The 239,528-nt window shown below is 35.3% G+C and overlaps 6 protein-coding genes across 7 annotated transcripts; 5 read left to right on the forward strand and 1 right to left on the reverse strand.

The window, feature by feature from the left end:
- The first annotated feature begins 991 nt into the window (after nt 1-991).
- On the forward strand, nt 992-7,353 carry LOC123682090 (H/ACA ribonucleoprotein complex non-core subunit NAF1-like). The gene is made up of 4 exons (XM_045620487.1): nt 992-1,797; nt 1,854-2,041; nt 2,128-2,371; nt 5,674-7,353. Exons 1-4 carry the CDS (start codon nt 1,244-1,246, stop codon nt 6,326-6,328), a joined length of 1,641 nt encoding a protein of 546 aa, XP_045476443.1. The 5' UTR covers nt 992-1,243; the 3' UTR covers nt 6,329-7,353.
- Nucleotides 7,354-17,107: 9,754 nt separating this feature from the next.
- LOC123682328 (toll-like receptor 4) lies at nt 17,108-22,910 on the forward strand. 2 transcript variants are annotated; one of them, XM_045620894.1, is made up of 2 exons: nt 17,108-17,260; nt 20,189-22,910. In XM_045620894.1, the coding sequence occupies exon 2, from the start codon at nt 20,210-20,212 to the stop codon at nt 22,772-22,774; it is 2,565 nt and encodes an 854-aa protein (XP_045476850.1). In that variant the 5' UTR covers nt 17,108-17,260; nt 20,189-20,209; the 3' UTR covers nt 22,775-22,910. The 2 variants fall into 2 exon arrangements, with proteins under 2 accessions (XP_045476850.1, XP_045476849.1); XM_045620893.1 differs by having other exon boundaries at nt 17,131-17,345.
- Nucleotides 22,911-25,807: 2,897 nt separating this feature from the next.
- On the forward strand, nt 25,808-33,597 carry LOC123683283 (toll-like receptor 4). Its single transcript, XM_045622218.1, has 4 exons — nt 25,808-26,494; nt 28,855-28,967; nt 29,078-29,229; nt 30,858-33,597. The coding sequence occupies exon 4, from the start codon at nt 30,879-30,881 to the stop codon at nt 33,438-33,440; it is 2,562 nt and encodes an 853-aa protein (XP_045478174.1). The 5' UTR covers nt 25,808-26,494; nt 28,855-28,967; nt 29,078-29,229; nt 30,858-30,878; the 3' UTR covers nt 33,441-33,597.
- A 2,969-nt stretch (nt 33,598-36,566) lies between these two features.
- On the forward strand, nt 36,567-45,091 carry LOC123683285 (leucine-rich repeat-containing protein 15-like). The gene is made up of 3 exons (XM_045622221.1): nt 36,567-36,742; nt 37,821-37,985; nt 42,954-45,091. Coding segments are annotated over exons 2-3 (2,061 nt in total). The 5' UTR covers nt 36,567-36,742; nt 37,821-37,983; the 3' UTR covers nt 45,013-45,091.
- Nucleotides 45,092-46,065: 974 nt separating this feature from the next.
- LOC123683284 (calpain-9-like) lies at nt 46,066-237,944 on the reverse strand. Its single transcript, XM_045622219.1, has 16 exons — nt 237,791-237,944; nt 228,920-229,292; nt 148,804-148,879; nt 123,698-123,863; nt 100,468-100,664; nt 75,522-75,662; nt 75,242-75,416; nt 70,169-70,413; nt 66,708-66,880; nt 57,549-57,754; nt 49,697-49,854; nt 49,554-49,626; nt 48,658-48,882; nt 47,957-48,152; nt 46,378-46,433; nt 46,066-46,322 (listed from the first exon to the last, which is right to left on the reverse strand). The coding sequence occupies exons 2-16, from the start codon at nt 229,191-229,193 to the stop codon at nt 46,296-46,298; spliced, it is 2,388 nt and encodes a 795-aa protein (XP_045478175.1). The 5' UTR covers nt 229,194-229,292; nt 237,791-237,944; the 3' UTR covers nt 46,066-46,295.
- LOC123683286 lies at nt 124,998-126,064 on the forward strand. The gene is made up of 2 exons (XM_045622222.1): nt 124,998-125,364; nt 125,686-126,064. Exons 1-2 carry the CDS (start codon nt 125,071-125,073, stop codon nt 125,938-125,940), a joined length of 549 nt encoding a protein of 182 aa, XP_045478178.1. The 5' UTR covers nt 124,998-125,070; the 3' UTR covers nt 125,941-126,064.
- Nucleotides 237,945-239,528: the final 1,584 nt, after the last annotated feature.

Genomic DNA, 239,528 nt, shown 5'->3' on the forward strand with positions numbered 1-239,528 from the left:
CAGATTTTGAAATTGTTATTCTCAATGAACAAGCATTATTTCATACATATCGGATATGTCCGCCACATACAATCATTTTTGAATTTTTCGTTCAATAAGTGACAAAAATTTCTTTTTTTTTTTTTTTCGTATGAGGCGCCGTTTTTATGCAAAAAAATAAAACAGTATCGTACTAGCGTACAACTTTGCTTCCGTCGTTTTTTTCCGGAATTCGTGGCTTTAATGTAAAAAACTGGTTATACATTTATGATTCAAAGTATTTTCTGCCGCTGACCACTACTTTCTCCCATCTTTCAGGCAGCGTACAATTCCCGCGTTGAAAAAACTAGTCATCTTTTGAAGCGATCCACGAATCGATCCAATTTTTTACTACTTCATAAGACTGGAAGTGTTGGTCAACCAGACCGTGTGCCATTGATTGAAACAAGTGTTAGTCCGAGGGACCAACGTCTGGAGAATACAACGTTTCCAAGTATGTCTTGACCACTTTTGCAACATCGGTAGACTTGGAAGCTTTATTCTACCAATATACTGGCAAACTGCACAATCATATTTCATATTTATATTGGAAAAACACTATGTTTGTAATGTTAATCTATTTTTAGATATTACTGCCAATTCAAAACTGAAAACCTCCCAAATCAATGACAAATGTTTTCAGATTTTTAATCATGAAAACTAAATACTAAACATTTCTGTAAAATTCCAATTATTTTTTTATGGATTTACCTTTAGATTGTTACCTTTAAACATTATTCGCATACCTTTCTTTTGTTCTCATTCAAAGAGAAAAAATTTAGTTCCAATAACACCTGTCATTTGTAAATAGTTCGAATGCAACCATAGCAGCATTTCGACTACGATTCAAAGTGAACTAAGTGTGAAACCATTGTCAAATAATACAATAATTATAATATTCAAGTACTGATCTGATAATAATGTTCATGAAACCCAAAGAATGACAATTGTAGACATCGATTAAAATTGACCGTTGTCCCAATGGTTTCCAGAATTGTTCTCTGAAAAAAATAGCTATGAGTAGATCAACAGTATGTTTTGTTCATGTCACGTGCCAAAAAGGTATTTATTTGAGTGGTGGTTTGGTTAACTGATGGTTGAATAGACACATAGCCTCATGTCCTTTCCATAGATATATTATTGCAAATATATCAATAATTGATCCAAAAACCATAAAACTTATATATTTATTAATAGGTTATATCATTTTGGCATTCATTCTATAATGTCACGTGAAATAACAGAAGAAAATGCTCAGGGCGTTTTTGTTCCACTGTCAAATCAAACTGAAAATTTGAATCAAGTGAGGAGCTCATTCGAAGATATGAAGATTTCTAGCCATGATAATCCAACAGATGAAAAAATGCTCCACCCTAGGGCAATTATAAAATCTGATAATTCAAGCAAGGATGGCTTAGACCATTTAAATTCTAAGGTTGACATTCCTATAAAAAATGAAAATTCAACTCAAGGAAACAATGATGGATGTTTGGCTGAATCTTTAATTGAAAAGGTGAGATACTTGGATATTTCACAAGACAAGGCTGTGAATGTAAAATCTACTATTGATCAAGGCACTTCGACACAGGGACAAATGTCAGAATCATTAAGAAATTTTAAGAAATATTCTGAGTTATCAGATAGCTCTGACAATGAAGATTATGGAAGTATTGAACTGAAAGGCTTATCACTCGGAGACAAAGAATTTGATGATGACGAATATGTAGAATCTGAAGAAAGTAACAGTGAGTCTGATTATGATTCTGAAGAAGGGCAAGAGTGAGTACAGAGTTTCTTATACAAATATAAATTGTGTAAATTTCTCAAATTTATAGACTTCAAACAAAGGAAGATTTAGAAAATATCAATATTAAGAGGAGGAAAGTTCAGGAAGAAGGAACATGGTTGTCAACATTGGGGGATAATAAACTATCTGAATTACCACGTCTTTCTGATCTGGAGTTGAACAATAAAGAAGAATTTACACATATGGGAAATCTTGAATGTGTAATTGACAAAATAGGTAAAACTGGATTTTTCTTTTTACATAGTTAATACAAATTTTTTTATTTTATATTTTTCCCTGCTGAATATTTTATTTATTTTCAGTTACAATTGCCGGTCTCTCAGGAATGCCAGCTTATGATCTCGATACATTGTTATTTTTAGAAGAAGGTCAAAAAGTGTTGGGTTTTGTAATGGATGTTATGGGCCCTGTCAATGCTCCTGTATATATTATACCTGTGAATTCGGCAGAAACATTAAAAGATCTTCAACTTCAGAAGGGAACAAAAGTTTACTGTGCTCCTAACAGTAAATACACTAAATATGTCTTCCTCCAAGAATTAATGAAGTAAGTAATTCCTCAGATCAATCTTGAAAATATTTTTGAAATGATTTGAATGTTCTTTAGGTAATATGTCCATTCGAATTAGGTAGAAGTTTAGAAGTTGACGTTTAATTTCTTTCAGACTGAGGTACGGTAAATAATTCATTAATTGAATGTATTCTACACTGCTCCAAGAAATTAACGCACTATAGTCAACAATAATAAGTATATTCAACCTCTACAAATTTGTTGAAATGAATATAATTTCAGAAGCTCTCCAACTGAATAATAGATTTCAGATAGTATAAACTCCTCGGCTTCAATTCAAATGCTGTTGTATTAAAGTTCTTAATTTCTTCTAGGGAGTAATTGTACAGGTTTAGGATCAAAAGCCTGCACTCGGTAGGGTCGTTCTTATGATACGGTAAAGCCAGTTTATACCTAGTATTGAAATAGTCATATGTGTTGTAAGTGAGAATAAAGAAATTTTTGTGGACGTAATTCATACATTCCAAAATTAATAATGGAGAAATAGTATTGTGGTATTCGTAGCGTGTGATTGCAACTCTATGGCTGTCGGTCGTTTTTGGGTAACAGAGTACTCTGACTGCGTTATTTTAATGTTTGTACTGTTTGTAGCATGTGGTAATGTTCTCCTACAAAATGGAAATTTGAATAATAACCAACGAGAGTTGCATTTAATGTGTTATATTCTAACCATCACCTGTATTTAATATATGGTGTTGAATTCCTTCAAGATGAATTTTTCAGGTCTGCTTATAATCCTAGCAACTTTAAGCTATTATCCTCAAAACTATCACTGTGTTCTTTTCTGGTGGATTTTTGAGTAGTTATTAATATGTTGTATAAGTGGTTAATATAATTGAACTTTATCAATATGATATTCCTGAAGAAATGCCAATTGTTCCATATATTAGTCCAAAGCAAGATAATTACTGTTCTCATACTGCAAGGATATAATAACTCTTTTAAAAGTTGGGTTTGTTACTATCACTTAGCCAGCTTTAGCACAAATCTTGATGCCATAGGACCTGCTCAGAAGAGGGTTTGTGGCAATGATCTAATAATGAGTATATAATGCAAAGAGAGAGAGACATCGACTCAACTAACAAATTTAAATCGATTATTTCGACACTGTTTGGTAGTACGAAGTTATGTATAAATAATTGATACATATTTTTGTCTGCATGATGGCTTCTTCAGTTTGAAAATCGTTTTTTTGGAAATTCATTTCGAAATGTGTCCTTTTTCCATAAATTGTAATTGTTTTTGTGATGATTTTGATGAACTCAAAATATGTCACTAGCGCATTTTAGCACTCACCAATTTCGATTATTTTTGGGAATGTGACGTTTTTCTACATAAATGGGATTCGTCCACACTCAGCGGATAACTCAAAACTGAGTCGTTGTTCCACTTCTGCGCGTAGCGATCTTGTTATACGAGAAAAGTGACATATGCACCATCTATTGGTTAATTTTTGAAGTTGCCAGCGATAAATGAAACTATTTTGGAATCACTTCATGGCAGAATCCAGAAATTCAAGATTTTTTAATATTGAATCAATCTAAACTTTACATTACGATCATGTGATTTGGCTTTACATATCATTGGTTGAAATTCATTTTAAACATTTTCATCCTTAATCATTTTCTCTCTAATATAGGAGTCAATGCTACGCACTGCACGACTGCTCAAAAGGGCACCTATGTATCATAAGATCATTGGTTTGTGATGTGTATTATAAGGTATTCCAATGACCTGTCAAAACAAATTCAATATGGCGGCTGGGGGTAAACAATGTTTTCTTGTCATATTGTTCTGTTATAAGTTGATCTAAAAGTTGTGAGATTTTTGTTTTCGTGACTGCATCAAATGATTTCTATATTGTTAAGTGCTTATTAGTGGTATTCTCACGAAAAAATGCCTGTTACTGTGTAAAGATAATTACAATTTACATGACAATTATCTACTCCGATTTTTTATTGTAAATTATTAATTATTTTACATCATCCCTGTTGGAACGACTTCCACAATCAACTACAAGGCATGTAACAGTAACATTACAAGGCATGTAATAGTGACTGTTACATGCCTTGTAGTTGATTGTGGAAGTCGTTCCAACAGGGATGATGTAAAATAATTGATAATTTACAATAAAAAATCGGTGTAAATAGTTGTCATGTAAATTGTAATCATCTTTACACATACCAGACTAACAGTCAAAATCAAAGTAACAATGCTTGTAGTATATAATTAAATTTTTTACAATATATGTTTGAAATAAACATGAAACTTTTGGTTTCTTACATTTTGAAATTTGAAATAACATAAAAATGAGAGGTTAACAGATTGAAATGGTATTTTCATAAGGGTATTTATTAGGGTATCAGAAAATAATTTTCTGTACAGGGTGTTTCAAATAGATCTGACCAACTCTCTGGGGCTTATAGAAAAATAATGTTTTTTTGGCTTAGTAGAGAGATTCTAATAATTGTTTATGGAGTTCAAATAAACAAGTAAGATTTGAATATTTCATTATACTAGATTCAAATTTCATGTTATTATTTATAATTTGCCTCATATATGATATTAGGTGAGACGTGGTTATTTGAATATTTTTGTATTTTCATGAATACAGGGTGAAAGATAATGAAGAGACAACAACAAAATTAGCAATTAATTAACATTTAACGTTTAAATGATTCATTCACAACGAACCAAATACTTTCTTATGACACTTCAAAAAGCTATTTGCCCACATACGCCATATTGGGTCATGTGATTTGGAATGCCTTATTGAAATTGAGGTTAACTATTAATGTGTTGAACAAGTTTGGATCCATAGGTCATAGGAGGCAGGGGTGGAAATATGCCTTATTGACTTACTAAAAACGTTGAATTTTTTTTTTGTGAAATGGTGAATTGTTGTTTTTAAGTTCCTTTCATCTTTTAAATAAAAATGTTTGTGCTGTAATGAAAGGAAATAGTTTTTTCAATCATTAATTTTTTCTTCATTAATGATCTATTAAGAAATTAATAGTATTTCACAAAAATTAAATATTTCAAATTATTCAAGTGGTGCGTTAATTTCTTGAAGCGGAGTATATTACAATTATCTCTAAATTGTAAGTTGTCCTGTCGTCGTTTCTTGGTTTGTTGAATACTTTTTGATTTCTTTATGATTCTCTGGATGAGATTTATTTCTGTGGTGTGAACATGAATTATAAAAGGATTATTCTATTATTTTGTTATAAATTACTAATAATAATGAGTGAAATTCTTTGAATAAGTAGTCTTTATAGGATACGAGGATCTGGGGCATCTTGGACTGGTGAAACCGACATGGCTTCAGAATCTCAGGTGTTGTCTGATGATGAACAGGAACATGCCAGTAAAGATACTACAAAAGAAGCTAAACGTAAATGTAGTCAAGAGCGTCATAAGAAATTTGTGAGAGATATGAACCGCGCAAATGAAAGAGATACCCGTTTACATAGGATGGCAGATGTACATCGTTTACATTTGGAGAGAGTGGCCGGAGCTCAGACTGTCAACCGACAACAAACACGTGATTCAAGGACGCGAAACCAATGCACAGGCAGTAATTTCCAAAACTCAGAGGGTAGGCGGAGTCGACCTATCTTCAGAAACCACTTGCAAGGTTCAATGCTTGCGGAACTGCAGAGATGGAGTATGTTGGATACTCCAGCTCCTTCCACGCGAAGCCTCAATACTGTACCTGTGATGCACCCTTTTGACCCATCAATACCACCGCCAAACTACACGAGTCCCAGATTTTACCTTCCATCAGAAGAAAATATGTTCTCATCATTTGTTGGTTTTGTCCATCCTCAAAATTTCAATTCTAGAAATGTTGATTTTGAAAGAAGTATCAATAGGCCTAATGTTAGGCAGAACAATATGCCTGGACCTTCCAATGAAGAATGCTTAAATTAATTCACCTGTAGATCCAAGTTGATTCAGTCTGTTTCAATATTTTACTCAGAAAAATATATTTTTCTTTGGTGTTCTTAAATATTTTGTTTGTGTTACTCATTGATCGAGTATTGATTTATTTCAGGGGTTTTTTTAGGTTCTATAATTTCAGACAGTATTTAGTCAAAAAAATTTTTACATTGGGAATGTATGATGATAAATAAATCGGAGTTTGATGTTGAAATTCTTGCATTTTTATATTAATGAGATGCCTCATTTCATGTATTTTCTTGTTAAACAAAGAAAGAAAATCGGTAAGTCCATGTACATTTTCTGAAAGTGTATATATTAACTGTATATAGTATCAATTTAATTCGTTTTAATGAAATGAGGTATATCATAATCTAGTCTTATACTATTTAGTCTCACGACAACATTATTTTATTATGAGATATAGTATTCTACGTTTTAACGGTGTGTACTTCCACACATGAATGGTTTATGTGGTGGCCCAATTCAGAAAACTTGATATGAATATTTTAGATATAATGCTGTAAATAAAATGGAGGCTTGAACAGGTTGTCTTGTATACAGATTAATATAAAATGTATACTCAATTGAGATTCAATGTATTTATCTTTGAAGAGTTCCTAGTAATTTTTTGAAATTGTTATCTATTTTCAATTTCAATAAACTGTGAGAAAAAAGAAATTATTGGACACATTAATGTATTTCATTTTCAAATAAACCAATTTTAATTTTCCAGTTCACAATAATGAAGGAAAACCTTTTATACTCTATTTGATTCAAGAGGAAATTTCATGACATGATAGACATTCATTTCAATAGTTTATGTGATAAAAAATTAATTTATAACGTTTTTTCCAAATGAGTAGTTTCTCCATCATTAGTTAGAGATCTGCTATAAGAAAACGCCGAGAGATGTCAATATTACTTCACTAAACACCTTGTTCAACTTTGGCCCATTCTCTTGGATCTTAAATATTGGCTGCACAATTGCATTTGGATCACTCATTTTATCAAGATGTAGTTATTATGAAATATTCACTATCTTTTAATATTCGCAGTCTTATAACTATTTTGTTTCAAAACTTAGACGTTTGATGGATATATTTTTAGGGAGAGTAAAATGTATTTGAAGACTTCTGTATGGATATTTTTGAAATTTCCAGAATGAAATGTGAACAGAAAGCACTTATTTTCAGTAATCTAGAAATAGAATATTAAGATGTATAAATATTCAATTGATATAAATTAACATTGTGATATAGAAGTGAAATTTTATCTATGATAGAATTGTTGATTTTTTAGAGGTCAATGAATAAATCTTTACAAGAGAAAAAGTCCTCTGTTTGTTTCCATTGATGATTACATCAAAATTTTATAATATGCTATTTTCAAACTTTCTACATTGTAGTTGTTCATCGGAATAAAAAGCAGTTAAACACAGAATTCTTATTACTCAAACTCCCTACCATATAGTCTAGATTCGAGATCAAACAATATACTTTTGACAGACAAGTGTTAGTACTAGTAGTAGTATTCTTCATGGATTTTTTATTTACCTACATATTTAACAAGACAGGTTGGTATAATTGAACTATTACAAGTTACTTTCTGGCGCAAAAAAATGTGGTCTCCGATTTATATATTTTTTCCGGCTTCAATAATACGAGTGCTGTGTTTCGTTGTTTAGACATATCTGTGTCCAGCTTGCAAAAGTGAACTAACTGAAACCACTTATGACCAAACTTTTAATACCTTATTCCATCAACATCAGACAGGCATTAGGTAGAATTCTACCTACTTGTTTGATGTTGATGGAATTCGGTAGGGGTATTGAAATTTTGGTCATGAGTGGTTTTGATTATTTTGGTGAAATAACTATTGAATAGAATAATGGAAAACTTCCTATAAAATTATAGTGGTCATTCATTTTCTTGGGAGTATTTGTAGGTGGTCAACAACCAATAAACCTTTCAAATATTTTCCGCTTCATGTTATTTCAAGCCTTAAGAGGGATTACCACCACGTGACTTTTTCCATATCTGTCAAAGTTTAGGACATGTTCAGCTCCGCCAGCCTCTCCCAGCTGTCGTGCGGTCACCGTGACCGAAGGCGATTGTCGTATGTTCCCAGTATCCATCCCTTCTAAAGGTATCCCTGCACCTCCTCAACATGATTGGTATCACAGTATATAGACTTGCCAGAATCAGTAGTTTAATCCTTTGTTTCAAAGGACCAAATTTCCAACCAATTAGAAGCAACACATTACACATTTATTTTGCTCAAGCGCAGAAAATGTAAACAACAGTCTTGCGTCCAGGTGTGGATTAAGGATTACCACCATTTTAATTTTTGTTGTGTTAATGGAGTGTGGAGTTGCTGATTCAGTTTGAGAATTTTGTTTTATAGTTATAGGTATAAAGGCACTATAAAAACCTTATTATTATGTTTATTATTCAAGCTGTCTAGAAAACACTGTCAACATGTTAATACTTTCACCGCAAAATTTCGGTTAGGACGGCGTTTGTAATAGTTTTCGGTTTCGTATAAACATTTGATTTTCGACGATGTCTGATCATTTTGAAAACGATGAAAACAATTGAAAAAGTCAGTGCAGTGGATCCTGAATGTGAAAGAAAGTGTCTACAGTGGTTTGAAGAAGACAAATCTGATTTTTCTGAACAAAGTGATTTTAGTGAACATGACTTCGAAGTCAGTGATCATGATATTGGGAAATGAAGAACTTGAGAATCAAGGCACTAACCAAGGGGTTAACGGTGTAGTGATTCTACATGCCCGAAGAAATGGCGTTACAGGCTTCGCGTAGCACTTTAGCGAGGTTTATAAGACTCAACGCAGAGTCACCCCTCCACGATGGAGAGGGAAGGTTCATTAGGCAGAGATCACTGGGTTGCCTTACTGAAGATTCTACCAGTGATCTCATGATGAAACAGCGCAATCCCCCCAGAAACTCTAGAACGGAAATTCAGTTATGAGTGATGAGTATGAGTCATAAGAAGAAATTAATTTAATTGCTGCAAAAATTACCTTGGTAGGAATCAATTCAAAATAGTTTTCGCAACTTTTCCTTTCTCTCCCAAGAACCCCGAAGGAAAACATAATATGTAACAGCTTGGTTTACGTCCGTCTGCAAGTTCAGAAAATTCAGCAAATCCTCTTGAGGTTTAGAGCTTGTTATTTACTGATGACATTTCGGGTATTATATTTTGAATATAATAATAATAATAATTTGATTTAACGGCAAAGACATTAGCAGGGAAAGGAAATGTATTAAGGGTGGCAACGTGGAATATTCAATCTTGGAACAGAAAAGATCAGGAAGTGTTGATAGAACTTGACGAGCATAAGATAGATATATGCGCGATTAGTGAGACAAAGAAAAAGGGCGCTGGAACCATCAAGGTGGGAAACTACGTGCTGGTTTATAGGGGAGTGGATAAATCAAGGAGAGCGCATGCAGGAGTGGGTATACTGATCAATAGGAGGCTCAGCGATCATAGATATATCTGATGTGGAATACATTAACGAGAGGATAATTATGGTTACTCTGACAACGGTGACCTCAAAAATCAGGATAATTTCCGTATACGCGCCCGACACTAATAAAGCGAAGGAGGTAAGAGAGAAGTTCTACGAGGAATTACAGAAAGTGTTAGATGGGGTATCCCCAGAAGAAAAGATACTACTGATGGGCGATTGGAATGCTCGGGTTGGCGATAATCCTATTGCGGTGGTAAAGCAGCGGTTTAATGAGACAACACTCAACGAGAGTGGAGAAGATTTAATAGAGTTGTGTTGTTTGAACCAGCTCAGGTTAAATAACACCTTTTTCGATCATCGGCTGCAGCATAAGATCACGTGGAGTAACACCAGAGGGCAAACATCCATGATTGACTTTATTCTAACCAATAGAGAGATTCACCCAAAACAAATTTTGGACGTTAGAACCCTTTCATCTGCCAATATTGGTTCCGATCATGGGCTGGTACTGTGCAGGTTGAATCTGGATCTTGCACGCAAAAGGACGTTTCATAAAAAATCTGAGAAATTGTGTATTGAAAATATTGACGATCCAACAACCAAACATCTATATGCGTCAAGACTATCGCAGAGACTTCAGGCGGGCAAATATGACAGCCAGGAAGTAGATGACGAATGGAGAGAGCTCAAGAACGCCATGCTCATAACAGCAGAGGAGGTGCTAGGAAGGAGAACTGCCAGCACTATCGGCAAAAGAAACAGAACTCCCTGGTTTGATGAGAGAGTAAGAAAATTGGCACAGGAAAAGAAACAGGCATTTTTACAATATAAGAGGAACCCAACATCACAAGAATATGCAGCCTACAAAACAGTCCGTAACAGTAACAATCAGTCAATAAGAAAGATCAGAGAAGATTACTGGGAAAAGTATGTTAAAGACATGGAACACGACCTATATGGAGTCCAAAGAAATATCTGGAGAACGTTGCGAAATCAAAAAAAGGAAATAACAGAATACGTTCAGATACCATCAATAAAAAGTAGAAAATGGCATGAATACTTTAGTGAACTATACAGCCTGCAGGAGGAAAACTTGGGAAAGGCAGAACGAAAATGGCTCAATAGAAACACTGCAAAGCTGTCTTTAGATGCAGTGGGAGATTCCATAAGAAAACTGAAGACACGAAAATCTCCCGGGCCCGATGGAGTATATAATGAGTTTTTCAAACACGGTGGCGAATCCATGGTAGTGCGCATACACGAGTTGTTTTCCCATGTGCTGGACACGAAGAAAATTCCAAAAGAGTGGAAAAACAGCTACACCATTCCAGTACACAAAAAGGGAGATAAGAAAACGCCAGACAACTATCGAGGAATTTCTCTGCTCAATACTGTTCTTAAGCTTTTCACATCTGCAATAAGGAGTATAATGGAGGAGCTAATACCAATCTCGGAGGAACAGCAGGGGTTCAGAAAAAATCGGAGCACAACTGATGCTATCTTTATTGTCCGACAACTGGTGGAGAAATCCATTGAATTCGACTGTCCCCTATATATGTGCTTCGTCGATTTCACTAAGGCTTTTGACCGGGTACAAAGAAACGATGTGCTAAAAGTATTGGACGAACACCATGTCCCACACAATCTGATCGAGCTGATCTACGATATGTATTCGGATACATCAATTGAAATAAAAACAGCAGATGGTTTCACAGAGCCTATCACCGCGAATATGGGTATTCGACAGGGAGATTCGCTGAGCCCCTTCCTGTTTGGTCTGATAATGGACCGCATGATATACGCTCTGAGAGGGAAGAAGGGATTCAGCATAGGGAGCCACAATATAAACATCGTCTGCTATGCTGATGATACGCTTCTTTTGGCGGGTTGTGAGGATGACCTCCAGAGGCTGCTACATCTGTTCAATATTGCCAGCAAACAACACAACATGAAGATATCCAGTGACAAAACTAAATGCATGGTGATAAGTAAGGAACCTGTTCGATGTAAATTAGAACTAGAGGGTGTCGTCATTCAGCAGACAATGAGCTTCAAATATCTCGGAGTTGAAATCACCAGTCACAGAGATCTCTATTCGGAAGTCCAACAGCAGGCCACTAAGGCGGCACAGATAACTGGATATCTGAACACAATGGTGTGGCAGAACAAGTACATGCTCCAGGAAACAAAGGTGAGGCTTTACAAAGCAATGGTGCGCCCAATTATGACCTACGCCGTAGAAACCCGTGCGGAAACAGAGAGAACCAAACAAAAGCTCAGAACGATGGAAATGAGGATCCTGAGTTGAATTTCAGGGGTGACATTGAGGGATAGACAGACCAACAAGTCAATAAGACAGAGAACTGGTGTACAGGATGTTGTCAAGTGGAGTAGACAGAGAAGAAGGGATTGGAGAGACCACGTTGATAGGATGGAGTCAGATAGAATAGCATACATCTGCAAGAATGAACAACCCAGAGGAAGGAGAAAGCCGGGTAGACCACCGAAAAGATGGGCTCGAAGCTGGTTTTCCTCATCTGCAGAATAGACCAAGTTTGAATAAATGAATAAATAGAATAGACCAAGGCCAAGCAAACAGGGAACTCCCTAGCTAAAGGAAGAAGAAGAAGAAGAAGATATTTTGAAGTGAACAAATTTGAGAATTGAGAGTGAAAGAGTAGAATTTTCACGGTATTCTTGGTCTTATTGGAAATCTATCGATTCCCTCTGAAATATTCGAGTTAAGTTAAATTTCGAACCAACATGCTAAAAACAGAAGAACTCGGTGTAAAAACTTGGAATGAAGACACACCCCTCAGGGATCTGTAGAAAGGCTTTGCTAACGGAAGAATGGAAAACGGCCTGAATGCCCATAAATATCGGCATTTCAGAGCGAATAATTCAATTGAGTTCAGTCTAGTCTACAACTACAATATATGTGCAACACTTGCACCGACAACGAAAAGAGTAAAGATTTTCACATATGTTCCCGAGACCGGCGAAAAAGTACATGCGATCGAGCCGCAACGACTCAAGTGTCTAGCGACCCTTAAAAACGATTAGATCTTAATATAATCTTTTTCACACATTTTTAGTGGGTTGGAAATAAGTTGAATAAGTGTTTTTATCCCGTTATTTTATTTCCCTAATTTGTCCTTGGCCGTTAACTACTTCAGTCTCACTATAAGGACCACAACCCACAGTCTGAATTGAAATATTTAGATTTGATTGAATTACAGGCATTCAAAGATCTACTATTTTACGCAGCTGCTTTTATTCTAATCCTGAAAAACTTGAGCCAATTTTCGGTACTAATGACTAAACTCGTAGAGAAATATTTCGTTGTGTCATAAATAAAAATAGATTGACTTTCTTACTAATATGCTTGCGATTTGACAATCCAAAAGACAGAAAAGAGAGACGAAAGGATGATTTTGTTTGTGCCGTTTCAGAAATTTTCAATCAATTTATAGTCAATTCTCAGACAGTATACCTATATACCATGAGAGCCAACTGTTGTATAGATCAAATACTTGTGTATTTCAGGGGCAGTTACACGACTTTGAAACCATGTCAATATGTCTTATAGAATATGTTCATAACAGGCACAAGAAATAATTTTTTCTTCAATGGTTACCTATACAAATGGAATTGGTCTCATCTCATCAGTTAAAAAACTTATAGTAAGCCTAAACAAGCGTTTTTGAAGATTAACACAGCCAGCAGAAACACAACCGCTGACAACTTGTTTTCTTCAATTGAAATGATAAAAGAACTTCGAAATGAAGGCCATAGATGTAGGCATAATGGGGAAAAATAAAAAAGAAATAGGTATCCCCAGAATTTTTAACCAAACAGAGAAGTTGGCTCAGCGCGATATGGTTTTACCAACTATATGACCTTGCTATCTTATATGCCGAAAAAAACAAAACAGTTGTTTTGTCATTAATTTGCAGACACTAATAAACCTGAAATTATAGGATTATACAAGTCTTCGAAGGTAGGCGTCTATACACTCTACGAGAAATATGCTAAACACTCTACAAGTCGACGTACACAAAGCTGACTAATGGTCATTTTCATCAGACTCGTCGATATTAGTTATGCGAATGCGTATTTACTTCAAGAGTCCTATACGGACAACCCAGTACTGGAAAAAGCTTCTTTGAATTGATCACTGATCAGTTAGTAGGACCAGAACTCGAGAGAAGATTGCAAAGTTTTCATATACCTCATCCAGCAGAAGGACAATATTTGAAGCGTACTTGGCATTTCTGAAAATCCATTCCTACACCGAGAGGAGAAACTAGAGAAATGTTAAATATATGCTTCAAGAATCCTAAGAAATACTCTATATACTCTGTCATGAAGCTATACAGGGTGATTCACCGGGATGGCCTATCAGATGTTTATGGAAAATTAATCATAATTTTGAGCTGAAAATTTGCATATCAGGATTTGAGACATTGATCTTTCCCTTCAAATATTTTCAGACCTCTACAACTCCCGGTTATACAGACTACTACTTCCTTAATTAAAATGACACACCCAGTATATTATTGCATCATTAGATAGCTTTTTTGACGACAATTTCGGCAATATGCCATACCTTGGGTAAAAACTCAACGGTTCATGAGTTAATGGGATTCTTATGAAAAAATTGGTGGTGATAAGGACTCACATATTTTTGAATATTTCGGCAGAAAAAGCTTTTTGCGCCAAATTTTTCTTTTCGATTCTGCAAATACGTAGTATTATAAGGCTGTTTGCGGTTTGAACCAAAAATGTACCGGGTGATTATAGGAAGATCATGAACTTGGACAACTCAAATTCATCAAAACGCAAGATTTTCAAATTAGAACCTATATTTTTTATTATTTCTGTCGATTCTACGTACAAAAATAGTGTGGGGTACTTAAGCAAACTCTATATACCTATAATGAATCAGGCTAGAAATAAGAAACCGAAAAACCAATAATAAGCTCGTTCTCAGGATTATTAAAGAAGGCGAAATGAATCGTTCAAATCTGATGAAAGAAAACATGCCTTTACGTTACGTCCACGGGATTGTCCAGAAAAAAACTTTCTCTCTGACATAGGTACAGACAAGGTCTTCGTCTAAATCTTGCGAAATATCTGGATTTGTGCGATCCTGGAACATTTGAAGGTCATTGTCTGCGTCAAACATAAGTAACTCTTCTGGCAGAAGCAAGTTTATAACTCACTGAAATGTCATGGTGTCCATGGTGGTTGAAAGTTGAAAGCCTGTTGATATACTATGTATAGAGGACAGGTTGCCATTGGTTATTTAAAAAAAAATAAGGTTGCAAGGATGCTTTAGTTTAGAGGCATACCTTATTCTGGGTATGCTTTTTCTTCACAGAAAATTGAAAACCAACATAGACTTCTTTATGAGTTATAGAAATAAAAAAAATTTTTGGAGGATTGCCAAATAAAAGAACTGAATACCTCAGATCACCCGATTCATTTTCCTACAAGGGCTTTGGGCGCTCATCAACATCTTTGCTGGCTGATACAGGTGCTGTTATAAAACACCATGCTGACTTGAAATCTAGCAGTGTTGCAGAGAGTTATGTAGAAAATTCGACAAAAGTAAGGGGATGATTGCTGAAAAGATTATTATGAGGAAACATTTGGAAAAGAAAAAGCAACCTTCTACTTCCAGCCAGTTGAAAGCAGGGAATTTTGGCAAACAATGCAATTAATTCACTAACATCTTTATTTACTAATAGAAGTACTTAGTAACATTATGTAAATGTTGATATTAAATATGATAAATTAATCTTGAATTTAGTTGGCTATGCTTTTCTTCCAAAGGAACTGAAAGACTTCTTATTGAGACAGTAATATAGCTTATTATATACGGGTTGTAAAAAATTTCCATTCCTCTCCTTAGAGACCGCTAAATAATGACATGGTCATATTTCTACAGGTATTTCTATGCTTACGATATACGAAAATATGCGGAAATAAAGTGGAAATAATGAAGTACCGGGAATATCATCAAAATCCAAGGATTGTACCTTTCAGAAGTCGCCAGTATCATATTAAATTTTATTTTTAATTTTTGAATTTTATTACTGCTCCTTATCTTACGCCATCCACTATAAAGGTTGTTCTGAGAGGTGAGTCTTTTTTTTTAACCATCTGGTAGATATGCTCTAATAGATCTCCAGTTCGTGTGGTATTTCCACCAGAACAGAAATCATGTGTTTCTTTCGCGATAAATAAGATGTTGACCTCTGAATAAGGTGCTGGAAATACGTTTGAGAAAATTGAAAATAAACAATAAACTAATCAATAAAATTGATCACAAGTTGATCACAATCACGATTGATTACAAGTTGATTATAATTAGAAGCAAAATATTGAAATCGGTTTATTAACGAATAATTTCACGGCATTGTCAATGGGAGTTTGGATACTTCAATAGTATTTTCGCGAGGTGTTTTGAAGCCAATTATGTAGGTTTACCCTCTCTATGGGGAATACGGTGTTTTATCCCGAGATCTCTGCCTAATTCACCTTCCCTCTCCATCGTGGAGAGGTAACTCTGCCGTAATGCGACGAGTTTTATGGCTGCGGCCGCATTAGAGTTTGACTCGAAGCCCATAACGCCATCTCTCGGGCAGTATTAACCTGTCCTTCACTCGAAACAAAAATCAAACGAAATCGCAAGAATTCATACCAGAAATTGATGAATTGGTGATGGGCGCTTTTTTGAAAGAATCGCTATAAACGAGTATCAAATCAAATTTAAGATTTCCGAGGAAAAACACAAAAGGCGACTTGTCTGCATCGTTCGAAATGAATCTTCAGAATGTACTGAACTTCTGATTCTACTCAGAAGTATACCGGAATTTTCGTGGGTTTCAAAAGGGATACGGGCGTAGCCAGGAGTGGTTTAGGAGGTCCAAAACCCCCATGAAATGTGAAGATGTGAAGATTCATTTCAATGAAAAGAGGCGAAGTGTGTGTGAAGCTGAAGTCGATAATCTGAATGTTGAAACTCCATCTTGCATAGTTTATGTAGACTATTCTATGTGAAATGATTATATAGGATGAGTTCAACATTCTTTTGAAATACACATACCGTACACCCTGTACATAAACTTTCATTATAGCCGTTTGATAGGAATCAACTCAAGATATATACGATTTGTTTTCAATAACAGAAGGTTTTCTCAGAAATTTTTAAAATGCATATCTCGTGCAGCTTCATGAATTAATTAAAGGTTATTTATCACATGCAATTACTGAATTACAATCGGGATTTCTTTTCTCTCAGTTATGTTGATGGTGGTATTCGCGGTATTATGAACTAACCTGTTTTTTTGTTAGAACGGAGTTTAACGAAGACTTCGTCGTCTTTATATGTCCATTCATTGTTGTTTGATTAAAGAGGTAGGTGTATATAGTAGAAAGTTTGTGCGAATATTCACGGTTGTGCGGATTTGAAGAGACAAAAATTGATTTCCGGAGACATGTGGTGAGTGAGATTCGTACAGATTATTGTAAAATAATGAGAATCGGGAAAAACGCATGATCAGAAGCTTTGATTATCTATCAGGTTCGATGAAATTAATCGCACGCATTACCACAAGACCGGCAACAGAATAGATTGTGTGATAATATACTAATATACTTATATGGGTGTGTGTTAGATAAACATTCCAATGATAAAAAACTTCAGTAAATATGTTCTTCCTGGATGAAACTTCAAAATTGCAAAATATGGTTCGTAGATTGATATAAGAAAACATTTTAAACAAGGTACATAGGCGTAACAGGCCAATTGAAATGTTCCCGGTCTACCATAGTAAAACACATTTTTTTGGCAAAATTCGATTTTATTATTCAATATAGTTGCCTTCGAGGGCGATACAGCGATTATAGCGATCTTCCAACTTTTCTATACTGTAGTACGATTTGTCTTCTGCTTCAAAATAGTCCTCAGTTTCTGCGATTACTTTTTCATTGGCGCTAAATTTTTTTCCAGCGAGCATTCTTTTGAGGTCTGAGAACCGGACAAAGTCGCTGGGGGCCAGATCTGGCAAATACGGTGGATGTAAGATAAATTCGAAGCTCAATTCATGCAATTTTGCCTTTGTTTTCTGACACGGCGCATTGTCTTGAAGAAACATCACCTTTTTTTTCAAATGGGGCCGTTTTTTAAAGATTTCATCCCTTAAACGACCCAATAACATTATATAATGATCGGTGTTGATGGTCTGGTCCTTTTGAAGGTAATAAATGAATGTTCTACCTTGAGCATCCCAGAACACTAATGCCATAACCTTGCCAGTTGACTGTTGTGTTTTTCCTCGCTTTGTATCCGGTTCATCGTGTGCACTCCACTCAGCTGTGAGCTGACTGTCGATTGGATTCCGGAGTGAAATGATGGAGCCATGTTTCATCCATTGTCACATATCGACTCAAAAATTCAGGTCTATTGCACTTAAACAGCTTCAAACACTGCTCAGAATCATCAACACGTTGTTGCTTTTGATCGATTGTGAACTCGCGCGGCACCCATTTTGCACACAGCTTTCTCATGTACAAATATTCGTTCGTATAATGATAATCGTATGATGTACACGTTCAGATGATATCATCCAAAATTATTTTGTGAACTTGGCATACCGATCAATGATGGTTGATTTTTCTGGTGCAGACCCCGGAAACTCTTCATCAAACTAAGATGTTGCTTCAACTGTATTTTTTTCCTTCAAAAAGCAATATTTTATCAGCACACTAAATTCTTTTTTTCCATCTTTTTTCAAATAACAAAAGTAGCTGCACTCGCAACGCAATATCTCACAAACTAATGACTGCTGTCAAATTTGGACACGTATCGTTTGAAGGTTGGTACTAACTAAAAATCATATCGATTCAACACTAGCACCGCCATCTGTGCATCAGACCGGGGTTTTTTCAATTGGCTCAATACAACTTTGCTTCTCCTGTTTTTTATTACCGAAATTCAAGATTTTATTGTAAAAAACTGGTTTTACATTTATGATTGGAAGTATTGTCCATCGCTGGCCACTACTCTCTCCCATCTTTCGGGCAGCATACAAATCCCGCGTTGAAAAAACTGGTAATCTTTTGAAGCGATCCACGAATCGATCCAATTTTTTACTTCTTCATATGACCGGAAGTGCTGGTCAGCCAGGATTTCCCTTTTGAACGTTTCCAAGTATGTCTTGACCACTTTCGCAACATAGGGCCGAGCATTGCCGTTTGCCTCTCAATGCTCGGCTCAAACGCATTAATTGCGTTCGATAACTATCATGGGTATTTGAGAGCATTCTATGAGCCTCAGCCGCAGAATTCTTCATATTGAGGCAGAAAATTAAAACTTCCCGCAAATGACGAGAATTTGGCTAGTGAGCTGACATGTTTATTCCAGAATAATTTTATGATGAAGACACAAATCGACTAATATTTCGAGGGCGTTATTTTTACAAATACATAAGCTTATTGTATAACATCTATGATCTATTTTTTTTGACTACCACTTACCTCTACAACCATATATTGCAAAACGGCGGAAGCAAAGTTGTACACCTAATATATCGTGGTTCAAATCCGAATATACATTGTTCAGTGGGTGGATGAAGTAGAATACCTACCATATCTAACGATCGAATCCTAATAGTAGCCTCTTAACCATAATCTGTTCCAAAATCTGAGTTGATTATTCAATACGAATTAATTGACAGATAGATATTCTATTCAAATAATTACAATAATTAGTCTTTATGTCGTATGGAATTACCTATATACGTTCATTACATACTCGTATATGTCGATATTTCAGTAGTGATAATATAGGTAATTGATTTCCCGTTTGCCAATTTATTTTATGAATAAATTAGTTACTTGGAAATACCACCCGCTTGCGGAGTTGTCGTGTTTTCTTCAAGTTCAGCTAGGAAATAAAAGACTATATGTGATGAATTCCAACACGAGTGCAATTTTTTTAGACAATTTCGTAAATGAAGTGACAGAAAAAAATTCAGCAGTTTTATTCACATTTATCATTGAACTATCACATATATCTGAAACACCAGACTTGACAGGCTAGTTAGGGTGAATTTCAGATTTCTTGATAATTCGAACTTTACTGAAGCTCCTGTTTGTCCCATTTAACAAGAGCCTGCAATAGTCAGTAGTGATCGATAGGTTAATATATTAGCTCGTGAAAAAAACTATTATTTAATTCGTGAAGAGTATCCATGTTTGTGGTGATGATGATATTATTTAATCACATAATTCAATGAATGAAAACCTTCAGCTTGTATAAAATACGATATTTCTGATTTCCAGATATGACAGTGGAAAGGGATCATGAAGACCCTACTCTTTTTATTGATAAGTTTACATGAAGCATTATCATTGGAAATATGTACATCCCATTTTTGTCCACCTATCCGTGAGAAACAGAAAATAACGGTTGAGAGAGAGGTGCCAGTCAAAGTTGTTGGAATCGACACCGTAAATGGCTGTATATGTGCAGAAATACCGAATGCTTACACCATTTGTTACAATAAAAATGATAAGACTGTACCATGTGTGAAGTTCCCCAAGGATATTTATCTACATAATGATGCATTGCTCTTGAAATCTACATATATTACAGAATTATCTTACGGTGATCTTTATAACATGACTCATTTGAAGGACTTGAAGATAGATAGCAACCAGAAGCTGGGTCACATTGATCCCTTCATCTTTAAGAATATGACCAATTTAACCACTTTGAGTTTCGTTTTCAATCCACTACTCACAAACCTTCATCCTGACACTTTTCAAGGATTGATCAACTTGAAGGAACTTCATTTGGTCAAAAATGGTTTCCAGAGTATCAAAATACTGTCGATTGCATTGAAACCAACTATTTTGCCCAACCTCAAGACTTTAGGTTTGAACGAAAATGTATTCAGGAATGTGAGTGAAGATGATTTTGAACCAATGCAAGGAAGTAGTGTAGAAGAGCTCAACTTGATTCTATGTGCAATTAAACATATCCACCCAAGATCTTTAGGCCCTCTAAAGAAGCTACAAGCTCTTCGTTTGGGTGATAATAGATTCGATGTAAGCGAACTTACAAATTTACTTGTTACCACTTTGAATATGGGAGCTGATTTGAAGCTCTTAGATCTGTTCTCTTCTGGGTTTAGAGGTTCTATGCCAACTTCTGTATTGGAGGTTATTGGGGGATCTAACATAAGTTATCTCGTCCTTTCTAGAAACCAGTTTGATGTTATTGACAACGAGTTATTTCCAATACCTATGCCCCAATTGAAAGTGATTGATTTAAATGATGTGTCTGCACAAAAGATTCATGATCAGGCATTTCTGAACCTACCAAACCTGAGGACTTTGGTCTTGGGCAAGAATAGACTGTCTTTTTTTGCAGCATCCAAACATCTTCCAAATTTGACTTATCTAGATTTGAGTAGTAATACTGATGCAGATGGTTGGGAATTTTTCTTAACCAAGAGCGATTTTCGAAGGATGAGCTTGCAATATCTAGACTTGCAATATACAAGACTCCTACTCCTTACTAGGACTGATTTTGGATACATGCCGAATTTGAGAACGTTGAACCTCAAAAACTGCAGCATCATCAAAATAGAAGATAACACTTTCAAGGGGTTGACAAGTCTGATGGACTTGAACATGGAGAACAATCGATTTGTCAAGATGTGGAGTAACCCAAGGTATGAGTTCGATATTTTTGGAGGTCTTCAACATCTCGAAGTTCTTCTATTGGGAGGAAATAATATAGCAACTATTAGATCTCCAAGAAAGCACCTGTTGAAATATCTGGAAAATATAAAACATTTAGGATTGAACAGAAACAGTTTACAAACGATATCGAGTGAAGATTTCTCCCATTTGAAAAAATTGGAGATTCTGGATATTTCTGAGAATCACATTTTATCATGGGACTCTAGAATTTTTCCTAATGTTAGACTGAAAAGGTTTTATGCTTCCTTGAATAAAATATCTTATATGACTGACGCCATGTTGGCAGATTTCGATTCTTTGGAATCTATAAAGTTAGACTACAATTCCTTCATGTGCGATTGTGTTTTGAGGGACAAAATGAGTACTAATAAAACTGCACTCAAAAAATTCACGAAATTGATAGAAGACGAACAGATATACTGTGTCGGACCAAACGTGAACCAAACTGTGAAAGATTTCTTGCAAAGTATAGCAAATTCCTCTTTGATTTGCGATCCTGGAGTAGATATTCTGCTTGTAACCATACCAACAGGAGTCATTTTGACTCTGATAGTGATATTAGGAGTTCTGGGCTATATTTATAGGTGGCATATTCGTTATTGGGCCTTCCTAGTCAGACTATACCTAACACGAAAAGGTAAAATACGAAACACCATAAAAAAGGGCCACAATAACTACCAATTCGATGCCTTTGTTTCTTACTGCAACAAAGATCAAAATTTCGTCATAAGGATGGTGAAGATGTTAGAAACCCAAGAACCGTTTTTGAGGTTATGCGTTTACGAGAGAGATTTTCAAGTGGGCAGTGTTATATCCGAATCTGTTCTAGAACATATCACGAGAAGTCGAAAAACTGTGCTCATAGTTAGTAATGCCTATGCAAAATCTTATTGGTGCAACTGGGAAACTCAAATAGCTGAACATCACCGGTTGTTTTTTGAGAATCCTAACGGTGATTGTGTCGATGAAAGTATAGTGCTAATCAAACTTGGTAAGATTGTCGATGCGCATTTGAACCCGACATTGAAATATCTTTTGAAGACCAGGATTTATTTGGAATGGGACAATGATACTGAAAGACAAACAATTTTTTGGCAAAGGCTGAAACAGTTTTTGACTCCTCCGAAAAATAATATAGATGATACTACCAACGTGTGAAGGAGCTAGCTCGATGACATAACCTGCAAATAAAATAAATAATTATGTAGATATCTAAAGTATTGATCATATCATGTAGCTCTAAGAATCTCAATCATCTAGATGTTTGTTTAATTTAATAAATGACATCTTGAAAGCCTTCAATTTCTTACCTGAACTGCATGATATTTTGTATTTAGAAAAAGTGCTTTAATGCTCTTAAAGGTAAAAAACTTACCTAGGAACCTATTTATATTTCTTATCCATTTATTTATTTAGTTATAAAATGTTTTTTATCCTGAATCACACATTTTATGACGGGATAAACGATATCAATTTATCTTTATTAGTAGTCACTGAACCGAGTCACTAGTCGGGTTATGATCATCAACTTAACTGCAGCATTCGAGATCTAAACCTACCCCGAAAATTTAATTTTTCTTGCTCTTTTCGTTATGGACGAACGGTTCCGTGAATATGGGCCTTCGGAATTTGGTTTTGTTTCCAAAAGTGCAGAGATGAAGAATATCCATTTAAATGTAAAATAACAATTTCAAGCTTCGTGAAAAATTTCATGTTGTTCGAATTACCAGAATTCATAATGAATATCGACAAAAATTAGGAAAGTACAACTTGAAGTCACGAGTTTTTGAGCGCTCATTTATTCACGTGCCTATTGGTTCTTTGGATACGTAACTGTATGAAGGGTATATAACAGGCATATTGAAAAGTCCCCGGTCTACCATAGTAAAACACATTTTTTTGATAAAATTAGATTTTATTATTCAACAGTTGCCTTCGAGGGGCGATACAGCGATTATAGCGATCTTCCAACTTTTCGATACTATGTTTGAAGTACGATTTGTCTTTCGCTTCAAAATAGACCTCAGTTTCGGGATTACTTCTTCATTGGCGCCTAATTTTTTTCCAGCGTGCATTCTTTTGGGGTCTGGAAACAGGAAAAAGTCGCTGGAGGTCAGATCTGGCGAATACGGTCGATGCAAAAGCAATTCGAAGCCCAATTCATGCAATTCTGCCATTGTTTTCATTGATTTTCTATTTATTTATCTACATAACTGGAACTCCAACAGGATAAACCCAATAAGAGGGATTCACTACAAATTAAAGTACATAAAATCAACCATATCGTGAAACATGGTAATATAAATATGAAATGAAGATCTATACTAGCACTTTATAAAAAAAAATTAACTACCTTTTTTTAATATCTTGACAAATACAGCATCAGTCTCCGCTTGAATTCGGACAAGGATAAATTGAACAAATCAATTTCGCTTACATGCCAATTGTTGAAAACGAGTTATTCTCAAATAGAGTTATAATAAAGAGACACTCAAGCTTGTGGTACAAAAAATAAGTGTCTTCAACGACCACTGAAAGAGCGTGCATTAAAATGAATATTCTCTATCAACGGAAAATCAAAACAATCATTCACAATACGATACAACAATATCTGATCGAAAATTACTCTTCTATTTTCCAGACTCATCATTATACAATTGAAGTCTATATTCATAAGCGCAGTCACATCTACTACCATAACGGTAAAGCAAACTTTTGGTAAATTTTCTTTATACTCTTTCTAATTTATCGATATATTTATGATAAAAGGGACTCCATATCAGTGTTATACATTCCAAATTGCTACTGCTAGGTTTACAGCTGAAATATAGAGTCTTGACTGTTTCCACATTTTTGAATGCCTTAGAAATCCTCAAAACGAAACCTAGCATCTTAAGACTTTCAGAAAATACACTGACAGCTTCGAATCAAGAAGATTTGTGAAACGGCGCATTGTCTTGATGAAACAGCACCTTTTTTTCTTCGAATGGGGCCGTTTTGTAAGGATTTCATCCTTTAGGTAAACGATCCAATTACCCTATATAATAATCGCTGTTGATGGTCTGGTCCTTTTGGAGGTAATCAATGAATATTTTACCTTGCGCATTCCAGAATCCTGATGCCATAACCTTGCAAGCTGACTGTTGCGTTTTTCCTCGCATTGGATTCGGTTCATCGTGTGCAATCCACTCAGCTGACTATCGATTGGACACCGGAATGAAATGATGGAGCAATGTTTCATCCATTGTCACATATCGACGCAAAAATTCAAGTTTATTGCACTTAAACAGCTTCAAACACTGCTCAGAATGATTAACACGTTGTTGTTTTAGATCTATTGGGTGCTCGCGCGGCACCCACTTTGCACAGAGCTTTTTCATGTATTCGTGAATGATATGATGTACACGTTCAGATGATATATTCACAATGTCTGATATCTCCTTCAACTTAACTTCACGGTCATTCAAAATTATTTTGTGAACGTTTTTGATGTTTTCGTCGGTGACAGCCTCTTTTGAGCGTCTTCGGTACTCATTTCACCTCGTTTAAACTTGGCATACCAATCAATGATGGTTGATTACCCTGGTGCAGACACCGGAAATTCTTCATCAAGCCAAGATTTTGCTTCAACTGTATTTTTTCCTTTCAAAAATCCATATTTCATCAGCACCCGAAATTCTTATTTTTCCATCTTTTTTCAAATAACAAAAGTAGCTACAATCACAACGCAATATCTCACAAAATAAAGTCAAATTTTGACATGTTTCATTTGAAGGTTAGTACTAACTAAAAATCATATGGATTTAATACTAGCACCGCCATCTGTGCATCAGACCGGGGACTTTTCAATTGGCCTAATATGTGATCTTGAGAGGTGCAATTGGCCATTGAATGATTGAGCGCTCAAAAGATCCTGACTTCACGTCAGTGCTTTCCTCAGTTTTTGATTCACAACCAACTATTTCTTCTAAAAAATTAGTATAACAAAAGCACTGTAAATTTCCAAATTGGTTTATTATTTCCTTATTATGGAAAACTTATGCAATCCAAAGATAATTTAATAAAAAGCAAATTGTGAAGTGTAAACTTAGCTAGAACCTTACGTTAAACTCATTTCATTCGGTTCAAGGGTAACTTTAAAGTTTGATATTTTCTGGTGCGGTGTAGTCAATTTTTGTGAATATGAATTTTTCAAAATTTGAGTCTTTGATTTCTTTGTCTTGAAAATTCATGGATCGTGATAACGAGCTCGGAGTGTGTGTGGTATCACAACAGATTTTTCTCTCAAATTTCGTATGAATAGCTATCATAGTTTCCAAAAAAGCTCTCGGATTTAATATTTTCTAAAACATGAACTGTGAAGAATTCAGGAGGTATTTAATTCATTTTTCCTCGCACGATTTCAAATGTTGAGTTATTTCCGAAGAAACTGAATGAAAAAAGAATTATTAATTTCGTAATACAATAAACAACCTGTGACGTAGCTAAATTAATCGATTCAAACAAGCTTTAGTAAATCAATCAACGCAGTACTGTGAATTGAGTTTTCTCTTCCAATCCACACCTGTTTATCATCATTGCCAATATCTCCCTTGTCAGTTTAGCAAACTGAGCAGTTCTTCCTCCATCATTATGTACAGGTTACACCGGAACTTAAACCGAAGGAGAAGGAGATGTTCAATCCTACCGTGGACTGTATGCTGTTCACGTTACAGCCTTGTATTTCAACTAGCATGGCGTTGAAAATACCTGTTATTTGCTTATTTCTCATTTGAACCAAGTGAATCCTGTTAGAATTGTATATTCTACTTCTGCTGAAAGAGAGCTGGCTGTGTGAGTGTGGAATTTTGCTACCCGAAGGCATTCCCAATTGAATTGGTAAGTATTATTTATAGATAATATCTGTAGAGTCCAAATTATCATATAATCCCAGTTAATGGTGGGTACGTGTTTCATACAGTTTACGTAAATTCATCAACAATTATGATGAAGAATGGGAAAGCCCCCCATAAATTGAATTTAATCGAAATAGTGGCTGAGCTCAATATCGATCGGGTTGTGCGTGGATAAAAATATTTGTGGGAGTGCTGATCCTAAAAATATTACTGTATCTTACAAGTACGTAAGGAGTCTAAGCTGAATTAACATGTTTTAAATTTCTATTGCTCTGATTCTACATTACCTAATTATTTTTTGGACTTTTCATTTAAAAAAAATAGAAGTCATGTGTATAAGTTCATCATTCATAAATCCACCAATATTTTTTCTGATTCTTTTTAATAATTACAGTTAATAAAACCTTTCAATTGAATAACTGAAAGTTTTGAGAATTCATGAATATTTCATTTATCATTATTCAAATTAACTATTGATTGAAGGATTTCGAAATGACTTTGTTTTGTCAATCACGTAGGTTATGTGATTAATTTTGATAAAAAAAAAACATGCCAATGAATAAATTCAGAATCAAATGAATTGAAATAATTATTTTGGTAATAAAGACGGTGCTATCTGATTCAATATCAATATTTAAGATACATTTATGCATCATTTCTATTTGAGAAGCTGATATGACTTTGAGTCAATAATATTCATTCACTTTGTGTCTCCTTCTGGCAAGAATTCCGATTTTACAATATTTTTATATTTTTTCTGTTTTAAATAGCCAAAGTGCGAAAAATCTTCCACCCCATTTTGATCGATTTTGAATGTACTGTACGTATGTTTTTTAGATAAGGTCGATTTACTTTAAGTCTTACATAAGATATACTGTTCTTCTGTGCACGAAATTCCATAGCAAAACTCAAGATATTCCCTGATGAATATTTTCACAAATTGTAAAAATGCCAGAACCCACATAGCGACAAAAATGATTTCGACATATTTTTCGAGCGAGCTTTTTGAATTTTCTTGAAACTGTAACACGTCACTCAATAACTCCAGAGCCTGGCACGCAGACGTCAGCTCCATACCACTACAGTGACTTAACATACCACAGTGGCGACACGAGGGATCTCGTTTTTGATTGGCTGCCGATTTCTGAGCCTAAATATGGCTGCTTTAGTTTACATTCTCCGTTCACCTAATTTTTGGAATTAGTTCGAACTGTAAGTCCTATTTTCAAGTCACTCTACTAGGTATTCTCAGGTTGAACAAATTTGCTCTATATAGAAATCTATCAGGCTCAATAATTTTAATTTTGAGTACTAACATTATCAGGTCGGATAAGGCAATCGTATTCTTAAGTTCTATGGTTAAGCCCCGCTCCATTCGCCATTTTTAGGCTCAATTTGATCGTATTGTCACCACTGTGTTTTATTAGGTCACTGTACATACCATTTTTTTCTTGTTAGTACCAAGATTCACAAAAGGCGTGCCAAAATTTGGGCAAATTTAGGGTTGGGCTCCGTTTGAGATATTGTAGGTTGAGTGACGCAACATTTGTTGTTGATCAAAAAATGGATGACATCAGTTTATCATGTATGGATAACACACAGTTTTTAGATGCTCCATCGGAAAAAGTGCTACAGGGAAAGAAATTTGGCTGTTATGAGGAACTGATTACAGAGGTTGTAATAACAAATGAAGCCGAATTTTTAAGGAAAACTTGTTTTTAGTGGTTTAACCCTGGACTGAAGTTTTGTTATAAACGTATGTGATTCATCTGAAACTAAGAACCTCCTATCAATGCTTTTCCTAATTTTAGAACGATATTGATTTTGGTACCTTCGTAAAGATATTAAGACATAATTGAAGTGAAATTATTGAACCTACGGGAATTATCAGGTTTTTCTAATTTCTCAATTTTAATATATTTTCATCTTGGAACATATTATTTTTTGCTGATTTCAAAAATGAGGATCATGGGGCTGAAATTTGCAGCTTTATGACTTCTTTCGAGTTGTTCTTGTTTTTATGATCTCTTCCGTAGATATTCGTTTTTATACGTTTCGAAATATACATAGATAAGGGTGGATTATATTCCAGGTTTTTCTAACTTAAGTGGTTTTAGAGATTCCATTGTTTGGCATGAAATTCGGACCACCTGTATAATGCGACTATTAATATGGATAATTCAATTGATGCCATTTCAAACAAATATAACACTTTTTATTGTTATATCTATATCAGTAGTTTTAATAGAGAAAATAATGTTTGCCCCTCTACTTTGATATTTACGATATTCATACTTCCGTCTCATTCTGAATGATTTGAAGTAATAAGTATTTTTATTGCAGGTAACTATTGTGGATTTGATGGATAAATTAGGATTAAAAATGTTCTAGACTTTATAATATGTTCATTTATATTGACTGAATTAGAAAAACATCGCTGGATCATCGTTGTAAACGTAAGCCACTTGATAATAGAAGAGTAAACAATGAGCTCCAGAATTTCAAGGATATTTATTATTAAATATTGGAGGAGTGGCCTTTTCTGACTTTATGCTTTTTTTTGTAGCTTTTGTTTGCTAAGTTGTATTATCAATGCTATGCAGATGAGGATACAAACACAGTGAATAATAATAGTCTTTCAGCTACAATATATTCACATGAATTCAAGAATTGGTTACCTACTCACTTGATTTATTCACCTGAACTTATGGTTGCAAGGTGAGTTTCATTCGAACAAAAGTACCTATAGGAATAAATAAAATTATATGCTGTAATCAAGTTTTTAGTACTTGATAATTATATTTATTTCGAATTCATTTCCATCAAGGACTGAATAAACTTAACATTTTATGAGAAATATACACTTCATGGAAATGTTCGAATGGCAGTGGCGTAGAAGTAACTATTTTTAATGGATATTTATATCTATGATTCCAAATTTTTCTGAACATTCTCTATAGAAACATTTGAACATTTGTTATATGAACTCAAATTCTGATTTCCTTGGCAAAAATTTCTTCAGTTCTGAAAAAGAAAAGATAGGTCTTTTTGACCTTGAAAAAATTAAATTAAATGGTTGATGTTATAAGAGCTATGCGCGTAGCTCCCACACCAGCGCTGGGGGTCATACTTGACTTGCCTTCGTTACATTTGCATGTGAGGAAATATAGCCTGCTGAAAGCAATAAAAATTTCCCTCAATGGAAAGTTCCTACCTGGAAACTGGGTTGGACATAAGAGGATATTGAATCAACTAGATTCAAACCTCTTGGCGAAACCATCGGATGTTATGCCAACCATCTTCGATCTTGAAACACCCTTTGAAACGGTCATAAATGACCGTCATCCATATGGTTCACCGATGGATCAAAATTAGAGAGAGGTACTGGCATTGGGATATTTGGACCTAAACTGAGGATCTCTAAAGCCCTGGGAAGTGAGCCCTCTATTTTACAGACCGAGATACTGGCTGTTTACGTATGCGCTCAGGAGTCTACATCACGACGGACAGCCAGACCACGCTGAAATCCCTGGAACCGTACTGCCAGGGAGTTGACCTGGGAGTGCCTCAATACCATAAGGTAACTACCAACTGGCCAGAGACAATAAAGTGACTCTACGTGGGTATCAGGGCACTGTGGTGTTGAAGGAGACGAGAAAACCGATGAACTTAAAAAAATAGCATAAAGTTTAACACCTGCTGGACCTGAGCCTTTCTGTGGGCTAGGAAAAGACCAATATAACGCTGTGGTCCAGCAATTGGAGTTGAATAACACGATAACCCACTGGAATAACACTCCTGGACTTACTCAGGTGAAGAAATTTGTGGCGATTTCACCTACCTATGCCAAGAAGCGCTTGAATCTGTCACGAGCCGAGCTTCGGGTGATGGTGGAACTGCTGATGGAGCACTGTCGGTCAAACATCATTTGTACCTTATGGGAAAGTCAGCAGATGGGATTTGCAGGCTCTGTGGATCAGAAGCAGAAACAGCCGAATATATGATATGCAAGTGTCCAGAGCTGGCTTGCCTAAGAACCATTCATATGGGGAAGCCGGTCCTGGATACCCGAGAGGTAACGGCCAAGTCCCCTAAGGAAGTTGTCAGTTTTATTAACGTCATTGACGACCTCCTTGGGTTTCCATGAAATAGTAGGGTAGAGAACAAAAGATCTACATGGTCGCAGTTCCCGGAAGGCTTACCAAACCACAACGACCCCGGTTCAAATAATAATAGTAATAATAACATGGTAACAAAGTGTGGACACAATGAGGAAACCTGCTTCTCCTCATCTTAATATATTCTTCTTCTGGATTTCTGATACTAACAAATTCTTTTTCTTTCAGATATGTTCTCAGATGTGAAGAATGCGATTATATGTATTTCTTATAATCTTCTTCCGTATGGTTGTGTCAATGAAAACATGCACATCACTCTTCTGTCCTCCAGTATCGGAAAAAAGAAAAATCACTATAGAACGGGAACTGCCCTTGAAATTCATCGGTAGGGATGAACAAACTGGATGCAACTGTGCTGAAGCACCAAACGTTTATAGCTTATGTTTCAACATAAACAGTAAGACCACACCATGTTCAAGATTTCCAAGAAAAATAAGCATAACTACCAAAACTCTCATCCTAAAAACCACATACATTACAGAACTGACGTATGGAGATTTCAGCAACATAACACATCTAGAAATGTTGACCATCGACAACAACCAGCATCTCTTTCATGTTCAACCCTTCATTTTTGAAAACATGACGAAGCTTATTTCTTTGAGTTTCATCTCCAACCCCTTGCTTACCAATTTTCATCCGGATACCTTCAAAGGACTACTCAACTTAAAAGAACTCAACCTTGTCAAGAATGGATTCCAAAATATCGATATACTTGCTCTTACTATGAAGTCCAGTATTGTACCAAATCTTCTCAAGGTGAATTTGAACGAGAACGTTTTCCAGAATATAACAGAAATTAGTTTTGAACCTATGGAAGGAAGTAGACTTGAAGAACTCAACTTGATCTCATGTGCGATTGAAAATATTCATCCTGATTCCTTGAAACCTTTGAAGTATTTGTCGATTCTTCGTTTGGGCAGCAATAGGTTTGATTTAAAGACTTTGGTGGATCTTCTGAAATCAACTATCGAGATGGGAATAGATCTGAAGGTGTTAGATTTGTATTTATCTGGATTACGAGGTTTTATGCCTAAAGATGTTTTGGAAGTGATCGCAAAGTCAAATATTTCATCGTTAATTTTGAAAAGGAATCAGTTCGATATCCTAGAAACTAAATTATTTCCTGTTTACATGCCAAAGCTGACTATGTTGGATCTAACAGATGTCTCAGCCCAAACGATTTCCAATCAAACCTTTTCCAAACTGCCAAACCTCAAAACACTAGTATTAGCTCAAAATAAGCTCTCATATTTTGCTGCGTCTGAATATTTGCCAAATTTAACCTATTTAGATCTCAGGAAAAACACAGACTCGTATGGATGGGAATTTTCGTTGACCAAAAGCAAATTGCACAAGATGAAATTACAATATCTGGATCTTCAATTCACAAGACTTCTAGTTCTGACAAAAACCGATTTTGGAGCTATGCCTTATTTGAGAATTTTGAATATGAAGAATTGTAGCATATTCAGGATAGAGAACGACACTTTAAGTGGAATGTCTAATCTCGAGTTCTTAAATTTAGAAAATAATTTATTCTTCAAGATGTGGATTAATCCAAATGTGAAGTTCGATATTTTCGGTGGACTAGAGAAACTTGAAATATTGCTAATGGGAGGAAACTCAATATCTTCACTTAGGGCTCCCAATAAACATCTTTTAAAACATCTGAAGAACTTGAAACATTTAGGGTTGAATAGAAATAACTTACAGACACTAGCAAATGAAGATTTTGCCTTTTTAACGAAATTAGAAGTGCTTGATATATCAGAAAATCGTATTGTGAGTTGGGATGAAAGAATTTTTCCGAATATACACCTGAAGAAGTTCCATAGCTCATTCAATAAAATCACAAGAATGAGTGACGCCATGTTAGCAGATTTACAATACTTGCAAGAGGTTCAAATGGATTTCAATTCATTCATTTGTGATTGTTTCATGAAAAGAAAAACAAGTGACAACCGAAGTGCTCTGACTGAATTCTCCAAACTCATCAAAGACCAAGAGTTGTACTGTTTAAGGCCATACACAAATGTAACTCTCCTTAGTTTTCTCCAAAATATCATAAATGGTTCTCTAGACTGTGATACTAAAATAGATTTATTAGTTTATGCCCTACCTCTTATCATTATTTTTGTGATATTTTCCATTTTGTCGATATTGGGATTCATTTATAGATGGCATATTCGTTATTGGATATTTTTGATGAGAATTTATTTGATAAGAAGAGGGAAGCTGCAGAGAGACAAAGTTGAAGGGTACACAAACTTTCAATTCGATGCCTTTGTATCTTATTGCAACCAGGATCAAAATTTTGTGATAAAACTTGTTAAAATGTTAGAGAATAGTGAACCATATATAAGGCTGTGTATTTACGAAAGGGATTTTCAGGTAGGCAGTTATATTTCTGAGTCTGTGCTGGAACATATGTCCAAGAGTAGGAAAACAATCCTGGTTGTAAGCGATTCGTACGTTAAGTCATATTGGTGTAATTGGGAAACCCAAATTGCAGAGCACCATAGACTGTATTCAAAAGATCTCAATGAGAGTATGGATGAGAGTATAGTTTTGATAAAGCTTGGTAAGATTGACGAAATGCATTTGAACCCTACCCTGAAGTATATTTTGAAAACTAGAATCTATTTGGAATGGGATCTAGATGAAGAGAGACAGGTGATATTTTGGAGAAAACTCAGGAAATTTCTCATGCCACCTAAAAGTGAGTTTACCGAAAGTACACATTTGTGATTTTTTTTTAGTTATACTTGTTCCTTACCTACCTCTTTGGTTTTCATAATTGTTTCCGAAAATTCCATTATGTAAGATTTGTACGAATCTATGTATATTATTTATTTGTATGTGTTTCTCAGTAAATATATATTTATTTATTCAACTTCATGAATTATATTGGGTATAACATTTTTTCTTCCTTTCCTTTTAGACTAAAATTCAGGAATGAATTGTTCTGTGTTTATTTTTTCTTCATTGAAGGATTTTATATAAAAAGGCAATATTATTAAAAAGGTCGATTGAATTGATTTTTCTCATATTATAAAATCATAAGGGCCATATGATGGTGTGTATAATTTCCTATGTTAATATCATCATAGAATTTTTTTTCTTGAGTTGATTTATCCAGATTTGTACATGACTTGACAAACAAATATCTAAGAAAAGGAAAATTTTTTGTTATACGATGGCATCTTCAGGTGAGTTTTTAATTGAATGCGATCTAGATATGTAGATATTTTTCAAAGATGATGTAGGTATTCGTAGCCAATGTTTTTGGTGCACCCCCTGTTGGGAGATTGAGGTGTTTCATCCCGGGACCCCTGTCTTATACACCGCTAACCCTCCGTAGCGGAACTGCACATATGGCTCAGTGAGTGGTGCCATCCTGAGAAATGGCAAAGAGTCCCCACAAATACAATTTTTTTTATGGAATCATAATTATTATTTCCATTTATTGATTGATCTCTTTTTGAATCATTTAAATCCTTGTGTGGCTCTTCTTTTAACGCTGCGCTGGAGTTTCTATGCAGCTCCTTAATTTCACTTTCATCCTATTTTTATATAAGAAAATACGAGAAACGTACTGACTGACATTAAAAGCGTAGAAAACAACATAACTAGATTGGGCTCTGATGATAGAATCTTCTTGAAATATATTCGACATGAGCATTTGAATTATTTTATCTACATGTACAAACTAAATTTCAACCTATTTGGACATATTCTGCTTGAATTTTAAATGGTTCGTAAACACGAAAATTTGAAAATTCTCTGATTTTTAATCCGAGATTCCTAAAACTGTGGATATCAAGATGTTGAATATTTTCTTTTTTGTAACGGGTTTTTTTTTTCAAGGTATATAACTTGAAATGTTCAAGATGGCGACCGATTTAACAGCTGTCAAGTGATTTATTCTCAGTTTGGTTTGGCAATTCATCATGAATAGACTCACGCCTGAACAACGCTTGCAAATAGTGCAATTTTATTTCGAAAATAATGGTTCTGTGCGGAATACGTATCGCGCACTACGTCCATTTTATTTTGTTTAGCGATGAAGCGCACTTCTGGTTGAATGGCTACATAAAAAAAAAACTGCCGCATTTGGAGTGAAGCTAATCCTCAAGTGTATATGTCGAAACACCGTTACATCCAGAAAAACTGACTGTTTGGTGAGCTTTATGGGCTGGTGGAATCATTGGTCCGTACTTCTTCAAAAACGATGATAGCCAGAACGTTATAGTCAATGGTTATCGGTATAGAGCCATGATTACTAACTTTTTCATTTCTGAATTGAACAACCATGATGTCCAGGAGCTGTGGTTTCAACCAGACGGCGTAACATGTCACACAGCTCGTGCCACAATCGATTTATTGAAATACACCTTTGGTGACCGCCTAATTTCACGTTTTGGACCATTGAATTGGCCTCCAAGATCTTGTGATTTAACACCGCTAGACTACTTTCTGTGGGGCTATGTAAAGTCATTGGTCTATGCGGATAAGCCACAAACCCTTGACCATTTGGAAGACAATATTAGCCGTGTTATTGCCGATATACGGCCACAAATGTTGGAAAAAGTCATCGAAAATTAGACGTCTAAATTGGACTACATCCGCGCCAGCCGTGGCAATCATATGTCAGAAATCATATTTAAAATGTAATGCCATAAGATTATCTTGCGGATAAATAAAATTCATGTCAATCGAATAAACCATCGTTGTTTTATTGCAATTTAAAGTTCTATAGCTCTAAAAAAAACACCGTTAATATCAAGAATAATCTATTATATGGAGTATGGGATGGCCATAAAAACAAATATTGCCTATACAACAGGAGGTTTTCTTGCCCAATTACAACAAAAATTCTCTCAATATTTGTTTTAGAATCTTCTATTTTCACAAGCAGCATATTTCGGTGTCACTCGTTATTTCTTAGCTATGGTAACGTTATGATCTTGATAGATATGATTTTGATGAATGCAGATCAAAATCATACCTATCAAGATTTACAGATAGACAATAATAACAACGATGTGTCTAGAATTAGCCAAAAAATGCTACTTTCTAGAAAAAAAGGGTCTGGTAAGTGGGTACTTTAGTGTTTAGCGATTTTTTAAATTTTTTAGGTATGAATGAAAATAATTTTTATGATATCACTTATGTGAAGTTGGGTGCATTTACAATCTAAAATTTAAAATTTTTCAGTTAGTTCAAGAGAAAGTTGAGACATTTTACAAAATTCTGTTGCGAAATTCGAAAAATGCTACCAAAAATTCATGACTCAAAAATGTTTAGTATAGGACTTTGCGGATGAATATTATGTGCAGTTTCATCGAAATACTATAATATATCATCATCAGATTTCTTTAAAACCAATTTTTTAATCTGATTTTAATTTTTTTGTTAGAAGGATCTGAAGAAACTAATATTCAGACTAAATTTCAAGTAAACTGCTCTTTTAATTCCCAAAAAAATTCTGGATAGATTGAAAGTAGCATAAAAAACCGGTCACCCATCCAGATGATGACCCTACCTGAACCCGTCCTCTTGAGTCACTTCTTGAAGGTATCAAAACATTACATTATCCATTTTTTTATCGCTGCCTTTTTATTGCGAGTTTCTAATAATTACTCAGTCTAAATTTTTCGCCAATAAATTAATATGAAAAAATGCCCTTTGCGAACGTCTCTACCTGCCCAATATGGTGTTCCGGAGGGTAATCTTCAGCAACCAGAACAATACTGAACTAACATCGACATGAGACCTGGTTCTCATCCCGAAAGAATATTGCGGTACCCCGTGACAGGTGCTCTCGAGAATGTGGTAGGGTTTTCACTTCAATACACGGTGACCAACAGTGTTGAAGAAGGCGATGGAAGATAAAACAACCTGTTTTGACCCTCACTTGTTGAACTCGACTGGGCTCAGTAGAATTCATCCATCGATGAGAGAGTACCAATAGTAACGGAATGGTAAAATAGACAGTAGTGTATTTGATATAAACTTCAATTGGAAGCAGTTTTATTCTTTACCCTTTTGTGAGTACCGTTCTACTTATTGCCTTCAATGCCAACTTCATAAATATCATTTAATTGGTTCGAAATCAACATGGGTAATTCCGAAAATAGAATCTCATGCAGGCGACAGTAAATAAACAGCATTCGAGATGTGCATTCGGTGAAGAAACAATCGATAAAAGTTCATGTTTTCAATCGAAATGCTTTTTGACGATTCTGTGTTGTTTTTTCCTATTATTTCCGTATGATGTTATAATTACCTTCATCTCATTGTGGAATGTGATGTAAAGTTCTTCGTGAAATCGATTTCACTGGAAATATCAACTGGAATTCCCAACATCAATTGGCGTAGGAATAAACTATGTGATATTATTGTATGTAGTTTAATTGAACCACAAAGAAGGTGAGTCAATGAAATTATAGCTGTTCGGTTATTTCAACTTGTATGTCCTGATTCATTTGTTGGGAACTTCATCATTCACATACAATGATTTTTATATTAGGGTGGTTGTATTCGAAATATAATTTACATTGAAATGAAATCTCAAAATCCAACCAAAATCAATCAATTTTTTCCTTTGATATATTGATATTTACCTGAAGGATTATTCAGTTTGTTGGAATACTGAGTTACTATTTAATTAACAAGAACGGCCTTCATTATATCCCTAATAATAGTTGTTATTTTTATATATTTATGTTTGAGTGAATATTAAGCCTATGTTGATTAATATCATTCAATCACTGATAATGCAAGTAACAGCATACCCACATATTTTTATTTTCTAAGTCCTAGAATAATTTTCCATTCCTCGATTTAGCCAAACCATAATAGCCTAATAGTACCTAATAGGGTATGCTTGAATCATTGAAATTGTTACTTTAATTCATTTTCGAATGACTAACATTGCAAGAAATGTGATAGATAATAATAACAATGGTATATTCTCCTTCAAATGGAAATCAAGAATTTGTTATGGAATATTTCAACATACTTTTCAAGCAATATCAAACTTTTATTCATTATGGTCTTCCAGTTGTCAGAATGAATTTTTATAATTATGTTCTTCATTGATATTAATTAATCAATTTGTTTCAGGTGAATAATCGAGTGAACTTAACTCGAATATTAACAGTTCACAAAAGTTACAATTTACATCTTTAAAGGACAACAATTTTATCGTAGAAGCCAAGAAGAAGGATCCTATTGGACGAAAGGAATGAATGAAAATTAGGAACATCAAAAAATATATAGCCACAAAATGTAAGTTTGAGTAACAAAAGGACTAAATAATTTCAGGGTACCTAATTCTAATACATTTTCAAACTTCCGGTCTTAAATTGACGAAATATGTCTTATGTCATTCATTGGCAGTATTTAATTATCACATTTAATCCCTCCGGGATTAAATATCAAGAATAATCCTGGAGGGAATAAATAACAAACGAATTTATTTAACAACTTCTATAAGGAGACCTAATTAGATTAATTATTAACGTTGAAGTTTATATTGATATTTGTAAATCAAAAGTCTTTCTTGTAGAGCAAATACTGAAGATTGATTATTGCTGAATCGACATTTGTTCTGATGGTTTCGTTGATAATGCTAACCCAAATAAAGGAGACGGAGTAAATGATTTTCCAATAGGAGGTTTCATTTTGATACCTTTTAACAAAAATAATATATTTTGAAATAAATGAAGAATGTTTATTTCATTGTAAAGAAGGAGTTATGCCATTAACTATGGTAAATGAAAACAGCCAAATGGCATACACTGCTACGGTTGCAGCATCATATCCTTTTCATGAAATTTTACATGACCAATTCGCACATTTGGGTTGTATGTCTTTGATAATTGCACATATATCATCTTTAAGGACCTGAATGGAGCATTGGTATAGAGCTTTATTAAATCACAAGAACTAGGTGACCAATTGTCTCTTCGACGGTCAGGAATCAACGAAATATGATGTAATGTCGTTTGGACTACAGCAGCAATATTCTCAGTTGTTCTTGAGGGATAAGGGATTCTAGGCTTGACAAGATATTTAAGCTACTTGACTTGATATTCAAACTACTTGACTACTTGAAATCAACTCAAGTTCTAGTCAAGTGGTAGTTTTTCAATGTTAAGTCAAGTATTTATTTATTAAGTACTTGCATTTACATTGAAAAACTACTACTTGACTTGCATATGAGTTGATTTCAAGTCAAGCTCAAGTCAAATAGCTTGAATATCAAGTCAAGCAGTGAATCCTTATGAGCGATACAAACTGCTTCCATTCTTCACATTACTAACTTGTCCTAACAGTCCAATTTTTTCCAACAGTTTCACTATTGTTGGCCGAGAAGGTGCGAAAAGTGAAAGTTTTCGCAACATGTGTGTGTGTGTGTGTGTTAAATTTTCACCATTTTTGTAATGGATTTCAACAATTTTGATGCGTTGTTGAAGCTTGTATTGTTCCAGTTTTTAATTGTCAAATGATGAAATATGGCAACCTCAGAAATGAGCCCAAATAGCTGTCTATTCAAAATGAAACCTCTTATTATAAAACAAGTTTAGGTGAAGACCAAATATTTTGTCCAATATGTTTTGTTTACATTTTATTGAGGATTATTGAAGTAATTCCAAATCTTTCATATCGTTGATATCTATTTCAACAGTATATTCTCACGACAAGCTCGAGCTATACCTAAATTCAGAGCAACCTGTAAGAAATTCCCAAATTGCATAGATATAAATATCATTTCCAGAATTTTCCTATTCTTCTAATATTCATCATCTAGAGCCTCTTGATCAATCTGTTCGGATGTTAGTATTTTCAATTTTGAATCTCTACTTTTTTCTTTTCAGAAAACCTTATAATTTCATGAACTTATTTATATATATATATATTTATAACAAATTTGAGCATCGAATATGGTGCCTAAAAAAGTAGGAAGTTCATTTGACTTTTCTTGCAAGTAACCTAAAAAATGTATCTCCAATTTTACGACATTTTTCAGGCAGCACCACCTCTTAAAAATGCCATACTCCAGCCCTTACATCTTTTTTTTCGATTTGTATTGCATAACATTTGAACGCATCATTTGAAAGGATTATATGGGTTATTATAAGTAATTGAGTATTTTTAATTATCTTCAGGCTCTACTACTTAAAAAAAAAACAGTATTGAAATCTTCTTTTGAATTGGTAGGGCCTGAAGGTGATCTCTAGAGAGATCGAAACATATGTTGGGTTGGGGTCGACATATAGACTTTCTTCTTGATCCTCTATGCTTATCATAACTCCAATAAGAGAATATATGGTTACGTTTCTATTTTTCATTAATTTAATTCGAACGAAACACGCAATAGATTAATGTTTCAATCAAACGAAATGGATTTTGTTTGGAATTCTTTCAATAATGTATTGAGAATATAAGTCAGGTGAAACATTCAGTTGAAACAATTCTTGAAATTTATTTTGTCATTTTTTCAATAAGTTTGCACAACTGATCTCTGATCAAATGTGAACAGTGTGCGTCATATTTTGAGCTAATTCATTCAAATATTGTTTTTCCATTTTTAAAATGAATGGAAATATTTAATGCGGAATTTATCTTTCTCAGTAGCATAAAGTAAATTGAATATTGACTCATTTGAATTTGATGAATGTTTTGATTATTTATCATGTTACCAAAATAGTTGTTTTTTGGTTTGAGGGATCACTTATTAGTGTGAATGTTTCAATTCGTTAGAGCCGATATAACGAATTTGGATGAATAATACGTATTTTGGGATTGATAGAATAATTTTCGATACATTTTATGGTGACTTTGTGTTACAAGATGGTCCAACGAAAACCCAACACCGACTTCAAAATGAAAATGTGGAAAATTGCTGGGACCCGTCAATTTCTGATTCGAGAGGGAACAACTTTTCCGCTTTTGTCATCTACCTAACTTCAACCCCCTAAAAAGGGGGGATAAAACACTCTGATTTTAAATAGAGGTGAGGGTGGTTTCAACTAATTTTGAAGATCGCATCAAGTTATATCTGACCCTAAAATTTCGTTTCAAAAAGTCCATCGATAATGAAATAACTGCGAAATCAATGAAATAGATAATGTGGAATTTATCTCGAGGATATTATTCGTATTCGACAAATTTCAAAGATATTTAGGTGTTTAATTGATTCAGTCCTTACTTGGTGGAAAATCATATTGATTTGGTAAAAAATAATTGTAAACACTTACTACTTTCCACAGTTTTTAATAATTTACGACAATTGTGTCGCCGTCTAAGCGGCTTCATCAGGGTTACATTGCAAAGTGTTTGTAATGTAACCCTGATGAATCCGCTTAGACGGCGAAACAATTGTCGTAAATTATTAAAAACTGTGGAAAGTAGTAAGTGTTTACAATTATTTTTTACCAAATATTTAGGTGTTATGTTGTTGATTTTTTGTCCAAAAAAGTATTAATTTCATGTCCAAAAATTAGATGGACTATGTTTTTGATTTACCAAAGGCTATGGTGAATTTTTGAGAACGTTACAAGTGTGTCAAAGAGATTGTAAATTTGTAGTAGAATTAAAATGGGATATTCCGTTGAAGAAAGGGTGAAATGATAACATTATTTTTTAGAAATAACGAGCCTGTGCAAATAACAGCGGCTTTATTAAACGAACTACATTCTATAAAATAATATCCACTGCTTACGTTGTGCAACTTGTTGCCAAATTTGACGCTACTGGTTCAGTCGGAAACAAAAAGAGGGTGCATGAAAGAGACAAAGCGAGGAACGTGGCTGTTTTAGTATGTAGTAATGGATTCTACCTTCAGTATTAGGAAATTGTTCGATGTATCTGCTGTTTCACGCACAACAATCCTGAGAATCCTGAAACAACATAAATTCCATCCTTTTAAGATAGATACCTACGATTAGTTCAGGAACTGAATGAGGATGATCCCGATCGCCGATTCCAGTTCTATGAGGTGGTCAGTGAAATGATTAACTGTAATTGAAACTACATGTTCGATATCTGTTTTTCCTGTGTAAATTTCGCGTTAACGGCATTGTAAACCGGTATAACCGGTGAAATGTTCGGGAAGGTATTTATGGAAAACACATAATCGGCCGTTTTATTATACCCGGTAATCCCACTGGCTAAATTTATTCAGATCTATTGGAAAACACTATTTATCCAGCACTCGTGCAAGTATTGGAGAATGTAGAAGACCATCAAACGATCATTTTCTACAAGATGGCGCACCACCTCATTTAATTCAATCGGTACGTCAGTCCTTACATGAAAATTTTTACTCACGCCTGGTTTGGGAGAAGAGGATATATTGAGTGGCCAACTAGATCACCTGATTTGGCTCCAGTGGACTTTTTTCTTTGGAGTCACGAAAATTCAAAATTAACGCTACCCAGCCTGAGTCACTGGATGATTTGTGAGCTCGGATCAATAATGAATGTCAAATGTCAAATTACACCAGAAATCTTGAATAACGTACCTGAACGTTTTCAGCTGAACTTACATTACTGCATGGAAATGTGTATGGTTGCCATTTCCATCATTTAATGATAAAATCACAAAAGTAAGTGCTCTTCCCAGGCGCGGATCCAGGCCCCACTTTGGGGGGGGGGGGGGAACTTTTAGATTTTCAAAATACTGAAAATGTGGAAGCCAGACACTTCCGCCATTTTCGGATGTCATTTTTTTGCCGTTCATTAATATGGGTTTTCACAAAATGTATTGAAGGTAAAATTTTTGCTGATCTTGTAATTATTTGAGCCTTAGTATGTCAAATTCTAGGAGGGCCGGCAAAATTCAAGAGGTGCCCGGGCCATTTGGGGGGGGGGCGCTCCTCCAGTCCCCCCCCCCCCCTGGATCCGCGCCTGGCTCTACCACTATTTTACCTGTCATATCACTACCGATAGAAAGTTGTTCCCCCTCGAATCAAAAATTGACAGGTCCAAGCGATTTTCCACATTTTCATTTTGAAGCCGGAAAATCGAGGTTTTGAGTTTTCGTTGGACCACACTGGTTATTATATCTCGTAATAAGAAGTCACCTTCAGACGAAGTTGTTTACCATTATTATTATCGATGAATAGATAGATATATCGATTGAAGTAGGTATATTTTATGCGGAAAAGCATCTATAGTATCTTTAATTGAAGACGATATGCACTATACTGGATAATTTACCAATTATCTAACCATTATTTATTTTTTTCAGGTCAGCTATAATCAGTTTGACTTGGTTTTTTATCCTCATCACCATTCTGCCTACAATACAACCACAAGAAACAGGAATTCAAGACAAAGAATCTTGCTGTTCTAAACGAGTTGGAACATATAACACAGCCTTGAGTTCATTGCAGTTCGCATCATTGAACGGCTGCTTTTGCAGAGAAATACAGGATGGTTATACTCTTTGTTACAATGCCAACAATCTACCAAACTGTAAAAATTATCCCAAACAAATCAAGATTAATACAACAGAATTAATTTTAAGATCCACATCTATAAAGGAGATACTTGTTGATGATTTTTCGAATCTACGAGATTTAGTAAAACTAACGATAGAGAATAATCCCAAACTTGACCGAATACAAGAACTCGCTTTTAAATATTTGACTAAACTAACTACGTTGAATATTATTTCTAATCCTTCGTTGAATCATTTACATCCTGATGCATTTCAAGGCTTAGTTAGTTTGAAAGAACTCAAAATAGTCTATTGTGGATTTTCAATGATTGGAGAGTTGACGAAAGCTTTACAGATCAAGGTTGTTCCAAATCTCCAAAATCTGAATGTTACTGGCAATAACTTTGTGAGTATATCAGCTGATGACTTCGTTCCTATGGGAGATACTAAGGATGAGAAGTCGCAGCTCCAAGAACTAGATATGAGCTCATGTGGAATCCATAATATGGAAATAGGAGCTTTGAACCATCTGAAGAAATTAACGAAACTACATATAGGAGGAAATTCTTTGGCAACAAACACCCTTGTTGATCTTCTGGAAAGTTCTATCTCTACTGGAATCAATTTAACGTCGCTTGATGTGCAATATTTTGGAATTAACGGTTCAGTACCTGAATCACTTACAAAACTCATTGCTACATCAAATATAAATTCCTTGACACTATCAGGCAATAACTTTGGAGTACTAGATGGGAAAACTTTACCAAACTCTTTGCCTAATTTGAAAACTTTGGATATGAGCAACGTTTTCACGAACTTCATAGAAGATTCATTCTACGAAAAGATTCCAAATGTGGAAAAACTAATCTTGAATAAACATAACCTCTCTTACTTCACAATACCTAAGCGTCTTCCTAATCTGAAATATCTAGACCTCTCTGAATTCACGAAAAAAGGAGCTTGGGAGTTTTTCCACCTAGAAACTCAACTTCCTGCCTCCAGTTTAGAGTATCTTGACCTTCACTCTACCCGAATGGCTTTCCTTTTGAGAGACTCATTCAAATTCTTGCCATCCCTGAAAGAATTGAACCTGAAAAATTGCATCCTAGCTAAATTCAGTACAGGCTCATTTAATGGTCTCAGTAACTTGAAGTATTTGAATTTGGAGGATAATAAATTTTTCATTATGTATATGAAGTATCCATCAGAACCGTTCTTAGGACTTGAAAATTTGGAAACTCTTCTTCTTGGAGGCAATGCTATCAGCTATATTTCTTCCAATGGAAATAACTTATTCAAACATCTTAAAAGTGTTAAATGTTTGGGACTTCAGAAGAACAGCCTTGAAGTGATTACTGCTTTCGATTTTGAACCTCTGGAAAGTCTAGAAATACTGGATATTTCTTGGAATCCTCTGTATGCTTGGGATGATAGAGTTTTCTTCAAGAGTAAACTGGAGAAGTTTTATGCCTCATCAAATTACTTCACTTATTTGAGCCGAGCAATGTTAGCAGATTTTGGCAAATTTTCTACTTTAGATATTGGCTACAGTCCGTTCTCTTGCGATTGTAGAATGATGAGAAGAATGTATCCAGATAAGATCTTACTGAAGGAGATAAAAAATTCGGAAAGATACAAAAATTTACTATGTGCAGGTTCACATGAAGTGACCATGATTGATTTCCTTGAAACTTCGGCTTATTCAGATTGTGAACCCAAAAAATCGTTTATGATGTACTTCTTGGGAACATTCTTTGTTATCGTATTTCTTCTCGCGGTGTTTATTTTGATGTATATGGTAAAGGATCAAATTCCTTATGCTAGTGCCTTTATTAGGTCGACGCAAGGTAGGCAGAACATTCTGTGATGATAGTTTTATAAACGTGCTAATATTCCTATTTGGTTTTATTTTACAAATGTAATTATTAAATAATATTTATACAAAATGGTTCCATGTTTATACCTTTTCATCCAAGAATTTTTCAAATTATAGTTCAAAAGCAACTTTGATTAGAAAGAAATATATCATTAATTACTTCAGGAGCTATTTCTCCGAGGAGTGAATAGTACAGAATATTATCAAGATTCACTACAATTAAAATCGAATATAATGAGACTCTTAGAGCTTTCGCTAGAAGCTAGGTGATTGCCTAAGGCGCCAAAATTTAGGGGCGGCATTTCGAACTTGATCAACCAAAATCCCTGTTGTAAAAATTCAAAATACCAAATAATGAGAATATAATTCAGTCAGAAACAACAAGAAGGAATACAGATAAATTTAGCAAAAAAACATCAAAGGTGCCGAATTAAGCTTTATATTCATAAAAATATGTCATATGACGCAAAGTAATTTTTCAACAGTTATTGACGCTAAGATTCGTGCACTCATCAGGCTTGTCGGTGTCCTCTTTGATGAACTTTGCCGTCTTTTTTTGAGGACTTCAAAATGAGTTAATTGATGTAAGCTCTATATTTTGTTATTTTTGAAAGCCTTTTTTCGACACTGGGTACAACCTACGATGTAAGTCACGTAGAAGGAATAGTATTTATGAACAGATTTGTAGGTATAAAATTGTTAGAATGGTTGATTGCTAAGGAAATGTATATGTTCATGATAATTATAGTTTGACAACTTACGAAATATCTGACAGTTTTCTGAGAAAATATCGGATATATTTATATTATGGGTAGTGATTGCGACTTATAACTTACTCCTCCAGAAAGAAGGAAGATGGCAAAAAATATTGATTGTCACAAGAATGTCGAATGTTTCATTCCCATTGGAAATAATCATTTGTCTACCTAGGCAAAAAATGCAGGAAAAGTGATACTTTGCTGATAGATATGTGTCTGCAAAATCAATATTTGCTGTCAATCGGAGAAAAAATATTTTATGTTGAACTTTTTATTTTGTGTCATAAATGTCTTATCTAAAAACAAATTTATATATTGCACATAATTCTGAATTAAATAATCAATAAATAAAATTTATCAGCTATATACAGATTCCGCGAAAATAATAGAAGTGTATAATTTAATAGTGAATAATCAATAAACTAAATCTTTGGTAGCTTAAAATTACATAACCATTTGGGTTAGTATCAGGCCATCAGTTTTCCACGATCTTGTGTTCTAAGCCATGCGGTCACATTATGAGTATATCGTCATCAATATGAGCTGAAAAAATCCAAATTAATCGAGTTCAATGTGTTGGAATGCTTGACACACTCACCTCTTCTAGAGTGAGGGGATTTCCTTTCATTTTAGTGTCTATGTTATGATATCTTTCTGAAAAAAAAAATGAAATCATGTTAATATTGATATTATTTATTACCTACCCAATGAAAAATATTAATTGGAAAAACGTACGTGTGGGATTATTAATTGGACATTATAAATTGTCTCACAGAAAAGTATTGTTACTTTTTTTTTATGATTAATAATAGGTATGTATAGTTAACCAGATATTGATTGAGATGCCTCATATTCAAGCAGAAATAATTTTTTACATAACAATAGTGACGAGAATAGTAATTGAAATAGTGAGTCGATAGTGCTGAATCGGTCGATAATTCTTGTTAATTTTGGGATAGGTATATAGGTGGAGTATTTCGAAATCAGAATTCCAGGGAGATTATGAGCAGGGCCAGCGCGAGCAATTTTGGCCCCTGAAGCAAAGAATTTTTTGGCGACCCTGCTGAAAAAGTATCAATAAACATCCCCCCACCCCTAACAAAAAACATCACCTGCCTCGATGATAATTCGCTATTTTTTATTTCTCTATCGATTTTGCTAATCGTATCTTTCTGAGTAGTTTCTTCTTTTTTTTTGGAAATTTTTACCTACAATAAATTCCTGAATTTCTTCGACTCCGATAAACAATTCGTAAGTAATATATCTGATTCTCACACTCACAATCGATCACATACCTACGATCGATGAAAGATGACCTATCACACCACAAGACACAAAGGGCGGTAAGGCATGCAGAGTTTCGAAAACTAAATGGGGTTGAAAACATATGTTCCGCTGAAAACATTTAGCATTTATCAGTAACTAGTTTCGAATACAGAATCGTAGGAATTTTCCATATGTTGAATGTGTAAACATTCAACTTACACGAAATTCGAAGTGTTGTTTTTTGTCTTTGTGAAATACATTCCATCCCTCGTTCAATTAGGGTAATAGGCAATGCTGTTTATATTGGTTGGGTTGCCATGTGTTATTTATTGAACAGGCGGCTTAGTAACGACGGTTTGGAGATTTTTATTACAGGGAATGTTGATAAACGCAGCAAAGCGGACCAACGTCATGTTGTTTTTAAGAATCAAGACTAAATTTTTTCAGAAATATGAAAAGGCGGCCACAAACTGGTCTAAATTGCCGCCTTTCGAAAAGAGGCGCCTGAAACAGTCGCTTCACTGTTTCACCCCTAACGCCGGCCCTGATTATGAGTATGACATAAAAATTGGACATTCTCATTTGAAAGAAACAGAGTTATTGACCGATCGAGCACTATATACTCACCCTTAATAATCAAGAAAATATTCAGTTTTTTTCTCCAATTCTTAAATTTTCTAAGGATATCAGGATGTCAGCTTGAAATTTTGTATAGAGCTTGGAATTTTTATTTCATATGAACACTTAAAATTTCAGATTTTTTTTCTGTTTTTGTTTAGGCTGCAGGAAACTTGAAATGGATACTATTTACCTAAATTAAAATGATATCTCAAAACGACCAAATGTGCAAAGTTCATTGCTAATTATCACACCAAGAACATATGCTATTTCGTGAACAGAGATCAACTCACCATGTGCAAGATGTAATCGTACTAAAGCCATTATGTAATTTTCTGTCGTAAGAATTCTGTTTTTCGCAAAACGTAGTACTAAACATTCTAACACCTTATTGCTAACTGTACATCCGGCTTCCCACAACAAGGCTCTCAGGTTGTAGCTAGAAGTCTTTCCACTGTTATGATTTCTCTCAAATTTTTGGAAAGCCAGCTGCAAAATTGATAGATATTCAAAATTGAATTGTGAAGACTATTTTAATGATTTTTTTCTACATTTATGCAAAAAGCAAAACTTTATTGAACTATATTTAGTGGAAAAAGAAGTTCTTTATTGCACTAGTGCAATAAAGTTTTTATTGCACTCATCTGTCATTCTACTTCAACGTTCTGTCATCATGACATAAACGTTCAAACCCACTACATATTTATCAGATATGCTGTGAGATTGGCAATACGTTTTAAACACTTACTTATTTTGTATTAATGTTAGCAGCCAGAGATAAAAAAAACAATGCCTTCCCGAGAATAACTCCTTAATCAAAACTGATCCGATTTGTAACCATCAGAAGTTGCGCTTTTCATTTTCCTACACCTAGTGTCGCACCTCAATAAATCATTTTTTGCTTTTTGCATGAACGTAGAAAAAATGTTGTATGCAACTCGTGCAAAAATTGTTTATTGCACTTGTTGCATAAATAACTATTAAAGGAACTTACCCTCCAAAATTGCAGCATATGCAGTAATACAGGTACATCTAGCATATTCAGTCTTCCACTTATATTGAAGTCCCTCAGCATTATCAAACCTTTGCAAAGCTCCAAGCTTGGCTTTTCGGATAGATAATTCTTCCAATGTGTCCTCAAGATCTTTTGCAATTGACTAGCATCGATTTCTGGTGGATATTTCATTAAAAATTTGGACAGCACAGACTTTCCTTCGGGCTAAAGAAATAAGAGTTGAATTAAACTTAATGCGAACAAATTGATGAAAAAAATCAATAAATAAATTTTATTGAAGAATTATCGGCTTCCAGTTCTCTTTTTTCGAATATTTTTTTCTCCAATCAGAATTCAATTGGTATCAGCTTACAAATTAAACTACAGGCAATTCAGACTTGCCGAGTAATAGTTATTCATAATACAAGTGCAGGAGGCATTGATATTCTTCCACGAGTTCAAAATTCAAAAACGAGCCACGAAGTGGCGAGTTTTTGAATGAACGAGTGGTAGAATGAGCCTTCTGTACGAGTATTATACATTATTTTCTCTAATTCATTGCATTTTCATTGAAATTAATGAAATATTTCCACAAATATCATTTAGTGATTTTTGCATTGAAAAATGTTGGTTGGCAGAACTGATTTCTTTAAGGCAAATTGATGAATTGACAGATAAAGCCGTGGCGGAAAGTTCGGAGTACCAACATAGAATAACAAAATATAACCATGAAAACTGTGCGTTTCTGATATATTCTCGCACGATTTTGTTCTACAAGATGTGGAAGAATGAACGGAATAACCACAGAATTAGAGAAAATAAATTCAACCCTCCCCCCAAATTTTCACATTTTCAGTTTGTTTATGTGAGTACAGACTTTGATTGGATTTTCTTACCGTAATAGAAGTATTCTCTTCCAAAAATTCAGTAGAAATATTTCGAATTAACATGTTATCCTCGTTTACTTCCCTAAAAAGTGAAAAATATATGAAAATTCATAATAATGGTTCCACAATGTTTCAATCTGCTCGATTCTTACCAAATATTACTCTGTTCATCTGTGAATATTCTGAGAAGAAATTTTCCATCCTGATTGGGTACATTAGTCTGAGGTACAATTATGTAATCTCCAGGTGGTAAGGTGAAGAAGGTGACCACTTCTCTAGCTATCGAGTGGTTTGTTACATCTAAAGGTTTCTGGAATGAATAAGTAAAGATTGTGGTAGTCTATCTATTCAAATTTATATTGAAATAGTGAGCAAAAATTCAAACATGACATAAATTAAGAGTACTTATATGACAAAATTCGATCTAATGGCGTGCCTGCGTATATATATAACTTCTTAACTATTGGTGCTATGAGCATGAAACGAAAAATCCTATTGCCACTTTTTTCAGTAGAATCTATATATCTATAATTTATGTTTTATTGCCATTACTTTTGAAGTTATAATACAAACTTGTGTTTTTTAAATGTAAACTATAATAATTTCTATAACAAATAGAATCTCATAATTCTTCTCCTTTCAAAAATATATAACATGATATATAAATTTCTTAACAAACTGAAAAAAAATCATTGAAAATGTCAGTTTCACACGGCTAATCAATGAAGTGCCTATCTTTAATAATCTGTGAATTTCAAATAGGTAATCTATAATCGGTGGCCATCAAGGTCTCCGGATTTAACACCGTAGATTTTTTCAACATTTTCAACTTGATGAATGTAGTTCTTTAAATGTGATTGAAGGATAAATCTAACGATGTTTAATCCTGGTGGCCACCGAATATTTTAATTATCTATTATTGAGATTACTATAGATATGCACTTGGTTGATTTGCCTCCTGAAACTGGAATTTTTGAAGATTTCTATAGTTTGATGAAAAATGTATAGGTATATCATATTATATACATATTTTTGATTTGTTATAGAAATGATTATGGTTCACATTTGAAAATAACGAGTTTGTATTATAACTTCGAAACTCATGGCAATTGAAAATTAGTTATTATATCAATGGATTCTACAGAAAATGTTCTTGTAGAATGTGAATAGTAAAGAAGTTATGAGAACTTTTCATTTCACACCATTCACCAAATTTCTCTCATAGCTTGAAAACAGTTGAATTATTAATATTGTGTTACTAGTGTGCATTTGACACTCGCTCAAACTGAACTTCGTCAAATAATCACAAAACTACCACAAAAAATTTTTAGTACAAAATCCCATTTTTCTAACGCCATCTAGTGGAACCCGATCGGACTCATACAATGCGAGATACAGATAACTAAATCCATCAATTGAAGAAATAATGGATTCCATTTCACTACACCTAATATGATGTTCCTTGATTCGGTTTTTATTTCAAAATCGAAATTCATGATTTCAAGATGAGAAATATGTTCCAAAAATTACAGCACCACCACTGATTTTACTGTCGAATAAAAGGATTAATTATTTCCTTAACTTTTCGAAACTCGTGGAAAGCATTCATCAAATTTCTGATTAAATGTTGTCTTAGCTTCTGAAAGCAATTATTGTTCAATTAAATGCGAAGACATAAAAGTTCCTGGCTATTATAACGCTATATGTATAAACATTTCAAGTGATAGGGATTCTTCTTCGGATTTATGAGATATCCGTTTTTTGTTCCTCTGTGTCGAACATAGACCATAATCAGCTTAGGGGTAATTAAGATAGAATCTCTGTTAAAATAATGGCGAACTATTTCGCAAAGGCTTTGTGCGTTTGGAATTAATTAAGGAAGAACCGTTGTAGATGAGCATGTACTTTGTGGAAGCAACCATACCTCTCATAGAAAAAAACAAAGAATGTTATACACGTATCGATCATTGAGGAGATACCTTCATTGATTTCAGTAGAGTGCATACCTACATTATGCTCTCTATATATACTTTATTCTTCGACATTTTTCGTTCATTATTGAATATATCTGTAATGACATATACATCATAGACAGCAGGTGAAAAACTTCTTTGCCAATGGCACTTAAAAAATCAGCACACTAAGTTATTTCAGGTCTTGTTATATCGAAAAGAACGAGAAATACTGAGATTCTGAGTGAGTATTTCAAGTTTTCGCATGTGCAATGTGTGTCGTACATCAATTTTCATTGAATTTTGGATAACAGAACGCGAGGTATGGAAATTCCGGGAATTTGATGCGCTTGTGCGAAGCTAATAGTTAATCAGTAAGAGATATGGAAGTACCGGGAATTTAACTTTTGCACATAGGAAAAGCTAAATTTAAATGGAAACATGTACGCATAAGAATTGCAGAAGTTAAGGCTGTTATAAGGTTGTGCGGACACACAGACAGACAAAGACGACATAAAATCAGTTCATGACTGAGATTCATTTCGCGAGTGGAAAATTAGAATTCGGAGATCAGAATTCCTTTCCAAAGTTTACACTCGGTAAACTCAGAAGCACTGGATAGAAATCTCTTTTATTTTAATTATGATAATAATAATAATAGTTTATTTTACCCAACAGGAAATTTCCCAATAACAGGGTAACATATTGACAATAAATAATATGAACAATTATTCAAACAAAATTACATATTCAATGATATAACAATAAACAATAACCACCCCGAACTAAAAAAACAAATTAAACTTAAGTTCATCAGCAGCCCTGCACAATCGATAGACCGGAGCTTGCTCAAGTATGTTAGTCCGAGGTTTAGGGAGTCGAAAAGTTGATGTGGTCCTTGTTTCAATTCTTGGTACACGAATGTCAACCTTGGACAGTAGATGAGGTGAATCAATTCTTTCAGTGACAAGCTTTTGCGCAAATTTAGCGCACTGTCGCTTCTGTCTCTCCTGCAACGTTGACATTCGCATTTCCCGCATGATCTCCGACAAATTCGCACCACGTTCAGGACACCTGCCGGTCTTTCTATATTCAGCACACTTCAAGAATTTTCTATGAATGCGTTCAAGCGATGTAAGGTGGGAACTGTATATCAGAAACCAAACCAAGTTGGCGTACTCCAACCTGCTGACGACAAGAGAAAAATAGAGAATTCTGAGGACTGAAACATCAGGGAACTCCCTGGGACACCGGAACACAAAGCCTTAAGATCGACTAGCCGAAGAACAAAGCTCCTCGATGTGAGGAACAAAGCTGAACGTCGAATCAAATAACACCCCCAAATCGCGAAACCGATCTCCACTAGCGATAAGACAATTATGATAAGTTGGTAGTATTTTAGATAGTTACTTGGGTTGTATCTTCATTATCATCTATATTTTTATTGCTAGGGCGCTGTCTGAGTGTCTTTCAGGCAGAAATACTTCCAATAGAAAGATCTGGAGAAATTAACCTATCAAAGACTATCAGAAATGTGATATAGCGGTACATTTTGATAGTCAGGCTGCAAAGCACTGAGCTTACATATCATCGATTCTAAGATGGTTTTGGAGTACCGAAAAAACAAGTTCTCTTCAATCTGGGTTTCCGGCCACTCGGGAATCAGAGGGAATGAAGAGGCCAACACGCTTGCCAGAAAAGGAGCACAAAGTCTTTTTATCGACCCGGAACCTTTCTGTGGCGTAGACAAATGTACCTACAAGAAAGAGTTTCGGGAGAAGGAAGTAACCGAAAGAGAAATACTCTGGCGGGATCTTCCTGGTTTGGACCACTTCAACAAGTTTTTTCTAAACTTTGACTCTACGAGATCCAAGAAGTATCTGGATCTTAGTAAAAATATGCTACACCTTCTCACTGGATTCCTTACAGGGCATTGCTGCCTTAGGAAACACGTCATGATAATGGGTCTAACAGAAAATGACGGGTGCAGATTCTGTGGGGAGGAGGAAGAAACTCTGAATCACCTGGTGACGGAATGCCTCGCCATCGCTAGCCAACGCAAAACCTGCTATGAACACGAATCTTGAAGAAGTGAAAACTTAGCCTCTTTGTAGCCATCCCAGATATTTGAGTTCATTAGAACTCTGGAACTGGAAGGCGAGCTGTAAATCACGTTAAGGACAGAGTAGCTCTGATGGGGGGCACAATCCATTAGGTCGTATTGAAGCGAAACCGTCTGAATTAAATCTAATCTAATCATCTACATTTAACAAAACTGATTCATTTTGAATGAAGAGAACTATCTCAGGGTAAAATTTATAATCACTCCTTTATTTTTATTTGAATGATGTCAAAAATGTGTATCTGATGAAGTTTTTATTTGTACCATCAGCTTTGTTCAGTTATTGGTTCTATTAATTGACCAGATTGATCTATCCACTCTGATGATCTACCAGCTTCACCAGAATCTACCGATTCTGTGGAACTACTAACTTCGTGAAATTTCTAGCTTTTGATCTAACGTTATGTAGATCTACCAGTCAGATAGATCTACGGCGCTTATAAGTATAAGTCTTCTCACTTTTGTTCAAAATGTTTTCGATCTTGAAATCATCCTTTCTTATTATTGAAGTGAAGAATCCCTCGAAGATATTCTGATAGTTGTAGTTATTATTATTATTAATACTTTATTTGCTTCAATACATACACCTATTTTGAGCATCGTCAATGTACAAAAGAAATATATAAAGCAATGATGAAATGAAACAAAGAAATTAGTTTTAATTCTACATTCACTCCAATTATCAATCACTGATCTGATACTTATTCGAGAATATATGAAAGCAGGAAATTCATGAAACCAAAAATTCCTGCTGAATTTTTCATTATCAACCGATGCACAGCGAAAACGTGACAGTTCAATAGAAGTATGACGAAGTCGTATGATATAGAAATGTTTTTTTTTTGTATTATGACAAGTTGGTAGTTTGTTATATATTTCTTTGGCCTGTATCTTCATTACCATCCACATTTAACAAAACGGATTCATCTTGAATGAAGAGAACTATCTCAAGCAAAAATTCACTATCGCTACGCTACTTTATTTTCATTTGAATGATTTCAAAAATGTGAATCTGATGATGTTATTATTTGTAAAATCAACTTTGTTTTTTTATTGGTTCTATTAATTGCCCAGATTAATCTACTAACTCTGATGATCTACCGGCTTCACCGGTCTTGTGGAACTACTTACTTTGTGAACCTTATAGCTTTTGATCTAACGTTATGTAGATCTACCAGTCAGGTAGATCTACGGCGCTTATAAGTATAAATCATTTTACTTTTATTAAAATGTATTCGATCTTGAAATCATTGTTTCTCATTATCGAAATGAAAAATCCAGATAAATAAAGATAGTGGAATTATGAATCACCGATCTGATATTCGCGAATATATGAATTCTTACTAAATTCGAAGTGGAAGCAGGAAATTCATGAAACCAAAAATTCCCGTTGAATTTTTCATTATCAACCAATGCAGAACGAAAACGTGACAGTTCAATAGAAGAATGACAAAGTCGTATGAGATTCGACGCTAGCACAATAGATCTCCAGACTATGCAAAGAGGAAGTGACGGCTGTTTTTGTTGATGAACAGCCCCTTCATTTATGCATGCTTTTTCGAGAGCTTCGGATACGTAGAATTGAGAATTTTGAATAAGTGTATGGCTTTCGTAATTGTGTCGAGTCATCGGTAAAAAAGTTCTTGAATGGGATTTGATAGTCATACAGATTGCAAACATAACTGGACCAAGAAAGAAATTTTCACGAACCTCGGTTTCATCCTAAGGAGTCTATATATGACTACAAGGGATAATGACAGTGTATGCTTTCAGTTGTGAATAATGTTTTCAATGAGAAGTTTTCCTGAAGAAGTATTTAAGGGGAAAGTAGACTGACAAGGGAATATAAAATATTTAATACTGCTGAAGTGCTATGCAATGTATCTCTGAAGAAGGAATTCTAGCTTCAAATGACACAAAGTTCTTATACTATTCTGACAAAACATTTCAAAGATTTGTTGTTATCAAAAGTGAATATACCTTTCCAATGAACCGTTCATATGTATAACATTCATTCTCTATTTCAACAGAAAAACATAAAAAGGAAAAAGCCCAATATCCGAAATGGCAAATGGATTTACTTCGATGTCAAACTTTCTGTACTTACTTCTTCACAATAGGAAATTATACCACATCATTCAATGAGTCTCAGTCCTATCGCACATATGGCAGAGCCAGTCCCATGGTTTAGAAGAACATCAAAAAAGTCCACGAAATAGTTTTCAGCGATCGTAAATTGAGGTTACGTGAGATAGCGATGGAGTTATATCAGAGGTAGGTACTCACTATTTTGCATGGATTTGTTCATGAAAAAGTTTTACTCTTCGTTAATCAAAATCAATAATGTATCGTCGATTGCCATCGTTGTATGGAGCTTTTTGAGCTGAATAAACTGGTTTATTTGCCTGGATGTGTAACATTGGATGAAACATGGATTTCTCACTACACTCTTGAGTTTAGGTGAGTGTCAGCTGAGAGAAGAACAGTCGGTGAAAGCCGTCCAAAGCAACCAAAATCTCATACATCATCTGGCAAGGCTATATTATTATTATGGTATCCGCATTTTCAGCATGGTATTCTGTTCAATGACTATCTTGATAATTGCGAAACCATCAACAGTTCTTCTTCTTTTCTATCAAACCTTGAGTCTGTCTTTCTAATGGTCGTCGGCTTGCTGGTTTCCCGTCCTAAGCGATGTTTGCTAATCTTTTGTGGTACATTTTTTTTACGTGGTCTCGTCAATATTATGCATAAAATTGGATCGATTGAGTGCAGACATTTTCAAAAAACGTCCTCAAATACAAAATGCTTGTTCATGCAACTTTTTATACACCAGTGGTCATCAGTGACTGATGGCTTTTTGCATACCTCAAAAGAATGCTCCAGGGAAAAAAATTTGACTCTAAAGAAGGGTGCCGAGGTTGAAGCCTATTTCGAAAGCAAACCTTTACAAAAAAAGGTTTTGAGAAGTAAGAGTATACATACTATCACATCAGGAGTATACTATCATTCTTGACGAATAAAGTTGAATTTTCAAAGTTTTATATTTTTTACTTGTTTGGCTTAGCCCGAGGCTTATTGAGTGAAATGTTATGATGGGAGTATTTCATTAAGCAGTTTGAGAAACATTTATTAAATATCAAATAAGGTGGAAAATTACGCAATCAAGAATAACCGTAATCATCGTGACAATAAGCAAAAAGATACATTGAGTATGTTTCGATTTAAAAATAAATTATAGAAAGACACAACTTATAGAAGCAAGTGCAGGAGGCGGAAGAGACTAAATGAAATGAAATTTCAAAGGCACCTTATTATAAATGAGGTTGGATTTTGAAGAAGAGAATGGGAAAATATCTACAAAGTATATAAAACCTAGATTTTATGGGAAATACATAAATGGGACTATGTCAAGAAGGCGTAATAATGAGATGGTACATAATATGGGCGCCTCATTCAATAGAAATCTTGAGTAGATAAAATTATACATAACTCTACCCAGTCTAGATGGCGACACTAATGTATATACCAATAACATTGTTAGTACCACTGAACCTTTCTCCGCACTTCGCAACACTATGTATTGTTGTCATTTATACTGGTTGAAACTTTCATATGCAATTATTCTTCAATTATTCATAGAAATTTGAGACTAGAATAGTGGGTGGATCAATAAACAGTTGAAAAGATCAAGAAAAAAAATCATCCTTATAGAAGACTATGAACAGAAACAAGAAATCACCTAGCCACTATATGTAAAATGTAGTAGTAATAGTAGTCATGATTTAGTGAATCTTCAATCGCGAACAGATTTTTTCATAAAGATTAATATATAGAATAATAAACGCTAATATAATGTACTGTGAAATAAGTGAATATCCTCAAAAATTTAATTAGGTATAATGAAAAAAGGGTTAAATTATTGCTTACTTGTTCTCCAACGAAATGGGGGGTCAGTCTCTGCATGGAATGTGGAACTTCATAGACAGCAAATCCTATAGCGAAGAGAGGTTTCTTTTTCTTCACATCGACCACATTGGTCTCATAGAACTGCGTGATGGATACCACCACATGACATTTATTAGAAGACGTCCTAGGTATTTGCACATGGAATTGGGGATTCATTGCTGTAGTCTCTGTAAAAGGAAAGAAAATTTGAGTTATCTGTTATCTAGTGAGAGTGGAGGTATGAACCATATTAGGCCAATTGAAGAGTTCCCTATCTGATGCATAGATGGCGGTGCTAGTATTAAATCCATATGTTTTTTAGTTAGTGAAAACCTTCAAACGATACGTGTCAAAATTTGACAGCAGTCCGACCATAAATTTGTGAGATATTGCGTTGTGAGTGAAGCTAGTTTTGTTATTTGAAAAACGATGGAAAAAAAAGAATTTCGTGTGTTGCTAAAATATTGCTTTTTGAAGGGAAAAAATAGAGTTGAAGCAAAAGCTTGAGTAGTTTCTGTACCAGAAAAATCAACCATCATTGATTGGTATGCTAAGTTTAAACGTGGTGAAATGAGCACGGAAGACGGCGAATGCAGTGAACGCCCAAAAGAGGCTGTCACCGATAAAAAAATCAAAAAAGAACAAAAAATAATTTTGAATGACCGTAGAGTGAAGTTGATCGAGATAGCAGACATTATAAAAATATCATCTGAACGTGTACATCATATCATTCACGAATATTTGTATGTGAAAGCTGTGTGCAAAATGGGTGCCACGCGAGCTCAGAATCGATCAAAAGCAGCAACGTGTCTGAGCAGTGTTTGGAGCTGTGCAATAAACCTAAATTTTTACGTCGAAATATGACAATGGATGTAACATGGCTCCATCATTTCACTCCGGAGTTCAATTGACAGTCAGCTGATTGGACTGAACACGAGGAACCGAATCCAAAGGAGAAACACAAAAGTCAGCTGGCGTTATTGGATCATTTAAAGGATTAAATCGTTAAAAAAAGAAAGGAAAAAGGCGCTGTTTCATCAAGACAATGCGCCGTGTCACAAATCAATGAAAACAATGACAAAATTGGGCTTCGAATTGCTTCTGCATCCACCGTATTCACCAGATCTGGCCCCCAGCGATCTGTTCCTGTAATCAGACGTCAAAAGAAGGCTTGCTGGAAAGGAATTTAGCGTCAATGAAGAAGTCATCGCTGAAACTGAGACCTATTTTTTTAGCGAAAGACAGTTTTTCTTCAAAATAAAACCTCGAATTTCTGAAGAAAACGGCGGAAGCAGAGCTGAACGCCTATGTATTTCAGTTTTGAATTCTACACGTTACAATCTTAAAATGTAATGATATCAAGGAGGGTTTCAACAATCGCTTCAGAGGTTCATTATCGGAAATAACACGAGCGGAACCGAACAAAATTGTCTGTTATGAACGTGAAACTTCCTGAAATGGCCCACACTCCACCCTAACGACCGTGAACAGCGTGGTGGATCACCAGAGGAAGAACCGACGATTTATAAACCGTAGAGTGACTCCGGGGGTGCTTGGCAGAAGCGGAGGCACCTTTTTTCTTCAGCTATTGACCGCGAGATATTGCCTTCCCGTTATTCATCGAACAGCAGCGATCCGACTCGAAAAGGGAAACTAATAAGGTGGATCTCAAAAAGAACGGGATGAGTATTCAGCCGGGATTCCAACAACGAGATATCGGTTAGATGAATGATGATCTTTTTTTATTCGAGAGAGACCGTTTTTTCGTCGATAGGTTTCCAATATTTATGGATTATCGGCGTGAGGACTAGTTCCCGGATTTTCCTCGAATCTGCATTTATTCCACAATGTTTTTCCGCGTAATCGAAGATTTTGATGTAATGGGTGTTATTTTAAGAACTTGAGAAATTCGAATAATAAGACAAGGCAGAAATATTGTTGGAATGAATGACTTAAAGTTATATACCTCGAAAAAAAAACACCCGTTATTATGAAATACAAAAATTTCGAAACGTACGTCTGTCTATGTTATTTTAGTCATTCAATTTGATAATTTGATGATCGTTTACTCAATTTGTATGTACAGGGTGGGCATATAAGCGAGGTAATTGCTATATCTCAGGATCCGCTCCTCATAGAGACTTGCGGTAAAAAATTTTACCACTAAAAAGTACAAGAAAATACTCCAGAACGCCTGAAGCTATCGCTTTGCGACCGTTTGGTTTTTTCATACAAATTTGATGGGATTTCTGTTTCTGTTAGAACTTAAAGACACAATTTGGTTTTTTGCAGTGCATCAGTTGAAGAATATCTTCTTTCGGCCATAACTTCAGAACGCATGAAATTATCGCTTTGCGACTTTCAGGTGTTTTCATGCAAATTTGATGGAATTTCTGTTTCTATTAGGAAAATCCTATCATTACATTTGAAATTTCGGAGTAAAATGAACAAAACAATGAACTTCTGACTTAGCGCCCCCTATCGAAAGCAGCAAAAACAAATTTATCATGACTATATTTTGTCCCCAATCAACAAGATATTATTCTTCAGACGAGATCTAATTTGCTCAAAAATGTTGAGCCAAACTGAAGTTACAGGCGTTTCAATCAGTCAGATTTCTCCCTTTCACCTACCCTTATTTGATGTCGTAAAATCGAAAGTGACAATTCGAAAAGATAGAGAATTTTCCAAGGATTACAGTGATGATATTTTTTCTTCAACTTCATATGAAACATTTTCGAGTAAAATTCATTTTTCTACTCGACGGTAGCTATTACGCCCCCTAGCGGTAGAGGTATGAACTTCAAAACAATTTCCAGTGTGTTCTCTTGTACACTTTAGTCGTAAAAATTTTTACCGCAAGTCTCTATGATGAGCGGATCCTGAGATATAGCCGCTTACCTCGCTTGTATGCCCAGCCTGTACATACGAATTGAGTAAACGATCATCAAAAAAACGAGTGTTTTTTTTTCGAGGTATATAACTTTAAGTTGGCATTACTGTTCAAGATGGCGACCGATTCAACAGCTGTCAAGTGATTTATTCTCAGTTTGGTTTGGCAATTCATCATGAATAGACTCACGTCTGAACAACGCTTGCAAATAGTGCAATTTTATTTCGAAAATAATGGTTCTGTGCGGAATACGTATCGCGCACTACGTCCATTTTATTTTGTTTAGCGATGAAGCGCACTTCTGGTTGAATGGCTACGTCAACAACAAAACTGCCGCATTTGGAGTGAAGCTAATCCTAAGTGTATGTCGAAACACCGTTACATCCAGAAAAACTGACTGTTTGGTGCGCTTTATGGGCTGGTGGAATCATTGGTCCGTACTTCTTCAAAAACGATGATGGCCAGAACGTTACAGTCAATGGTGATCGGTATAGAGCAATGATTACTAACTTTTTCATTCCTGAATTGAACAACCATGATGTCCAGGAGCTGTGGTTCCAACAAGACGACGCAACATGTCACACAGCTCGTGCCACAACCGATTTATTGAAAGACACGTTTTTGACCGCCTAATTTCACGTTTTGGACCTGTGAATTGGCCTCCAAGGTCTTGTAATTTAACACCGCTAGACTACTTTCTGTGGGGCTATGTAAAGTCATTGGTCTATGCGGATAAGCCAAAAACCTTTGACCATTTGGAAGACAACATTCGCCGTGTTATTGCCGATATACGGCCAAAAATGTTGGAAAAAGTCATCGAAAATTGGACATCCAGATTGGACTACATCTGAGCCAGCCGTGGCGGTCATATGCCAGAAATCATACCTAAAATGTAATGCCACAAGGTTATCTTGCGGATAACTGAAATTCATGTCAATCGAATAATCCATCGTTGTTTTATTGCAATTTAAAGTTCTATAGCTCTAAAAAAACACCCTTTACAATTTCTCCTCATCAGTGTCTTATAGTTCAACAAAATTACTGAATTCACCAATTCAACACTTGTATATCTACTCCACAAAAATTGCATAAGAGTCATTACCAACCAAAGGATACATTTAAAATTTCTAAAATTGTTTTTGGATTGTAAATGTCGATTTGTATATCTATGTTAACCGTTTACTCAATTTGTACAGGGTGGGCAAATAAGCGAGGTAAGCGGCTATATCTCAGGAACCACTCATCGTAGAGACTTGCGGTAAAAAATTTTACCACTAAAGTAAACAAAAGAAAACACTGGAAATTGTTTTGAAGTTCATACCTCCACCGCTAGGGGGCGTAATAGCTATCGTCGAGTAGAAAAATGCATTTTACTCGAAAAATTTTCATATTAAGTTGAAAAAAAAATATCATCACTGTAAACCTTGGAAAATTCTCTATCTGTTTGAATTGTCACTTTCGATTTTGCGACATCAAATAAGGGTGGGGGAAAGATAGAAATCTGACTGATTGAAATGTCTGTAACTTCAGTTTGGCTCAACATTTTTGAGCAAATTAGATCTTATTTGAGAGACAACATCTTGTTGATTAAGGAAAAAATATACTCATTATGAATTTGATTCAGCTGCTTCCGATAAGGAGCGCTGAGTCAGAAGTTCATTGTTTTGTTCATTTTTCTCTGAAATTTCAAATGTAATGATAGGATTTTCTTAACAGAAACAAAAATTTCATTGAATTTGCATGAAAAAACCTGAAGGTCGCAAAGCGATAATTTCAGGCGTTCTGAAGTTATGGCCGAAAGAAGATATTCTCCAACTGATGCACTGCGAAAAACCAAATTGAGTCTACAAGTTCTAACAGAAACAGAAATCCCATCAAATTTGTATGAAAAAACCAAAAGGTCGCAAAGCGATAGCTTCAGGGGTTCTCTAAACTAAATTGTGTCTTCTTTCGGCCATAACTCCAGAACGCCTGAAGCTATCGCTTTGCGACCTTTTGGTTTTTTCATAAAAATTTGATGGGATTTCTGTTTCTGTTAGAACTTGTAGACTCAATTTGGTTTTTCGCAGTGCATCAGTTGGAGAATATCTTCTTTCGGCCATAACTTCAGAACGCCTGAAATTATCGCTTTGCGACCTTCAGGTTTTTTCATGCAAATTCAATGAAATTTTTGTTTCTGTTAAGAAAATCCTATCATTACATTCGAAATTTCAGAGAAAAATGAACAAAACAATGAACTTCTGACTCAGCGCTCCCTATCGGAAGCAGCTGAATCAAATTCATAATGAGTATATTTTTTCCTTAATCAACAAGATGTTGTCTCTCAAATAAGATCTAATTTGCTCAAAAATGTTGTGCCAAACTGAAGTTACAGACATTTCAATCAGTCAGATTTCTATCTTTCCCCCACCCTTATTTGATGTCGCAAAATCGAAAGTGACAATTCAAACAGATAGAGAATTTTCCAATTTTCGAGTAAAATGCATTTTTCTACTCGACGATAGCTATTACGCCCCCTAGCGGTGGAGGTATGAACTTCAAAACAATTTCCAGTGTTTTCTTTTGTTTACTTTAGTGGTAAAATTTTTTACCGCAAGTCTCTACGATGAGTGGTTCCTGAGATATAGCCGCTTACCTCGCTTATTTGCCCACCCTGTACAGTTTAAGTTATTTCGAATTTTCTTTTGGTTGGTTATTAATTTTGTCATTTTTAGAATTGGAATTATATTCCAAGACGAATATAAACGATATGTTATTGTATTGAATAGAATGTTAATTTTTTGATATTTATAGATATTGAACATCAAGTAGACTCATGAAACCTTTATAATTTGAGGTAATCATTTATTGATGAAGAGTCATAACCGATCAAAGGATAAATTTGAAATTTCTAAAATTGTGTTTTCAATGGTAAATGGAGGTTTGTATATGTATTTCATTTCAAAGTTACGTTTAGTTAGTTTGAAGTTCCTTTATTGCAATTTTTGTGAAGTAGACATACAAGTGGTGAGTTGGTAAATTCAGTAATTTTGTTGAACTTTAAGGCACTGATGAGGAAAAATTGTATTATTGCATGCAAAAATTCCGAAACGTACGTCTGTCTGTATGTTAATTTAGTTATTTAATTTGATAACCGTTCACTCAATTTGTACAGTTTTAGTTATTTTGAATTTTCTTTGGTTGGTTATTACTTTTGTCATTTTTAGAATTGGAATTTTATTTCAAGACAAAAATGAACCAAATATATCATAGAGATATATTATACAGGGTGGCCATTTGAAAACGAAACAGACGAGATTACAGACGAAATAAAGTTTTTCGATAGAAATGCTCGGACAGGTCGATTTCTGTTTCGTGGGGGACAACTTAAGATGTAGGTTACGGACGCATAGCGCTTCAACCCTTGCTGCTACAACCCCCACCTCCAATTTTTGAATAGGGAAGATGGGGTGAGTGATACCTCAATTTAAAGGTATTTTTATACTGATTTCAGCACAGTAATTGCTTTTTCATTTTATGCATTAGTTCTCGAAATATTCATGCGTTAGTTAGTTAGGAAGGAAGCCACAGTCATGGTTGTTTTGAAGCTCAAAATGTCGATTTTTCACAAAACACTACAAGTGCCTTGAAAACACCACTTCATTTTCAAATACTTAGTTGAGAATATTTCGAGAACTAATTCATAAAATGAAAAAACAATTACTGTGCTGAAATCAGTATAAAAATACCTTTCAAATGAGGTATCACTCACCCCATCTTCCCTATTCAAAATTTGGGGGTGAGGGTTGTAGTAGCAAGGGTTGAAGCGCTATGCGTCCGTAACCTACATCTTAAGTTGTCCCCCTCGAAACAGAAATCGACCTGTCCGAGCATTTCTATCGAAAAACTTTATTTCGACTGTAATCTCGTCTGTTTCGTTTTCAAATGGCCACCCTGTATACACACAGTTGTCAATTTTTTGATATTAATACTTAATGTTTTATCAATATTTTTCGTATCTGATCATCTAGTATTCCTGTTGATTTAAAGAATTGAATCATTATTCATTGAATAATAACAGTTTCCTACATAACTGATAAACTCAACCATCGTACATTACACATTTCCAGGTTCATATGAATACATATCTTATACGATAAGAATTCCAACTGAGCTACCATTCAAATTCGAAATAGTGCAGATAGATTTATCCCACCGGCTTAACAGTTCATCGAGAAAAAAGGCCAAGGAATGCTGGAAGGTGGTTAGAATTCTGCTGGCCGGTCGGTAAGGAAACCTCACTGAACCCGCAATATATATTTCACAATTCGTCACAGCAAATAAACACTGAAAATTATTAACCTAGAAAATGGGCAACGCGTGCTCTATGAATCCACAGTTATCTCAAATTATCGCATGTGAGAGAAATATAGGCTTTGATCGGCCCCAGGGGACTCTACGTTTCCTGCTACGATACTACATCGTTCCGTATAAAATCCCTGAAAGACGGAAATATTCCAGGTATATGATTTGTGGCCTTGATAATGGAAATTGATTTGCAGGGTGGGGGTGAAATTTGTGAATTATCTACCAGGTGAATTTTTCAAGTTGAATCAGTCAAAAATATTGAAAGAAGAATAATGTTTCGAATGAAATGTTGATCAAGGGCGTAGAAATGGGAGATCTGGGGGTAGTTACCCCCCAAGATTTCCAAAATATAAAATTTCCGACGCTTTGTCAGCGTCGCCCCTTATTTGCCATCTGTGGTTTTTGATTTCGTCATCGGTATACACTTACCCGTTGTTTTCGGTTTTTTTTGCATCATTTCCGTCACACCATTTCAGCACTGTAGTTATAAAAGAACTGAACTGATTAATTTGCATTGAAACATTGTCTAGGCTGTGTAGTATAATTTATTGTGTTCCATTCAAATTGCAATTTGTTTGTAAAGTCATCAGTTTTGAATTGACTATATCTGCAGGGTGTTCCTAAATTGGAGGTGCAAATGAAAATGGCAGATTTCTTGGATCATTTTAAGAAGAAAAGTCCTTCAACATGAATCCGCAAACGCTTTGTTTTTGAAATATAGGTATAAAAGTTAAACTTTTTTTCTCATAGCACCTTCCCTTCACAAGATATTCAACTTGAATTGGCATATATTCCAATTTAAAGTTTTCGTCATGTAATATGCTAATTTTGAATGAAAATCTATAGGGTAATATTTTTTTCTGAAAGGGTTTACGCTTTTTTCCTCCAGAACTATTTTTTGGTGAACCACTGGTAGTTTAGAAAAATCTAAAAATAAACTATGGTTCAGTTCTACCCTTTTCAATTTGTTGAAGTTTTGTCGTGACTTCTATCGATTTCGAAAAAAAAATTTCGAGCAGCTCTCTAGTTTTCCTCAGGAAACTCCAAATCATAATAAACATCCAGTCAGTAAGTAAGTTAGTAAGTAAGTAAATAAATTGATTATGAGTTTTGAATACTAAGATGATAGTTCAATGTGGGTTTTCAGTGCAGAGTTACATATACATCTGTATTATTTCATTGAATTTTCTAGTGTAGTTTTGTCGTCGGTTTGTGGAAAACTGGTAGAAGTCCAATTCAGAGCTCGTTATCGCAATATTCTCATATTTCGCAATCATTTTGTCACTCAAATCTCAATCTGAGCTATGCTAACAAAGCGTTGCTGACGACAAATGAAATAAGATGAGTGCAATATTCAACGAATTAGGGTAAATTCAGATGTAGCAATAATACGTTGAAACAATCTAGCATCTGGATATAATTCTTGATTACCATTGGTCGTTCCAAAGTCAAACACTACTGGGAGAAAGAGCTTTTTCGGATGGCTAACGTTAGTTCATACAAGAGATGTATCAGACAAAGATAGTGTAGTGACTGTGTCTGCTCGAGATTCTGCGGCGGATTTATGAGGGTCGCAGCGTTGCAGCAGATTCACCTCTCCACGATGGTGTCTCAGACAGAGATCGTTGGATTGTTTAACTGAAGGATCGAACATCAACCTCAGTTCAAAAAACGCATAATATTAGGAAAGGGTGCACCTACGTAAATTTGGTTCGAGAACTGCTCGCCAATATCGAATATCAATTAATTTGACTAATAATACGTCACAAAATTGATAAAGTCACTTCTGAATATTATGTTTTGCGCAGTGTAGTAAATATCTTTCGTTACCAAGTAACAGTATTTCTTCCTTTTTCCATGGAGTTTATTCATAAGAATCAAAACATAGATGATTATCTTACCAATATAATTGGGTCCTCCACCTGCATTATAACCCGTCCTCCATCTTCTCCTAGCTAAAACTGCTCTCCACGGTTGTTTCGAATGTAGTGCAGATTCCATGATCCAATCATCTGGTCCAATATGTACCAGATCCAGTTGAGTGAAATGCCTGGAGAAGTCTTCAAAAGACATCCTGGAAAATTGCCTGTTTATTGAATCTATAAAAAACTTGCAATCCATATAAGATATGAAGTTGATGGAAGTAGAAAAACTTGGACGTTTTCGCATAATTTTTATTTATATACCAAAGGCACTAGGTAGATGGTTATTGTCCTAGGACGATGAATTATTCTAAAGGTGTTAAATCACGAGATCTCGGTGGCCAATTGTGATCACCATTTCGAGAAATAACACGACCAAGAAACTTTTATTGCGAATTAGTGATTTTTAGCTACTTGTGAGCATGATAACTGTCATGTTACCTCGAATAAAGACTAAAGGTGGCCTATTCATACGTGCAAAATCATAACGCCTACTGTCCTGTGTACATGACGCTTAACATCAAACTCAGGTTTACGTCTTTCTCCCCAACGTCGTCTAACCCTTCTTCGGTCATCATGTGCACCCAAGGAGAATCGAGATTTATCAGAAAAGACGACCTGATGCCATTCCACTTTCCAGTGTAGACATTCTCTGCACCACTGTAATCGTTGCTGGCGATGCTCAACCGTCAGAGGTAACACACGATAGTGCTGCAGTTCAAAAGACCGGCGGTAAACCGTTCGGACAGTTACAGGATGGCCTTGTTCTCCTAACCACTCATCAGCCAAAGATCGAGTTGAAGCAAAGCGGTATCTAATGGCCATAACTCTTAGACTTCGATCTTGAACTTCATTTGTGCCCCTTCGACGTCCGGTGCCTACTCGTCTTCGATTTTGGGCATTATCAAACCACGCTTGACAACATTTCATAACAGTAGTTGGATTTCTGTTCGTAGGGTTTCGATTTCTCGAAATGACAATCCCGCCTCCCATCGACAAATAATTTGACCTCTTTCAAATTCACTTAACTGGCGATAAATTCCACGTACACGTTCTCAAGGCGTTTCAACAACAACTAAACATCGACTTTGGATCTCCTCGAAAAGCTGGTTTGTTGTAAAATTCAAAAAACTTGCAAAAAACGACTACAATATCTAAGTAACAAAAATTGTTTACATGAAAAACCTTCGTGGTTTTTTCTTCAAATTCCATCATTTACTCCTTTCTACTTTTACCAAAAAAAATTAAAATTTAAACAGCTACTTCTAGGTGTAGCAGTATTCTTTTCAGTTGTTATATATGTGTTAAATTATGTACCGAGAATTTCAAGATCCAATTAAGCATTGGGATGAAGACCTGAGAGAACTATCAAGCTAGGAACGAGTTATGGAACGATGACATTTAGCAAAGCCATTCAATTATTGTTGGAGGTGATAACATTGATCCGTGACTTGATGTCTTGTTTAGTCAATGTGCGTCGGCATATTACCAATCCAATCTTACTGGTTGATGGCATCTTCACGGTTTACGAATATCCGATTCGATTTAGAGCCAGGGGTGAAAATTGGTGGAAAATTAAAAATTATCCACAAGTCAAATTGGCCAATGTTGCCGCAGAGGGTTCGACCCTACCCAATTTCCATCAATAGGAAATTATTTTGCTGATGACGTTTTCTGATTTCAATTCGAAAATGCTTCAGTTGGTAGTGAAGGTTAACCATGCATCCACATAATTAATGGGATTATTATTGGTATCGATCATGGGATGTTATCTTGAATACAAATTAGGTTGGATCTGATGATATATAATGAATCGAATACATGGTTTCATTGAATAAATAGAAATTACTTCACAACCAATTTCAATACGATGAAGTCAATATTTTTCATACAATATAGGGGTGAGTATATATGGGTTTTTCTCTAATTCTGTGGTTATTCCGTTCATTCTTCCACATCTTGTAGAACAAAATCGTGCGAGAATATATCAGAAACGCACAGTTTTCATGGTTATATTTTATTATTCTGTGTTGGCACTCCGAACTTTCCGCTACGGCTTTATCTGTCAATTCATCAATTTGCCTTAAAGAAATCAGTTCTGCCAACCAACATTTTTCAATGCAAAAATCACTAAATTATATTTATGGAAATATTTCATTAATGTCAATGAAAATGCAATGAATTAGAGAAAATAATGTATAATACTCGTACAGAAGGCTCATTCTACCACTCGTTCATTCCAAAACTCGCCACTTCGTGGCTCGTTTTTGAATTTTGAACTCGTGGAAGAATATGAATGACTTCTGCACTTGTATTATAAATAACTATTCTGCATTCATGCAAAAAGCAAAACTTTATTGAACTATATTTAGTGGAAAAAGAAGTTCTTTATTGCACTAGTGCAATAAAGTTTTTATTGCACTCATCTGTCTTTCTACTTCAACGTTCTGTCATCATGACAAACAAATATTCCAGCCTGAAGGAAATAACGATGTACAGTTACCAAGTTCTAGTACGTTTACAGCAGTAACAAATCAAGAAGTGGATTTAAAAAGTACTTCACTATGAAATATTCATATTGAAAATTGCACCAATTGTTCATTCACTTTCAACATTGAGGGTAAAAATAAAGTTTGAGTTAAATTATTCGTAACTTATTAGTTCCCGTTTCAATGCAAATCGATATTAATAATAAAGTATTAAAGTTGCGCTTTTCATTTTCCTACACCTAGTGCCGCACCTCAATAAATCATTTTTTTGCTTTTTGCATGAACGTAGAAAAAATGTTGTATGCAACTCGTGCAAAAATTGATTATTGCACTCGACGTGAAAGGAGGCCGTTAGGCCGAGTTGGACAACACGTCGGAGATAACTCCGGAAAAAAATGAGTTAAACAGAAAAAAAGAAAATCTCGATTTTAGTTCTTTCGAGATATCTCGGGAACCATTGAAGATATTTTAGATCTGTTCACACCAACACATTCATCCCTAACTAATGCAAATATTTTACAATTCAAGCCACCCTGTATTTCTAGCGATTTTCGATATCCCTGTAGTGTCCCTCTAAATAGTTCTTACCCTGTATATTCAGGTTTCTGTCTTTGAAATCATTATCGGTGGCCGAATCTTGAGAAGTTTCATTACTTCCAATTTTTTTGTGCTAAATACAAGGTACTTGTCAATCGTTTCTCACTGAATTACATGTAATTATAAACTTTGAAAGGCAAACGAGATATGGACCTATTGTGTTAACAAAAAATCCAAGAACAGAAATAATAAATTTTCATTCTATTGTTGTTTTATTGACTTGTCCAATACGTATTTGTAATATGTCGCTATGGATGAATAAATTATTAATATTATTTTTTTTATAACAAATAAACAAGGAATCCAATTGCTATTATCAGTACTCCCAAAACATGAAAAATATATTCAACTCACCAGAATTCCCCATCGTTGGTTACCCTGACACTTAAGAGCTCCTTATCCCTATTCGAGAGACCATCCCATTCCCAAGATCTCTCACTCCAGGCTCCAGTCCACTCTCCTCTTGCCCAAGGGTTTCTCAGTCTCACCAGAGGGGTTTCACCTGCTGCACCCCTTACCCTTGCCAATCCGGTTACATTGTAAGCATGCTGAGTAATCAAGCCATTTCTCAGACGTAGCTGACGTTTATTATCTTTTTCCTAGAAGAATAACAATTTAATAGTTATTTATGCAACAAGTGCAAAAAGTGAATGTTTATTGCACTCGACGTGAAAGTATTGTTGGACAACACGTCGAGTGCAATAAACAATTTTTGCACGAGTTGCATACAACATTTTTTCTACGGTCATGCAAAAAGCAAAAAATGATTTATTGAGGTGCGGCACTAGGTGTAGGAAAATGAAAAGCGCAACTTGAATACTTTATTATTAATATCGATTTGCATTGAAACAGGAACTGATACGTTACGAACAATTTAACTCGAACTTTATTTTTACCCTCAATGTTGAAGTGAATGAACAATTGGTGCAATTTTCAATATGAATATTTCGTAGTAGTGGGGTTTGAATGTTTATGTTTGTCATGATGACAGCACGTTGAAGTAGAATGACAGATGAGTGCAATGAAAACTTTATTGCACTAGTGCAATAAAGAACTTCTTTTTCCACTAAATATAGTTCAATAAAGTTTTGCTTTTTGCATGAATGTAGAAAAAAATATTAATCTCATCAGGAATGACGTTGTGTTTGATCGAATAGAAAACGAGTGGCATTTTTCTCAGAAAGCTCTGGCTAATCAATGAAGCACTCTTTGAAAATTCCAATATCGTTAACATTTAGGCTCCACCAGACTATAAGGCCAATTGAAAAGTCCATGGTCAGATGCACAGATGGCGGTGCTATTATTAAATCCATCTGATTTTTTGTAAGTACCAACCTTCAAACGATAAGTGCCAAAATTTGATAGCAGTCCGACCATTCGTTTGTGAGATATTGCGTTGTGAGTGTAGCTACTTTTTCATTTGAAAAAGGATGAAAAAAAAAGAATTTCGTGTGCTGATAAAATATTGCTTTTTGAAGAGAAAGATACAGTTGAAGCAAAATTTTGGCTTGATGAAGAGTTTCCGGGGTCTGCACCAGGAAAATCAACCATCATTGGTTGGTATGCTGAGTTTGAACATGGTGAAATGAGCAACGAAGACGGCGAACGCAGTGGACGCACAAAAGAAGCTGTCGCTGATGAAAAAATGAAAAAAAATTCACAAAATTATTTTGAATGACTGTAAAGTGAAGTTGATCGAGATAGCCGACATCTCCTGAACGTGTACATCATATCTTCATGAATATTTGTACATAAGAAAGCTGTGTGCGTAAAAGGTGCCGCGCTAGCTCACAATCGATCAGAAGCAATAACCTATTAATGATTCTGAGCAGTGTTTGAAGCTGTTTAAGTGCAATAAACCTGGATTTTTGCGTCGATATGTGACAATGGATGAAACATGGCTCCATCATTTCACTCCGGACCCAATTGACAGTCAGCAGAGTAGACTGTACACGATGAACCGAATCCAAAGCCAGGAAAAACACAACAGTCAGCTGGCAAGGTTATGGAATCAGTATTCTGGGACGCGCAAGGTGTAATATTCATTGATTACCTCCAAAAGGGCCAAACCATCAAAAGCGATTATCATAAAGCCTTATTGCATTATTGGATAATATGTCAAAGTAAATTCCTGATATCAATTAAAAACGCACGCACCAGATCACAAAATCTGTTTCTCTTACAAATGAGATACATACCCAAAATTTTGGAATAGAATCCAACGAACAGTCAAGAAATATTTTAAGCTGTCCATGAGATGTTCTTTGTGAGTAAAACTACTTTCGATATTATGTTTTCCCTGATACAATAAAATTTGAATATACAGGGGGAAAACTTCAGGAGGTGATATTATTCATCAAAATAAGAGAAAAGTTTTCATTAATATTCGTACGAAAATACATCATTTTACAGCCATCCGAAGACTTCATTTCAATCATACATTTTCTGCGAAAAAGTTTGAACTCTCCTAGTTTTTTGTTAATAACAAAATGAAACCTCTTATTGGAAAACTCTTTATTAGTATGATTATGAGAGTGGTAATTGTTTTTCAGAATCTAAATGATGAAATTTCCAATTGAGAAATCTGAACGTTTTAGTGAATCTCGACATATATTCTTCTAAAGCTATTATGGGAGCTACCACATAATCGATGCATTACAATCAATCAACTTTGACTGCGGCTTACACTCCTCCATATCGACATAATAATAAGGAAATAAAATCGTGATAAGTGTAAAGGGAAACCGACTGAATTTCATATATGTTTAACTCAAAACCCATTAACTTCGTGACACTTGAAAAGCATCCATTGTGGAGTACCTATAGTGAGTGAAAGTTCATTTTTAATCCATTTAAATGTTACCAAAGTTTTAATGGTCGGAATGTTTGTGGAACGTAGAACTGTCATTTCACACGATGTATTATAGAGGTATCTACAAGATAGTGGAATTGTTAACTGGACATAAATTTGACAGTTGAAGCAGAGAAGTATCAGACGGTTAGGTGCAGTAAAATGATTGAGCCATCTACAGGATTAATTCAAACAAATAATACTTGCAGAATAAAGTGAAATATATACAATGAAATTAATTCATTTAATTCGAGGGATTAATTGTTTATGTATATGTTGTTTCGTCACCTATTGATTATTTTTATTCATTTACACGTAAATAATTTTTCATCATCAGGAATATTACATGGTAACTATGTTGTAAAAGTCAACAAATGAATCTGACTCTTCAGATTTACCTACTTGTTGACTTTTTTAATTGTATCTACTTACCATGTGATATTTTTAATGGTTGAATAGTATATTACATAACAAGAGTTCTGAGAAGTAAATCACGAATGACTAGAAAAAGTTATGTATGAGCCGTAATTCTAGGAGTGCGTGATTTTCTTTCAACTCTAGTTGTGTGAGTACTATACTTTTTGTACGATCGCACTCATTTGCATAAAAACTTAGTCAAATCCAAAAACTGGTGTCAAATCGCGACAAAATTACGAAACGTCAAAAGGTCTACGCGGGATGTTATTAATTCGTTTCCGTGGCAACTGCTAAAGGTTTTATCTTATTGGTTATTCGCCGTGCGATTCACTTTACAAATGCTACCGTATTGGTTGATGATCGTGCTTTCTGTTTGCGGTACGAATTTCGTCACTTTCTGTAGGATGAGTAGGAAAAATTATTTATGGAGTGAATGAATAAAAATAATCAATCCGGGATGAAAAAACATATACATAAACAATGACCTTTCTTTCTTTAGGTTGAACATGAAAATCAAAAAATCACCACAAAATTGTAAATAAGTATTTAGGTATACGACTACAATAAACTTCATTTAGACAAACTATTTAAGATGGTCGTTCTAAAATTCATCCTTTCATTATTTTTCAGTTTGCTTTTATTGAATGTTTGGAAGTTTTCGGGATTTTATTAAATTTGTTTTGGCCTCACGGTTTCTGCTAAGTTGATACTTCATGATATCAAGTTTTTCAAAATTTAAGTTATTAATGTATAGAATGTTGAATGAAAAAATTCGTCCTTCCACCGTTCAGAGCTTTTTTTGGGAAATTATAGGAGCTATTCACATAACATTTGATACAAAAATCGGTAATTATACTACAGTTTGTGATCAGAGTTCAGGAATTATTAGAGCAAAAATAAAGGATTCAAATTTTGAAGAATTGATATTTACAGAAATTGACTACGGAGAATCACAAAATCAAAACTGTAATATTATCGTTGTAGTAAAAAAATGTTCTTCACCGCGAGGCACTAGCTTATGTTAATTAGTTTCTGACTTGTGAATTTTTCAATATTCCCCTTTGAATATAATAATGACATCAGCATCTCAAACAAATTTTCCGTTATACTGGATTAAACTGAGTGATTACGAGTTGTCCCAAAGTTGGCAAAGCTTCGAATCCGAAGAGGTGGAATTCTTTCTTTTCATTTCACAATTTGTCTCTTATCGAGAAATATTTAAAATATTTTCCAAACAGAAGAAATTATAAACGAATTAGTGAAATTCACAGTTTTTGTTTGTAGTACCAAATTTTTCATAACGTGCGACTTCAAAGTGAAAACTATGGTTTTGAAGTTGTTAATTTTTCGATGAATTAACTTTTTCATGTGATTTTTCGATTTATGAATACACAAAATAACAAAATTAAGGAATCGACAAGTTATTTGACCACTTGTTATATACTAAATAGGCATCAACACAATGCATGAGTTCATTCATATTTCGAAAACTCCAGGAAGATTGGATGAAATTTTATTTCTAATTTTTTTTATGAATACCTATTCAGATGTGAATTTTTGCCTTAATGTTCATAAAAACTATTTAGAAATCATGTTCGAAACAAAACCTTCATGTCAAATAGCTGTACTATTTAAATAATAATCTGAATGCGCCCCTGTCTCTTAAGTCCGGCACTCGAAATGATAATTGCAATCACGATGTTAATGTAGCCACTAAATAGGCACTGAAAGTTGCTGCCTTTCGTGTAACCTGAGCTTCTACACGAGGTCAGATCCACGAAAAAACGTACTTAGGAAGATGGAAGATACCTAACCTACGCCATACTCGTATGTGCTGACTGCCGAGGAAAAATATGGCCACGATGTTCGACGAACATTCGAGGTAAGATAAATGACAATAAAAGAATGATGTAAGGAATACTCTATGGTGTCCATCCATAATAAACTCTTCCAGAAGTGGAAAAGGAGGTATGACATTCTATGACGAAGTTATGTAGTAGTAAAGAAGGTACTGTTGAGACGACTTTAACACTGGTGTGCTCACTAACTCTATAAGAACCTTAAAATTAAATTGGCTACTTTTGAAGGGACCAGTCTTCTTGGATTTTAATGGTATTCGAAATAAAAATTTCAAGTTTTCGGTTTGTTTTATATTTTACCTGAGAAATTGTAGCTATAAGTAGACTAGACCTAGGAACTGCACTGTTGAGGACTTGAAATGTTAAAAACCTATCCTGGTGGTTCAATCCGAAACTTTGTACTATACCTCCTGTCAAATCCTGCAGTACTCTTGTTGTGGATCCTTGAGTTAGGCATTCATAACTTCCATAATACCTAAACAAATAATTTCATTTCTTTCTTATTGATCAATTTCGAAGTTGTGACTTTGAATTTTTCTCCTCAAATAAAAAGTGAAAAAAAAAAGTTTTACATACTTACTTGGCATATGCTTTTTCGAGTAATGCTGCCCAAAATTCTATACTATTTGTACTGTGTAGATAAACCAGTCTTCCTTTGTGTGTTGGCAGCTTGTCGTCAACTATCACTTCTCTCCATTCTCCAAAATGCCAAAAACGAAACCTGGAAAAAAAGTTCAGAAATAATACAGGAATATAAGACCCTAGTGAAGGAAACTGTATTCACTGATCAGACTAATGATAGATGTTAATAATTGATGGGTATAATATAATGAAAATACGGTAAAGAAAATTAATTCGATGAAATGAAAATGATAATTTTTCACTGCTAAACTTCAACTTCATTCAGTATAACTCAAGTTTTGTGAACAATTTTTTATGAATGAATTTAATTGTTTGAATTATTTGATGAGGCTATAGTATGATACTCAATCAATCAATCAATCAATGTTATTTATTTAACCAAATTCAATACAATAATTTTCAGGAAATACTGTCAATTAAACCAATGGTTTGTGCCTGACAGTAACAATCTTTATATCTAAACAGTTTCAAAATCAACAAATATATACAGAACCCATTTTAGTATTTTCATTTCACTAGCTTATACATATATACACATATTCTTTTATTTATTATTATTTTTTTATTATACTGTTTCAGTTCATTACTTTTACTCTTTCTGGAAAAATTATATGATTTCTAATTATACTCGTGAAGCTTAAGTATTCATTCAAATTCAACGACAAATTCAGGTATTGGCATAACAAGCGAGGTGTGGACAAAGTGACGTGAGGAATAATATTTCTCACAGTATGAGAAATATATAGTATACTTTTCCTACAACTGCTATGAAAAGTAGCGTATTCTTCAAAGCTTATTGAATTGCAAAACTATGTATTTCTCATACTATGAGAAATGAAAATTTCTTTCTTTGAAAATTCGATTCTATGGAAACGCAAGAAATGCATAGATACTGTCAACGAAGCTAATTGAATCAGGTATTATTACTTGTATTATTTCAATTTATGCAGTTGTAGAAAAAGTATGGTAAGCAACATGTGGAGAGTCCTTTTTCTCACTTGTGAGAAAAGTTGGACAATTCCCACTTGTTGCACAATATACTAATTTCATAAATATCGTGATTCTTGCATTGACAAAGGCGGGTTGACTCAACTATTTTCTGTATCAAAAAATTTGACAAATAATAGATAAATCCGTGACATGAGAGTTCCGAGTACCAACATAATGTTATGATAATAAAATATATCTATGAAATCTGTGTGAATCTGAGATATTCTCGGATGATTTGTTTGTTCCACAAAGTATGACAGAATGAACGGATTCGCCACAGCATAAAAGAATTAATATTTTGATGCCTTCAAGTAACAATCAGCATGTAAGAATTCACAAAAAATATGCTCGTGCTGAGCTTCGTAGAATTTTTGTTATTTGTAGATTATTGTCTATTCATTTTCCACTTGTAGGAATTGGTGAGTAGACCTAATTATGTTGAAATAACCCTCATCATAGGATTTTGTTCTCCAGATTAGCTATTTATCTGTTGGTGGCGTGTACGTCTTGAACATCCATAATATGTCTCAGGTAACATATAATTTCGTCATATAATTGGAGTATTGTAGGTAAAAATGAAAGGATATCTGGATGAAACTTGTATTGTTTTTCTTTTCGTTTCTCCACACAATAGGAAATTACACAAATTAGCAATTCGATTCTATATTATCAAATATGAGATCTTATTTTAGATGACGTAAGGAGGAAGAATAGGAATTGAGCGATCTACAATAATCTCCTCTACATTTTGTATTTAATTATTGATTGAATGAACATTTTCTCGATAATCGTAAAAACTTTCCATGAATTGTCCTAGAGATTAATTTTTTTTTGCGCATCTATACTATTTTGAAGGATCTATTAATTTGAGAGCAAGATTCGATAAAGCATAGTCTGTACACTCGTATATACAGAGTGCTCTTAAATTGCAGGTCTAAAAAAATTACAGATTTCTCAGATCATTTTGACGAAAAAAGTACCATAAATTTAAATCCTCAAACTCTTTGTTTTCAAGAAACAGGTTGTTAATTTTTTTTTTTTAATTTTTTTCTCATTGATCCTTCCTGTCACAAGATAATGTGATATGCTAATTTTGAATGGAAATTTGAGTGGTGATGCTTTTTCTGGAACAGTGCCTGCTATCCTCCCGAATTTGTTTTTTGTGGACCACTGGTAGTTTAGAAAAAATGAAGAAAGGACCTCTGGTCCAGTACTACATTTTCTAATCTAATGTAGTTTTCGCGTATCTGCTTCCGATTTCCTGAATCTCTAGTCATCCTTAGGAACCTCCAAATTATTATCCAGTTAGTAAGCTGTTATGAATGAATTACTTATAAGATATGGTAATTATTTACTCAATCTGTAGCGAAGATTAATGAAGATTCGGAAAACTGGTATAATCATCACAAAAAGTAGGAGTACAAGATACACTTTCTATCTCGATAACAAAGCGTTTGCGGGCTCAAGTTTGTAGGCCTTTTTTTAAGGATTATCCGAAAAATCTCTCATTTTAATTTGTTCCTTCAATTTAGGAACATCCTGTATATATGAATTATGAAGTGTAAAAATCAGAAAAGTACTGACGTAAAATGATCGGGTTGAATTTTTGCGTGTATGAAGGATGATTCATGAAGAAATTAGGTTAGAATATTTTGAAGAAAGATTTAAGATAAACACTCGAACTTTCATAGCTAAGATTTGTTGGTAGAGATAAATTCTTGGAAGAATTTCGTGCGATTTCCAGTTTCACCGGGAATGATTACAACTTTCGTCTGTTTAATGTAACACCCAGTTTTTTTTTCATTATGAGGTAACTCGTTGAATTCTACATTGCTTTGAAGTAATTGTTTGCATATCCTAGGAAATTTGTCTGATATCTGAAAAAAATCTAAAAATTTCCTCAAATAGGGCTTCATTCCATTGTTAATAACTTGGAGATATTTGAATGAAAATTTATAATTTTTATTCTTTCCAGAACATACCAATGATTCTCCTCCGTTAATCAAGAATTCAATTGAACATATAAGGTGTTTCGATTTTAATCTCAGACAGGTATGACAAAAACCTCAAAACCAAATTTTTCAAATAACAAACCATTTTTGTATTGGTCAAGTGGAGGCTATGTCAAAAAATAGTGTATAAGTGTATCTAATACATAATACTGCTCTAATTTTCTGCTGGATTCTCGAGCCGGTTAAGGTAAGGGAGAACATATGACTTCACTATTTCTTGATGGTAACGCACCGCTGTCATGTTACCTCGAATACAAAATAAAGGTGACCTAACTGCATGTGCAATAGTACCCCATACCATATCGCCTACTGTTCGGTGTACGTGACGCTCAACATCAAACTGAGGTTCACGTTTTTCTCCCAGACATCTAACCCTTCTTCGGCCATCATGTGCACTCAATCAGAATCGAAATTCATCAGAAACGACGACCTGATGCCATTCAACATTCCAATGTTGACGTTCTCTGCACCATTGTAATCGTTACCGGCGAAGCTCAACCGTCAGAGGTAACACAAGATGAGGTCGATAATGCTGCAGTCCAAAAGACCTTATTCTGCGGTTAAGCGTTCGGACAGTTACAGGATGGACTTGTTCTCTTAACCACTCATCAGCCAAAGATCGAGTTGTCGCAAAGACGTCGATCCTGAATTTTATTTGTGCTCCGCCGACGTCTTGTGCCTTCTCTTCTTCGATTTTGGGCATTATCAAACCACGCTTGACAACAGCTCATAACAGTTCTTGGATTTCTGTTCGTACAGTTAGCGATTTCTCGAAATGACAACCCCGCGTAGACCAATACTTCGACCTCTTTCAAATTCTCTTAGCTGGCGATTAATTCTGCGTACACGTGCTCTAGGCATTTTAACAACAACTGAATATCGACCTTGGATCTTCTAGCTGGTTTCTTGTAAAATTCAAAAAATGACTGCAAAATTTAAGTAACAAAAATTGTTAACATGAAAAAAACCTTCACGATTTTTCTCTCCAAATTCAATCATTTACTACTTGACACACTATCTATGTGTTACCACAAAATTTTTTTTAATTTAAACAGATCCTTCTGGGTGTTCCAGTTTTTCTGACAATTAGTATATATTTAGGATCCAAGAATTGTTCCCTGTAAATAATTGCGATGGTCAACCGGATTCTTGTAGACCTATTAGTTTCTTTTAGTGTCGATGGCATGACAGTTTCAATTGATTTACAGGGAACGAATTGTTATTGTACATATAATGTGAAAAGGATGTGTAATTCTTCAGGGTGTCGCAGATGTGTCATGTCGGTTGTAAAACTTAAGAGATTTACTGGGGTTGGGAAAATTCGAGAACAAGATGGTTGTACCAGATGTGTTACATCTGTGTATCAGGTTCTATTCCTTCGAGAATATTCGATTTCCAGGAATCCGCGAAAATCTTTGTGGGCGGTACGGAAAAGCTCTTATTGGACTAGGGGATGGTACTTTCACCTAGGGGTGTGGTCAAACCGAGAGAAGGGAGGTCGATATCGGCAGAGAGCACAGTTCAAATTAAGCCGAAGACGGGTAAAGTTGAATTTAAGTCTAAGACGGGAGACAGAACAAGTTCGGTAGCTCAACTTAAGACGTACGACGTAAAGACGGTTCGCGGACTAGATTAAGACGAGTCGCGAACAAATCAAAGACTAGACGACCGAAAACTTGAAGTACGACGAAGACGTGATAAACGAAGACGTTTCGAGTAATTAAACTAGAGTTAAAGACGAAATTCAGTACCGTAGTGAGAAACTTGTTAATTAAGACGTAATTAGGATCTTCTCAATACTGAGTTTGTACTGTACAATTGTGGCTTTGTAAATAGATGTAGATAATTCAAAAGAGTTTAATTATTACAAATCCAACAAAGTCACGGAAAAAAAGACGAAAGGCCAGGTAATCGAATCATACCTCTAGACGATCGATTAACCAAGCCTACATATATTCTATTTTGCTCAATGTTCCATAAGGTTTTCACTTCAGTCAAGTCAAGAACCGACGAAGATGAGCAACATCCCATCTTTTCACCAATCAGCAATCATCCCATATGGAAGCACATAAATCTATCGCATCTATCCGCACATGAAATATAATTTATCGAAAAAATAATCGATAATCCATACAAACATCTGTTATCCGAGCCATCATTTAACGTCTCCATTCTTGATGATTCGCTCAACCGAGCACTGATTTTTCCGAACAGATAGCAATCAATCAAAGTTAGAGGAATTGGTTTTCTCAACCATGTAATAAATGAACTATCAATAAAATTCCGCAAAAACTTGACCGTGGGAAGGATCAAATAATGGTGGAAGTTGAACTCGACAAATGCAGCGGCCGGCTGCTCGCTTCGTATCACGACAAGCAGTGGCGTGAAGAGATTGATATGACTCAATCGGGTAGACAAAAAGGCGACAATGAGTGTTGCTATTACGGTTCTTCAGGATTCTCAGTCGGCGTCGAACGAAGTGGGTAAAATTGTGTATCTGTTCTCTGGGTGTGCAAAAAGGGGTCAGATGAATTCGTTACAGCTGTTATTGCAACAAGTAATTGATTACAAGAATCCAATCCATTTTTGTTGAAATCGTCCTTATGATGAATTAATTTTTTTCGTATTCACGAAGTATCTTGAGGCTGAAAATGGTTAAGGCTGCACAAAGAAGATCGTTTTTGTGAATTTGTTGGTAACATAATTCTACAAATTATCAAAATTCCTCGATTTTTCTGCACGTTAGAATTATTAGAAGTACAGCAATTACGAATGCGTTTAAGATGCATTCGTGTGATAGGCAAACGTGATCTTGTAGATATTCTGTCCTGGAATATCGAATTTCACATAAAGAATATTGCATGCTTAAGGTACGAGAGGAATAAATAAGGGACATATCGTATGAATCATGAACTAACTAGATACGTAAACATTCATAGAATTCAAGTAATCACTGCAGGTATCTATGATTTACGTTTTGGAATGAACCAGCATGATTCATAAAATTTAAGCAGAGCAAAGCATACTGAACGTCGAGATAAATGTTCAAAAATGTATCAAAGCGACCAAATATCTGATAAAGGAACTTAACATATGTACTTTTTCAAATTCAAATTTACAAACTTCATTCTAACAAAAAGTATAAATTTATATTTTTTACGAAAACTAGATCGCTTAGAAATTTAAGAGAAACATAAAGAACTGATGAATTGTTTTTACCTAGTATCGCCCGATTCAATTGAATAAACTGCCACATAAAATCAAGTTTAATTCACAAAATGATAGTTTAATCGATCTCAAAAATGATCAAGTGCTAAGTGGTTACATAAATTCATGAAGCCATATCAGTTCATCTTTCGATATTGAATTTGTGTTATTATTGATAGCAGTAGGTTGTGTAGATCACAACGAATAACTGCTTTTGAACGATGCCATGTACTGGCATCAAATCATTGTTGAAAATCCCGTCTCAAACGTTGATACTTAAACGATGAAATCATCTTGGTCGAATTACATACTGATTTTGCATTGCCTATACATGTATATTATTATTATTGTTGTTGATACTGTGACACAAGCCTCATCAACCGCATGACAAGCAAACAAACTTTATTATTTTGTGCATGTTGTTGTGTCTTCTTCTTTATGATCGACATCTTGTCCACTCTCGAACGTAGGCCTCTTCCGAATTTCTCCACGCTGTCCTATCTCGTGCCATCTGAAACTACCTATTCCTTGCTTGTTGTTGAAGTAATCATCGAGAAAATCATCTATTATTGTGTGGTATCGCAAGCATGTAAAGATTGTGTGAACAGGTTAGTGTATATTGGGATGTTCTCGAGCTGGTCATCTGAAGTTTCCATTAGAATAGCCAAACTCAACCATAGTCCATTAAGGTAAATCCAGTCCGGTGTTCATCCCATTGCCGATGGGTAGTTTTATGTCCAGGTGATAGTCGAGGTATAGTATATCTAAAGTCACTTGAACTAGTCCTTAAAAACGCTTGACCATAGATATCCCTTTGAAGTGGATACCGCGATCTGCTAAATACCAGAGTTTATTTGAAAATATTGTTAGGCATTACATTCACTTGCCCCAAAGGAATTTCTGGAAACTTGGACAACCCTTCACTAATCGAAATATTCTGGCTTCCTCCAAGTGACTTTGGATAGACTATACTATTAAAGGTCTTCTTGACCTCAAATTTGAGAAATGCAACCGTCTCCTTATGTTACTGGTTGAGACTACTCGTCTATAGGTTCCCCAAAAATTACTTCGAAGGGCTGTAACAGATACCGTTCGATTCCTTCGAGTAAAATATGCATATTTGTCATCCCTTGCAGATGATACTAAGGGTCGACTAGGCACTAGTCTCCGGGCAATGCTGCCGGTTTCCAGGAAAAGGGCCACTATGCACCTCACTGTGGAATATTCGAACATTGCGCATTCTTGTGGTTCGACTAAGATTCTTGATGAAAGGCTACTATTCTTGCTCGGTCAAACGAAGAAATTAATCTCATTAATCGCTGAAAACTGATTTATTTCGAATACACGTGTATTCTCCCGAACAAGGAACATTACATTACTTAAATACCTACGAATTGGATTGTGCGTGATTATTTGATGGAAGTACTTCTCTCATTTTTTAAACTACACTGCTCAACAATTGATAGGGATCACTTACTTGTTCTGAATTTATTTCTGAAATATTCGCTCCGAGATTATAAATTTAGTCAGATATCAGAGTATTTTCAGTTGATAATATGGTTCACTTGAGAAAAGAATGAAAAAATGGAAAGTTGGAGAGAAAAAAAGACTTTATTAGGAACACTCAAAATTCTGTGATTGAATAACATAAAAATTTTATGATGAAACCACAAGAAGGCTGAAGTTTCGGTTAAGTTAGTACCTAGTTGGTCCCCCACGAGCTCGTCTCAAGCATTCTACCCTACGAGGCATACTTTCGATCAAACGATTTATAAAATTTTGGGGCAAATTCGTCCAAATATCCCGTAAAGCGTTAGAAAGGTCCACCAGGTTATTGATCGGTTGTTCTAAGGTTGACAATTGTCTAGACATCTCAGACCAGACATGTTCGATGCAATTCATGTCTGGAGAGCGAGCTGGCCAGTCCATCCTATCAATAGCATGAGTTTCTAGCGCTTCATTAACCAGACGACTACGGTGTGGACGGGCATTATCGTTTATTAAAATGAAATTCTCGCCCACGGCAGCCGCAAACGGAACAATTATGGGTTCAATAATCATATCGTGATATCTCTGGCTGGTCATGGTGGTGTTCTGAAGAACAACCAACTCTGTGCGTTGGTTCAAACAAATGCCTCCCCATACACATATAGAACCTCCGCCAAAAGCTGTTGTGGATACCATGAACTGTTCTGCATACCTTCGACATCTTTCCCTCCAAGCAAGAAAACGTCCATCGGAGTTGACCAAACGAAATCTAGACTCATCCGTAAATAAACATCGGCTCCAATCTTCAAGTGTCCAATTGCGGTGCTCCTCAGCCCATTGCCGTCGATGAACCCGGTGTTCCCTATTCAAACGGGGATGTTGTACCCTCCTACGTGCTCTCAAACCACGAACATGTAGTCGTCGTCTTACAGTCTGGTTCGAAATTAGAACTCCTGTTGCAACTCTCAGTGATCTATTGAGCCGCGACGCCGGGTAAGTGGGATTTCTCCTAGCATTGAGGATCAAAAGACGATCTTGGGCAGCTGTTGTACTGCGCTGCCGACCTCCCCCATGAACATAAGCTACTGAGTCGTTTTGGATGAACCTATTCCAAGCCTGACTCACATTCAACCGCCGGGACACTTCTCGCTGGGACAAACCTTTCTGTATCCACCGTATGATTTGATCCAGTTGCACAGGAGCCAAACGCCTTCTCGGCATCACTGATAAGCTGATATTATTCTCATTTCTTCAATTATTGTCACCTTATGTGTTTGAACGAGAGAAAAAAACAGATTTAATAACAAATACCACATTGCTTTTCACTCCACCTGTAACAGCCTACAGATAATAATCGATTTTGTGAACAAGAGCCGATGAAGTGAGGAAGACTTTGATATAATCAACTCAAAACATCTTACTTTTTCCTTAGAGAACAAATAATGTACAGATATTCACGAGATAACTTGAAAAAAACACAAATGAAGAGAAGTTCGTAAGTGATCCCTAGCAATTGTTGATCAGTGTATCGTTACTCAGTTCTTACTTGACGGAATAAGCCTGCACTGGATATGCATTTCACCATAATCCTGAAGTAAACTCTCCAACATCGAAATGTTTCAAGATCGGAATCCCATCTCTATGGTCCATTTAAAACTCCCAGTCGAACACAGAAGTACAAACGCAACTAATTTACATTCGCAAAGAGGCAACTCATATCAATATTGCCCATCTAGAGATCTGCGGATACCACGCAATCTTCCCTCGTGCATAAAAATACTTTCTCATGAATATAACTTTGGCAGGATCATCGATAAAGCCACTCATTGTTGTTGAGATAATTCTGTGTCCAATCGTGTCGAACAAATTAAGGCGCAAGTTCGCATCTAGATAATTTCGCGTTCTTTATCGGCGCCGAAGAAAAAAATGATGCTTTATGATATTCCGTAGTGGGCTTCTTAGAACAGTAGCATGCAAAGTTGGCCGTGCAGCTATTTAATTAGATTTATAGGGTATTTGTGCAGATAGAGGGAGCGAAACCGGCATAGCAGAGCTTGGTTCGTGCCCGATCGCTAATACCAGCACAAACCCATGACCTCTGCCGGTTAAATATGTGCTTAATATTCTCGACAATTAACGGAGTGGGCTGCGATTGCAAATCGTAATGATCAACATTTTTAGAAATCGCAGCGCGATTTTATACAATGGTTTTTTATTTCATCGCAGAATATATCAAATCATTACCTAGCCCCATGGATATATCAAAAAATTCCTGAAAATCTGAAAAAAATAAAAAATTATATACAGGGTGTTCTGATTTGTTTCCGACAAACTGAAATGGGTGATAGATCACATCATTTTAAGCAAAAAAGTTCCTATGAACATGGGTCCGGAAATGCTTCGTTTCCGAGATACAGGGTGTTAAAGTTGAAAAAATAATTCGTGTTTTCTTAAATTTCTTTCGACTGATTCCAAATAATTGCATGAAAGTTGGTACATAGGGTTTTTTGAGGTGAGAAATTCAAATTTGTGGTCGATTTGGTTGTATTTTCTAGAGGGCGCCACTGGCAATCATTTCGTCCCCTTTAAACCGTACCAACTTTTCTGTGCTACCCTGTACGTCATTCTGGACTGAAAAAATCGATTCCCCTGACTTTTCCAGTTAATAAAGGTATAACTCATTTAAGTTGCTAGGGGCAACCGTTTCAGAGAAAAAGGCATTTAAAGCCAAATCCATATTTTTGTAATCTCTAAAACATGTAGAAACAAATTTGTAATTATTTTAAATTAAATATTTTTTAGAAGTAACAATTTAGAACAAAACAAAATAACATAATAATTTTTAAAGAAGGTGTTCGAAATGTCCACCATTCTGTTGAGTGCACAAATGACATATTCGAATGATTGATTGTTTTACATTCAACAATTGTTGCGGCAATAGATTTAAAATGGCTATACACAATGACAGATTTAAAGTGTGTTAGGTTCAGATGTCATTAATTATAATTAAAGTGAACTAAGTTAATAGCTTATCAACAAATACAGGAAAATGGTATTGGTTACCAAAGGCCCGAACGAAGCATACAAAGAAGAAATCATCTACAGAGAAATAGGATTTTACAGACCATCGAAGAAAATAAAAACTCAGTATTCGTAAAGCATCCCAACAACGCAATATTTCAGGAAACAGAATATTCAGAACACTTAAAAACAACAATTACATAGCATACCACTCCTACTTATTAGTGGGCAATAGAAAATCCGCATGCATTTCGCCTTAGAAATTTTCAACATGAATTTAAATTTAATATTTGAATAGGAATAATTTCATGAAAGGATTTCGAAGCAGTCAAAACATATTGAAGAAAACGCGAATTATTTTTTCAACTTTAACACCCTTTATCTCGGAAACGAAGCATTTCCGGACCCATGTTCATAGGAACTTTTTTGCTTAAAATGATATGATCTATCACCCATTTCAGTTTGTCGGAAACAAATCAGAACACCCTGTATATTACAGAAGAAAGGCTAAACAATGGGTAACAGAAAAAAGAAGAGATTGTATAAGCAGAATAATCAATCAGAAAGATTAAAAAATAAATAAAAAAAAAATTTGAAATTAATACTTACAATTCAAAGACATTTAATGAACCCGAATATGGACACCTACCTACCGATTGGACCTTCAGCCCTGACATTATGTTCACCCTAGAATGGATCTTAGAAACCCACCCGATTGGACTTTTACCCGGAAGTGACATAAAACAATATTGACTGGATGAAAAGAATTCACTACTAATTTAAATATTAAAAATAATGTATATTTCTTCAAATATTTTAGAAAAGCTTTTTATTTATAATTACGCACAGGTAAATATTTCACGAAATAAATACCTCTGTAATTTTTTTGATGTTTATAGTGAATAAACATTATATTATTATTATTAACAAATTTAAAAAAAATGGTCGGATCATGGCGAACTTGAACATGGTCGACAGAGCTAAAAGATTGTATCGAACGATTGTAACGCTAGAATCTCGACTAGGGGTTGACAAAATAATAATTCTTGTATCGTTAAAAACTTGTCTTGACTTGAGAAAAAGTCAAAAAAAAAAATTGGCTAGACGTTTCCTTGACATAACAGGCCAATTGAAAAGTCCCCGATCTACCATAGTAAAACACATTTTTTGGCAAAATTCGATTTTAACATTCAACATATTCGCCTTCGAGGGCTATCCAGCGATTATAGCGATCTTCCAACTTTTCGATACCATTTTTGTAGTACGATTTGTCTTTCGCTTCAAAATAGGCCTCAGCTTCAGCGATTACTTCTTCATTGGCGCTCAATTTCTTTCCAGTGAGCATTCTTTTGAGGTCTGAGAAGAGGAAAAAGTCGCTGGGGGCCAGATCTGGCGAATACGGTGGATTCGCAATTCGAAGCCACATTCATGAAATTTTGCCATTGTTTTCATTGGTTTGTGAAACGGTGCATTGTCTTGATGAAACAGCACCCTTTTTTCTTCAAATGAAGCCGTTTTTCAACGATTTCATCCTTTAAACGATCCAATAACGCTATATAAAAATCTCTGTTGATGGTCTGGCCTTTTTGAAAGTAATCAGTGAAAATTATACCTTGCGCATGCCAGAATTCTGATGCAATAACCTTGCTACCTGACTGTTGTATTTTTTCTCGCTTTGGATTCGGTTCATCGTGTGCAGTCCACTCAGCTGACTGTCGATTGGACTCTGAATTGAAATGATGGAGCCATGTTTTCATTCATTGTCACATATTGACTCGAAAATTCAAGTTTATTGCACTTAGACAGCTTCAAACACTGCTCAGAATCATTATCACTTTGTTGCTCTTGATCGATTGTGTGCTCGCGCGGCACCCATTTTGCACACAGCTTTTTCATGTACAAATATTCGTGAATGATATGATGTACAGGTTAGGATGATATATTCACAATGTCTCGATCAATTTCACTTTACGGTCATTCAAAATTATTTTGTTAACCTTTTTGATTTTTTCGTTGGTGACAGCCGCTTTTGGGTGTCGACTGAGTTCGCCGTCTTCGGTGCTCATTTCACCACGTTTAAACTTAGCATACCAATCAATGAAGGTTGATTTTCCTAGTGCAGACTCCGGAAACTCTTCATCAAGCCAAGATTTTGCTCCAACTGTATTTTTTTTTGAATCCTTAAGATCGAAGTCTTTATTCAAAGAACATTGTAATGTCGTTTGTGGAACGCCAATTTCTAACTACTGAACGACTAAACACCGATAAACTAGGGTTTTGGTCAACATTTCGGGTTACAGCAGCAATATTCTCAGTTGTGTTTCAGCGACGCAAACGGTTTCGATTCTTAATATCACTAAGTTTTGCCAACAGCTCACCAGTTTGTCCACCAGTTCCACTTTTGCTGGCCGAGAACGTGCTTCACGATGACCAAAAGTGCTCTAGTTTTGCGAACTGCAGTGACTGCAATATTTTCACCATTTTTTTTTAGTGATGGCGTAGTTTTTACTTGTCGAATGTCAAAATTAAGATGCATAGAATACCTGGTGTGTTATACCTGTAAAACTTTCAGACAAAACGGGAAGTTTTTCGAATTTATACCTACTTGATTTCGAGGGATCGCGGTCTGTTTCAGATGGCGCATACATCGTTTACATTTGACATTTCTCTCAATTCTCGACTCTTGTGAACCAAGGGCGTAGTTTTTTTTTTCTTGGTGGGGTATTATCGAAAAAAAATTTTTTGACGCAACTTTTATTCATATCTGTAATGTGAGAAAAAGAAGTTTGATAATGAAGTTTTAACCAAATTACTTGAAATAATTTATTTTGTTACTAATTCGGTTGTTCTTACCTCATACTGGGTGTTCTCAAATTAGAGTTACGAAGGAAAATGAGAAATTACTTAGATAATTTTGAGAAAAAAAAGTTTTATGAATATGAGCCCACAAACGCCTTGCTTTCAATATACAGGTTGTTTCTAGTGTGTCGTACAGTTTTTCAAATATTTATTAACCTTCGCTACAGATTGGGTAAATAAATACCAAAACTTATAATTAATACATTCATTAGAGCTTACTAGCTGGATCTTTATAATAATTTGGATTTTCTTGAGGATTACTACAGATTTTTTCTAGAAATCGATAGCAGATATGACAAAACTATAACAAACCAAAAAGTGTAGTACTGGACCAGAGTTTTTTTCTACATTTTCTAAACTAACAGCCATTCACCAAAATATATTTTTGGAGAAAGGAAGCAGGCATCCTTCCAGAAAAAATATCACTCTGTAGATTTGCATTCAAAATTAGCATATCAAATGGTGAAAACTTTAAACTGGAATATCTATGGCCAATTCAAATTAAATATCTTGTGAAGGGAAGGTTATACGCGAAAAAACGTAAACTTTAACACATGTATCTCAAAACAAAACGTTTGGGGACCCATGTTATAGGACTTTTTTTCTTAAAATGATCAGGAAATCTGTAATTTTCATTTGTATCTCCAATTTAGGAACACCGTGTAATTACCCCCAGCATCCCCCTATTGCTACGCTCTTGTCGTGAACTTTGAGTATAGAACAAAAATATTTTATATTGTATGGTCTGTCATTATATTCCATTCATTTGATTGGAAATTTGATATGAACTGAATTGTAATTTATTGTGAATGTTTGCAGTGTCTAAAATCAGTATTTCCTTTTTAAACGGCACCAAGCAGATAGCTGGAATTCGAAAATTCTTGAAGAGCGCCCCCTTACAGAACTCTGGTGAAGCAGACCACCAAAGCAACAGGTGGGTCTCCCAAAAAGTCTGAAACAAAATCGAATCAGTAAACACACCAGGTATTCTATGCACCTTAGTCAAAATATGACAGCTGATCAGATAGCGAGCTATTAAAAATGAAACTTATTATTGGAAAACCCTTTAGAATGTTTTTAGATCAGATGTATTCAGAAGACCGATTGAAGCAAATATCTACATGCGATAAGAGCCAAAGCTTCTGACCTACGTCAGTGCTGGTTCAATCATATCCAGAAATGAGAAACCCTGACCTCTAGCAAATATATTGCATAGATCCCGATAGATTGCACTGAAAGCAGTGAATAGAAACAATTTGAAGTATAAATCTAACAGTTCCGATCGAAACATGTTCCAATCTCGCGTGAGTTAAATCTAAGAGGTGAATGACAACATTTCCAATGGATATGGACAGATATTATGGTTCACATATTTAATCGCTACAGAGGCGAATGAAACGTTACAAAGCGGAAACGGTGTATGTGCATTGAATTTAAAACAGAAACTTTATTTGTAGTCAATTTGATGGTAATTTACTTAGATATATTCGTCACCAACGAACATAACTTAAACATTGCCAGCGGTAGATGAAATCTGTTACGATTAAAATACTGGAAGATGAAGGTTGTTACATCTTCAGTTGATTCGATTCCAAGAATACAGCAACATAAAATTTTTATATTCTGAATCCAAGTTATTCAGAGTAGGGGTGCACAACAAATATATATGATGAAGGCAATGACTCTACTCTCTCAAGAATGGTTGTACAACAATTGATAGAGGTACCCGAATTGGTGCTCTAATATATGTAGGTAAAGTATCAATCTGTAAAATATATACTCATTTTTGTGAATCTTTGATTGTGTAGAAATGCTATAAAATTGTTTCATTTTTAAGAGTTATTGTTTTTTAAAAACGTACCAATATTTGTGCACATTTTATGAGCAATTGTAGAGTAAAGGTTTAAACATTTTGTGGACTATCCATATAAATACTTTAAGAAAGTACACAATATTGTCAATATTTGTGCACTTTTCATGAACAATTCTAGAGGGCACGTAAATAAATGAGTCAAATTAACTTTTCAGTTGATATGAACAATTCTAGGTTACAATAAGGTATCACAATCATTATTGTATTATAGTGAGTACATAAAATGTTTTCTCTAATTCTGTGGTTATTCCGTTCATTCTTCCACATCTTGTAGAACAAAATCGTGCGAGAATATATCAGAAACGCACAGTTTTCATGGTTATATTTCATTATTCTATGTTGGTACTCCGAACTTTCCGCCACGGCTTCATCTGTCAATTCATCAATTTGCCTTAAAGAAATCAGTTCTGCCAACCAACATTTTTCAATGCAAAAATCACTAAGATATATTTATGGAAATATTTCATTAATTTCAATGAAAATGCAATGAATTAGAGAAAATAATGTATAATACTCGTACAGAAGGCTCATTCTACCACTCGTTCATTCCAAAACTCGCCACTTCGTGGCTCGTTTTTGAATTTTGAACTCGTGGAAGAATATCAATGCCTTCTGCACTTGTATTATAAATAACTATTCTGAAATTTCTCGAAGTTTTGAATATTCTAAAATATATTTTTTGCTTTGGCGTGATGTTCTCAGCCAATTTTGAAGGTGCGCCCTTTCTCTGAGGATCGCGTTGTTTAATCCTTGGATTACTGACGGAATCATCAGTTTGGCATTCAGTGATCCACGCCAATTACACCTACCATCTTCATAGCGGATCGTGACTTCACCGGTTGGATTTTAGTCCAAGTGTTTCCGATCATTCAAAAAATGCGTATCACATGACACCATATCTCAGGCATGCAAAGGGTCACTACACTGCTCAGAAGGAAAAGTAGAACAAATTTTATACACAAACTTGTACACATAAATAAAATCGAAACTAACAATTGTGTACCTTCATATTTGCCTATTCATATTTAGGATAAACACTATTCGGCCAATTGAAAAATCTTCGGTGCTACTATTGAATTTATATGATTTTTAGTTAGTACCAACCTTCAAACGATACGATTTGACAGCAGTCCGACCATTAGTTTGTGAGATATTGCGTTGTTAGTGTAGCTACTTTTGATATTTGAAAAAAGATGAAATGAGCACCGAAAACGGCGAACGCAGTGGACGACAAAATAAGGCGAAACTGACGAAACAATAAAAAAAGTTCACAAAATAATTTTGAATGACCGTAAAGTGAAGTTGATCGAGATATCAGATTTTGTGAAGATATCATCTGAACGTGTACATCGAATATTTGTACATGAGAAAGCTGTATGCAAAATTGGTGCCGCGTGAGCCCACAATCGATCAGAAGCAACAACGTGTTAATGACTCTGAGCAGTGTTTGAAGCTGTTTAAGTGCAATGAACCTTAATTTTTGCGGCGATATGTGACAATGGATGAAACATGGCTCCATCATTTCACTACGGAGTCCAATGACAATGCACCGTGTTACAACGCAATGAAAACAATGGCAAAATTGCATGAATAGGGCTTCGAATTGCTTCTGCATCTACCCTATTCGCCAAACCTGGACCCCAGTGACTTTTTCCTGTTATCAGACCTTATAAGAATGCTCGCTGAAGGGAAATTTAGCGCCAATGAAGAAGTTATCGCAGAAACTAAGGACTTTTTTGAAGTGAAAGACAAATCGTACTTCAAAAATTGTATCGAAAAGTTGGAAGATCGCTATAATCGTTGTATCGCCCTCGAAGGCAACTATGAAGAATAATATAATCGAATTTTGCCAGAAAAATGTGTTTTACTATGGTAGACGAGGACTATTCGATAGGTCTGTTAAAATTAAGTCTGGTTTATTTGTTGAGAAAGCATTCCAAAACAATGATTGTAGAAGGAGATGTAACTGAGTTTGAGAAGAGTGAATCTGCAACTTAAATCAATAGATATTCAAAGTGCACAATAAAACTCAATTAATTATGATTAAACTCAAATGTATTTCTTCATCTTAATAACATTTGAAGTATGTACTTACTTTGGAAATTATATGTATTGTTTCTAAGCTTAAAGTTATAAATACATATACTATTAAAAAAAAAACTAGTGTTATAGATTAATAATAATTGTAAAACAATTCTGAGCGATTGCCTTTACAAGCAATCTTGCAAATAGTTTTGACTTATTGATTTCAAAAAAACATCATTTCAGAAGAAGAAAGATCTTCTGCTTGAATCTCCATATCTTTACTCTACAATTTATATATTTATATATAAGTTTCAATGTGATAATTTCTATGAGTAGTATAGTAATCTACAATTGAAGGAGGATCCACTTGTTCCTCTAGAATTTATATTCGAACTATGTCGCTTCCGATATGACGTAATTACGTCCTGGTGTTATTCACTTTGACCTTCATCGATCAAAAACTGACTTTATTTTATTGGCAGAAAACTTATTATCGCTAGTAAGGTACTTATGTTGGAGATTTGAACATTTAGTGAATGATGAGCAATAAAATAATGAGGTAGTTATGTCAATGAATGTAATAAACACTTTTAGGTCTTTCAGATCATCACACATCATCTGAAGTATCTACCATAATCCAAATTATTCTCGATGAAATTATTTGTGTAAGTGTTTCATTGTCAAAAATATAGATATACCCCGGAGATTGCACAAAAAATTATTTTATAATTTTTGTTAGGTACATGCAGAAAAAAATATAGAATTTTCCGCTACCCAATTCCGTATCGAATAACCAAAATCTTTCATGAAAACCATCGAAAGTAGTAATAACTTAAAAATAGATAAAAACCAGTATAGTGTATTGACGAAAACAAATATTGTCCAAGCGAAGAAATGGCTTTCGACCATGCTGACTTTAAACGAGGTCTAAAGACCTTTGAATGAATGGTCTGGTCTCCCGAATTCGGCAGTTGTTTCATAATTTTTTGAGTTTGTTTTGAGCGATCATAAATTGAAGTAGCCTGAGTTAGCAGTTGAAGATAATAGGAGACAGTGACGACAGTGTTTTAACTGTTTCGTGTAAACATTTGCCATGAGAAAGCTTCGTTCGAAATGGTTGCCACGCTAGCTCACCGTTGATTAATAGCAACAATGCATCATCGATTCCAATTGCTTGCTATTTGGAGCTGTTTAAGATAGATAAACTTGATTTTTGAGTCGATATGTGACAGTGGACGAAACAAGGATTCATCACTACACTCCTGAGCGAAAAAGAGAATTAGCTGTGTAGAAAGCAGTCGGGAAAGCCGTCCAAAGCAACCAAAATCTCAAACATCAACTGACAAGGATATGGTATCCGTATTTTCGACTATCTTGACAGAAATAAAACTTGCTGTGCCTGATGTGGTGAAGGGACACAGTAACAAAGCCCATATAAAGGGTGTTTTTTTTCGTGGTATATAACTTTAAGTTGGCATTACTGTTCCAGATAGCGACCGATTTAACAGCTGTCAAGTGATTTATTCTCAGTTTGGTTTGGCAATTTATCATGAATAGACTTGCGTATGAGAGAGAAATGAGATTGCCGTTGTTCTCGATTTTCATAAGCTAATTTTGTTTAGCGATGAAGCGCACTTCTGGTTGAATGGCTACGTCAACAAATAAATCTGCCGCATTTGGAGTGAAGCTAAACCTCAAGTGTATGTCGGAACACCGTTACATCCAGAAAAACTGACTGTTTGGTGCGCTTTATGGGCTGGTGGAATCACTGGTCCTTACTTCTTCAAAAACGATGATGGCCAGAACGTTACAGTCAATGGTGATCGGTATAGAGCCATGATAACTAACTTTTTCATTCCTGAATTGAACAACCATAATGTCCAGGAGCTTCGATTCCAACAAGACGGCGCAACATGTCACACAGCTCGTGCCACAATCGATTTATTGAAAGACACGTTTGGTGACCGCCTAATTTCACGTTTTGGACCTGTGAATTGGCCTCCAAGATCTTGTGATTTAACACCGCTAGACTACTTTCTCTGGGGCTATGTAAAGTCATTGGTCTATGCGGATAAGCCACAAACCCTTGACCTTTCGGAAGACAACATTCGCCGTGTTATTGCCGATATACGGCCACACATGTTGGAAAAAGTCATCGAAAATTGGACGTCCAGATTGGACTACATCCGAGCCAGCCGTGGCGGTCATATGCCAGAAATCATATTTAAAATGTAATGCCAAAGATTATCTTGCGGATAAATAAAATTCATATCAATCGAATAATCCATCGTTGCTTTATTGCAATTTAAAGTTCTATAGCTCTAAAAAAAACACCCCTTAGAACACAACTGGTTCCTCGGGATAGGAAACTAAATTATATAAAAAAACAAACAACGAATACTCTTCCATATACGTTACCATCGTCTTCATACTCAAAACGTCGCCACTTTCGTTATCGTATTCTATAAGGAAACGCTATGGCTCCTTCGAAGCCTACCCATTTCACTTCCACACCATCTTTCACCCGGAGTACATTGACTGCCTCATTGAATCGTTACTCTCGCGAACAATACTCATTATCTGGGGAGTGTTCAAAGCCACCGCCGATCCTAATACAATTCCCAACGAGCGTGACCGACTAGATCATCCGTCGAAAACTCCATCCAAAACTCCCCATACGGCTCGGAAATCTCCTCTCAGGGCCGCCGCCAGGACCGGCAAACCGGACATTTTGCCGGGGCGCCAAATTTTAGGGGCGCAGTCGGTTAATAAAAGACATATTTTTGCCACAAAAATGTTTTCTTAGTGAAAATACCACTCCTTGTCGTTGAATAATAAGATCAACAAGAGGCGCTCTCAATTATAGTTATGAAAAAACAAATAGGTATTAAATACTATGTCGTCTTTTTACTATACACTTATAGAGCATCATACTTTTAAACAATGCAAGACGTTTTTTGATGAAATTGACAAAACGTCCTTCAATAAATTTGACAAGGTGATTGAAAGTTGAAAAATACGATTTCATAAGAAATTGAAACTATAACTAAAGGGAATTCAGAGGCTCCCTCAAAGAAAATTCACAGGGTCTAAGGCGGCAAGATTCAAGGGCGGCATTTCAAGCTTGATCAAAAATTACATGTGTAGAAATTCAAAGCACCAAATGAGATTCAATTGTGTCAGCAACAACAGGAAGGAATACCGACAAATTTAATCAATATCAAAAACCATCAGAGACCACATTATACATTATACTCATAAATATCCATATGTTGCGTGATCCCCTCATAGTGCTGTTTACGAATTATTGACAGAGAAAACACATGCACTCTTCAGGATTGTCGGCGTTCGCTTTACGTTGCCTAATTGTATTGCCACTTGGGGTTCTGGATTATTTTCTTTTGAATTCTCTAATCAGAATGTTGATTCATCAGAATGGAATGCAAAATATAAGAAAACAATTCCATTTCATCACTTCCTACTGATCCTCCTTAAGAATACATATAAGAGGCTTTATTATTTCATATTAATTCGAATTAAATAATGGTTCTTTAACAAAAAAAAAAACAAATTTCAAGCTTTCTCTAAAATCGAAACTGAGCTAGGAACCTGAAACTACAGGGCCCCTCTAAAGGGGCGTTAATAATGGAGGGCGGCATCATCTTATTAATTAATTATCTTCGAAATTTGGATTACTGGAAGAACGAATTAAATTTTTTTTTTGATTTAAACGAATTTCACTAATGATTTTTTTCATCAAATTCACTAAGCTTAAACATCTTTGTATCGTGAATATCCGTAACATCTAATAATTTAAAATAATTGTTGATTCGCATCATCCGGTTGTTCAATTCAATCAAATCAAAGAAAAAAAAACGAAATGTTCGAGTGTTATATATGTAGTCAAAACTCAGAAGAAGGATCTGAAACCTGAATTCAATTCATATATTTTTTCATTTATTCATTAGAATTCAGTTGAGCACGTTTATTGTTTATTGCATTCCACATATCCTAAATCATCTATTGGATTAAAAATTGAATCCATAAAAAATAATTATATTTAAAATATATTTTTTCCTTCCTAAATTACTTTTCATGAAAAAGTGTGGAGTTTTTCGTGTGAAAAACTCCACACTTTTTCGAAGATTCAGTTTGGAAGTGTTTCCAAACTGAATCTTTCAAAACAAATTAACCAAACCAACATCCACCCCAAACTCCCGCCCCCCTCTTTTGCTTAGTACAACATCCCAAACCTGAAAGGGTTCCGATTTGTATTTATTTTTGCCGGGGCGGTAGATACGCTTGAGCAGGCGCTGGACCCCGAAAATCCAATATTAATTTTTAGCATTCTGCAGAGTAGGCTTCTGTTAGGGCGGCAAAATAGCTCTCTATCTAGGGCGGCAGTTTGGCTAGCGACGGCCCTGAAAATTCAGATAAATTAGATAAAGCAGGGCGGCAAAATTATATTTTGCCGGGGCGCCAAAATGTCTGGCGGCGGCCCTGTCTCCTCTAACTGTAACATCCCGGCCGTGGCCGTAAATAATGGCGAATCCGAGGTTTAATGGGATCTCGGATATTATTTTGACGCCCACACGCCCACTACGAAACAATGAGATTGAAGAAGGCCCGTTTCTAGATTCGCGTCTGATTTCCCACCCACCCCGTAGGTTTTGCAACAGGAATCTGTTTAATGAGACGTTAGGCCCTGTTTACATTGCGATGAATCAATATAAAGATGTGCATTGTAGTGACAAGCCCATTTGATTTTTCTTAATTCGCTTCATTATGTTGTTATATAGTGGAGATCGTTGTTTTGTGGCCAGGGGGTGTTTGGTGCTCTTCCTGATGCATTGAATGCAGGATATTGAACTGCCATTTTATGTTGGAGGGAGTTGGGTTGGTATTTCGATAGATCTGCGATAGGAATTCAAGGGAGAATATTCTGAATTCTACTTGAATCAGTTTTCCATTATTTATTGTTTTATTTTTATCACAACTTCAGCCTATTAGCGTAGGAGAGAAAATTCTCCATGCAGTCGACTTTCTCACTCCCCGCTGAAGGAAACGTTCACTCAATCCTAGATATTTGAAATAGCAGGAGGAAAGAGCTTAGTCATGTCCGGTCCTCGTGGATCTTTTGGTCCTCATCCTCGCGATTCCTCTAGTATTTGGGTCTCTCCGTCACTTCCTGCGAATTTTCTCACTGTATTTGCTGAACCCAAAAGTACAGCTTTTTGCATTATATTACTCACTGAGTCCTTAATATTTCTTTTTAGATACTAAACCTTTGGTTGAAATGCAATTGGGATAGTTTTCGTTGAAATCGTTCCCCACAGGTGCTTTATCAGAAACCTGAGGCTTAGAATTTTTTTCTCACTCTTTTGTGAGCATGCTACTGTTATTTGCTACATAGATGTTTCCATATTCTAATCGACTAATGAAATAAAAGTTAGGTTGTGAACAACTGTTTTATCAGTGAGAACCGTATGATCCCAGAAAAGTTTATAGCGTTCGTTTTACAGTATGGTCTCCGGTCGGTATTCGTAGTATATTACTTTTTCAGAATATCTTAATATGGTCTTGGTGGAGTATCTTCCCTACTGGATTGTGACTCACCTTATATTCATTTCTGGAAAACATTCAATGGAATTCATTCATGATATACATCCGTGATATAGATCTGATTTGCTTGGTCTAGGAAGTATGTTCCTAGTGTTTCTATCTGCCAATGAGCTAGTGTTTCTATCTGCCAATGAGCTAGTTCTATGATATCCAGTAGACCGCTTATTATTATTAGTCTCTCATGAAGAAACAAAATCGAGTATAGGAGCTATGAAACTATTGAAAAATTTCAAGCAGAAAAAAACCTGAATGAGTGAGATTGAACACAAAGAAACATTAAAAATCAATAATCATGATTGAATAAATTGAGATTTCCTAAAATATGACCTGACAAGAATATTACCAAAGTTAAAATCGCCCACCTCTAACAAATTCCTTCTTGAATTCAAAAGTGCTCTGAATGGCCAAAGAGATTATGGGTTGTGGTCCTTATACAGTGACTAAAGTAGTTCACGGGACAAATTAGGGAAATAAAAGAACGGGATAAAAACGTGTGAAGAAGATGATATTAAGATCTGATCGCTGGACACTTGGGTCGTTGCGGCTGGGTCGCAGGTATTTTTTCGCCGGTCTCGGGAACAGATGTGAAAATCTTTACTCTTCTCGTTGTCGGTGCAAGTGTTGCACATATGTTGTAGTTGTAAACTGGACTGAACTCAATTGAATTATTCGCCCTGAAATGCCGAGTTTTATGGGTATTCAGGCCGTTTTTCATTCGACCGTTAGCAAAGCCTTTCTACGGACCCCTTAGGGGTGTGGCTTTAATCATTCCAAGTTTTATATCGAGTTCTTTTGTTTTTAGCATTTTGGTTCGAAATTTAACTCAACTCGAATATTTTCGAGGAAATTGATAGATTCCCTTCTAGATATTTATCATGACCACAGCTTCTGCGACGATAAATGCAGCTTATAAATAGATCTTGGTTGCCGCTTTCATATTAAAAGGAGATTGTCAATACCAAAAGTGGGAATTGAGGACTAGGAATTCTTAAAGATAATTTCAGATATTCGACCGATCGGACAACTCTTTTGCATTTTCATGATATTGAACATAATTACCTATATTATTTGCTCTCTTGGCACAATCTAATATCTCATTTTGATCGATGTTCGATAAATGATCAAAGTTACGGACCTCAAATGCTACTGCTAAGTTGGAGGGTTCAACGACATCGTTTAAATTCGATACTTCGTTCTTCAACAAAATATGACTCCTATCCAACACAAGATCATATACAGATCTCAACTGATTTTACAGTTCTCTCCAAAGATGTATGGGACACCTTGAGCCTCCACACTCAAGAAACTGGCAGCTTTCTGCATCCGTCATATCTTCAGTCATTCCATTGAGAAAGGAACCTGGATGAAATTAAATCTAATTGGTTCGGTGAACCATCAGATTGATCTATGGAACTACCCGAGTTGCAACGAGGTAATCTGGGATTATTTGTCTGCTGGATTTTTTAATAAGATACTAAAATCCAGATCAGCTACAAGTAAGGTACTGTATTAATAATATCTGAAAGTCTTTTGATTATTATTTAGTTAGTTTCTCGAAATGCTTCTCTGAATTAATTGCAAGCACTGAAATAGCAGATTTCATCCACATTTGTTCTATACAATTTTTTTTCACTGACCAAGTGATGACAACAATAAGATTCACACTCCTGAGAAATACATAATTCATCAATCATCATTTTATTATAATCCATTAATTCATTATTAGTAGTTTTCAATCAACATCCATATTGACAATTGCTCATCAATATCATAAATTTTCAACTCACCTGAATACTCCACAATAAGAATGAGAGTTCTCAAAGCCTTGATCTAAAGGGATAACCCTCTCTAGGAATTTTGGTGTAAGCGCTAAAGAGGCTATGGCTGCTAACAACCACTGGTCTCCTAGCTCTCCAGCTTCCACTTGAAACCTTTGAGTATCGTTAGTGTTCTCACTGATGAATTTTGGTCTTTGGCAAATTTCCTGCAAAGAAAATAGTTCTCTTATACGTGTTTTCGTTCTCTTGATATGATTTCGGAAAACAGAATAGAAAAAAAAAGTAAAAAATATATCCAAAATTGAAAACATGATATTTATTTACAAAATTCGACAGATTATTGAGCTCTTGTTCCCCGAACAGATCGAAAAGATAACTGTAATTTTCTCAAGAAGTAGGTTTTCATTGTGTGGATTGATTGCAATATACCTACTGAATCCATGATTGAAATATTGTGATTTCAAAGAAAAAAACAGAATGATGAGAATTTATCGGGAAATAGTCAAGAAAATGTTACATTTCATTCAATTTATTCCTAGCCTTCGGTCGTTTAAGAAATTAATTCTGCACACTTTCAATACAATCAATGTATTTTGAGCGGCAACGATTCCAAACTGTACCTACTGCAATATACCAGTTTGCTTTTCACAAAAGCATGATGAGCAGATCAAATCGCCTCCAATGAAGACAAATCTTTACAATTACTAATCAGAATTTTCATAAAATCAGTTGTCAAATCTCTCATATGAAAAGTAGAAGTTTCTGATGGAATAAGGATAAGTCTCTAGCTCCATCTACTCTAGCTACCATTGAATGATACAGCCCATAATCATATACAATTCCATCCAGCTTTCTCGTGATTTCTCGTGATTTTACATTTGTTCAAATTAAAAGAGATTTAATTTTCACTCACACAGTTTATAGAGGTGATACGGCAAGGTCAAGCAATCACTCAAGTATTTTATTTCCTTGAAAATTTTCAAATCATCCGCACAAAGCAGTTTCAGAGAACTCATAAAATCAGATACATGAAATACAAATAAAAGAAATATAAGAGGTTCCAGACAAGACCCTTGTGAAGCCCTCAATATTGCCAAAAACAGAAGGACCTGGTAATCCAAAGCAGGATTATTTATATTAGATGATCAGGAAAAATTATCCAGGAAGTGAAAAAAATCGTGATGAGTTTAAAAGAATGATAGACTCAATACAGATAAAAAAAGGTTGAGCAGCTTCCCCCACTAACAAGACTCGAGACTAAAAGTCTCGACACGCCACTGATCAACACTGTATCCATTTTGGAAACGTTCGGTATCTTCTTCGAAAATTTCACACGTCTTATGTCATACTTAATCAGACGCTGTAAACTGCAAAAATCCTAACATTATAGCTTCGTAACCATGCGGATCTCATCTGTTGCGTTCTTCCTGCTGACCATCTCCCAACCTGGTTAGGAATTATAATAATTATCATGATACTTAAAGGAACGACTGATTAGACGAGCCAACTCGAAATTTAAATGATTATCCGAACATGAGTATAATTACTCATAAAACATCCATCCACGTTACGAGAATGGGAGTTTCACAAATTTGAATATGCAGTCAGTAGATGTAGCGTAATTATTTCATGAGTGAGAGGATTGTGGCAGACGCTTCTAGCCAATTATACATGTTGCATGTTTCATTGCTTCGGGATGAACTGGAGTGAATTTCGTGAATCATCTGTCCATTAGAAAACGAAATGGCACGAAAATAATTTGTCGAAAATACATTTTTTGATTCTTTTTTCAAGTTTTAATTTTTTTATTTTTTTTTTTCGTTTCTTATTATTCTTTATTCGAAATCAATATTTATTTTGCCATAATTTTTTAATTTTCATTCACGACAATATATGATCTATGTATGCTTATTTTTCTCCTTCCTCTTATTATTATGAGCTATCAGCCAGTTTTATCCAACCTTATCAGTTCATTTGATGTTGATGTCCAGACTTTTAGGACGCCTCGTTCTTTGGATGCCTTCTCCCGCAATTCTCACTCTCCTATTATAGGCTTGATCCACATGTGACTATTAGAGTAAGAGCCCACGACAGCAATAACTTCGTTATTTTATAGAAGCTGTTAGTTTTTCTGTGCATGTCCTCTACTCATGTAAAGACGTCCAGCAACTGTAGAGTTTTGGTTGTTGTTGGTTAATTTGGTAGGTTACAGGTAGGGATGCGCCGAAGCGGCTTTTTTGTGATTCGGCCGGATACCGAATCTCTCACTTATCAGCCGAAGCTTCGGCCGAAGCGGCCACCGAATCGATTTTATTGATACTCATTAGAAATACAGTGAATAATAAGACCATTGGTACTGAATATATATTCTCTAGCAAACAAACAACTAACAACTTTTACCAACACCACCCCTAGATATTTCAGAATTACAGTTAATGCATCGCGCATATTTATTGTCATCACATAGCGAATAATATTTCCAAAAATCACTATTCTTTTTAGACATTTTACTCGTAAGTTGGTACAACTACCGCTCCCTTCGACCTTCAAACGCGAAATGAAAGCACAATCAAAGGGCGTCTGGTCTGATGCATTCGATATGAGCGAGTCTCAACACGAAATTGTATCTCGTCGCTTCGGCCGAATCGAACAACTGCTTCGGCCGAAGCCGAATAATTGAAAAGTAGCCCGAAGCGGCCGGATACCGAAGCCGAATCGATGCTTCGGCGCATCCTAAGTTACAGGTAGTTAAGATGTACAAAATAGCACTTTGAATTCGTTGAAGTATAAAGTTGAATTGCTTTTATATTTTCTCTAGGATAATTTGAGAAAGCTCGTTATCCATTGCCGGACAATTATGACAGTTGCTTCCACCTACCAGACACCTTAGAGTGAGATGTCTAAAATACTGGTGTATTCACTGATTCACTGACGAAATTTATACAACTTGCCAACTATGTAACTGTCTATTTAAGAACTTTGTAACGTAGAACTGTGTGATTTACTTTCCATAAACAAGGAGCACGATTAACAACCAATATAGTAGTAGTATCCGTGAAGTAAATCGCACGGCGAATAACCAATAAGATAAAACCTTTAGTAGTTGCCACGGAAACGAATTACAGCCCGCGTAGATGATAACTTTTTGACGTTTCGTAATTGAGTCGCGATTTTTGATTAGCTTTTGGTTTTGCCAAACTTTTTGTGGAAATGAATGCGGTCGTAGAAAAAGTATAGTACAGACTTGAGTTGTAAGACAATTATGCACTAGAATTACTTTTTCTAGGCATGCGTAATATGCATTTTAAAACTATTTTTATGTAATATATTATTGTATTCCAAAATCCATGATTTTGGATTTTCAGCTTCTAAAATATCAATATCTCAGGAATGCCATCAACAAATTTCGACCCTTCATATTTAATCCTACGATAATGTCAAATTAATTCCGAATCCATAAAATACCTCTTCTTCGTCCGTTAACTGTTTCGAGGATACTCAAAGATAACTAGATATTTAATTTCATTTTGTTAACGATGGTTGTACTTCCTGCTCAAGCGGCCTCTTCAGTTGGCAATCACGCTTCGGTGTTGCAGTGACACCAACAGAAGAACAGCAGATCATCAGTCATTCCTGCGACCAACGTAGCTGGAAAGTTAGCGCTTGTAATGGATTTTTAATATTGGACAAGTGAGCCACCATTCTTTCCAGTCATGATTAATTTGTTCGGAATTTGTTTCCTTGTACTAATAACACCCTGAATGGGCTTTTTTTTCGCGTAGTTTTTCGGTTTTTTTTTTAAACTTCGAGAGAAGACCCTATCGGTGCGTCGATTGGCTTTGTGTGGATTCTTGTAAAGATCCACTCGACGCGTCAATTCACACATCAGTTCGGAGTGAAAATAATAATTCTAAAGATCATTCAACTTATAACGATACACAATAATCAAAATGTGAGGAAGTTCTTCTGATGAGGAGTTAAGAGAAGTATCAGTAGCTATGTTAGTACAATGTCCCCACAAGAAACGTTGAAATGGGGAGTCCTACTCCACCCACCGTATTCTCCAGATGTTGCTCCCTCGGACCATCACTTCTTCCGATGGCACACGGCCTGGCTGACCAGCACTTATGAAGAAGTAAAAAATTGGATCAATTCGTGGATCGCTTCAACAGTTCGCGGGTTCCAGATTTTCGTGCGTAACGTCGCGTAGGTTTGCTTGGCGTCGACTAAGTATGTTTCTGCCTTAGCTTTTATCATTTATGCACTTCCTGCCCGGCTTCGTAGAAACAGCCAGTGATTTCTGTCAACCTTAACTGAATAGTGACACATTTCAGATGAATTCCTTTCTGGCTTAAATATAGATTTTCTGAACTCGAAATATTGCCTATTCTCCGAACCTTAACAATGAAAATAGGTGTCCACTTTTTTGTTGATGCATTCAATTCATGGCGGTATTCTAATGTATAGTGCTCCATGTTTACCCACAGCCTAATGTAAGTAAGTAAGTAATATTTATTTGCAGAATGTACAAATTATGATACATAAAATGTCACCCATGGATCTATCATGACATAATCAATGTCCAATTATGGTAGTAAAAATATCATTTGCAGCTTGCTTGGTTCAAATGAATTAAGACTATCGAAGTTCCTTGTATTATCAATTATTCAAATCTAAATATATAAAGAAAACCGCCGTCACAATCACTTTCACTCAACTCAATTCCTCCATAGTGATCCATCAAATCGAAAGAAATTATCCGAATATGGTCCCTGCCATATTAAGAGAGCTTTCTAATCGGCCTGTATATTCATCAAGAATGCCCTGATAATAATCGTGTATTTGCATAGTTAACGATTGTTCTATATGTCGAAAGAACAGCGCATAAGAATGGATAGGTTTGAAATTCTGCTTGTTTCTCAAATAAGGAAATACTTGCGAATAGCATGTCAAAGATCGTATACATCTGTAATTATGTGTCTTACAAGAGCAATAACAATCAAGACTTTCGAGAATGGATATTGTAATATGGTGGATGTTCTTGGAGCTTTATTTGGTACGTGGTTCGTGATCAGTATATATTAGGCTTGATTTTTTTTTCAGTAGACCCAATTTCACTATTGACCAGATGATTGATGTACAATCTCCTCATATGTCTTGGAATATTTCAGCTATTTGATGATCGGGTTTAAAGCTTAGGTTACTCTCGCAATATTAATTCATTTTCGTTTTCCTTGTCATTTTGAAACTTGGATATTTAAGTAGGTTTTATTCTTCATTTGACCTTAATATCTGGTGTTGCTGGAGATCTTCGATTTAAGCTTTTCATCCAAACACTGGATAACGAAATGAGCAAGCTAAGATCATTTGTAACAAACGAAACGAACTTTCCTAAACTGTTGTCAAAGTTTCTTTCTACAGATTCTTTATAAAGGCATACGTTAAATAGTAGGTGAATTCACTTTCAAAACAATTCACTTCAAGAGCTTACATTTATTGAATACATCATAAGAACGATACCGGACATTGAAAAACAACGTTTCAATATTTTGGGAGCTCATTCTAGACCTTACAAATCAAATCAAATCAAATAATAAGTGAAAAGTTTCATATAAACATGGATCATCAAATGAGCCGTTCAGGAGATATATCTAAGCGATTTTGTTTTCAAATTATCTACTTCTACTAAGTAGCAAAACTAAATACGATTCATTTTCGTCTTTCAGATGTCTTGTTTACTGAACTTACAATTAATATTTTTCAGTCGGTTCATCAAAAAAATCACAGCTGGTATCAAAAATTTGGTTTTCATATGACATTTTAAGTTACGAGTATTTCAGATTGAACTGTCCTTTCAAATGATCTGAAATCAACCAGGTCTTTTCGAGAGAGTACAATATTTCTTCATGCGACAAGGTACTTCCTGCATTGAAATAGACGGTGGTCATATATTAGGTCAATTGAAAAGTCTCCGGTGTGATGCACATTTGGCGGTGCTAATATTAAATTCATATGATTCATAATTAGTACCAACCTCCAAATGATACGTGTCAATATTTGACAGCAGTCCGACCCTTAGTTTAGTAGATATTGCGTTGTGAGTGTAGCTACTTTTGTTAATTGGAAAAGATGGAAAAAAAGAATTTCGTGTGCTGATGAAATGTTGCTTTTTGAAGGAAAAAATTACAGTTAAGCAAAATCTTGGCTTGATGAAGAGTTTTCGGGGTCTGCACCAGCAAATCAACTATCATTGATTGGTATGCTGAGTTTAAACGTAGTTAAATGAGCAACGAAGACGGCAAACGCAGTGGACGCCCAAAAGAAGCTGTGTCCGACGAAAAAATCAAAAAAGTTCACAAAATAATTTTGAATGATCGTAAAGTGAAGTTGATTGAGATAGCAGACATTCTGAGTATATCATCTAAACATGTACATCATATCTTTCACGAATATTTGTACATGAGAAAGCTGTGTGCAAAATGGGAGCCGCACGAGCTAACAGACGATCAAAATTTTTGCATCGATATGTGACAATTGATGAAACATAGCTCCATCATTTCACTCCGGAGTCCAACCGACTGACAGCTGAGTGGACTGCACACGATGAACCGAATTCAAGGCGAGGAAAAAACAATAGTCAGCTGGCAAGGTTATGGCATCAGTATTCTGCGATGCGTAAGGTATAATACTCAATGATTACCTCCAAAAGGGCCAGACCATCAACAGCGATTATTATATAGCGTTATAAATCGTTTAAAGGATGAAATCGTTGAAAAACGGCCCCATTCAAAGAAAAAAAAAGGTGTTGTTTCATCGAAACGATGCGCCGTGTCACTAATCAATGAAAACAATGGCAATATTGCATGAATTGGGCTTCGAATTGCTTCGGCATCTTCCGTTTTCGCCAGATCTGGCCCCCATCGATTTTTTACTGTTCCCAGACCTCAAAAAAATGCTCCCTGGAAAGAAATTTAGCGCCAATGAAGAAGTAATCGCCGAAAGTAAGGCCTATTTCAAAGCGAAAGACAAATCGTACTAGAAAAAATTTGAAAGATCGCTATAATCGATGTATCGTCTCGAAGGCAACTATGTTGAATAATAAAATCGAATTTTGCCAAAAAAATGTGTATGGTAGACCGGGGACTTTTCAACTGGCCTGTTAGACCATCTTCGGTTAAACACTAGAAGTTAAAAATAAATCGAAAATCTTCTGTAATTTATCGTATTTGGTTACGGTAGTAGTTAATATTTTGTAAACTGAAAATCATTCATATCTCCAAAACGGCTCATTTGCGGACCATGTTATGAAACTTTTTGCTCATGTATTTTGAGGTCTAGAATTTGCTCCCAAAATACAGGAACGTTGTTTTTCAATGCCCGATATATGAAAAGCTCATTGTATCTATTTTTGTATATTTGTGTTTGAATATAGTTAAAATTGAAGTTATGTTCTATCAACATAAAATAAAACGCAACAACGTCTAGTATTCAACAAATGCCTATCCTATACGAGACCCAGGCATTTACCTCTAATTCAATTCTCGTGTCTAGTATCAAGAAGTGGATCTCTCCTCTGTTAAAAATGGCCATTAGAAATAATCATGGTGGAGATCGTTTTGTGTGATTTCTCACTGTTCAGAATTATGATACCGGCTTATCGAAGGTTTGCACAGTTCACTGCGAGTATTCGATACCATCTTCTTTATCAATTTGAGCGGAGCTTCCTCATTTATACACTTGAAGTGGATAACAACCGTGAGGCCAGATGTAGGTGTGGGAAGCGGAGGTCTTGAACCAAAGAGAATTATTTGGGATGAGAAGCAAATCCTAGGATAACCAAGATCGCTTCTTGAACCTTTCTAGAACCCACACACCGGACATTGTTATTCATTGTCTAGTACTTAGACCGTAAAAACAAATCATGCATTAGGTACTATACTTTATCTGCCACTACATATGTATAGCGTGTTAAAAAGTGTTAATTTCAATTTATTCAAACTGTGCGTTCAGACAGAGGAAACTCTGCCATACGTTTACCGTGCGTAAGGAGCTAATCACTTAGAATGTAATTGCTGATTAACAAGCATTACCTAATACCTTACCTACTACCATATGCAATGTAAAGTGTAATGAAGAAGTTTAAATTTCAATTCATCCAAACTGTGCGCTTACTTTAGATTAAGAAAACTCTGATTAAAAAGCTATTCACTTGAGTCTGTAGGACGTTAGGTAATGGCTTTATAACAAACACTATCTACTATCTTTCCTACGACCATATACAGTGCGATAAAAAGTGTAAATATGCATTCATTTATCCAAACTGCACCTTCTGTTCAAGAAAACATTGTGATTTGTTTACTGTGCTCGAGGAGATTTTCACTGTCACTAAAGTTAATAGCTTTAAAACAAGCATTGTGTACTACCTAACCTACGAGCATAAACAGTATCAAGTGTGAAAAGAATGTGAATTTTAATTCATACAAACTGTAAGCCAACTTCCAATCCAGAGCAATAAAAAATCTACAAGTGTCAGTAAAAGTAGGCCTGAGAAAATAACAAGAATGTGCACCCAAATAAAATTCTCCAAAATCCTTCTAATCAACTCTCATATGAAAAGACAGGAATTGAACAAATGAATAAAAGAATCAAGAGAGTAAACAAAAAGTTCATTCAAAATTTATTGTACAATACCACGATGAAGGAATAAATGAGTCAACAAGAAAACATCCCATACAAACGCTTTTGAAATGTTGAATACTTATAAAATAATTGTATGATATGAAGTATATAATTTCGATCATAAAAAAAAATTAAAAGGCACAAGACCCTAGGTCAATTGTCATTTGTTTAGAGGCAATAAATAACTATTACTACTATTACTTCTCAAATTGTGAGCTTCGTTTAAAAAAGTGGGGCCATTTGTTAGCCGTCCTCAATAGATTTTTAATGAGGCTGAATGTTGTTTCCTGTTATCTGCATTGGTTGCAGGTGAATGCCTTTTTTTCATCTTCATGCGAAAAACATTCCATTCGTGAAAAGAAACTCATTTTATTTATTTGTTCATAAATGATAATTCAAAATAATCTTCTGTGATGATTACGTCTAAAAAACCCCCGAAATATATATTTTATGAATCATAATAATTTTTGAGCACTTTTCCGTAGCGCATGACTCAATTAATTCAATGATACTCATTGAAAATTGGAATTTTATGTGGTAGGTATTTTCCATAATGAAGACTATATTTTATTGGTTTCAAATAATTCATATCAGAATTATATAATTTCTTGTAAGAGGCATTGCCTTGACAATGCATTGTTATGATATACTTCGTAACAAAAGATGTGTTTTGCCTAGATGGAATGTTTCTTCAAATTGATTATTCGTCTATATTTGAAGCAACTATACTACAATAACAAAACTATTAATTCATCATACATTATTGCATGGCAAGACCTATGATTGTTAATTTAATTTTCGAAATATTTCGAACTAAATTTCCACTGGAAAATAGTTAAAAGAACAAAAAAAGATAAAAAATAAAGAATAAATCAAAGATATTTGTGGATTTTCCGAGAAAATCTTTTGATTCTTTAGTTGAAGGGACGAAATAAATTTATGATATTTCACTTACAGATATTTCAAGTGTTGGCGGTTTTGTTTTTCGTGCTAAGATTATCTAATGCACATCATAACCATGGTAAAATTATAAAGGTCGAATGAGTCTACTTGATACTAATATAATTATAAAAATTGAAACATCATTATGCTAAAATCCTCAAATCCTCACTATCTGATATATTTTTATACTTTCTTTCTTCTGTCTAGAAATCAATTTTCAACTGAAAAAATATTGAAACCAACCAAAAGAAAAATTACCTATCCAAAATCCAAAACGATTCTGTAAATTGCTAAAAATAATTAATTAACATAAAGGTAAATAACTCTGATAATATTCACAGAGGAGGCTATCTCAGCAGGTAACGTCATAGATCCCTTCTCTTACTTTTCTGTGAAATGGATATGCAAATCATAATTCACAATTGAAATAATTTGTGAAAATTTGATATTATATTTTGGATGATGGCGACTCTAATTAATACATGATATGATCATTATGAATTATAAAGGTCAAATGAGTCTACTTGATGAAAGCAATTTAACATAAATATCAACATTGTGCCAAAACCTTTCACCTTTCACAAAAACAGGAAGAGGAACGACTGTTCAATCAAATCATACATAAGGTGTAAACAATTCAAAGTGGCATATAAAACCAAAATCAAGATTCAATCGTTAACGAAGTGATGAGTATTCCTACACTTCCTGTTCCATCCACAATAACCATATAACAAAGCAAGAAAATCCTGAAAGTACTTCGCGAAATCCGCTGGTACTGGATATTCGTTAAATGCGCAAAAATCCTATTCAGAAGCAGAGTCGATATCTATTCTATCTCGTCGAAAAATTTCCTGTTTAATGTGGGGAGTAATCATTAAAATAGTTAGTGAGAAATACGACATTTTCATAGCCGGCCGCGACTTGTAACGCCTCCTGCGACAAGTTTTTGCCTTTAATTGCTTATTTATTACTACACTTGCATGTCGATAAATTTTCAGAGGTAGCATTGTGGATATACAGCACGCTCGTTGCCATTGGCGTACTGGCCGATCAGATAATGATCGACTTAATATAATGGAATATTTATTTTATCTGATGATAACGACCGACAAGCATTAATGTATGTAGTCTTTATAGTCTACATAACTTGATGTTCATCGTAATGCATTTTGACGAATTTTGTTCATAAACGAATATTTCAATGAACGTCTGCAAAAAGTACTAATAGGACGTTATCTGAATAGTAAGATGATAGTGAACTGCAAGTACACTGCTCAACAATTGATAGGGATCACTTACTTGTTCTAAATTTATTTCTGAAATATTCGCTCCAAGATTATAAATTTAGTCAGATATCAGAGTATTTTCAGTTGATAATATGGTTCACTTGAGAAAAGAATGAAAAAATGGAAAGTTGGAGAGAAAAAAAGACTTTATTAGGAACACTCATAATTCTGTGTTTGAATAACATAAAAATTTTATGATGAAACCACAAGAAGGCTGAAGTTTCGGTTAAGCTAGTACCTAGTTGGTCCCCCACGAGCTCGTCTCAAGCATTCTACCCTACGACTCCTACGAGGCATACTTTCGATCAAACGATTTATAAAATTTTGGGGCAAATTCGTCCAAATATCCCGTAAAGCGTTAGAAAGGTCCTCCAGGTTATTGATCGGTTGTTCCAAGGTTGACAATTGTCTAGACATCTCAGACCAGACATGTTCGATGCAATTCATGTCTGGAGAGCGAGCTGGCCAGTCCATCCTATCAATAGCCTGAGTTTCTAGCGCTTCATTAACCAGACGACTACGGTGTGGACGGGCATTATCGTCAATTAAAATGAAATTCCCGCCCACGGCAGCCGCAAACGGAACAATTATGGGTTCAATAATCATATCGTGATATCTCTGGCTGGTCATGGTGGTGTTCTGCAGAACAACCAACTCTGTGCGTTGGTTCAAACAAATGCCTCCCCATACACATATGGAACCTCCGCCAAAAGCTGTTGTGGGTACCATAAACTGTTCTGCATACCTTCGACCTCTTTCCCTCCAAGCAAGAATACGTCCATCGGAGTTGACCAAACGAAATCTAGACTCATCCGTAAATAAACATCGGCTCCAATCTTCAAGTGTCCAATTGCGGTGCTCCTCAGCCCATTGCTGTCGATGAACCCGGTGTTCCCTATTCAAACGGGGATGTTGTACCCTCCTACGTGCTCTCAAACCACGAACATAGTCGTCGTCTTACAGTCTGGTTCGAAATTAGAACTCCTGTTGCAACTCTCAGTGATCTATTCAGCCGCGACGCCGGGTAAGTGGGATTTCTCCTAGCATTGAGGATCAAAAGACGATCTTGGGCAGCTGTTGTACTGCGCTGTCGACCTTCCCCATGAACATAAGCTACTGAGTCGTTTTGGATGAACCTATTCCAAGCCCGACTTACGACACTTTGCGAAACATTCAACCGCCGGGACACTTCTCGCTGGGACAAACCTTCCTGTATCCACCGTATGATTTGGTCCAGTTGCACAGGAGCCAAACGTCTTCTCGGCATGACTGATACGCTGATATTGTTCTCATTTCTTCAATTATTGTCACCTTATGTGTTTGAACGAGAGAAAAAAACAGATTTAATAACAAATACCACATTGCTTTTCACTCCACCTGTAACAGCCTACAGATAATAATCGATTTTGTGAACAAGAGCCGATGAAGTGAGGAAGACTTTGATATAATCAACTCAAAACATCTTACTTTTTCCTTAGAGAACATATAATGTACAGATATTCACGAGATAACTTGAAAAAAATACAAATGAAGAGAAGTTCATAAGTGATCCCTAGCAATTGTTGATCAGTGTATATTATGATACCATAAAAAAAGTTTAGGGATTGATGGGACATAAAGTTCGATAGAAAAGGCCTTTCAAAATACTAATTGTCACAACTGCCCACTTCATTTTGTCAGTTCACTTTCGTCTCTCAGAGTGTATGAGCAAATTGTCCTCACAAAGTATATTGACAATCCAAGTGGAACCTTGCTTTTGAGCCTCTGTGATTTCTATTTGAGTTTTATTTCAAGGAAGTGATAACCAAAGGAGTCTAAACTACTTGGCTATTACTGTTCAAGGAGAAATCTCTCAATTAACCTTTGCCACTTTACATTAAATTATACTAAAATTCTAATGAAGGCACAATATGTGTATTCCCCGCCCAAATCATAATTTTGAAGATGTAGTTTTCAAAATAAAACTTCAAGAGAACTACAAACGGTTATCCATTTTTGGATTTCGAAAGTGTATTGTTTGGAATAAAATATCATTCAAATGTCCTCCACGTGATCTTTTACCGGACTCGATCTATATGAGGCAATTTTCGGCACTTTTCACGAATATATCACCAACAACTTGACGGATGTTGGTTTCCAGATGGTCAATGGTCTGAGGATTATCGACATAAGCACGACCGCCACATAATCAATTAAAAATTCAAAGGTGATAAATCATAAGATCTTGGTGGTCAAGTCACATGGTCGAAACGAGAAATTACGCGCCCTGGGATTTTTTCATACAATAATGCTAAAACGGATATTGTTGGGCTTGTTGCACAATCTTTCTGAAAATCTCCTTCAGTTTGATGTCATTAATTTCTGTTTAAAAAAATCAGTTATAGCTATGACAATTGACAGTTTGTCAGTTTGATTGACCCTTCATTTTCAAGGAAGTACGGGACATTCACTCCACCACACCATGAATTTTTGTCGATGTAATGATTTTCTTAGGTGTTGCATGTGGATTTTCACTGCCCTATATACGACAATTTTTCTTCTTTACATATTCACCAAGCGAATAATATACTTCGTCGCTAAAGAAAATACTATACGAAAAATCATCATTAAAACTTTGTTGTTCAAGCACCCAATCGGCATATTATGTTCTATGCATTCCATGGTGAGCTTGCTTTAGTTCTTGTGTCAACTGAACCTTATAAGATGATATGCAAATCCAGATGCCAAATACGCCATATTGTGCCGCAAGAGAGGCCCAAATGTTATGCGCTCTGACTAATGGATAAATTTGGATTTTACACTTTTACTTACAGGAGCAAAAAATTCATGGCATCAGTGAGAGATCCACTGGCTTTGAATTTTTTCACTGTCTTACAAATTGTACTGTCCGATGACCGGTTATGTCGAACATAAACTGCCCGTTAAGCCCAAAACTTACCCACTACAGAATCGTTATTTCTGTAGTAAGTTTTCACAATTTCCAAACGTTTAGCAGTAGATAAACGATCCATATTGTTAAATGGCTAATATTCACGAAAACATATTACGACACTTCGGATGACAGTTCTGTTCGACATATGTCATTGGAACAGGACTGTGAAATTCGGACCGCGACATAATAATAATAATAATAATAATCAGGCATAATCAGGCAAAATCAGGCACGTCAGAGATCTACAAAGTACTGTGTGAAGCAGACGAATCAACACCTTTACAACTGCACAAGGAGTAATTGTCATACAACCACCAGACAATCCAAGAAAAACTGCAAAGATGGAGAGAAAAGCCCCTACATGGACGACATTTCAACGAGGTGAACCAGGATCATGTCGACATTGAAGCGTCGAACTATTGGCTCACATCAGGTGCGATGTATCCAGAAACGGAAGGATTTCTTTTAGCCATCCAAGATCAAGTGATCTCAACAAAAAATTACTGCAAACATATCATAAAGGATCGAACTATTACTGACGATCGATGCCGTTATGGGTGTCCAACGAACGAGACAATCCAACATATCACGGGAGGATGTCAAATGTTTGCAGGAAATGAATATAAAGAGAGGCACGATGCAGTAGGAAAGATACTACACCAAGAAATGGCAACTAAATTAACACTAATTAATTCTGAAAAAGTGCCATACTACAAGTACCGACCGGAAACCATCCTGGAAAACGAACGCTATAAACTGTACTGGGATCGTACAGTTTTGACTGATAAAACAGTCCCTCACAACAGGCCAGATATATTGCTAGTTGATAAACAACAAAAGGCAGCAATATTCATCGACGTAGCAATACCTAATAACAACAACATGCGTCAAAAAGAGGTCGAAAAAATTTCAAAATATAGGGACCTCGAATTTCAGATAAAGCGCCAGTGGGGAATGATATCAACGAGAACTATTCCAATTATCATCTCAACAACAGGAATAGTACCCAAAAATCTCAAGAAAAATATCAAGCAACTAGGACTTAGTGAGTATATATGTAATATAATGCAAAAAGCTGTTCTTTTAGGTACTGCAAGGACGGTGAGAAAATTCCTAGGAAGCGAAGGACAGGTCCAAGGATCGCGTGTAAGAGGACCAGAAGTTCGACGAGAACCAGGGGGACCACAAGGACCGGACACGACCGAGCTCTGCCCTTCTGATATTTTAAATATCTGGGATTGAGTGAATGTTCCTCTTAGCGAGGAGTGAGAAGCCGACGGCGAGGAAAAATCCTACGCGTATAGGCAAAAGTCGGATAATATTTATTAATTCCATAAAATTACACAAGGTAAAAATGGAACAGGTCGGACACAAACATAATTAACTTCCAGTACAGTTCTCTTTAAATTCACAAATACTATATGGCTCACAATTCAGAAGTAAAACATATAGGGCCTTCTTAAATTTAATATGACTCGATAGATTTCTGATATTTAAGGGCAACACATTAAATAGACTGATTGCCATAAATTCAACATTTTTTTCTCTCAACGTAGTTTTATGTGTTGGTACAATAAGAGGACACATTCTTCTTGTATTATTCAAGTTTTTATATGGCTCAAAATACTGGCTATGTTTACTGACAAAGATTAACAGTCTATAAATGTACAGTCCATAAACTGTAAGTATATTGTTACTTTTGAAGAAACCCCTGCATGATTCCCTATATCCAAGATGTAACACAGTTCTCAAAGCTCGCTTTTGCACAACAAAAAGACCACTCACATATGAGGAGTTACCCCAGAATATTATACCGTATGACAAAATGGACTGAAAATTAGAATAATACACCAGTTTTAGAAGCTCAAGGTCAATCTGATTCCGTAACATGAAAAGCAGGTAACAAACAGAATTCAGTCTCCCTCTAAGTTGTTCTGTATGAGGTCCCCACTTCAGATGTTTATCAACTACAACCCCCAGAAAAACAACACTATCTTCAACCATGACATCTTTGCCTGAGATGTTAATTGACAAAGGATATTGTAGCTTGGATCTTTCACTATAAAAAAACATACACTGGGACTTGTCAATGTTCAAAAGAAGATTGTGGTTACAAAACCATTCTCCTACAGACGTCAGCAATCCTCTAGATTCCTCGGTGGCGGTGGAAACATTGCGGAGTTTTAGTAGATAATTGGTGTCGTCTGCGAACATACCCATTGAATGTCTCACTGCAACTCTAGCCTTTGGTAACCGGTTTATGTACACAATAAAAAGTGCAGGTCCTGGAATGCTACCCTGTGGCACGCCCATAGATATCTCTCTTTCATCCGATATAAGAAGCTCACCATCCACCTCCATGACAACCATTTGTCTCCTGGATGACAAATAACTCTCAATGAGTCTCAACTGATTGTCTCTTACTCCACAGTCATCTAAAATTTCCAACAGTCTTTTATGCTCCACACAATCGAAGGCCTTCGACAGGTCCAAGAATAAGCCCATGGGAACCTCATCTTGTTCAATGGTCACGAGAACTTCCTTAATCAGCTCGTAGACCGCAGTTTCTATATTTCTGTTTTTCACAAAGCCATGTTGATGCACTGAAATAACATTAAACTTATGAAAAAAAATCATTAATCTATTTGTCAAGATTTTCTCAAAGATTTTTGAGAACGATGGCAATATGCTGATTGGTCTGTAGCTATTCGGATCCCCGATAGGTCCCTTTTTGTAAAACGGTTTCACCAAGGCAATTTTCAGTTGATCAGGAAAAATGCCCTCCTTGAAGGAACGATTTATTATAAAACAGAGAGGTGATAGGATTATATCAATCGAGGATTTAACAACCTTCATAGGGATCTCATCATAACCCCAAGATTGTTTATCTTTTAAAGACCTTACCGTTTTCAGAACCTCCTCATGAGAAACTTCAAACATGAAGAAAGAGTTTTCAAGTCTTTCTCCACTCGTTGTAGCCGTTTTATTCAGGCCATCTGTCAGTGTAGAGGGAAAATCAATGAAAAAGTCATTTAATTCATCTGGCAAAGGAGAATCTTGACTGCTGGAAACAGATGATGAAATCTTGCTCTTCGTGAGGGAATTTATTACCCTCCAGGAGGCTTTTGATCTATTATCGGAGTTCCTAATGATGTTACTGAAGTGCTCTTTCTTTGCTTTGGACAGAAGAAGATCATATTGTTTTTTAGTCGAGTTATATGTGGCTTTTAATTCAGGTCTTGAAAAAGAAATAATATGGAGTATGTCAAGTTGCTTCTTAATATCAACCAATTCAGGTGTTAGTTTGAACTTTCTATTTGACGATGAGGCATTGATCTTTACTTTAGAGACAACCCAGTATTATTCAGTATTTATGTGAAATATATTTCGTCAAATATAATTTATTTAGGTATATTACTTCTGCAGCTGTTCAGCATGCCCCTCCCTGAACGTCCGTAATTATTTCCCGGAATTGATTGAGAAATACGCTCGTTAGTAGTATAGTGACTCTGTCTGCCCGAGAGATGGCGTTATGGGTGTAGCGACACACTCCACTTTGGCCCTGCCGAGTTTATGGGGGTCGTTGCGTTGCAACAGAGTCACCTCTCCGCGATGGTGTGAGAGGGTGTCTTAGGTAGAGATCGCTGGATTGGCTAACTGAAGAATCCATCAGTAATCTCGGAACGAAACATTACAATACCCAGAGCGAGGGCGCACCTACGATATTAATAATAATAATAATAATAATGATCTTTATTCCGAAAGAATGTCCAATATAATACATTACATACAATACAGTACATTAGATGGAATAGTGTCAACTAACAGAATTGTTAAATCCTCACTTCTTGAATGCTGTATTCATGAATGGAATAAGGTTCCATATTAATGAGTTTAATTTTCACATCATTTTTAAACTTATTGAGTGTTGTACTTTTTTTTATATCATCTGGTAATTGGTTGAAAAATTTTATTGCGGCATATGTTGGATGTTTCTCATATTTGACCAATCTATGTTCAGGATAAAGAATATTTACATGTCTAGTACTATAATCATGGACGGAACTACTGTATACAAACTTATTTCTATTCTTGAATAAATAAACTAAACATTCATATATATACAATGCAAATACTGTCATAATCTGATTTTTCCTGAATATTCCTCTACATGATTCTCTGTGTTTGAGTCCAAATATAGTTCTTATGACTCTCTTTTGTATACGGAAAATCTCCAACACCCCTGAATCAGATCCGTAGAAAATCAATCCGAACCTCATTAAACTTTCAAAATTAGTGAAATAAAAAATTTTCAAGCAATTTTCATTTAAATATTTACTAATTATTCTTATACTATAGCTGACTGAATTTAGTTTTTTTCCTGTACTTATAATGTGGTTGTTCCAGTTTAGATGTTCATCAATTTGCATACCAAGAAATTTAGTACAATGTTCAGGTGTGATGCTCAAATTTGACAGTTGTATCTGAGATGGTGTTGTGATCTTTTGTTGTTTGGTTCTAAAGAGAATAGTGGTAGTTTTCTCCTGACTCAAAAGAAGACCATTCCTTTCAATCCAGTTTTCGATTTTCTTATACGAAGTGCTGGCCTCATTTATCAAGTTTGGGTAGGTAGATCCAGCAACCAACAAATTTGTATCATCTGCATAATTGGTGAGAAGACTTGAATCAGACATCAGTGCTCTTTCCATATCATTTGTGAACAAAATGAACAAAATAGGGCCCAATATGCTTCCTTGAGGTACACCGGTATAATTGGTTTTTATGTCAGATTTTGTAGTTTTTCCGTTTTTCATAACTTTAACCCTCTGCTTTCTATTATTCAGATATGATTCAAACCATCTCAAAGCAGTTCCCCTTATTCCATAAGCTTCGATTTTTTCCAACAAAAGTGGTCGATTCAGGCAGTCAAACGCTTTTGATAGATCTAAAAATATTCCTAGAAGTATATCATTATTTTCGAACGATTTGATTATATTTTCAGTGAATTGAATAGTAGCTGTCATTATCGATCTTCCTTTTATATATGCATGTTGGTTGTCATTCAGTATATTGTTCACTAATAGAAAGTTAACTAGACGGTTACACATTGCCATTTCAAAAAATTTTGAGAAACTTGGTAGTACACTGATGGGTCTGTAGTTTCCAAGCGACTCGCGATCACCTTTTTTGTAAATTGGTGTAATTACAGATATCTTCAATTGACTAGGGAAAATACCATATGTGAGGGAATTGTTAATTATGTAGCATAGTACTTCTGCTAAATTTTGTATACAAAATTTTATCAAGCTGATAGGTAAATCATCATCTCCACTAGAATGTTTATTTTTAATTTGTTTATTCAGTTCTTCTATTTCTCTAGGTGTAACAGGTGTCAAAAATATTGATCGTGAAGCTCTTGGGATATCACATGATAATATGTTTACGGGCAAAATCGGTACATTTGTTGTTAGGTATTCATTAAATATGTTAGCTACCGTTTCAGGATTTCCACCGATGAAAGTGTCATTTACTTTATCTCTACCTGTAATTTCATTGAAAATATTCCACATCGTTTTCATTTTATTATCAGATTGGGATATACCGATTTCATATTTTTCAGTTCTCTTCTTTGCCAGTAATTTCTGATAGTTTTTCTTGGTATTATTATATAGTGATTTTAGTTCAGGATGATAATGCATAATGACACCTAATATACTCAATCTATTTTTAAAATCCAGTATTTCCTGATCGGGTTTAAATTTTAATGATTTTCCGGTGACACACTTTTTTTTTGAGTGGAAAGCATTCATCAAAATGCATTATGAAGGTATTCACAAAAAGATTCCATTGTTCATCTACTTCATTTGCAGCGATGTTATATATGTTGGACCAATCTTGTTCTGCTATTTGTTTTTTAAATATAATTTTATTTTCTTCGGAAAGCAACCTAATGTTTTTATATATTTTATTTTGTTTTGTATTTGTTGGAAAATTTATTTTGACTCCCATATGATCAGAGATATTAGTCTGCATAATATTCACTTCATCTATACTAATACAGTTAGTAAAAACATTATCCAAACATGACTTACTTTTATGTGCAATTCTTGTGTACTCATTCACTAGGAAAGTAAATGAATATCCATTTAAAAGCAGGTTCATTCTGTGAATATTCACAGCATCGTCTTTTAGATCGATATTGAAGTCACCAGCAATGAGGATGATTTTCTTCTCATTCACTAACAGTTCTAGTAATGCCTCTAGCTTTTGGTAAAACTCGTTTAAGTTTTCTCTTATTGGTGGTCGATATACACTCACGATGATATAGTTCTCAATGCCTATTTTGCATTCAACTCCTGCACATTCAAATACCTTCTTTTTAGAGATTTTATTGATTTCACATTTCACATTGAATTCGAATCCATTTCTAATGTAGATTCCAACACCACCATGTTCATTTTTTTCCCTACAAAAATATGCTGCTAATTTAAAGTTGGGGATATTATATGCTCTCAGTTGATATTCTGTTTGCCAGTGCTCAGTAACTGCAAATGCAACACAGTCTGCATTATCAGATAATAAGACACCTAACTCATCTATACAATTTGAAATTGACTGTAAGTTTTGAAGAATCAGGCTAGATGATATATACGTATTTTGTCTTTTTGTTGTTGTATCCTTTGGAGTTTTTTTCTTCATAAAAAATGTCCACTTTGTCCATTGAGAAATTGACGATGACGCTCAAAGTCGAACCGCTTCACAGCAACGTATTTAGGCCAAAATTCCGGTTTGTACATTTCTTCCTTTTTTTCAAGAGGAGCCGTAACAACGAATCGCTTCAGTTGATTTTCGTCACTTGGAATTTCTTTGACCGTGATTGAATCTCCATGGAATCCAGGTTTTTTCAAGAGATAATCCTTAATATGAGTTTCATTTGCTACTCTTTTCACACGATAGACGTATAGCCACACTTTCCGTTCACCTCCAGAGAAGCCAGTTTTATTTGCTTCATCTGACACTTCAGCAGTTCCTAGATTTTTTATGTTTTTTCTTTGATATTTAATTCTATTATTTCTTCGACGGTTGACTTCAGTGAATTCTTCTCTTTCATTCTGATTGTTTTGTACTGTTTTATTTATTATGTTTGTTGTGTTTTGATTATTCAAATTGGAGGTTAGATTGTCATTTTCATTTGTGATTGATGTTTCCGTATTCAGAAGTCTATGATTCGAAATTTTCCTTGCTTGCAGATTTTCTTGTGGAGCCCTCTGTTGTCCAGTAGCTGATCTAGTTGCCCTTGCATATGTATAGGTTTCTGTTGTTCCTGTATTTGGTGTTTGCGTTTTCGACTCATCCTCTGTTAACCTCATTAGTGGTATTTTTTCATTGATGTTTACCTTCGTTTTTATGTTTTCAAGAGTTTTAATTTTATCCATGAGTAGAGAATTGTTGAACTTCAATATTTCATTCTTATCCCTTGATTCTTTCAGCAATTCCTTAAGATATATTATCTCCATTGCGTTGTTATCTGACTTCATCTCCTCAGTTTGTTTTTCTTTAGTAGTTTCACTCGATCCGTAGCAACAAATCACTTTATTTCCCGTTAGATATTTCAGATTTGGGTTCTTTTTCGCACAGGCTTGATGAAATATCGCAAAACACTGTATGCACACTTTAAATTTACAGTTTTTGGTAGCACAACATTTAAAATATTGTAAATCTCTATCATTTTTATCGGAGACATCCGACAACACATCTTCTTCGTCCGCCATATTTAATATCTAAGTAAAAAATCGAGAAAGAATTGCCAAAGCAGTTTTCTTCAATTCTATGAGATAGATGTTCGTATAAATAAGTATTGTTTATGACTCTCAACTTGAACTTAAAACCAACACCTGATATTCCCAGAAAGAGATTATAATAGGCAGATAAAACGACGTTTAAAAGTTGATAAATATCTCAGTCCAGTTTGGGTTATATTAGTGTCATTATAGAAATCAAAGCCAAGGTGTATTCGTTGAACCCAAATAATAGCGTGAGATCGTCTAGACGATTTCTTCATCACTTTTTGTTTCTGTAATGTATGTATATTTTGTCACTGATGATTCACCTGTCGGTTTTCGTCATTAAGTTGTCTGGAGGACGTAATGTTGGTAATTATTACTGGAGCACTTGAAACCAAACATTCAACAAAAAAAACTGTGCTATTTTCACTAATTCTCTTTGGATTGTGAACGAGTTGTAACAGATTCCTTAAATTATAGGTATCATAATGTCATTCTTGTCTTTGGATCCAGTGGTGTAGGTAAGGTGCATGAAATATTGCATTATTTTCTTTTCTATATGGAATATTGTGAATTTGTTTCAATAATTTTCTCTTTAATTGTTAAGGGTTATTTCTATTAGAATAGTTTATGCGCTGTGGGGAAGTAAAATATACTTATTCACATTCAATAATAGACAACCTTTGATGAATAACTCTACAATATTTGAGTGGAAAGGCAGGACAATTTGGAAAATTGTTAAAAATTGTCCCAAGTCTATTCGTCTATGACAAATGTTTCATGAATTTAATTGAATCGATTTTCATACAAATTTCTAAGGAATAAGTCTAGGAATTAAAACGGGGAACTCTGGATCCTTGGATGTGGGCTTGGAAAATAATAATATAAGGCAGGGATCCAACAATGGGAGGGAGATCATAGAAGAACCCTCTGGAGGAATTCTTCAGGTCTGGCCCTGGCAAAGACGTGATGCTTGCACCGACCTATATCAGAAAGCTCCTTAAGCTACAACGAGCTGAGCTTCAGACTGGGACTGCTAACAGGACACTGTCGGTGCAAATACCTCTTATACCGTATGGATAAGTCAGCAGATGAGATTTGCAGACTCTGTCGGAAGAAAGAAACAACTGAACACATGGTGTGCAAATGCCCGGGACTCACTGGCCTAAGAACCACTCACATGGGAAAGTCAGTTCTGGATACCCACGAAGTAATAGCCAAAGCTCCTAAGGATGTCGTCGATTTTGTTAACAGCAACGACGGCCTTCCTTGGTTTGTATGAATAGGTTTAAGAACAGAAGATCATTTTGGTGGCAGTTCCCGGTAGGCTAACAGAGCCGTAACGACCGCGATTCAGAAAATAATAAGTCGAGGACAATTCTTAGTATTTACTTCCATTTAATTATCAGAAGCAGAAGTAACGCCAACTTATAAGTTAGCATTGGCCTCTAGCTAAATTGGAATATATTCAAAGATGGCAACTATAGACCCTAAAGAGAAAGTAACCAAATAAATTATAAGGATCAGAAACTGTTGCTGTGAATAATTAAACAAAGATTTGAAACATGGCAATAAACCCATCAATGACTTATATTGAAAAAACTAGGAAAACTTACGTGAGGCCTCATCCAGATAATAGGTTGCAGAGAAACCTTTTTATGATGGTACAAAGACTTCGACGAGGCTGGAAAATCAGAATCTTCGAATAATATTCCTTTTTCCCGACAATTTCTTCTTATGGCCTGATAGCTATTGTTTCTCTGTCTTTCTGTAGTACAGTATCTGAAAAAATAATATTAATTATTGATTATTTCAATCAAAAAGATTAATAATTGTGATTATTCTTGGGAAGAAAAATACACATAGATTTTATTCAGATATTATTATATTTTATTCGTTACATTTTTCCGTAAGATGGTTCCTTTTCGAGATTTTCGACTGATTCGATTTAAAAAAAAAAAAACGCCTTGAGGTCTGGAGGTAGATAATCTATCCACTAACCACGATTCATCATTCTTTCTATCAGGATTTTTATAATAATTAGGATTTTCCTAAGGATTCAAATGAAAAGAATGGCTTGATTTTATTTTCGAATTCGGTAGCAGATACGACAAAACTACATGAAACCAAAAGGTTTTGTATGATATCAAATCTTTTGTGTACATTTCCTAACAACCAGTTCTTGAGGAAAAAAGCGGACAAAAACAAAATGTAGATTAGATTTTCAATAGAAATAGTTATATCGAATTGATGTGAATTACAAATTGGAGTATCTACGGCAAATTGAAGTTGTGACTTTGTGAGATGCAGAAGCTATGAAAATAACATTAACTTTAACAACCATAGCCCAAAAACAAAACGTCTTTCTTGGGCCTTCAACTAGAGGACTTTTTATTCTTAAAATCATCCTAGAAATCTCTCAATTTGGTTCGTATCAGCCTTCATATTCTATGGAAATAATTTGACTGATTCGACATTACTTCTGGAGTTTGAATTGATTTTTATCAGTCTTTCTGTTGTTTCTGAGTGGTTGTTCCCCGAATAGATCTTTCATTTCGTCACGATGTAATTCTAGGATTTGTAGCCATAAATGGTCTCAAACGGTAAGGTATGGTTCACTAATGACGAATTCGTCCCAAAAACTTAAAAATTCTCTTTCAAGGTTCAAGTGCGCTCTTCCAATGCCGACTGCGGTAGTCTATAAAGCATAAAGATCATAAAGAATGATGATGATGGGAATTGATAAGAAACATGAAATTCGATCCTTGTCTTAATGTGAAACAATATTAAGTTTTACGATGTTAGTAACGTTCTAACCACATGCTCATTACTGTGCAATTGGAATAATTTGTCCAGGTAAGATTCCTCTTAGCAGACATTTTTCTATAGTTTAATAGAGACGCAAAGTCAGAATGGTGTCAAAACAATGTCAAAATCAAAATTTTGAAAATACGTATGAACATTTAGAGACGTCGAAATTTCTGTTAAAATGATAGCTATCTTTATCATCCTGCTTATGTCCGTAGCTCTCTTCATCGTAGGTATTTTATTGATATCATCTTCAGATTATGAGAATATCAAGACAAATCTGAGAAACACATTTTCTGAGTTGTCCATACAAAAATCGAATTGTTGCATTCTGTCCTCACTGGAGGATTTGGGCAAAAAGCTGGAAACTTTGGAAACTAACCTCGAAGAGAAGAGGAAAGAAGTTGAGGATTCGAAATCTGAAGTTTATGAGACGACTGAAAAAATCCAAGCTTTAAATGAAACGTCTAAACAGGTGAGGAATGCATTTTTTGAGTTGGATTTTTCATCATGATGACGTCTGTCGTAAGTGAAATGAATCTTTCACTTTATCGTTATTAAGAAAGAGTGTCAACAAGATCTTTATAATTTAGTTTACGATATGCATCAACTCATCTTGATGCATCATTATTCAATACATTATATTGATCACACAATTTTTTTCAAAATAATCAATCTCATCTTATATGATGGGTCATAATAGTACTGAATAGATTTAATAAGTAATCTCATTTCAAGTGTTATTACATACTACTAAATTCCATTTGAAGTGAAAGATTATCAATTTCTTTTACAGATAAAATTGTTCTATACAACCCTGAAGAACGATTTATCAAGTTCCGAAGAAGACTGCAGTAATCTCTACAAAAAAATTGATGAATACAGAAATAGTCAAATGAAACTCAAAAAAGAAATACAGAGGAATATAAGATATTATTACGATCTACTGAATGCTATTCAGAACAGCAGATTCTTGGAAAAGAGAGATACTTTGAGAGCCTTACAAGGTGGAGAGGGTTTTGAATTGGAAAGATTGTATAAAGCAAAATGAGGATCAAACTACATAAGAACTTAATTCATTACTTTCTCCTTCTTTAAAGGTAGTATTTGTTGTGAACGAACTGTTTCATGATGATTTTTCTGTCAATTGAAGTCTTAGTAAATTTGTTATATATTCGCTGATTATTTATTCAGAAAGTTAGCAATTCAACTAATGAATAATAGTTTATTAAATATCAGGAAACGTCGTTTTCAACCTTCGTGACACCATGACCATTTTTTGCGATCTTATTAATTTTATTCAATTTTTATATACTGTAGAGGTTGAGCCTGAAGTAGACGCAATACCAAGATTACAAGGAATAATAAGTGTATTTGTTTTTTGAAATTTCACTGAAAATTTAAAAGTGAAGATGGTCCTTGTATGATCTGAAAAATTTTGTTCGGAAGCACAAGTAAAAAATGTTATCTGAAATACACTTGTCCCAATTATTAAATGGGGTGCACAATTTTGCTTCCGTCGTTTTGCAATAGATGGATGTAACGGTAAGTAATAGTCGAAATAAACAGATCGTAGATGTCGTACAATAAGCTCAGGTATTTGTAATATATTTATGTAATAGTCATAGTCATTCTCGATTGCCTGCTTACGAGCCAAATTCTCGTCATTTGCGGGAGGTTTAAATTTTCTGCTTCAATATAAAGAAATATACGGCTGAGGCTCATCGAATGTTCTCAAATACCTATGGTGAGGCCACTATTAGTGAAAGAACGTAGAAAGTGGTTTCAAGGATTCAAGATCGGTGATTTGACCAGGATGGCGATGGAAGAGAGAAGGTTTTCGAAGATGCAGAATTGGAGGTATTACTTGATCAAGACTCACGACAAATGGAACAAGAACTGGAAGGATCATTGGGAGTGACGCAACAAGCCATTTCAAAACGCCTGAACGTCATGGGAATGATTCAGAAACAAGAAAATTGGGTTCCATACGAGTTGAAGCCGAGATATGTTGAACGGCATGTTTGCTTGTGAACAGCTGTTTGCTAGGCAAAGACGGAAGGGATTTCTGCATCGCATTGTGACTGGAGACGAAAAATGAGTTCATTACTATAATCTCAAGCGCAGAAACTCATGGAGATATCCCGGCCATGCTTCCACGTCGACGGACAAACTGAATATTCACGGTTCTAAAGTCATGCTCAGAATATGGTGGAACCAGCTCGGCGTAGTGTATTATGACTTCTTGAAACCGACTGAAACAATCACAAATCATCGTTATCAACCAAAATTAATACGTTTGAGCCAAGCATTGAAAGACAAACGGCTACAATACAACGAGAGACATGATAAAGAGATTTTACAGCACGACAATGCTCGACCTCATGTTTCGAAAGTGATCAAGACATACTTGGAAACGTTAAAATGGCACACGGCCTGGCTGACCAGCAATTCCGGTCTTATGAAGAAGTAAAAAATTGGATCGCTTCAAAAGATGACCAGTTTTTTCAACGCGGGATTCGTACGCTGCCCGAAAGATGGGAGAAAGTAGTGGCCAGCGATGGACAATATTTTGAATCATAAATGTGTAACTAGTTTTTTACAATAAAGCCTCGAATTTCGGAAAAAAAAAACGTCGGAACAAAGTTGTACGTCTATGTACCAAAATTTGCAATCTACAATGTCTTCCTTCAATTCGGTAGGTAGGAGGAAGTTCACAACAATCTCTTGAATAAGTTCTTATCTCAGAGCTTCACGATCATTAAAAAAGATTTCCTCCAGATGAGACCGACCTCAAGCCTTCGAACATTAAAAATGAAAAATGTTGCGTGTGCTGTTCCCAACAATTAGGCCTAATTTAGACGAGCAAGCAACCGCGAGATTCCCTACTTTAATTGTTATCAACCCGTTCTCGAATGCACACATACACAGGTACCTAATAAACAATCCTCACGAAACCTAAGTATGTTGTGACCACCTTAATTGAATACAGCACTCGAGAAGATGAGATTAATGACAACAATTCAATTTCCCCTGTGGTTTCCACTGGAAATTTATGATGATTTACGATTAATTGGATTATTAGAGATCATTATTGGGTAGAGCCATCTATGAAACACGGTGTATTAATTATGCTCTATGTTCTTATGGTCTTCCGCCCGGATCTTGCGATATATGATTTTGAATCCGGGATTTTTCGAGAAAACTAGGCGTGATTCGACAATGTTTTGATGTGCAGATTAAAATGTATTCATATAAGTGTCGGAGCTCATCGTATTGATTTACATCATCGTTAAAACTATTCAAATATATTCAGCTGCGATGATTATAAACAAACTGAATTATGTTCAGTTTCAGTTAGGTGAATGAGAATTATCTATCGAATAATATAGAATGGTGCAACTTTTTTTTTTAATGAAAATTATTCATAAGATCATTCATTCAGCAGACTCAACAGTTGTGGAACAGTTGTCAATATTCTATGAATTTTCTGCTGAACGCATTCTATCATTTTCCGCTACAGAGCGGTCGCCATCTTTGGTAGCGAAGTTGTTTGCTATTATTTGCTTTATATGCTACTTTTTGGTAACATGTTGAGTAACTCATATTAGTGATTGTAACAGTGATTCAGCAGAAAGATCGGTAGCGTTAGTAGCTCTGCTACTGATAGGTATCAGTTTGGTAACGTTAATATTCTCTGCTGGACGGGTTGCTCCTTTTCTTGACAGCAATAAGTTCTGTGGGTCTTTCTTGAAGGTTATGTTATGATGAGAAACAATTTTCTGCTATAATACCGATTGCTCATCGGTAAGTGAAACCTTTCCTTTTGGGATCATCGGCTGTTCCACACTCTGCTTGAGGAAGGAATGTTTGAAAATATTATTTGTTCGTCGCATGATTTGGAATTGAAATCGAATAACTCGAAATGATATTCAATATATTCAAGAGGGTTGGATCGATGAATTTGTATTTATAGATTTATTGTGTAATACTCTAAACTTTTTTTATGAAAGGTATTTTAGGAAAGAAAAAATGTACCTATTTTAAGTTTGATTATTTTTTATGGATTCCAATTTAATTAAAATCGAATAGATGATTCAGGAAACGTCAAATGTAATAAACAATCAACGTGCTCAACTGAATTCTTATAAATAAAAGATGAAATATATGAATTGAATTCAGGTTTCAGATTCTTCTGCTGATTTTTGACTTCATAAAACGCTCGAACATTTCGTTTTTTTCTTTGATTAGATTAAATAAAATAACCGGATGATGCGGATGAACCATTATTTTTTAATTCGAATGGATGTTGCAGACATTTTCAATATCAGTGAATTTGATGAATAAAAATTATTTGTGAAACCCGTTGAAATTGAAAAAAATTCATTCTTCCAGGAATCTATATTTCTCGGTAAAAGTAGATAATACCGTCCTCCATTATTTGCCGCCCCTCTAGAGCGAGCCTTGCGGTTTCAGGTTCTTACGTTTTGAGTTCATTAAAAGCTTGAACATTTTGTTTTTTTTTTCTTGAAGATTATTGAGTAATTGGTATATGCGGAAGAACCGTTATCCTAAATTCAAATGCGCCCACGCCCAACATATTAATTAAAAATATTATAATATAATGGATAATGCTATGAAATAATACAACTTGAAATATTTCTCAAGAAGGATAATTTGTAAAGATTAAAATGCAATAATTCCTCGAATATTTTGCATTTCATTCTGAGTAATCAACAATCTGATCGGAGAATTGAAAAGAAAAATGAACAAGGAGCCGCCCCAAGTGGCAATAAAATTCGAAAACGTTTAGCAAAGTGAACGCTGACAAGCCCAATGAGTGCATGTGTTATTTTATTGTCAATTTCTGGTAAACAGCACTATGAAGGACTTATGCGACATCTGGATCTTTATGAGTATAATGCATAATGCGGCACCTTTGATGATTTTTGATGTTAATTAAATTTGTCTGTGTTCCTTTCTGTTGTTGCTGACCGAATTGAATCTTATTCGGTGCTTTGAATTTCTACACATCTGATTATTGTTGATCAACCTTGAAATGCCCCCCTTGAATTTCGCCGCTCAAGGCGACCGCCTACGCTGACTCCCCCTCACGATGGCCTTGAACATATCCATTATTTTCTATTGGAAACTCCGGAAAATACCTCTCTTTGTTGTTGAATCCATAAAAGAGTTATTGCAGTTTAGACAAAAATTACTTCAATAACATGGCATCCGTTTCTATCTCAGCCTTCGCGGAACATTTTTCTATCAGTAAAAAGCTTACTCTGCAAACCACCACCACCACCAATTGGACATCGGCAACAATGATATTAAAAATCTGAAATCCAGATTCACGCCTCAGATGTGACAAAAACAATCCTCCATTTCTTTTTACTACTTCTGCGAAATAAATGATCCGAGTCGGGTGACTTTTTTTCTGCGTATTCACGGTCAAATAATTTTGCATAGGAATTTATTCACTTTTTCCAGTAGGTAGCTTCCGAAAGGCGATTACAAGAAGAGGATTCCGCAAGGCTTACGGTTAAATTGCATCTTGAGTTGCGGTTTGTTGAAAGCGACGGGAACATCGGGCAAACATGCAGAAAAAAATTGCGGATAGCGCCTTCTGAATGTTTGTCGATCACGTTAACATGTTGAACTGGAAGACTGTAAAAGTTTTCATAGTAGTTTTCGTTGCATTTTTGTTTCGTTTTATTTTTGTGACGATGAAATGAAAAATATTATTGTTTCTGAGAGTTTGTAATTGATTAAATGAGAAAAAATTCAAATAGGGAATTCTCCTTCAACGAAAATTGAGTATTTGTTATGCACTTTCGTTAAAAAAATTATATTTGAAACATAGGATTTCAACCTTTCATTTAAAATATTGGTTGTACAACTTTGCTTCCGCCGTTTTGCAATAGATTACTGTAGCGGTAAATGGTAGTCGAAATAAATAGATCGTAGATGTCATACAATAAGCTTAGGGGAGAGTCGGGTAATTGTGCGCAGCGGCTAATCGTGCGCATACCTTTATTTCCACAATCGGGTAATATAATTTCGTAATCATCATGCAGACGCCATCTCTTGACAAAATTATGTTCTATCCCATACAAGAAGGGTAAATCACTGCACCATATATATCCAAAATGGCCACTTGGTTGTTCACGCATGTGTTGCTCTGGTGAGTGCCTTGGTGAAAATAAGCCATAAGTATTTTAATTTTCACTTTTTTAAAAAACCGTTTTCGTCGATAGATTGCTTGATGAGTCTCCTTGACACTGATATATTTAGTTCAAGCAAAAAAAAATTTTTTACTGTTTTATAGAATTCGAAAGTTAAATTACTCATTTCGGTTAATTGGGCGCAGTGCGCACGATTAGGCGCTAGTGCGTACAATTAACTTCAGAACAGAAAAAAGCGATGTTCCTGTCCCTAGAACATCTACTATTTTCGAAGAGTTGAGTCCACTTCCACAACCAAGGGTAGCTAAACGACAAAATCGTGAAAAAAAAATGTCTGAAATATTGACAGATACACCAAACCGAGAAAATTTAGAAACCGCAGCAGCGAAAAAGTTATTGAGGCAGGGGAAATTAAAAGAAAAAGAAGAACAAAGTAAAAAAGGAAAAAATATTATAAAAGGACCCAAAGCAAGTCAGAAGAGAAGCACAAAAAGAAAACTGTTCGAAGAGAGCAGTGAATCTGAAGATATATCAGAAAGTGAGATTTATAACGATGACGAGTTGGACGATCTGGAAACGGAAGACAATGAGAGATGCGTTATTTGCGGGGAGGGCAGTATAAAAAATGAGATGTGGTTTAAATGTTCAGTTTGTGCGAAATGGTCTCATGCCCTATGCAAGGGAGCAGACAGCCCTGAGGGATTTATCTGCGATTTTTGTGATACCTAATTATATTTTTAAAATTCTTTTTATTCTATTATATTTTTTATATCGTTAGAGTTTTGTTTATTTATTGTTTTTTTCTTATTCAATAAAAGAATAACTTCTCATGTTCAAAAAATTGTGTTATTGGTTCCTGTTTTCAATGCGCACAATTATCCTACCTATGCGCACCATTTGCCGCATACTTCGGGTAATTGTACGCAATGTTCATTTTTCAAATTTTATATTTCAAAGTCATAACGTGCATTTTTATTTTGAATATAATAGAGAAACTTATAGCCAAACCATTGAAGAATCTTGACGAAAAATCTAGAAGTTCAATCGTTTATGATTTCCAAAATATTTCAATTTTGGCTTAGGTGCTCACAATTACCCGACTCTCCCCTAAGTATTTGTTAACAAAACGCCATCGAATTTTTGTCTGCATCATAAAGTTATTCTCGAATAAACATGTCAGTTTACGAGCCAAATTCTCGTCATTTGCGGGATGTTTTAATTTTCAGCTGAAATATGGAAAAAGCTGCGATTGAGGCTCATCGAATGCTTTCATGTTCGTCAAGCTAGTGTTAGTGGAAGAACGTGCAGAAAGTGGTTTCAACGCTTCAAGAACGGTGATTTTGACGTCGAAGACCAGCATGGCGGTGGAAGAGAGTAGGTTTTCAAAGATACGGAATTGGAGGCATTACTTGATCAAGACTCGTGTCAAACACAACAAGAATTCGCAGGATCATTGGGAGTGATACAACAAGCCATTTTGAAACTGCTGAAAGTCATGGAAATGATTCAGAAACAAAAAAATTGGATTCCGTCGAGTTGTAGCCGAGATATGTTGAACGGCGTTTGCTTGCTTGTGAACAGCTGCTTGCAAGGCAAAGACGGAAGGTATTTCTGCATCGCATTGTGACTGGAGACGAAAATGGATTCATTACGATAATCTCAAGCGCAAAAAATCATAGGGATATCCCGGTCATGCTTTCACGTCGACAGCCAAACCGAATATCGTTTTCTGCTAGATCCATCACCAAGGGGTGCTTCCTGAGACAACAATGCCGTGAAAGGAATCCAGTGAGGAGGTGTAGTATATTCTGGCTAAGATCCAGAACTTCTTAGATCTCGCAGTATCAAAATTTCGAAGAAATTTTTGGAATGTTCCAACAAAATGATTTGTTGAAATGAGCGGGTATAAAGAATATATCGACCTGCATAAGGAGCATATTTCTGCAAATGTAAAAAGGTTTTAAAAGAGAGTGACACCAAAACGCATCTATAAAATGTAAAAAAACAAACTGTAAGGCTTTACACCATTTAATATTTTTGTTTTATATAGCACAGAGCAAAAACAAAGATATTTCAGTTTGCAGACAACACTGCAATCTACTTTTTCAACCACAAAAGTGTCATAAGACAACTCAAGGAAAAGAGAATGTTGTGAATTTGTCCGAAAAATTGAAAATAGGATTGAACTCAATAAAAACCCTTCAATACCCGTCATGAATTTCCACCAGCAGATTATCTCTGGAAAAAAATATAACAATAATAAAAACACATTTCGCATGTAAACATTCCAAAAAAAGACACTGAAATGATTTAACATGCAATAGAAGCACTTCGGTAAGATAGCCATCAACAGATACGAGACCGATGAAAACGAAAACACGAAAGAAATGATAAAGAAACAAGTTTAATGGATGAAAGAACATGCAGACATCAGCATAATATTTTTGGTTTCGGTTAAAGAGGCAATTCTATACAAAATTAAATAACTACAGGGGCCAAGAAAACCATATGAAATCAATTATGAAAAAAAACTGTTGAAATGAGACGGGAGGCCTAAGGAAGAAATTTTTGTCCTGAAAAAAGGACCTGAATACTTCGAATTATGGCAAAATGACCTGGTGATGAGAGAGCCGTGGTTATCTTTTTCTATAACCATATTTTCTATCTTTTCCAATTTCGCAACTCAATCAGCTACTTGAATTGTTTGAGTTGTAATTTGATTTACATAGCTGAGTGAGCGCTATGACATCATAACAATAAACTTTGCCACTAAGCACCGAAACTAATTCAAACAATAATTTTATTCGCCATTAAGGTAATCGATTTCGAGATTGCCAGAAGAAGGTACCGTTGGTTTGTTACCGATTTTTCGGTATTAGGTAATTTCAAAGAAAATGCAGATAATACGTTTGTTCTAGTATTTCTCAAATGCCTACGTGTATCTCATGAACCAGATTGTGCAGAAATGTATGCAATCAATAGAAGTAACTAAATAATATCCGGTTGCACAGTTACACAATTTTATCAGTATATCCTACGAAAATTCTCAACTGCATATCAGGCATACCTATTATATCGATGGACTGAGCTATTTATTATTTCTGAATCACTTTTTTCATTGAAAAGACTTTGGTTCTTTTTCATATCGGCAAAAATAAATGGTAAAAATTGATATCATGATTTTCATTTCTGCAGAGAAATGAAATTATTTTCTTTGCGATTAAATATGCGAGACATTCCTTGAGAGGGAACACCAACAAGTGGCTGCTCAGTTCAAAACGAAATAAGAGATATTTTTCCTTGAAGATCTCCGATTTTTGTAGAGTTTTTACATAATTTCCTCAAACATTAATCTGCATGGAAGGAAGTAGATAAATATTTGTAAAAATAAGACTGCTATTTTTAGGGAAAACAACTTTATAACTTCTATGTTCTATGATCTATGTTCTATGATCTACGTTCTATGTCTGAGATTCTAACCTAAGACTAGTTCATGTGGTATTTGTGAGTTATTTTAGAATCCCGAAGAAGTGGCATTGTTTTTGATTTCTTACAGATTAGTAAGCTATTTCATTTTATTTGTTTTTATTTATTTTTATTTTATTTCCTTGTATTACTTTGTATAATATTATTTCTTTTTTGTATGTTATTATGTTATATTTTAAACTAAACAAAATAAATCTTACAGATTCAAGACATCAAATCGTCTATTTCTTTGATTATAAAAATAAGAATTGATTACATTCTTATAAATCAAAAACGTAAGCTATAATGACGACAACCATGAAAATTTGCATCGCTTTGGAAGTATCAAATACTGATAAGAAGAAAAATACATACAAATTCAAATGGATCCAAACTACGGGAACAGAAAAAACATTATGAAATACCAGAGGACAAACAGGATATATCTGACCATCATGAACTTTTGGCTCTACCGAAGGTGAAGAATATCTTGAAATCGATTGAAGCAAGAGGTTCATTTCGTACGAGCGTCATTTCATTAACCCCGGAGTTGAAAGAAATATATTTTGATGCCGAAGAAGATGTGATGTTTAAGGATGAATATTTATAACTGATTTATTCACCCGCATATGTGAGAACAGTATTTGGACGAGAATCATCAGAACCACAGGATACAGTAGAACTTCCAAGAAAAAGCAAGGAGAATAAAAAGGATTTCAAGAAGATAAAGGAGGATTTTGTGCTGAATAATTTTGATGGTAATAAGAGTGTTTCAGTTAATTTATGGTTAGAAAAATTCGAGACGGAATGCACGCGTTGTGAAGTAGAAGAAGATAGGGACAGAATTTTGATTTTACGGTTGTTTATGGATGGAATAGCGAAAGAATGGTTTGATTCTAAATTAATTAGATTAGGTTCAGACAAAAGTTTTCAAATATGGAAAGAAAATTGCTTAGAGAGTTTTTGTGAAACGAGTTGGCATAAATATAGAGAGGCGTATTCATTTAGGTATATAGGAGGAAGTTTAGTGGACTATGCTTTTAGGAAAGAAAATTTGTTGTTGAATCTCCGAAATAATTTTCCAACTGACATATTAATTGATTTAATTGTCACGAGTTTGCCAGATATCTTACAAGATAGAATTAATCGATCAACAGTAACAACTTTCGAGAAATTATTGGGTGAATTGCGAAAGCTAGAAAGTTCAAAAAAATATGATAACGGTCGAAATAAAGATAATCATAGAATGACTAAATCTGCCGAACAAATTCCTTCCTATTCACAAACAAATAGAAAACCAATTAAGAAGGAACCATGCTCAATTTGTGAGAAGAAGGGCTTCTCAGGTAGATTTCACCTAGAAACAGTCTGTCGGCTAAGGAATAAATCCAATAATGTCGAACAAAAGAACATACCTGGAAACATAAGAACGGTAAACAATGTTGGGATACAGGATGAATTAAATGAGGCCATTTCAAACCAAAAAAACTAAGACTGTTGCCATTGATAAAATTGAAGGTGTTTATAAATAATAATGGATTATGTGGAATTTATGATTCGGGCTCAAATGTTAGTCTTCTGAATTCCAAAGTAGCAGAAAAGTTATGTCTACATATTCAAGAGAATAGAAACATATTCAAAACAGTCAGTGGCAGGGCAAATTTTTCAGGAAAAATAATTACAAAAATGAGAATCGATAATATCGAAAAAGAAGTTGTACTTTTTGTGGTTAATGAGAAAAATTTCGAGTATGATATTCTACTCGGACTAGATTCTATTTCCAATTTTCAATTAAAACAAGATTTTGATTTGAATATTTATCAAAGATTAGATATGAATGAAGAGAGAAAGATCGATTATCTCAATAATAATAATAATAATAATGATTACACCATCAATTTCAATGAAGGGATACCAACAGAACTTTTCGAAGCAAAATTCCAAATAGGAAGATTGTTGAAAGCGAATCTGATTGAGGAGTCCTCCTCACCTTTTGCATCACCAGTCACTTTAGCATATAAGAGAGATGAAGGGTCTAAAACCAGATTGTGTGTCGATTTTAGTGAACTCAATAAATTAATTGTTCCCGAACCACAGCCTTTCCCATTTATTGATGAAATCTTAGCCAAGACCCGAAATGCAAAATTCTTTACAACATTAGATGTAAATTCAGCCTTTTGGTCGATTCCTATTCGCATCAAAGATAGATATAAGACTGCTTTTGTGACACAGAATGGTCACTGGCAATGGAAATGTTTACCTTTCGGACTTAAAACATCCCCGGCCATATTTCAACGTATATTGAAATATTATTAATATTAATATTATCAGAAAATATAACCTGAATTTATTCTGCCTAAATTATATAGATGATATTCTAATATTTTCTTCAACATTTGACGAACATATAGAACATTTGGACAATCTCTTGAATGCAATATGTAATGAAGCATTCAGACTTAAATTTATCAAGTGTAATTTTGCAGAAGAAGAAGTCAAATATTTAGGACATATTGTAGGAAACAATACAGTACGACCTATAAATGACAATTTAATTTCCATTAGGAATTTTTCTCCACCAGATACTCGGAAGAAGATAAGGCAATTTTTGGGTAAAGTTAATTTTTATCACAAATATATAAAAGATTCAGCTAGATTATTAGAACCGTTGCATAATTTACTGAGAAAAGACGTAAAATTCAATTGGTCATTGGCTTGTCAGGAAGCTTTCAATAAGGTTAAGGACATCCTTTGTTCTGAGCCAATTCTTGCAATTTTCGACCCAAGTGCCTATACTACTACATATACTGATGCCAGTATTCAAGGAGTAGGAGCTGTTCTTAAACAAAAACAGATTAATGGTGAAATGAAACCCGTAGCGTATTTTTCTAAAAAACTGAATAAATATCAAAAGAACAAGAAAGCAATATTCCTAGAATGTCTGGCAATTAAAGAGGCAATTAAATTTTGGAAATATTGGCTAATGGGACATAAATTTATTGTTGTTACTGACCATAAGCCATTAGAAGGGAAAGAATTTCGTACAAGACCAGATGAAGAGCTGGGTGACATGATGAATTTTCTATCACAATTCGATTTTGAGATTAGATATGAACCAGGAAAAGGAAATGTAGAAGCAGATTGCCTTTCTAGAAACCCAGTTCTAGAAGAAACGGAGAATATGGACGGATGTATAAGAACAGTTAATTTGGTGGAATTAAATGAAATAAAAAACGATCAACAGAATAATCTCTTAAAGATAAATAGTATGAGAAAAACGGTTGTAGAGAAAGAGATACATTACAAATTTTACAAAAATAACAAAAAAATAATTTTGTCGAATGATTTTGGAAAAGATTTGATCAGGAAAGTGCACAAGCATTATGGCCATATTTGTGCTAGTAAGATAAATAATAAAATCAGGAAGTTTTATTACATTCAGAACATGGATTCACTGACAAAAGAGGTTTGTGGATCATGTGGCATATGTTGTAAAAATAAAACGAGAGTAGGTCAAAAGTATGGTCTCCTTTCTCAACTGGGCCCAGCAAAGGAACCATTTGAAATAATGTCATTAGACACAATTGGAGGTTTTGCTGGAAACCGCTCTTCAAAAAGATACCTTCATCTCCTAGTCGATCATTTTACTACCTAGGTAGATATGCATTTGCGAGCACTTCAAAACACCAAACAACCGAAGATTTCATCAAATTAATTAATAAAATTCAAGATAAACGACCGATCAAAACACTATTAACAGATCAATACCCAGGAATAAATTCGGAAAAATTCAGACAACATATGAGAAGTTTGAATATACAATTGATTTTGACAACAGTAGATTGTCCTTCTTCTAATGGTCTGAATGAACGACTGAATCAGACATTAGTGAACAGAATAAGGTGCAAACAAAACGAAACGAAAACTAGGGCATGGACGAAAATAGCCGATGAATGTATTGAAGAATACAATAGAACAGACCATTCTACAACGGGATATAGCCCAGAATATTTACTTTGTGGCAGAACTGATCCCATTGCTCCAGAAGAACTTATAGAAGAGAGAAATTTACCAAAAGATAGGGAAATAGCATATAAAAATTCTTTACGCTATCATGAATACAATAAGAAACTGATCGACAAGAATAGGAAACATTATGATTTTAAAATTGGAGACTATGTTTACGTTGAAAATAAATCAAAATTAAATAGAAAAAAACTTGATGAAATAAGAATAGGACCTTTTCCAATAGTGAAAAAAATTTCTAACACTATATATGAGATAAATATTGGAAATAAAAGAAAGGACAATAATTATTTTCATGTAACTAAGTTGCTCCCATGTGAAAACGCAAACATGTAATGTAACATGTGATATACTTTGTGTGGGGGGATGTAAAAATAAGACTGTTATTTTTAGGGAAAACAACTTTATAACTTCTATGTTCTATGTTCTATGATCTATGTTCTATGATCTACGTTCTATGTCTGAGATTCTAACCTAAGACTAGTTCATGTGGTATTTGTGAGTTATTTTAGAATCCCGAAGAAGTGGCATTGTTTTTGATTTCTTACAGGTTAGTAAGCTATTTCTTTTTATTTATTTTTATTTTATTTCCTTGTATTACTTTGTATAATATTATTTCTTTTTTGTCTGTTATTATGTTATATTTTAAACTAAACAAAATAAATCTTACAGATTCAAGACATCAAATCGTCTATTTCTTTGATTATAAAAATAAGAATTGATTACATTCTTATATATTTTGAGTTGCGAATGAAAAATAAAAAAATGTTTGGTAACTTTTTGTTTTTCGCAGAAAAATTGATGATATGTACTAGAGGTAAAACTATAATTTCGTGAAAGTTGTCGTCCAGTGTTGAAATATAGATAAGTCAAATATCAAACACAAGGCACACTTTTTCTGCAGAATTTTCAAGTGGTTTCTTTCAAGTTTGTTGTTACAACATATATTGCTCGACCTAAGTTTTTTGTGAAATAACGAACAATTACGCACAAATGACCTGGCATCTGAATGTATAAGAAAATGGTTTCCGGTTAATTTCAGATGTGAGTATTGTTTTTCGTAGACCTATATAATGCTTTATTTATCCCCATATGAAAGAATACAAAAAAAAGTAACACACATGATTGCAATAATTTTCTAAAAACAAAATTTTCCTACATAAACAAAAATTATTCATTCTTCACAAAAATTGATTCTTCTTCTTCTTCTTCATCGTAAGTTAGGACTAATCCTGTGTTTTCATCAATGGTTTTCTAGCTGCTGCTGGGATGCTGGGATAAATTGATTATTGTGATTTATTTCTGTTGGATAATAATAAAGACAATTTGGAACTAACGTTCTTAACGTTATTTGATATTAATATTCCCTCCGTAACCATTTAAGACGAATCTTGTGAATGGTTATTTGACTTGAAAATATTTCCTGATTGAAGATGTTCCAATACGACTCAACAGAAGTCAAGGAGTTTACCAATATGTTTGGTTTCATCTAATCTGAGCGTTTTTCAAATCGACCAATTGAGCTACACGCTGTCGGGACTGAGAAAAAAGCCATCGCTTTAAAGTTTTCTTGAAGAGCTGTTCTGTAGTTATTGCCTGTACATCCTAGGGTAGCTTGTTATATGTCGTTGGAGCAAGAAACACGAAGGATCGTTGACCAATAGATTTTCGCATTTTTGGTACTTTATAAAATAACTTCCGTGTTCCATAGCTGTGAGACACCAGATCTTGGTCACTTTTGATTTTGAAATGGTACTGAAGAATACGAGCACAGTGCAGCAGTCTAGGATCCAGCAGTTCAGATTCTTCATAGAGATCATCTGACGGGTAGGTAAAATCTTTTTTCATTAGTATCCTAAGAAATCTCTATCCCTCAATTAGAAAAGCTGACCGTGATCAACGCTAGTTTCGAAGTTAGAGAGTGTTCAAAGTAGACAAATGCAATATAATCACGTTTGAAATAGGTACCATATTTGAATAGTTTTTTCGCTACTTCGTAGCTAAAAAGGCTACAATTCTTCATTGGTCGCTGGGTTTTCATAATTTTTTAGTGGTATCGAACGTCTTTACTCATGAGTTACATGACTAGGCGGAAAACGTTGCTGCCTAGCTGTTTTGCTCATACAATGTTTTATCTTTATTATTCATTTATTATTTCGCAAAGTAGGACTTCAAAAAACATCTTGTATCTCGAGAGCAATACGTTTGCGGGCCCATGTTTATAAGCCTTTTTTCCTTAAAACTATCCAAGGAATATATCATTTTCTTTTATACCTCCAATTTAAGAACACCTAAGGAGAGACTATTGACGCCTAGGGAGACTCAAAACTTAATACTGTGTGGAGATGATATTTTATAGAAAACGAACGAGGAAGCATACAGACATGGCTACTAGTATAGTATTCTTTTCACTTCATTTAATAAGTACATCCGTTTGGATTAATTTCAGAAGATACTTTTTGGAAGTATCATACAAAATATATTCAACTATAAAACTGAATAGATAAAACAACGCATAAAAAACCAGATACTTGAAACCATTGCTGGGACCAAGGAAAACTATCGAAAAGTTGTAAAATGGCGTCATATTGACGTATATTTCTTCAATCATGTAAAAGGTATAAACGATGTTTTATAATACATAGATGTACCGCACCTTTGGGCGATCCTACAGTTTAGGAGTGTTGACTCCAATATTAAAGAGAGGAGGTTGATCATTGAGTTACGAATTCATGGAATAGAGGATCTTCTTCTTCGAGTGTCGTCTTCATTCCGAAGTTTGGCTCATCGAAGCTATGCCTATTTTCGATACTCTAGATCTAAATAATTGGCAGTTGTTGCAATTGAAGTTCTTCAACCATGAGTTCCATCTTCTTCCTATGGATCTTTTGTCCATTATCTTTCCCTGGATAATAAGCTGTAGCAACTGGTATCTATCTTACCACATATTATGTCCCAGGTATTGAATAGAGGATAAGGAAGTAAAATTATAATAATTAATTTAATTCAGTCAGAAGCATGTTGCCTGAGTCAGCTGATTCAAACATCACGTGTCTCTCTCCTATGTTGGAATTTTAGATACATTAGAGTCAATACTATATGTCTTCCTCTTTTATACTTTTCTTTAGACCAAGTAACCTAACCTAACCATAAATTAACAGAAAATATTAAAGTTTCCTCAGAAGGAAGTTTTCATTGTCGAGCTAGTTTCAGCTCCATAATTCGCAGTTGTTTAGCCTAGTTATCTACCCCAGTCGTCCACCATTCTACGCCTGACTGACGTCGAATGAACACAGATACTCAAATATATCTCCGTTCAATAGAAAACATTCATCAACACTCTATCGATCCAATCTGAATCTGATCAGAGTACAAATTGTCGGCTTTTAACGTTCAATATGACCCATCGGGAGGTCCCATCGTCTTAACAACTCAATCAGGATTTCAATTCGATTCAGGCGGTTCTATAAGACCTCAGCTCAAATGTGTATTGAAGTGGAACTGTATCTACATCAATTGGAATTGTGGTAGCATTCTTTGCTTTCATCGTGGATCCAGAGAAACATTGAAATGTGAGGTATAGTGCAAATTTTCATGATATAATGCATAAGAGGCAGATTCTTTATAAGGACTTTGAAGTAGTCATAAGAGTTCGAAAATGTCGACCAGAAGAAGCATTCAAGGAATCTTATGACAACAAGATAAAAGGAATAATATATTGGGTATAAAGTCACTCAAAGACTTTATTTAAGTTTTTTATTAAATTTGGCCAAGCTTTCGACCATTCACATGGCCATCTTCAGGGCACTGGAATCAATTATTAATCACAAACGACTATAAAAAAGCCCAAAAAACTCATAAGTTATCTACATCTTAACTTACAATTAATCTAAACTAACAATAAAAAGTCAGGCAGAAATATAACAATGAGAGTCACCTCTATAAATAAAACTTCCAGGCCATATAATCAAAAACTAAAAAATAGGTATAATCCACAGTTCAATTATCTCGAAAATACACAATAAATATCTGTAAAAACACATGGCAATAAGAACGAAAACACTCGGAAACTATGAAAATTGACACCGACAACACATTAAAAATACTGAAACTCAGTCAACCACAACAGCGTTGTGTTAGCTATATTAGTTTTAATATATCTGAACCTAACAGTGAAAAGTCAGGCAGAAATATAACGATGATAGTCACCTCTATAACTGTATATAACTCTGTATTGGTAGTTTTAATTTTTTGTCGATGTCAATTTTCATAGTTTCCGAGTGTTTACGTTCTTGTTGCCATGTGTTTTTACAGATATTTATTTTGTACTTTGAGATAGTTGTGGATTATTCCTTTTTTTAGTTTTTATTTTATGGCTTGGAAGTTTTATTTATAGAGGTGACTCTATATATATTATATTTCTGCCTGACTTTTCACTGTTAGGTTCAGATTAATTGTAAGTTCAGATTTAGATAACTAAGTAATGAGTTTTTTTGTTTTTTTTTATAGTCGTTTGTAATAAAAAATTGATTCCAATTCCCTGAAGATGGCCATGAGAATGATCGAAAGCTTGGCCAAATTTAATGAAGAACTTAAATAAGATCTTTGAGTGGCTTTATACCCAAAATATTATTCTTTTTATCTTATGACATTCTTTGATCATTGGATCTGAGTTTGAGGATCTCAGGTTAGAAATGAAGTTTTTTCTCTCGACTCAGAACATGAACTTAAATATTTTTATTCAAGTTCACATTCTGAGCTCTTAAGCTCCTCTGATTCTTTTCAAAAGCTTGAAGCTTGTGTGATTTGAAGAGATCAGTTGTGGTTTTGTTTAATATGTTGATATGTCACATTTTTCGCATGTTTTGCTTGACAGTTGCAATACACAACTCTTCATCATTCTTCATCAAACTTCAAACAGCCAAAATTGAAGTTGGCCACATAATCATCAGCAGATAATTTGACCTCAATATTTGAAATAATTTCAGTATCAAAATTCGCAAGTTATCATATTTCATTCCATTCACGAATATCAATGTTTGAGTTGATTCTGTCTTTCGCCAATTATGTCATGGTCTTTTGTTCTAAAATGTTCCTTCGAATTTCTAGGCCACTTTTCCGATGGTAGCATTCATTAATATTCATCATTGTAATGATATATAAGGAAGTGTAATGAATGGAGTGACGAACAATGAAAACATTAAGGAGATAGGAGTGTAATTTTTCGAACAGAAAACTATAATTCAAGTTTTAGCTCTATTGGAATTTTGCTCTATAACCATCATCATCTTTAAAATATTCAACATTCACAAACACTTTCTCCACCTCATAAAAATTTTATGTATTATGTTCGAAACCGAATTTTGCAAGCTTTATACAAGGTTATAACAAGCATCTAAGCTGAGTTTAGGGGTTTGTTTTACGTCTCCCTCAAAATGCAATGTCTTTATAGAGGGTGTTTTATTGGGAAGTTCTTAAAAACTTCACTTTTACGTTGAAAATTTGTGTATTCAAACTGTCTGCGCGAAAATTTGAAGTACACGTCTCAGTTTAGTGTTTAGTGATGTCTCCGGATATTAAAACAGATTTTCAAAATTCCGATGTAAAGTGTGTTGTTTCGAGGATTCAAACGATTCATAATTTTTTGTTAACCCGGACCTGGATTTTCAAGGCGGTTATTGCATGATAGGTTTGGACTCTCAATTAGGACCATATTTGCCAAATAAAAGAAAATATACCGGGTGCATCGTTTGATATGGCCTCAGAAAAAAACGGGCAAAATTTATAAAATACCCTGTATCTCGGCTACGAAGACCCAATAAATGGGGAATCTCCAGAAACGCCTTGGTGCCACCTTGCACCTGTGAAGTATTTCCGTTTCCCAATGAAACACCCTGTATGCAACGCTTTTTCGTGAACACGTTACAGGACGTAATTAAGATATCGAGCTCGAAAGTGGCGAAAACATAACAGAGGTTAGTGCTCTCAGAAGCCATCCAAAATTTTTGGGAATTGCATAAACGGCTTCCGAATTTATTTCTCCTGAAACATTCTCAGCGAATTTTTAAAATGTGCCTACTTTCAGAGGATTGCTTCATCCCAAGCACACTGAAATATTCAGTGTTCTCTGACATATACACCCTCCATATTAATGGTGGAGAATGGCGATTTTGACGTAGAACGGCTGTGTTGACTCACCCTGTATATTATATTCGTCTATTTCAAAAATTATTAAAGAAAAATCTGAAAATTCCATTTTATCTGGAATAAACCATCACCTCCCACTGAACAACGAAGATAACCTCAGATATCTGTAAAGTTATAACGATACCATGGGATTCAAATAAGAGAGATCAATATTACCTTCGTTCTCTTTGTACCAATCACATCAAGTCGATAATTTGCTAACTCCACTTGAAATTGCCTATTACCAAGTTGCGGAAGCTCAAAGAGCGGTGCTTCTCTGCACAACCATAATTTTCGAAACTACTCTATAGAAAGGTAATTGATTCAAAATCAATAATTTCTCAATAACTGAAAGGCAAATGTCAATATCCAGATTGGACGGTACTGAAGAGAAATATATTGAATCCTGGAGCTAAACAAGCAGCAACAAACTACACCTTTGTCAAGTTATTGAACCCATTTATTTGCGATATTTGTGACTAACAATTATCAAGTAGACATCAGAGCTGTAACAAGGATAATAGTCGGTATCATTATCGTTTTTTCTTATCGGGCTGCTTGATGAATAAAATGAAAAGATGGTTATAAGCTGCAAATTTTTAATTTTCAATTGATTCATTATTGAATATTCCTATCATTGAGTTCTATGCTACATCTGGCGTTCCTCAGAGCCCTAACTTGGGACCTTTGCAATTTCTTCTGTTCCTGAATAATATTCTCGATGACATAGAGATATCTATTTTGATGTTTGCTGATTATTTCAAGCCCTTTTGTAGGATATTCTCTATTGTTGATTGTTTTCGATTGCAGGGGGCGCTTGATACTCTTTTGAGATGGTGTGAAACGAATAGGCTGTCGCTAAATGTTTCTAAATGCTATGCAATGTTATATACCAAGAAAAATAATATGATTCTTTATAATTATCGAGTCGATAATCATGTATTTTTCCGTGTAACTGAGGACCTATAGGAATTTGGCAGTGTTATGTGATAGCCAATGTTCTTTTGTGCCACACCTGAATCAACCTATTTCCTCTGTCAGTAAAACTCATACATTCATTATTCGTAATGGTAGGATATTTCATAATTGGTACAAGTTAATATTATTATTTAATAGTTTTATTCGTAGCAAGTTAGAATATTGTACCATTATTTGGTGACCTATTTATAATTGTCATAGAAAACGAATTGAATCCGTACAAAGAGAGATCTACATGTATCTAGTTTGGAGGAAAGATGACATTTATACACACGTAGGTTTTCATAATATTAGATATGCTACTTAGTAGATTTGGAGCTGAGCCTATAGAGCATAGGGTCAATATAAGGAACTAATATTTCTTTATAAGATTGTAAAAAGTTAATTAATTGAATGAAAAGATTTACTTGAACGAGGAGTTCGAGGAGTAATTTGCGTAGGGCGGTTAAAACGAACGGTAGCTTAAGATCACCGATTAATTTTATGTGCAGATTGTTCAATTCTATAACCAGCAGATGCGACATACATAATGATTCTCCCCGCTCTATAGTAGCTGCCTTTTGGAAGAAATTGGTGATGATCAGCCATTCTTAGGATAAGTTTTTTCTCATATTGTTTTTTGATCATTTCTTGTTAATATTATGTTGGTATTTTTGAGTTATACTTTTCTGTAATTGGTTAATTTCATGATTATTATTTCCCGACTTTTGCCTATACGCGTAGGATTTTTCCTCGCCGTCGGCTTCTCACTCCTCGCTAAGAGGAACATTCACTCAATCCCAGATATTTAAAATATCAGAATTATCATGATTATTATTTTATTATTATTGTATTATTATTATCATTACTTGTCAACTGAATACTTTCGAAGGAAAAAAGTTATTGTGATAGGCACCTTTTAAGAGTTGAGCTTCAAAGGCTTACATTTTCAAAAAGATTTCAAATTACAAATCTAATTTCAGATTCTTTTCAGAATTATACTGCCTTTTATCCAAAATTAACCGATACATGGTCAAATTTAATCAAATCAAAATATAAAAGAGAAGTCGCGGTATAAAAATTGTCAATTTATATTTCAAAAGTGAAAAATTCCAAGACTGCTCATAGAGAAGATCACGAAGACAGACACATATCTGATTGACCGGACGATACCGCACTTCATGAACTTCACTCAACAAGCAAATAGAGCTCAAATGACGTCTACATGAAACTCGAATCAAATCACGCCAAATCAACAACAGCGGTAACGATTTTTCAAATCGTCTACGTTACATACAAATTGGATAACAATACATCGCAGTGATGCAACCTAACGATGCAATTGATAGCCGCCAAAGTAAACTGAGAGTTGAGCAGCTGAATCACGAGGGGTCGCCACATGTGTCAAAAACGTGTTGAAGACGAGCATTTCCTACTTTACTTTGTGATTAAATTAAGAGCCCGGTGTTGAAGGTTATGTGAACATGCCATTATGGATAACCCATGGTCATGGACTGTGGATTGATTAGTTCTAAACGGTGCTGGATTTTCTCGAGTTTAGGAAAAGTAGGAACCTACTTTCTGCGATACTTTCACAGACCACCATTTGGACGTATTATAACGGAAAATAATTTCGTAGGAATCTGACGTGCGCTTGTTTGGCCCACCAAAGAGGCGCAAGGAATACTTGCAGTGATGATTTACGAGCGTCTTGAGGTATAAATTATTATCATTATGATTGGAAGAAGTGAAGAGAGCGTATTCTCTTCTAAACATGGAAATTCAAATACGTTACCGATTTGCCATTAGCTACATTGTTTGCTGATGGTTTGTTAGATATTTGTTGAGGTGAATGTATGCATGTGCACATCTTCTGCGTTTAGCAGTTTAGCGTTTGGCAGTTTAATACTTTTGTTCGAAAATCTTTACTCTCTTTCATAATGGGTTGTACCATAATTGAGTTTAATGATTATACAAAGGTTTACAACTTTTTTTCGAAAATCGAGGAATTATTGTTTTACATCTATGATTCAGAGTATTGTCTGTCGCTGGTCACTACTTTCTCCCGTCTTTAGCTAATCCCTCGTTGAAAAAACTGGTCATCTTCCGAACGATCTACGAATCGATCCAATTCTTTATTTCTTCATAAGACCGGAAGTGCTGGTCAGCCAAGCCGTGTGCCATTGATCAAAACAAGTCCGAGGGAGTAACGTGTAGAGAATACGGCGGGTGGGGTAGAACAAAAGACTAATAGTAGTCTGTGGTAGAACTTTCCATTTCAACCTAACAGTCAGACCAACTGCCAAGATCCAATACAAAAGTCACTAGGATATATAATCTGAATTTTTCATTGAATTTCGTCCATATATCACAAATCTTCACTGAAATAGAGAAAATATCGTCTAATACTCGTTGCAGAAGGCAATTCCAACACTCATCTGTTCAAAAACTCGCTCCTTCGTCGCTCGTTTTCGAATTTCGCGTTCGTGTTGGAATAGGAGCCCATTCTGCAACTTGTTTCAGAATATATGTACTCTTATCATGTCTAGCATTGTATTGAGGCCGTTTGACTTTCAATGCTCGGCTACAACGCATTAATGGCGTTCGATAACGATCGTCTGTGATTGTTTCAGTCGTTTTTACAACTCATAATACACTACGCCTCGCTGGTCCCACTGAATACTGAGCATAACCTTGTAACCTTGAATATTCGGTTTGGCCGTCGACGTGGAAGAATGGCCGGGATATCCCCATGATTTTCTGAGCTTGGGATTATCGTATTGAACCCATTTTTTGTTTTCAGTCACAATGCGATGCAGAAATACCTTTCGTTTCTGCCTTGTAAGCAGCTGTTCACGTGCAAACTAACGCCGTTCAACATTTCTCGGCTTTAACTCGTACGGCACCCAATTTCCTCGTTTCTGAATCATTCCCATGACTTTCATGCGTTTTGAAATGGCTTTTTGACTCATTTTCAATGATCCTGCCAATTCCTGTTGCATTTGACAAAATTGCTAGAATAGTTTTTTAATTTCTATTGAAATGGTATGACAAATAAGAAAGGAGTAAAATTTTTTTCCGTGGCAACTCACCTCGAAATTGTTGACTGTTTGTCTTCTGGTTTAGTTGCATGTCCATTCAGCCATGCCCTACCGTTGATATTTGGACCTGAAAGATATAAGGAATTACTAGTTACAAAAAAAAAAAATTGATTTGGTTCATATATTTCTCATATTGCTCATTCAATATTTCAAACTTTGTGTTTTTTTTTATCAGCTGGATCCAAAATTGGAAACATATAGGTTCCCACACTATTATCATATGATGGAGATAGTTGCTACCAGAATGAAATTTGTATTTTTAACAGAACTACATAATCCTTCAATACAACGAATTTTTACTAGAAGAAATTCCATCCCAATGATTCATTTCAACCCATATTGTTATAAATAAGGATTTCTCAAGACAGGTGATCCCATAGAAGAGGTGCACGTCGAGTTGGATTTGTGATTTGTACGCCCACAAGACGACCAACCTCGTGTAATTAGATGCTAAGTTATTCCTGGCAATAATAAATATCTCAATTCCCTGTCAATTGACCGCAATCTCCAGACATACGTGCACATATGCAACATTTAAACATGCATCGCCTTGTATCTCTACAAATGCATCTTCAGGTCGTCTTCTTGTTGGATTACAGTCTTCTTTAATTATCTTCGAACTTACAGAGCAGCCTCAATAACGAAAATCTCTCAAATGGATACTCACAAATTTTTGAATAATGATTCAAGCTGTTTGAATTTTAAATTTTTACGGTAGAACATAGATAGTAAAGCAAGGTGTAAATTATTGCATTTGGAGAATAATCGTGAAGGCGACCGATTTAACAGCTGTCATGTGATTTATTCTCAGTTTGGTTTGGCAATTCATCATGAATATACTCACGTCTGAACAACACTTGCAAATAGTGCAATTTCATTTCGAAAATAATGGTTCTGTGCGGAATACGTATCGCGCACTACGTCCATTTTATCGTCGACAAAATCGTCCATCAGAGCAGTTAATTCAATTAACGATGGAACTTTTTTGCACCACGTTTACTCTTATTGATAACTCGCATCCCCAGAGACGCCGTACGGTGCGTACAGAAGAAGCTATTGCTGCTGTAGAGCGTAGCATTGAGGAAGACCCGAATGAGTCTTGTGTCCATCCACTTTATGGAAGATTTTGCGGAAGGATCTTGGTTTGCGTGCTTACAAAATCCAACTCGTGCAAGAATTGAAGCCAAACGATCATCAAGTGAGGCGTAGATCCGTCGAATGGGCCCAAAATGAAATTGCAGTTGTTCCCGATTTTCATAAGCGTATTTTGTTTAGCGATGAAGCGCACTTCTGGTTGAATGGCTACGTCAACGAACAAAACTGCCGCATTTGGAGTGAAGCTAATCCTCAAGTCATGTAACACCGTTACATCCAGTAAACCTGACTCTTTGGTGCGCTTTATGGGCTGGTGGAATCATTGGTCCGTACTTCTTCAAAAACGAAAGAACGTTACAGTCAATGGTGATGGGTATAGAGCCATGATTACTTTTTCATTCCTGAATTGAACAACCATGATGTCCAGGAACTGTGGTTCCAACAAGACAGCGCAACATGTAACACAGCTCGTGCCACAATCGATTTATTGAAAGACACGTTTAGTGACCGCCCAATTTCACGTTTTGGACCTGTGAATTGGCCTTCAAGATCTTGTGATTTAACACCGCTAGACTACTTTCTGTGGGGCTATGTAAAGTCATTGGTCGATGCGGATAAGCCACAAACCCTTGACCATTTGGAAAACAACATTCGCCGTGTTATTGCCGATATACGGCCACAAATATTGGAAAAAGTCATCGAAAATTGGACGTCCAGACTGGACTACATCCGAGCCAGTCGTGGCGGTCATATGCCAGAAATCATATCCAAAAAGTAATGCCACAAGATTATCTTGCGGATAAATAAAATTCATGTCAATCGAATAATCCATCGTTGTTTTCTTGCAATTTAAAGTTCAGTAGCTCTGAAAAAAACACCCTTTACTATTATGAGAAGTTGTCGAGCGTGGTTTGATATTGCTTATGGTCATTAGAGACCGATTTGCGACAACTCGATCTTTGGCTGATGAGTTAGAAAAACAATGCTACCCTGTAATTGTCCGAACGGTTTGCCGCTGAATAAGGTCTTCTGGAGTGCAGCCTTATGGACCCCATCTTGTGTTACCTCTGACGGTTAAGCATCGCCGGCAACTATTACAGTGGTGCAGAGAACGTCAACATTGGAATGTGGAATGGAATCAGGTGGTCTTTACTACTTTACTATACTATCGATGTTTTACCAAAAAATTTTTAAAATGCAAATAGCTCCTTCTGGGTGTTGCAGTTCCTTTGTCAGTTAGTATATCGGGTGTCCCAAGGTGAGTGGCCTATTAGATTATTATGGAAACTATTGATGGTAAAGATTTCAAATTTTGTGGATAGATATTTGGCCAGTTAAGGTACATTTTTAAAATAATTTCACATTTCCAGTGTTGCCGGATGTACGACAATTTGGCAACAACTTTGTTATTTTGAACGGGACATCCGGTATTTCTATTTTTTTATGATACTCCATGAAATATTAAATCTATTCACTCTCACTTTTCCATCCCTATCTTCAACGGTTTTTGAGTTATTAATTATTTTTCGAAATTTTAGATCAAATTGGCGTATTACGAAAATGACTCTAGTTCGCTCAATATTTGAGATTTAAGTCAGAAATTTTGCAAGTCGTTAGATATTGATCTGATCTGTGTCACTGCTTTTGAATTATGGTTGTCAATAATACAGGACGGACCAAAAAAAATCATCATTTGCCAAGTTATAAAATTGTAAAAAAGTTTATTTTTTCAAATTAGACACCTAGTATATTTTTCAATTTTTGGAATCAGTACAACACATTCTACAATTTTTCTATTCACTTACACAGACTTTTTTACTATTTTGTAACTTGGTAAATGATGATTTTTTTTGGTCCGTCCTGTATTATTGACAACCATAATTCAAAAGCAGTGACACAGATCAGATCAATATCTAACGACTTGCAAAATTTCTGACTTAAATCTCAAATATTGAGCGAACTAGAGTCATTTTCGTAATACGCCAATTTGATCTAAAATTTCGAAAAATAATTAATAACTCAAAAACCGTTGAAGATAGGGATGGAAAAGTAAGAGTGAATAGATTTAATATTTTATGGAGTATCATAAAAAAAATAGAAATACCGGATGTCCCATTTAAAATAACAAAGTTGTTGCCAAATTGTCGTACATCCGGCAACACTGGAAATGTGAAATTATTTTAAAAATGTACCTTAACTGGCCAAATATCTATCCACAAAATTTGAAATCTTTACCATCAATAGTTTTCATAATAATCTAATAGGCCACTTACCTTGGGACACCCGATATATGAAATTTGTGTAACAGTGATAAAGTTCTACTACATACTTTCATTCTACTAAAAATCCTACTTCATAATTTCTACTGATGGAAATTCTAACCAAGTGCTGGTTATAATTACATAATAACTAATCATGCTGGTAACTCAACCCTTTCCTTAACTTGAACAGTGACAACTTACGAATGGGCGGTTCGAAAATGAAAGACCCATATTTCCATTTTCAATAACTTTTGCACTTAATATTTATATGCATGTTGCTGTCATGTAAACCGATATATCCCCTTATTTATATCTTTGAAGAATACTGGTCCATAGGTTGAATTATGATCTAGCTCGGTTGTCTTCATGAATATGTTAGAACCGAGTCATAGACCATTTGACAACATCATATTTCTAATCTTGTATTCATGCAGAACAAGCCTTCGAAACCTGGGAGGTACATATGTATATTTTTCAATTTAACGTTATTTACATGTTGGGTATGGTAACCAACAACCCACAAATACGATTTTTCAGTTGGACACCTGAGGTTCAAAAGAAAATTCTATGATTTTTCTATGAGGGGTGGACTCTCAATACCTGTATTTCCTGCCAGACTAATATGGTCTCTAATAATTACGTAAATCTTACTGATAAAGAAATCAATCTTGGTCTGTCGTAAGCGCGATAACTTCGTCATAAATAACGCTAGTGAAGTAAGAACAAGGATTTACTGCCGATTTCACAAACTTGAATTGAACGATCAACTAGTTGATTTTAGTTTGAAATCTATAGTGAAATGATTTCGTTGTGAATGAGATATCTTTAAAATTAATTTCAAATCGGCATCGGAGTTCCAAAATAGTCGTCACGTTGACTACTTTTCCTCACTTGCCATCTTGGAGCTCTAAAGTTTGAGAAAGTCTTATTGAGAATAATCTTAAAACATTCGTGAAGTTTAAGTTGTTAAAATAGTTTGTGATTGTTGAGATTTCTTAGAGTGGACCCACCTCCACCCACCAATTTGATCCTGACCATATGGCCAAGCTGCCAGGTCATTAAGAGAATAGAGAGAGAGAATATTAATTTCCTCTGAAAGTAGCTTTTTAAGGTTCCACTGGGTTGAAAATTATTTTTTCTCCAATTGACAGCAAATATTAATTTTGCAGACACATATCCATCAGAGAAGTTATTAATTTTCTTGACAAGGCAGCAAAGTAACGACTTTTCTGCCTTAGCAGCGAAATGATTATTCTACATTTTTTGACAATCAATATTTTTTGCCACCTTCCTTATTTCTGGAGGAGTAAGTACTTCTTAGTCTATAACTACTGTCCATAATATGAAAGTATCCGATATTCTTCTACAAAATTGTTTGAAATTTCAGGAGTTGTCAAACTATAATAATTATGGACATATACATTTCCATATTAACCAACTATTCCAACAATTGCGATTCTTATCAAATTTCGTTTCAATTTATCACTCCAGGAAAAATAAAGAGATTGTAGGAATTGTAACGACTTGCAAATACAATAATATCCTACATATATCATTATAAACAATCGGAAAAAAAATTATATCTTCAACTCGGTAGTAAAGCAGCTTGACTGCCTTGGCTAAATTCCAAGCCGCGATACGCTCGGCTATGAAGGACCTCTAGCGTCTAAACTAGCCTATAGAAAAACTTCTGCCTCTTGAACTTTTTGTTTGGAATGAGTTGAACTATAACATATCAAAAATTCAGCCAATTTGAGGTCACTTTCCCGAATAAAGTGTGTGGTATCCTCAATAGATGAAAGGAAGTAAGGAACATCATTTTTGAATTAATTCCTGACGTTTTCTATGCTGGTTTGAGGAAAATCACTTCAATTTAAAATCTGCAATGTTGCAGTAATTACTTCATTCATCGACAGCTTTCATTTACAACATTAGGCCAATTGAAAAGTCCCGGTCTGCTGCACAGATGGCGGTGCTAGTATTAAATCCATATGATTTTTACCTTCAAACGATACGTGTCAAAATTTGGCAGCAGTCCGACCATTACTTTGTGAGATATTGCGTTGTGAGTGTAGCTACTTTTGTTATTTGAAAAAAAAAAAGAAAAAAAGAATTTCGTGTGCTGATAAAATATTGCTTTTTTAAGGGAAAAAATACAGTTGAAGTATAATCTTGGCTTGATGAAGAGTTTCCGGGGTCTGCACCAGGAAAATCAACCATCATTGATTGGTTGACCGAGATAGAAGACATTGTGAAGATATCATCTGATTGTGTACATCATATCATTCACGAATATTTGTACATGAGAAAACTGTGTGCATAATGGGTGTCGCGCGAGTTCACAATAGATTCACCATTTCACCATTCAAAAACAACAACGTGTTTATGTTTCTAAGCAGTGTTTGAAGCTGTTTAAGTGCAATAAGTCTGAATTTTTGCGTTGAAATGTTGCAATGGGTGAAACATGGCTCCATCATTTCACTCCGGAGTCCAATCGACAGTCAGCTGAGTGGACTGCACACAATTAATTGAATCCAAAGCGAGGAAAAACACAACAGTTTGCTGGCAAAGTATGGCATCCGTATTCAGGGATGCGCAAGGTAAAATATTCATTGAATACCTCCAGAAGGACCAGACCATCAAAAGCGATTATTATATAGCGTAATTGGATCGATTAAAGGATGAAATCGTTAAAAAACGGCCCCATTTGAAGAAAAAAAATTGTGCTGTTTCATCAAGACAATGCGCCTTGTCACAAATCAATGAAAAAAATGGCAAAATTGCATGAATTGGGCTTCGACTTGCATCTGCAATTACCGCATTTGCCAGATCTGGCACCCGGCGACTTTTTCCTCTTCTCAGACCTCAAAAGAATGTTCGCTGGAAAGAAATTTAGCGCCAGTGAAGAAATAATCGCCGAAACTGTGGCCTATTTTGAGGCAAAAGACAAATCGTACTACAAAAATGGTATCGAAAAGTTGGAAGCATAGCGCTATAATCGCTATATCGTCCTCGAAGGTATCTGTGTTGAATAATATAATCGAATTTTTCCAAAAACATGTGTTTTACTATGGTAGACCGGGGACTTTTCGATTGGCCTGTTAACTAATGACTATCTCATTGCCAACCCTTTGGTTGAAACCGCTTCACAGACTATTCCTAGATCCTTTCAGAAATCCTGCACATAATGGTACATGAAACACAAGAACATTCCTCGCTGAAAACGTCATTGAATATTCGGTCATGCACAAAGGCCTACCTACCATTCTTTAATTTAAATAATATCGTTAAGTTGACACCAAGCCGGGATATTGTTACTCCGTGTGAGTTACAACAGGTTGAGATTTGCATTAAACACCGATGTGTTAACAATAAGAACCGCTATGGTTTCCACACAAATACTCTGTCCTAGGAACAAGCTAACTGAGACCGTAATTGTACGTGCCTATTCAAACAGTCACTTATAACCATATTCATCGAATTCCTCCTCTGGGAAGAAGCATACCCATTGTTTATTTTCCCCTAATAGCCAAATACGGCCTAATCAAAGATAAATAGGCTGTTTTTCATTTTTTGATTGGGAGGTGTTTGTTTTTAATTATTGGCTATGTATATCGTGATAATTAGTTACATATTGGGCTCTGCGGTAGGTTGTTTTACCTCTCATGTGGGTGGTTTATTTGGTGTTCTGCTTCATTTTGTTCATATGAGATGGTTATGATGTACTCAAATCAGTACTATTCAATCGACTGTTTCACGTTCTTGGTAAATCCCAAATTGACTGGTGTTATGTGATAGTTCAACGACAAATCCTTTTGCCGGATTTCAGTTTTCTATCTGACATTCTTATTTCTCACAATATATTACAATATACAGATTTTTGGCTTGTAAAAATATTTCAACAATAGATTTTTGAGGTCGAAAGGAACCCTTTTTTCCTCAATCATTCTTTTCCATTCGGCCTAGGTGCAACCCGTGGCGACGCCAGCTTTCAAATACAGGGGTGGCCAAGAGGGGACAAGATTTTTTTTGGGGGGAACAACGTAAAGCGAAGTTAAAGTTCTGCTAATCTTTTAGCATAAGTATGTCAAATTTTAAGGGGGGCAAGCAGAATTTTAGGAGGGGCCCGGGCAAGCCAGACCTTGTGAAATTGATCGAAGTAAGTGATAGTCCGAGGGAGCAACGTCTGTAGAATACGGTGGGTGGGGAAGGACTTCCTATTCCTATTTCAACGTTTCCAAGTATGTCTTTCGCAACATGTGATCGATCATTGTCATGCTGTTAAATCACTTTATAATGTATCTCGTTTTATTGCGCTCGTTTGTTTTGTTTTTCAATTCTCGGCTCAAACGCATTGATTCGATAACGTTCGCCTGTGATTGATTCAGTCGGTTTCAACAACCCATAACACACAACGCCGAGCTGGCTTCACCAAATACTGAACATGACCTTGGAACCGTGAATATTCGGCTTGGCCGTCGACGTGGAAGCATGACTGGGATATCCCCATGATTTTATGCGCTTGGAATTATCGTGATGAACCCATTTTTCGTCTCCATTCACAATATGATGCAGAAATCCCTTCCATCTTTGCCTTGCAAGCAGCTGTTCACAAGCAAACAAAAGCCGTTCAACATATCTCGACGTCAACTCGTACGGCCCCCAATTTTCTTGTTTCTGAATCATTCTTATGACTTTCAGGTATTTCGAAATGACTTGTTGCGTCACTCCTAATGATCATGACAATTCTGTTTGCGTTTGACACGAGTCTTGATTGAGTAATGCATCTAATGCTGCATCTTCGAAAACCTCCCTTTCACCGCCATTCTGGTCTTTGACCTCAAAATCATCATTATTGAAGCTTTGAAGCCTTCCTCGGCATGTTCTTGCACTAATAGGTATTTGAGAGCATTCGATGGACCTGAGCCGCAGATTTATTCATATTGAAGCAGAAAATTAAAATCTCCCGCAAATGACGAGAATTTGGCTCGTAAGCTAACATGGTTAATCAAGAATAACTTTATGATGCAGACATAAATCGATTAATTTTTCGATGGCGTTGTGTTTACAATTACCTAAACTTATTGTATGACATCTGCGATCTATTTATTTCGACTACCACTTATCACTGCAGCCATCTTCTGCGAAACGGCAGAAGCAAAGTTGTACACCATACTTCACAAAAAATTATGTGGATTCAGAACATATTACTGTGAAATGTACAGTTCATTCAGATCGAAAGCATTTCCTTCATAGAGTAAGAAACATTTCATTTGTTACAATTTTCCGAGCAATTTCTCATATAAAAATATTTCTTTGCATCACTTAATTGAATACTTCTAAAAAGTAATCTTATTGTGATATTATTACTGAAAATTTGTTTGGAATATTAATTTTTCTTCAATGTATATAAATAATGATATAATTACAACTTTTGACTCTCGAAGACCATTCTGCAGAAAGAATTTATTTCTTATGAATTATCAATCACAACTAAACAGAAACATGACTTATAACTCTACATATTTAGAACGTTTACTAAGAATTCCCATTGTCTATTTTGTTCAGTTGTTCATGATTCCCAATGAAAATATTCGAAGAACTTAGATCAACATTGAATTTCTTCAAACTACCGCGAAATAACAGTCTCAAGAGAGTAAGCAACCGTACTCTAGTCGGTCTTTCACTTGATTTTGCATTTACAACTGCGGTAAAATCTTCAGAGAACTACTTTAATTTCAGAACTTGAAGTATTCTAACATCGAGTTACAAAACCTATGGAGAGAACATCAGGTCAGGAACCGGCTAGAAAACGTCCGAAAAACCAGGAAGTTTCTAAGTCTGTATAGAACAATTTGACCACGAATGCCTACAGTGGTGTATCAACTAAAGTCTTTCCCACATAATTTTAATCAAATATGAGATATGATGAACCATGAGTACCTTCCTATTTATTATAGCAAATATTCCAGGAATAAGAATATTTTATTCCACTGCTTCATATTAGCATAACACACAGTCCCCATAAAGTTGCACCATTAATTCTCAACAAAGTACTCATTAATCTTGAGGAACCAGGTACTCAACAACACGAGTATGAAATTAGAAAAACATAAAGTGTTGAACACTACGACTCGTTTCTGTTTTCATCGACTAGTAAAATTCCCTAACAACAAAAGATGATTAATTTCAACACATCCTTAAAATACAATAAATATGTTCTCTAAATCTATTTCCACTCATGGCTAGACGAATGATTGAAATGAATGAATGGCAATAATGCTTTGTCAGATCGTAAAATTTCGTACGCTATAATCTTGACTGCATTGCGGAACTAGCTCTCAACTCAACGAATATGTATTTCTAACGATTCATAAACAACCAACGGTACCGCACTGGCTGAGATTTGGATATCATCATTTTCATGAATAGAAAATCATTGAAGGTACTTGAATATTGCTGTCAGGATGAAAATTTTAACAATATTCGTTATTATTTTGCAGTATACAGGGTGGACCAAGGTCTATGGTACCCTAACTTTTACGGAGAACATAAAGTATGGTTTTATTGACTGTTTGGTTTTTTGGGTAGGAATTATCGTTCTTAAATATTTTCAGCGCCGCGGTGTTGCCGCTTTTATCAAAAAGTACTAACAACTTCGATTTTTCGAGTAGAATACCCTTATATTATTACTTTTTTCGATTTGCCGTAGCAAAAAATCTTCAAGGACCTCCGATCTCTTCTTTAGAAATTTTCTCAAATGGAACAACGCAGTTTTTAGCAGCAGATTTGTGGAAAAGTATCTCGTTATCGGTTTTTTTTTTTGGAAATGTTATACCCTCTCGAAGATATTGAAATTTTGACTTAATTTTTTTGATGGGCTGCCCTCTACATAAGTAATAGGCCAAGTAAAAAGTCCCCGGTCTACCATGGTAAAACACAATTTTTTGGCAAAATTTGATTTTATTATTCAACACAGTTGCTTCCGAGGGCGATACAGCGATTCAAGCGATCTTCCAACTTTTCGATACCATTTTTGTGGTACGGTTTGTCTTTCGCGTCAAAATAAGCCTGAGTTTCGGCGATTACTTCTTCATTGGCGCTAAATTTCTTTCCAGCGAGCTTTCTTTTGAAGTCCGAAAACAGGAAAAAGTCTCTGGGGGCCAGATCTGGCGAATACGGTGGATGCTAAAGCAATTCGAGGCCCAATTCATGCAATTTGCCATTGTTTTCATTGATTTGTGACACGGCGAATTGTCTTTATGGAACAGCATCTTTTTTTTTTCAAATGGGACATTTTTTAACGATTTTATCTTTCAAACGATCCAATAACGGTATATAATGATAGCTATTGATGGTCTGGCATTTTTGGAGGTAATCAATGAATATTATACCTTGCACATCCCAGAATACTTATGCCATAACCTTGCCAGCTGACTGTTGTGTTTTCCTCGCTTTGGATTCGGTTCATCGTGTGCAGTCGACTCAGCTGACTGTTGATTGTACTCCGAAGTGAAATGATGGAGACATGTTCCATCCATTGTCACATATAGACGCAAAAATTCAGGTTTATTGAACTTGAACACCTTCAAAAACTGCTTAGAACCATTAACACGTTGTTGCTTTTGGTCGATTGTGAGCTCGTGCGGCACCCATTTTGCTCACAGCTTTCACATGTACAAATATTCGTGAATGATATGATGTATACGTTCAGATGAAATCACAATGTCTGCTGTCTCGATCATCTTCACTTTATGATCATTCAAAATTATTTTGTGAACTTTTTTGGGCCTTCACTGCGTTCGCCGTCTTCGGTGCTCATATCACCAGTCACCACGTTTAAACTTAGCATACCAATCAATGATGGTTGATTTTCCTGGTGCAGACCCCGGATACTCTTCATCAAGTCAAAAAACAAAAGTAGCTGCACTCACAACGCAATATCTCACAAACTAATGGTCGGACTGCTATCCAATTTTGACACGTTTTTTTGAAGATTGGTACCAACTAACAATCATATGGATTTAATACTAGCACCGCATCGGACCGAGGACTTTCGAATTGACCCAATAGTTCATTCATTACGAGATTTGGTTCATTTTGTGTCCATTGTAAAATTGTAATGAAGTCATATAAACGGTGTCCTATTTAATTAGAAATCAATTTTATTTTTAGAGATTTAAAAGAGTGTTGATGTTTTTTGAAAGGGACGTCCTTTAAAGACTCAATTACAATTATACAATTGAAAGAAAATTTATCAACTCTCGAAATAAATTGAATATTTATATATAGGGTGTTTCATCGAAAAAATGAAGTCGAAAAACTCAATATCTTTGGAACGGATGACATTTTTTAGAAACCGATGACGAGATTCTTTTCGACCCAACTGAAAAATACTTATTGATCAAGAAAATTTCACAATCCTATACCAAGTTTTGAATTAATAAAAATTCAATCAACAAATGGATGAATGACTTCCATACTATTTTTACTTCATACAGAGTGAGCAATAGGTAGTAATAAAGAATTTCTACTATACATATTTAAAACAATCGACAGATTTAAGTCCATACCAACTACTAATACCTCGAGTTGAAAACAATTCGAGATCGCTTAAACGACAGAGAAAATGATTACCCAAGGGCGCAAGCGTGAGCAACACCCCCACAAATCTTGGGGTGACATTGATATTTATCTAATTGCGGGTGTCACTCAAGGTGTAGGGCGTGACTAAACAGTTCCTCCAACATTTATGGTAATGAGCGCATTGTGCAGATTCTCCCTAAGAAAAGTGCACACATAATACTCTTCGAAATTATCTAACAATAACATCGTATCTTTCTATTATTCCTTCCTTCTCATCTGATGGCCTGTGAGAGACTCACTAAGTTCCTTGTTCTGACACTTCCAACAATGAAAATGATGCTGAGGTGTAATTACACGAAATTTCAATTACCCGTCAGTTTTTTATATAAGAATGCTTGGCTGTGTGAAAATTAGAGGGAGTTGATCGTCGTGGAATTGATAAGGTGTTAGTCTCAGAGGTATTCATGGTATATCGTTAGAATTTTGAGCTGGAAATGAGTAACAATTACTAACTATCAAACTAGTCAACAGTGCTAGATGAAAATGGGGAAATAAATAATCAGATGAACTGTCAACTACGCTATTAAGTACATTTGTGTCGCCATCTACACTAAGTACCTAGGATAAAAGTACTGTATAAAATAAATCCATTGAATATTATTAGCTTTTTACAGAATATCTTGAGGAAAGCAGCAATGTGGAAGTTTTTAAGTAAAGTCACGTTTTTAAATAAAGTCATTACTTCACTCAATAAGTCTCGGATCAAAGCAGTAATAACACGTTTTTAAAAAAAAATCGACATTACTCGTCAACTTAGTAACCCTAAAAAGTGATAAATGTACTCCAACGCTCCTCTAACAATTTAATACTTTTTATGTAGAAAGCTTTGTCTTTGCTTTCGAAATATAGAATTCAACATTGGCAGTTACATCTTCATTTGTGTCAAATTTCTTTCCCTGGTACATCTTTCAACCATTGTTGTCGATGGAGCAGATTCAGAGTAATACTCATCAAGTCATTGCTGTACTTGCAGAGTATTTTTTTGCAATCGTGAGACAGTGTTTTATCAATGCACGAAATTTGTTTTTGTTCATACCCAGTATTGAATTTCTTTAGATAGTTTGAAAATGAGAGAAGACGAATTATCGATATCCCGGTGAAGTATTATGATTTATGTCCTTTTAAGTTTTTATGTTTTTTCGGTCCAAGCTCATATTTTTGTCTACAAGCTCTGTTGTATAACACTCCAATTCCAAATGTTCAGGTTGTACAATTTTTTTTCGCCGTTTTGCAATAGAATCAGTTTTTTATTCATAACTCTAGTATTATTATTATTATTAGATGTACTTTGCAATAGATGGCTGAAGCGGTAAGTGGTAGTCGAAATAAATATATCATAGATCCCATACAATAAGCTTAGATATTTGTAAACATATCGCCATCGAAAAATAAGTCGATTTGTGTCTGCATCATGAAGTTATCCTGGATTAAACATGTCAGCTTACGAACCAAATTCTCGTCATTTGCTGGAGGTTTTAATTTTCTTATTTAATATTTATAAATCTGCGGCAGAGGCTCATCGAATGCTTTCCAATACCTTTGTTGAGGCCGCTATTAGTGAAAGAACGTGCCGAAAGTGGTTTAAACGTTTCAAGACCCGTCATTTTGACGTCGAAGAACAGAATGGCGGTGGAAGAAAAATGGTATTCATTTCAAACGCCTGAAAGTCATGGAATTGAGTAACAAACAAAAATAGGATGCCGTAAGAGTTGAAGCCGATATATATCGAATGACGTTTATTTGCTTGTGGACAGCTGTCTGCAAGGCAAAGATGCAAGGGATTTCTGTATCGCATTGGGAACGGAGACGAGAAATTGGTGTATTATGATAATCCCAGGCGCAGAAAATCATGGGTATATCTCAACCATGCTTCCACGTCGATGGCCAAACCGAATATTCATAGGTCCAAGTTCATGCTCAGTGGTGGGACCAGCTCGGCGTTGTGTATTATGAGTTGTTGAACCCAACTGAAGAAATAACAGGTGATCGTTATCGAACGCAATTAACGCCGTTTTCTTCAGGCGCTGTTCCCTCGGACTATCACTCATTTCGATCAATGGAACACGTCCTGGCTTACCAGCACTTCCGGTTTAACGAAGAAGTGAAAAATTGGATCGATTCCTGGATCGCCTCAAAAATGACCAGTTTTTTCATTACGCCTACGTAACATGAGAAAATCACATTGTTGGAGAAACCATAGTCACATTGAAATATTTGTGGAAATTACTTCTCCCCCTAAAATGAGTGGCCCTCAGCTAGTTCTATGTTCAAAATATTTTTGTACAGGTTTTATTTTTCAACGACCGTTTGAATAAAAATGAGATAACCAAGTGTTTTTCATAAATTGATTCAACTAAATTGTGAAAAATTGTATTTTCGTTCGCCAATTTGCATATGATACCTATGAAGGCCGATAGCAGTGAGTAAATTGTGATATTCCCTAATTTAATTTCATTTGATATCATTATTGAATGTAATTTAATATTGACTCAAACTTCAAGAGACAAAGCCATTTTTTCAGCTGGTAGCACCAGATTCCCTTCATTTTATTATCTCACCTCGAGGTCTTATATATTGGCTGCAATTTGACTTTTTATGTGAAGAAAAAAAGAAGATACTAGTTTGCCGTGATCAGGCATTCCATTCAATCAGAGTGAACAGAATTTTCTCTCCGAATAATTCCTTTATTGCAACTGACGTGTTGAAGAATTGGTGATCATTTTTCAATTGAAAATCTCAATAACTCGAGATGGTAATTATCTTTAATCATTCACAAATAATACCAGCAATGATGCCATTGCTCGTCACACTTCATTAGATATGAGAGGTACAATATTTTTAAATTACACCTTTTTTATTTTGCCGCTTTACATGATTACACCAATTACTTGCATTCTTTACTGTAACATTTACTATATTACCGAAGGAGAAGTCAATGGTCACTTTTAATGACATAATTATACTAGGCGGTAGGAATATGTGAGTTACTCAGCCTTATTTCTTTTGGTAAGTTCTCAGTGTATATATGGGTATAAAACACTCAATCCTCAATGAACATCAGTGAAATGAGAATGGCACTATCTGTGTGAATTATGTGTTGATATTTCAATTCATAATTGACATTGAGATGCTTTAGATATACCTACCTTTTTTATAATACTTGATATAATGAAAACGTATGAAAATTGGCAATTCAATTTATGAACCCTAGTATTAATCATTTCAATTGAAGTAGAAGTTTATATGAAGTAGGTGAAGTATACGACTAATAATTATAATGATATTATCAAATCAAACAAGGAACTACGACAGCAAAAAGTTGACAAGGTTTCAAAATATGAGCACCTAGAATAAAACGGGTTAGGTAGGCACTATTCAGTAATGCTCCTAGCGAAAACTTTAGAAGTATTAGGCCAATTGAGAAGTCCCTGGTCTGATGCACAGATGGTGGTGCTAGTATCAAATACATATGATTTTTAGTTAGTAATAACTAAGATGCATAGAATACCTGGTGTGTTTACTGATTCGATTTTGTTTCAGACTTTTTGAGAGACCCACCTGTTGCTTTGGTGGTCTGCTTCACCAGAGTGCTGTAAGGTGGCGCTCTTTGAAATTTTTCGAATTCCCGCATCTGCCTGGTGCCGTTTAAAAAGGAAATACTGATTTTAGACACTGCAAACATTCACAATAAATTACAATTCAGTTCATATCGAATTTTTACTCAAATGAATGGAATATAATGACAGACCATAGAATATAAAATATTATTGTTCTATACTCAAAGTTCACGACAAGAGCGTAGAAATAGGGGGATACTGGGGGTAATTACACGGTGCTCCTAAATTGGAGATACAAATGAAAATGACGGATTTCCGGATCATTTCAAGAAAAAAAGTCCTGTAACATGAGTCCCCAAACATTTTGTTTTGAGATACATGTGTTGAAGTTCAAGTTATTTTCTCGTATAACCTTCCCTTCACAAGATATTTAATATGAATTGGCATAAATATTCTAGTTTAAAGTTTTCATTATGTGATATGCTAATTTTGAATGCAAATCCACAGGGTGATATATTTTCTGGAAGGATGCCTGCTTCCTTCCTCCAAAACTATATTTTGGTGAATGGCTGTTAGTTTAGAAAAATGTAAAAAAAAACTCTGGTTCAGTACTACACTTTTTGGTTTGTTATAGTTTTGTCGTATCTGCTATCGATTTCTAGAAAAATCTCTAGTAATCCTCAGGAAAATCCAAATTATTATAAAGATCCAGCTAGTAAGCTCTAATGAATGCATTAACTATAAGTTTTGGTAGTTATTCACCTAATCTGTAGCGAAGGTTAATAAATATTTGATAAACTGTACGACACACTAGAAACAACCTGTATATTGAAAGCAAAGCGTTTGTGGGCTCATATTCATGAAACTTTTTTTTCTCAAAATTATCCAAGTATTTTCTCATTTTCCTTCGTAACTCTTATTTGAGAACAAAGTAAGAACAACCGAATTAGTAACAACAAAAATTATTTCGAGTAATTTGGTTCAAACTTCATTATCAAACTTCTTTTTCTAACATTACAGATATGAATAAAAGTTGTCGTCAAAAATTTTTTTTTCGAATATCCCTCCCCAAGAAAAAAAAGATCTACGCCCTTGGTTCACAAGTGTCGAGAATTAAGGGAAATGTCAAATGTAAACGATGTATGCGCCATCTGAAAAGCCCGCGATCCCTCGAAATCAAGTAGGTATAAATCCGAAAAATCTCCCGTTTTGTCTGAAAGTTTTACAGGTATAAGTAGACACACCAGGTATTCTATGCATCTTAGTAATAACCTTCAAACGATACGTGTCAAAATTTGACAGCAGTCCGACGATTAGTTTGTGAGATATTGCGTTGTGCGTGTAGCTACTTTTGTTTTTTGACTTGATGAAGAGTTTCCGGGGTCTGCACCAGGAAAATCAACCATCATTGATTGGTATGCTAAGTTTAAACGTGGTGAGTGGTGATATGAGCACCGAAGACGGCGAACGCAGTGGAGGCCCAAAAAAGACTGTCACCGACGAAAAAATTAAGAAAGTTAACAAAATAATTTTGAATGATCGTAAAGTGAAGATGATCGAGATGGCAGACATTGTGATTTCATCTGAACGTATACATCATTACATTCACGAATATTTGTACATGTGAAAGCTGTGAGCAAAATGGGTGTCGCACGAGCTCCCAATCGATCAAAAGCAATAACGTGTTAATGATTCTGAGCAGTTTTCGAAGGTGTTCAAGTTCAATAAACCTGAATTTTTGCGTCTATATGTGACAATGGGTGAAACATGGCTCCATCATTCCACTCCGGAGTCCAATCGACAGCCAGCTGAGTGAACTGCACACGATGAACCGAATCCAAAGCGAGGAAATACACAATAGTCAGCTGGCGAGGTTAAAGCATTAGTATTCTAGGATGCGCAAGATATAATATTCATTGATTACATCCAAAATGGCCAGACCATCAACAGCGATTATTATATAGCGTTATTGGATCGTTTAATGGATAAAATCATTAAAAAACGGCCGCATTTGAAGAAAAAAAAGGTGCTGTTTCATCAAGACAATGCATCGTGACACAAATCAATGAAAACAATGGCAAAATTGCATGAAATGGGCTTCGAATTGCTTATGCATCCACAGTATTTGCCAGATCTGGCCCCCAGCGACTTTTTCCTTTTCTGAGATCTCAAAAGAATGCTCGCTAGAAAAAAAATCAGCGCCAATGAAGGAGTATTCACCGAAACTGAGGGCTATTTTGAAGCGAAAGAAAAATCGTACTACAAAAATGGTATCGAAGAGTTGGAAGATCGCAATAATCGCTGTTTCGGTCTCGAAGGCAACTATATTGAATAATTAAATCGAATTTTGCCAAAAAAATGTGTTCATTATGGTAGACCAGGGATTTTTCAAATGGCCTGTCAATAGCTACTGAAACAAAAAAATGCATTTTCAGTCAGTGAAATATCCAATTTTTCCGGCACAGAAGCAAGAATATACAATGTAAACAACCAACAACGCTTGTATAAAGCTACAACGCTCTCTCACCAACGTGTTCAACTATCCAGCTTCTTCCGACACCGAATATATCTTCTACAACACGTTGGAGTTGTGCCTAGTAATAAGTCAGTTTATTTAACGTTGGTTGCAGATATGTTATCATGCTAAATGGATCTGTGTAATTTCAATATGAATTAAGTTTTACATCTACAGTTTCACTTCATTCAACTCTCTTGGGTCGAAGAGCCAGGTGTCTTGGTACATTGTGAGTTGAACGTTTGCCAGTGGGCAATTATTCATTATTGATGATCATGAGACGTTTTTCATGATTATGTAATGGTGATGGAGTTTGTCGGTGATAATGTGGAGCAAATCTGAGTGGTGCATTGGTACTTTGTTGGTTATTTTCTCGTGGCTTTAACGACCATAAATTCTCTTATTTGAATTCGAATAAAGTGAAATCTTCGAAAAAAAATCAGAATCTTCGGATTTTTTTTGGATTGATGCAAATTAGGTTACAAAATCTTAGAGTAGGTAATCGATAAATATACTGAATTATATGAATTCCATCGAAATGGCTCTCTAGAATTCACATTGTGAACAGAATCTTTTGAACCATAAAAAGTCTTGATTACTATTTTATTTCCAAGAAAAATATTGAGTACCTGCCAAAATAAAATAAGTTTAGATTTAGTATTTCCGAGTGAATCTTGGGAAAAAGAATTTGAGCCCCCATGAATTCTCAAAGTTTACGTTTAAGTAGGTGTAGCATCTATAAATCGAAAATCCATTCGCGTCGATTCAGAGATTTTCCCGGAAACTATAAGTGCTATTTGCATGAGATTTGGTACAAGCTACCACTCGTAAATCGTGATAGATAAATTTTTGATATATAAAATTAAGAAAAGAAGAATTGAGAAAAAATGTTTCTATACAACAAAACAGGATCATGGAAATTAAAATATGTATTGCTGCGATCGTAATGAACATTCAATATGTGTCTAAAATAATTTAGACTATCATTTATATATCGATAAGGTATACATACATGATTCCGAATAAAATAATTAATGAGAATAATTTAGAATTGTAGTACTGTAGAATATCTTGAATAAAAGGCAGTTTCAAGTACCTCTATTGGTTTATTATTCTTTTCTATAATAAATCATTTTTGCAATCCTGCTAGAGCAATTTCACGTTTATATATGCTCAATATTCAAACTATATCTTAAAGATCTGGAATCACTGAATACAATTTTTCATTGAAATTGTTCATCTTCATCAAGTTGCACAATTGCATTTTGTGAATTCTGATTTTTTCTTATACTTCTCAGGTACTCTTGTATCGTCTAATGAAAATTTTCCTACAAATTTGTGTACAATACGATGAATAGTGAGTCGATTAACTGAATAATATCCTCCATGAATTTTCAAGTTTCTCTTAGAATCCACATCGAATGAGCACCAGAGCACCGATTTTGCAAAAACAATAAATTAATTGATTGAAACTAGTTGTTGAATAGCGGATCTCTCCATGGTTATATAGCGTAACCTGCTTAACACTGAATGACATAAGAAATGTCAAACACAATTTCGCAACTACATATTACCATTTCAAACTCCCTTTGAAAAACCTGTTACTTATTTTGGTTTTGAGTACATTAGGTCCGTCGTTAGAGGTGAAATGGTGAAGCGATTGTCTCAGGCGCCTCTATTTGAGGGCCGGCAATACGACCCAGTTTGCTGATAGCCTTTCCATATTTCATAATTGATTCTTTAAACCAACATGAGTTTATTCCGTCTACATTCCCTGCAAAAAAAAATACCCAAACCGCCTTTACTAAGCCGTCTGTATATAAATAACATATGGCAAACCGAACCATGTTCCTATTACCCTCATTTGAAGAGGGATAATATCATCATGTATTGTTGAAAAATAACACTTCCTTGGAATTTGAATTATTTGGAAGCCGATGTTTACACATTCAACAGCTGGAAAACTCCTACGATTTTGAAACTATAGTTACTGTTCAATTATAACGTTTCATCGAAACAAATGTTTTCAATCCCAATTAGTTTTTGAAGCAATAATACTGAACAAATTTTATACACGTGGTTTCGGATTATGATTACCTATTGTTTCAATATATACAAGTTGGATTTTTTATGTTTACGGCGATATAGTATATGAATTTCAATATTTTCAACTTATGTTTATGTATTTGATCTGTATTGTTAATTTCTTTTATTAACAACCTTGGAAACACTTGGTGTAATATTATATAGTGAAAAATTTCAATATTCTTCATTCACTAGAATTCAAGAAGAAAGTTATGTGTTACCATCGGAGCAGGTACTGCTTGTGTTTGAAGGAGTGGTGATATGTTATATGAGGGAGGTCATGTTGTTATTGATGCTTCTTCAGCTAGGGCGCCGAAAAATTCTTTGCTTCAGGCGCCAAAGTTACTCGCACCATCCATGGAGTACTCATTTCATTAGAAATTATAATTGTTTCAGTTTGTTTTTTATTTAATTTTTCTCTTCTATACTCGTATTTATCAGCATCCATATAAAATATCGATAGTAAAGGAATTCGAATGAATCATAATTAATATTCCAATATGTGAGCAAACGTTCGAATATAATTCCAAATTTTTTTGTGAGTAGCAAAAGGAATATGACGACAGTCTGGCAACGACGTTTTCCCTTAATCGATGACGTCATGACACTCTCAAAATGAATGGACTGTAGTAGTACACAAATTAATGTAAGAAAAACATGTATAAATGAATAACTCTTTGGCAAACACACTTATCTTATTCATATAATGTTTACTCGAAGATCCTGAACACGGTGAATCTCTACCAGACTAATGAAATAAACAGAACGAAAGATAGAAATCAGTCTAATTGAGTTTATCGACGCATCCAGAGATCTCCCTCAAATAATATACAATTAAAGAGTCTCATTCGACCGTGCACTCCTATTAACCCCATCGCTACTCAGGTACCTTATGCTACCATTTCCACAAATTACTTATGATTACGGCTGGATGCAGCGTTATTTTCCAGCATTTCTCAGCACTAATGCCATGAAAATCCATAATGAGATGAATCGGAATAATTGCATTTGACCGTAAAGTTTAATTGTGGCTATCAGTTATAACAACAATTATTTGCGACAATATGATAGCCATTACTCGGGTAGATAGAGATCGAAGCCGGTGGACTGTAGGATGGCGATGTAGGTGAAGTGGCGGTGCGTGTAGAAGATGCAGTTGCTACAGAGGCGGAATTGAGAGGTTTTGTGCAGAAATGCATGAGAGGGAGTCGGTGTAACGGATGTCCAAGGCTCGCCAAGCGTTTCGGAGTGATCGATGGGATTTTTGCCGTCTGCTGGGGAGTAGTAGTCGTATTTATGTATTCAACTGAAAATCAGTGAATTATGGCAACAATGTATTTGAACTATTAAAGGTAGGAATCTCGGCTTTACTGCAGTTAAAAAGTATAACTTAACAGGCCAATTGAAAAGTCCCCGGACTACCCAAGTAACACACATTTTTTTTTTTTTTTGGCAAAATTCGATTTTATTATTCAACATAGTTGCCTTCGAGTTCGATACAGCGATTATAGCGATCATTCAACTTTTCGATACCATTTTTGAAGTACGATTTCTCTTTCGCTTCAGTTTCGGCGATTACATCTTCATTGGCGCTAAATTCCTTTCCAGCGAGCATTCTTTTGAGGTCCGAGAACAGGAAAAAGTAGCTGGGGGCCAGATCTGGCGAAGACGGTGGATGCAGGAGCAATTCGAAGCACAATTCATGCAATTTTGCCAATATTTTTATTGATTTGTGACACACCGCATAGTCTTGATTGAACAGCACCTTTTTTTATTCAAATGGGTCCGTTTTTAAACGATTTCGTCCTTCAAACGATCCAATTACGCTATATAAAAATAGATGTTGATGGTCTGGTCCTTTTGGAGGTAATCAATGTATATTATACCTTGCGTATCCCAGAAAACTGATGCCATAACCTTGCCAGCTGATTGTTGTTTTTCCCCGCTTTGGATTCAGTTGATCGTGTGCAGTCCACTCAGCTGACTATCGATTAAACTCCGGAGTGGAATGTTGGAGCCATGTTTCATCCATTGTGACATATCGATGCAAAAATTCATTGTTGCTTTTGATGGATTGTGAGCTCGCGCGGCACCCATTTTGCACAGCTTTCTCATGTACAAATATTCGTGAATGATATGATGTACACGTTCAAATGATATATTCACAATGTCTGCTATCTCGATTAACTTCACTTTACGGTCATTAAAAATCATTTTGTGAACTTTTTCGATTTTTTCGACGGTGATTGGGCGTCCACTGCGTTCGCCGTCTTCGGTGCTCATTTCACCACGTTTAAACTTAGCATACCAAGCAATGATGATTGTCTTTCTCGGTGCAGACTCCGGAAACTCTTCATCAAGCTAAAATTGGGCTAGCTTCAACTTTTCTCTTCCTACAATTGACTCTACAAAAGAGAAGTCACCAAATTGACTTTATGTTTTCATCATTCACCAAAAGATAACAGAGCGTTAATGTAAAGACGGTCCTGATATGCGCGAACAAGAAACTTCTGTCTTTCATTTATGAAAATAATAATGAACATTCATGACAATGAAACTTCACTTGTTATAATGATATTGCAAATTCTTTACAGATTCCTTTTCAGCCATAATAACGATGTGCTGAAAGACTCTCACATGATTGATTACACCAGAGATGAGGAGAACAATTTCATTCAGAATTTCAGATGTTCAGAGGAAATTTAAACTGAAAACGCAGTAAATTGCTTGCAAAGTTGTCGAAGTTCGTATTTTTTATATTCATCATTCAAGTTTCGAAGTTAATTTTATATGCATTTTGGTGTGTTTACAATGGAGTTCAACAATATTATGTTTTTCTCACTAGTGAAAATGTGGAATATTCTACAGAAATTTTCTGATTGATTCATGAACAATATTTTTTCACTATGAATTCATATAAATTTCTATTATTTCTAGGCAAAGAAGTAGCAGCATCGAAAGTTGAGATTTTCTCCTCATTTTTTTGATATTTTCGAATTAAATGAAGCCATTTTCTTCAAAGTGAAAAGGCATCGATTTTCGAATCATCTCAAAAGTTTTCTTTATAACTGAAACTCTAATTTCTCCATAGAAACTTGAACTGAAAACTTAATTGAAAACCATTCGAACATCAATCATTTAGATTGATTCAAGTTTGATTAAATCCAGTATAATATAAAATGAATCAAAAATAAGAAAAAGAAATTGTTTTTCTTAAAATTTTCGGAGAGTAGGAATGACATATTTTGTGGGAATTGCTTTAAAGGGTGAAATATGGAAACCCTATTGCATTTTTAACCTGAAGTATTTTACGAAATAAAAGTTCTCAATTTCAAAATATGCGTTTAAAATAACGATTGATAAAAATTTTTGTTACTGATTTATTGAACCATTTTCGAAATAAAAAATAACTCTTCAGAGAAAGGCATAAGAGCTTATGTTTATATGGAAGACTCCATCAGATTTATTTTCGACAAAAATTGACCCCCTAAAGACTTTTATACTTATTTGGTTACTCTTTGTATAATCCCATCTCAAGCCATTAGATCTGAATTTTGCTCTAGTTACTAAATGTTTGATTCCTCACCGATAACTCTAGTGCCACCATCGCGGCCTGACAACCTGTTGAATGATGTTTTGTCTCAGCAAGAAAAGGAGTCGTTATAAAAAGCGGATACATTTCTAAGACATTCTCTGAAATATGAATCGAACCCGAGTCTATGTATGAACATACCGCATAGGTCCTTAGGTTGAACGTATTTCTAGGTAAAGCTGACCATGGACGATGGGAATTGTGGTATCACACCATCATGGACGTCTTCAAAACATATTTGAAATGTTCGTCATCTGTCCTACTTTATGGGTAGATAATTAAAAATATTCCGTTTACGTAAGGAAAATGACTTAATTCAAAAAGTTGTTTCGACTGCTGTTAAAAAAATCCATTCTGTTTTTCGAATTTTCTCGTTGACTTTCAATAATAGGCAGCTGTGAATTAGCTGTAATTGTTTCGATATTAGTCTTCAAATACCCAATCGATGGAAGTCTATTGGAGTAATATTCATCTCCGATGACACCTCACAAGGAATATTCCATTTCTGCTGATTGGCACACACTGTAGATTTTATGACAGTTAGTTAATGATGGCTTTGTTGGGTAACACTTATAGAGCGTTTCCTAGAAGGCTGAATGACTCTTCAGGAAGTTAAGGAGCTATTTGGACGATATCTTCCTCAAATGAAATCTTCAGGTTGGTCGTTGGACGATTTTTAAGGATTTCAGTAATCCTACAGATAAAATCACAGTGACTCAAATATGAAGAGATATCACCTGGCCAGTAAACATCTGTGCAGAACTGTTGAATTTTAAATTTGTTTCAGTGAAATATAAATAGTATAGCAAGGAGTGAATGATCGAATTTGGAGAAATAATCGTGAAGTTTTTTCCAGGTGACCAATTTTTGTTACTTGAATATTGTAGTCGTTTCTTGTAAGTTCATTATATTTTACAACAAACCAGCTGTTCGAGGAGATCCAAAATCTATGTTTATCTGTTATTAAAATGCCTAGAGCACGTGTACGCGGAACTGATCGCCAGCTAAGTGAATTTGAAGGAGGTCGAATTATTGGTCTACGGGAGGCGGGGTTGTCATTTCGAGAAATCGCTAACCGTACGAACAGAAGTCCAACTACTCTTATGAGATGTTGTCAAGCATGGTTTGATAATGCTCAAAATCGAAGAAGGGTATTCACCGGACGTCGAAGGGGCACAAATGAAGTTCAAGATCGACGTCTAAAGCTTATGGCCATTAGATACCGATTTGCGACAACTCGATCTTTAGCTGATGAGTGGTTAGGAGAACAAGGCCATTCTGTAACTGTCCGAACGGTTTACTGCAGGATTAGGTCTTTTGGACTGCAGCATTATCGACCCCATCTTGTGTGACATCTGAGGGTTGAGCATCGCCAGCAATGATTACAATGGTGCAGAGAACGTTAACATTGGAATGTAGAATGGCATCAGGTCGTCTTTTCTGATGAATCTCGATTCTCCATGGGTGCACATGATGACCGAAGAAGGATTAGACGACGTCGGGGAGAAAGACGTGAACCTCAGTATGATGTACACCGGACAGTAGGCGTTATGCTATGGGGTGCTATTACACATGCAAGTAGGTCACCTCTAGTCTTCATTCGAGGTTATATAACAGCGCTGGCTTACCTTCAAGAAATAGTGGAGCCATATGTTCCTCCTTACCTGATCCGGCTCGATAATCGAATAATTCAGCAAGATAATGCCCGACCTCTTGTTGCTAGAGTTAATTTAAAATTTTTCGAAGCGACCCGAGTGAATCATTTTCCATGGTCGCCCAGATCCCCCGATCTTTCACCCATAGAGTATGTTTGGGAAATCATGGGTGGAAGGTTTGTAAATTTACCCCAACCCCCAAGGACTTTGGCTGCTCTGATAGATGAAGTACATCTAGCTTGAGAAAGTATTCCTCAAGAAGGAAAAGACCATCTTATTGCATCAATTCCGAGACGTGTTGGGGATTGTATAGATAATCGCGGTGAACAAACACATTATTAACAATTTTATCAAAAAAAATTGTAGACCCTTCGTTTCTTCTCCAAATTTCAATCATTCACTCCGTGCTATACTATCTATGTTTTACCAGAAATAAATTAAAATTCAAACAGTTGGTATATTCAATGCGATTGAATTCGGAACAGTGGACCTAATAACTAAATCAGAAGTTTCATCCAAGCAGCAATGCATAAACCAATAGATTGGGTGTAAATGAACCTTAAGAGGTCAGTGTACCCCTGCCCACTTAGCTCTAACTCAAACAAACAGCCCCATCAAACTTGTAAGCACGTCCAAGGCGCCCTTACAAAAAGAAGCCGACCATGATCTGCCTAATGCTAATAGAACGTGATATGTGTTGTTCATAATTTAGATAACATTATATTGGGTTGGACCAATGAGATTGTACACCTATTAATACTCGCAGGCATTCCATATTTCCTACTAATGTTGCGAATACTCCGCAAATTATAATCGTTACTTCGGCGGACATGAACTCGCTACATAACGAATTAAAACAACATCCTCCTTTTGATTCCTGAAATCGCCGTAGTAGGCTTGTAAACCTTAATGGTCCGTTTATGGGAACATATATCGGGCATTCGTTTGTTGGTTTAATGGTAGCTGAAGAGGTTAGTGCTGTCGTTAATTTTTTTGTTATTGAGAGAAATGTCCTTTTCTATCTGTTAAAGGTCGGTGAACATTTGTGGGGCTTTCAGGATTTTTATTTGAGAATGTTCGGTTTGCCATTTAATATTAGGAATCTGCAAAGTGACATGCCATCAATAAATAGAATTAGTGTACCTACTCTCATTACAATGTTATTGATCACTTTGTTTTTTTTTTTGAGGAAACGAAAGAGCTTTTAAAGAATATCCCGAAAGAAGTACATCGGTCATGCCGTATTATTTCCCATCAATTATTTCACAAACTATCATGTTTCAAATTTTGTATTGAATCTTCTTAGCTAAGGCCAGGGAGATATCTGACCCCGCTTAGGTTGGGCCTAATTCTTGTTGATATTCTGCTCGAATTTTCTATGGTTCTGATGAAAATGTTTGTACGGAGCTTGGTGCAATCGGTTGAAATTGAAATATCAAGTTTTTGTTTTTCGATATTGTTCTTGAATTTTCTTTGGTCTTTTTTCTATAGTTCTGAAGATGCGATCAGTTAGAATTGCTATTCTATAAAAACACGTAATATATAAACTAGGTTAGACCTGTTGTCACTGAGATATACGGTGTTTGTTTTATGATAATTTCTCGAATTTTCAATGGTTCTGGTTATACTACATAGGCGTACAACTTTGCTTCCGCCGTTGTTTTCGAAGTTTGAGGCTCTATTGTAAAAAACTGGTTATACATTTATGATTCAAAGTATTGTCCTTCGCTGGCCACTTCTGTCTCCCATCTTTCGGGCAGTGTACGAATCCTGCGTTGAAAGAACTGGTCATCTTTAGAGGCGATCCACGAATCGCTCCAAGTTTTTACTTCTTCATAGGACTGGAAGTACTGATCAGCCAGGGCGTGTGCCATTGATCGAAACAAGAGATAGTCCGAAAGAGCAACGTCTGGAGAATAGGACGGGTCGGGTAGGACTTCCCATTTCAACGTTTCCAAGTATGCCTTGACCATTTTTGCAACATGGGGTTCGAGAATTGTCATACTGTTCTTACTTCATTATGTCTCCTTGTATTGTGACTGTTGTTTTTTTTCTTTTCTAATCCACCCCTCACATACTCACATCTTCAAATATACTCAGTAGTTTGAGTAAAAAAGAAAAATGTATATTCCCTATTAAAAAAATTATTTTTACCTTTAAATCAAAAACCAAGTTTGTGGAATACCGAAGAGAAGTAAGATAGAAGAGCAGACAACTTCGTTCGAAACAATAGGTTTGAACCGAATGACCATGAGGAATTGAACACAATTTCAGTGAAATAGTGGAAAGATAACGCAAACGATACGGCATAGATATCTAATATTTATTTGTTTTACTAGGCAGCAAAGTAGAAGGTTGACTTCCGCGGCTGATAGTTCAAATTCAGTCAATCTACTTTGCTGCCGAATTGAACATCTGAGTTTTCTCCCATTGCTTTTAAGGATATATGTATGATAATATTGTATTTATTTATTAATACAATTCCAACAATCTTTTTATTTTTCTATGGTGATAAACTAATAAATTAAAACGAAATTTGATAGAAATCACAATTGTTGGTAGCTATGTAAATGTATATTTCCATAAGAATAATAGATTGACAATTTCTAACAGTTTTTCGATAAATATCGAAAACTCGTATATTTATATTAAGAACAGTGATAGTGACTTGGAAGTCCTTACTCCTCCAGAAATAATGGATTGTCAAAAAATGACGAATGTTTTATTTCTGTTAAGAACAACCATTTTGAAAAGTAATACATTGCTTATTGATATGTCTATAAAAATTAATATTTACAGTCAATCGAAGAAAAAGTAAACGTATTACGATGTATAAATCACGTAATGAAAGCATTCTATGAACAGCAGCAAGGGACTACGCTCATCTTCAGGGACTTTATCAAAATTACATCAAATCAGATCGACATAAACTAGATTATAAAAGCGTATCAAACGTTCAACTCACGAAGGTGTGGAAAGCAGTTCCTCCCAACTGAGCACCACGAGGCGCCTCAAAATCATTTCAATACTATTATTAGGTACTCACCATTCATTACTCGCCTGATTAGGCGTTCGATAGATGTTCTCCGAAGCTAACTCTTGATATTCGCCGAAACGTGTAGGAGGTGGAATATTTCGGGCGTCTAGTCTAGTACCAAAGACACGCCCGAAATCGAAACTATCTGATTCATATTCGGGACTCACCTAGAGCGGGAGTCGTTTGGAATTTATTCAAGAATAATTTCGGGTGTAATTGAAATCAGATAAGACCGCCATTGGACGCCGAAGTGTTGTTACTGCGAAAGCGTATATTTTGTAATTATGGGTTAACCTTAGTTTCGGTTGGATATATATGATTGAGATGGTGATCTTTGATGGAGATTGGAGTGGCTGAATGAATCATAAACTGTTGAGGGTTGTTCGATGACCTATCGATTCACTAACGGAAACTGAACCCAACCTTATTTTATTTGCGATAATCATTGAATTCAATATTGAATTTGCAGATGATGGCAATATACATATTAGATTAATTGAAAAGTCCCGGTCTGATGCAAAGATGGCGATGCTAGTATTAAATCCATATGATTTTTAGTTAGTACCAACCTTCAAACGATACGTATCAAAATTTGACCGCAGTCCGACCATTAGTTTGTGAGATATTGCGTTGTGAGTGTAGCTATTTTTGTTATTTGAAGAAAGATGACAAAAAAAAAAGTTTTCTTGTGCTGATAAAATTTTGATTTGAAGAGAAAAAATACAGTTGAAGCAAAATATTGGCTTGATGAAGAGTTTGCGGGGTCTGCACTAGGAAAATCAACCATCTTTGATTGGAATGCTTAGTTTAAACGTGGTAAAATGAGCACCGGAGACGGCGAACGCAGTGGTTGCCCAAAAGAGGCTATCACCGACGAACACATCAAAAAAGTTCACAAAATAATTTTGAATGACCGTAAAGTGAAGTTGATCGAGATAGCCGACATTGTGAAGATACCATCTGAATGTGTACATCATATCATTCACGAATATTTGTACATGAGAAAGCTGTGTGCAAAATGCGTGCCGCGCGAGTTCACAATCGATCAAAAGCAACAACTTGTTAATGATTCTGATCAGTGTTCGAAGCTGTTTAAGTGCAATAAACTTGAATTTTTGCGTCGATTTGTGACAATGGATGATACATGGCTCAATCATTTCACTCCAGAGTCCAATCGACAGTCAGCTGAGTAGACTGAACACGATGAACCGAATCCAAAGCGAGGAAAAACACAACCGTCAGCTGGCAAGGTTATGGCTGGGATGAGCAAGGTATAATATTCATTCATTTCCTCCAAAAGGGCCAAATCATCAACGGCGATTATTATATAGCGTTATCGGATCGTTTAAAGGATGAAATCGTTAAAAAACGGCCACATTCGAAGAAAAAAAAAGTGCTGTATCATCAAGACAATGTTACAAATCAATGAAAACAATGGCGAAATTGCATGAATTGGGCTTCGAATTGCTTCTGCATCCATCGTTTTCGCTAGATCTGGCCTCCAGCGACTTTTTCCTGTTCTGAGATCGCAAAACAATGCTCGCTGGAAAGAAATTAAGCGCCAATGAAGAAGTAATCGCCGAAACTGAGGCCTATTTTGAAGCGAAAGACAAATCGTACTACAAAAATGGTATCGAAAAGTTGGAAGATCGCTATAATCGCTGTATCGCCCTTGAAGGCAACTATGTTGAATAATGAAATCGAATTTTTCCAAATTTGCCAAAATGTGTTTTACTATGGTAGACCGGGGACTTTTCAATTGACCTGTTATATGGCAATACTCAATTCACAACAGCATAATAACGGGTGTTTTTTTCGATGTATACAACTTTAAGTTTGCATTACTGTTCAAGATGGCGACCGATTCAACAGCTGTTAAGTGATTTATTCTCAGTTTGGTTTGACAATTCATCATGAATAGAGTCACGCCTGAACAACGCTTGCAAATAGTGCAATTTCATTTCGAGAATAATGGTTCTGTGCGGAATACGTATCACGCACAACGTCCATTTTATTTTGTTTAGCGATGAAGCGCACTTCTGGTTGAATAGCGACGTCAACAAACAAAACTGCCGCATTTGGAGTGAAGCTAATCCTCAAGTGTATGTCGAAACACCGTTTCATCCAGAAAAACTGACTGTTTGGTGCGCTTTATGGGCTGGTGGAATCATTGGTCCGTACTTCTACAAAAACGATGATGGCCAGATCGTTTCAGTCAATGTTGATCGGTATAGAGCCATGATTACTAACTTTTTCATTCCTGAATTGAACAACCATGATGTCCAGGAGCTGTGGTTCAAACAAGACGGCGTAACATGTCACACAGCTCGTGCCACAATCGATTTATTGAAAGACACGTTTGGTGAGCGCCTACTTTTACGTTTTGGACCTGTGAATTGGCTTCCAAGATCTTGTGATTTAACACCGCTAGACTACTTTCTGTGGGGCTATGTAAAGTCATTGGTCTATGCGGCTAAGCGACAAACCCTTGACCATTTGGAAGACTATATTCGCCGTGTTATTGCCTATATAATGTTGGAAAAAGTCATCGAAAATTGGACGTCCAGATTGGACTACATGCGAGCCAGCCGTGGCGGTCATATGCCAGAAATCATATTTGAAATGTAATGCCACAAGATTATTTTACGGATGAATAAAATTCATGTCAATCGAATAATCAATCGTTGTTTTATTGCAATTTAAAGTTCTATAGCTCTGAAAAAACACCCTTTCTATTGGACAACTGAACTAATTATAATTGTATGCCAAAAATTATTTCACACTGTAAAACAACTTGTCATTCAGATATGTTTTATTTTCTTCTTGAGCCTGTTTAGTGGTAGTGATTTAACCTTAGATGGTTTACTTGATCAAAAATCCTCAACTTTTGTGGGGCAGTTCATTCAAATATCCCAAGCTCGAAGTTTATAATCAGCCAGTTCAACCATTCGATGAAAAACGATCATTATCCTGGTACTACAAATATTTCCCGGAATCATGTCTTTGCGTTGATATCAGACGAATGATAAATCTCGACAGTATCTTTTGATAACACGTTGGGATAATAATAGTATCCGAATGATGTAAAGGTGCCCCACAGCGTCAGGTCGAGCGTATCTTTCGACGGGTTTTATGTTATATGGCTGGCAAGCAACATTTTGTATACAGCCCATTTACACGTACATTTATGGAAAATTCGTCGTGTTGACTACATGCCTCATTTGAAGATAATTATTCTATTATCATTATTGTGCTGACGTCTGGGAGATAATCATATACATTATTGTTACCACCAGGGTATTTCTTGAAAGACTCGTGTAGTGTTGGATCTGATGTTTGTTGCTTGCAAAGGATGCTGATAAATAAGAACGTTATTTCAGAACGAGGTATTTTGTCCCCATTAGCGCTTAGTTACATAATTACAAATTACAGGTGTACAAATAGCAACAGCAAATGGCTAGGTGGAACAAGAGTGCAAATTTTACAAGATGGCTTTACTCAGGTATTTCCTACTGTCTCACTGATTATCAAGAATCATTAAAATAAACTGTTATACCGTTCAGTTCAAACATAGGCTTATTTGTATTTTAATCCTAATTAAATTTTCAACTGCGAAAATGATCTGATGATTCTAAGTATTGAGATATTGAAATGGTTCATCATCTGCGTCTATGCAGTTATTAATTCTTATTCATTGTTCTTATCACAAGTTCATAGACTACAGGTGTGATCGAAAAATAAACAATAATAAGAAGCTTCAAGAAATATTTTTTATTACATTACATTCTGAAATATTATGGAAAACAGTGAAAATGTTGAATAGAGATACAATTACCGTTTAGAAAAAACTGTAGGCAATTTAAAGTTCATATCAATCCAAATTTGTTCATAAACACGGCCAATTAATGGTATTCCCCTATCACTACCGATAAGTTTTTCACTTCGATACCATCGCCAAGATTTTTTTTGCTTATTCATCAATATAATTGTAAAACTTTCAATATTATGTATCGCTCATTCTCTATTGCTAGTTAAGATTCTTGATGGTTGTCACTACACTTGAGGTGAGAATCTAGCATCCACGAAAATGTAATCGACAATGTCTTCATACTAAAAAAATGTACTCATATTCACAAATTTCTACGCCAGGCTTGAGCTTCAAACCCAGAAATTCGTACGGCCTTTAGGCCAAATAGTTAATACCATGAGTCATTGAAAATTGCTTCTCTTGGTATGCAAACAGCTCATCACACGATTCTGTACTCTCTGAATATCATTGACTATTCGTGGAATTACTTTAATGAACATTCAATGTCGCCTTATAAAATATTAAAAAATGTTATGTCAATCGAATGTTGCTACTTTGTATCTGAATAGAGCATTAAAGAATCTTGTGCAAAGTAAATTAATTTCAAAACTTTCATCGTCAGATTTAATGCCTCTTTATTTCCTCATTCTATTCATTGGAATTTTAATAAGTCGACGATCTTTCTACATATGACAATAATCCAAACGAGAGACCAGCGGCAGTAATGAAAACAGCAATCTTTATGATGATCTTAAGTTGTTCTGCCTGAAAAATTATTATAACGACTGACATAGTCTTGATAGTATCCGCCATATGAACCTGTATAGTATTCCTGAACTTCTTTCAGAATTGCCATTTATGGAAGAACTTCATTTACATTCCTAGTAAATACGTAAATATACGAGTGATACTGGTACACCTCATTGGATTAGAAAAAATATCGTCTCATACTGCCTTAATGGAAGTGATGTTTTCAACATTAATGTCATTAGTTGCTGGGTATCAGGAACAAATTCATTAATATTAATTTTCATGTAACCGTTACTTTATGGGACTTATTTGATGTGAACTCGGTTAGTTATTAGTTGTCGTAAGTAGAATGTAGATTATTTCGTTCTACTCCCGGATATACTCAAGAAAATTGACAAAATGATTATATACTTAGAGTCATTCAAATAATAACAAAATCAGTTTTGTTTGTACATCGATTTTGATAGGTTATTTTCAATTGTCGATGAAGCAGGTCTAGTGCAATAATTCATATTCAAACGAAATTGAATAAAAAATGGTAACATCTGATTAATCTATTTTACGAAAACAGGGAATGAATCGGTTTGTAATTTGCAAACTGTTCTCAAGTTCAAGAACCCCTAATTTCAAATGCTCAGAATAAAGAAATTAAAATACTGTACACCTGAAATCGAATCAAATAAATAGGTAGGTATGCTACTTCGAATAAAATGGTTCTATTGTTGTAGCAATAAAATCCTAACTCCAATAGTTCTGAAGTTAAGAAATTTTGATAATTCAATTTTTGTGGTCAAAACCCAAAATGTTATATTAAAGATCCACATATATTTTTTTTCAATACTAGATGATTATATTTTTGTGTATTTCTGCTTCACTACATAGGCGTACAACTTTGCTTCTGCCGTTTTTTTTTTCCAAATTCAAGGCTTCATTTCAAAAAACTGATTATACCTTTATGATTCGAAGTATTGTCCATCACTGGCCACTACTTTCTCCTACCTTTCGGGCAGCGTACGAATCCAGCGTTGAAAAAACTGGTCATCTCTTGAAGCGATCCACGAATCGATTCAATTTTTACTTCTTCATAAGACCGGAAGTGCTAGTCAGTCAGGCTGTGTGCCATTGTTCGAAACGAGTGATAGTCCGAGGGAGCAAGGCCTAGAGAATTCGGCGGGTGAGGTATGACTTCCCATTTCAACGTTTCCAAATATGTATTGACCACTTTCGCAACATGGGGTCGAGCATTGTCATGCTGTAAAATCACTTTATCATGTCTCTCGTTGTATCGCGGTCGTTTGTCTTTCAATGCTCGGCTCAAACGCAATAATTGTGGTTGATGATGATCGCCTGTTATTGTTTCAGTTGATTTTATCAACTCATAGTATACTATTCCGAGCATGACCTTGGAACCGTGAATATTCGGTTTGGCCGTCGACGTGGAAGCATGGTCGGGATATCCTCTTGATTTTCTGCGCTTGGGATTATCATAATGATCCCATTTTTTGTCTCCAGACATAATGCGCTGCAGAAATTCCTTCCGTCTTTGCCTTGCTAGCAGCTGTTCATAAGCAAACAAACGCCGTTCAACATCTCTCGGCTTCAATTCATTCCCATGACTTTCAGGCGTTTTGAAATAGCTTGTTGCGTCACTTCCAATGATCAAGTCATGCTTCCAATTCTGCATCTTTGAAAACCTTTTCTCTTCAGCCGACATGCTGGTCGCTCATGTCAAAATCACCGTTCTTGAAGCGTTGTTACCACTTTTTCTTTCACTAGTAGTGGCCACACCATAATTAATTTGAGAGCATTCAATGAGCCTCAACCGCAGATTTCTCCATATTAAGGAAGAAAATTAAAACCTCTCGCAAATGACGAGAATTTGGCTCGTAAGCTGACATATTTAATCGATAATAACTTCATGATGCAGACACAAATCGACTAATATTTCGATGGCTTCATTTTCACAAATACCTAAGCTTATTATATGATATCTACAATTTATTCATTTCGACTACCACTTACTGCTACAGCCACTTGTTGAACAAAGGCGGAAGCATAGTTTTGTTCATCTAAATTTTTCAAGTTATGATTAATTAAACTGAATCGAAAATGATAACAGCAGATGAAGAAATTACCCTCAAGAGATTATTCTATATAAATTCATAATTCAATGCAGTTTCAATGATTTAACGAACTATTCATCTAGACAGAGGAATACAACATCTATTTCGTGATGGTTGTTAAAATTAACATATATGCAAGAGATGAATTATACAGTTATATACATATGTAAGTTGAATGCCATGGCCATTTGACCTGAAAAGCAACTGGAGCATATTTTATATGGGAAACAGAGATATACAGAGATGAATGGCTGGGAATGATACCTTCAGCTTTATTATCACTGAATGGAATTAATGTCTGAGATGTACCCTCGGATGTACCCAGATCCATGAACAAATAACTGCAAGATGTATTATCATAAAACAACGGTTGTCGAAGAATATGAATATGGCATTCGTTATGACATTAACTGCTCACATACAAGAAATCGAGCATTGGCCAACTTATCGTAAATAAGGAAATTGATCATTCAGTGCCAGAACAATATCTGAAATATTCGTGATCTGCTTGATTTACAGTTCATTGGCACTTTATATTAGATAATAATAGATGCAGATTTGAAGATATTACCTCGGATTTCTCTCAAAATTCGTTCAAATTTTTTAATAATATAATACCATTTTCGACGGATGTTACAGAAGGTAATGTAATTCAAGAAAAATTTCCTATATGATGAAGGGTATGAATCTGAACTATATTTCCAGAAATGATTTGTTGTAATGGTTCACTGCTTATTATTTTTTGACCTTCCTTATGTCATTTCTGTTGAATATGTTCAGTTTTGTTGAGGTTAGCCGATTAATCATGGGAAGACTATTCAATAACGCTTAGAAATTATTTCATCAAACAAAATCAGTGCTGATTCCTGACTATCGAGAGAAATTTAAGAATAATTATCCAGTTGATCGACTCACTATTCCTCATATTAAAAATCAATTAGAAAGTGAATTTTATTCATATGATACAAGAGTACCCTTACCAAGGACTGATCCGTACTTGGTATATACAATTTGTCTATAATACGACGAATAGTGAGATGATTTACTGAATAATATCGAATATTTCTTTAAGTATTCATATAAATGATTGCTGATTTTGATAGAACTATTTTAAAATTTTTAAATGTTGTTGGAGTATGTAGCTTTCAATGATTCAATGGCATAATCTTCTGAAAAAAAATCATATAAAAAATGTCAGAATACGAAGGCCTACAACTTTGCTTTTTTTATACGAAATTCAATGCTTTATTGTCAAAAACTGGTTATGATTCAAAGTATTGTCCATCGCAAGCCACTACTTTCTCCGAGACTTTCTCCCATTTTTCGGGCAGCGTATGAATCCCGCTTTGAAAAAACTGGTCATCTTTTGAAGCGATCCACGAATCGAATCAATTTTGTGCTTCTTCATAAGACCGGAAGTCCTGGTTTCCTAGTGTGATATTGATCGAAAAAAGTGATAGGCCGAGGAAGCAACGCCTGGAGAATACGTAGAGTGGGGTAAGACTTCCCATTTCAACGTTTCCAAGTATGTCTTGACCACTTTCGCAACATGGGGTCAAGTCATGATGTAAAATCACTTTATCAAGTCTCTCGTTGTATTGCGGCCGTTTGTCTTATAATGCTCGGCTAAAACGCATCAATTGCGTTCGATAACGATCGCCTGTGATTGTTTCATTCAGTTTCAACAACTCATAATACACTACGCCGAGTTGGTTCCTCCAAATACTGAGCATGACCTTGGAACCGTGAATATTCGGTATGAACGTCGATTAGGAGGCATGGCTGGGATATCCCTATGATTTTTTGCGCATGGGATTATCGTAATGAACGCATTTTCCGTCCACAGTCACAATGCGATGCAGAAATCACTTCCGTCTTTGTCTTGCAAGCAGCTATTCACAAGCAAACAAACGCCGTTCAACATCTCTCGGCTTCAACTCGTACGGCACCCAGTTTCCTTATTTCTGAATAATTCCCATGACTTTCAGGCGTTTCGAAATGAAATGTTGTGTCGCTTCTGATGATCCTGCAAATTCTTGTTGTGTTTGACACGAGTCTTGATCAAATAATGCCTTCAATTCTGCATCTTCGAAAACCTTCTCTCTTCCACCGTCATGCTGGTCTTCGACGTCAAAATCACCGTTCTTGCAGCATTGATACCATTCTCTGTCACTAATAGCAGTCGCACCAATGGTATTTGAGAATATTCGATGAGCCTCAGCCGCAGATTTCTTTATATCAAAGCAGAAAATCAAAACCACACGCAAATTACGGAAATTTGTCTCGTAGGCTGGCATTTTTGATCGCGAATAACTTCATGATGCAGACACAAATCGTCTAATATTTCGATGGCATTATGTTTACAAATACCTAATCTTACTGTATGATATATACGATCTATTCATTTCGTACAATCCATAAATTTTTTTCTGAACTGTTATGATGTTTTTTTTTTGTGTAGAACTCTCTTCAAGCTTAAAAATTGAACCGAATAAAACAAAGATAATATGAATTTTCTAGTGAGCATTCATTGATAATCGTGGTTTCTAATGAGATCATGCATCTTTATACAGAGATATATGGCTTTTATGATATTTTGGACCCAAAGTTCGGATAGTAATACAGATTCGTGTCTTTCTGACTTTCTGGGGGGTAATTACTCCTTTAGCGACGCCCTTGGGATTTGGTCCTCAAACGAACGTAGCCGGCAGTATTGTTCTTCTCTCTGACTTCCGAGCATTCCAATCTTTCAAGAATTCCAACCCTTACCTTAAAGAATCCAAATCGATATTCCCAAAACAGAAGCAACGATACGCCTAGGAACACATTAATCCGTTTGTTAATTGTCTTGTTTCCCTGATTCCCAATGAGATAGCCGGTGAGTTATACAGCAACCTCACAAGAGATCCTATCGTCCCCAGTTTACAAGCGGTATCAAGTCGAAAGTTGAAGAGTAATGCCATTTCTGCGAAACGATATTTTCTGGCCCTCTCATTCAGGTTTCAGAAAAGGCAGATATCTGAGAGCATCGCATAAGTAAACAGTATCATGACGATCTGTTCGTTCAAGCTCGTCTCGAAGCGAAGCTGCAATACATTTCCTACCTGAAAGATGCAATAGACGACTGAACTTGGCATCTGTAGGTAACTCATTTTAAGTGCATGTAAATTTATAGTAAAGCAAGTCTACAATCTACATATTCACAATGTTTATCTGTACCTTACACCAAGTGTGTTCTGCTTTTATTCTGAAATATTGTGAGCGATAGGCAGGGCGCAGACCACACACGGTGAGCCTTATTCAGCTGTGGTGTGATAGTTAATAGGTTGCTTTTAATCGAGTTATATAAATCTGTTTTGTGTCGAATGAGAACTGTTAAAGCGAGTAATTGTTTACTTATATACTAGATAGTGCAATTGAAGGCTGCTTTGTTGCTATGATCCGAATTATTAAATGCAAGTTACTTTGGCTCTTTTAGCCCGAACATGTGTCACTTGCAATCTTAGAGCTTATTCAAGTCTTGATGAGGTTTGATGTAGGTTCTCAATGTTCATCTACCTACACCACCTTACCGCCAGTGTCATACCACTTTTTTTATCGTTTGTATCCTGCATCAAAAGATGCGTGTCAAAATTTCTGGATCGAGATATTGAAGGTTAAGTAGGGCTATATACCTACATTTTGTGTATAGTTAAAACTCAACGCTATGGCTTGATTAGTGTTATTATAATCTGAAGTAATAATTCATTGATTAGATTCAATATCAATCAGAAGATGGAATCAAACTCTCTGAAATTATTATTTCAATTATAAATATTGATTTGTATACCTATTTCACAGAAGAGTAAGAGAAAAGATTTATGACTACCTGTCGTGAATGCTTTCCCTGTATATACACTCTATACGTGCTAAAGAAGCACTTCTGTACAGATTTGGATAATTTATTCTTCTTTTCGTTGGTTCTTGATATTACGTCAATTTGGAATTATATTCCTAGACAAAAATATATATGAAGAAGATATATCAAATGAAGAAGGTGTTGGTACAACAATGTCATAATTTGATTTTTATATTAAACTGCTAAAAATAAATAAATTCTGAAACGTGAGAGTGTATTCATGTTAATTAAACCTATTCAATTTGTACAATTTTGAATAATTTTTCTTCTAAGTAATTTTCTTTTATTTTTTCTATTTGGAATTTTTGACAAATGAAGTATGAACAAGATATATCAAATAGTGAAGGTTTTGGTACAATTATATTATAGTTTTAATTTTATAATGAACTGCCTTCATTAAGTAGACCAATTCAATCTTTATAATTTATAATTTGGAGTATTAATTAATGTAAGAGTCAACATCAACCGAAAGATGAAATAAAGCTATCTAAAATTCTTATTCCAATTATAAATATTGATTTGTCTACTTATTTCACAGGAGAGTAACAGAGAAAATCTATTACAACCTGTTGGGATTGCTTTCTTTGTAAATCCGTACTAAATAAACAGTTTCTTTCAGTTAGCCTACGGTTACTAAAATGCAATTCTGTTGAATAAATATACAAGTTTTCAGTTTGTGAATTTAGTTTTTTGAATTATTAGACACTGATGCGAAAACAATATTGTATTAAGAATACATAAATTCCGAAACATTAGAGTGTCTTCATATTAATTTAGTTATTCAATGCATAAACCGTTAACTCAATTTGTTCAATCTTGAATAATTTTTCTTCCGGGTGATTTTAATTATCTTGTCAATTCGAAATTGTATTTTCAAACACAAAAATATTCGAAGAAGATATATCAAATAGTGAAGGTTTCTACCAAAACCGCACATACAAAAATTCAAACTAATCATAGTTTTAATTTTTGTATTAAACTGCTTTTATCAAGTATAAAACTCACCAAAATTGTTATTTCAATTATGAATGTTGATTAATATACTTATTCCACAGAAGAGTAAGAGAAAAAAATCTATGATCACCTGTTGTGATTGCTTCCTCTGTAAATCCGTACAGTTTCTTTTACTTAGCCTACGGTTACTGAAATGCAATTCTGTCAAATAAATATGCAAGCTTTGAGTTTGTGAATCTAGTTAGTTCACTGATAACAAAAAAATTATGAAAGAAATACATAGATTCCAAAACGTAAGAGTGTCTTCATGTTTATTTAGTTATTCAATTCATAAACCATTTACTCAATTTGTACAGTTCCGAATAATTTTTCTGTTGGGTGATTTTTAATATTTAATCAATTCGGAACTGTATATCTAGACAAAAAACTACATATCAAGAGATATATCAAATAGTGAAATGATGTCATAATTTCGATCTTCACTGGCCAAACTGAACAGTTCAAATTCAGAAAGCATCCTGTATATCCACCTAATGATAATAATTCCCATTTTTTTTCCTGTCTGAGCAACTCAAAACGAACCGTTGAAAAATGTACGATTCAACGTATCGCGTGTGGCCTTTGTTCGCCGAGACCATCACCTCGCTCAAGCTGGTGCTTTTCGCACAAGAACTGCACGTCATCCTCCGTGCATACATCAAATACTCACCTCTCGAGATGAAACTGAAAATGAGCAGGCGTTACTCATTCTCAAGCTAAGACGGCGCTCTGAACCTAACGAGAATCGAATAATTCTTAATGAATTCATTGATATTCGAGTATTTCACATCGCAAGTACGGAGATTAATGTTCACTTCCTCGAGAGGCGTGGATAACGAGAGCATTTTGTTAATTTCTCTCTCGGAGAAGAGTAGGTGCTGAGCTTTAATTTGAGATGTTCCACGTTTCCTTGTTCGTGAGTTTCCTTTGAACCACCTTCGTTTTGTTTACTCATTTAGTTGAAAGAACAGTTAGCCGATGATCTGTGCTCTCCCAACAAAGTAAAGCATTAGCGCCTTATTTAACAGTTTAACGAAATTTCCTGTTTTGACGTTGGCGTACTCTGATGGATATACTTCGTGGGATTTGTGGATGTTGGTTGTAGATGTGTTGGATGGTATTTTTAGATATACGGAGGAGGTGGATCTGATCGGCATCGTCAAATGAGATTAACCTTCTCTTGCTGGTTGATTATTAATAATTACTTCTTGAATTGTTGAAAGAACAATCACTATTCAAATTCAAATTCAGATTTATTCATCACAACATATAGCATACAACATTTTAAAATACATAAGTATGATCAGAAATGTATGACCTAAGCAAAGCTTGAATTTCATACACTCCGACCAACAAAGATGAATACAAAGATATTCGCTACATTAAAAATCAACCAAATCCAAAATAATTGTCCTATAATTTATAAATAAGAAAATAAGCTCTCTAGAGCCTGCCAATATAAACTAACACATATTCTCGAATACAGAGTAAAATATACCAGAGTTTTCCACAATGTAAGTTTCAAGTTTTCTTTTATCTTTTTTGTTCCTTACATTAATATTAAATTTCATCTCAACTGGAAGAAGGCAATATAGTTTTGGTCCATAATAAGATAAACTAACTGTGCTGTAAATGTGTTCTATGAAATCTTGGGACTATTACATTTTTATTTTGTACACTTCTTGCATTTTGACCATGTTCAACGATACTTTGTTTTTTTTTCAATTGGTTTATTAAAGTTTCATAAATAAATATTTGTTTGATATTCAGTTGTTTCGTCTCGTTCTATAATATATCAGTATTGAACAGTCTTCCAACTTTATGAATGATCTTCAATATAGTATGTTGGACAATTTCCAAATGTTTTAAATGAGTACGAAACATACCACCCCACAGTGTAATACCATATCTTAGCACCGATCCACTAAGCAATACAAAATGTTGCAACAAATAAATTTTGATATTTGAATGGATTCGAAGCATTCACATCCTTGAGTAAACAGATGGAGTTCAGATTACAGGGTTAGGAATGTTAGGATCATTAAAATCAGGCTACTCTGTTCTACGTTCCACCATTAAGGAAACTTCTGAAGGAAAGTCTATTTAGTCGAAAGTTTTTTGGGTACAAATAATATTGCAAATCACCAGTAGCATTGTGTTAAAAAAATAAAATATATAAAAGACTAAATACACATTGAAAATTGTTGATGAAATCTGAATATAGGTATAGACCATAGAGTAATAAACATAGATAGAGGAAGTATACGCAATTTTTTCATGTTAGTTTACGTTCTCGGATTATGATATATTTTCAAATCAACAATTTTACTTCATCATTATGAATGTATATTATATTGAATGAAATATATTCATTTGAGTGATTCCCGATTAAATATGCAAATTTGAATATTTGGAATTCGATATTTTTTCTTATTGTAGGATTTATAATAAGCAGAATATTTATTATTTTCTGTATCTATCTGCTGAAATCCAAGGTTAGGCAACTTTTGCTGTCCTGGTGTCATCGTTTGTTTCACGTCGTTTGGCGGAGTTTCTTTTCTGAATCTCTGATCTATTTAGGTATTTATTTCAATATATTTTGAGTTAATATGAAACGTTGATTCACTATGGGACATAAGAAGTGAGTTTTTTGTGGAGAAACTCGCAAATTGAGTAAAATATCGTATCATTGATATGTTTTCATTTCCACGCGCTTCTTGTGTAATTTGATAGTTCATGTTGGGGACAAAATTTGCGCACTGAAAATGACGTATGCTCCCTCTGTCTATGTTTATTACTCTGAGAGGTATTCAAAGTTAAAGGTAACTATATTCACGAAAGTCATATTTTCAAGAAAACAAATGTTTTACATGTTAGACCTGATTCTCATTAGGCGAAGTGTTACCAACTTTACAATAACCAATGAGAGAACAGATCTTCTTAGACTATGTCATGATGAAGGGAGCCAACGCCAGGAACTTTGATACGGCACACAAAAAAAGAGATGATCTAATAATACGAAGATGCGGCCTTAGGCGATCATGCAGTGCAGCGTATTAACTCAACATTAAAGGGAGAAAGATTGAGTTTCCACGGAAGGGAGGATAAAGAAGTTTGAATTTTAGCCGATAAAAACTATGCTATCACTCCAGCCAGCTGATACAAACATCTATGTTGGAGTCAATTCCTTTATCTATCTATATCAGTCAAATAATTTACAACAATGCTTTCAACGAATGCATCTCGCTCTATGCAATTATTTTTTATTCTAGTCTCGCCAATATTCTCGTATCGATAAATGTCTGTACATATTTCCAGGAGTCAAGACATCATCACAATAAAATAGAATGCAGACGGCCATGCTGATAACTAGTACACATTTGTTGCGTATACAGTGCTGAAAAATACGCATTCTGATGGGGGAACTAGACCTAGAAGTATAAATTACGCCTAATAAGGAATTAGATCGCATTTCTGCTGTATTATTGCGGATAACATTAAGGTTGAGATGTTGGAGGCTACCAGTAGCATTTCGTTCTGGTTTAATTCCACAGTTACGTTTCTTCAAGAATTCGAGATTTATTGTGATTGCATCGAGTATCTTCTGATTTATTGCATTGTGTTATTCGTTCTTCTCCGAAAATAGGGATTTTACGGAATGCTCCTTATATACCTAGGATTTTGGGGTGGGAAAATATTTATTCATTTACAGAAAAGAGTCGAGGTGAAAAACCTATAGATAACTCAGCATAAAATATCAAAAAAAAAAAACACAAAATTCTCAATAATCAACCGAAAGTGGAAAATATCAAAACAATCGATAATATATCACTGAACTAAATCAATCATCATATAGTCAAGAAGATCTTACCGATTCTAAAACACATTGACACTGTGATTTATTTCATGTGAGATGGATATATATATATAGATATAAAACAGTGATTGTTACTCCTATGAATTGAAAAGAAGGCAGAAAAAACAATTTGATTGTTTTAATCATTGATCAGCAATCATAAACATTTTCGCTGATGTTTAAAAAATAAAAACTAATGTTAAATTACCATCACTTGTTCATTTATACGCCAATATATTTCTGGCTTAACACGTATATCAATTGTATTATTTTTTTCTTTGATTGATGTAAGTTTAGCTGGAAATAAAGACAATATACATTTATACAGGGTCGAAACTATTTAAAGGGGCAATACAGGGATATGGAAAACCGTTTAATGAACAAGGTGGCTTAAATAACAAAAAAATTGCATTATTTATGATTCAGTGTGTTGGCATTAATACATCCAAAATATCTCCGATGGTTATTGAGATATCTCGAAAAAACTAAAAATCGAGATTTTTTTTTCTGTATAACTCGTTTGTTTCTGGAGGTATCTTCACGAACTTCGGTTTGTAGCCATAATTCAATAAAGAGATTTTAATGGTAAGATTTTTCTGTTTTCCATTGTTTCAGAGACGCGATAGTCAATGTTTTTTTTTCTTATGGAAGCAATATTGGTTCTCCTCATGAGGTATAAAAAAAATGTACAAATTAAACAATGCATTACACTAAAAAAAAATCTCGAGTCTAGCTACGCACATTTGAACTTTGAATCTTTTTATTTTTATTATTTATTTTTATTTATTTTTTTTGTTTGAGTAGTAGGCTGGAGCCAGATTTGTCAAATAACTTGTTACTTCGTACAGTTGTTATGTGAAACCGTCACTTAATTCTAGTAAAAACCTAAATCCTGTTTTTATAAGTAACGTCCCATCAATTACATAATCATGCTTATACCAACACTCTTAATAGCGTACCAATGGCAATTTCTTTAGAAATTGTTCTAAATAATTTAAAAAACTCAAGTGAAGGTTTCACTTAATAACTGTTAACAAAGTTATTTGAAATTTCTGATATATATGAAAATGCACTGATAGAACTCTTCAAATGGAATGGTTATGAAAATATGTACATTGTTATATCAATATGGTAAATGATTACCGTAGTAGGCTGGAGCCAACATTGTAAAACAACTTTATTGACAGTTGTTATGTGAAGCCATCACGAAAAGCGAAAACCCACGTGGTGCTAATCCCTCTTAAGACCACATTCTTGGCTTTTAAAATTTCCTGGAAAGGAGAGCTATGGGAAAAATACTAGAACATAGTACAGAATATGCAGTATTTTTTCATATACGTTCATGTTTGTATGAAATGAGGAAAAATTATCAATCATGGTGTGAAACATCTAATATTTCCATGGCCTCCATAACTTCAGGAGAAATCCAATTCAATCTTAATCTCAACAAAACACCCGGTTACATAAATTCAATCTGATAGATAAAACTATAATAACAATCTTCATTCAATCGGTTTAATCCATTGTCCCCAATGATGGATATCTGACCAGCTCAAGGCTCCTAGACTAAATCCTATCCACACACACGCAACATAAAATATAAAAGGGATAAAACCCTCCATGCAGAAGGAAAACTAAACGATCCATCATCCAATCACACGATGAAAAAATCTTACGTAACACAGACACCGGTATCGATTTTCTATGACCACAGGAATTCCACAGACTCCTCTATTTCATCGCCACCCACAACTGATCGCCTCATTCAAATGAGTTATGTCATTGGCGTTCCTCAGCGGGTCAAGTTCGAATCGTCTCCGTCCAGCTGGCCTTGAAGATGTAACAACGCACGCCGGTATCAAGAAGAAGAAGAAATTAATTCGATGTGGAAACATGGCAATGACGAAATCCGTGAATTTGCCTGCGTAACCTTGAACCACAACGAGGATTATGATAATTCGATTACAAGAGCGGCATACTAATACAGCTTTCTACATTGTTTATTATCGTTATTAATGGTTAATAATTCAATAATAGAATGACTGATAATGATGAATGGTTGATTATTCTACAGGGAGGCAGTTATAGGACACTTGGATGGACACCTACGAAACAATAAGTTTGTTGCTTGTAGTTGCAATTACTCTTGAAGTGTGATCGATATTGTGGGCTACCATGTTTAGATCCTGGTGTGGGAAGTAACGTGTGACATTGTTATGCAAGTGATTCGACATGCCACCAATTTGTTTCAGCCACACGGATATATTAAATCATTATTACACACTGGATGCTGGGTGAACAACGCAAGTTTGAATTATGGTAGAACAACATGTGTTTTGGTGTTGAATCGACGCTCAACATTATAATTTTTTATTTGTAATACATATACTTTCAAGACCTAATTCATTTAAGATACAAGTGAATTTGCACTAAATTTTAGCAACTCTTGCAATTTAGCAACTCTTCTGAAGTTTTTTGGGTGAATATTGAAAAGCCATACCAAATGAATCGTTTTACTAGTAAATGGACATGATTCAGTATCAATTTACCATTAAACTTGTAAACTATAATTGTATGATTTTATGTTGAATAGATTAACACAAATTACTTTCTCATATTTTAATTCCTAATACTGCAGGTGTTTCGAAGACCTAGAAGACTTAAAATTGATGACCAAAAAACGCAAGATAAGACAAGAGAAAAGAGAATTTTGACTCATTTATTTCAACAATGAGTCTACAGAAATTAAATAAAAAGAAATGTTTTGGGATTTGCCCTCTTGAAATGTAGATATGCTAAATTTCAATAAAAACTGGCTGTTGAAGCGTTTTTTGATTCAAAAATTTGATAGATCAATTTTAAAGGCAGAAAATTATGATACTTTTTAAAAAAGCACCCTCAAACCATCGTACAACATATAATTTCTATTTTGGAAACTAGTTCTATTCCCAATATAAATAATAAATAAAAATAAAAGTATAGTAATATGTTGTTTACTCAAGAACCATATGTGAATTATAAAAATAATTATTCAACAAAACATATTACATTAACGAATTAATTAGGAAATATTCTTGCATTTTTCAATGGCACCGATTGACCTTGAATGAAGACCAGTCCTATTTATTTTTTTCAATCTAAAACCTTCACAATTATTATTTATTAGAATTTCATTCTGCTTATAATTATCTCATTTGATTCATCATTTATAGTGAATTATGAGATATTCGTGATCTCCATTTTCAATACAGAGCATTTAATTCAATGTTGTGCCTTGGAAATTTGATGGGGTAAAGGTAAATTTCTATTCGAATAAACAATAACCTTCGTGAATAATAGGCAATTTTGCCATTGTTTTCATTGATTTGTGCATTGTCTCGATGAACAAGCACCTTTTTTTTCTTCCAATAACGCTATATAATAATCGTAGGTGATGGTCTGGCACTTTTGGAGGTTATTAATGAATATTTTACCTTGCCCATCCCAGAATACTGATGCCATAACCTTGCCAGCTGACTGTTGCGTTTTTTCTCGCTTTGGATTCGATTCATCGTGTGCGGTCCACTCGGTTGACTGTCGATTGGATTGCGGAGTGAAATGAATATGCCATGTTTTATCCATTGCCACATATTCACGTAAAAATTCAGGTTTATTGCACTTTAACAGCTTCAAACACTGCTTAGAATCATTAACACGTTGTTGATTTTGATCGAGTGTGCGCCCGCGCTGCACCCATTTTGCACACGGCTTTCTCATGTACAAATATTCGTGAATTATATGATGTACACGTTCAGATGATATCTTCATAATGTCTGCTATCTCGATCAATTTCACTTTAGGGTCATTCAAAATAATTGTGTGAACTTTTTTGATTTTTTTGTCGGTGACAGCCTCTTTTGGGCGTCCACTGCTTTCGCCATCTTCGGTGCTCATTTCACCACGTTTAAACCTAGCATTCCAATCAATGGTGGTTGGTTTTCCTGGTGCAGACCGCGGAAACTATTCATCAAGCCAAGATTTTGCTTCAACTGTATTTTTTTCTCTTCAATACATTGCGTATTGAAGAGAATCCCACGAAATTCTTTGTTTTTCATTTTTTTTAATGATGATAATACTCACAACGCAATATCTCACAAATTAATGGTCGGACTGCTGTCAAATTTTGACACGTATCATTTGAAGGTTGATACTAACTAAAGATCATTTGGATTTAATACTAGCACCGCCAGACCGGGGACTTTGCAATAGGCCTAATAGCTGCTTGCAAGGCAAAGACGAAAAATATACATAGTACTGGTGCTGGTGACGAAAAATGGGTTCATTATGATAATCTCAAGCGCAGTCAATCATGGGGATATCCCAGTCATGTTTCCATATCAACGGCCAAACCGAATATATTCACGTTTCCAAGGTCATGTATTTGGTGGGACCAGTTCGGCGTAGTGTATTATGATTTGTTAAAAACGACTGAAACAATCAAAAGCGATCGTTATCGAACGCAATTTATGCGTTTGATTCGAGAATTGAAAGATAAACGGTCGCAATACAACGAGAGGCATGATAAAGTGATTTTACAGCATTAAAATGCTCGACCTGTAACGATAGTAATCAAGACTTGGTAACGTTGAAATGGGAAGTCCCACCCCACACGTCGTATTCTCCAGGAGTTGCTCACTGGTTTCGATCAATGGTACACGTCTAATGAAAAAGTGAAAAATTTTGATTGATTCGTACGATGCCCGAAAAATGGGAGAAAGTAATGGCCAGCGATGGATGATGAATCATAATATTATAACCAGTTTTTCACATTGAAGCCTCGAATTTCGGAAAAAGACGGTGGAGGCAAATGTACCCCAAAATGCGGAGGAAGTCCTTCCAGTTGTATGCAACTTTCGCGTCTTGAATTCTGAGGGGAATCAAGGATGTGTTTAATCAAAAAAATTCGAGAAAAATTTCTGGGTTTAATCAGATTTTTCAATGAAACTTGAACTTATTTTGTTAACGAAGCATTTCCTGAATATAGTTCATTGGGCAAATTCAAATTATTTTATTTATGAGGTAAGGTTACCAGAAATATCGATACGGTTTTCAGTTTTGTATGGATATGTGAATTTTTTTTTGTTCAACAGTTTTCCTAATATTCTTTCATGAATGAATTATTGTTAAATATCAGTATGATCACGAACACTTTCAAAATTTTTCGGCGATCATCAAATTATCATCACAATTATGTATGTAAATTAAGATCTAGAAGAAACATGAAATAATCATTATTCTGGTCTAATCTAAACCTTTTTTGATCAATCGGACCAAATTGTATTCTCACACTGGAATGAATTTCTGATGAAGAGAAAGAAATATAACAAATCGTTAGACCGTACTAGAATCCAATCTGGTATCAATCAACCTGTTACATAAGGAAGTAGTTAACTATCAAAAATTCAGACACAAAACTTGAAAATTGTCTCAACGCACTTACCATCTGTTCCTACTTGTAGTTTAATGAGTTTTAGCACTAAATATCATGTGAAATTATTATTTTTCTCGAGATGAACAATGATAATAGCCATTTCTGCTAGCATATGGAACTCGTTCTCATTATTAGAAATTGCGCATTTATAATGTTCATGCAGTTTGCACAGCACTGAAAATATTTCATATAATACAAATGGTCGTCTTCACTTCCTGTATGGAAAAATGTTTCGATTCCAGTTATTTCCATTGCAATGCTACCTTCAGTTCATTCCTCAGTAATTGTTTCACTGTTTTGCCAATCTTTCTCTGTTCAAGATTGTTGAAAAACTCATCTTTGAGCATAAAATACGGTAAGTGAAAAAATATTATATCCACTGTTCAGACTATGGAATTCAAAATGTTCCCGAATTTTAGCAATTGTTTACAAATGTTGAATTAAATTGAATTCCATCAAATACATTTCTCATAGCTTTTTATTCACTATTATGATTAATTATGGAAATTTTTAACACATTTATTGAGAATATTTTAATTTTGTCAATACCGCATCTTCGTTAAATATTTTAATTTTTGTGTTTTTATTGACTCACAATTCTTTTCTATTATCTGTGAGAAAATAATGGAAACTCCCGCATAAAGTCCAACGATTTTGCACGGTTCAATTTAATTTGGTACGATACTGGCTTTTCAAATGAAAATTGTCGATTCGTCGTGTGTGGTTGGTCGCCGATGGAGCGCCAACGGATGCGCGTATCTAAAGACAGAAACAGAGAGAATTTTCTAAAAGATTTTCAATAATTATCGAGACTTCAGGAAAGATACGTACCTTGTCTTAGATTTCAGCCATTACTTGTTTAATTTGAGATTTAGAATATAATTTATCGGCGAGAATTGTGTCGAGATTCTCGGTAAGTGTTAACATGAATATTTGCATTCAACAAGTTATAATCTCACCAGGACGAATTGATTAATTTTGAAACAGTAGTTTTTTTAGAGTCATCCATCTTGTGTAAACAGGTTTGGTAGAATTCTTTTTGTGTAAAAAAAATTCAGCAGAAATGCAGCAATAAATGTTATAATTTCTTGGTTAGAAACCCGAGAAGGAGTTGTAAATTCAGTTTAACATATTCTAATATCGTTATTCATTTTTGCAAAGCACCTCCCGTGAGATTGGAACAACAGAAACCTCTCTTGGGATTGAAAAATATCAAGAAGTACAACCCCCTTGGGATTAAACGATAGAAATCTCCATTGAGATTGAAATATTGTAAAGAAAAACTTCCCTGAGATATAGAAGTAAGTACGTTAAAACACTAAAGTTCCTGAAACTGAGAGAACACTTGCGTAATACGTGGAGTATTAAATCCACTTCGCTAAATGGGCAATGGAGTACTATAGCTTCCTGCTAAGATCTGATGTTTAGAAGGCTGAAAATAATCTTCAGAAGAGGTTCCATCCTCATAGCACTCCAATTCATTAAAATCTGATTTAGTTAAGCTTTTATATCAATATTATTTTTTTAGAGTGAAAAGGATCGATATTTTGATTTTATTAAATTTGTAAGATCCTGGGTAGAAATTTCGTTGCCAAATAAGCCAAACCACTCCTAGAAATCAGTCTTAGAGTCTCATGAGCAATTGTAACGTTACAGAAGATTTGTAAAGTATTATGTGGTTTGAGTTTTATACATTCTTTTATGAACAATTAACAGTTAATGAATGTAATACTCATATTAATAAATCTATTCAATCAATCATTCGATATTAATTATGAAAAACTCTTTTATGGCTACTACTTTTTTTACGTTATATTTTATTCTGAGTAAGTATCGAATACGATTAAAAGGTTCTCTACGTGCAATAAACTATTATTCGATAATCATGTCGAATTGAAATTAATATCCCACTGCAGTGAGATAGCCATTGCATTCAGCAATAAGAATCTATTTTCAATTAATGTTTCGATTATTTATAGCAGTATATTCTGGTAGCGACTTTGAAGATTTCAATCACAGATAGAGGGATGATATGCGTTTCATGTTACTATTAAAACTACTCTGAAGGCGTTGTGGATGTCATACTTATCAATTTTCTACAGATAGTATCTAGGAGTATCATATCCTTTTCAAGGCGGTATGTGAGAACATCAATTTTAGTCATAAGTGATGTGAACAAGCGATATCACCTTTGTGCCTGTAAGACACTTATTTGCTACGTTTTTTCTTATTTGAATTTTATGTGTAGTTATCTATAAAAAGGTTAGATATTTATTTCATATTTCCAAACATTGAAAATATGTAAAGGGAAGTTGAATGATGGTAATATGAATTATTACAAAGAGAACTGTTCCACTGTTCGATAAATTGAATAAAAGATCTATTGCACGTTTGTACCCATTTTATTGCTAGTCATTTTCCTGAAAATAACTGAAATAAGTCAAAACTTCATGGTCAGTGACATGCCATAACAATATGACATAATGATTGTTCATTTTCTGTTTCATTCTGATATGTACTTTTACCTTTATTGTTTTCTTTTTTCATGTGGAATAAATGAAAATAACAATCTACTCCAGGAAACTGAAAAATATGTGAAAATAAAAAATGCATACTCAAAAGATTCAATTCTAAGTCTTTTTGCAACCGAACACCACACTGCACCTCGAGTACAGCATTAGCCTTTTAACAATGTTATCGGTTCAAAAATCCAATTGTTCACGTTGTTTGATAGTAAAATACTCCATGTTTTCTGACTTCTATATCACCTATCGATCTGTTGTGACAGATAATCCAATAAAAGTGAATTTTAATAATAAAAATGACACTATCTGGTAATCTCAATAATACACAAAGAATAAAACGAGAATCTGCAAATCTGTGACAATTTTCATAGAGAAGTTGGTACAACATAAAGACATATCACTAATATATATTCTCAAAGTAATAATTATATGTACCAGGAATATTTTCAACCCATTTCGAAAGATCAAAAACTTAAACACATCCTAACATACTCGTCTGTCTACAGAGTGTTTTTTGCAACATCGAAGAGAAAGAAAATATTTTCTCATAGTAAAACATGGTACTATTCATAGGAAGCTCTTCATCTAACATACCATTGGCTTTTTAACGGGCAGTTCAACTAATAATATATCAGAGTAATTGGAGTTTACCATGTGAACCATTTGGAAAAAGATGGGAAGTCATAAAAGAATGAAATAATTTCTTTAAACTGAGGATCAGAGAAAATTGAGTCGTTACTGCGAATGAGTTGTTTTTGAATATTAGGGAAGAAACTTCGGAAATGATTTAAATTGAAAACAATGATATGAGTTTGGTTCTCAAGAACGTATCTTCATTGAATTCGAAATAATTATTCATAGAAAAATATAAAAGCAGGAATTTTCTTTTTCTTCTTCCTCTTTGGAATAGGACTGTGTCCTGTTTTTTCTGCGTTTTCTCTGTTATTATAATATATCTCGTGATATCGAGCTCCAAATTTTTTTCCATCTCTTGTACTTGTGAAAATTTTCAAATTCAAGTCGATTATTAAACAAATTCTGACAACGAAAATTGACCAGCTAGTCCAAAAACCACACCAAAGAGTGTGAATGAAAAGGCTTTTCAACAATTTTCTTCAATTCTTGGATTTTCCAAGCTCCAAATGCCTCAACTTGGCATTTCGACGTAGCATCCAAGGTGAAAATAGGCCTTATCACTGAAAAACATTTTACAGTGATGAAAATCCGGATCAGTTGATGGATTTTAAGGAACAATCAACGAATATGCTATAGGTAGTTTTGCGAACTGTGACATAATTTTCATCATTTTTATAGCAAATTCAACAGTTGCTATGCGTTGTTGAGGATTGTTTCATTCCATCTTGAGTAATATCATAGTTTTTATCTGTCAAACGTCGAAGGATGACAGTTTAAATAGTGATAGCTGCCCAAATAGCTGGATATTCACAATGCAAAATCTTATTGGAAATCTCTGTATTAAACTTTTGCCGAATAGTATAATATATAGCCGAAAATTTCTTGTCGACTTTTATAATATAACCAGAAATCCGTTGTTGGATTTGACAGTCCAATAGATTGTCAATAAGGGTACAAAGAGTATGTATACTGACATACAATTCGGTACAATAATAAGTAGAATGAACTTAAACCCTGAAATATCAAGAAATCCTTGTCGACTTTTTCTTCTAAAAATTTCAACTTACCCTTAATGTGGAAGTGGTCAAACTTATTACTTAGGTGACAAAAAATCCTTTACCAAGAGCTAATAAAGTTCTCCAATAATCAACACAACGGTTACTTGAATATTTCGAGATCAAGAAGGAAAGCAACAATGCTACAATAATGTTCTCTCCCAGTCACCAGATGAATTTATAAAAATACACTGCTCAACAATTGATAGGGATCACTTACTTGTTCTGAATTCATTTCTGAAATATTCGCTCCAAGATTATAAATTTAGTCAGATATCAGAGTATTTTCAGTTGATAATATGGTTCACTTGAGAAAAGAATGAAAAAATCTCGGAAAAAATGGAAAGTTGGAGAGAAAAAAAGACTTTATTAGGAACACTCAAAATTCTGTGTTTGAATAACATAAAAATTTATGATGAAACCACAAGAAGGCTGAAGTTTCGGTTAAGCTAGTACCTAGTTGGTCCCCCACAAGCTCGTCTCAAGCATTCTACCCTACGGGGCATACTTTCGATCAAACGATTTATAAAATTTTGGGGCAAATTCGTCCAAATATCCCGTAAAGCGTCAGAAAGGTCCTCCAGGTTATTAATCGGTTGTTCTAAGGTTGACAATTGTCTAGACATCTCAGACCAGACATGTTCGATGCAATTAATGTCTGGAGAGCGAGCTGGCCAGTCCATCCTATCAATAGCATGAGTTTCTAGCGCTTCATTAACCAGACGACTACGGTGTGGACGGGCATTATCGTCAATTAAAATGAAATTCTCGCCCACGGCAGCCGCAAAAGGAACAATTATGGGTTCAATAATCATATCGTGATATCTCTGGCTGGTCATGGTGATGTTCTGCAGAACAACCAACTCTGTGCGTTGGTTCAAACAAATGCCTCCCCATACACGTATAGAACCTCCACCAAAAGCTGTTGTGGGTACCATAAACTGTTCTGCATACCTTAGACCTCTTTCCCGCCAAGCAAGAATACGTCCATTGGAGTTGACCAAACGAAATATAGACTCATCCGTAAATAAATATCGGCTCCAATCTTCAAGTGTCCAATTGCGGTGCTCCTCAGCCCATTGCCGTTGATGAACCCGGTGTTCCCTATTCAAACGGGGATGTTGTACCCTCCTACGTGCTCTCAAACCACGAACATGTAGTCGTCGTCTTACAGTCTGGTACGAAATTAGAACTCCTGTTGCAACTCTCAGTGATCTATTGAGCAGCGACGCCGGGTAAGTGGGATTTCTTCTAGCATTGAGGATCAAAAGACGATCTTGGGCAGCTGTTGTACTGCGCTGCCGACCTCCCCCATGAACATAAGCTACTGAGTCGTTTTGGATGAACCTATTCCAAGCCCGACTCACGACACTTTGCGAAACATTCAACCGCCGGGACTCTTCTCGCTGGGACAAACCTTCCTGTATCCACCGTATGATTTGGTCCAGTTGCACAGGAGCCAAACGTCTTCTCGGCATGACTGATAAGCTGATATTGTTCTCATTTCTTCAATTATTGTCACCTTATGTGTTTGAACGAGAGAAAAAAACAGATTTAATAACAAATACCACATTGCTTTTTACTCCACCTGTAACAGCCTACAGATAATAATCGATTTTGTGAACAAGAGCCGATGAAGTGAGGAAGACTTTGATATAATCAACTCGAAACATCTTACTTTTTCCTTAGAGAACATATGAACATATGAATATGTACAGATATTCACGAGATAACTTGAAAAAAATACAAATGAAAAGAAGTTCATAAGTGCTCCCTAGCAATTGTTGATCAGTGTAGATATTAGAATCATGGCGAAATAAACTGTTACAAGTGTGGCAATGAGTTAAGTAGTGGGGTTACTTAAGGACCCCTAGGTAGATATTTTGTGTAAATTTGATTGATTTTTTCTTCCGAAGTCGCCGAAACGTATGTTGAATACTTATTATGATTCTGTGGATTACTGAATTAGAGTAGGATTAATTATAACATTGTGTTCACTGCGAACTCAAAAAACTTCACACTGTCTTATAAATTATCACAAGAATCTGATTCGATTTTAATTCACTTGCGGATGAACGGTAATGATAGTTTCAGCAAAACAATTATGTTCAACGTGTATATAGCTCGCTGTAGTTCAATTTTCACAGACTCACTTCCTCGTGTAGTGAAAGAGAGATGAATATTTTTCGATGTTAGACTTCGTGACGCCCATCATTTTGATCTAATGAAAGCTCTACTTGAGATCAGATTAATATCTTCCGAAATCCATTAAAAATGGATTGATTATAAGGCGAAAGTGAATGACTTCAGAATCTCATTTAATAATGGATCATACTGAAGAAACAAGTAATGATTATACAAAGCTATAAAACTGAAACTGAAAACTAGATGTTCAAGTTCCAAAGTTAAATGGCGGAACTCTATACTGGGTGTTCACTGACTAATTTTATATTCGCATACGAATAGTACCAGAGAGGCGACGAGGACCAAGGAGTTAAGAGGACCGGAGACTACTGATCTCTATTCTTTTGATATTTTAAAAATCCAAGATTTAGTGAAAGTTCTCCTTAGAGGGAAGTGAGAAAGCCGATTACGAGGACAGTTTTTCCTCTATGCTGATAGGCTCAAGTCAGGGAATTATAAGCTTTTATTCCATTGAGACCATTTACATGATATTGGAAAAGGCAGTAGAGAAAAAAGAGAGATATAAATATTTTATGACATGAATAAAGATATAAAAAAGTCCAAAAGTGTGAGAAGTTGCATTCCATAGATTCATCAAGAATAAACTAGTTGGAATTAATGTCTCTTTTGAGACTGAGTATTGTTACAATGAGAAACAATAAGTATTGCAACAGAAAATCTTTGAGAGATTTTTTAATGCTTCAGAGCGTTATTTTGAAATCGATTGAAATATGTCCACTCAATGAAACAAACATAATTAAAGTAATATGCCACTAAAACATAAAACTGCGTGATATTTTCAACGTTATATCATTTAGCAGCCGTAAAAAATAATGAAAACATGCTTAGCCTTAGACACATCAATTTTTCACCTTTCGATATTTGCTATTATAATAAAATGGGACCACATCATAGTAGACGAACATTCTACGTTTTTATTTGACTTTTTCGAATAAAACTGAACTTTTTATTGAAATGCACAAATTTTGAAAAATAATAACTGTATTTTTTTGTCAATTCGACCATATACGAAGATCTCATTCTTGTTATATTGTCTTCATGCATTTTGGCATTTCATCAATCTTGCCTGGACTTTCAAAACTCTATTACGTTCGAGAGTTATCGTATACAATACGTATCAACTGTTTCAAACCATTATCGACTAAAAGTTCAAAAATTACACCTGATTTGGCAAAACTGTTGCCCACTCCTTTATCGAAACAAGGTTGCAACTATTTTATTACTGTCCCATTTGAGTATACGATTCGAAGAACAAAATAAATTTTTTGTAATCATTTTCATATAATGAAGTAACGATTTGTCAATCGGATCCCACAACTATCATCAGCATTTAAATTCGAAACAGCTCATTGAATGATAACTGACACAAGCAATTTGTGACAATGCTAGTCAATTGAAAAAAGTAGCCCACGAGAAGATGTAATAAGGCTAATAGGAATGATTCACAAAGAAGCTTGAGTTGAGAACAATGGTAGAACAGGTATAATAACTATAATACAATAAAAGTCGTGTACGGTTAGAATTTGACGCCGAAATTTATAACCTCAATGGCAATAAATATCAGGTTTGTCCAATCGCGATAGAATATAATCATCTTGCAAAACTCATTTTTCAAATAACAACTTCGATGCATTACAGTTACCCTATTGGCAATATAGAAATGCAAGGAAGTACTACATCTATTTGATCAAGAGGTTTGCTGAAAGTATCATCCTTATCATTATATTGGCTCATCATATAGATGGTGGCAAAAACAGCAGTTCTGAATTTGTTTTAATTGAATATTATGCTGCTGGAATGTTAACAAAATTGCAACTTGAGTGAGCCTATGTTTATATTTATCCATATCATTGTCGGTTATCCTCTTGGTCTTCAGCCTTCGATAAAACCCTCTCAGGCTGCTGCAAGAAAACCCTCTTAAGCTCCTGCAAGAAAACTTATTTTCTTGGCAACTTTAGAGTTGAAGATCTTTTTAATTCACAAAAATATTAGCATTCAACGTTAATATAGAAGCCACTAAGAGTATAAACTCTCTGTAGAGAGTGTAACTACTCTGTAGCTTCTTAAGTATTCTGTGATAGTTGAGTTAGCTATACGATACACTGCTCTGCTCGGAGAATAAGCACTAAAAAATATTGCAGCGCAGGTGATATATACTAACAGACGAACAAACTGCAACACTCAAAAGGAGCTGTTTAAATTTAAGTTTTTTTTTCATGAAAGATAGTATAGCAAGGAGTAAATGATTTAAATTTGGGGAAAAAAACGAAGAATTAACAATTTTTTTCAATAAATTTGTTAATAATGTGTTTGTCCACCGCTATTATCTATACACTCCCAAAAAGTCTGGAGATTGACGCAATAAGATGGTCTATTTCTTCTTGAGGGATAACACCCAAAGCTACCAGTATTTCATGTCTCAGAGCCGCCAAAGTACGTGGGGGCTGGGGTAAATTTCTAAGACTTCTACCCATGATGTCCAAACATGTTCTATGGGTGAAAGATCGGTGGATATGGGCGACCATGGCAAAACATTCACATTAGTTCCTTCGAAAAAGTTAAAACTAACTCTGACAATATGAGGTCGGGCATTATCCTGCTGAAATATTGGATTCTCGAGCCGATTAAGGTAAGAGAGAACATATGGCTCCAATATTTCTTGAAGGTAACGCAGCGCTGTCATGTTACCTCGAATAAAGACGAAAGATGACCTACTTGCATGTGCAATAGCACCCCATACCATAACGCCTACTGTCCGGTGTACATGACGGTCAACATCAAACTGAGGGTAACATCGTTCTCCTCGACTTCGTCTAACACTTCGTCGGCCATTATGTGCACCCAAGGAGAATCGGGATTCATCAGAAAAGACGACCTGATGATATTCCACATTCCAATGTTGACGTTCTCTGCACCACTGTAATCGTTGCCGGCGATGCTCAACCGTCATAGGTGAGTCTCTTATGGCCATAAGTCTTAGACGTCGATCTTGAAACTTCATTTGTACCCCTTCGACGTCCGATGCCTACGCTTCTTCGATTTTGGTCATCATCAAAATACGCTTGACATCTCATAACAGTCGTTGGATTCCTGTTCGTACGGTTAGCGATTTCTCGAAATGACAACCCCGCCTCTCGTAGACCAATAATTCCACCTCTTTCAAATTCACTTACCGTGCGATAAATTCCGCGTACACGAGCTCTAGCCATTTTAACAACAACTAAACGTCGACTTTGGATCTCCTCGAACAGCTGGTTTGTTGTAAAATTGAAAAAAACTTGCAAAAACAACTACAATAATCAAGTGACAAAATTTGTCACATGAGAAGACCTTCACGATTTTTTCTCTCAATTCAATAATATACTCCTTGCTATACTGTCTATGTTTGACCAAAAAAAAATAAAATTTGAACAGCTCCTTCTGGGTGTTGCAGTTTCTTTGTAAGTTAGTATATAAACAGTCAACGGTAATATAGTAACTGCTGAGAGAATAAACTCTCTGTAGAGAGTGTGAAAACTTTGTACCTTCATAAATATTCTGTGAGTGTCGAGTTAGCTTTACGATATGATGCTGTGCTCGGAGAATGAGTACTAAAAAATATTGCAGCACAACTGATATACTCAGAATCGGGCCAAACTTCATATCTGCGGTCAATAATTTGATGGATTTTGAAACAACAACAAGAAATGAGCACTTCTACGGAACCGTACTCCAACATCAATGGACTAGTTTTCATTTTTTTGTTAAGGATTAATTCTAAAAATTTAAGTGAAATGAAACAAAAATGTGGAAGAATCATTGAAATATCTCTAGAAATGAAAAAGTTATGGGACTTTGAAGTTGCGCTTGGAAGAATAATTTCATATTACGTGTAAGTGTCGTGACGTCACACACTGGTATTCGCAGAGTGCTTACGAATTCATTGGTGTACAATCACTTGTGCCATTCGTGTCGTGTTTTGTTCGTTACACGATGGCTGAAATAACTTACTATATACACACATATAAATTACTTTTTTCTCTTTTTAATTTTTACTCCTCACATAAATATTGATAGACTTCAACAACCAGTACTCAACTACAAACTGTTTATGAAACGTTTTTTAAATAAATCATCGTTATAAGTTGAAACATGATGAAGCGAACTCAAAAGTATATACTTACTCGAAAAGTTTAACTCCTTTTATTTCTGCACTGACATAAGATGGATTTGAAGAAAAAAACTCCATCACTGCGAATATGTCTATTTTAGGCAAATTGTCACTTTGTCCTTTCACGAAGCCTTCTTCCATTATGGTGACATAAAAACAAAACTCGAGTTAAAACTACACTGTACAACTACAAACGACGCGAGAGCCTTGGCGCTGCTAAGTATTTAAACGTAATTTATGGTGTAGCGATCACAGGCAAGAGCCGTGACGCCACAGACAAAGACGTTCCGCTCTAAAATACGTAAATTTAAATAATCTATTTCTCAGTCATTTATTGATGGATTTTCAAAATTTTTTCACTGATTTATCAGTTTTGCTCTATATTTTAATTCTATCGTGTCAAATATAGTATTATCAACATCACTAAACTAGTCCATTTCACATTCGCCACTCTGTAAAATTTTCCAAATCATTAAATGAGAGGTGTAGGATATGCACTTGAATGTTTTCATAAATCGTTAACAATGATATTTGCTAGGCACTACCTAGTGTCAAATATCAGTTGTCATCTAGCATGTTTTCAAGTACCTGAAACTAACAGTCTCCAGGAATCTCCTCATTTAAGAGAAAAAAAAAAGATATATATCATACAATCAGAAGAAGCTTAGAAAACTATCCTCATTTGCATAACGATTCCAATCAACAAACAACTGAAGATAATGGTCCCATTTCTCGGTAGCATCCTCAGCCAGCAGATCCCCATATGCGATATGAAGATTACAATTTAATTGCGTCCCTTACAATTATATCGGGTATCAATTTTTCATGACTGGGTGGAACGTTTCTTTCAAGCGAGCCGCCTTCGTTACATTCAAAGTGAATTCATCGTAATGTAATGACACCTCATCCGTGCACATTACCACTTCGAAATTAAAAACAAGAACTTGGTTCGCTTCTTCGCTCATCTCGAGCTACCGTAATCGAAACTGAGATGGGACAACTGATATGGTTTGAGGATGCGAGGATGTATCCAACGATGTGATGGCAAAGAAGAAAACCTCGATGTTAGTTGGAGTTGAGTTGGTAAAGGTTTTGATTTTGATAATGTCCATCTTCTCTTTATTACTTAGACGTACAACTTTGCTTTTTCCGAAATTCGAGGCTTCATTAAAAAAAAAACTTGTTATACATTTATGTTTCAAAGTATTGTCCATCGCTGGCCACTACTTTCTCCCATCTTTCAGGCAGCGTACGAATCCCGCGTTGAAAAAACTGGTCTTTTTTTGAAGCGATCCACGAATCGATCTTTACTTACTGGAAGTACTGGTCAGCCAGGCCGTGTGTCATCGATCGAAACAAGTGATAGTTCGAGGGTGCAAGGTCTGGATAATACGGCAGGTGAGGTAGGAATTTCCAATTCAACGTTTCCTAATATGTCTTGACCACTTTCGCAACTGGGACGAGTAATTTCATGCTGTGAAATCACTTCATCATGTGTCTCGTTGTATTGTGGCCGTTTGTCTTCAAATGCTGAGCTCAAACGCATTGATCGCGTTCGATAACAATCGCCTGTGATTATTTCAGTCGGTTTTAACAACTCATAATACACTACGCCGGTCAGGTCCCACCAAATACTGAGCATGACCTTGGAATCATGAATATTCGGTTTGGTTGTCGACGTGGAAGCATGACCAGAATCTCCACATGATTTTCTTGACTTGGAATGATCGTAATGAATTATTCAGTTTTCAACCTCAGTCACATTGCGATGTATAAATCCCTTCCGTAATTGACTTGCAAGCAGCTGATCACAAGCAAACAAACGCTGTTCAACATCTGTCCCTTGTTTCTACATCATTTCCATGGCTCTCAGGCGTTTTGAAATGGCTTTTTGCTTCATTGCCAATGATCTTGCTTATTATTGTTGCGTTTGACACGAGTCTTGATCAAGGAATGCCTCCAATTATTCATTTTCGAAAACCTTCTTTCTCACCGCCATGCTGGTCTTCGACGTCAAAATCATCGTTTTTGAATCGTTGAAACCCTTCTCGGCACGTTCTTTCACTAATAGCGACCTCACTTAAATTATTTGAGAGCATTCGATGAGCCTCAGCCGCATATTATTCATATTGAAGCAGAAAATAAAAAACTCCTGCTAATTACGAAAATTTGGCTAGCAAGCTGACGTGTTTAATATACAATAACTTCATGATGCAGACACAAATCGACTACTAATATTTCGATGGCGTTGTGTTTATAAATACTTTAGCTCATTGTATGACATCTACGATCTATTTATTTCGACTGCTACTCACCATTATAGCCATCTATTGCAAAACGGCGGAAACAAAGTTGGTCACCTATTATTTCTAATATAAATTGCTCTGATCAATCCGGGGCATCACTTTTTTTAGCATACTTCCAGAACATTATTCAGTGAAATGAAATTTTTCCACAAGAATGTTGAGGAAATGAATTTGACGTTTAGGTAAGTAGTTGTGGGCGCCATGTTTTCTATTATTGTTTCCTCATTAAAAAAACAATGAAAATAAAAATGAAACTTTATATCTCGGAAACGAAGCGTTTATTTATTATTTATTTTGACAAATTATATTTCAAAATATTGTGAGGAATCACCTCCTAAATTTTATCAGAGTACTTTCGAACAAAGACCTTCATGAATCAAGAACGGTTGGATCGATTTTATGGTCTTGTTGGAGTCACCGCCATCTCGAATAGCAAAACATCAGAAAGATCCAAGAAAAAAAAAATCTGAAAAATGAACGAAGAATGCCATTTTTTGGAAATTCTCACAATTTCAGAAAGTGGATAATAGATCACCAACATTTCTGGGTCGTAAAATTACCTCAATGAAAATGTTTTAAGGTTATGGGACTTTGATAGTCGAAGTCAACTTGGAGCTTATAGGCTTACGTCAGTTTGACAAACATTATATTGATTACTGATGATAAAAACAGGTGGGGTTACAATAGTTCTCGAAAGGTTGATCTGAATTTGAAAATAATTATTGGAAATCTCCAGACATTCAATTTACGAAGATTCCAGATTCTTCATTTGAATTCTCCAGATTCATTATTTATTTTCATTTTTAGCGATAGGTATCAGTAATATTTTCATGGTAAAAAATGCTTATTCTTGATTAAATATGGAGTTCCGTCATGTGAAACCTATGAATATTGAGGGAATCTTGATCAATTAATGAAACTGTGCATAATTAAACCTACAGTTAGCCAATACCATGCAATTATAACCAAGAAAAATGAAAACTCTCAGCTGACAAATCAAAAAACACAAAATTTCGCTAGCAATATTCACGCATATGTGGAAAAATACTCCGGTGGCAGGGTACCACTTTCACGCAACATGCTGCTTTGGCGAAAGATCCATAATTAATAAATGTTCGTATACCACCGACAAGAATCGCAATTAAGAGGATTATCTAATAATTGGCGGTTATTTCCGATAAGTTCCCACAGAAAAAGTTACGTTGTTCATAACGTGAAGCTAGCTTTACAGCAGTCGGAGTCATAACTCATAACCTTCAGCTCTGAACGCGTGAAAGAGACGGATAGTCTCGCAGTTTCCCATGCATTATAACATTCAAAAGAGGTTAGTTCAAGTATTCAATTGTATGTCGGACGAGATACTTTTCCTTCTTCCTCATTCATTCAATTAATTATCATTAGTTCATCTTTTTTTTTTTCAGTCACCAAAAATCTTTTTTTCATCACATAAGCTAATAAATATATGGTAGCCAGCGGAATGAGTATTGGACTGTTGGTCTGTAGCTGTAAGAGCACAAATTTGTTTTATTGTATTTCATGTATAATCGTGGTAATGAAAACCAATAACAAGCGATCTTCCCTCTCATTTGGGAATGTAGCTGCTTTATTGAGCACACTTACATTTTCAACTCTAGTTTGGATAGAAGAAGTTCGTTTTTTCCTGCCACTATCAATATGAAATGAAATTTTTATATCTATTCATGATACGTATGTCCAAATATACAATACGTTATTTAATGTTCTTTAAACCTCAGATACGTTGTATTATTATACATTGTTTGGATAGATGTTGAGAACGAAGTCGAAATTAAAAATTCTTGTATAGTAACTTTGGAAGCTATTGAAAAATATGCGCAATTAGAAAACATCAAAGGGTGAAAATGGATTATAACCGTTCATAGAGCTTGGTGATCGGCTATCGATGCTACTTGAAGGAAACCAGCCAGAAGTGGATAGAATGAATCTCCTATCGCCAAGCAAAGTAGAAACACTGTATTCCGACTAGCGCCTTCAGTTAGGAACAGTCTAGAGTCGAATTCAAATCTACGAATAGAGTAACCCTTGACCATGTCCACTACACTTGTAGGTACCGCACAAGTCCATGACTTATCCTTTCAGAATTTTGAAGCATTTTTTGGGATATTCCTTTTGAATTTTCTATGATTCTAGTTCAAATCGTAATGACTCGATCAATATAAAATTTTTCATGAGCATTGAATTATTATTTCAAATCTGAATTCACTGTACTGTTTTGAACGATTCTGTTGTTTTGATATTATCAGGAGTAACAAAACTTCGAACTATTTTGGATTTTGTCTATTAACAAATGTAACTGCAGTGTTGGACATCTCAATTCACCCGAAGATTTCTAGAGTCAGACTGAACGGACAGAATTGAAATCAATAACAAATTCATCATCAGTGGTTCAATATCATTTCCGGTTACAAATTCGAAAAATACAGTCATCGTGGCGCTCTGTTCGGAGAACTGGAAACCATAAGAAATGTAATGAGATTTTCACTTTATCTGCGATATGAGCTGCAAAAAAAAATCTACTCCAAAGGAAACTGTCATAACTGTGGCCCATTATTCTTGACCCTGTTCCTGTACACACCGAAATTTCATTCACACCCATTCTCCGACATCATCCAAGTTATGATGGATAGCCTAAACTCTAGACATACATACAAGCCTTCATCCAAAGTGTTGACCTGGAAACAATGGAAACAGCTCACCTGAAACCCAGTTATTTGACAGACTTTGAAATGCTCTCCTTCAATGAAAAAATAGTCTTTTTTTTAATGTATTACTGCAATCAAATCAAGTTTTGATATAAATTATGGCACCTTACTCTATCTACTCTGAATCTAGCGCGAAAGATCTCATAATTTTCTTGACGTCCGCTTATGACGAAAACTTCAAGTGAACTCTCTTTCAAATTTCATAGTGCATTTTGTGTCTTAGCTGAACGAAGAAAGTCAACAAAATATACCGAATTCTTGATGATTAACCAGACTAACAGACAATTTGGTGTTTGGTTATTTTTGCTGTTGAAACCATAGCTTCCTTGATTACGTTTTGGAACATGACATCTCCTGAAGACCAATATCCATTAATCAAGTGTTCAATGTTCATCTTTAGCTCCGCTGTCTCAAAGGCATAAAAAACAAGGATTTTTTGTGTAAACACTCGGCTGACCGAGAAGGAAGTTTACCATTTTCAAAATCAAGACAAATTGCCCATTGGTGTTCTTCGTATTTGATTTTTTTTCTATACTAAAGCAATTGTTTCATATTTCTTCTTCATGGTAGAAAAATGACCTAATTGAACTATATTTTTTTACATTTTTGTAGAAAATAGTAATTTACGTAACAAGTCCGGAAAATAGGTTTTTTTTTGGACGAATAGACAAAATTCCAGGACGAGCGTAAGCGAGTCCTGGAAGTCTGTGAGTCCAAACAAACATTTTTGGGCGTGTTGCGTACAATATTTTTTCGGCAACCGTGTAGAATAGCACTATCGGTGCTGCTTTCCATATTTTATTACGATTGCAATCAAAAAACATACAAATTGGTTGACAACTAATTTCATATGAACTGTCAGCCATTTTCTCGGTTGCTATAGTTATGATCAACTGCATTTATTAAAAATATACCTACCAAGATTTTTATATTCACAATGACACGAATGACGTGATTCTTTTCCGGCCTAGTCCGGGAAGTACGTACTTTCAGGACTAGGCCGGGAAATGCTACTGTCTCAGAAAAAAACCGTCCGGGAAGTGAGCACTTCTCGGACGGTTGCCGAAAAAAATGATTGCGAAATACTTTCCGAACTGTCAATAAAAAGGTGCCATGAAGTGAAGTTTATTCTGTCAAAACCATTTCTGCTAATAGTCGTTTCATATGGTTACATAATATAGAAGTATTTCCTTCGATTCAGGTATTTCTCATTAACTGCAGATAGAAAAAAAAATAAAATCAGCACAATAAGAACATTCAAAATCAGTTGTTGGATTTCCAACAACAACAATTGAATAGTGCGAAAATCAATCAAAATGCCTGCACTTATAACAACAAAACTTGAAAGTACTCAGGTATTCTTTTTGTATAGGGACTGGAATTCTATTCCCTACGCCTCTATTATCATTTCACCAAATTCCTTCTGTTGTCTAATTGGGAGACTTGTCTCCCTTCTGCATCTCACTTTTTTCTTTTATTTGGTATTTCCTTCTATTTGTCTTTCTTATTGGGATTTGTATTAACTTCCTAAATTCCCTATTCTCATGCTCCTTCAGCGTCTCTATTGTCTTTTTTCTTAGTTTGTTTACTATTTCCCTAATAGTTTCAATTCTTTTCTGATTGATTGGTTGCTTATATACTATGGGGAGCCAACCGCTGTTCTGATGGGTGATTTATTGTAACTGATCTTTCTTATTGTCTTTCGTATTATACCAGGTTACTCCTGCATACGTGAAGCTTGGTAAAAGCATTCTTTTCTGTTTGTTGAAGTTCATTATTTCATCTAGAATCACTCCCAGATATTTTTACTTGAAAGTTTTAAGAGGAAGGTTTATATCTTTGTAATAATTTTGAACTGTTTTGATTGATGTTTTAGATAACATAGCCAATTTATCTATTCCTTACTTTTATTTCATTGAAAATCTTATAAATCTAAATGTCTCAATTGAAAGAAGGTCATTTTTAACATATATTATACTCTTACATTTCTAATTCTTCACACTAAGGCTTCTCCAATCCTGTTATCAAATCTATTCTCCTGCTAATATGATGGATGGCTGAAACACAAGACCTACAAGACACTTTCTTCGGCAAAGTGTTGACCTGGGAACAATGCAAACAGCTCACCTGAAACCCAGTAATTCAACTCGCACACATCGCAATTCCCACAGAAACCGTTTCTTTCACCTGTTATGAAGAGGCAAAAGTGCACATAACATGTATCTAACTGGGTCATTGTTTCCGGAGTGAACTAATCAACTCCAAGAAGAACAACAAGAATACATGGAAATTATTTCAGTCGCTCATTTCTTGTAACTGCTGTTGCTGATGGCGGATTCGAGCGAACGTCTTAATTATTACGACTGCTAATTTGGGACAAGCCGATGCACTAGCGCTAAGTGGAGGATTCATTAGATACCGTAATGATCAATTTTTATCGTAAGAACTAACAGCAAGATATAAATAATCCATTAGTTGGTTTAGTGAGACAGGAGCGTTTTGAACAGAAAGAGGTTGAGTGTGACTTGAGCACTTATGATTTATTGAGGAGTTTTTAGCATGACTCTCAGAGTAATAAACATAGATAGAGGGAGCAAAATATATCATTTCCAGCAAGCAAATTTTGTCCCCAACATAAACTATCAAAGTTGACATGAAGCGCTAGGAAATGAAAATATATACGATATTTCACTCAAGTCGCGAGTTTCTCCACAAAGAACGCACTTCTTATGTCCCATGGTGCATCAACGTTGAATATTAACTCAAAATATATTAAGAATTATATTTTAAAATGATCCTTGATATGCATCAGGTCTTGAATATTCACAGTAAAGGCAAAAAAAACAAATTGAGCGATGTCTTTTTCTACCATCAGTAACTCACTCACCGTGTTCTTTAGCTCACAAGCAGAAATCTACCCTTTAAGTAATCTTCATTTAGTTTTAAACAATTTTCCCAATATTTTATGATCTTTTCAAAAGCAAAATCGCATCAAAGACCTTGGCCAAATCAAAAATCACTGCTAATAACGGGTGTTTTTTTTCGAGGTATATAACTTTAAGTTGGCATTACTATTCAAGATGGCGACCGATTTTACTGTCAAGTGATTTATTCTCAGTTTGGTTTGGCAATTCATCATGAATAGACTCACGGCTGAACAACGCTTGCAAATAGTGCAATTTTATTTCGAAAATAATGGTTCTGTGCGGAATACGTATCGCGATTTTCATGAGCGAATTTTGTTTAGCGATGAAGCGCACTTATGGTTGAATGGCTACGTCAACAAACAAAACTGCAGCATCTGGAGTGAAGCTAGTCCTCAAGTGTATGTCGGAACACCGTTACATCCAGAAAAACTGACTGTTTGGTGCGCTTTATGGGCTGGTGGAATCATTGGTCCGTACTTCTTCAAAAACGATGATGGCCAGAACGTTACAGTCAATAGTGATCGGTATAGAGCCATGATTACTAACTTCTTCATTCCTGAATTGAACAACCATGATGTCCAGGAGCTGTGGTTCCAACAAGACGGCGCAACATGTCACATAGCTCGTGCCACAATCGATTTATTGAAAGACACGTTTGGTGACCGCCTAATTTCACGTTTTGGACCTGTGAATTGGCCTCCAAGATCTTGTGATTTAACACCGCTAGACCACTTTCTTTGGGGCTATGTAAAGTCATTGGTCTATGCGGATAAGCCACAAACCCTTGACCATTTGGAAGACAACATTCGCCGTGTTATTACCGATATACGGCCACAAATGTTGGAAAAATTCTTCGAAAATTGGACGTCCAGATTGGACTACATCCGAGCCAGCCGTGTCGGTCATATGCCAGAAATCATATTTAAAATGTACTGCAACAAGATTATTTTGCGGATTAATAAAATTCATGTCAATCAAATAATCCATCGTTGTTTTATTGCAATTTAAAGTTCTATAGCTCTCAAAAAAACACCCTTTATTTCATCATCCCTATCCAAAGAAAGTAGGATGTTATCAATGATTTCTTGTATGAAATCTGTTGTTGCAATGGTCTCCCTGAGGATGAAATTGCAACACCTAGAAGGAGCTGTTTAAATATAATTTTCATTTTTTGGTGAAACATAGTGAAGCAAGAAGTAACTTATTGAGTTTGGAGAAAAAAATCGTGAAGGTTTTTTCATGTGAACAATTTTTGTTACTTTAAAATTTTTTTTTTCGTTTTTTGTAAGTTTTTTCAATTTCACAACGAACCGGCTGTTCGAGGAGATCAAAAGTCGATGTTTAGTTGTTGTTTAAATGCCTAGAGTTCTTGTTGAAATAGGTCGAATTATTGGTCCATACGGGAGGCGGGGTTGACATTTCGAAAAATCGCTAACCGTACGAACAGAAATCCAACTACTTTTATAAGATATTGTCAAACGTCGTTTGATGATGCCCAAAATCGAAGAAGAGTAGGGACGGGACGTCGAAGGGGCAAAAATAAAGATCGACGTCTAAGACTTATGGCCATTAGAGAGCGATTCGCGACAACTCGATCTTTGGCTGATGAGTAGTTGGAGAACAAGGCCTTCCTGTGACTGTACGAACGGTTTACCGCTGGATAAGATCTTCTGGACTGCAGCATTATCGACCCCATCTTGTGTTGCCTCTGACGGTTGTCCATCGCCGGCAACGATTACAGTGGTGCACATTGGAATGGCATCGTCGATTCTCTTTGGGTAGACATAATGGCTGAAGAAGGGTAGACGAAGTCGGGCAGAAAGACGTGAACCTCAGTTTGATGTTGATGTACACCGGACAGTAGGCGCCATGGTATGAGGTGCTAGTAGGTATACTTCAGTCTTTATTCGAGGTATTATGACAGCTATGCGTTACCTTCAAGAAATTGTGGAACCATATGTTATTCCTTACCTTAACTTGCTCGAGAATCCAATATTTCAGCAAGATAATAAACGACCTCATGTTGACAGAGTTAGTTTGAACTTTTTCGAAGCCTCCCATGTGAATTTTTTGCCGCCCAGATCACTCGATCTTTCACCCATAGAGCATGTTTGGGACATCATTGGTAGAAGGTTTGGAAATTCACCCAATTTTTCTATCCAAATTTCAATCATTTACTCCTTGCTATACTATCTATGTTTTACAAAAAAAAAAAAATTAACAGCTTTTTTTGAGTGTTGCAGTTTCTTTGTCAGTTAGTATAATATCGTAAGGAGCTCCTTTTTCATTGGGATATTCTATAGAGTGTTTTTCCAAAAATGTAAAAATAGTTCAGCCATTACAGATCGTTTTTTTGCGGCTTCTCATAAAAGCTCCACCTAGCAGCAATAAACACAGCATTCGGTAGCCTAGACGTTAAGAGGTAGACTCACTCACCGAGATGCGACAAGGTGCCGGGTTCGAGTCCCGGCGGCGCCCGATAATAATAAATTCCCCAAGCGTCTGTGACACGGCACACACAATTATACCAAAGTCACACTGATGAGTCTGGTGTGTGCCAGGGACGAAACGCATAAGTAGGCATATGTGAAATCCTACATTGGTGACCCCGACGTGATGGCGGAAAGCTGCGCCGTTGGAGCGCAGAGGCGACTCACTGCCACGCTCAACGTTACGGCTACTGGGGTGTCCATCGGACACTAGAGCCGATGGCACGCCGAGCCTCGTGTTTCCGTCGTCACAGCACGCAAGCCCGACGTGATGGGAATGGCCGTCTTAGCGATGTGTCCCGGAAAGCAGAAGGTTGATGCGTAGCTCCCATATATCTGCAATTTCCAACGAAACTCTAGACGCCCATTCCCATGACGTGCAACACGTGCTCCTTAGTCTGCCGCGGTATAGCGGACCTGAATAGGCGGCATTCACCGTTCGCAAGATGCCGCGAGGTGCAGCTCTGATTAGGCGGCAATCACCCGGCTGCACCGATGACCACGTAACACGCATAAGTCACTGGGGAGGGAGTCATGTGGCGGCTTCTCATAAAAGCTCCACCTAGCAACAATAAACACAGCATTCGGTAACCTAGACGTTAAGAGGTAGACTCACTCACCGAGATGCGACAAGGTGCCGGGTTCGAGTCCCGGCGGCGCCCGATAATAATAAATTCCCCAAACGTCTGTGACACGGCACACACAATTATACCAAAGTCACACTGATGAGTCCGGTGTGTGTGCCAGGGACGAAACGCATAAGAAGGCATATGTGAAATCCTACAGTTTTTTTTTTCAATGTCAATTCGGACGTCTTCTACGAAGAGCGATCTACAGATGCATCTCATTCTGCATTCCCCTCTTCGGCCATAAATAATCTGTCGGGCCAGATTGCGATCTCCATATTTTTATGTAAATATATTAATCAACCGGAAGTACTGCGTATGTCCAGTTAGGTTCAAATTATTCATTAGGCAGATAAGACGCGTACCACGATATCGAATATAAAAGTCGGATAATTGCATTCTATCTATAAATCTCCTCGGTTTTAATGTTTCTTAATGATTCAATAGATAGGCAATTTCAACACTTCTCGAGGCTCCCGCAAGATCTTCTCTTATCTCCTGCGGTACGCCTGATTGCTGAAACTGACATATGTATTCTTGGTAGGAAGGTTTCCTGGATGGGCATTTCGCGAGAACATCATTTGATCCTTATCTTTTGGCTGCTAATAATTATCAATAACGAATCTGGAGAATCTGCCGATTTTCGGAATATCAGGAAATGACGAGGTCATGGAGGGAGGTGAAGCGTGATGTTATAATCGTTATTTAATCAATGAGTTCAATGAATAAAGCAATATGCAAGAACTCACGACAAGCAGAATCAAAGTAAATTTCAATAGAACATTGCCTCTCTTTGTTGATAGGATTTTCAGAACCTATTACTATCTATTAGTTTTTAAAGGTCATCGTGACATTTGATCTCTTGTATAAATAATAGATACCAATTTCGATCGAAATCATATGTCACTCGAAAAGATATATTTATTCATTTTTAGTACATATAAAAAAAAATTAACCCTCAAAGCCACTAAAAATAAAAATAAATGGAATCAAAATCAATCAAAAAAATTTGCACACCTACCTCGGATTGAATATTGATACAACTGGAGTGGACCGAACATATAGAATATTTGTCACGTAAACTTACACCTCTTATTGGAGCATTGAGAACAGTCAGTCCCTATCTTAATGAGCAAGCAAAAAAGACATTATATTACTCGAATATTCATTCTGTGCTGGCATACTTGATTAGTGTGTGGTCGAATACATCAGTCAGCAATTTACAGAGGGTACAAAGATTGCAAAATCGAGCTTTGAAGGCTATATATAATCAACCATATGATACTCCAACAACTGAGTTAAATGACACCCTAAAGATACCCAACATGAAGGTCACAAAGGTCGTTGAGCAGTGTAAACTGATATACAAGATGAAGCATGGCCAGCTCAAATTCAACACAGAACTCAAAAAAAGATTAGACGTACATAATTATCAGACAAGACAAATAAACAATTACCATTTAGATAATATAAGAACAAATAGAGCCAAAAATTCACCGATCTATCAAACTGCAATGGAATGACAACTTACCAGAAGTAGTAGAGAAGAAAAATTCATTAAAATTGTTAAATAGATCACTAAAAAATTATAAAATGACACATTCATAATGGGGGTTTTTTACTTTTGCTTTGAACTTATTTTTACAAATAAACATATTCATTCTATGGAAACATCAATGTATTGATGATTAGTAGAATTAATGTATTGAATAAATAAATAAATATGACCCTTGAAAAATTCAGAGAAACTTCCAATTTTGTCTTCTTATAAACAAGATGTGGAGTTAAATTTTCATAGAACTTATTTCGTTTCATGTTTCTGCTTATAATTTCTAACAATTTCGACAGAATGTAATTTCTGGGAAAGAGAACTTTTAAAAAATGTTTTAGAAGTATTTTACTACAATCCTCGAAAATTTGGTATGAGTCGGTCAATACGTTGATTGTGATCTTACTAGGTGTTCGAATTATTGACAAACATTTCAAGTTTCCTTTTATTTCAAAAGTAATTTTATCTACGTTCTCTTTAAACGGTACCACAGAATACTAAAATAGTAAAGAAATTTCACAGGCTATCACGAAAAAAAATAAATGGTGCCGGAAATACAATAAGTGAAAAAGAATCGCACTAGTTTTAGAAAAAATCTAAACATCAAAGGGCAATTTGTGTTGGTTTGAAAATGTTACCTAAACGTCTTCTTCGAAAACTTTAAGATTTACACAGGAAAAAGAAGAATTCCTCGGTTTTGTACTTCGAGCCAGAAGAAACAACATTTTGGTACTTCGAGCAAAAAAAAAATTACACAGAAACTGTCCAAGTGTTTGGGATAACAGAACTAGAAATGAACAGTGGATTAATAGGAATTGGTTATCAACAACCACCTAAGCTTTGGTTATGAGAGAAAAATATATCTTCCGCCTTTGCATATTGAGTTGGGGCTGATGAAGCAATTTGTGAAAGCTCTGAATTAAGATGGTTATTGTTTTTGGCACATTTCCTGGAATCACCACGAGAAAACCAAACCCTCTGATGGCCCTCAAAAAAGACAGCTCGTTAGATCCACAATTCATCACTTCTATGAATGAGACTGAATCTAACACTTGGTATTCAAGAAGTACGCAATTTTGTTGAGCAGCAGATAATTACATAAAATTAGTGGAAATTACTGCTTTCAAATTTTAAAATCCGCTGTTGAACTATTAGCATGAATATTCAGTCACCTCGATCACTCTTTAGAAAAAAGTGGGTGACTTCAGTAAAGAACAAGACGTTGAAACTATCGAAGATCGATATCCAGGACAATAGGATATTCACATGATGACTCTTGGAATATTCAGCGACACTATTTTACTACTATTAAATTTTATGCTCGATTGAAGAAAATTTTCGAGCGATAAGTGAGTGATATGTATGTTATTTAAATTTTCTATTAATATTTCGAAGGTATGTGTTAGTATTAACAAATACTCAAATCCACTGATGTCCTTAGTGAGCATGTAAAATTTCATGAATCTATTTAGGAAGTTAGTAAAATCATAAAATCAAATTTGTCCTACAACTGTTATGGAAAGTAGCGTATTCTTTATAGCTTACTCAATTTCAAAAATATGTATTTCTTATACTGTGAGAAATATTATTCCAAACGGCACTTTGCCCACACCTCGCTTGGTAGACTAATGAAATTGGGCTTTTGAGAAGTCGTTCCTGTGGAAACGCAACAAACGAACAAATAATATCAACGAAGGCCATTTTGAATTGAATTAGATACATTACTTGAATTATTTAAATTTATGCAGTATTAGGAGAAGTATAGTGAGCATCATGTGGAGAAAGTCCTTTTCTCACTCTTGTGTTTGCGGTATCTACTCGCCTTTCAGGCTTGAGCCACATACTTCCACACTCGTGAGAAAAGTTGGACTTTTCTCACTTATTGCACAATAAACTATGTTGAGTCTTAAACACTCTGTGAGCTCAGATGTTTAGGACATTTTCTATAGAAAATTTTCTTTTGAAACTACCTAAAGACTCACACCTTAGCAGAATCTCATTCTGAAACATTACATGAAGAATATTTCCCTAATCATGTTGAGTATTTACGAATGTCTCAAAAATCCATACTCTTGCCCTGAAGTATTTACCGTCACGGCATGTCAATCACGTGGCCGATGATGAATATCGCTTCGATGACTTCAAACAATCCTCGTAAACGCACACTTGCTCGGAATCGGTTTCAATGTAACGGGCTAACACTTGTCAGTAACACAAATATCCGCAATTCTCCTCATAACGTTAGTTCTTCGTCGCGTTCCAGTCACGCACGTGATGCCTGCAAAAATGAAAATGGAAATTGAAAGATACCGTTCGGACTTCTCCTTTACAGTCACAGGTGCATCCTCTGCAAGTCTGGAGGCGCTTCTGGGTGCATACGGCGATAACTGGCTATGCCTCAGAGTTCAGTTCATTATCGGATGTTGCAGATATAACATCAATGTCGATGGTTTCCATTCCGACTCTTTTAGGTTTCTGTGAGAAGACCTCTAAGGGCTGGTATTATAAAGAATAACCGACGGTTCAACCGTTACGTCAACTACCGAATTCCATATTTCTAGAAAGGAGTTTGGTAGTTGATGCAACGGTTGAATCGTCGGTTATCCTTTATAATACCAACCCTAAGAAGCTTTGGCTGATACGTGTTGTGGTCTATATAGGCTGTGTCTTATCGAGACTTCAGATACAGCACTGTTCATGTTACTCAACAGCAGGGCTGTCGCTAGCAAAACTGCCGCCCTTGGCAGAGACCCAATTTGCCGCCCTAACAGACGCTAACTCTGCAGGAAGCTGAAAATTAATATCGGGATCCAGGGGTCATAATAGCGTTTCTGCCGCCCCGGCAAAAATATAAGTCGGCATCCTTGCAGGTTTGTGGTTTTGTACTAACTCCACACTTTTCTTACCAAAAGTATTTTAGGAAATAGAGAATGTATTTCAAGTGCATTTTTTATGGATTCAAATTTAAATCGAATAGATGATTTAGGAAACATATGTAGAATGGAATGAACAATAAACGTACTCAACTATATTCGAATGAATAAATGACGAAATATATTAATTCAATTCAGGTTTCAGATTCATCTTCTGAGTTCCGACATAAAACGCTTGAACATTTCGTTTTTTTTTCCTTGATATAATTGAATAAAACAACTGGTGCAGATGAACCGTTATTTCAAATTGGAATAGATGTTGAGGGCATTCTCGATGCGAAGATGTTTAAGATTTGCGAGGTTGATGAGGAAAAGCATATATAAAATTCATTGAAAATATTTAATTCATTCATCGAAGGAGATATTACCACCCTCCATTATTTACCGCCACTCCAGAGCAAGCCCTTCAGTTTAAGGTACTTGTGCTCAGTTTTGACTTGAAAAACTTCATTACCTATTTTTTTTTTTCTAAGATTATCGAATAAAACAATGGGATCATGCAGATGAACCATTATTTTGAATTCGAATGCTTTTACGCCCAACATTAGTTAATTTGATATGAAAAATAATATAATATAATAGGATGCGATATGAAATAATAAAACTTCTGATATTTCTCCAGAAGGATAAGTTGTAAAGAGTAAAATGCATTCCTCGTATATTTTGCTTTCTATTCTGAGGAAACAACTTTGTAATCGCAGAATTCAAAAGAATAATATTCCAGAAGCCACCCCAAGTGACAATAAATTTCGGCGATGTATAGCAAATCGAACGCCGACAAGCCTGATGACTGTATGTGTTTTTTAGCGTCAATAACTCGTGAAGAGTACTATGAGAGGATTACGCGACATCTGAATATTTATGAGTATAATGCAGAATGCGGCATTTGATGTTTTTTGTTGTTGAATAAATTTGTCGGTATTCCTTCTTGTTGTTGCTTACCGAATTGAATTTCATTCGGTACTTTGGATTTCTACACATGTGCTTTTTGTTGATGTAGCTTAAAATGTCGCCCTTGAATTTTTAAGGCCCTAGGCGTCCGCCTACCCTGCTTCTCCCCTAGAGACAGCCTTGCTCATCAGTGAAAGATGAACTGTCCCTTACATCTACCCTAAAAAGGAATGAGTTCTGCGGAAAGAAGAAAATGAAATATAGTTGTTTCTTGCAAGTTATACATATTAAAATAACAAATGTTCTACGCATCCAGTGCGTAAAAAAACCTTTTGGAAGATTGTCAAACCAAATAGCTGACTACCTCATATTACCCTATTCATCTTCCTACATGGGCAACATCTTGGCTGGCCGATACAGATGCTGATATTTTATTAGCATCATAAAACGCTTTGCCGGCTGGAAATCTAGCACTGGTGCAGAAAGTTATGTGGAACGTTCATTGATAAATAATATGATTACTGAGAATATTTTTATGGGGAAACTTTCGAGAAAGGATTGAAACCAGTTTTTGGATTTGCCAAAATTTTTATGGAAATGACTGCGGTCGTAGGCAAAGTATACTCGAGTAGCTGAGCACTATTAGAATTACGCATTCGTAACTTTTTCTAGTCGCGCGTAATATGCTTCTCACAACTCTTGTTATGTACGGGGTGGGCAAATAAGCGAGGTAAGCGGCTATATCTCAGGATCCACTCATCGTAGAGACTTGCGGTAAAAATTTTTACCACTGAAATGTACAAGAAAACACACTGGAAATTGTTTTTAGTTCATACCTATACCGCTAGGGGGCGTAATAGCTATCGTCGAATAGAAAAATGAATTTCACTAGAAAATGTTTTATATAAAGTTAAGGAAAAAAATCACTGTGATCCTTGGAAAATTCTTCATGTTTTTGAATTATCATTTTCGATTTAACGACATCTTATAAGGGTGGAGAAAAGGGAGAAATCTGACTGAATGAAATGTCTGTAACTTCAGTTTGGCTCAACATTTTTGAGCAAATTATATCCCGTCTGAGAGATAATATCTTGTTGATTGTTCATTGTTTTGTTCATTTCACTCCGAAATTTCAAATGTAATGATAAGATTTTCTTAACAGAAACAGAAGTTCCATCAAATTTGTATGAAAAAACCTGAAGGTCGCAAGGCGAAAGTATCAGGCGTTCTGAAGTTATGACCGAAAGAAGATATTCTTCAACTGATGCACTGAAACCAAATTGTGTCTTTAGGTTCAGAAAGAAACAGAAATCCCATCAAATTTTATAAAAGACCAGAGGAAGCTTCAGGCGTTCTGGAGTTATGGCCGAAAGAAGACACAATTAGGTTTTTCAGTGCATTAGTTGAAGAATATCTCTTTTCGATCATAACTCCAGAATGCCTGAAACTATAGCTCTGCAACCTTTTTTCAAGCAAATTTGATGGAACTTCTGTTTCTGTTAAGAAGATCCTATCATTACATTAGAAAATTCGGAATATAATGAACAAAACAATGAACTTCTGACTTAGCGCTCCCTATCAAAAGCAGCAAAAACAAATTCATCATGAGTATATTCTGCCCTCAATCAACAAGATATTACCTCCCAGACGAGATCTAATTTGCTCAAAAATGATGTCGTAAAATCGAAAGTGACAATTCAAAATGATAGAGAATTTCCCAAGGATTACAGTGATGATATTTTTTCTTCAACTTTATATGAAACATTTTCGAGTAAAATTCATTTTTTTACTTGACGATTACTATTACGCCCACTAGCGGTAGAGGTATGAACTTCAAAACAATTTCCAGTGTGTTTTCTTGTACACTTTAGTAGTAAAAATTTTTACCGCAAGTCTGTACGATGAGTGGATCCTGAGATGTAGCCGCTTACCTCGCTTATTTACCCACCCTGTACATAATATACTATTATTCCGGGTGAGTTGAATTTGTCATAATCTTCAAAAAAAAACATCTTACGGAAAAATGCTTTGGACGAAATATTCTATGAGATTCGCTGCTTTCAGTAAGTAGCAATGTTGACTCGACATCATTGTAGATATCGGTGCTTTCTAAACACGCTCGTCAAGTGCATCATCCTTCAGATGCATTCTTGGACGTTCTTCCGTTATGAAGAGTGTCGGACTAAATTACACTGTCGCAGTTATTTTCATGTAAATGAATCAGGGCACCGGAAGAACTAGTAGAGTGTACTGTTACGCAAAAATCTACGCGAATTACCCGAAACTGTACCTAGATAGGAAAGTGTCACCATCCGCTTCTTGTAGGAGAAGCTCGGACATCGAGTCTTCTTGAACCAGAGAGGGGGCTTAAGTCATCTCAAGCGGCTGAAATATTTCGCTATCATTCAAGAAGAAATGCAGTTAGGAGCTACAACACGAGAATATTTATTACGTTGTTAGGCAGCTGTGGTCAATCACATCAATGATTTATGTGTGTTACATGTTTAAGCAGGTCCGTTGTGCGCTAAGTGAAGTTGTTGATAAGTCGATTTTATTTGTAACTCGAGATTTACCTAGAAAACCTTTAGTGAAGGGTGTCTTTTTTAGAGCTATAGAACTTTAAATTGCAATAAAACAATGATGGATTATTCGATTGACATGAATTTTATTTATCCGTAAAATAATCTTGTGGCATTACATTTTAAAAATGATTTCTGGTATATGACCGCCACGGCTGGCTCGGATTCAGTCCAATCTGGACGTCCAATTTTCGATGACTTTTTCCAACATTTATGGCCGTATATCGGCAATAACACGGCGAATGTTGTCTTCCAAATGGTCAAGGGTTTGTGGCTTATCCGCATAGACCAATGACTTTACATAGCCCCACAGAAAGTAGTTTAGCGGTGTTAAATCACAAGATCTTGGAGGCCAATTCACAGGTCCAAAACGTGAAATTAGGCGGTCACCAAACGTGTCTTTCAATAAATCGATTGTGGCACGAGCTGTGTGACATGTTGCGCCGTCTTGTTGGAACCACAGCTCCTGGAAATCATTGTTGTTCAATTCAGGAATGAAAAAGTTAGTAATCATGGCTCTTCACCGATCACCATTGACTGTAACGTTCTGGCCATCAGCGTTTTTGAAGAAGTACGGACCAATGATTCCACCAGCCCATAAAGCCCACCAAACAGTCAGTTTTTCTGGATGTAAAGGTGTTTCGACATACACTTAATAAATAGCTTCACTCTAAATGCGGCAGTTTTTTTGTTGACGTAGCCATTCAACCAGAAGTGCGCTTCATCGCTAAACAAAATAAAATGGACGTAGTGCGCGATACCGCACAGAACCATTATTTTCGAAATGAAATTGCACTATTTGCAAGCGTTGTTCAAGCGTGAGTATATTCATGATGAGTTGCCAAACCAAACTGTGAATAAATCATCTCACAGCTGTTAAATCGGTCGCCATCTTGAAAAGTAATGCCAACTTAAAGTTATATACCTCGAAAAAAAACACCCGTTACTTGAATTATTGTTTCTACACAAGGGTAGCTACCACAGGGCTGTCAAATGTAGGAACCTTTTTTATACATCATTGGAAAGGTACGTGGGTGTTATTCAAAGCAATTTTTTATTTTTGTATTATCTTTATCAAATTAGCTAGATGTTGCCTGTATACAATAACTTGAGATGCCCGGTATTGGCGGTATCATTATAGACAAAAAACTCACCTATATGACCATTGCTTTTGGCATGTCCGTTCTGTATGTAGTGCGTATGGCCATTCTGCTGAATATGTCCGTTGGTATTACTGAATGCATGACCATTGTGACCAGCATGCCCATTGTGACCAGCGTGACCATTGTGGTTGGCATGTCCGTTATGGTTGACATGCCCATTATGGACTGCTTGTCCATTGTGACCAGCATGACCATTTGGTATATGACCATTCGTCAGATGTCCATTAGAGAGATGTGTATGGCGCAAAACTGTTTGTTGAGGCATAATGAATTCGTATCACTTTGAAGTTCACTAGTGTAGAACGAATATCACATGGTTTTCCACAATCACACAAACCGAACTCCACTGTCTTGATGTCCTTATCTGAAAAAAAAAATTCCTCAGTGAAAAAAAGAACATAATACCTACACTCGATGTTTTATTATTCAATTGAAAAATGAAAAAAGCACTGAGATGAATTCTGGTAGTTTTATAGAGCTCCTTCATTAGGGTGCCAATTGTTCTCTTGGAAACCATATAATAATAATAATAATAATAATGTTTATTTCCAAAGACAAAGGTACAATAAACCATGCACAACAGGTGCAATAATAACAATATATACCTATATACTGTTCTGTGGTCTTCAAGGGTATGGTTGGCGCATTAACGCAAAAGCTCAAGAGCTACAGACATCTCATTAGTGTTTTACTAATTTGAAATGATTCTTATGACGAGGTAAATATACCAAATTTCATGTGAAGCTCAAGATTGTTTTTAATTTCCTCGCAAAATCTCAACAAGGCCAGATCTGATATCAAGGAATTATTAGATAACTTCTGATGCACAACTGTATCGGTTGCAGGGTCACCAAGATATTCAGTAATATTTTTCAATATTCCTCTTGAATTTTCTGTGGTTTAGATTACGCTATAAACACAAAAATTCGCAAGATACTTGGAATAGTTCTTCTATTGGTACATATATGGAAAATGTCAACCTGATCGTGAATATAATAACGTAAATATTAGGTTTTTCTTTTTTCATATTCTTTTTGAATTTTTAACTGTTTTGAGAATGTGACCAGCTTGAATATTATACAGATCGTAACAATAAGCCAATTCATCCCCCAAATATGGAGGCTGAGATGAGCCAGGTATCCGGACACTGCCAACTGACACTTGAATAAAATATAAATCCCTAACCACCGGAGGTAATCGATTTTTTTAGGGACCCCATCGTATTTTTGTAGCCTAAATATAAATTGGAAAGCATGAATTTTGTATTTTTTCAGTTTGTATTCCGTAACAGTAGCCAAACAAGGGTATGAAAGTGTGAAACTGTAATGCAACACCATGGTCTCGCATAGATACTTGTGAGAAATAAGGTTTAAAACATATCGACTTCGGTTTAAGTGGCAAAGAGCAAGATATGACTTCTTCAGCAAGAAAAATTACGATAAAACTCAATCTGCAATCATACATTTTACTAGATTCCTTCGAATCGGCAGATTTTCAATTTCAAACATTATCTGCTGAACATCAAGTTTCGAGAACCAATTATTGAAAATTTCAAACATTATCTGCTGAACATTATGTTTCGAGAACCACTTATTGAAAATAATATTGAATCATGCGAGTACATAACTAATCTGAATAAATCTTTTCAATTGCTTTATGAATGCTTGATAGTTGGAAGGAACGGCGTATTTGGCATATCTGCATAAAAATATGATAATATGATAATGATAATGATAAAAATATGATAATATGACAAATGACTACCTCATACAAATCCTTCATATATCATAAAGAGTATAGTTCCCAATGTCGAACCCTGAGAGACGCCAGACCAAAAAGGGAATTCTCGAACCTACCACTGAGGAAATATTCAAAAAAATTTCCAGCCAATCGAGTTTGAATAAAATTATTATATAATCGAAATATAAAAGGGTAAGAACAATGAACTCTCTCTCCCTGAATATTTTATCCGTGACATTAAGTAAAAGGTTGGCACTACTAAATTTTTTCCTGAATTCTGATTGTCTGGGAGTGAGAATGTTATAATCAGTGATAAATAGACATATTTGAACAACATTTTCTCGAATACTCTCGGCATATTCTTATGGGGCGAAAGTCAATGAGCTTACCAGCATCGTAGCATCCTTAACTAAGGTTAAGGATGCTATCACATAAGTGTGATAGTTTTCCTTTGAATTATTTTCAAGCTGATAGGAAATATACATTCTTAATGCAGCAAGGAAAAAGAATATTGGACAGGCCTTTAGGAGAGGTGTTAACCGTAGACACGTGTTTCGGGCTTTCGGCCCTCATCAGTACGTTGAAAAAGTGTTAGATGAGCAACACTTGAAGAAAAACAACAACCAAACGGAGTCCACAACAGAAGCCAGCCGTCCATTTGTGGTTTCCGTAAGAAGACCCAATGAGTTTTCGGGCAACAACCAACATCACAACGTGGGAAGCTATAGCTACCTGCGTGAAAACCTAGTCCTGGTAAAGATATGTGACAAAGTTATCGAGGGTCAAATCTTCATGCAGGCATTTGCAGTATAGACAAGAAAGGGGAGTACAACATCCGTTAACATCTGGTGCATTTTGGCGTAAAAATTCATCAAAATAAGTTTGGAAGATAACTGAGTATTGGATTTACAGAAATTTTTGGTCTCAGGACATAAGTTTTGTTGGCTTAATATAGACAAAAGTAGTTATTAAATCCTTCAGGATCTTAGAACCGACTGGTAACTAAAGTATCACCTCTACATTTGAAGCCTATACGTATCTTCGAAAAATATTTCATATATATATATTCTTATATTTTATTTGTATTTTGGCTTTCCTTTTGATGTTCCTCAATTTAATTGTATTGAAATGTATAATTTGTGGAGAATAAAATGTTCATTGTTATTATTATTCTAATTCACTGAACCCACGGACCGATTCAGAAAACTAGCTTTCTTTCTTCTTAATCTAGATAGCTTTTATCTCGCCTTTTATAATTCACGAAATCCTGTAGGTTTTTTTACCATGGGTGTCATCCAAGGAGCAACATTTTTGGTGATACTAGATTCAATGGCCATTGGAAATATTCCTTATATATCCACTAATTAGGAAAAACTTCTTTTTTATGAAAAATATTATGAAACGTGACACGTTCACGACAGAACCCTCTATATGACGGTAAAAATTTACTTGACCTTTTACCTGATAATGAATGATGAATATATTAAATTTGTGAAATTGTTGTTGAATTGTATGTGATTGAATGTTTCACGTTTTGAATAATATTCTATATGTTTTATGATTCCTGATTATGATCGATAACAAAGAGTATAAAAATCCTTAATACTGTATGTTTCAATTCCCCTATATTCCAATGAATATAGGGGAATGAAAGAATTCACAACTTAAAAAGAACCCTCGATAAAACCTATAAATTACGATATAAGGGGTGGTGATCTTAGGTTTTATATTAACCTTTCAGTAGCACATATACGTACGTCAAATTTCAAGGAAAAGATCGAGCAATGAATTCCACTTGTGATTAAGGTATCAACACAAGTTGACCATTAATGCACAACGTAACAACCGTTATTTACGATGGATAGGTATTTTTATGAACCACTGGAGCATTGCAGTTGAAAGCATGATGATTCCATAGAAGGATGAAAAACAATACGTATTGAATTTTGCTCGATTGGGCCCAATATGAAGAAATAAGAATTCATGACTGACTTGAGATGAATGAAAAAACTTTATTTCATGAAGAACAATACTTTATCTGTATAGAGAAGGTGCTTATTTGCGATATATTATAATCAGATGAATGAATAACGATGAATTATAAGGCCAATTGAAAAGAACCCGATCTGATGTACAGATGGCGGTGCTAGTATTAAATCCATATGATTTTGATTAAGTTTCAACCTCGGTTCCAACCTTCAAACGATACGTGTCTAAATTCGATAGCAGACCGACCATTAGTTTGCGAGATATTGCATTGTGAGTGTAGCTAGTTTTTTAATTTAAGAAAAGATTTCATGTTTCAATACAATATTGCTTTTTGAAGGGAAAAAAATACAGTTGAAGCAAAAGGTTGGCTTGGTGAAGAGTTTCCGGGGTCTGCATCAGGAGAATCAACCATCATTGATTGGTATGCAGAGTTTAAAGGTGATGAAATGAGCACCGAAGACGGCGAACGCAGTGAACGCCCAAAAAAGGGTGTCACCGACGAAAAAATCAAAAAAGTTCACGAAATTATTTTTAATGGCCGTAAGGTGAAGTTGATCGACATAGCAGACGTTATGAAGATATCTGAACGTGTACATCATATCATTCATGCATATTTGTTCACGAGACAGCTGTGTGCAAAAGAGGTGCCGCGCGAGTTCTCAATCGATCAAAATCAACTACGTGTTGATGATTCTGAGCAGTGTTTGAAGCTGCAATAAACTTGAATTTTTGCGTCGATGAGTGCCAATGGATGAAACATGGCTCCATCATTTCACTACGGAGTCCAATCGACAGTCAGCTGAGTGGACTTCACACGATGAACCGAATACAAAGAGGGGAAAACACAAGAGTTAGCTGGCAAGGTTAATGCATCAGTATTCTGAGATGCGCAAGATATAATATTCATTGATTACCTCCAAAAGTGCCAGACCATCAACAGCGATAATTATATAGCATTGTTGGATCGTTTTATGGATTGAATCGTTAAAAAACTGCCCCATTTGAAGAAACAAAGGTGCTGTTTCATCAAGACAATGCGCCGTGTCACAAATCAATGAAAACAATGGCAAAATTGTATGAATTGGGCTTCTAATTGCATCTGCATCCACCGTATTCGCCAGATCTAGCCCCCAGCGACTTTTTCCTGTTCTCAGATTTCAAGAGAATGCTCGCTGGAAAGAAATTTAGTACCAATAATAAAGTAATCGCAAAAACTGAGGCCTAATTTGAAGCGAAAGACGAATCGTACTACAAAAATGGTATCGAAAAGCTGGAAGATCGCTATATTCGCTGGATTGCTGTGCACAGTTAATATTTTAAAATTAACTCTAAAGTATTATAGAGTTCATTTATGTAATATTCCGCCTTCGAAGGCAACTATGTCAAATTTGCCAAAAAAATGTGTTTTTCTATGGTAGAACGGGAACTTTTCAATTGACCTATTATATCATTTTTTATTGAATGCGATAAAAAATTGATACTCGTTACAACTATACGAAAGTAAATAATTTTCTCCGTACTTGATGACATCGATCACGCTCCATCAATTTGGAGACAAACTAGAGAAGTAAACATGTAAATTATCGTGAAAAAATTGCAATAACCTTGGATCATCAATTGAACACGTGATGATATTTTCCATCAGATATTCAAATTAGCACAATCAATCTTGAATGACGATGAGATACTTTGTATAAAAAACTATGATCGAGTGAATGCAGATTGTGTTTTGTTGAGGGCTTACTGGACTGTGAAAGTCCAGGGAAGATCAACGATTCGTGAGAATTTCATCATGAGTAACTTCAGTCCCCATTATGATTAACATGATAGTTTTTGAGAAACATTTGATAGCTTTTTTTCATTGGATCGAGATACAGTGAGTTGGTAAAATGTTGATAACACAGATGGCTTTGAAAAAATAGGAGCTTTTGTACTCCTATATGAAATTCATATTGATGTAATATTTTCAAAAAATATCATGTAAACCTTCAAACCATTATCTCACAACCTAGTACCTGACGAAATGATAAAACGATCGATTTGGAGACAAGCTTTCAAACTTTACACTGTTTTGAAGTGCTCCCATTTTTCAGGGAACAGATTGTTTCATCATTCTTCAGGTAAGTTTTTCTAACAACACTCACACAAAAATGATTCGAATAAACAAATGTATTCCTATTTACGAATGAATTGTTCGAAACTGAAAATTGTTTGAAAGACAATTTCAGAAACCATTTCTCTTCTGAATCATCCATCCTCTTTCAGAATGACCTGTTCAGGAAGATTCATTTGCATCGAAGTATTGTTTTTCTTATTATTTCACCGTTCAGCGAAGAATGAAACAACAATTCGGATGAATCAACATGTTTTTATCAACCTATTCAAAAAGTTAAACAACGAATTTCCTGGAAAAGTTATTGTTCCCATTCAAAATATGACGAATCGAACATCAAAAGAATTGATTGTATTATTCATGCGCATTTGTTCCAGGGGAATTTTGTGCGTATAAGATATGTATGTTATATGTGGGCATATAAAATTCATCGATAAAATGAGTTATTCAAAAAATTCAGTAGATTTAACATAATGAAAAATTGAATTTTTCTGATCTAAGAACCCTTTGAACCACAGAATATCTTTCGGATAACAAAATGATTTATTTCGAATTATTTTCTTAATCGGTACTGAAAGTTGTAATATTTCGTTTCTAAGGAGAATTACAATTACCAGCCTCCTGCCTAATTTCGAACTAATAAAGTCATCATAATCGTTTCAAAATCGTTACACCTAGATTTAAACAGTCATGTGGATTTCAAGAGTGCAACAACTACGAATGCTCGAAAGGTCCTGACTTCATGCCAGTGCTTTCCTAATTTTGTTTACTTGATGCTTTCAACAGTGAAAACATTACTGAAATCCCAAAACACAATAAAAATCCCGAAACGAAATAAAAAATGGGAAATCCATGCTAATTATATATTTTACTAAATTTGGCGTCGATCGCATCATCAGAAGCATGGAAAATTTTAGCAGAATATAGAAAAAAACCTAATATTTCAGAGAGAACCGTTCAGACTAAGTCGTAATGTTTCGTTTGTATGGAGAATTACAATTTCCAGCCTCCTCCATTTCAAGATCCTGATTTTACGCCATTGCTTTCCTAATTTTATTTTTTGATGCGTTGAACAGTGAAAATTTTCCTTAGATCCCGAAACACAATAGAAATCCCGAAACACATTAGGAATCCCGAAACACAATAAGATCCTGAAATACAACAAAAAAATAAAATAACAATGCCAATTATGTATTTTACGGAATAGCATCATCAGAAGCATGAAAAATTTTAGCAGAATATAGAAACAACTTCATATTTTGGACTAAGTTGTAAAATTTCGTTTGTATGGAGAATTACAATTTCAAGCCTCCTGTAGTATTTCAGGCTAATAAAGTCATCAGAATCGTGAAAAATCGGTATACCAACATTTAAATAGGTTGTTACGTGAATTTTAAAGGCGCAACAACAAACGACCGCCCGAAACACAATTAAAATCCTGAAATACAAGAAAAAATAGAATAACTATGCCAATTATATATTTTGCGAAATTTGGCGTAGATAGCATCACCAGGAGCATGGAAAATTTCATCAGAATATAGAAAAACCTAATATTTCATAGGGAACCGTTCAGACTGAGTTGTAATATGTAGTTGTTCGTATGGAGCATTGAAATTTTCAGCCTCATGCCTAATTTCTAGCTAATAAAGTCATCAGAATCGTATAAAAACCTCACACCTCCATCTCCATTTCAAAAGTTATGTGGATTTCAAGGGCGCAACAACGACGAACGCTAAAAATCTCCTGACTTTACGCCAGTGCTTTTCTAATTTTGTTTTCTCGATTCGTTAAACAGTGAAAACATTCCTAAAATACCGAAAAACAATAAAAGTCCCTATACACAATGAAGAATAGAATAAACATGCCAATTATGTATTTTATGGAATTGAGCGTTGATAGCATCACCAGAAGCACAGAAAATTTCAGCAGAATATAGAAAAACCTAATATTTCATAGGGAACCGTTCAGACTGAGTTGAAATATGGAATTGTTCGTATGAAGAATTGAAATTTTCAGCCTCATGCCTAATTTCGAGCTAATAAAGTCATCAGAATCGTAAAAAATCCTCACACCTCCATATCCATTTCAAAAGTTTTGTGGATTTCAAGGGCGCAACAACGACGAACACTAAAAATCTCCTGACTTTACGCCAGTGCTTTTCTAATTTTGTTTTCTCGATTCGTTAAACAGTGAAAACATTCCTAAAATACCGAAAAACAATAAAAATCCCTATACACGATGAAGAATAGAATTAACATGCCAATTATGTATTTTATGAAATTGAGCGTTGATAGCATCACCAGAAGCATAGAAAATTTCAGCAGAATATAGAAAAAACCTAATAGTTCAAAGGGAACCATTCAGAATAAGTTGCAATATTTCGTTTGTATGGAGAATTACAATTTCCAGCATTCTGCAAAATTGCGAATTAATAAAGTCATATGAAGGATTTCAAGGGCGCAACAACGAACGAACCCCTCGAAATCTCCAGACTTTACGGCAGTTCTTTTCTTATTTTGTTTTCTTAATGCGTTAAACAATGAAAACATTCCTTGAATTCTGAAAAACAATAAAAATCCCGAAACACGATAATAATCCCGAAACACAATAATAATCCCGAAACACAATAATAATCCCGAAACACAAAAAAAATCCCGAAACACAATAAAGAATAGAATAACCATGCCAATTATATATTTTGCGAAATTTGGCGTAGATATCATCACCAGAAACATGGAAAATTTTAGCAGAATATAGAAAAAACCTAATAGTTCAGAGGGAACCGTTCATACTCAGTTGAAATATTTCGTCTGTATGGAGAAATACTACTTCCAGCCTCCTGCAGAACTTTCAGCTAATAAAGTCATTAGAATCGTAAAAAATGATGTATATTTCAAGGGTGCAACAACGAACGAGCGCTCGAAAGCTCCTGACATCAAGCTAGTGGTTTCCTAATTTGATTTTTTAATGCGCTAAAGTATGAAAACATCCCTACATTCCCGAAACACAACAAAGATTACCTTGTCGAAAACAATCGTTATAATCCAATAAATCCGAGTTGCTCCCAACAAGTACGCAACTAGAGTAAACAATCTCCGAGAACGCACGTGACAACGCTCGCGGAAGACGTGCCAGCAACAGCTCAAGCTCGAAGAAACACCGCGGTTCAACTGGTGCTTGAATTTCGTAGACCGCGGTTCGGAGCAGCGCGCCGCTAGAAAAAAAAGTCTGCTGCTCTCCTCGAGTGGAAGCTGTGGTAGGAAGTGACAGGAAGATCCACACAGGAAAAACGTACGGATTTTATGCGGTCTTACGTAATTTCTACGTGAGCCGGTTGTCATTTCGTTTAGTGTGTGATGGTTACGTTTGTTTTAGGTGTAGCGGTTAACGGTCTCAGCAAACGATGCTGGAAATTTGGCTATCGTTACGGTTTTTTGGTGCATTTGCGTGTTTTTCTATTTCAGTTCAAATTTACAGCTTATGTTAAATTTTTCTAATTGTGTATTTTGGATTGGCAGTTCAGAATTTATCATTAAAAAGGTTTTCCAATGAGAAGTTTACTTTTGATTCGAAAAAAAAGTATATTCACAGGCGTACAACTTTGCTTCCGCCGTTTTCTTCGAAATTCCTTGCTTTATTGAAATGTGTGTTATTGATCGGAACAAGTGATAGTCCGAAAGAGCGACGTCTGGAGAATACAGCGGGTGGGGTAGGAGTTCCCATTTCAATGTTTTCAAGTATATCTTGGCCACTTTCACAACATGGGGTCGAGCATTGTCATGCTGTAAAATCACTTCAGCATGTCTCTCGTTGTATTGCGGCCGTTTGTTCTTCAATGCTCGGCTCAAACACATTATTTGCGTACGATAACGATCGCCTGTGATTGTTTCAGTCGGTTTTAACAACACATAATACACAAGGCCGAGCTGGTCCCACCAAATACTGAGCATGACCTTGGAACCCTGAATATGCCCATGATTTTCTGCGCTTGGGATTATCGTAATGAACCCATTTTTCGTCTCCAGTCACTATGCGATGCAGAAATACCTTCCATCGTTGCCATGCAAGCAGCTCTTCACAAGCAAACAAACGCTTGTTCAACATCTCTCGGCTTCAACTCGTATACGGCACCCAATTTCCTTGTTTCAGGCGTTTTGAAATATTTTGCTGCGTCACTTTCAATGATCCTGTGCATTTCTGTTCTGTTTGACACGAGTCTTGATCAAGTTATACCTCCAATTTTGCATCTTCGAAAACCTTCTCTTTTCCACCGCCATGCTGTTCCTCGACGTCTGAATCACCGTTCTTGAAGCGTTGAAACCACTCTCGGCACGTTCTTCCACTAATAGCGGCCTTACCATAGGTATTTGAGAGCATTCGATGAGCCCCAGATTTCTTTATATTGAAGCAGAAAATTGAATTCTTCCGCAAAAAACGTGAATTTGGCTCGTAAACTGACATGTTTAATCGAGAATAACTTAATATTTCGATGGCGTTATGTTCACAATTACCTAATCTTATTGTATGACAACTAAGATCTATTCATTTGGACTACCACTTACCGCTTTAGCTATCTATTGCAAAACGTCGGAAGTTAAGTTGAACACCAATATCTAAAGAGATATCAAAAGTGTAAAAATAAATGTATGCCATTAACGATGGAAAACTATATCAGCCAAATGGCCGCCACGCTTGCAGCACCATATCCTTTTCATTAAATTTCCCATGACCAATTTGCACATTTGCGTCTGTAAGTCT

The sequence above is a fragment of the Harmonia axyridis genome, chromosome 6, assembly GCF_914767665.1.
Source record: "Harmonia axyridis chromosome 6, icHarAxyr1.1, whole genome shotgun sequence".
NCBI lineage: Eukaryota > Metazoa > Arthropoda > Insecta > Coleoptera > Coccinellidae > Harmonia > Harmonia axyridis.

Coding starts and splice junctions, on each gene's coding strand:
- LOC123682090 (XM_045620487.1), top strand. CDS start 1,244: ATGTCACGTGAAATAACAGAAGAAAATGCTCAGGGCGTTTTTGTTCCA. Junction 2,042..2,127: donor ATGTGTAATTGACAAAATAG/GTAAAACTGGAT, acceptor ATTTATTTTCAG/TTACAATTGCCGGTCTCTCA. Junction 2,372..5,673: donor TTCCTCCAAGAATTAATGAA/GTAAGTAATTCC, acceptor TAGTCTTTATAG/GATACGAGGATCTGGGGCAT.
- LOC123682328 (XM_045620894.1), top strand. CDS start 20,210: ATGAAGACCCTACTCTTTTTATTGATAAGTTTACATGAAGCATTATCA.
- LOC123683283 (XM_045622218.1), top strand. CDS start 30,879: ATGCGATTATATGTATTTCTTATAATCTTCTTCCGTATGGTTGTGTCA.
- LOC123683286 (XM_045622222.1), top strand. CDS start 125,071: ATGATAGCTATCTTTATCATCCTGCTTATGTCCGTAGCTCTCTTCATC. Junction 125,365..125,685: donor TAAATGAAACGTCTAAACAG/GTGAGGAATGCA, acceptor TTTCTTTTACAG/ATAAAATTGTTCTATACAAC.
- LOC123683284 (XM_045622219.1), bottom strand. CDS start 229,193: ATGCCTCAACAAACAGTTTTGCGCCATACACATCTCTCTAATGGACAT. Junction 123,864..148,803: donor AAACAGTCAACAATTTCGAG/GTGAGTTGCCAC, acceptor TTATTTTTTCAG/ATACTGTACTACAGAAAGAC. Junction 48,883..49,553: donor AAGAGAATACTTCTATTACG/GTAAGAAAATCC, acceptor TTATTTCTTTAG/CCCGAAGGAAAGTCTGTGCT.